At 41.1% G+C, this 288,358-nt stretch overlaps 3 long non-coding RNA genes across 3 annotated transcripts; all 3 read left to right on the top strand.

Annotated features, from left to right (window-relative positions):
* Positions 1–60,482: 60,482 nt before the first annotated feature.
* Positions 60,483–175,327, top strand: LOC129623266 (uncharacterized). The gene is made up of 3 exons (XR_008700445.1): positions 60,483–60,605; positions 67,200–67,311; positions 174,437–175,327. It is a non-coding gene; the product is annotated as an uncharacterized LOC129623266 (long non-coding RNA).
* LOC129623265 (uncharacterized) lies at positions 102,817–106,361 on the top strand. The gene is made up of 3 exons (XR_008700444.1): positions 102,817–103,538; positions 104,119–104,351; positions 104,429–106,361. It is a non-coding gene; the product is annotated as an uncharacterized LOC129623265 (long non-coding RNA).
* Positions 175,328–202,986: 27,659 nt separating the features above from the next.
* Positions 202,987–218,477, top strand: LOC129622482 (uncharacterized). Its single transcript, XR_008700012.1, has 3 exons — positions 202,987–203,168; positions 215,360–215,832; positions 216,404–218,477. It is a non-coding gene; the product is annotated as an uncharacterized LOC129622482 (long non-coding RNA).
* The last annotated feature ends 69,881 nt before the right edge of the window (positions 218,478–288,358 follow it).

The following is a 288,358-nucleotide window of genomic DNA, read 5'->3' as shown; positions in this document are numbered from 1 at the left end:
GTGTTAGTGGATTTCCTAGGGGAGCAGAAATTTCAGCCCATTACTAGAAATTACATTTCTGAGTAAAAGCGTTCTAGGTGAGGACTAGAAGCTGAAGATGGGAAATAAATAGGGCTCACTGAATGTAAATTTAAAAAATATATTTTATATATGACACAAATGAACTTACCTAGAAATAGAAAGACCCACAGACATAGAGAATAGGCTTGTGGTTGCCAGAGGGAAGGGGAGCTGGGGATGGATGGATTGGAAGTTTGGGGTTAGCAGATGCAAACTATTATACCTAGATTGGATAAACAGCAAGGTCCTACTATATAGCACAGGGAACTGTATTCAATATTCTGTGAGAAATCATAATGAAAAAGAATAGAAAAAATTATATATATGTATAACTGTACTATATATATGTAATCACTTTGCTGTGCAGCAGAACTTAACACAATATTGTAAATCAACTAGGTGTGTTAAGTCACTTCAGTCGTGTCCAACTCTTTGCAGGCCTATGTTCTGTAGTCTGCTAGGCTCCTTGGTCCACGGGATTCTCCAGGCGAGAATACTGGAGTGGGTTACCATGCTCTTCTCCAGGGGATCTTCTCGACCCAGGGATGGAACCTGCATCTCTTGTGTCTTCTGCATTGGCAGGTGGATTCTTTACCATTAGCACCAACTTTAATAAAAGAAATTTTAAAACATATATTTTGTAAATACTATAATATATTATATTTTGAAAATACTATAGTGCCATCATACAAATTCTCTAAAATAGAGACTTTCTCAGGTAAGTATTTTCAATTATAAGGATTCCTTATTTGCTGTGTTCCATGGAAACATATTTTAATATGGGTTAATCCTAATATTCATATAAGTTGATTATTTGCTTTTGGGGGGTTAGCATTTTTTCACATGCATTTTTCCAAGTTACCACCTAATCTTTATATTCACCACTTTCTGTACATCTACAGTCTTCCAAGTAGATATATCACAATTTACATATTTCTTTCCTCATCGTTGGGAATTTAGAATGCTCATGATTTTTCACTATTATAAATAATACTACAATGAGTGTCTTCATGCCATAAATTCTTTCTTTTGGGGGCAATATTTAATGGAGATAAGTCCCCAGGCTACGAATACTTAAGGCTTTTAAATATATATAATATCATATTGTTTCCCAGAAGGATTTTCAAAAAAGGCGATTTATTTTTCAGGCTGTAATGGCTACCTTCTTTTGCAATTTTAGATCATTTTGGTTCTTGTTTGGAGGGGTGTGCTCTGTGGCTTGTGGGATCTTATTTCCCTGACCAGGGATTGAACCCTTGTCCTCAGCAGTGAGAGCATGGAGTCCTAACCACTGGACTGCCAGGGAATTTCCAGCTACCTCTTTTTTAACAGTGTATTCTCTTTACTTTTGTACCCCTCTTGTCCCTGTTATTTTCCCTGGACAATCCCTCCATCATCAGAGGGTCCCCTAAATCCTCCCACATAAATGTTCCATCTTCTTATAAGGCCGATTCTGGGATGTTGCCCCTTAGGGCCTCTTTAGATGACTACATCAAATGAACTTATTTTTATCATTGCAGAGCAGAATGTTTCAACCTGTAACACGTAAATTCCTGATTGCTGTGGTCTAGACATGTGTAAGATATACCTAGTTTTAGACTAATTTGTAATTTATATACATTTCTTCACCCTCCAATAACTTGAAGGTGTTAGTGGGGTAGGTATCTATGGGGAAGTCTGCCAAGTCCAACAGTCAGATCCCCTCAGTTTATGAGTTATTGCCATGCTGGATCATGTGACATCTGCCCCCGTCCTGCAGACTTTTGTCTGATGGGACCAGATGAATGGTATGGATTCATCGTATGGATGCTTGGGACAGACTAAGCCATGTGCTACCATGGGACAGAGAAGTGAGTATTGGTGGGGGATGGACAGGAGAGAGAGAGAGGGAAGCAGACCCACAGAAATAAAGAGTTGGTAGAAAGACAAAATTTATTTCTTGGGTTCCTGATGTTTTTACAGTTCTTAGTTCCAGCCTTTTCTGGCTACATATTCTTGGCTTTGCATTTGGAAAGATACCCCAAATAAGAATGCTGGTAATAAATCTCCCTCCACCTTTCAGTTTCTCCTTGTCCTCTCTCTCCTTCTCTTTTTGAATTTTTATTTTTGTATATGCTAATTTGGTTACTGATACACTCAACAACATAGAATTGGAAACTGACATCCCTTGATGATATGCAGATCCATGTATCTTCATAATACAAAAATGAATCTGGACACTGACAAAAGTTTTAGCTTACTTCCCTACCTATGTGTGACTGTGGGGTTGAAACGAGACATAATTCCATTTGTGATTCTGAACTTATGGAATCTTTGAGAGAAACATGTTTTTCCCTTTAAATTATTGACTCTGTAAAAACTAGCTTATCACAGTTGTGGACGATGCTGTACAGTTTGGCTGATCTTACACAATGCACTCGATTCAAGGTTTTGGGTGACCATATACACAGATTGATACAAAGGCAGAATGTATATAAGAGTTCCTTCTGCAATCCCAGCAGAAACAATATGGTAAATTCCGGAGTCAGAGAGCAAAATATTTAGGGGGAAAAAGGCTATTTTGTTTGCTTTGATATAACTAAAACAAAGAACCGAGAAAACTTCAAAGACCTCTTTTTTCCTACCCATTTCTTGAGATTTTCCCCTCTAAACACAGAGGATGAATGCTGAAGAATCAAATTAGAACCTTGTGTCTAAAATTGACACTCTCCAAAAGATGTTTAGAAAACCTGTCTGGGTATCTCGGGCTATTATGATTTTATGTTTTTCCTCCCTTGCTTTTATCTATCTGTCATATACCCGTCTACCTACCTACCTTCCCTTCTATCTATCTATAAATCATGGAATGAAAAGGGGCACGTTGGGGGATTAGAGGGAGATATCCTCCTTACAATCCGAGGAAGCCTTTCATACTGGGAAACAAAGGACACAAGCCACACTAATTGGGATAAATTGTAAATTGTGCCTCTCTCAACCTGTTGGCTGGTGCTGTCGTACTAAAGCATCTAATTGACCCTGAAAAACATCCTTTCTCCTGATCTGAAATGCCTCTCCCTTCAGAGCTTTGAAAATTCTGGTAACCTGGAGAGGCATTGACATTTCAGAAACTCCAGACAGATATTTCCCTGCCAATGGAGTGATTTTGTGTGTGTGTTTAAATTATAAACAATTGACTAGCCTTTTATGACTGTGATTGTACAATAAGGAGCAATGGGCAGAGCTATCAAATCATTTAAAATTGGCCTCTCAGTATTTTCCTGTTTGCTGACTGGATGGAGTTTATCAGTGGGTTGACATATTTCCTAGCATATGTGACCTCGGGCAGTCACTCTCCATTTTTTTTTCCTGCCAGTTCATTCATTTAATTAAAGTGTGCCGAGTGCCCAGAAAATGCCTGGAACTGTGCTGGCCATGATGACGGCGACTTAGAGCAGATCTGCTGCTGCTCCAGGGACCCTTTGCTCCGATGTGATCGTAAGGCAGCTCGCCCAGCCAGCAGGAGCCAGGGAACCAGTGGCTCAGCTGACACAGACACAGTGCCCAGCCTCAAGCAACGTGCAGTCTACTCAGTGAGACGAGAGCTGTGCCTTTGCTCCCTAAGCAGTACGACCACCGTGGCAGTGGTAGAAGGCGAAAGAGGACCGGCCACAGGCAGAACATGTCTGGCAAGAGTGGGCACATCCAGACCATCACTAAAAAGGAATTGACTATGTTTAGAAAGACAAGCAGGGCTGGAGGAATAGGCAAGTGGGTGCCAGAGGGGAGGGAAGGGGAGTGGGGAGATACAGGGTGACTGTACCGAAGAGACCTGGACTAGATTGTGGGAGGTTGAAGACATGAGGGGTTGACTTTGGGCAGAGATTGAAGAGCCTTGAATACATTGAGGAACTTGAGCATGAATCTAAAGGCATTGATGCCAACTTTTGACTAATTCACAGAATTCCTTAGGCCCTTTTGGACCCTATCCCTAGAGGTTTTATTTATTAATTTATTTTTGGCCATTGTATGCAGCATGTGGGATCTTAGTTCTCTGGCCAGGAACTGAATCTTCACTCCTGCATTTGCAAGTGCAGAGTCTTAACCATTGGACCCCCAGGGAAGTCCCTCTTAGAGGTTTTAAACTTGCACATTATCTTCTCTCTTCTTTCTTCAGATAACAATCTCCCTCCATCTCCATCAGACCCCTAAATGTGTGGTCCAAATATAGAAAGCTTGGTGCTTTGGATTAAAAGCCCAGTTAAGGAAGGGCTCTGGAGCTTGGCATAGCATGGTATGGAAGTGGTGTTTGCCTGTGGTCTCAAGCTGGTTTCCCAGAAAAACTCCCTCACAGAGAGAGTTTTGTGGAATGCATGCGTGTGCAGGTTGTTTGTATGTGTGTGTGTGATGGTGGGGGAGGCGGTGGTGGAAGCAGATTTCCAAGAATATCTGGCAGGCTGGTAGTAAGTTTGCCAAGGAAATTTATGTTGTCTTTCTTGGAGCCCAGGATATTGAAACATAATGACAGCTCTTTCCCAACCAATTTAGGAAGATTTTTCTAGAAGAACATATACATATACACATTCAGAATATATCCAAGAAAAAAATCATCTTTTCTGAGCTTCACAAATACATTTATTTGGGGTTTTAGGATAGATTCTTCATCTTCTTTCAGTGTATATATGTCTATTAAGGATTTTTCTTCTTGAGTAATAGGTCAAGTCTGCAGAACTCTCTTTCTCTCCCTTGGATTGTTTTCCTCTTCACCCAGTATGTTTTTGACCTAGATAGCATCTGCCTTCTCTTCAGTTGCATGCTGTATTTGTGAAGTGGAGATCTGCTGGGTTGGGGAGAGGTTGGAGTGAACAGATCACACCAATCTGGGTTAAATGTCGTATTCCTAATTTATCCCTGTTATGGGAAAAAAATGTTATGCATGGACCTCCCCTCCCCACCAAGGTCTGTTTTCCAAACCCACCAGTTCCACAAGATCTGGAGAGATGCGTCATGGTTGTAAATTCCACAGCTCAGGCAGCAAGTTCCATAATATTTTACTTTTTATCTCCAGACCAAAGGTCTATGGTGATTCTACCTGAAGGACTAGGGGTGTGTACAGAAGGTTCCAAGTTGTGACACTTGGGGCTGGTTGTGGGGAGCCCTGTGATGACTGGAGCCAGCTGCAGAGGGCAGTGTGAGACCACAGCGCTGGAAGCCAAGTAGTCCAGCCAGCATAGCTCCTAATAGAGGCCACCTGTAGAGTTTCAAGATAAATTATGTTAGATGGGGAAACTGGTCTATTGGATTTACAGTAAATGTGTGCTGGTTAGCTTCACCCCAAAGAAAGTCGTTCTAAGATTTTCCCCTCTTCTCCAATTCAAGACATCAAGCATTATGCCTGGCTGAGTGGCAAACCTGTATTCTCTTCTGTTCAGGGGTGTGAGTGTCTCATGTAAATCCCGTGATAATGATCGAGAGGATATTTAGTGCCTTACAACCCATTGAGATTGGACTACACTAGGTGCTAAAACAGCCCTGAGTGTGGAGAGACACTTCTTTAATAATCATAATAACCCAAGCACCTTCTAAATCTTTTCTGGAGCAGTAGGAACTATAGTGAGTCTGCTGCAGGAGCCTTTTGTTCTATAGCTGATTCGAGGGGCTCAGGGCTCTCTGGGGTGGGCTCCTGGGAAGCAAGGAGGCTGGTGGGTTGGATAGAGTGGCTGACCTGGAGGTTAAGTATATGCTTTAGAATCAGACAGGCTTGGGTTCACACCTTCCTCTCTAATTTCTTCTACTGTAAAGTTGGGATCATCATGGGATAATTTTTCTAGAGTTGCTGTACTATGAGAAAATTAATGTGAAAGGCTTAGCACGGTGACCATAGAAAAGAATTTCTAGAACATGGTATCATTACTGACATTCAATTCACAAATATTTATTGAGCAACTACCAGGGGATTTGACAGTGAGCACCATCGACAAGATCCTTACCCTCAATTCTAATGAGAAAGACAGACATTGAGCCTTATTACATCAAGGTAAGTACTTGAGGTGTTGGGGGAGGAAAAGGAGCAAAGTGATAAATGTACGGAGTTTTGTGCCAAAGTGTCTGGGTTGAATCCAGCTCTGTTACTTCTCACTGTATGGACATTAGAAAGTCTCATACCCTACTAGTTCTGGCCTCATAGGGCCTTGCAAGAATTCAATGAGTTTAATACGTAAAAAGTATTCGAATGGTGTCTGGCATGTATTAAGCGTCAGCCATCTAGAACCATCGGTTTAGTGTGATGAGCTCTAAAAGCAGATGATCAGATGATATGGAAATGTGTTACAGAAAAAAGCAAGTGACGTTTCAAAAAAGGGGAGGGGAATGAATACAAAATAAATTAGGGGGAAAAGCAATGATAGGTAGATTTACATGTATTCTTATGGAATAATCTGAGATAGATAATTAATGATAAAAAGCAATGGGGCAGACCAGAATGCATAGTATACCCTCATTTATATATATAAAAAAATCTATCTATGTATCTATCATTTATCTGTGTGTTTGTGCAGACTATTTTAGGTAGTATGCACTAAAAGAGTGCTAATAGTACTGCCTTGGGGGTTGGTCTGAGAAATTGTAATGAGAAGAAGACTTATTTTTGGACTATTTAAAATTTATGAATATTTATTATTTCTTAGGTTAAAAGAGATTAGAAAAATGATCAAGCAAGATATTAATATATATCTTTTCAGACTAAATTATCAATCATAATTAAGGAACTGGTAACTTGTGCTATGCTTGATTTCAGAACTGCTGTGGACCAGTGATGGCTATGTGCCTTGCATTCCCATGATTTTTGAACAGGAGTATCTATTTGGTCATCCTAGTCAGGTTTCACTATTGTATGCAGGGTGTATAGTATGTTGGGCATGTTAAAGGCAGAAAATTGTGTCCTTAGCTTATAGGTATTCCAAGCAATAAGAACTGGACCTAACAGTGATACTTGAGAAGCCTTATCCACACCTCAGCCTGGTTTAGTTGACTGGGTCTCACCCTAAGTCTGTAATGGGAGAAGACTGGCTCTTGCATATCACAGGAATATAAATCATCTATGGCCAGTAGGTGAAATGTGGAGGCTAAAACCAAATGACTGGAAATTTTTTGGCCCTGTTCCCATTGAGGGAGAGGGGGGGGTGGTCTCTATCTCCTTTTCAGGGGTATGTTAGAGCTGGCTCAAACCAGCTTGTAAGAACCAATTTTTTGCCTGTTGTCCCAGAAGCTTGTTCAGGGATGTCCTGTTGGTCACTTGAAATCAGCCAAAGTGGAAGGGCTTCCTTGGTAGCTCAGATGGTACAGAATCTGCCTGCAATACAGGAGACCCCGGTTTAATCCCTGGGTTGGAAAAATCCCCTGGAAAAGGGAACAGCTACCCACTGCAGTATTCTTGCCAGGAGAATGCCATGGACAGAGGAGCTTGGTGGGCTACAGTCTACCACATGTATTGGAAAATGCTAAAAAACAGGGCATTTTCTTTTTTTGCTGGAGAACTGGCTGTTAAACATTTACCAACACATCATTACTGGTATTGAAAATTTCCAAGATATGGGTAGGGCCAGGGAAAAGTGGTTCATACAGAGCTTGATTGCCTCCAGGCCTCTTTTCTGACCTATACTCACTATCCATTCTTGTTTTGACAGGTTTGGAAGGAAAAATAGTAGGCATTGCCTAAATGGGTTAACTCATTCACCTGGGATAGGTGACAATTCTCGAAATTACACATCTTCACCTACTACTTTTTGGGGTGGGTTAACAACTCAGCAGTTCTCAGAGTGTGGGACAGGGATCTTTGGGGGTCCCCAAGATTAACTCTATTCCTTTCATAGTAATACTGAGATATTATTCTCCCTCTTCCAGTCTTAGTTTCTCATGAGTATGTAGTGGACTCTTCCATTGTACATTTGGAGGATCTGCACAGCTCAATAAACCAATGTTTTCCAATGACCAAGGCATGATGTTATAAAATTGTATATGTGTGTGCTAAGTTGTTTCAGTCATGTCTAACTCTTTATGAGCCTATGGACTGTAGCCCATGAGGCTCCTCTGTCCACAGAATTCTTCAGGCAAGATTACTGGAGTGGATTGCCTCCTCTAGGGGATCTTCCTGACCCAGAGACTGAACACACATTTCCTGTGGCTCTTGCTTTGCAGGGAGATTCTTTACTGCTGAGCCACCAGGGAAGCCCATTATAAAACTGTGTGGGGTAAAGTTCCATTCAAAGTATAAGATATCGTGCATCAAACCTGGACTGGCGACTCGTTTCATACATGATATTAGACATGTTTCAATGCCATTCTCCCAAATCTTCCCACCCTCTCCCTCTCCCACAGAGTCCATAAGACTGTTCTATACATCAGTGTCTCTTTTGCTGTCTCGTATACAGGGTTATTGTTACCATCTTTCTAAATTCCATATATATGCATTAGTATACTGTATTGATGTTTTTCTTTCTGGCTTACTTCACTCTGTATAATAGGCTCCAGTTTCATCCACCTCATTAGAACTGATTCAAATGTATTCTTTTTAATGGCTGAGTAATACTCCATTGTGGTGCAATGGGACGACCCAGAGGGATGGTATGGGGAGGGAGGAGGGAGGAGGGTTCAGGATGGGGAACACATGTATACCTGTGGCAGATTCATTTCGATATTTGGCAAAACCAATACAATATAGTAAAGTTTAAAAATAAAATAAAAAAAAAAAAAACAACGAAGTACAAGATACACTAATAGACTTTAATACAACAGAATCTGAAAAGTTTGTTAATGTGGATTCTGATTCCTCATTAATACTTGTTGAGTTTTAGTGTAATATTAAATCAGCATTAGAATTTTGATGTATTGTCAAAGAAGAGTATCTGTAATTCTGAAAAGATATTATAATACGTACTTCTTTCTCTCTCCTCGGGCTTTTCTATGTGAGACCAGATTTTCTTCATACACTTCAAGCAAAACAATAAATCTCATAAGACTGAATATGGAAGGAGATGGGGGAATTCAGCTATCTTCTGTACAGCTAGGCAAAAAGACTAAAAAGACCAAAACTATACTTCTCATGAAACTCCAGTACTTTGACCACCTCATGCGAAGAGTTGACTCATTGGAAAAGACTCTGATGCTGGGAAGGATTGGGGGCAGGAGGAGAAGGGGATGACAGAGGATGAGATGGCTGGATGGCATCACCGACTCGATGGATGTGAGTTTGAGTGAACTCCGGGAGTTGGTGATGGACAGGGAGGCCTGGCGTGCTGCAGTTCACGGGGTCGCAAAGAGTCGTATATGACTGAGCGACTGAACTGAACTGATACTTCTCATTAATTTATTTTGTTTTGGTAAATAGAGTTATTTTATGAAAATGCTATTTATGTTTATATATGGTAGGTTTATTATTATTTTCAGACCAGTTAATAAGTAAGTACTTAAAATATTTATTTTAAACGTCTAGAGGGGGATCAAAACGGCAGAGGAATAGGATGTGGAACTCACCTTCTTGTGGATGCATCAAAAATACATCTACATGTGAAACAACTCTCAAAGAATATCTGCTAATGCTGGCAGAAGATCTCAGACTTCCAAAAGGGCAAGAAAATCTCCACGTAACTGGTTAGGGCAAAAGAAAAAAAAGAGAGAGAAAGGAATTGGGATGGGACCTGTGCCTCTGGGAGGGAGCTGTGAAGAAGGAAAGGTTTCCATACACTGGAAAGTACTCTCACTGGCAGGGATGTGGTGGGGGTGAACTTTGGAGTCTTGGAGGAAAGACCACACCAGTGGCAGGTGTCCAGAAGGCAAAGCTGAGAGGGACCTGCACAGAGGGTTGGTGCCAACCAGCCCTGTGCAGCCTGAGACTATTGTCCACTTGCCTGCTGGGATGGGTGGGGGCTGGGTGCTGCGGCTCAGGCTTTGGAGGTCGGACCCCAGGGAGAGGAGTGGTGTTGGCTGTGTGAAGACAGCCTGAAGGAGCTAGATTGTAGAGCACCCCAGCTGAGGGAGTCTGGGAAGAAGCCTGGGTCTGCCAGAGAGGCAAGAGACCATTGTCGGGGGGTGCCTGAGGCCCACAGGGGTGGGCCTACCACGTGAGCTTCTTTCTCTGTGCACTCGTAGGTGGCAGGACACTACCTACATGAGCTCCAGAGGTGGGTGACAGCTATCATCTCAGATCCCAGAGGCTGGCACGGAATACTACTGCTGCTGTCGTTATCCTATGAGCAAATGCCACACATGGCCCACACCTCACAGGGAGCCTGCACAGCCCGCCACTGCCAAGGATTCCATGGCCGAGGCCAACTTCCCTGGGGGAGTGCTTGATGCACGTGTCTCTTGCAACCACCTACTGGTCTCTGTCGCCACAGGCATTTTGTATCTCTGCTGCTGTAGACACTTCATGCGCATCCCAGCTGTGGCCGCCTTATCCTTCCCTGGCCTGAGCCAAGCTCAGTGTGCCTCAATCAGCTGCTGCTTTTGCTCCCTCTTGCCTGGTTGGGGAACAGATGCCTGAGAATGGCCCACACACAGAGACGGGGTCAAAACCAAAGCTGAACCCCAGGTGTGGTGCCACTAAGGAAGAGGAACAGAAATCTCTGTACAGCTGCACAAGCTGCAGATTAAATCCCCACAATCAGCCTGGTAAACCCTGCATCTGCGGAATATTTGAATGGAAAATGAGTGCTCCCACAACTGAGCCCAGTTTAACTTTGGCAGCTGTGGACTTTGGGGGCAAGCACACAAGTGAGTTGAGCCAGGTCAGAGTTTAAGCCTCCCCTACAGTGCCCACAGAGAACTACCCAGAGGTACTGGAGGGCCTCCTGGGGATACAGGGGTTCACTGTGGGGGCAAGGACACAGAAACCCGAGGCCACAGGAAAATATTATCATTACTATCGTTTTTCTGTTTCATTTTGTTCTGTTGTTTTATTATTATTATTTCTTTTTCATTTATTTTACTTTTCTTTTTTAGATCTGTAATATATTTTTTGTCTGTTCTTGTTTTCCTTTTCCATTATTTGGATTATTATTATTATTTTTCTTTGTTTTTAATTTTTTTCTTTTTGATCATTTTTATATGTTTGTTTTATTATGTTTCTTTTGCTCTCTATTTTTTTTTTTTTTTTAGTTGCTTTCTGCTTTGGTTTTGCTTTTTTGGTTAATTTTGTTTTTATTTATTTTCATTTTGGGGTTCTTCTGTGTGGTTGTTCTCTTGTTTCCTTTGTTTTGTTTTATTTCTTTTCTTTGTGTTTTTGTTTGTTTTTGCTTTTGCCATTTGTCTTGGGTTTTGTCTGTTTGATTCTCCTCTTTTAAAAATTGTTATTGTTGCTGTTCGTTTTTGTCTTTGCTATTTGTCTTGAGTTTGGTTTTTCTGTTTTATTCTTCTCCTTCTTTCTTTTTGTTTCTTCTTTTAAATTTTTTTTTGCTGTGCCACACAGCTTGCAGGATGTTGTTTCACCTTCAAGGGATTGGGTGATTAGATTTGAATCTCCAGGGTGGGAGTCCCTAGGAGAAATACATCAAGACACATATTAATCAAACTAACAAAAATTAAATACAAAGAAAAATACATTAAAAGCAGGAAGGGAAAAGCAGTAAATAACATACAAGGGAATCCCCACAAGGTTTTCAGTTGATTTTTCAGCAAAATCTCTTCAGGCCAGAAAAGAGTGATATGATATATTTAAAGTGATGAAAGGGAGAAACCTATAACCAAGATTACTCTACCCAGCAATGATCTTACTCAGATTTGATTGAGAAATCAAAAGCTTCAGAGACTAGCAAAAGCCAAGAGAATTAATTAAGAATTAAGGTAGGCTGCAGTCCATGGGGTCGCTAAGAGTCAGATATGACTGAACAACTTCACTTTCACTTTTCACTTTCATGCATTGGAGAAGGAAATGGCAACCCACTCCAGTGTTCTTGCCTGGAGAATCCCAGGGACGGGGGAGCCTAGTGGGCTGCAGTCCATGGGGTCGCACAGAGTCGGACACGACTGAAATAACTTAGCAGTAGCAGTACCAAGCCAGGTTTATAACAAATGCTTGTAAAGCAACTATATTCCAATAAAAATTAATAAAAAACGGTAAAGGAAATTCTTAAGGTGAGAAACACAAGAGAATAAAAAGAACTATAAAAAACCCAAGACATTTAAGAAAATAGTATTAATAATAGGAACATACCTGATGACAATTACCTTATGTGTAAATGAATGAAATGCTCCAACCAAAAGGCACAGACTGGCTGAATGGACCAAAAAATGAGACCCCTCTATAAATGTTGTCTACAAGAGACCCACTTCAGACCTAGGGACACATACAGACTGAAAGTGAGGGGATGGAAAAAGATATTCCACGAAAATGGAAATCAAAAGAAAGTTGGAGTAGCAGTACTCATATCAGAAAAAATAGACTTTATTTTTTTTTAAATTTTATTTTATTTAACTTTACGATATTGTGTTGGTTTTGCCATATATCAAAATCAATCTGCCACAGGTATACATGTGTTCCCATCCTGAACCCTCCTCCCTCCTCTCTCCCCATACCATCCCTCTGGGTTGTCCCAGTGCACCAGCCCCAAGCATCCAGTATCGTGCATTGAACCTGGACTGGCAACTCGTTTCATATATGATATTATACATATTTCAATGCCATTCTCCCAAATCATCCCACCCTCTCCCTCTCCCACAGAGTCCAAAAGACTGTTCTATACATCAGTGTCTCTTTTGCTGTTTCCTACACAGGGTTATTGTTACCATCTTTCTAAATTCCATATATATGTGTTAGTATACTGTATTGATGTTTTTCTTTCTGGCTTACTTCACTCTGTATAATAGGCTTTAAAATAAAGACTGTTGCAAGAGACAAGGAAGGGCGGTACATAATCATCAAGGAATCAGTCTAAGAAGAAGAAGATTGAACAGTTGTAAACATTTATGCACCCAACATAGGAGCACCTTAATGCATAAGGCAAATGCTCATAGCCATAAAAGGGGATAGTAATACAATAACAGTGAAAGACTTTAACATCCCACTTACACCAATGGATAGATCATCCAGACAGAAAATTAATAAGGAAACACAAGGCTTAAATGATACATCAGACCAGATAGACTTAATTGATATTTATAGAATATTCTATCTGAAAGCAGCAGAATACACTTTCTTCTCAAGTGCACATGGAACATTCTCCAAGATAGATCACATCTTGGGTCATAAATCAAGCCTCAGTAAATTTAAGAAAATTGAAATTGTATCAAGCATGTTTTCTGACTATAATACTATGAGATTAGAGATCAATTGTAAGGAAAAAAATACTATAAAATCACAAACACAGGGAGGCTAAACAATATGCTACTACATAATCAAGAGATCACTGAAGAAATCAAAGAGGAAATTAAAAGAAAATACCTAGAAACAAATAACAATGAAACATGATGACCCAAAACCTATGGCATGCAGCAAAAGAAATTCTAAGAGGGAAGTTTATAGTAATACAGTCCTACCTCAAGTAACAAGAAAAATCTCAAATGAACAATTGAAACTTACACCTAAAGCAACTAGAGAAGGAGGAACAAACAAAACCCAAAGTTAAAAGGAAAGAAATCATAAGGATCAGAACAGAAATAAATGAAATAGAAACAAAAAAAGCAATAGCAAACATCAGTGAAACTAAAAGCTGGTTCTTTGAGAAGATAAATAAAATAGGTACCTTTAGCCAGACTCATTGAGAAAAAAAAAGGGAGAGGCCTCAAATCAATAAAATTAGATATGAAGAAGGAGAAGTTAAAACTGACACAGAAATACAAAGGATCATAAGAGACTATTGCAAGCAACTATATACCACTAATATATTCTAGGACAACCTGGAAGAAATGAACAAATTCTTAGAAAAGTACAACCTTCCATGACTAAACCAGGAAGAAAGAAAATATGAACAGACCGATCACAAGGAATGGAATTGAAACTGTGATTAAAATCTAGCAGACAAAAGTCCAGGACCAGAAGTCTTCACAGGCTAATTCTATCAAACATTAAGAGGAGAACTGACACCTATCGTTCTCAAACTCTTTCAAAAGTTCACAGGAGAAACACTCCCGAGCTCATTCTATGAGGACATCATCACCCTGACACCAAAATCAGACAAAGATATCACAAAAAAAAAAAAAAAAAAAGAACATTACAGGCCAATATCATTGATATTTATCATAGAAAAATTCTCAACAAAATTCTAGCAAATAGAATCCAACAACATATTAAAAAGATCATACACCATGATCAAGTGGGTTGTATACCAAGGATGTATGGATTCTTCAATATATGCAAATAAATCCATGAGAAATACCATATTAACAAATTGAAGAATAAAAACCATATGATTGTCTCAATAGATGCAGAAAAAACTTTTGACAAGATTTAACCCCAATTTATGAGAAAAAGTCTTCAGAGAGTGGGCATAGAGGGAAACTACTTCAACGTAATAAAGGCCATATCTGAGAAATCCACAGCAAATATAATTTTCAATGGTGAAAAACTGAAAGCATTTCCTCTAAGATCAGAAACAAGACAAGGATGTCCACTCTCACTACTATTATTCAAGATAGTTTTGGAAGGCCTAGTCATGGCAAGCAGAGAAGAAAAAGAAACGAAAGGAATTCAAATTGTAAAATAAAAAGTAAAACTGTCACTTTTTTGCAGATGATATGATACTATACAGAGAAAATTCTAAAGACGCCACCAGAAAACTATTAGAGCTAATCAGTGAATTTGATAAAGCCAGACACAATATAATTCTTGGAGGAAAACATAGGCAGAACATTCCTTGACACAAATCACAGTAAGATCTTTTTTGGTCCACTTCCTGGAGTAATGAAAATAAGGACAAAAATAAACAAATGGGACCTAGTTAAATTTAAAAGCTTTTGCACAGCAAAAGAAACCATAAACAAGATGAAAAGACAAACCTCAGAATGAGAGAAAATAACTGCAAATGAAGTAACTGACAAAGGATTAATCTCCAAAATATATAAACAACTCACGCAGCTCAATATGAAATAAACAAACAAACAACCCAATCAAAAAATGAGCAGGAGACCTAAACAGACATTTCTCCAAAGAAGACTTACAGATGGCCAATGAACACATGAAAAGATGCTCAAACATCACTAATTACTAGAGAAAGGCAAATTAAAAACAACAGTGAGGTATCACCTCACACCAATCAGAAGGGCCATCATCAAAAAAATCTACAAACAATAAATGCGATGGGAATATAAATTGATATAGTCATTACAGAGAGCAGCAGTATGGAGGTTCCTTAGAAAACTAAAAATAGAACTACCATTCAGTTCAGTTCAGTTCAGTCGCTCAGTTGTGTCCAAATCTTTGCAACCCCATGAATCACAGCATGCCAGGCCTCCCTGTCCATCACCAACTCCTGGAGTTTACTTAAACTCATGTCCATTGAGTTGGTGATGCCATCCAGCCATCTCATCCTCTGCTGTCCCCTTCTCCTCCTGCCCCCGATCCCTCCCAGCATCAGGGTCTTTTCCAATGAGTCAACTCTTCCAATGAGGTGGCCAAAGTATTAGAGTTTCAGCTTTAGCATCAGTCTTTCCAATGAACACCCAGGACTGATCTCCTTTAGAATGGACTGGTTGGATCTCCTTGCAGTCCAAGGGACTCTCAAGAGTCTTCTCCAACACCACAGTTCAAAAGCATCAATTCTTCGGCGCTCAGCTTTCTTCACAGTCCAACTCTCACATCCATACATGACCACAGGAAAAATCATAGCCTTGACTAGACGGACCTTTGTTGGCAAAGTAATGTCTCTGCTTTTCAATATGCTATCTAGGTTGGTCATAGCTTTCCTTCCAAGGAGTAAGCGTCTTTTAATTTCATGGCTGCAGTCACCATCTGCAGTGATTTTGGAGCCCCAGAAAATAAAGTCTGACACTGTTTTCACTGTTTCCCCATCCATTTGCCATGAAGTAATGGGACCAGATGCCATGATCTTCGTTTTCTGAATGTTGAGCTTTAAGCCAACTTTTTCACTCTCCTCTTTCACTTCCATCAAGAGGCTTTTTAGTTCCTCTTCACTTTCTGCTATAAGGGTGGTGTCATCTGCATATCTGAGGTTATTGATGTGTCTCCCGGCAATCTTGATATCAGCTTGTGTTTCTTCCTGCCCAGCGTTTCTCATGATGTACTCTGCATAGAAGTTAAATAAGCCGGGTGACAATATACAGCCTTGACGAACTCCTTTTCCTATTTGGAACCAGTCTGTTGTTCCATGTCCAGTTCTAACTGTTGCTTCCTGACCTGCATATAGGTTTCTCAAGAGGCAGGTCAGGGGGTCTGGTATTCCCATCTCTTTCAGAATTTTCCACAGTTTATTGTGATCCACACAGTTAAAGGCTTTGGCATAGTCAATAAAGCAGAAATAGATGTTTTTCTGGAACTCTTGCTTTTTCCATGATCCAGCAGATGTTGGCAATTTGATCTCTGGTTCCTCTGCCTTTTCTAAAACCAGCTTGAACATCAGGAAGGTCACGGTTCACGTAGTGCTGAAGCCTGGCTTGGAGAATTTTGAGCATGACTTTACTAGCATGTGAGATGAGTGCAATTGTGCGTAGTTTGAGCATTCTTTGGCATTGCCTTTCTTTGGGATTGGAATGAAAACTGACCTTTTCCAGTCCTGTGGCCACTGCTGAGTTTTCCAAATTTGCTGGCATATTGAGTGCAGCACTTTCACAGCATCATCTTTCAGGATTTGAAATAGCTCCACTGGAATTCCATCACCTCCACTAGCTTTGTTCATAGTGATGCTTTCTAAGGCCCACTTGACTTCACATTCCAGGATGTCTGGCTCTAGATGAGTGATCACACCATCATGATTATCTGGGTTGTGAAGATGTTTTTTTGTACAATTCTTCTCTGTATTCTTGCCACCTCTTCTTAATATTGTCTGCTTCTGTTAGGTCCATACCATTTCTTTCCTTTATTGAGCCCATCTTTGCATGAAATGTTCCCTTGGTATCTCTAATTTTCTTGAAGAGATCTCTAGTCTTTCCCATTCTGTTGTTTTCCTCTATTTCTTTGCATTGATCACTGAGGAAAGCTTTCTTATTTCTCCTTGCTATTCTTTGGAACTCTGCATTAAGATGCTTATATCTTTCCTTTTCTCCTTTGCTTTGGCATAGGTGTGGTACATATATAATGGAGTATTGCTCAGCCATAAAAAGATATGAAATTGTGCCATTTGCAGAGATATGGCTGGACCTAGAGACTATCATATAGCGTGAAGTCAGAAAGAGAAAAACACAAATGTGGAATCTAGAGGAAATGGTATAGATGAACTCATGTACAAAGCAGAAATGGAGACACAGACATAGAAAACAAACATATGGATACCAAAGGGGGAAGGGGAGTGGAATGGACTGAGAGACTGTGATCGACATATATGCCCTACTACGTTTACAATAGATAACTAATGAGAACAAACTCTATGGCACAGGGAACTGGACTCAGTGCTCTGTGGTGACCTAAATTTCCTGGGAAGGAAATCCAAGGAAGAGGGAATATATGTATATGTGTGTCTGATTCACTTTGCTATATAGCTGAAACTAACACAACATTGTAAAGCAACCATTTGTTGTTGTTGTTGTTTAGTTGCTAAGTTGTGTCTGACTCTTTCACAACCACATGGACTGTAGCCTGTCAGGCTTCTCTGTCTATGAGATTTCCCAGGCAACAATGCTGGAGTGGGTTGTCCTTTGCTTCTCCAGGGGATCTTCCTGACCCAAGGATTGAACTGCGCATATCTCCTGCATTGGCAGGTGGACTCTTTACCATTGAGCCACTTGGGCTTCTAACATGATAAATGTGATGTATATAACCCATGGAAGTAGAAGTTGTTTGGATATGTTAGTTGTTGCTAGGACTGTAAAATGGCACTGGGACTAGGGGAAGCCTCTAGATTACCCTAATTTTACTATTTGCACAGGGGCCATTGGTTGGCCATGGGAGGAGGTGGGGGAAGGATATAAACACCTTTGCTGGCTGTACAGGGGTGGGGGTGCCGGTGGGCGGTTGGTGGGGGGTTGGGGGATGGACTTGGAGCAGTACTGTAAAGAAGGTGACAGAGCTCTGAAGACAAACCTCAACTAAGTTCTTAGAAGGAGAAACTGGGCTCCAGGGAATCTAAGGGACTTTTTCCAGAGCTGCTCAGTACCTGGCCCAGTGGAGGGTAACCTAGGAGTTCCCATATTCAGCACTCACTGTGGTGAGTCTGCTTTGTTAGGATGCACCATCAGGCGCTTGGCAGGGGCTTTTGGTAACGGTGCTGGTGGTGACTCTGGGGGTAACCAGCACATCCTGTCTTCAGCGGGGGAGCTCTGCCTTTCAACTGGCTTTGCATCAAACACAGGCCCCTGTAGAGTCACCGTAGTACACAGTATCAGCTATCACACTGTAGTCTCAGCTGTGATCCTTTATAGATCCTCAGATACCCAGTGATTTAGTCACAGATTTAGTAAATCTTCGACTCTTCACACTGTGTTTTGTGGGGACCTCAGCCATTCCTACTGACATGTTCAGTGTTAAATATGCGCAAACTGGGAAGTTCAGCGGCCATGGTATTGCCAAAGTCAAACATGACTGAGCAACTAACACAAATACTACTGCTATTACTACTACTAGTATTATTACTACTCTGACTTCACATTTGTTGAGAACATTGCATTTGTCAAATCCTATACATGGGCCCACTCCACACAAGACACCAGAGGTCACTAGGGGGCTGGGGAAGAGTCAGCTGCTCTCACAGCTGATTAGAATCTAGCTGGGTGGCGTGAGGGTGGACAGAATGGGAAAGTACTTGGCAGTGACCTGGAGCCGTGTAGAGGTGCTTACTTTTTTCTGCTTGGTCTTACTAAGACGTAACTTGATTAAAAAACAAAGCAAAATTCAGCCCAGCTTGAAGCAATGATTTTTAACATGAGGATATCTGGTTGGAAAACCCTTGTAGTTTAAAGGCCACATGAAACTCTCCTCCTCTCTTCTGCTTGGAGAAAAGTAGAGGATTGCCCAGTAAATTTGCTTGTCTCTGTTTCATTTCAAGGCAAGGGTGGCAGGGTGGGGAGAAGGAGAGCCTTGTTTTGTGGCAGCAGATCATCTTCCCAGTGATATGCCCTACTAGAAAAAAAATCACAGCTATTTTATTTCTTTAATTTCACTGGAACATGGGGCAGGCATTACTTACTCGTTATGTAAGAAAAGGTCTGCGTGACCCGAAGTGTTTCTCTCTGGGCCTTCTGGAGTCTCTGCCACTCCCACCATTAGCAAGACTCCTTGGGGATCTTTGGGAGCTCTGTTCATGTTAACTAAGTGGACGTGTTCTCACGCTCATTTGCACAACTTAGTCCCATGATTGGGTCCCTGTTCAGCATGTTGTTCAGTGGCTGGCATCCACTGCTCTCCACCTGCCCTGAGTCCCTCCATGAGTCCCTAACCAGCTGACACTTTAACTCTGCTTCACCTTCATTCTCACATTAAGACTTATCTATCCTACACCCCAGTTCCCCTGACCACTGTCCTGGCTTCAAGGTTATCAGTGGCTAACCAATGGCTATTTATTAGGATTTTTTAACTGTGTTCTCAAGGGCCTAGGAGGCCCTCCAGAAAGTGCCTTTGGGGTCACTTGTAGATCTCAATGAGGAATCAGGATGGGGATAATTCAGTTATACCCATGCAGCAAAACTTGTGTATTTTATATATGATTACCTCCTTGTAAGTGTCCCTTTAAAGGGTCTTGCTTGAAAAAAATATTTGGGGAGCACTTCCTGAGGCTAAAAACTTATACAAATGAGCACCAGAATGAGCCCAGTTGGTTATCCTCTAATAACCTAGAAGATAGGAATGGATCAGGGAAGGCTTGCCTACTGCTCATTTTGTCTACAGCTTGCCCCTCTTGGAGATGTCTGTTCCCTTGTCACTCAGGGGGAACACAATCAAATATGGTTTCATACAAGTGAAGGTCTTGGTGGCTGACATACATTTCTAAACCTTGACCTTTTTTCCCTTAATTTTTTTTTAAATTGTGAAATAGACACAAATAAAAAGATGCAACAAAAAATTAAATTGCATTGTTCAAAATGGATCAGAAAGTGAGTCCTCATGTAACCCCCACTCAAGTCAAGAGGTAGAACTTGACCTGTACTTCTGAGTTCCCTCCCATCCCCTATGCTTCCACCCATCACTACCCTCAAGTTAACCACTATCCCAGCCCTATGGTAATCACCTCCTGGCTTTTCACCTTAGCAGAAATACCTAACAACTATAGTTCGGTTTTATCTGGTTTTGAAATTTACCTTAATGGAATAATAAATCCTTTTCTTCTTTTGCTAAATGTCTTCATCATCCTTTTTGCCTCCCCCTCACAGAGTCAGATATGACTGAAGCGACTTAGCAGCAGCAGCCCAAACACGAAAGAAACATATTCTGTAAATCTTAGGAAGGATTGCAGTAACATTTCTACATTTTAAGACTGAATAGTGAGAAAAAGTAGTTGAATAATAACGATTCTTAACAAATGTCTCTAGCTTGGAGACAATTACAGGAGCAGGTATTAAAGAAAATGCAGTGTCAGCATAATTAGTATTTATGGAAGAATGTTCATGGGAAAGGACTTTCTATTTTAACTTCACAGATGCTTACAATGCTTGAGAAGCAGGTATATGGCAAACAGAAGTGTCTGCTGCTTCTTCATCTTTCCTTTTCCTTCTTCTAAAAATCTCCTTGGCAAGGACAAGAAGGGACATATATTATTCTAGGGTCTCCCAGAAAGACAGGGGCAACTGGGACTGTGAGTAGCCCCCCCGACTTGGGTCTGACCTTCTGCCCCCTTGGCCCCCACCTCTTTCTGATGGAGAATGTTGAGAGATGGTGATGGATGGTTAGTCACAAATAGTTTCCAATTTACCAAAGTGCACCCGGCTTTCTCTGAACCTCTTTGAAATGCTTTTAGAGCAACATCGAGAATGGAATTCAACAACAATTCCCACAGCTGCAGTCAGAATACAGCGACCCCAGGAGCAGCTGGGGCAGTTGTTTTCATGTTTTGTACTTGGTGTTTTCATAAAAGCTCTTCCAGAAGGTCCTGGAAGGTCCTGTGGCATCCATACTCTGAGGAACGGAGTCTGGCCCAGGCCCTTAGATTCCAGGCCCTTATCCAAAATTTCTCTAGCAAAGTGCTCTCCCAGAAGCACCCTTGATGTGTCCTCCCAACCTCCCATCCCAACAATCTACACGCGAGAGAATTTGTCTGGTGGCAGCTCTGTTTAGTGAAGGGAATCCTCACAGAGGATAAAGCTTTACTCAGCTCTGTGAACTTGTCTCAATCTCATCTCTCTTTGGCCTTAGTTCCCACAACTATACAGCAAGGAAAGTGAAAGTCACTCAGTTGTGTCTGACTCTTGGCGACCCCATGGACTGTAGTCCATGGAATTCTCCAGACCAGAATACCGGAGTGGGTAGCCTTTCCCTTCTCCAGGGGATCTTACCAACCCAGGGATCGAACCCAGGTCTCCCGCATTGCAGGCAGATTCTTTACCAGCTGAGCTATCCAGGGAAGCCATAAAGTCAGGAGGTTGGATAGAAAACCTTAGGATCCCCTTTCTGTAGGGAGTTAGTAGTGATGGTTCAAGGTGAGCACTCATTACAGCAGAAGGTAGAGACAGTTTCTTTGGCGGGGTTGTTTTTATATGGAGACAGAAGAGTCAACAGAATAAGTAGCCTCTCTGGAGGCAAGCTTAATAGATGATGAAGGACTCTGATACAAGACAAAGCAAACATAACACATTTTTTCAATAAAAATTTCTCCCACAATAAATAATTATCTCTTCTCCAATTGCCCATTATGGTACCTGAAATGTCACCAAGAGATCCCTCTTTTCCTTTTTTGCAGATTTTGTGATTCTAGGATCTATTATAAAAAGATGTAAGTAAAAGGAGGAATAGATAATGCTGTTATCATTGTGATTCGTGGCTTAAGATGGGACTGAGTAATCAGTGCTGTCCACAGTGGCTTGCTTGTGACGAAGCTCAGAGCAGTTCCCAACTTGAAGGGCTATATTCTATACCATCTCTTCTCAAACTTCAATGAGCCTATGAATTACCCAGGAGGATCTTGTTAAATGCATATTTCGATTCAGTAGGTCTCTGTGGGACCTGAAAGAATCTGCATTTCTAATAAGCTCCCTGGTGACATGGATGCTGCCGGTCCCCAGAGCACACACCTGGAGTAACAAGAGTGTATAGCACATGACCTAGTCTTCTGCACAGAGATAACTGGACTACAGGAGTTGAGCACTTGACTTCAAGCCAGCCTATCTGTGAGCTGACCTCTGCTCAAAAGGGCATGATGAACCAATCACAAATTTAAACAGGAGGGATGGACAGAGGCTTTAGGACACAGGGAGAAGTCCTGACTCATTTTAATGACAATATGAGAGAAGGATTGTCTGAAGAGAGTCTTCCAAGGGCATAAGCTGTCAGTCTGGATCTTGAACACTGACTGACTTCTATGGTTTCTGTCTCTATAAGGCATGCTGGACTCTACTTCCTCTTCATCCCATCAGGCCTGTCTGCTGAGATATTTTTCTAAGGTTACTGAGGAGCATACCACGTGATTAAAATTCCTATTGAATACTGAAAACCCTGAGATGAAGTTTGAGTGGGGATGTACACCTGGGTAGGCATTTATTCTATAAAATTCCCTCTTAGAACTGCTTTTGCTACATCCCATAAGTTTTGGTATGTTGTGTTTCTATCCTGAAGAATAGTTCATGTACTCTCAAGAAGAATATGTATCCTGCTATTGTTTAATTGAATGTCTTGCATATGTCTGTTAGGTCCATTTGACTTAAAGTATAGTTTAAGTCCAGTGTTTCCTTATTGATTTTCTGTGTGGATGATCTAACCGTTGCTGAAAGTAGGATATTGAAGTACTTACTATTATTGTATTGTCTATTAATCCCTCCAGATCTGTAAGTATTTGCTTAATATATTTAGGTACTCCAATGTTGGGTGCATATATATATATTTGCAGTTATTATATCATCTTGAATTGACCTCTTTAACATTACATAACTCTTTTTTTTTATCTCTTGCAATTTTTGACTGTGTTTGTTTGTTCAATTGCTGAGTCCGACTCTTATGGCAAAGGGGTTTGCGTAACTCAATGAAGCTGTGAGCCATGCCAGTCAGGGCCACCCAAGACAGACAGGTCAGAGTGGAGAGTTCCGACAAGATGTGATCCACTGGAGGAGGCAATGGCAAACCACCCCCGTATACTTGCTGTGAAAACCCCATAAAGTGTGTAAATTTTGACTTATAGTCAACCTTTTCTGATAAAGGTATAGTTATTCTTGTTCTCTTTTGTTTTCCACATGCACAGAATATCTTTTTCCATCTTTCACTTTTAGCCTCTGTGTGTCCTTGAAGCTAAAGTAAGTCTCTTGTAGTAGCATAGTGTTGAGTCTTTTTTTTAATCCATTCAACCACTCTATACTTTTTGTTTGGTGCCTTTAATCCATTTACATTTAATAGTTATTGATAGGTAAAGACCTACTCTTGCCTCTTATTGTTTTCTGGCTGTTTTGTAGTTTTTGTTCCTCTCTTGCTGTCTTCCTTTGTGAATTGATGATTTTCCTAGTGGTATACTTTAATTTCCTTCTCTTTATCTTGTGTGTATCTGCTATAGGTTTTTGGTTTGTGTTTACCTCTTAGGCTTACTTGAAACATCTTATTGATATAAATAGTCTATTTCAAGCCAATCACAACTTCAACTGCATACAGAAACTCTACAGTTTCACTCCTCCTCCACATTTTATGTTTTTGATTCACAATTTACATCTTTTTATATTGTGTATCCATTAACATTTTTTTTGTATTTATAGCCATTTAAATACTTTTGTCTTTAACCTTTAAACCGGAGAGAAATGGTTAGAAATGCTAACATATTACAGCATTAAAATATTCTAAATCTGACTATATATTTATCATTACCAGTGTATTATATTTTTATGTTAATAATTAGCATCTCTTCATTTCAACTTCAAAGCTCATTCAGCATGTCTTGCAAGTCAGGTCTAGTGATGATGAACTCTCAGCTTTTGTCTGTTTGGGAAACTCTTTATCTTTCCTTCATATGTGAAGGACAATGTTGCTGGGTAAAATATTGTTTGTTGAAAGTTTTTTTCTGTAGCACTTTGAATGTATTGTCCCAATCTCCCCTGGCCTTCAAGGTCTCTGAGAAATCTGCTGATTGACTTATAGGGGTTCCTTTGTATGAGAGAATTGTTTTTTCTCTTGCTTCTTGGAAAATTCTCTCTTTATATTTGATTTTAGACAGTTTTGTTAAAATGTGTCTTGGAGAAGAAATTTTGGATTGAAATAATAGGGGAATCTATTAGCTTCATGAATGTGGATATCCAAATCTCTCACCAGGTTTGGGAATTTCTCAATCATTATTTATGTAAGTAAGGTTCTTGCCTCTTTTTTTCTTTCTTCTCCTTATTCAAGTAGATTTTCTTTATCATTTTCATTTTTCTATTTTTGATCTCCTGACTGGATAATTTTGAATGATCTGCTTTTGAGGTAACTAAGCTGAAGCTCTCTATTGACTTTTTTAGTTCAGTCATTGTATTCTTCAGCTAAAAAAATTTCTGCTTGGTTCTTTTCTATGTCTCCCATCTTTATGTTGAATTTCTCATTTTGTTCTTATAATGATGTCTTGATTTAGTTATATTACTTATCTCTGTTCTCTTGTAGCTCTCTGAGACCAATTATTTTGAGTTCTTTGTTGGGCAATTCATATGTCTCCATTGCTTTGTTATCATGTACTGGAAGTTCGCTGTGCTACTTTGGTGGTGTAATGTTTTCCCAATATTGTGTGATTCCTATAGGCTTGTGTAGGTGGTTTTATATTTGCTGGCTTTGGTATTTCCAGAAAGACTTGCACATGCAGGTGGGAGCACTCTAGATCATTCTGTGACCCTGGGTATGTTGATGTGGAGTGCCAAGTGCAGGAGAGTGTGGCAACTGTGTTTCCAGAAGGACATAAAGTCTCTGGCTCAGGCCACCAGGGTCCACAGCCACGACAACTGTGTGGTGCTTGGCTAGTGCTGCAGAGCAGGGAGCGGGTCGTCAGTGGTGTCCTCGGCAGCACCTCCAGGTTCAGTAGCTAGGGTCCGTGGCAGGCAGCAGTGGTGGCCAAAACCAGCTGAGCACACACACTTAGCTGTGAGTTTTGGCTGCAGATGCCTACGTAGCAGTCGGGGCTGGTTGTAGATACTCACAAAGTGGTGGGGGCTAGGACTAGAATCAAGGACCTGCGGCATCTGCAGGCATACTTTCAGCTGCAGGGGTGCTGGCTGTTCATATGTACTCTTGCGACTGTAGGTTCTTCCCATGCACGAACACCTGGCAGTGGAGGCTGATGAAGAAAATCAGGCTGGGGCGTGCAGGTGCACTGCTGGAGTAACTCGCTGCAGGTAAGCCCAGTGGTATGGACCAGTAACAAGAAACAGGGCTGGATCCAGGCCCACAAGCAGTTCTGGGTGCCCTGGCTGTTTATGTGCACTTTTGCGGCTACAGGATCTTGCCACATTTGTGCTTGTGGCAGTAGAAGCTGGTAATGAGAATCAGGCTGGTGGTGTGCAAGTCTAGGGCTGGAAATGCAGCTCCAAGTATGCACAAGGGGGTAGGAAGCAGCTGCAGGCATCTAGGCTCATGTCTCCTTTTGTGCAACCACAAAAGCCTGAGCAGGTGTGTGTCCCAGGCTCTGCTGGGGGCAGTGGTGGAAGAGAGCATGGAGGGACTTAGGTGGCTGGAGTCTACAAATGGGAATACCTGAGAGGTAAAAGGTGGTGAAATCTGCAGGGCATCAACAGCTGCTGTGCTGGCTGTTGATTTCTCAGTGGCAAAACCTGCTGCAGTCCTGTGCAGAACAGGTCTCTGGGAGTCCTGGTCACCCCCACAGTGTGACTAATAGTGGTGGCCCTTGCTCTTCTTCCTTGTTCCTTGCTGTTTCTATACCTTTCAGCTTTACTGGTCTCTGGGTGGGATGAAACTGAAGTGGGTCTTTGTGGAGTGCCCCAAAAGGCTGGGACACTGGTCACTCACCCTTCTCTCCCTTTCTGGTGAGAGGAACTTTTGTATCTGGAAATTCTCTCCTGGAGCTGAGCACTGCTAGCCTGGGGGATGGGATGCTGCAGGCATAATGGAGCTGTTCCTCCAGCCTTGTTGGTGTGGTTATTCTTAGGTGTTTTGTTCTGCTGCATTGCTGAATTTTCTTAAATGGACTCTTGAGCTCTCCTAGAGCTTTTTGTGTTCGTGGATAGCTGTCTAATTGTTGATTTTTGTTGGGGATCAGGGACTTGAGTCTCTCACTTCACTGTCTTGGTGTCTTGGCACCCCCAGTTTTTGTACTTTTGATAGCACTTATCCTCCCAACTCTCAGGGAGGGTGGTAGAGAGCAGTGCTGGAGGGGACAGAAAAACTCAGCTTCTGGTCTAGTATTAGCTTTTCCTGTATGACCTTGGCTAAGTCATTTTACTATATTGTGTATTGCAGTTCAGTTCAGTTCAGTCACTCAGTCGTGTCCAACTCTTTGCAACCCCATGAATCACAGCACGCCAGGCCTCCCTGTCCATCACCAACACCCGGAGTTCACCCAGATCCACGTCCATCGAGTCAGTGATGCCATCCAGCCATCTCATCCTCTGTTGTCCCCTTCTCCTCCTGCCCCCAATCCCTCCCAGCATCAGAGTCTTTTCCAATGAGTCAACTCTTCGCATGAGGTGGCCAAAGTACTGGAGTTTCAGCTTTAGCATCATTCCCTCCAAGGAAATCCCAGGGCTGATCTCCTTCAGAATGGACTGGTTGGATCTCCTTGCAGTCCAAGGGGCTCTCAAGAGTCTTCTCCAACACCACAGTTCAAAAGCATCAATTCTTCGGCGCTCAGCCTTCTTCACAGTCCAACTCTCACATCCATACATGACCACAGGAAAAACCATAGCCTTGACTAGACAGACCTTTGTTGGCAAAGTAATGTCTCTGCTTTTGAATATGTTATCTAGGTTGGTCATAGCTTTCCTTCCAAGGAGTAAGCGTCTTTTAATTTCATGGCTGCAGTCACCATCTACAGTGATTTTGGAGCCCCCCAAAATAAAGTCTGACACTGTTTCCACTGTTTCCCCATCTATTTCCCATGAAGTAATGGGACCGGATGCCATGATCTTCGTTTTCTGAATGTTGAGCTTTAAGCCAACTTTTTCACTCTCCACTTTCACTTCATCAAGAGGCTTTTTAGTTCCTCTTCACTTTCTGCCATAAGGGTGGTGTCATCTGCATATCTGAGGTTAGTATTGCAGTTACTTATGTAAAATGGGAATAATAATACCTTCTCTTTCTAAAGACCAGAGGTCGAATGTGTACCTTCTCTTTTGGACACAAGACAGGCCTGAGTAGACTCTTCTAAGCGCCCCTCATAGGTCAGATTAAGAGTTTTAGAGGCCTCAAGCACTACAGGATTTTAGAATCCCTCTTTCTCTATGTCATTCAGAGTGAAAATAACACAAAGCTCTATAAAACACATAAAGAAATCTAACAGAATTCTTATCTTACTATGTTGGTGTGTTTTCATTTTTTAAAGTATCAACTCTTCTTAAAAATTTTTTTTCCTCACACTTTATTTTGGAGTCCTTGGCATTGCTGGTGGCTTAAGCTTATACCCAGAGGACAAATGGGCCTGTTGGATCATTTGGCATCAGCATGTGATCGTGTGTTATCAGTGGCGGGGACCAACAGGAGGTCCCCTTTCCCACTGACAATGGTCCAGCCCTGGACTGAACAAGGAGTGGGTATGATTGGCACCCAAGATTATCTCCTTACCAGTTTTCTAATAACAGGCAAGAGAACAATAGGACAGGTCTTGATCTTGCATTCATCCCTTACAAACTCAGGGGGCAGTGAGATCTCCTGGGAAGAACAGTGGTTTGGAATTTGCAGACCTGGATTTCAATCCCAATCCTATCCATTCTATTTGGAGGGGCTTGCATGAGTTTCTTACCTTTCTTTGTTGGTTAAGTCATGTGGTTATAGACCTCACAAGATTGTGAGGACTGGATGAATCAATTGAGAGTAAGCTGCCTGGTCACCCAGTTTATCATTATGTCTTTTGTCCCTGAACACTGCCTGGAACATACTGGGGGCTCGATAAATATTTACTGAGTACATCATCTCTTTATCTCCCCTCTAGTTCTTAAAGTCATACTTCTCATTGAGGAGGCAGACAGGAGTGTGGAAAGTTCTTGATTGCCCAGTTGGTAGGGGACAGGCTTGCTTCTCCAAGGTGGTCAGAGTGTCCAAGGAAAGTTCTCTGGGGGTCAGGAGAGTCAGTTGTTTGCAAATTTTGTTTCAAGGTCAGGAATTTGAACTATGGCACTCAAACTGAACTTGGGCTATAAAGCATTTTGTATCTATGACAATAGGTATTCAAATAACTATTGATTCATTTGCTACAGACTTATGCACAGTAATATTGAGTAGTTGTTTTCCAACCAGAAACTGGGGTGGTAGCCATGATGATAGTATCTTCTTGGGTGGTAAGAGATACACAAACTAATGACATTTGTTGTGCTTTGTTTTTTATGTGGGTGTGGAGTGCTGGCAATGTTCTTTCAATAGGCTTCTGGTATAAGACAGTGAGAGCTGATGTTGGGGTCCTGTGTGCTCTGTTCTGACTCCTCACCCTATTCAGAGATGGGAAGAGCACAGAGCAAAGGGTTGAAAGGGAGTGATTGGGTTGGAGGGATGTGGAATAAATCTTTCTTGGAACCCTGCTGCTGTGTTGCTGACAGAGGCCTGGGACCTGGGACCCTTCACTGCAGAGCTGTAATGCTTGCACCTGGACACACCTCTCCTCAAGAAACAAACTACAAAGAAACTGTATGGGACTAAAAATAACTGGTACATGCACAGTCGGGGCAAATTTCTGGTCCCAAGAGATACAAAGAGATCAAGAAACTCAACTGCCACAGTTTTGAAGGGCCTGGAAGAAAACCAGAGTGTCAGGAACAAAAGCAGGGTACTGTGTATGCCCTCTGCACACAACTGCATCTAAGGGGTGGGCAAACCACCTAAGCTCCCCCTCTGGCCTGACCCCTGGACATAACCCTACCCTCACCCCATGTGAAATGAAAGTTGCTCAGTCGTGCCCAACTCTTTGCGACATCTTGGACTCTATAGTCCATGGAATTCTCTAGGCCAGAATACTGGAATGGGTAGCCTATCCCTTCTCCAGCAGATCTTCCCAACCCAGGAATCGAACGCAGGTTTCCTGCATTGGAGACAGATTCTTTACCAACTGAGCTATCAGGGAAGCTCCTCACCCCACAGAAGGAACAAACTTGACCCCAACAAGAAGTAAGCAAGCAAGGGAATATGCTGTTTTTTCCTTCTCCCCACTGCTGTAGCAGGGACCCCAATAAAGCCTTGCCTGAATTTGTTGTCTGAATAGGCCCCTAGGCTATTGCTTTTGATGTGGGAAGGTCAAGAACCCTGGGACCCTGGGGTGTAACACTGTCGCATTTAGTTTTGTGGGCTGGAATTTCTGGTGTGGTGTGTACTCATTTGGGAGTGAGGAGGAGGAATTCTAACACCTCAAGGAGAACCAAGAAGGCCCTTGGCCTTCCATTCTGAGCCATTTGGAAAGATCTCTGACCTGAGATGCATCCTGGAGAAGTACTGGGTCTTGGGGTTCCTGCAGAGCTCCGAGTTTTCATGGCACGTCTTATAGTCAAGTGTTTAGTTGGTGGCTCTTGAGAGAAAAAGGGAAGGAGGACTTGGGGCTGGTGTTTAAAAATCTGACATTTATTTTGCAGCTGGGATGACAGAATTGCACTCTCTGTTCCCATCAGGTTCCCTCATAGCTCAGGGGATTGCATCGCAACTTCCCACAGAAGAGCTGATAGCATCTGGCCTGGCCCTGCTTGTTGACTTGGTAAGGCTTTTGCTTTATCTGTGTACGTCATCTGTGAACCAGGAGTGAGCGACTGGCTCCTCAAAGCATGGGATATTGAAACAAGGAAATACAGAATCAAGAACAAGTTCTTAATATTAATAGTAAAGAAGACTGGGGGGACAGGCAGGGAGAGAGGAGAGTCCCCCACAAAATGAAAAAAAGAAGAGATGGGATGTGTGTGATTGTAACGTTGTGGAGATATTAGTTATCATTCAAGTTGTATGGAGAACTGAGGCTTGTGCTCAACACATGGAAATTAATAGGCTCTTCACTGAGTGTTGGGAACTTATAGAGGATAGTACATTTTCTAGGCTATCATTTGTCTAACAGATTTTGCTACTCCCAGAGGGGCCAACTTTTCTGCTGAACTAAAATCACTGATGTGTGCTATGATGACTTTTTTTTTTTTTTTTGCTAGAGTGAGTAAAATGCCCTGAAAGTGCATTAGCTTTAGCACTGCCCTGGCTTTAGCAATTCAAGGTGAACTTGAACTTCAGAGTCCATACCATGGCTGACATTGGTTTCCTGATTTTCCTAAAAGATTTTAGTGCTTTTCCAGTGCTTAACTCAGTCCCATCTACCTCAGATACGCATCAGTGATTTTGTTTGCAGTTAGTTCTTAGAACTAGAAGTAGAACCTTTTAATCAGTTGTTGATAAACTAGCCAGTAACATCTCCCTTACTTCCTTGCCCACCTTTGCTCCCTCGAAAACTCAGAATGGGGACCTTTGAAGATGCCCCATCTTGGTTCTCAGTTCTCTGGAGTGACCTTTATTTTGGGGGGCTTCCTTTTGTCAGCATGCATAGGAGTAAACACTCTGCTTCTTCTACTTTGGAAAATGTTACAACATCCACGTTTGTTCTTCTGAACACTCTCATTCCAAACACAGGATAATTAATAGCTTACAGAGGATGTGCTGCTCTTTTTTTCCATTTTAGTTTAAGATGTTGGGATCTCCGCCTACATAATGAAGTCAGGAAAGACACAGAGATGCTGAGATGTTTCTATTTTCTTCTTTCCTGGGTGGGTTTTCCTGAAAGATGTCAGCATCCATTGGTGGCTACCACCCTGTGGCATTTAATTATTCTTGACATTGAATCCATTATGGCATGAAAAGAGAGAATACAGTCTGTCTGTTTCTCCTCCCCCTTCCAAAAGAAACAATGTAATAATTAAGACAGTAACTAAAGTTCTAAGAATAAAGAGAAACCACATAAAGCCCAGCATCATGCTACTCCTGGAATATCCGCAAGAAACAAGTTCTGAGGCTGTCTCCCCTTCATTTTTTAAAATCCAGATCATCATGATTCATCCTCCTGTATAAATGAATAATAGTTTAGTTTAAATAAGCCAATATTGTTTGGAGGTCATTTATCACCTCACAGCCCTCATTCACAGACAAGTCATGTGGAACCACAAAACTTTCTTTTTGTGCACTGGAGCTGGAAATCTCATTGAGGTTTGGAGGCCAGATGCCCTTTTTCCCCCCCTATGTTTTAAAAAAAATTTTATTCATTGACTGTACAGGGTCTTTGTTGCTGTGTGCGGGTTTTCTCTAGTGGTGAGGAGTAGGGGCTGCTCTCTAGTTTCTGCGCGCAGGCTTCTCATTTGGTAGCTTCTCTGGGCGCTCCAGCTTCAGTAGTTGCGGCACATGGATTCAGTAACTGGGGCTTCTGGGCTCTAGAGCACAGGCTCAATAGTTATGACACATGAGCTTAGTTGCTCCATGGCATATGGGATCTTTCTCGACCGGGATCAAACCCATGTCTCCTGCAGTGGCAGGCAGATTCTTTACCACTTAAAGAAGCCCAGGGAGACCTTACTTCTGTTTGCTTGAATTTGGAGGCCAAATTCAGCATGTGCTAAATAAGGAAGTACGTGGGGACTGTGATAAGCTGGGGCGGTGGCAGGGAGGGGGCGTGGGAATCGGAGAGCTGCCTCCAGAGAGTTTCTTATACATGCCCTTTTAGGGCACAGGAGCTGGATTTGGGTTTGAATAGGAATTTCTTGATAGTGCTGTGCTCGTTCATGTGTGCGTGCATGAGTGCATGTCTGTGTGTTTGAGACAGAGAGAGAGAGAGAGAAACTGTTCTAAAAGCATAACTTTTCAATAAGAACAACCTTAGAGGAGAGGAAAGGGACTTTTTTCAAGGCTAACTATAGAAATTGGATTCATACTGTTAGGATTAACGATTGAAAGCAAAAGAAAACTCGAGAACCACTCCTCAGCCAGCACGTTCAAATGATAAATTGCATTAAGGCACTGAAAGAACCAACAGCTGCAGTTAATGAAGAGCCAAATTTATCTAAATTTCTCCAGTTGATCAGTCAAAATCATCAGTATGGCTCTCACTCCATAATCACTTTTATTTATTTATTTATTTTTGAGTCAGGGAGAAGGAAGACAAAAGGGGAAGGTAGGTTTTTGTTCTTAAAATTCTATTAATACCTGCTGAAGAGGAATTGACTCTAGAGCTCATCTTTAGTAGTCTTGGAGAATTTTTTTTCTTGGTATCACTACTATTAATACTCTAGTTTTATTGCTTTAGTTTCAACCTTCCTTAGAAGAGAGTGGTTGACTCCTATATCTTAGAGAGATGGGTTGGAGATAGAAAATCTGGGAGGTGGATGGTGATGGTAAATGACACAAATCTGAAATGCTTTCCAAAAGACTGTTCTTTCTGCTGAGGTGTTTCCTTATTAAAAAACATGTGAAATCGGAGTGGTGTATTGTCTGTGGCTATTTTAAGGAGAAGAAGACTGAGGTTTGGCTGGGGGTGGGGGTGAGGGTGGGGGTCAGGGGCGAAGTGACTGGCCCAAGGTCAGCTAATGAACTCATCTAAGAGACGAGGACAGAGAGCGATGGCTACACTCCTCAACAAATTCTTTGTTAGAAGATGACAAATTCCCCCAGCCTCCCATCGCTACATGGTGGAAGCAAGAAAATCCTGTCGCAGAAAGTGCTCAGAGAAGCTGCCATCAAAGGCTGCTTGGGGCCAGCTTTCCCTACCCCGCCCGGCGCTGTGCGCAGAGCCGGCATGTGGTGTGGAATTCCATTAGAACTGACTCACCATATGTTTCTTCGCTGGTGTTCAATGGAACCTGAGGGAGGGCATAATGGATCTCCATTCCTAAACCGTGTGGAAGGCTTCCAGAGGTTTAATAGTCTACCTCGAGGTGATGAATAGAGGGGCTCTCATATTCCTTGCATAATCAGGGCACCTCGGTGCTCTCAGTGCGCTGCACTCTCCTCCAACACCCTTCTGGAAGAGTCTGTACATCTGGTACTCCTGGAGCCATTTCAAAAATGGAGAAGGGGGAGGGGTGGTGCAAACCTCTCCTCTTCCCTGAGAGAAGGCCTGTGGGAAGCCACTACACTGAGAGCTGGAGATTTTGAGAAGGAAGTAGGCTGGAGGGGATGGCATCCCAGGGATGGGTTCCCCTGGTTTTGGGTCTGATTGTGTTCTGAAGATGGTTGCTAGGAAGGGCTCTGTGGCCACTGGCTGGTGGCTCCTGGGAGCATCTCTGTGCTCATCTGAGGCCCACAGCCAAAGGTGAACCGCTGCTGGTACCACTGACACCACATGGCTGCCAAATGGCCTTGAAACTGTATTCCTTCAGTAAATTTCTCACTGAAGTGCTTTTAATTCACACGGTGTGAAAGAAGGCTGGAGGGTATTCATTGCAGGGGAGGACAGAAATGGAACTGCAGTAGAGCTCTGTTGATCTGTCTGCCAGAGGACTGAAGCCCTTGGAAAACAGGGGCCATGGAGACTAAGCCTGTGAGTAGGAAGGGTGGGAACCAGCCTGCTTCTTAAATGAACTTAAAGTCTAGATAGAGGTGACAGTCGGGGCGCATGTGTAGAGTGCAAATTATCAGTTTTTTTTTTTTTTCACAATCCAGTGTGTCTCTACCCTGCTCTCTTCTCTTCCCCCATCTTTCAGCTAACATTTCTCATTCCTGCCCAGTTTATCTTCTTGTTTTTGACCCACAAGTTAAGTCCTACCATGAAAATAGAAGCCTTTCCCTCAGTACAGATTCAGCATTGCACCAAAACTTCTGGGCATTCTTACACCTCAAATAATATCTGATGGGGATGGGATGGTGAATGCCTAAAGCCTTTCTACAGCCACCTTTTCATGGACTTGCTTGAAGATTTGTGCTTGGAATAAATTGTGTGTGTGTGTGTGTGTAGATGCTCCGTTGGGTCCAATATGACTGTCGGACCCCATGGACTGTAGCTCACCAGGTTCCTCTGTCCATGGAATTCTCCAGACAAGACTACTGGAGTGGGGAATAAATCATAATCTTGTATTCTTCTTCTAATTCAAGAGAACTATGGGGCATTCTTTTTTTTTTTTTTTTAATTTGGTATGTGGCAAATACTGCTCTGGACACTGGGAGGATGACAATGAGCAAGGTTTGGTACTTACCTTCAAGATGCTCGTGGGACTGACATTAAAATAAGCAGAAAGTCATGCTGGTAAGTGTTAGGTATATGGCAGAATTTTCTTTTCCCCACCGAGAGAAAATCTGTGGGAAGCCACTGCATTGATAGCTGGAGACTTTGAGAAGGAAGTAGACTGGAGGGGAAGGCATTCCAGGGATGGGTTCTCCTGGTTTTGGGTCTGATTGTGTTCTGAAGGTGGTTGATAGGAAGGGCTCTGTGGCCATGCTGGCTGGTGGCTCCTGGGAGTATCTCTGTGCTCATCTGAGGCCCACAGCCAAAGGTGAACCACTGCTTAGATGGGGATTCCAGGAACTGGGAGAGGATAACTGGGCTTGCTGCAATGTCAAATTAGGAGAGAGCATTTTGTAACTTCCAGCTGGGATGGTGCAAAATTATTTTAGGATTTTAGAGTACAATTATGTCTGACACAAGCCAAGGATGGGGCTGAATATGAATGTCTTGCTCAGACTTACTGAACAGGTATTTGCAGGAGACTGGCCTCCATGAGAGTAGAAGATGCAACTGAAGTTTTTTTAGGTTTTTGAGAAGAACAAAAGAAATCAAGAGCTGAGCCTGAGTGGTAGACCACCTTCCTTGCTCCCTCAACTCCTGGGACCCAAAGGTCCCCACAGTTTCTTCTAGCAGTAGAGGGAGGGAGGGAATAGCTGAGACCATAACATGGAGCACACCCTGAAGCTTACAAGGGCAGGGGAGACCTGAGATTTGCTGATGCTGTAGGAAGAGAACTGGAACTCAGATGTGAAAGCATAAGGAACTTCCGGAGCTCAGAAACTGGGAGAAAGAATGTCATTAAATTTGGGTAATTTATCCTGGCTTGACTCAATTTTGTAATGATAGTGGTATTCTCGGGGTGTAGTGGGAGGCCCAAAGAAGGTTTCTAACCCAGATTAGGGTTAAAAGTTTTAAGGAAAGTGTGATAGTTTATGTGTTAACTTGACTAGGCTATGGGGTGCCTAGATATTTGGCTAACCGTTATTTCTGGGTGTGTCAGTAACAGTGTATATAAATGAGGTTAGTGTTTGAATTGGCAGACTCAGTCAAACAGATGGCCTTCCTCAATGAGGATAAGTAAGTGAGTAAGTGAAGTCACTCAGTCATGTCGGACTCTTTGCGACCCCATGGACTATGCAGTCCATGGAATTCTCCAGGCCACAATACTGGAATGGGTAGCCTTTACCTTCTCCAGGGGATTTTCCCAACCCAGGGATCAGACCCAGGTCTCCTGCATTGCAGGCAGATTCTTTACCAGCTGAGCCACCAGGGAAGCCCAAGAATATTGGAGTGGGTAGCCTATCCCTTCTCCAGCAGATATTCCTGACCCAGCAATTGAACCAGGGTCTCCTGCATTGCAGGCAGACTCTTTACCAGTGGAACTATGCCTGATGCCCAGGATCATCAAATCTGTTGAGGGTCCCAATAGAAAAAAAGATGGAGGAAGGCAGAATTCATTCCTTCTCTGCCTGGCAGCAGTTATGTAGTTTGTTTCTGAACTGCTTTTGAGATTCATGCATGTTATTGCAGGTAGCATTATCTTTCTCATTTGTTTGCTGAATAGTATTCCATTGTGTGGATGTCCTATAATATTCTTAATGCATTCACAGGTCCATGGACATTTGGATTTTCCCCCCCAGGCATTGAGCATAATAGAGTGGCTATGAACATTTGCATACAAAAATTGTGTGGAAGTCTGTTTTCATTTCTCTGGGTAATTGCTTATGAGTAGAATTGCTAGATGGTGTGTACCCCAAACATTTTCCAAAATGGCTGTACCATTTTGCATTCTCACCCACAATGTATGAGAATGCCAGTTATTCCACATTCTCACCAACACTAGATATTGTCAGTCTTTTAAATTTTGGTCATTCCAAGGAAAGTAAAGTAGCATCTCAATGTGGTTTCAAGTTGTATTCCTTTAATGACTAAAGATATTGAGAATTTGTTTATGTGCTTGTTTGGCATCCATGTATTTTCTTTGGTGAAATATTTGTTTGCATGTTTTACTCATTTGAAAAATCAAGTTGTTTGTCTTCTTATTATTAAGTTTAAAAAGATAAGTTCTGATATATATGCACCCAACATAGGAGCACTGCAATATGTAAGACAAATGCTAACAAGTATGAAAGGGGAAAGTAACAATAACACAATAAGAGTGGAAGACTTTAATACCCCACTCACACCTATGGATAGATCAACTAAACAGAAAATTAACAAGGAAACACAAACTTTAAACGATACAATAGACCAGTTAGACCTAATTGATATCTATAGGACATTTCATCCCAAAACAATGAATTTCACCTTTTTCTCAAGCGCACACAGAAACTTCTCCAGGATAGATCACATTCCAGGCCATAAATCTAGCCTTGGTAAATTCAAAAAAATTGAAATCATTCCAAGCATCTTTTCTGACCATAATGTAGTAAGATTAGATCTCAATTACAGGAGAAAAACTATTAAAAATTCCAACATATGGAGGCTGAACAACACGCTGCTGAATAACCAACAAATCACAGAAGAAATCAAAAAAGAAATCAAAACTTGCATAGAAACGAATGAAAATGAAAACACAACAACCCAAAACCTATGGGACACTGTAAAAGCAGTGCTAAGGGGAAAGTTCATAGCAATACAGGCATACCTCAAGAAACAAGAAAAAAGTCAAATAAATAACCTAACTCTACACCTAAAGCAACTAGAAAAGGAAGAAATGAAGAACCCCAGGGTTAGTAGAAGGAAAGAAATTAAAAACTAGGGCAGAAATAAATGCAAAAGAAACAAAGGAGACCATAGCAAAAATCAACAAAGCCAAAAGCTGGTTCTTTGAAAGGATAAATAAAATTGACAAACCATTAGCCAGACTCATCAAGAAACAAAGGGAGGAAATTCAAATCAATAAAATTAGAAATGAAAATGGAGAGATCACAACAGAAAACACAGAAATACAAAAGATCATAAGAGACTACTATCAGCAATTATATGCCAATAAAATGGACAATGTGGAAGAAATGGACAAACTCTTAGAAAAGTACAACTTTCCAAAACTCGACCAGGAAGAAATAGAAAATCTTAACAGACCCATCACAAGCATGGAAATTGAAACTGTAACCAGAAATCTTCCAGCAAACAAACGCCCAGGTCCAGACGGCTTCACAGCTGAATTCTACCAAAAATTTAGAGAAGAGCTAACACCTATCCTGCTCAAACTCTTCCAGAAAATTGCAGAGGAAGGTAAACTTTCAAACTCATTCTATGAGGCCACCATCACCCTAATACCAAAACCTGACAAAGATGCCACAAAAAAAGAAAACTACAGGCCAATATCACTGATGAACATAGATGCAAAAGTCCTTAACAAAATACTAGCAATCAGAATCCAACAACACATTAAAAAGATGATACACCATGACCAAGTGGGCTTTATCCCAGGGATGCAAGGATTCTTCAATATCTGCAAATCAATCAAAGTAATACACCACATCAACAAACTGAAAAATAAAAGCCATATGATTATCTCAATAGATGCAGAGAAAGCCTTTGACAAAATTCAACATCCATTTATGATAAAAACTCTCCAGAAAGCAGGAATAGAAGGAACAGACCTCAACATAATAAAGGCTATATATGACAAACCCACAGCAAACATTATCCTCAATGGTGAAAAATTGAAAGCATTTTCCTTAAAGTCAGGAACAAGACAAGGATGCCCACTTTCACCACTACTATTCAACATAGTTTTGGAAGTTTTGGCCACAGCAATCAGAGCAGAAAAAGAAATAAAAGGAATCCAAACTGGAAAAGAAGTAAAACTCTCACTGTTCGCAGATGACATGATTCTCTACATAGAAAACCCTAAAGACTCCACCAGAAAATTACTAGAGCTAACCAATGAATATAGTAAAGTTGCAGGATATAAAATCAACACACAGAAATTCCTTGCATTCCTATGCACAAATAATGAGAAAATAGAGAAATTAAGGAAACAATTCCATTCACCATTACAATGAAAAGAATAAAATACTTAGGAATATATCTACCTAAAGAAACTAAAGATCTATATATAGAAAACTATAAAACACTGGTGAAAGAAATCAAAGAGGACACTAATAGTTGAAGAAATATACCATGTTCATGGATTGGAAGAATCAATATAGTGAAAATGAGTATACTAACCAAAGCAATCTATAGATTCAATGCAATCCCTATCAAGCTACCAACAGTATTTTTCACAGAGCTAGAACAAATAATTTCACAATTTATATGGAAATACAAAAAACCTCGAATAGCCAAAGCAATCTTGAGAAAGAAGAATGGAACTGGAGCAATCAACCTGCCTAACTTCAGGCTCTACTACAAAGCCACAGTCATCAAGACAGTATGGTACTGGCACAAAGACAGAAATATAGATCAATGGAACAAAATAGAAAGCCCAGAGATAAACTCACGCACCTATGGACACCTTATCTTTGACAAAGGAGGCAAGAATATACAATGGAGAAAAGACAATCTCTTTAACAAGTGGTGCTGGGAAATCTGGTCAACCACTTGTAAAAGAATGAAACTAGAACACTTTCTAACACCATACACAAAAATAAACTCAAAACGGATTAAAGATCTAAACATAAGGCCAGAAACTATAAAACTGTTAGAGGAGAACATAGGCAAAACACTCTCTGACATAAATCACAGCAGGATCCTCTATGACCCACCTCCCAGAATACTGGAAATAAAAGCAAAAATAAACAAATGGGATCTAATTAAAATTAAAAGCTTCTGCACAACAAAAGAAACTATAAGCAAGGTGAAAAGACAGCCTTCAGAATGGGAGAAAATAATAGCAAATGAAGCAACTGACAAACAACTAATCTCAAAAATATACAAGCAATTCCTGCAGCCCAATTCCAGAAAAATAAACGACCCAATCAAAAAATGGGCCAAAGAACTAAACAGACATTTCTCCAAAGAAGACATACAGATGGCTAACAAACACATGAAAAGATGCTCAACATCACTCATTATCAGAGAAATGCAAATCAAAACCATAATGAGGTAGCATTTCACACCAGTCAGAATGGCTGCGATCCAAAAGTCTACAAGCAATAAATGCTGGAGAGGGTGTGGAGAAAAGGGAACCCTCTTACACTGTTGGTGGGAATGCAAACTAGTACAGCCACTATGGAGAAGAGTGCGCAGATTCCTTTAAAAACTGGAAATAGAACTGCCTTACGACCCAGCAATCCCACTGCTGGGCATACACACCGAGGAAACTGAATTGAAAGAGACACATGTACCCCAGTGTTCATCGCAGCACTGTTTATAATAGCCAGGACATGGAAGCAACCTAGATGTCCATCAGCAGATGAATGGATAAGAAAGCTGTGGTACATATACGCAATGGAGTATTACTCAGCCATTAAAAAGAATACATTTGAATCACTTCTAATGAGGTGGTTGAAACTGGAGCCGATTTTACAGAGTGAAGTAAGCCAGAAAGAAAAACATCAATACGGTATACTAATGCATATATATAGAATTTAGAAAGATGGTAATGATAACCCTGTATGTGAGATAGCAAAAGAGACACAGATGTATAGAACAGTCTTTTGGACTCTGTGTGTGGGGGGGTATGATTTGGGAGAATGGCATTGAAACATGTATAATATCATATAAGAAATGAACCACCAGTCCAGGTTTGATGCAGGATACAGGATGCTTGGGGCTGGTGCACTGGGATGACCCAGAGGGATGGTATGGGAAGGGAGGTGGGAGGGGGGTTCAGGATTGGGAACACATGTACACCCGTGGCGGATTCATGTTGATGTATGGCAAAACCAATACAATATTGTAATTAGCCTCTAATTAAAAAAATAAATTAAAAAAATAAAATATAAAGCAGTATACACACACACACACACACACACACACACACACACAAAGGTAAGTTCTTGATGTGAGTTCTTCATCAGATACATAGTCTACAAATATATTCTCCCACTTTGTGGTTTTCCTTTCTTTTTCTTAGAAGTCTTTTAAAGATCAAAGTTTTTGATTTGATGAAGTCCAATTTTTTTTTCTTTTATGCTGTTAATCTTTGATAGTTTTAGGGCTTACTTCCTTTGTTCCCTTTCTCTCACAGACCACAGTCCTATCCTCTCAGATATCCAATGTCTAAATACCATTGTTTTACGTATTTTCTCTGATTTTCAATTATTTATAGAGGAGACACATTCCCATGGCATTTTATCCTTCATTGGAGAAAGATGAAGTCCTAGACTTTTGATAAGAAAAACAATTGGTGCAGGGTTAGTACATCCCTTATAAAAGAGACAAGTAATACTGGTTAGATAAAATTCTCCCTGGAGTTCTTCAACTTCTCTTCACCCCACACCACCTCTATACTATGTCAGTCCTTTTGGTAGCAATAACTACTATTATCAGGTGTGTGTGTGTGTGTGTGTGTTTTCTGAACTCATAAATTTATAAATTCCTGTTTTGCATAAGGGGATATATGTTTTTATGGGATTCAGAATTTTTGCATAAATGGAATATTTGCATAAATGGAATTTTTACAACTTGTTAGTTTTACTTAGTGTACATCTTGGATATGTATACCCATATGAGTTCAAATGGTATGAGTTCAAACTCATACTCAATAAGATATGAGTTCATATCTTATTCTTTTCAACTGTTACCTAGTATATCCATATGGATAAAATTTATTTAAGTTTTTTCCCTTTAGACTTTTAATCTCTCTTGGATTCAATGGATAGTTATGGACTACCGAAGACCTTGCCTGCCTGAGTGCTAAGCGGCTTCAGTCATTTCTGACTCTTGGAGACTTTATGGACTATAGCCTGCTAGGCTCTTCTCTCCATAGGATTCTCTAGACAAGAACACTGGAATGGGTTGCCATGCCCTCCTCCAGGGGATCTTCCCAACCCAGGGATCGAACCTGGGTCTCCTGTGTTAGCAGGCAAGTTCTTTACCACTAGTACCACATGGAAAGACCACTGAAGACCTTACCTTAATTTTAAAAAAACTTGTTGTACAATCTAAAGATTAATTATTTATGTAAACTTAAATAACACTTAAATAACAATAGTAAAACCCCTTGAACTCTTCACCCTAGGTTATGAAATAGAACATAGTTTTCTAGAAATTTCCTTTGTGCTCCTAACATAATCCCCTCTCTATCCCTCAAACATATATGCTACTTTATTGCCATAATTATTTCCTTTATATACTTCATATGTATACATCATAAAATTGCAGTGAGTTTCCTTTTCTTCTTGAACTTAAAAAAATATAAATTTTCTTTTTTTTTTTGTCACTTGCTTCTTTCCCTCAGTAATGTTTGTGGAATTCACTGGCATAAGAGTTTGATGTTTACCCAGTTTTTTTGTGGTGTATTGTTCCACTATATGAATATACTACAGTTTATTTTTTCTATTCTACTATTGATGTACATTTGGATTGTGTCTAGTTTTAGGCAATGCTTCTATAGACAATTGGGTTCAGATACTCTAAGGCAAGAGTTATATATATATATAACTCCAGTATATAATCTAGAATTACTTGGTCATAACAAATTCATGTTTTCAACTTTTCTGAGTACTGCCAATGTTTTTTTCCAAAACATTTGTACGGATATATACCTCCATCAGCAGTGTATGAAATCTGACATTGTATCCATGTCCTCAGCAACAGTTGGTATTGTAAAATTTACAATTTCTTCAAATATGGTACAAGTGTATTAGCTCATTGTGCTTTTAATCTGCATTTCTTTGATATTAAGGAAGTTGAGTACATTCTTACAACTATTCACATTTCTTCTGTTAAAGTTCAAGAATTTTTCATTTTTTTTTCTCCTGCCCTCCCCCTTTCTCTTTTCCCCCTTTCTTTCTCCCTTCCTCCTTCCCTTTCCCTCTCTCTTCCTCCTTCCTTTTCTTTCTCCTTCCCTTCCTTCCTTTCTCAATTTGCAGAAATTATTCTAGTCTGCATTGCAGTCCTCTTTTGGTTACATGAATTGCATTATTTTCTCCCAGTTGTGACTTATCTTCTTGCTATCTTTATGGTGTTTTTTGATGGTTGTTGTTTAGTCACTAAGTCCTATCTCTTTTGCAACACCATGGAGGGCTTCCCAGGTTGTGTTAGTGGTAAAGAACCTGCCTGCCAATGCAGGAGACATAAGAGATATGGGGTTCAATCACTGAATTCGGAAGATCCCCTGGAGGAGAGCATGGCAACCCACTTCAGTATTCTTGCCTGGAGAATCCCAAGGACAGAGCAGCCTGGCAGGGTACTGTCCACAGGATCAGAGTTGGACACGACTAAAGTGACTTAGCACATATGCACATGGACTGTAGCCCACCAGGGTCCTCTGCCCATGGGATTTTCCAGGCAGAAATACCAAAGTGGGTTGCCATTTCCTTCTCCAGGTTTTTGATGATAGAAATTTTAAATTTTAGTATCATCAAAATTTTCCATCTTTTTCATTAGGGGGTTTGCTTTTTGTGTCTAATTAAAAAAAAATCTGTCTTTACACCAAGCAAATATTACCTTCTAAAATCTTATTCCTTTGCTTTCACAAATAAATGTTTAGGATTAAACATCTGGAATTGATTTTTATATAATTATATGCTATCCTTAATTGCTCAGTTGTGTCTGATTCTTTGTGACTCCATGGGCTATAGCCCACCAGGTTCCTCTGTCCATGGGGATTCTCCAGGCAAGAACACTGGAGTGGGTTGGCATGCCCTCCTCTTATATAAATATAGGTAAAGGGAAATATTATTTTATTTTCCAAATGAATACCCAGTTGTTTCAGTACAAGTTTTGAAATTTCATCCTGTTACCATTGATCTGCAATGCTAGCTCAATTATATATCAGTTGTCCGCATGGGTATTGTTCAATTTCTGAGTTCTCTATTTTGTTTGATTAATCTGTCTTTTCATCTCTGGGCCTATAGAATGCTTTTTAATCATTGTATCTTATGATGAGCTTTATCATATCATATCATATCATATCATAGTAGGACAAGATTCCCCAGTTTTCTTTTTCATGAATGTCTTGATAGTTCCATGTGAGTGTCAAAATCAACTTTCAAGTTTCAAAACACATTCAAATACACATATGCATACACAGTCTCAACTCCTCCATCCTACTTCATCATTTTCCCCTCCCTCCTTCCTTCCCATCTCATATTTTTACATAAATTGTTGCATTTTGATCCCTTATTTATTAAGTAGATAATTCAAAGCCTTTGGGATTTATTCTCCTGAATCTATAGATCAATATGGGAAGAACAAACTTCTTTATGACACTGAGACTCCTAGTCTTTGCATCTACTCTACCTTCCTATATTCATATTAAAATCTCTTTTAAAATAATTTTATTTTCTCCAGAGAGATCTTTTGTTCTTTTGTTAATGATATTCCTAGACCTTTTATAAATGGTATTTAAATTGTTTTGTTTTCTGAGTAATTGTTGCTGGTATATGAAAATGCAAAGTTATATTAATTTGGCTTCAAACCACCTTGATAAACTGATTTCTAAGTATGGTAGTTTTATTTCTTTTCTTCTAGTCTTTATACTGTACTGTCTAGGACCTCCAGTACATTACTGAATAAAATTGGTAATGGTGAATATTTCTGTCTTATTTTTAATCACAAAGGGAATAAATTCAACATTTCACTCTTAAGTGTGGTATGTGTTTTATATGTGTGTTTTCTTCAAATTATTATTTTAAAAATTTCTCTCATTTTATTTTTTAAAATTTATTTTATTTTCATACAGGTGATTTATGATGTTATGTTAGTTTTTGCTGTGCAGCAAAGTGATTCAGTTGTTTAACATATATGTATAATATTTTTATATTCTTTTTATATTCTTTTCCATTATTGCCTCTTTTGTACTTTATTAAGAGTTTTAATTTTATATCATTAAAGGGCTTTCAGTTCAGTTAAGTTCAGTTCAGTTGCTCAGTCGTGTCTGACTCTTTGCGACCCCGTGAATTGCAGCACGCCAGGCCTCCCTGTCCATCACCATGTCCCAGAGTAAACTCAAACTCACGTCCATCGAGTCGGTGATGCCATCCAGCCATCTCATCCTCTGTCATGCCCTTCCCCTCCTGCCCCCAATCCCTCCCAGCATCAGAGTCTTTTCCAATGAGTCCCTCCCAGCATCAGAGTCTTTTCCACCTCTTCGCATGAGGTGGCCAAAGTACTGGAGTTTCAGCTTTAGCATCATTCCTTCCAAAGAAATCCCAGGGCTGATCTCCTTCAGAATGGACTGGTTGGATCTCCTTGCAGTCCAAGGGACTCTCAAGAGTCTTCTCCAAAAAAAAAAAAAAAAAAAAAAAAAGAGTCTTATCCAACACCACAGTTCAAAAGCATCAATTCTTTGGCACTCAGCTTTCTTCACAGTCCAACTCTCACATCCATACATGACCACAGGAAAAACCATAGCCTTGACTAGACGAACCTTTGTTGGCAAAGTAATGTCTCTGCTTTTGAATATGCTATCTAGGTTGGTCATAACTTTCCTTCCAAGGAGTAAGCGTCTTTTAATTTCATGGCTGCAGTCACCATCTACAGTGATTTTGGAGCCCCCCCAAAATAAAGTCTGACACTGTTTCCACTGATTCCCCATCTATTTGCCATGAAGTGATGGGACCAGATGCCATGATCTTCGTTTTCTGAATGTTGAGCTTTAAGCCAACTTTTTCACTCTCCTCTTTCACTTTCATCAAGAGGCTTTTTAGTTCCTCTTCACTTTCTGCCATAAGGGTGGTGTCATCTGCATATCTGAGGTTATTTTTTTTTTAATTTTATTTTATTTTTAAACTTTACAATATTGTATTAGTTTTGCCAAATATCGAAATGAATCCGCCACAGGTATATCTGTGTTCCCCATCCTGAACCCTCCTCCCTCCTCGCTCCCCATACCCTCCCTCTGGGTCGTCCCAGTGCACCAGCCCCAAGCATCCAGTATCGTGCATCGAACCTGGACTGGCAACTCGTTTCATACATGATATTATACATGGTTCAATGCCATTCTCCCAATTCTCCCCACCCTCTCCCTCTCCCACAGAGTCCATAAGACTGATCTATACATCAGTGTCTCTTTTGCTGTCTCGTACACAGGGTTTTTGTTACCATCTTTCTAAATTCCATATATATGCGTTAGTATACTGTATTGATGTTTTTCTTTCTGGCTTACTTCACTCTGTATAATAGGTTCCAGTTTCATCCACCTCATTAGAACTGACTCAAATGTATTCTTTTTAATGGCTGAGTAATACTCCATTGTGTATATGTACCACAGCTTTCTTATCCATTCATCTGCTGATGGGCATCTAGGTTGCTTCCAAGTCCTGGCTATTATAAACAGTGCGGCGATGAACACTGAGGTACACGGGTCTCTTTCCCTTCTGGTTTCCTCAGTGTGTATGCCCAGCAGTGGGAATGCTGGATCATAAGGCAGTTCTATTTCCAGTTTTTTAAGGAATCTCCACACTGTTCTCCATAGTGGCTGTACTAGTTTGCATTCCCACCAACAGTGTAACAGGGTTCCCTTTTCTCCACACCCTCTCCAGCATTTATTGCTTGTAGACTTTTGGATCGCAGCCATTCTGACTGGTGTGAAATGGTACCTCATAGTGGTTTTGATTTGCATTTCTCTGATAATGAGTGATGTTGAGCATCTTTTCATGTGTTTGTTAGCCATCTGTATGTCTTCTTTGGTGAAATGTCTATTTAGTTCTTTGGCCCATTTTTTGATTGGGTCATTTATTTTTCTGGAGTTGAGCTGTAGGAGTTGCTTGTATATTTTTGAGATTAGTTGTTTGTCAGTTGCTTCATTTGCTATTATTTTCTCCCATTCTGAAGGCTGCCTTTTCACCTTGCTAATAGTTTCCTTTGTTGTGCAGAAGCTTTTAAGTTTAATTAGATCCCATTTGTTTATTTTTGCTTTTATTTCCAGTATTCTGGGAGGTGGGTCATAGAGGATCCTGCTGTGATGTATGTCGGAGAGTGTTTTGCCTATGTTCTCCTCTAGGAGTTTTATAGTTTCTGGTCTTATGTTGAGATCTTTAATCCATTTTGAGTTTATTTTTGTGTATGGTGTTAGAAAGTGTTCTAGTTTCATTCTTTTACAAGTGGTTGACCAGTTTTCCCAGCACCACTTGTTAAAGAGATTGTCTTTAATCCATTGTATATTCTTGCCTCCTTTGTCAAAGATAAGGTGTCCATATGTGCATGGATTTATCTCTGGGCTTTCTATTTTGTTCCATTGATCTATATTTCTGTCTTTGTGCCAGTACCATACTGTCTTGATAACTGTGGCTTTGTAATACAGCCTGAAGTCAGGTAGGTTGATTCCTCGAGTTCCATTCTTCTTTCTCAAGATACCTTTGGCTATTCGAGGTTTTTTGTATTTCCATATAAATTGTGAAATTATTTGTTCTAGCTCTGTGAAGAATACCATTGGTAGCTTGATAGGGATTGCATTGAATCTATAAATTGCTTTGAGTAGTATACTCATTTTCACTATATTGATTCTTCCAATCCATGAACATGGTATATTTCTCCATCTATTAGTGTCCTCTTTGATTTCTTTCACCAGTGTTTTATAGTTTTCTATATATAGGTCTTTAGTTTCTTTAGGAAGATATATTCCTAAGTATTTTATTCTTTCCATTGCAATGGTGAATGGAATTGTTTCCTTAATTTCTCTGTTTTCTCATTGTTAGTGTATAGGAATGCAAGGGATTTCTGTGTGTTGATTTTATATCCTGCAACTTTACTATAATCATTGATTAGTTCTAGTAATTTTCTGGTGGAGTCTTTAGGGTTTTCTATGTAGAGGATCATGTCATCTGCAAATAGTGAGAGTTTTACCTCTTCTTTTCCAATTTGGATTCCTTTTATTTCCTTTTCTGCTCTGATTGCTGTGGCCAAAACTTCCAAAACTATGTTGAATAGTAAAGGTGAAAGTGGGCACCCTTGTCTTGTTCCTGACTTTAGAGGAAATGCTTTCAATTTTTCACCATTGAGGATAATGTTTGCTGTGGGTTTGTCATATATAGCCTTTATTATTATGTTGAGGTATGTTCCTTCTAGTCCTGCTTTCTGGAGAGTTTTCATCATAAATGGATGTTGAATTTTGTCAAAGGCTTTCTCTGCATCTATTGAGATAATCACATGGTTTTTATTTTTCAATTTGTTAATGTGGTGTATTACATTGATTGATTTGCGGATATTGAAGAATCCTTGCATCCCTGGGATAAAGCCCACTTGGTCATGGTGTATCATCTTTTTAATGTGTTGTTGGATTCTGATTGCTAGAATTTTGTTAAGGACTTTTGCATCTATGTTCATCAGTGATATTGGCCTGTAGTTTTCTTTTTTTGTGGCATCTTTGTCAGGTTTTGGTATTAGGGTGATGGTGGCCTCATAGAATGAGTTTGGAAGTTTACCTTCCTCTGCAATTTTCTGGAAGAGTTTGAGCAGGATAGGTGTTAGCTCTTCTCTAAATTTTTGGTAGAATTCAGCTGTGAAGCCGTCTGGACCTGGGCGTTTGTTTGCTGGAAGATTTCTGGTTACAGTTTCAATTTCCATGCTTGTGATGGGTCTGTTAAGATTTTCTATTTCTTCCTGGTCGAGTTTTGGAAAGTTGTACTTTTCTAAGAGTTTGTCCATTTCTTCCACATTGTCCATTTTATTGGCATATAATGGTTGATAGTAGTCTCTTATGATCCTTTGTATTTCTGTGTTGTCTGTTGTGATCTCTCCATTTTCATTTCTAATTTTATTGATTTGATTTTTCTCCCTTTGTTTCTTGATGAGTCTGGCTAATGGTTTGTCAATTTTATTTATCCTTTCAAAGAACCAGCTTTTGGCTTTGTTGATTTTTGCTATGGTCTCTTTTGTTTCTTTTGCATTTATTTCTGCCCTAATTTTTAAGATTTCCTTCCTTCTACTAACCCTGGGGTTCTTCATTTCTTCCTTTTCTAGTTGCTTTAGGTGTAGAGTTAGGTTATTTATTTGACTTTTTTCTTGTTTCTTGAGGTATTGCTATGAACTTTCCCCTTAGCACTGCTTTTACAGTGTCCCATAGGTTTTGGGTTGTTGTGTTTTCATTTTCATTCGTTTCTATGCAAGTTTTGATTTCTTTTTTGATTTCTTCTGTGATTTGTTGGTTATTCAGCAGTGTGTTGTTCAGCCTCCATATGTTGGAATTTTTAATAGTTTTTCTCCTGTAATTGAGATCTAATCTTACTACATTGTGGTCAGAAAAGATGCTTGGAATGATTTCTATTTTTTTGAATTTACCAAGGCTAGATTTATGGCCTAGGATGTGATCTATCCTGGAGAAGGTTCCATGTGCGCTTGAGAAAAAGGTGAAATTCATTGTTTTGGGATGAAATGTCCTATAGATATCAATTAGGTCTAACTGGTCTATTGTATCGTTTAAAGTTTGTGTTTCCTTGTTAATTTTCTGTTTAGTTGATCTATCCATAGGTGTGAGTTGGGTATTAAAGTCTCCTTTCATACTTGTTAGCATTTGTCTTACATACTGCGGTGCTCCCGTGTTGGGTGCATATATATTTATAATTGTTATATCTTCTTCTTGGATTGATCCTTTGATCATTATGTAGTGACCATCTTTGTCTCTCTTCACAGCCTTTGTTTTAAAGTCTATTTTATCTGATAAGTATTGCTACTCCTGCTTTCTTTTGGTCCCTATTTGCATGGAAAATCTTTTTCCAGCCCTTCACTTTCAGTCTGTATGTGTCCCCTGTTTTGAGGTGGGTCTCTTGTAGACAACATATGTAGGGGTCTTGTTTTTGTATCCATTCAGCCAATCTTTGTCTTTTGGTTGGGGCATTCAACCCATTTACGTTTAAGGTAATTACTGATAAGTATGATCCCGTTGCCATTTACTTTATTGTTTTGGGTTCGATTTTATACACTGTTTTTGTGTTTCCTGTCTAGAGAATATCCTTTAGTATTTGTTGGAGAGCTGGTTTGGTGGTGCTGAATTCTCTCAGCTTTTGCTTGTCTGAAAAGCTTTTGATTTCTCCTTCATATTTGAATGAGATCCTTGCTGGGTACAATAATCTGGGCTGTAGGTTATTTTCTTTCATCACTTTAAGTATGTCTTGCCATTCCCTCCTGGCTTGACGAGTTTCTATTGAAAGATCAGCTGTTATCCTTATGGGAATTCCCTTGTGTGTTATTTGTTGTTTTTCCCTTGCTGCTTTTAATATTTGTTCTTTGTGTTTGATCTTTGTTAATTTGATTAATATGTGTCTTGGGGTGTTTTGCCTTGGGTTTATCCTGTTTGGGACTTTCTGGGTTTCTTGGACTTGGGTGATTATTTCCTTCCCCATTTTAGGGAAGTTTTCTACTATTATCTCTTCAAGTATTTTCTCATGGTCTTTCTTTTTGTCTTCTTCTTCTGGGACCCCTATGATTCGAATGTTGTAGCATTTAATATTGTCCTGGAGGTCTCTGAGACTGTCCTCATTTCTTTTAATTTGTTTTTCTTTTATCCTCTCTGATTCATTTATTTCTACCATTCTATCTTCTAATTCACTAATCATATCTTCTGCCTCTGTTATTCTATTTGTTGCCTCCAGAGTGTTTTTAATTTCATTTATTGCATTATTCATTATATATTGACTCTTTTTTATTTCTTCTAGGTCCTTGTTAAACCTTTCTGGCGTCTTATCAATCTTTGTCTCCAGGCTATTTATCTGTGATTCCATTTTGATTTCAAGATTTTGGATCAATTTCACTATCATTATTTGGAATTCTTTATCAGGTAGATTCCTTATCTCTTCCTCTTTTGTTTGGCTTGGTGGGCATTTATCCTGTTCCTTTATCTGCTGGGTATTCCTCTGTCTCTTCATCTTGTTTAAATTGCTGAGTTTGGGGTGTCCTTTCTGTATTCTGGCAGTTTGTGGAGCTCTCTTTATTGTGGCATTTCCTCGCTCTGTGTGGGTTTGTACAGGTGGCTTGTCAAGGTTTCTTGGTTAGGGAAGCTTGTGTCGGTGTTCTGGTGGGTGGAGCTGTATTTCTTCTCTCTCCTTTCGAAGACTTGGGTTGCTTTTCTGGGTGCCTGATGTCCTCTGCTGGCATTCAGAAGTTGTTTTGTGGAATTTACTTGGCGTTTAAATGTTCTTTTGATGAATTTGTGGGGGAGAAAGTGTTCTCCCAGTCCTACTCCTCCGCCATCTTAGCTCCTCCTCCTATCTGAGGTTATTGATATTTCTCCTGGCAATCTTGATTCCAGCTTGTGCTTCCTCCAGCCCAGCGTTTCTCATGATGTACTCTGCATAGAAGTTAAATAAGCAGGGTGACAATATACAGCCTTGATGTACTCCTTTTCCTATTTGGAACCAGTCTGTTGTTCCATGTCCAGTTCTAACTGTTGCTTCCTGACCTGCATATAGGTTTCTCAAGAGGCAGGTCAGGTGGTCTGGTATTCCCATCTCTTTCAGAATTTTCCACAGTTATTGTGGAATATATCAAATGCTACTTTTGCAATTATTGAGATAATTGCAAATTATAAATTATTTTTCTCCTTTAATCTTATTAAATTATTTTTCTCCTTTAATCTTAATGTTGTGAGTTATATTAATTCATTTTTCTGATGCTAAATCACTTATTTTGGAGAGAGTAAACCTAATGAAGTCACGATTTATTATCTTTTTATGCATTAAAAATTTTGTTTTCCAATATTTTGTTTAATGATGTCCATAATGCCCTTTCCTTAATGGTCTTTTCAGATTTTGATATCAAAGTTATGTTAGACTTCTGGTTTCTGTTCATGGATGTAGAAAATATTTTAAAGTATATAAAAAGGCAACAAAAAAGAACACACCTCTAAAAGACAAAGCAATCATCAGATCTGGACTCAGATTTGACACAGATGTTGGAATTACTCAACAGAGGTTTAAAAGGCAGACAGCATGCAAGATCAAATGGACAATTTCATCAAAGAGATGGAAACTATAAAAAAGTCAAATGGAAACACTAGAAATGTAGTACCCAATAACAGAGGTGAAAAATGCATTTGTCAGGCTCATCAGTAGATTTGACACAGCTGAGGAAAGAATTAGTGAACTTAAAGCTAGGTCTATAGAAAGTACCCAGACTGAAACACAGAGAAAAAGGGAAAGTGAAACAGAACAGAGTATCCAAGAATTCTGGGACTATATCAAATATTATAACATATGCATAATTTGAATCCTAAGGGAGAGGGAAGAGAGAGTTGGGGAGAGAGAGAGAAGAAGGAGGAGGAGGTGAAGGGGAAGAAGGAGAAGAAGAGGAAAGAGAAGGGGAAATATCTGAAGAGATAAAGATTATGCTAGTTTCCAAAACTGAGTTAGGGACTATTATGGACTAAACTATGTCCCCATCCCTGAGCCCTCCCCAATTCACATACTGAAACCTCAACTTCTGGTACTTTAGAATGTGATTGTATTTGAGATAAGGCCTTTACAGAAGTATTTAAGTTAAAATGAGACTGCTCAGTTCAGTTCAGTCGCTCAGTCGTGTCAGACTCTCTGTGACCCCATGAATCACAGCACGCCATGCCTCCCTGTCCATCACCAACTCCTGGAATTCACTCAAACTCATGTCCATCGAGTTGGTGATGCCATCCAGCCATCTCATCCTCTGTCGTCCCCTTCTCCTCCTGCCCCCAATCCGTCCCAGCATCAGGGTCTGATGAGACTGTTAGAGTAGACCTAAGCCAATCTGACTGTTGAAGTTATCAGAAGAGGAGATTAGGGCATACAAAGACATGTGTGCATGCAAAGAGGTACAACTATCTGAAATGGCAGGGAGAGGCCAAAAGAGACAGGCAGCAGGAGAAAACAACCTGGCTAGCCATTTAATTTAGGCTCCTACCTTCTGTGAGAACATAAATTTCTGTTGTTTAAACCACAAAATCTGTGGTACTTTGTCATGTCACCGTTAGGAAGCTAATACAGGGAGTGTTCTGGAGGGTCTTTATTTTTCAGAAAATGTTGATTGACCTCAAATCTCTATTTGTTCTCCCTCTGTGGAATGCCATCTTCTTGATTACTCTTGTTATATGAGAGAAGGCCTATGACCTTGGTTTATTGCTAGCCTGTACCTCTTGACTTACAGAGCTTAGAACTATTCCATTGCTGTTTTAGCACATAGGTTGCAAGTTCAAATGTTTACATGGCATGGTCAGTGAATATGCATGATTGAAGCATGCAGATAGACAAAACACTTGATATCCTCTTGGTATATTTTCCCAGTTTTTTAAAAAAATATTATTTATTTATTTGACTGTGTCAGTCCTTTGTTGCAGCATCGTACGGATCCAGAGTCTGTGGGCTCAGTATTTGTGGCATGGACTTAGTTGCTCCACAGCACATGGGATCTTAGATCCCTGACCAGTGATTGGACCTACATCCCCTGCATTGCAAGGCAGATTCTTACCTGCTGGACTATCAGGGAATTCCCTATCATCCCAGTTTTGATAGAAGCACTGCATGTGTGCGTGTGGGTGCTTGATCATGTCCTACTCTTTGCGACCCCATGAACTGTAGCACGCCAGGCTTCTCTGTCCATGGAATTTTCCAGGCAAGAATACTGGAGTGGGTTGCCATTTAAATACAGAGAATTTTTTTTTTTTTTTTACTACAAGAAGAACAGCAGAAGCTTGATGATGAGTGGCAACTGTACTGGCCTCATTGTCAGAGAAGCAGTATGGTGGTGACTGTGGTAAACTGGATTGTTCATGCTTCCTTGACTAAAGGAAGCACTTACTATTAGCTCAGCTGATTGCTGCCATGTTGAATTATAAGCCCTGCTGTAACATCTATTTTTCAAGAGAAGTCTGAAATTAGAGTATACATGTGAAATTTCTCATTTAGAATATGCTGACAGCAAATTCATTTTTAAAAAAAGACCTATAGAGGCAAGAAAACCTAGGTGGACAAATGTGGCATGTCAGCTGTGTGTTTGCAAATTTTGTTGTAAACAGAGTTATTATTCTTATGGAGAGCTTTTGTAATTGCTTCATATGGTTAGAATACAACTCCAAAGATCAAGGATTAGCTAATTTCACAGGAAATTGGCTGACAAATTATTAATCATATGGCATTTGTTATTTGAATTAAAAATGCTTATATAGTCTTCTTGGCTTTTTCTATATAAATTGTTTAAATTTATATCAGTTAGTAGCTGATTTGTTTTAGAAAGTTGAATCTTAGTTTCTTTTTCAGAAAAAATTCCTTGCAAATTATTAAGAGTAATAGATTTGAGGGGGATAATATGCCCAATTTGGGGCATCAATAGGTGGGAATAAACTAATTTTTCTTTAGGTAAGCAAAACTTCAATATTCTTTAATCAACATAGTAGGAGAGGTTGTCATTTGCTAAGTGTGAAATGGTAACACGACAGAACCTTGGGGGACAAATATAAAAGTTAACATATGGGTTATATTTGCATGTTTTCTTTCATCATTTTCCTAAGAAACTGTAACTAATTTTCAACTGCTTGTTAAATCCTGACTGTGTATGTAAGAGCAAGACTTCAACAAGTTTCTTAATTACTTCTTTCATTTTTACTCTAGATTTGGAGAACTGCTTACAGAAGGTATGAAATCATTTGAAGTCTCAATCCCTTTCTGAGAAAATCTTGATTAGTAATTGCACAGGATCTAGTGCACTGAGAATAGGAAGTAACTTATTCTTAGTTCTCCTAGTGGTATGTGTTTATGTGTATGTGTGTGTATACATGTATGCACATGTGTGTGTAGGAGAGAAGGAAGACTGGGATGTAGTATCCAATCTATTTTTATATTTAAAGTGGGCTTATTGTAGACAACATATAGTTGAATCTTGGTTTTTTTTTTTAATCCTCTCTGATAATCTCTGTCTTTTAATTGATACATTTAGGCCATTCACATTTACAGTGATTATTGATATGTTAATATTTGGATTAATATCTACAATATTCATAACTTTTCTTCTTCATTACACTGTTTCTTTTTCTTGTTTCTTTTTTTGCCCTGTTTTTTTCTTTCTGTTTTCAATTGAGTATTTTATATGATTTCCTCTTTTTGCTTAGCAAGCATACTTCTTTAAAAGATTGCTCTAGAGTTTTGAAGAAATGGACAAATTCTTAGAAGAGTACAACTTTCCAAAACTGAACCAGGAAGAAATAGAAGATCTTAACAGACCCATCACAAGCACAGAAATTGAAACTGTAATCAGAAATCTTCCAGCAAACAAACGCCCAGGTCCAGACGGCTTCACAGCTGAATTCTACCAAAAATCTAGAGAAGAGCTAACACCTATCCTACTCAAACTCTTCCAGAAAATTGCAGAGGAAGGTAAACTTCCAGACTCATTCTATGAGGCCACCATCACCCTAATACCAAAACCTGACAAAGATGCCACAAAAAAAGAAAACTACAGGCCAATATCACTGATGAACATAGTTTTCAATATCAATTTTAAGCTAAGCTAAGTTCACTTTCAAATGACACTATCCCCCTGTAGTGTATAACACTACACTTATGTGTAGTGCAAGACTTTAATGACAACATTTCCAATTTCTGGACTATAGCATTAATTAATTAATTCAGAAAATTACTGTGCAGCAAGTTCTATGTGACATAATGAGCTAGTTTCTGAGGACACTTTGGTGAATAACACTGCCACAGACCGCCTTCATAGTGAGTGAAGTCGCTCAATCATGTCCAACCCTTTGCGACCCCATGGACCATAACCTACCAGGGTTATGTAACCTACTGTCCATGGGATTTTCCAGGTAAAAGTACTGGAGTGGGTTGCCATTTTCTTCTCCAGGGGATCTTCCTGACCCAGGGATCGAACCTGGGTCTCCCACATTGCAGGCAGATGCTTTACTGTCTGAGCCACCAGGGAAGACTTCATGGGATTTATTATTCAATGGGGAGACTGCTGAATGAAATCACACAGATTTAAAATGCTTAGTTTTATAAAGACCTAATAGAGGGTTCTGTAGGCTATTCTGAGGGTGTGAAGGTAACTCTAGAATTTCCTCTTTGGGGAACTTCAAATTTCATTAGGCTCATGTCACAGGCTTCCTAAAGAAATAAATTAGACAAATACCTGGTCAAGGTTTCTGAAAACCTTCATTTCTGGATGAAATCAGTTCTTGAGGAATGTGGGGAGGTCCAATCTGTCTTTTCTTCTGATAGCTTTATTTCCACTGCTTCTTCCTTCCATTTGGGCAAAAACAAATTACTCTGAAACCCTCTTCCTTTTTCTCTCTCACTTTCCCTTCAAATCTGAAATAATTAGTAGTGGGAGCAGGGTGGTAGGGAAAGGCTTCTAATGGGAATTGGACACACCATTTTAGGTGATTCCCTTTTCCTTCAACTAAAATCTACTTCAAGCTTGTCTTAAAGAGTTTCCAGAATTTCTGTAGAATCTTTCTAAATCGGTAGCATGATAAAAGAATCAGTTTAACCCAACTACGGCTACAATACCACTGTATGACTGTTTTGTGTTAAAGCCATGAAAGTATCCAGAGAAGTAGCACATATGAATGTTCATAGTCACCTAAGAGTGTAAAAAATGCCATCTCTATTTTTCTATAACTCACTTTACTCTGAGCTTCTCTTTTGGCTAATGCAGAAAACTTACTCTTCTCATTTTAGATCCTTGTCAAATTTAGGATTTTCTCTCCTTTATCCCCTTCATTCCCCAAGTATTGGTGCTACATTTGATGGGAGTGCCTGACACTTTAGTGTTGGTAGAGAAAGTGTGTTTGCTTTTTATCTCCATCTGTCTGTTGCTATTCTGGCATCTTTGAGATGTCACTTGTCTCCTCTGACCCTTGAGCATGTCTTCCACCTACTCTGGCATACATCCAACCCAAGATGGTTCTGTCTCGAATTTTGGTGTTGGCTCTGTGTCCCACTGCTCCCATAGAGGAGGTCTCATTTTCATTTCTATCATCATGTCTGTGTGCATTCTCTGAACTGAGAGACAGAGCACCAGAGGTAAGTAGAGTGTGAGGAAACTAAAAATATATCAATTTATATCACACAGTATTATGACCAGGGTAACTTCTTGCTCAACACTAATGGCCAATAGAAGTTTTTGAAAAAGGCCTTCACTTTATGGCTCAGGCTGATCATGTTCAAATAACATATTGTTTGTTTTTTGACCTTGGTGAGTTATTTATATCCTTGGACAGTGTTTTTCAATCTATAAAATGGATGTAATTTTGCCTGCTTCAGTGACTAAATTTAAATGGAATTTTATTTATAAAATATCAGTATATTTCTTGGCCCATAGTAGACTTGAATTCAGCTTCTACTCTGTGATAATTAACTGTATAATCTCAGGAAAGTTGTTTCTTTTCTCTGGTTTTCTCCTCTCTGGAATTGCTTCCTTGGTAAAGTCAAGTTCAAGGTAGAGGAAGGGTAGGTTTGATGAAAAAGGGAAAGAAGTTAAACCAAGTTCACATTTGAGATTCTTTGCATTGATGGAGTCCTATGATTTTGAGTGAGGTCACTAGGGGACAAAGGGTGTATTTTGTTAAGAGAACAGCAACTCAGCTCAGTGTGCTGGCGTGTGGCTCGCTGGCCCTGGGAATTTCAGTGAAGCCTTGGTGATGGTCTGGGGCTATAGAGCTTGGCTGTACCTGTTCACTCACAACCTTGAACAGACAATGAAACGATCACTCTGCAAATGGAAAAAACAAAAGTGCCATTTTTTTCAGAAACTCCCAGCCAATCTCTCCCTTCATTTCTTCCTTCAAACAGACCTTTGGGAGGCAATGGGCATCCAGGCTTTACTATCCTTCAGCAGCCACTTGTTGCTGATTTTCTACAAGTCTGCTCTGTGTCACTTGTGTTCAACTTACAGCAATGTTTCCTAAGAAACTAATTCAATCCAGTCACTGAGATGAGCCAGGAGACTTGCTGGGCAATGGATAGCCTTAGGCAAGTGGAATAGAGCCAGGCAGAGCTTGTGTGAAATTTGTTCCTGATATTTCCTGGGTCTGTGGACTTGGAGATGCTTCTTAACCTCCCTGATACTCAATTTCCTCATTTGTAAATGGAGATATACAGAGTACCATGAAAGTGTACTACACCAAGTATTGTAGCAAGGATCAAATGAGGTAAGGGCAAGAGACACGGTGAACACTCAATGCATGGTAGTTACATTTCTTCTTAAGGATAAGGTTGCCATGGTGGTGATTGTGGCATTGTGACTTGTAGATGGGCTCTGGCACCAAGGGGAATTTCGGAGATCCTGCCCGCCTTACTGCAGTTTTGAGTCTTGTTCACTCCTAGAATTTCTTATGAAGCCATCCCTGTGCCTTACCTCCCTCTGAAGTCACAAGGTCTGGTAGAGTTGCCTCAGTTACATGGGGGCAAGTTCTAGTCATCAAGATTATCCTATTCTTAGAAAAGAAGCGTACTTAATTTACTTTTATTGAATTATAGTTGAATTACATTGCTCTGCTATTACTGCTACACAGCAAAGTGACTCAGTTATACATATACATGCCTTTTCATATTCTTTTCCATTATGGTTTATTATATGATGTGAATATAGTTCCCTGTGCCATACAGTAGGGCCTTGTTTTTTATCCATTCTATATATGCCACTTTGCTACTCCCAAACTCCCAATCCAACCCTCTCCCACTCCCCTTCCTCTTGGCAACCATCAGTCTATTTTCTATGACCTTGATGAAAACAAGTGTATTTTAAAATTGTCTGGGCCTCTATTGAATAGGTCAATATTTTCTTCACCAGAGATTTTTAATCTTGTTTACAAGGACCACTAAGAACTTTAGGTTATCTAACTCCATAAAGTGATCAGCAAAAATTTGACATGAAAGAATACTTTTCTGAGGAAAGGTCAGTGTTTTTCATAGCTTCTCAAAGGCAACCGTGTCCCAGAAAAGCCTGAGAGTCTTTGTTATTAAGGACATATTGGGTTTCCCGTATGATAAAAGTGAATACTTTTATAAGTAAAAGTATTAATATTTTTATAAGGAAAAGTGAATACTTTTATTATAAATAAAAATACTTTTTATTTGTAATACAGTCCATTACAAATCACACCTGTGGGAAGAACAGAACTCTAAGCGGATTGTGTTATTCAGGTTCAGAGGCAGGGATGAGGTAGGAGGAAGACTGTTGAACAGCCAAAGTGTGTGTGGTTGGCCACTTTTGTCTTTTTGGGTTACTGGACAGTCATCCTTACACTCAGGATTGGTTGAGTCTGCCATGTTTTAAATGCAATTCATTCAGTGGTGACCACCTAGAACAGCATAGACAGGGCAGTGAAAGAGCTAATTATTTCATGGACGTCAGAGAGAGTGGAGCTTGGAAGTCACCTAGTTAAATACTCTCAAATGACACAAAGGAAGCCTGAAAGGGTGAAGGGACTTGCCCCGTAAATCAATGGGAAACTATGACTCGGATTGGACTCTCCTGACTTCCCCTTGCCACCTTTCCTTCCCGAGTAAGTCCATGTAATTACTAAGTTCTGTTTATATATAGATCATAATTGTTTGGATATTTGGGTGAATGTATAAATGTTTTGAAGGAAACATAGCAAAACTGTAGAGATCCTGTGATAGCTGGTGTGTTGGAACCTTAGTTTTAATCACTATAAATGAAACTACTGGAATTTAGAATATATTGTTTTCCTTATAATTAGATTTTTCTAACATAGTTTAAACAGTTAGCAACTCTAAGATTTAAAAAAACTCCCACTTTTTTCTAACTTAAAAACAATTCAGGTATACTTAATAACTAGGAAATACAAAAAAGATGAAAGAAAAAAAAATAACCTCATAAGTAAGGAGTAACCCCTTTTCATATAATGAAATACTGACTTCTGATTTTCTCTTTAGGTGTCTCTCTCTTCCTGGAGTTCTCTCTTTCCAAAAGATTTGGAATCATATTGTATCAGTTGCATTGTGTCCTGCTTCCATGTCATTGGCAAATCTTTACAAAACATTACATTTAATGGTCACGGACATGCCACTTCATGACTGTACCCTGATCCCAGATTAACTGAAACTTGACCCTGTGGCTGGACGGGTATGTCCATAGATATTCTAAATAGTGCTAATGAACATCTCCACACATAAATCTTTATTCATACCTCTTATTACTTCCTTGGGGTAGATAACTGGAAGTTAAGCTACTCGGGCAGGAGGCATGACCTTTTCCAAATCTCTTGATACCTACCGTCAGATTCAGAGACATTTTTAATGTGACGAAAAGGTCAATGGAAAAGGCTCTCCTCAAATTTCTTTTATGGGGCCAATTTACTGAACTTGCTGACCCAAACAAGATTTTTTTTTTTTTAATAACTTCAGCAAATCCAAAAATCTGATAATTACTAAAAAGAATCCCATGTCTATGCTACGTGCTCTATGAGGTCATTTTCTGTTTATTCAAAAAGTAATTATTGGGCACTTCCTGTGTGCTGAATACTGAGGGCAATTGAGGATAAACAAACAACAAGGAAAAATAATCCCCTAGATGATGATGTGTTTGAGGCTAATGCTGACTGAGTGGGAACTTTGGCTTCTAGACATCAGCTATGGTATAAGTGAGGGTTCAGAGGCTGTTAGGATGAATTGTTGTATTTATTTACACAGTTTAGTTCTTTGAGTATTTTCCCATTTTCTCTCATCTTCCCTCATTTTTTAAGAAGTCATATAGCTCTTCTTCTTTCTATGCAATTTTCCATACAGAAGGACTGCTTGCTGGGTACAGTATAGAAATATTAATTTAGCAAGAGGTAATTTTTTTTTAAACATCACTAACTTTGTTTTCCAGAAAGAAAAGCTACTCAGCCATGGCTCCATCTGCTTTTACCAAGAGCACAGAAGTTCTATTAATAGAAGGGAAAATGCTATACTACTGGGTGTAATACCTGAGTCTCCTGCCTTCACTTGGTTCCCTACGGTAAGTCAGGAAGCATCCAGTAAATAGTCCTTTCCTTCTCCTATGGACCCTACTGTCCCCTCTGTATCTCGTCTCATCCCATCTAATGGCACACCTATGACTTGGATGGAAAGGAGGAAATTATCCACATAAACATGACAGCTGTAACTGTAGTGATAGAAAATATCTGTAACATGACAACTGATGAACAGTAACTTTTCTCCTTTTGGATAACACTAGCCACAATCTACGTTTAATAAAGTTTCTATCTTCATACTGTTATTGTCTAAGGCTGAGAATACAAGGGACAAAACAAAGACCAGCCTGGACCACCATTTTTAGAAACCATTGGACCCACTTAGTGCAGAAGCTCAGGGCGATGGTACGGCAAGTGATGTTTGGATGAGATCAACCTCCTTCCTTGAAGTTAGGCTTCTAGTCCAGGCTGTAAAGCCCAATGTCTGTTGGAGAGAGGCACACATTTTTATTTTTTATTATTACAATTTTTTTTTTAGTTTGCATATCTAAGGTGAAAGAAAGCATGTGTCTTTAATTTTGCTCTCTGTGGATCCTTTTGTTAGAGTTCCAGTTTCATTGAATATTTAGCATGCTTTTGCTCTAAAAGCAGAAACTTGTTTGAATAAGGACTAATTTTTCAACATGTAGACAAATATTTGAATAACCGGTGGAAATAATAAATTACCAGCATAAAGAGATTTCATTGCTCTTAAAAGCAAAAGAGCACTCTTGGGAATTTTTCACGGAAATGACTCCATTTTCCTCTTACTCCCATGGGAGCCATTTGATTTTACTCTGGGGTGGACTGGGGTGCAAGTTGATTTTTAATAAGTGAGTACCTCCATATTTTCTGTGGGAGAACAAGTGAAGGAGCAGGGGCTGGGGGAAAACAGCTAAACTCTAAAGGCAAAGATCATGTTCCTGATGCTCTGCCTTACCTTTTAGTTCTTGTCTTCAAACAAAACTTGCTTATAGGAATTGCCTTGAAAGACTATGTTGTTCTTTCTGAGGAGTTTAATGAGTGCTCATTATTTCGACCATTTGCACTTTCCTGTTTCTCAGATTCCAACTGCGTAATCCAATTACAGTTCATGGGTCTGGTTGGAAAACAGTCTGATGGAGAATTCAGATTTTGAACCATGTCAGTTTTTGGGAGAGACAACCATTGCCAGATCCAGGATGGGGTTCAGAATGGGACCTCTGGGGTCAGGCTGTCTGATTTCATCTCGGTCTTGCCCACACCCGAGACCAGCATAGTGATTTAACCATTCTTTGCTTAAGCTCTCTGTGTCTCCTTGGCTTCACAGGGTGACAGAGGGGATTAAATAAGATTAACATATGTGAAGTGCTTGACATCTAGCAATGTCTAAATGTGTGTTAATTGATAGTATCACACTGAAGAAACAAAAATGATACTTGTTCTATTTCAGGATTAGTAGACTAGCACTCATAGATGGAACCAATACATTTCCAGGTGTGGCTTTTTCTCTAACCTCACACACATGCAAGCCACTCCTTATACACATTACTGAGTTTTCTTTCTCTGATGCACAGAACTTTTCACCATGATGCCTCTAGAGTATGTTAAGAAGTTTATATCCTCTTTTAAGATGTTTTCCTTTTATCTGTCCAGTGATAATCATTTCCTGGAAGCTATCTGTGACATCATATTCAAAATATGTTAGTGCCTAGTCTTTCTGGCTTCAAGCCACCATTGCTGGTCTGGAGTTTCTGAAATCAAAACATGAATTTTACAAAAGTAACTGAAAGTTCTAGTGGTAAAGAACCCATCTGCCAATGCAGGTTAGACATAAGAGATGCGGGTTTGATCCCTGGGTCTGCAAGATCCCCTGGAGGAGAAAAGTCAACCCACTGTAGTACTCTTGCCTGGAGAATCCCATGGACAGAGGACCCTGGTGGGCTACAGTCCATAGGGTCGCAAAGAGGCAGACATGATTCAAGTGACTTAGCGTACACGCCAAGTGATCTTAAAGTTTATTTTGGAGTCATAAATCACTGAGATAGAACATGAAGTAAGTGAAAGTACTTTTCTAAATCTGAACATACAGAAGAACACAAAACGTTGGAAATGTGTCATGGAAATGTTTCAGATTATGATAGATTCTTATCAATGTAATAGTTCAATAAAGAAAGGAGTCATGTCTTCAGCCCTTCCTATTGGTTTCCTGGCTTAACGGGGATTCCTTGGTTTCCTCTGATAAGATGTCATTTCAGATTAAGTCAATGGTGGCCCTCTATGGAGCAAAGGAAGGGGAGATCCAGAAAGACTTTCTTCCCTAGTCTTGAAAAGGCAAGGTGACCAGTGGTGAAGGAGGAGTTTTTGCTGTTTCAGAATCAGGGTGCTGTTCTGTCCTGGTGGCCCCACTGTGGGATATCTTCCCTGCGCAGCCTCCAGCCTCAAGGCTCTCTACCCTCCATGGCAGCTCCTTTTCCCTGGTTTATATCTGAGCTTAGCATGCCAGGAGAGGGGACACTTCTGGGAAGGGAAGGGCATATTTCCAGGGCTCAAAAAGAGCAGATTTGACTGTGTCTGAAACCACCGCGTCTCCTTGAGCTTTTCTTATAATAAATCCATTCAATGTGCACGCCATGATAGATGCTAGAAGGGAAACAAAAAGCTTTTAAATATTAGCATCAGTTTCACATTTTTCCTTGTTCAGACAGAACAGAGTTGTCCTTGCTCTTGATAAAGGATTCCAGGAATTGAGGCAATGATTAAGAGAGCTATTTAATCACATGAAGGGAAACAGTCCAATCAGTAACTAAAAAACAACGGAATGGATGATGGATATTGACTTCATAGCACTCCTAGTTTTCAGCCATCAGCAACCTGTGGATGTTGGTTGCTGTAGCTGCCCATATTTGATGTTTTTCTCTGTATAAAATGTGAAAAAGAGAAAACTAGGGCAAATCAGAATCTGAGACTGCGTGTTCAGGTGTAGAACTGCCAGATAAAATACAGGATGCTCAGGTACATTTACATTTCAGGTTGACAAAGAATAATTTGTGGTATGGGACATACCTACTTCTGAAATTAAAATTTAGATGAGCATCTTGTATTTTTGTTGTATATCTGGCAACTCTACTCAAGGCAAACTTTTATTTTTGGGGAGTGGGCTCAATGTTACTGAGTTACTACTCATCCTGCTTCATGCCATCCAGAATGTTGAAGTTCTCTTTAAGCAGAAAGATGCAAATTCACAAGTGTTATTTGTGAATTCATATCAGTCTTAAGAATTTAAATTCATATTCTTAGAAAAGGGAAAAAAATCAAATCAAATCTGATATCGACAGAAAGCCAAAGTGGCTCTTTCTACCTTTTCTAAGGCAGTCAGCTGCTACTGTCAGTTGGACATAAACTGTAACAGTCAGTAACAGATGGGCCACCTTTGGGTTATCTGTGCTGCATTCAACACCTCTTTGAACAATAATTTTAATCTGTTGGGAGGAAATATCAATTTAAAGGTCAAGTGCTTTCATAAAAAAGGTGATTATTCAGTATTTCCTACTTTGAACCAAAGCACACACCAGGATTCATTGTAACACTCTTTTGTACAGCACATATATGCTGAAAAATGGATTGCTTAATTATATGATTATCTGTCTTCAGGGAGGCTATGTGAACATGAACGGGAGCTGTCAAGAGACGTACATTGCTTTACTTGTGATTCTTAATCTATATCTAGAGTCATTATAGGTTACAAGTTGACTTTTAAAACAAATATCTAACATATAAATTACTTTTGCACTGCAAAATGTTCATTTAGGTGTAAAAAATTTCCTTGTGCTGAAAAATGGACACGTTGTATGAACGGGACTCCAGGCTAACATCATTCCTTTTTCCTTCCTCTGATTTTAAGTGATCAGTCAGTCTAGAAGGAAGACGGGAGATGACCTTGTCTGTTAATTAGCCAAGGGAAAGGGGTGGAAAGGCCATGCAGTTAACCTTTGTAATTAGATCACCAATTACAACAATGGAAAAGAGAACCACTTAGCAATGAGTTAGAATTCTGGGAAGTCTCATGGAGATTCCAGGCACCATGACAGTCAAAAGATTGGAGAAGTCAAGCATAGGCTGCCAAACTCCATGCATCTCTGTATGTGTTTCCTTAGTTCTCTCAGGTTCATTTTGGAGAAGGGGTTCAGCATATAGGAGAAAATGAAGACAGTAATGCTAAAACACCAGGGAAGCTGGGTTCAGCTGCAGCAACACAGGAGGCAGATAATTAATTTCCTCTGAAGGTGCAACTGGGTGCAAGCATTTCCAAATGACAATGTTGGCAAATCATTCCAATGGCCTCCCAATCTTTGAGCTAGTTAAGCGTTAATTCTTCAATTTTTGACAAGTAAATATGCAGCTGTGGGGGACAGAAAAAGAGAAGCAAAACAATGAAAACTTTGTTGAGGTTACTTTGTGTCTCCTGACCAAAGGATTCCAACCAGGTGCTCAGTTCCAAAGTTCATTGCCTCTGCTCCCAAGGGCATCTAATGACTTTAACCTCAGGTTCACTGCCAGATCTTAATAGGTAACACCACTTTGCATCCTGTTCTTGTTGACGAAATAAAAATAATAAATACCTTTGTTCCTAGGAAAAAGTAAAAGTGAAAATTGCTCAGTCATGTCTGACTCTTTGTGACACCAGGGACTATATAGTCTATGGATTTCTCCCAGCCATAATACTGGAGTGGGTAGCCTTTCCCTTCTCCATGGGATCTTCCCAACTCAGGTCTCCCGCACTGCATGTGTATTCTTTACCAGCTGAGCCACCAGGGAAGCCCAAGAATACTGGAATGGGTAGCCTATCCCTTCTCCAGCAGATCTTCCGGGCCCAGGAATCAAACCAGGGTCTCCTGCACTGCAGGCAGATTCTTTAACAGCTGAGCGATCAGGGAAGCCCTTTTGTTCCTATAAGTCAAGTGAATCAATTTCCTATCTCTGTGAACTTATTACAAATGCAATGTTTTTGGAGAAGGAAAATTTGCCAAGGAGCAGGAAAGCCTCCTAACAGAGCTGAAAATATTTTTACGATCCAAGGATGAGCACCAGAGACACTAGAATAATTCATTCTGTGAAGATTGCCAAGAAAACCTTGTTCAGCAATCCCCATGCCCGTGATGACATCATGCCAGGTGAGGCATCCACCTTTGGAAACAATACATAGACATTTGTTCTTCTTGAACCCTGCTGCCTGGTTTCAAAGGGCTTTTTATTTTTTTGCCTCTTCTGGCTCCGAGTGGCTGCAACACATGGTAAATCTTTAACTTCAAGTGTCCTTCTGTGGTGACCAACTAAAATATTAGCAAAATAAATGTTTTATGGGAAAATGTTGGCAGAAGCCCCAACAGAAACAGGTGGTATTGGGTTATTTCAATATAATGTAATGATACAGCCAGGTTTCCATCTGGACAGCATGTGGTTGGGTCTGTTCAGAGAGTATCAAAGAGAGTGAGTACGCATTGGGGAGAGCCCGCCGTGCACAAGTGTGCAGCTAGATGGCTACTTTACAAAATAATCGTCTGGGTTTCAGGTCCTCTGGGTTAAATATTTTTACTGTCAAAATCTGAATTTCTTCATAAAATATTAAAGGAGAAGCAAACCTCTGACATGCAATCCAGAGCTGTGTAATTATAAGGCAGTTCCTGGAAACCAAAGAGAGCGTGCGTTAAAGCAAGGCGTTTATTATCAAGGAGTTCATTACCCTTGGAAGTGAAGACATGTTTGAGAGGGAGCCTCAGAACAGAGAAGCTTTGTAGCAAGTCGTCCTAGGCAATGAAAATGAGGCTCAGCCTTGTTTGTAAGAATACAATGAGAAAATAAAGAGAGAATGGGATTAGTTGACTGTAAGGGCCTGATTGTGATCCAAAGCTAAAGAGATGTATCCTTAATTTACCACCAGGGAAGAGTCTTTCTCCCTTTTCCATAAAATTCCTGCTCCAGGCACTTCAAAACACATGGAATTAGGAGCACTTGGAACATTTGGTTTTGCACTCAGCTCTCCTCACTGTATATTCATGCTAAGCTTGATAATAAACTCTTGGCTCAATAACTCCCTCTATGTATCCCAGAGAGAGGCATCAAATTATGGCTATGGGCAGAGATAGACCCTCTTCAGAGGCAGAGAGACCTCACTCCCCGGCTCTCTCAACTTGAGCCAGAGGAAGAAGATGGGAATATGCACAGAGGGAGTAAGCAATTTGGAAGTGGTTTGTAGTCTCCTTGATGCTGACTGGAGGACTCAGGAAGTATGGGCACCATCTGCCAAAATGAAGGAGCCACTTGGACCCCAGGGTACTTGGCCAGGAAGACCTGGCTTCTAAGGAATTCTTTGCAGCATTAATCGAGAGTTTGGTAGACATAAGAAACACTGAAAGCCAAGGTCTATGAATGCAATCTAAGGCTGATGAATAAAAGTGATGAAGCAGGGAAGGCTCAGAAAGAAAGGATAATGAAGTCAAGCACTTCATTATGATGCCTTCATGCCACTGGTACCCAGAGCAGGGATGCATTCAGGAGGCTCTTGCCTGTTACTCAGAGAGCAGACTGCTGTTCTACACTCTTGGCTGTATTTTTCTAAGGTTAGAAGAGATGGTGTGATGTGAGGCCTGGAAGCCACAGAGTCTGATTCTTTTACTATTACTCCTGTGTGGCTGGACTGGGACTGAGGAGGCGATGGGACTCTAGAGACAGGTAAGTCACATACTGTGAACCCTGGGTTACTTGGGAAAATGATGTTCTCTATCCGGAGCAGACCTGACATGACACAATAAAGATGTATCTCAGTTCTTCTTTCCAAAATGTGTTGGGAGCCTCTTGTAGGCACCATATAAGACTTTGGCTCCTGGGGGGTTCTAGAAGGTGGTGGCAGACATACTCTTCCTAGCTGAGGAGTTTACGATCTAATGGGGGAGAGTGTGTACCCCGGGGAGGCTGGAAGTTGAGGTGCACTAGGACAGAAGCTGTCTTATTCTTCACTTTATCCTCCACATACGGCATGTAGTAGGTACTAAAATCATGCTGAACTGAACTAGATTAGAAGACAGGTGATGGGGTTTGATAGCTATGGTATGGCTTAGAAATATATTTTGACTTCTTTGGTAGGTCCCAACTCCTCATTTGTGGAATGAAGAGCAGATGATTGGACCAATCTCCTTTTTAGCTCCCTAGGACCTTAACTCAGAGAATATGTACAGAAATGCCAATGGTTATCTCTAACAATTCCCACCATTCATGAGCATCTTTATGTCAGGGGATTTAATTCTCCCCAAAACTCTGTGAGGTTAGAGCTTTATCTCCATCTTTTATAGATGGGCAAACTCATTCTGTTGCCCAAAATCACTCAGCCGATGAGTGTTGATATTGGGATTCTTCAAACTCAGTTATGTCTAACTCCAAATACTGAGTTCTTTCTACCGTACGTCAAGCCGTTTCCCACTTCCATGCTAAGGAAATACCAGAGTGAATGTAATGATGTAAAAGAGAGGTGGGGAATGTCATAACCAAGAGCTGATTTATGCTTTACATTTAACTGCTTGGATCTGTATAGCCAGGTAGGTTTTTTAGTCTTTAGAAATCATTTGAGATTAGGGCAGTTGGCTGAATTGATTGCATAACCATTGAAAACTCCCTGTCTTACCCTGGTGTTCTCTCCCCCACCTTCCTTTTCTCCTGGGTTCTAAACTATCTAGCTTTCCAAATGCAATGACATGAGTTGTTCCTTAAGGAAAAATAAATCCTTTAAGCCATGGAATGAAGTGAGTGGTCTGCTCCAAGGTAGGGAGAAGAGGAGCTGGAGCTGAGCCTGTGTTCTGCAGGTGGGGAAGACAGTAGTGTTGCCCTATGGTTGCAGATCCCTCTTGCCCTGCTGTTGGCCTACGGTGGCTTATTCTGATAGGCAGGACCAGGAGCTTTGCGGACAAAAGCAGTGACTCTGCCTTCCCTTGAACTGTCACTGGGCTCTCCATGGTGTGGTTGAAGCAAGGAAGGCTGCTTCAGGCTACTAGGAAAATTGTCTAAACTATTCTTCAGTGTTGTGATGACAACAAATCAGATGCAGATATAGAATTTGGGTGGTCATTCTGAGATCTTGTTGAAAATGTTGTTACTGCCTAGTATTAATTGAGCACTTAATATGTGCAAGGTGCTTTGCAATTGAGAAAACTGGAGCTTAAAAAGGTTGGAGAATTGGCCTGAGGGCTTAGGGTGAATTCAAATCAGGTGTGTCTGACTCCAAAACCCAAGCCCTTAATCATTATGCTAAAATTAAAGCCCCCAATATAGTCCTATATGAATAGTGAATGCATGTCTATCAGTGGGGTCAGATGGGCTCATGGATAACCATTTAGAATGAATCAGAAGGGCCTTTCCTCTCATTATGGCAAAATAAATTTCAGGTGGATTAAATGTGTAGGCTCAAGGCACACCAATAAATGTAATGTGAGAGAAAGATGGTGAATATAATAAATGATGATATGAGGCAGAGAAAAACTTTATAAAAATAATTTTTAAAAAAGATAAAAGGATAGATTTGGGTATAAAAGCCTTGCAACACTTCTATAGACAAAAACTGTGAGAAAAGTTAAAAGACAAATAAGTTGGAAAAACATATGCATAATCTTTATGGATATATATATGTGTGTGTGCCTATATATATATATATATGCATATATATGTAGTCTTTGGTGGTTTTTATAAATAATTCTCAAGTATTTTATGTTTTTTTTGTAATCTAGAACAAAATGGTATTAAAAAGCCTATTTCAATACAATGTACAAAGACATGGTATGTTTGTGTGTGGGGAGGGCTGAAAATCAAGTGCTACAAAATTCATCTTCTGAAATATTTCTGCCATTTCTGAGTATATTATTATAGTTTTGGGAAATCTAATATGTTCTGAGGAGCACAAAGATGCATACAGAGGAAATTCTATTTTGAGGTTTCCAGAAAAAGGCAGGGAGCTGCTAATTTTCTGAGCACGCTACTAAGTCACTTCAGTCGTGTCCAACTCTGTGCGACCCCATAGACGGCAGCCCACCAGGCTCCCCCGTCCCTGGGATTCTCCAGGCAAGAACACTGGAGTGGGTTGCCATTTCCTTCTCCAATGCATGAAAGAGAAAAGTGAAAGTGAAGTCGCTCAGTCCTGTCCAACTCTTCACGACCCCATGGACTGCAGCCTACCAGGCTCCTCCATCCATGGGATTTTCCAGGCAAGAGTACTGGAGTGGGGTGCCATTGCCTTCTCCATTTCTGAGCATAGGAATATAAAAAACTGGACAAGATGTTAACTCAACCTGGAAGTGAATCCAGTCCTGGAAGCAGAGGTGGCCCAGGCTCTCTCCATGCCTTCCAGTATGTATTAGACTGAGATATGGCTTCTCTTATATTCACATTTTCAGGTTCTAAGTAACCCTCCATCACATTTAAACTCATTGAGGAAATTTAGGACTGCTGCTGCTGCTAAGTCACTTCAGTCAAGTCCGACTCTGTGCGACCCCATAAACAGCAGCCCACCAGGCTCCCCCGTCCCTGGGATTCTCCAGGCAAGAACACTGGAGTGGGTTGACATTTCTTTCTCCAATACATGAAAGTGGAAAGTGACAGTGAAGTCGCTCAGTCGTATCTGACTCTTCGCAACCCCATGGACTGCAGCCTACCAGGCTCCTCCACCCATGGAATTTTCCAGGCAAGAGTATTGGAGTGGGGTGCCATTGCTGTTGGGTAATTAATACGTGTGTGTGTGTGTGTGTGTGTGTGTGTGTGTGTGTGTGTGTAAATGTACGTGAGGTGGGCACTGCAAGCTTTTTGTTTGGAACTTTTGAACTGAAGGCTATTGTTTTTATTAGTTGAGGCTCTAATTTGGATTGAATATATCAACTCTGTTGATCACATTTTCAAAGGAGTTTAATTAACTACTTAATGAAGAAACCTACTTTGCTGTGCAAATTCACACCATGCTGAATCCTGGCTGGAGACTGTAGAAGACAGGACTGGGATATTCTTGCTAGTGGTAGACTGTTAACCACTAATTGTCTTTCGGTCTTCTAGAGCTAGGAAGTAGAATTCTGGATCACTGACCCCCTAGATTCTGAAACCAGAGCTTTCAGGGTGTGCTCTAGATGTCAAGCAGAATGTTTACTTGTGACCTTGGTTGGGGAAAGAATTAGTAGCTAGCTGAGGGAGTTAATTTAGTAGTCTTGTATTATTGTGGGAAAATTCAGAACAGCTCATGTCTCCTTTTCCTCCTTCTCCAACCAAGTGTTTTTCTGACGGTGTCTTTTTTTTGGTGTTTGTTCGCCTTTGCACTTTTCTTTGTTACCTACCAGTCTGTGTTCAGATGAACCATATTCTCTAACCAAATAAAGGTATCTTAAATTTTATGTCTACTTTTCTAGATATGAACTCAGCTATTGCGTTTGCCCACATTAAAAAGTTATTCTTTTGTCATTTTATAAAGATTTTAAATAACACCAGGACAGATGTAGGGGACCAGCTTGTTTGCCTTCCTGAAGCTTGTTGCACAATCAGTTTCCACCTGTTGAGTGTCAGTCAATCCATGTTATATCCGTGGATTATATTGCTGATATACTAGGAATATAAGATAAGCAAATTTAAGACAACATGGAAATGTTCATGGACTTATATTGAATGTCTCATTAAAGTTCAGATGGATTCTGTCTTTTTTATCCCTCTCTCTAGTTACCTAAAGTGTGATATAGTGAAGAAAACGAACTAGGATTTGAATTTCTTTGGATTTATATATTTCTCCAGAGATGAATAGTTATTTTTTCAAGTCAGGCCATCTCTGTTGCCTCTCCATGGGAGCGAGAAATGGGGCAGTGTATTCCATTTGGCTGCCAAGATCCAGTGCCCCACACCAAGAGGACGTAGAGTGGTATGGAAGCTCTTTTCTCTGGCTTGAAAAATGCAAGCCCCTTCTGCTAGATAAGTCAATGTGTGGTGGCCTCCAATCAAATGCCTTCATTTCAAAGTGACTGGCCTTTGCTTTAGATCTATCAGGAGGAGAGAAAGCCTAGAAGGTTGGAGAAAATCCAAACCAGTTCATCAGCCCTTAATGTTTTCAAGAATGTTTTATCTTGCTGCAGTGTCTAGTAGAGAGTTTCATGCAGGCTGGTGAAGGATGAAAAGCAGATCTGGTGACTGGAGACTTTATAAGCTTCAGAACGTGGAGCCAATTAAGCTATGAGATTTTGAGGAAGGTGTGCCTTTGGCGTATTTATGACAAGTCTAGAGAATTGTTAAATAAATCCTTCTGTTTGGAAGGCACATGCACATTTGCAGCCATCTATGAGAAACGCAGGGCTTCGCTGGTGGCTCAGTGGTAAAGAATCCACCTGCCTATGCAGGAGACGCAGGTTCGATCCCTGAGTTGGGAAGATCCCTTGGGGGAGGAAATGGCAACTCATTCCAGTATTCTTGCCTGGGAAATCCCATGGACAGAGGAGCCTGGTGGTCTATAGCCCATGAGGTCACAAAAGAGTCAGACACAATTTAGCAACTAAACAATAACATGAGAAACATACTGGTTTATTAAGAACTTTGTGTTGGAAAATGCTCAGCTCTTTGCATTTCCAGTGCAGATCTGGAACACTGTTCTTTCAGAGTTCTTCAGGAGTTGGGTATATGTCTATTTCGGATATGCACAAAAATGCAAAAATGAATTGTTTGGCTATTAGGAACATAGATCAGAAATAACAGTAGCTTATGTAAGTTATGGGTAGTTTTCTCTCTTGTGTGATAGATAAAGAGACAAGCAGTCTAGGCTAATACAGAGACTCCATGGTGTCCTCAGGGTCCCAGGTTCTTTCCATCTTCCTGTTCCTCCATCCTTAGCATATGGCTTTCATCTGCAGGGCTGCCTCATGGTCCAATATGGCTGCTGGATTTCCATCATCATTACTTCCATGGCCTAGGTAGGGAGTGAACAGCAGAAGGAGGAGATGCCAGTTGTGTGTCCTTCCCTCAAGGAGGTTTTCTGGAAAACAGTGTCCATTGCATATCATTGGCCACTCCCACTTACAAGGGCATATTTTAGCCTAAGATCTGCAACTGCATTCATTTACTGAGAAGGAAGGAAGAAAAATACACTAACTACACCAACTGGGCAACTGTCTGTGGGCCACAGTAGGAGTTCCTGAGCAAGCCTGTGCGAGGCACTTTCTGGGCAAGTCTGCATACTCCCAGCTGATCCCAAAGGCATTAATACCCTTTCTTCATACTTTCAGAGCCTCCCAGCATCCAGAGTTTGTAGACAAGGACATGAACTGGTTTATCTGAATTACAGATGGGTCTCGGAGAGGTTCATCAATTTGCTATGGGATACACAGCAATCTAAAAACGTGGGGAAATTGGCCCTGGATGCTAGATCAGATCACATCAGATCAGTCGCTCAGTCGTGTCCGACTCTTTGCGACCCCATGAATCGCAGCACACCAGGCCTCCCTGTCCATCACCAACTCCCGGAGTTCACTCAGACTCACGTCCATCGAGTCGGTGATGCCATCCAGCCATCTCATCCTCTGTCGTCCCCTTCTCCTCCTGCCCCCAATCCCTCCCAGCATCAGAGTCTTTTCCAATGAGTCAACTCTTCGCATGAGGTGGCCGAAGTACTGGAGTTTCAGCTTTAGCATCATTCCTTCCAAAGAAATCCCAGGGCTGATCTCCTTCAGAATGGACTGGTTGGATCTCCTTGCAGTCCAAGGGACTCTCAAGAGTCTTCTCCAACACCACAGTTCAAAAGCATCAATTCTTCGGTGCTCAGCCTTCTTTACAGTCCAACTCTCTGATGCTAGAAAGGGACATCAAAGGCAAGAGTGTAAAAGCACAATCTGAAATATTGTCACTGGTGTCACCAGTTCACCAAGGACAACAGGATGTGGACATGATTAAGTCTCAGTCTCCAGTTTATCCCCAGCAGAGGAATTCCCATAGTAATAGCCACCTTATTTTGTGCACTTAATATGAGCCAGGTGTTATCCATCTATTATGTCTAATCCTCATATGACCTTGGACTGGAGGCACTGATATCCCAATTTTTCAGCTGGGGAAACAGGAAGTCAGAGGGGGTTAGATCACTTACTCAAGTCACTCAGTAAGAGCTAGAGTAGAGATTTGGATTTACATCTCTGACAACTAATCTGTGTTCCTGTCCTCTGTTGCATGCCAGCAATTGGATGTTTGTTTAGGAAAGACATTGAAGTTCTATAGAAAAAGATTTGAGGGTCTTGTTTTCATGATGGGAAGTAATACCTAGGATGGTGTGAAGTTTCCTTGCTCCTGCTCCATGGCAACTGTTCTCTCACCATTCCACAACCATCCCAGACCCCACACTGGGCACTCAGAGCAGGGAGCTCCTGGCCCCTTCTTTTCCTCATCTGGTCATATCACATGCCACCCTCCTCCCCGTGCGCCACTGTGGAGAGGGGAAAGGCATCATAAAGGCAATCAGTATATTCTCATATTTTTTCCTGATGTAAAAAGATGAAGTCATGGCATATGGTCAGATTGCCAGCACTGTTAATAATAAACCTCACATAATTAAGCACTGATTTATTCCTTTATATAAGTGAAACAAATTGCTTTAACTGCCTTTGCTCGAGACCATCCAGTCAGATGGATTATGTATAGGAAGTTGGAACTAAAAATTATGGGTGCTCATATTTCACTGTGGTGGAGGTTTATTGGAGGTACAATTAGAACCCTAACTAAATGTGTCCTGTGTTCCTTTGATGGAAAGATCAGATATTAATCTGGGGATATGACTAATTCTCAACACAGCTGCTCTCCTCGCTCTAATATTCCCGCTTTTGGTTCAAAACCTGGAAACATGTTTAAAAAATTGATCAGAGCTTATAATAGCAATAATCACCTTGAAATTGGTTGTTACTCCAGTTAATGAAGTGAGTAGGAGAGCATAAGCCTCCCTCTGTGTCCCTCAGGCTTTTAACTAACAAGCCAGTTGTTAACCACTGGGTTTATTAAAAAAACAACAAAACAAAACAAACAAACCTCTCTTTAGGGGGTTGAACTGGGAAAAACTGGGAGCTGAGTGTTATCAGTCTGGGGATCCTTTGACAGCTCTGATCATCTTTGGCAGCTAGATCCCTTTCCCACCAAAGCCAGGGCTGTGGTGACTATGAGTTGGCATCTTCTCTTCCAGGGTTTGGGGCCTGGCTCCTGGAAGAGAGGTCAGAGTTAGTCAGAAACAAAGCATCTCAAACCCCAGCACAGACCTGCAGAACTAGGGTCTGCATTTTAATAAGGTCCCTCATTGAAGGCTCCTGAGCTGGGTGCCTCCGTTTGCTCCAAGCCCTAATTTGTAAAACTGGAACCTCATCTCAGAGACTTCTCTACAGGCTCCTAGAAGGTCTCAGCAGACTCCCTGCATCTGACTGCAACTGCATCTCCGTGGAACAGGGCAATGTACGCTAGACCATGGAACATGACACCTGGTGAGGAGTAGACCCTTAATACGTATCTGTGTAAAAAGCTGTTTCCCCAAAGCGTGTCTCCTTTCAAGGAAGAATCTCTTGGAGAAAGAGAAAGACCACCTGAGGAAGAGTCTTGGGATGGTCCAAGCCTCAGGTGAGTCAGGTGGGCCCTGGGATTCGGAGGTTGTCAGGGAAGGGACTTATGACCTTAGAACAACTTGGATCTGTCCCAATTTCATATCCCAGTGCCGGGATGCAACCCCCTACCCTTCATGTAAAGGCCGCTGACGATACTTCATGCTCACAAAAGAGCGTTCCTTTCTACAGAGCCTGCAGATTTCCCCAGGCCCCTAAACAGGCCTTTCCCAGTGAGTAACGCTCAGCCCCGGATTCTGCTGCAGGTTTAACGAGCTGCTCTTTTATTTCCTTGTTCTGTTTCCTTTCCTAACTGTCTAGGGCAAAAGATTTCCTCAAAAGCTTAATGAAAGCCGAATCACAGGACGGCTGTGTTTTATCGACGTGCCACTGTTCTGGAAGCGCGGGCCGCTGGGGTAAAGGAGCAGCTTCAGGGAGCCTCCGAGGGCTGTGGGCATGACGTCAAGGGTTAGACAGGCCGAGGGCAGTTGGAGGAGAGATGCTGCTATAGTCTGGGGTCTGCAGATAAGACTGGGAGTAAGAAGTGACCTAGTCGGGGTTAAGCAGAGCATCAGAGATTAGAAATACGAGGAGCCAGCTGGGGCCAGCCCCTTCCTCACTCGGGACCCAGAGTGGCTTAGCTGCGAGTCAGGCTCCGTGGGAAGATGCGGGGCGGGCTGTGGACCGCGACCCTACGGGGACCTCACCTCCCCACCACTCTAGACGGAAACCACCCTCCGCGTTCACTTCCTCTGTGGTTTTTGTAGGTGTTGGGTTCACTCAGTGGACATGCCGGGCCCTCCTTCCAGATTTACTGGAATTTAATTTTCACTCTTGGGAAGGTAGCCCCTGAATGACCCTTTATTTCTACCCCCCTAAAGGGAGGGATACAGTTTACATTTTGCGGGTTGTGAACTGGCTCATAATGTGACTCTGTGTTACTTTTCACCCCAATGCTTCTTTAAGAATTTTAAGTTACAAATGAGTCGTCTCATTTTGTGCTTCTGCAAAATAATTGTTTAGGAATTCAAACAATAAAACCAGTGTTGTAATTGATGTTGTATCGTCTGTGAAATTTCGGCTTCTTTGTGTGTGCATTTTTCCTTTTCTCTTTTTTCGAACCTGGACATTTGCAGACAGTTGCACAATGTTAGGGGGCTTCCCTGGTAGCTCAGATGGTAAAGAATTTGCCTGCAATGCAGGAGACAGGGGTTGGACCCCTGGGTTTGGACGATTCCCCTGGAGAAAGGAATGGCTAATACTCCAGTATTTTTGTCTGGAGAAGTCCATGAACAGAGGAGCCTGGCAAGCTACAGTCCATGGGGTTGCCAAGAGTCTGTTAAAATTGAAAGAACCCATGTATTAATACCAGGCAGTCCAGAAGAGCAGCTTGGTTTTGGGGTAGGGGTTTAGACTGAGGCGGGAGAGTGGGGGATTGCTATTTACCCAGAGTCACAAAATTAGTTGGAGGCAGAGCTGGAATCCTGTTTCAGCTTTCTTAAACTGGATTTTGAAAGTTACAAAACTAATATGTACTTATAAGAAAATGTACCCTTTTCCCTTAACATAGCAGTTCCTCACTCACTCCTCCCCATTTGCCATTTGTCCATAATTTTTTCCCAATTGAGAAATTTAAAAATATAAATAAAATTTATTAGTGCATTTCTTTATGGTGTCTATGCATTTCTGTCATATTCATATTTAGGAATGTTTGTGGTACTCCAATGGCACCCCACTCCAGTACTCTTGCCTGGAAAATCCCATGGACGGAGAAGCCTGGTAGGCTGCAGTCCATGGGGTCGCTGAGGGTCGGACACGACTGAGCGACTTCACTTTCACTTCTCACTTTCATGCATTGGAGAAGGAAATGGCAACCGACTCCAGTGTTCTTGCCTGGAGAATCCCAGGGACGGCGGAGCCTGGTGGGCTGCCGTCTATGGGGTTGCACAGAGTCGGACACGACTGAAGCGACTTAGCAGCAGCAGCAGCAGTGGTACTCCAAGTTTATTTTGAAAAATATTTTCTCTAGCACATTTATGTGCCGTAGGAAGGGCTTGTGAATAAATTAGAATTAGTTAAATTGTCTCCTCTGCCTTTCTTTGTTTTCACAGCACTTATTATTCTCCATGCATTGAAATGTAAGTGTGATAAGAGGAAGAACTGCTTACCCTCTACAGTACTTTGTTTATAGGAGGTATGTGGGAAGTATTTGATGCTGAAAAAAATATATGGTTTATTTTCACATTTAAATACAGCAGGAGTTTGTTTTGCTGTAGGGAGTAAGGTAGGTGTCAATTGTACTTCCTCTCTCCCCCTTTCAGCAACTGCCTTTTTGTCTTCAGCTAATTTATTGATCAGTAAGTTTATTCTTTCCCCATGGATTTGAAATGCTATTTTTTTTTATCCCATCATGCATATCCAAATTTATTTTAGAACTAATTTTTGTAAATTTCCTTCTTTCATATGTTTTTCTTCAGATAAGATTTTATCAAATCCCTGTACTCCCCACCCCTGTGTTTGTTTTGATTGTTGAGATTGAACCCCACTTCTATTTCAGAGTTCAGTACTCCTAGACCAAATTAGCTTGAAATTAAAAAAAAAAAAAGAAGGCATCTGAGTAAATAAAATCCTTAATATCAGCAGGACTGGAGGGCTGAATTCAGAAATAACCAATTGAGCTGTGAAACATACTATCATATTTCATTGACTGAAAGATAGCTTTAATGATAAGACATCATTATTTTGTGTATCATTAGAAATAAAAGATTGTCAAATTAATTATGTCAATTGTAAGATGCATCTAACTTCAGAGATGTTAAAATGTTAAAAAAAATGTGTCTTAGAATCAATGGAACACCACATTAGTAGAATGTGTTATAAAAAACTGTAGTAGGGAGTTTGCTTAGTGTAGTAGTTTTCCTACTCTTTTTGAATGTTTTTCAAAAGTCTCATCTCTTTTGCCCATTATTACTTCTCTATGGTATAGGAAAGACCAATGTTTCATTTCCATGTTACCTGTCATGATAATATCAACATGTATATAGCAGGAACAATAAACCAGGTGCTGTCCTAAGTCCAAGGTCACAAAGTAAGTAGTAATATATCAAGATTTGAACCTGAGAAATGCAGCTGAGATACGTGGTTCAGAGTTGATACTCTGAATCAAACATAACCTACATATGATGAGACCTAGAGACCTTCAAAGATTTGTCAAGATCACTCAGTGGATTCCTATTCCTACACTAGCGCATTTTACACGCCATCATTTGAAAATCATCAGTGACACCATGAGCTTTATGTTTCTAAATCTCTGGTTTTAGCGTAGAGGAGACTCATAGTCTTGGCCTGTGGTGTGGCTAGGAAGAATGCTAGGAAAGGGAGACATCCAAGCTCTTTAGATCAGATGCATCTTCAATGTATTTTCTCTGTTTTGCTTTCTGACAGCAGTATGGACCAGGAAACACAACAGCTCTATACAAAAGAAAGGCTGGTTATCGCGTGGATGTGTGTCTTCTTTGGTTTGGATTGTTTTTGCTATTTCTGCTTCAACTGGAATAAGACATCCTGGTCAGGCATGAGTTCATCATTGGCAGTTTGGGTTTCTGACCTCAGGCTCTCACTCTGGCTGATCCCAGGTAGAACTGCCCACAGTGGCAGCTCTCTGAATGACCCTTCCCACAGAATGATGCAGAACTAAGTTCTGTGGACACTTCGAGGACAGTCCCTACAGGTGAGGGATGTAGCATCTTTCCCTGGAGTTAATTATCTGCATGCCTGTGTCTGAACTTGCTGCATGGAAGAGAGAATTTGTGTTTATCTGGAACTAATGGCTTCCTGAAGTATCAACTGATACAATCTTTTGAAGTCATTTCCCTCCACAAAGACCTCAAGGGCATGTGTATGAGTGATGTGTTTTCACTGTGGTTTGAGGGGTAAAGAACTTTCCAGATGGAGTGAAGTAGGAGTGCTTTACCTGGACTTAGGCTGCCAATCCCTGGTGGGGTGGGGATAAGGCAGTTTTCTCCTTGTTCAAGTCACAAGAGCTTAAACAGGTGTGGATGAACAAACTCTGCTGTTTTTACTGTGATAGCTGTCGGGGGCACCGGGCTACTCTATACTCATCATCAAACACCCAAAATAAAAAGAGTGAGAAAGGAGTTTAAGCCCTAGCTGGATTAGACCTGACTGGCCCCTCTGTAATTCCATGCCTTAAACCCCCTTACCATGGCTTTAAGGGTTTCAGATAGTGTGACAGCTTCTGACTGGGTATCAAAGAGAAGGAAAATCTGCTGACTCTTACAAATGAGAATTTACTTCAGTCTCATGTGTTTAAACCTTAACGACTGATCCCTCAGAAGAACTGCTCCCCAATCTCATTAGCTAATTAAACAATTCCAGATGGAGTTATCCACGCTGCAAAATATTTCTGAGGTAACTGGTGCTCTTCTCCACTCTGGAACGAATTCTTCACCAAACCAGAAGATGTCTAGATGCTTCTTCCGCCGCTCTGCCTGGGAGCCCTGTCACTGGTGCTGCCGCTGAGTCCCTGCTGGGGATCTGATGTGCCCGCAGAGGCTGCCCTCTAGAAGCTGACTGCGAAGCCTCTGGGACTTTGATGGTTTTCCAGGCATTTCCTTTCTCAGCAGGATTGTGAAAAAGGAAAGTGCATTGGTCTCTCTTAGGAGGAGAGAGTTTTTGCTCTCTGCTGTGATTAAGGAATCCATGCTTCTTGAGATAGTGCATTTTTTCATTATTTCTCTCTTGTTGAGGACCCCTGCACTGAGGTATTTTGAATTAAATAGCTGGGTCCTGAAGATAGTAATTACTGTAATTTACTGGAGAACTCCACTGCAAGAGTTAGTTTCCTTTGAAATGCACATGCTTTAGGCAATGGTGATCCTAATACCGTCAGTCATGGTTGTGTCTATGGGGTCGGTTAGGGTCCTCAGGAAGTCTCTGCAACATGTATTTTTTTAAACTCTAATTGCAGGTTCTGTGGCTTGGCTTCAGCCATGTGTTTGTAGCAGAGGCTAACTGTTTTGCTCCTATTTCAACAACAGCTGAGGGAGGCAGTATTAACTAGTGTTTAGAGACTGGCCTTTGGGCATAGATTGTGTGGGTTAAGTAAATCCCTGCTTCCTACTCACTGTCTCTATGATTTTAAATTTTATTTGTTTATTTATTTATGGCTGTATTGGGTCTTCGTTGCTGTGTGTGGGCCTTCTCTAGCTGTGGCGAGCGGTGGCTACTCTCTAGTTGTTGTACATGGGCTTATCACTGAGGTGGCTTCTCTTGTTGCGGCACAGGCTCTAGGGTCCATGGGCTTCCATAGTTGTAGCTCAGGGGCTCCAGAGCGCAGGCTCATGAGCTGTTTTGCACGGGCATATTTGCTGTGAGGCATGTGAGATCTTCCTAGACCAGGGATCAAACTGATGTCCCTTGCATTGCAAGGCAGATTCTTAACCACTGGACCACCAGGAAAGTCCCTGTCTCTATGATTTTAACCTCTCCGGGTTTTATGTTCTCGTGTGTAAAATATGAAAATAAGAATACAGGTCCACAGTTGCTTATCTGAAACCTTTGGGGCTAGCTAGATGTATTTTAGAATTCAGATTCTTTCATATCTTAGGAAAGTAAATTAGTCCATATCCCCTAGTTTACATTAAATCCCCAGCAAGGGTGAAGTCTGGGTGGTATCCTGTAACCTACTGACATTTCTGGGATACTATGAGTGACTATTGACATTAAATAAGGATTAGGAATAGACTTGCAGCAGTTAAAACGCAGGTCAGATTTTATTGCCAAGAGAGTTTGTGGAAAACTTGTGACAAAACGAGATAGTTTTCAGGGCTTTTGAAATTGTACATACAAGATGGTGAATTTACACTTACTCAACACAATTATTTTTCTTAAATAAGTTTTGTGTCCAGTACTTACCAAAGTGGCTTCTATAATACCAACTGCCCAAGAGCTGCCAGCTTTGGGATTCTCATTCTCTCACAGAGCCCATATCCTTACTGTTAGTTTGTTGCCAAGCATTCTGGCTGGTCATTTTGTCCCTGAGTCAGCCTGTAAAAATGTGTCATCTCCAAGTGTATCCAGATGAGAAAACTTGTACTAGCTTTGCCTCTTAGGATGCTTCTTTTGTTCTGCTAGGACTAGAGACCAGCCCACTACAACTGAACTTTCTGTAGTGATGGAAGTGTCCTCTATTCATGCCATCCAATATGGTAGCCATTAGCCATGGATGACCATTGAGCTCTTGGAATGTGGCCCATGTGATTGAGAAGCTGACTTTTAAATTTTATTTAAAGCAATTAATTAAAATTTATTAGCCTGAGGGAATAGTGGCCATCACACACTTATTGGGCAGTGTAAGAGACCTGGGCATGGATTCAGGGCTGAGAGGACTTTGTCCTCTCTAGACACAGAATTCTTTATCCTCAAACTGCTGAAGGTGGTAAGAAACTACTCATTCATTTATTTAGTCCAACTCTTTGGGATCCCATGGACTGTAGCCCACCAAGCTCCTCTGTCTGTGGAATTCTCCAGGCAAAACACTGGAGTGAGTTGCCATTTCCTTCACCAGGGAATCTTCTTGACATAAGAATTGAACCTAGGTCTCCTGCATTGCAGGCAGATTTGTTTTTACGTGCATCACCAGGGAAGTCTACTGTAGATCAAATTCTCTTAGGCAATGGGGTTACAGAACCAGGTTTTTATACCTCAAGAACGACATACACTTTTAAGCATACATTTGTGAGCATATGTAAGCAGACATCTCAAATGTAAATTCATGATATTGAATCTGCGGATAAAGACTTTGGATTGCTGTGGGGACACAGAAACAAGAACTTCCTTGAGAAGGAAATACTTGGTTTCTTGCATGAGTAGTGGAAATTAGCTAAGGGCATTGGGCTAAGGTGAAGAAGAAATTAACAGATGAACCTGAGAAAAGATATGGAAATATTGGGTTGGCCAAAAAGCTCATTTGGGTGTTTCTGTAAAATGGTATAGAAAAACCCAAAAGAACTTTTGGCCAACCCATAAAACAGCATGGGTTCCTGGCCAGGTATCAGCTGTTGATGTGGTTGGAGGGGCTGAAATTGGGGTGGAGGGGTGGATGGTCATCAGCACCTTGTATGGTGCTGAGCTTCTTGGAAGCTATACTCAGAATCCAAACAAGGATTCCCTTGTTCACAGTTTCAGCCATCAATTAATCAGGAAACTAGAGGTATTTCAAGATGGAAGAGATTTCATGTGGGGAAGGGGTGGCCACTATAATGTTTGGACCCTGGGAACAAAGGTCAAGCCACTGTCAAGAAATCAGAAATTCAGGGATTTGGGGGCGTTGCCATCTGTTATCTGAGCTGCCTGTGGCCTTGACCCCAGAGGCAAAATCCACTTCTGCCATCTCCTCCAATTCCTATTTGCCTGCTGCAGCTGGAGAGTAAGACTTTTCTTTCTCTTTTGCCTTTCAAATCTCTTGCCAAGTTCTCTCAGTGGTAGATTTAGCAAGGAAATCTTTGAACTGTAGTTCCCAAGCTTTCTACCCTTGAAGTACAGGGAAGAGCATGGAAGAACCAGATAATACTGAGTGATAATGAGAAGTATGAGGTACAGACATTTTTCTTAACTGTTTCAAACCAGTAATGTTGCCTATAGGTAAGCTGACCCCAGAATTTATCCAAATCAGGTCACATTTGAAAATGAAAGGGGCTCTGGAATTTATTAATAGATATTAGTTGATACAAAGAAATATAATCTATGACTGTCCCTCTATATAAATACTATATATATATGTATATATACATTGTATTTCTTTATATATGTGTATATAGTAAGTGGAAATAGAAGCAATAACAAGGGGAAAATGTGGATAATTGTTGAATCTGGGTGACAGGTATTTGATATTTCATTATACTATTTTGTCTATTTTTGTGTGTGTTTGAAATTTTTATAATAAAAGTTAAATAAGGAAAGTAACTGAAATTGAGATTTTAATCATCATATATGCATATATATATGTGTGGATAATTGTTAATAACCTTTACAGATGGTGTTTTTTTAATAAAAAATATGTATCATGTGGTCTTTAAGGACCCTTAAGAATAAAGTTTTGTTACCAGGAAGGGTAAAGGGCTTTGGGTTGGGGCTTGGGGCTGTTGAACCTGAATTCTGCTTCAAGTTGGACAGTAGGTCTGTAGGCCTTGGTAAATTAGTCCAGAAACTAGAATTGCAATAGAATTAGCCCCCAAAATAATTGAGCATCATCTCTGGCATCTGGAAAGTGGTCAGTAAAAACTTGTTCAGTCAATGAAGTAAGAATCCTTCTGTGTTCTTCCTTTGCAGGAAGTGAGTTTAAACTCAGATGACAGCTGGCAAGGCTGGGAAAAGTCTGGAAAGATAGCTATCTAGATGTCAGGGACCATGGCTGTGTTTTGGAACATGAAGGGATTGATTGCATCATGCTCACTTGATTTTTGTAGTTTATCCAGTTAAGCTCTTAACTTTGCTTTTGAAAAAATAAATTTATGATGAGAGCAGTGGAGCCCTGGCTATCATTTCTCCAGCCTGGAAGCAGATGTGCATTCGGAACATGTTGATCTGGGGGATCCACCAACCATCCAAAGGAACTGAATGTGAAGTGAGCAGGGAATGTTGGCTCCCCCTTCAATGATACTTTGTGATCTAAGAGGTGTTTTTCCGTTTTCAACAATGTGCTGCAGAACGGTCTGTAACAGTCTGTTGCAATTTTCTCCCCAAATCTCTCACGTTTCTGCCAATAGTGAATTAGACTGTCATTAGTTTCACAGATGTGCTTTGATCCCTACACGGCTTGTCTCCTGGCGGGGAGACATCTGAACCATTAATGTGGATTTTCTAAACCTGGAGTATAAAGTGCAGCACAGTGCAAAGCACAGAACGTGGGCAAAGAGCCTGGAGCCCTGGGCAACAGAGTTGCTTTCTCTGTTGCTAATTAACTGTGTCATCTTGGGTGAGGCATTGAAATTCCCATTGTTTCAGTTCTCTGATCTGTTAAATGAGAGCATCAGATGGATCCCTAGTCACTTTCAGATTCCCTAAGAGTGAATGGGAGAACTCTTCAGGTTTAGACAGATGCTCTTACTGTTGGGGTTTAGCTTTCTGAATTCACATCCACAGTGCTCTCCTGGGATAAGCACTGATCCTATCTAGTTACTATCTCATTACTCCCAGCAAGCTGCCTGTTAAAGGGTGCAAGAGATGTCTGGGTTTGATGAGGTATCTTTTTTTGGGCATCTCTGTCTTTCAAAGACTTAAGCTGTTTAAAGGAGGAAAAATAGTGCAAAGAATCATACATTTCAGAGCTGATAAAACTCCTAGCGATCTCTCCAGATTTAGAGTCGAACTCCCTTGATTTACAGATTAGGAGCCCAAAGCCCAGTGAGGGAAAGTCACTTTTCCAAGACTGCGTACACTGTCAGAGCTGGACCCAACTACAGTTTGTCTGCCTCTGGGCCATAATCCCAGCTCTCAGGCTGTCAGCAGTTCAGATCCTGGTTAATGGAAAGATCCTTGGTGGTTTTAATTTCACTACAGACCAGTACAAGATTTCGACAGCAATATCATGATCTATTGAGTTGGAGTGCAGGTGCTTCTTCAGGCTCAGGAAAAGGTGTAACAGTAGATTTAGAAGATCTTGGGATAAGTTCTGGCTTCACCACGTGCAAAACTAAGCAGCTCACTCACTTGCACGAGCCTTGGTCTCTTGCTCTGTACAATGGACGTGGTGATGATGCCTCGGTTGCCAACCCCTCGCGCCCCAAACTCAGAGTGACTGCAGACGCTGTGGTAGCTCTGACAGCTAAAGACGGTTATAGAGAAATAGTCACAAACAGTAGCAAGCACTTGTGGAGGTATTTTTGACGTGTCAGTCCTGACACAGTTCCGTTGGCAAGTTTGACAAATGGAGAAACTGGACTTAGAGCTACCGAGATTGTTCAGCTGATAAAGGCAGGTGCTAGGATTCTCTGAGGGCAGCCCTGAGCATGGACCTGAACTGCACACTACAGGACTTACGTTGAGCTTTCAGTGGCCCCGCACAACCAGCAACCACCTCCCTGGTCAAGGCCAGTCCAAACAACCTGTTCCACAGCGGGTGTTGAGCATGGCGCTTTTCTCCTGCTCGTCAAGGAGTGAGGTCAGGGGTGACTGATTTGGGAAATGATGATTGCTGAAACCAGTTCCAAACTGCTCTCACACACTCCAACCTACCTCCAGGAAGGCCACTCATGACCTCAGTAAAATATTCAGTACCTCTCCCATAAAGCCAGACACACTTGAGAAAGAGAGGCCAAATCACGACTTTTTTGTTCTCCAGGACCTGCGGAAAACACACTTGGGATCAATTCTCAAGGAAAGGGGGGCATATCTCTGTATCTATCTATCTAGCCCTTTGTTTTCCCATCTATTTGCCATAAAGTTGAGAGAGTAAATTCCTAGGCAGGTTGATAAGAAGTCCCGCGTCCCCGAGGAGGAGAAAGGGGTCTGGGGCTCTCAAGGAGGAGATAGGTATCTGGAATTCAGGGGGAGGAAAGGACAAATGCCTTGTTTTTCTCTACATTCCGTAGTCTTAGTCACCTAAAATGTTTTTTTTTTTTTTTTTAAGCCCTGAACTGATGATTACACAGCAAACAACTCAGTTTAAACTCTGTACTAAGGATTATATAACATCAATGTATCCTGCTTGAGGACAGATTCTCCTTCCTGAAATCCCCTTGGTTAATCCTGTTATTTTAAAATGTAAATTATGGGAGTGGGTCTAGTAAGATCTTTACAACATTGAGACATTCTTTTGATTTATTGTAATAACTAATTAAAAAAGTATATAACTCCCTTGCTTAGACTAGGTAGGGGGGCACTCTCCACCCTACTTCTGATGTCTATGTCAGAAGCGTTCTCTGTCCCTTTTCTTACTTTAATAAAACTCTGCTACACAAAAGCTCTTCAGTGATCAAGCCTGGTCCCTGGTCCCACAGTTAAATTTATCTTATTGTCGTGAATCCAACACCGTTCACCGTAAGTTATCAAAGCATCTGATGGGACCAGATGCCATGATCTTAGTTTTCTGAATGTTGAGTGGTAAGCCAGCTTTTTCACTCCCCTCTTTCACTTTCATCAAGCGGCTCTTTAGTTCTTTGTTTTCTGCCATAAGGGTGATATCATCTGCATATCTGAAGTTATTGATATTACTCCCAGCAATCTTGATTCCAGCTTATGCTTCATTCAGCCCGGCATTTTGTATAATGTACTCTGCATGTAAATTAAATAAGTAGGGTGACAATACACAGGCTCAACATCTTCCTTTCCCAATTTGGAACCCAGTCCATTGTTCCATGTCCAGTTCTAACTGTTGCTTCTTGACCTACATACAGGTTTCTCAGGAGGGAGGTAAGGAGGTCTGGTATTCCCATCTCTTTAAGAATTTTCCATAGCTTGTTGTGATCCACACAGTCAAAAGCTTTAGCATAGTCAATAAAATGGAAGTAGATATTTTTCTGGAGCTCTCTTGCTTTTTCTGTGATCCAACGGATGTTGGCAATTTGATCTCTGGTTCCTCTGCCTTTTCTAATCCAGCTTGAACATCTGGAAGCTCTCTGTTCACATACTGTTAAAGCCTGGCTTGGAGCATTTTGAGCATTACTTTGCTAGCATGTGAGATGATTGCAGTTGTGCAGTAGTTTGAACATCCTTTGGCATTGCCTTTCTTTGGGATTGGAATGAAAACTGACCTTTTCCAGTCCTGTGGCCACTGTTGAGTTTTCCAAATTTGCTGGCATATTGAATGTAGCACTTTCACAGCATCATCTTTTAGGATTTGAAATAGCTCAACTGGAATTCCATCATCTCCACTAGCTTTGTTTGTAGTGATGCTTCCTAAGGCCCACTTGGCTTCACACTCCACTTCACGCTCTAGGTGAGTGATCACACCATTGTGATTATCTGGGTCATGAAGATTTTTTTTTTTGTATAGTTTTGTGTATTCTTGCCACCGCTTCTTAATATCTTCTGCTTCTGTTAGGTCCATACCATTTCTGTTCTTTATTGAGCCCGTCTTTGCATGAAATGTTCCCTTGGTATCTCTAATTTTCTTGAAGAGATCTCTGCTGCTGCTGCTAAGTTGCTTCAGTCGTGTCTGACTCTGTGTGACCCCATAGACGGCAGCCCACCAGGGTCCCCTGTCCCTTGGATTCTCCAGGCAAGAATACTGGAGTGGGTTGCCATTTCCTTCTCCAATGCATGAAAGTGAAAAGTGAAAGTGAAGTCACTCAGTCGTGTCCAACTCTTAGCGACTTCATGGACTGCAGCCTACCAGGCTCCTCCATCCAAGGGATTTTCCAGGCAAGAGTACTGGAGTGGGGTGCCGTTGCCTTCTCCATGAAGAGATCTCTAGTCTTTCCCATTCTATTGTTTTCCTCTATTTCTTTGCATTTGATTGCTGAGGAAGGCTTTCTTATCTCACCTTGCTATTCTTTGGAACTCTGCATTCAGATGGATATATCTTCCTTTTCTCCTTTGCCTTTTCCTTATCTTCTTTTCTCAGCTATTTGTAAGGCCTCCTCAGACAACCATTTTGCCTTTTTACATTTCTTCTTCTTGGGGATGGTTTTGATCACCACTTCTTGTACAATGTTATAGACCTCCACCCAAAGTTCTTCAGGCACTCTGTCTATCAGATCTAATCGCTTGAATCTATTTGCCACTTCCACTGTATAATCGTAAGGGATTTGATTTAGGTTATACTTGAATGGTCTACTGGTTTTCCTTACTTTCTTCAATTTAAGTCTGAATTTGGCAAAAGGAGTTCATGATCTGAGCCACAGTAAGCTCCTGGTCTTGTTTTTGCTGACAGTATAGAGTTTCTCCATCTTTGACTGCAAAGAATATAATCAATCTGATTTTGCTATTGACCATCTGGTGATGTCCATGTGTAGAGTCTTCTCTTGTGTTGTTGGAAGAGGGTGTTTGCTATGACCAGTGCATCCTCTTGGCAAAGGTGTGTTAGCCTTTTCCAGGATGCTTAATAGTCTCATTTCAAAGATTTTGTTTTCCAATTGGCCCCTCCTGAGCCACCTGTTTAGGCCTCAAGGAATCTTTGAAGTGCCTGTCTTAGTAAGGTGAGGGGGAGACAGGAAAGAATTCACAGTTGGCTGCGGCTAGTGCAGCTATGCATTGCACCAGAGTGAGGGACAAGACATCCCCTCCAGAGAGGAACTTTCTCTGACACTCCCCTCTTTACACACATCCTGGAACACCAGGAGAAACATACAAAGAAAATGGACTTCTTTGGGCAAATATCCACAAGATTAAAATTTGTTTTAACATACATTTGGACACATGAGAAAGAAAATATCTAAAGTATTTGTATATGACAAATAAACATATGTGTACATATACTTGGGGCTTCCCTGGTAGCTCAGCAGGTAAAGAATTAGCCTATGAGACAGGAGACCCTGGTTTGATTCCTGGGTTGGGGAGATCCGCTGGAGAAGGGATAGTACATATACTTGTGCATGTGTGCATATGTATGTACACACATGTACATCTGTGTACCTGGCATGTATCATCATATTTTATCTTCATTTGCTTAAAATATTAAAATTATGAGCATATATTGATTATTTTCTTGTGTGTGCATATTAGTCTCTCAGTTGTGCCTGACTCTTTGTGACTTCATGGACTGTACCCTGCCAGGCTCATCTGTCCATGAGATTTCCCAGGCAAGAATACTGGAGTGGGTTGCCATTTCCTTCTCCAGGGGGTCTTCCTGACCTAGGTATCAAACCTGTGTCTTCTGCATCACAGGCAGACTCTTTACAATCTGTGCCCCACCAATTATGAAAATAATACATACTTGGAAAATACAGAATGCTCTTAGGAAAAAATGCCCATGGGAAAAAACTTCACCTCAAAGTAGCCACTGTCAAGATCTTGAGATATGCTTTAACCTCTTGTTTTTTAATTTAAGCAAAGCATATACATAATTTTAAAAATCAAATAGTCATATAAGATTTATGATAAAAAACAGGAGAACCCCACTCTAAGGCCTATCATCAAGTCCAGATTCCCAGAGGAAACTACTTTCAACTGTTTTAGCTGTCACTGCTGGTATTTATTACCATATCCGTAAATGACATTCTATGTGCTATTTTTGATTTACCAAATGTAGACATTACCTGTTGACTTCTTACTAAGGTGAAGATTTAGGTCTCTCATAGCCCCTCTGCCCTTTCACACACACTCACACATACTCCCACTTCCTCTCCCACCAGTATCTCTGATTATAAACCAAAATTTGATTATAAATCAAATCAAAATTCATACATAGATACAAAAATTCTGACTTCAATTCCAATGTGTGTATGAGGGTTTCCCATACTACCAAAAAATTCTTCACCACCAGCTGGATGTCCTACAATTCAACTCAGTTCTGACTGTTGGTCTGGAGATGCTGTCAGATGCCACAGGTTAAGTAAGGGCTTAGTCCTAGAAGATTCTGTCCCTTCTCCCCTCCCCTTCTCCCATCCCCTACACTTTAGAAGCTAATATCAAGTCCAGGTTGTTACCTGTACTTGTGACCAACTGCCTATAAATCAGAGGTTCCCCCTAAAACCATGTAACTCTGATTGGGACTTGAACCCACGGTGTAGTAACTGAGATCACACACTTGATCTCAGGACTTAATGAAGCTCAAGTTCTCGATGTCTCATCAAAGAAAGAATCCAGTGAGAGACAAAGTGATAGGTAAGAAAGGATTTTTTTTTAGAGACAAACACACTCCACGGACAGAGTGTGGGCCATTTCAGAAGGTGAGGGAGCCTCAAAATATGGCATGGTTGATTTTTACAGGCTGAGTAATTTCATGGGCTAATGAATGGGAGGAGTATTCCAGCTATCCTGAGAAAGGAGTAGAGATTTCCAGAAATTGGACCACTGCCACTTCTCGATCTTTATGGTCAGTCTTGGAACTGTCAAGGAGCCTGTGGGTGTATAATTTAGCTTGCTGATGGTGGCTCAAATGGTAAGGAATCTGCCTGCAATGCAGGAGACCCTGGTTTGATCCCTCGGTTCGGAAGACCCTCTGGAGATGGGAATGGCAATCTGCTTCAGGATTCTTGCCCAATTCTTGCCCAGATTCTCGCAAAGAATCTGACAGGACTGAGCGACTAACACACACACACACACACACACACACATACACACACGTTATCATAAGCTTATTTTTTGTTTGTTCTTACTCTTTGTGACCCCGTGGACTGCAGCATGTTAGGTTTCCCTGTCTTTCATTATCTCTCAGTTTGCTCAAACTCGTGTCCATTGACTCAGTGATACCATCCAACTGTCTCATCCTCTGTTGCCTCCTTCTCCTCCTGCCCTCAGTCTTTCCCAGCATCAGGTTTCTTTTCCAATGAGTCAGATCTTCACATCAGGTGGCCAAAATATTGGAGTTTCAGCTTCAGCATCAGTCCTTCCAATGAATATTCGGGGCTGATTTCCTTTAGGATGGACTGGTTTGATTTCCTTGCTGTCTGAGGGATTCTTAAGAATCTTCTCCAGCACAACTTGAAAGCATCAATCTTTCAGTGCTCAGCCTCGTTTATGGTCCAACTCTCACATCCGTACATGACTACAGGAAAGACCATAGATTTGACTTTACGGACCTTCCTCGGCAAAGTGATGTCTTTCCTTTTTAATACACTGTCTAGGTTTGTCATAGCCTTCCTTCCAAAAAGCAAGTGTTTTCTAATTTCATGGCTGCAGTCACCATCTGGAGAGATTTTGGAGCCCAAGAAAATAAAATCTGTCAACTGTTTCCACTTTTTCCAAATCTATTTGTCAAAGTGATGTGACTGGCTTCCATGATCTTAGTTTTTTGAATGTTGAGTTTTAAGCCAGCTTTTTCACTCTCCTCTTTTACCTTCATCAAGAGGCTAAAACTAATACAATTATGTAAAATTTAAAAATTAAAAAAAAAAAAAAAAGAGGCTCTTTAGTTCCTCTTCATTTTCTGCCATTAGGGTCGTGTCATCTGCATATCTTTGGAGAAGGCAATGGCAACCTACTCCAGTACTCTTGCCTGGAAAATCCCATGATCGAGGAACCTGGTAGGCTGCAGTCCATGGGGTCGTGAAGAATAGGACACGACTGAAGTGACTTAGCAGCAGCAGCAGCATCTGCATATCTGAGTGTACTGATATTTCTCCGGCAATCTTGATTCTTTGCATTTTAGGAGCTCTGTGCCAGAAATGAGAATGAAGACCAAATAAGTATTTCTTAGTAAAAACCACAATATCACAAACTCAAATTTATACAGAATTTAAATCAATTTTATTTATTTAATTTTACTTATATATTTTAAATTAATTTAATTTATATTTAAAATAAATAAAAATTTCTTATAAATCAGCATTATATGTCACAGTAATATTTGCATTATTTTGACCACTAAACCAAAAAGTGTATGGTTTCCTGGAATTAATGCTTATTTCAAACACATCAGGTGATGTATCAGCTTCATTTTTCCCTCCCTGGAGACATAAATCCTCAGGTGTTCTGTCTCTCTGCTACACTCTGGGAGTATAGTACACACTAGGGAACTGTTGGCTCCTTAGGCCTTGTCCTGAAAATTCTCTTGACTTTTCTCCTTTGTTGGATCATCTGCTTCCATAATATGCTACCTTTCTCTTTTATGACTTTTTGTCTGGTGTTTGTGGACTGTAATTTCTAAAACCTTCCTGACAAAGGATGCATGAAGGGAAATAGTTGATAAGGTCAGTTTTCATTCCAATCTCAAAGAAAGGCAATGCCAAAAAATGCTCAAACTACCGCACAATTGCACTCATCTCACACGCTAGTAAAGTAATGCTCAAAATTCTCCAAGCCAGGCTTCAGCAATATATGAACTATGAACTTCCAGATGTTCAAGCTGGTTTTAGAAAAGGCAGAGGAACCAGAGATCAAATTGCCAACATCCGCTGGATCATGGAAAAAGGAAGAGAGCTCCAGAAAAAATACCTATTTCTGCTTTATTGACTGTGCCAAAGCCTTTGACTGTATGGATCACAATCAACTGTGGAAAATTCTTCAAGAGATGGGAATACCAGACCATCTGACCTGCCTCTTGAGAAATCTGTATGCAGATCAGGAAGCAACAGTTAGAACTGAACATGGAACAACAGACTTGTTCCAAATAGGAAAAGGAGTCCGTCAAGGCTATATATTGTCACCCTGTTTATTTAACTTCTATGCAGAGTACATCATGAGAAACGCTGGGCTGGAAGAAACACAAGCTGGAATCAAGATTGCCAGGAGAAATATCAATCACCTCAGATACGCAGATGACACCACCCTTATGGCAGAAAGTGAAGAGGAACTAAAAAGCCTCTTGATGAAAGTGAAAGTGGAGAGTGAAAAAGTTGGCTTAAAGCTCAACATTCAGAAAACGAAGATCATGGCATCCGGTCCCATCACTTCATGCAAATAGATGGAGAAACAGTGGAAACAGTGTCAGACTTTATTTTGGGGGGCTCCAAAATCACTGCAGATGGTGACTGCAGCCATGAAATTAAAAGACGCTTACTCCTTGGAAGGAAAGTTATGACCAACCTAGATAGCATATTCAAAAGCAGAGACATTACTTTGCCAACAAAGTTTCGTCTAGTCAAGGCTGTGGTTTTTCCTGTGGTCATGTATGGATGTGAGAGTTGGACTGTGAAGAAGGCTGAGCACTGAAGAATTGATGCTTTTGAACTGTGGTGTTGGAGAAGACTCTTGAGAGTCCCTTGGACTGCAAGGAGATCCAACCAGTCCATTCTGAAGGAGATCAGCCCTGGGATTTCTTTGGAAGGAATGATGCTAAAGCTGAAACTCCAGTACTTTAGCCACCTCATGCGAAGAGTTGACTCATTGGAAAAGACTGATGCTGGGAGGGATTGGGGGCAGGAAGAGAAGGGGACAACAGAGGATGAGATGGCTGGATGGCATCACTGACTCTATGGACATGAGTCTGAGTGAACTCCGGGAGTTGGTGATGGACAGGGAGGCCTGGCGTGCTGCAATTCATGGGGTCGCAAAGAGTCGGACACGACTGAGCGACTGATCTGATCTGATCTGATGTGTCAGGCTGGGTCTAGTCAGGAGACTGAAGCTATATGAGGGGTACTCCCTTCCCCAAGGCTGAGATTTAGAACATATTGGAGAGACTATGGTTTGGCTACTGGTGGCAGAGAAGTTTACTGGATGCCTTGGGCTGCAGTTGGTGTCCATTGGGATGCTGAGAAAGTTTGCTGAAGAGCAGGTGATAGTGGGCTTTCTGCATGCTCCTGGAAGCTTTGTCATCAATTGAAGACAATACAAACTGGGAACAAGAGAAGCCCCTTTATTTGTTACCTTGCCATGTCTCTCTAAGTCATGTATGACTCTTTGTGACCCTATGGACTGTAGTCTGCCAGGTTCCTCTGTCCATGGGATTGCTCAGGCAAGAATACTGGAGTGGGTTGCCATTTCCTTCTCTAGCGGATCTTTCCAACTCAGGGATTGAACATGGGTCTCCTGCATTGCAGGCAGATTCTTTACTGTCTGAGCCAATGGGAAGCCCAGTGTCTCTCTAGAACCCTTTATTGATGAAGCCTGCTGACCTGGGTGTTGAAGAAAATATGTTTCAGGAGTAATCTCTATTATCACTAAGTAGGGCAAAGAAGGGTGAGTTTGGAGTTTAGAGGCAAAAAATTGATAACTGGTTGTCCTCTGTATCCAGGCAACTATCCCATCTCATCCTCTGAAAACATTTCCCAAAGAGACTCTAGACTCCATGACATAAGTTCTTTCCACCACTTTATGGTAAGAATGCTGGTGATCAGTCCCACATCACCGCCTCCTCTGGAAGAGGACTGATGGATTCTTTCTAGAGACTCTTACCCATATGTAAAATCAATATATACTGACAGTATTCCTCTCACAAAATGACCAGATGTACCTGATCATTTTGTCTGCTTGCAACTCTTTGCAATCATTTTCCCTCAGAAATGCTTTATTGTCTCTCTTTCTGGTATCGTGGCTGGAAAGTCTACTGTCATGCTAAGTTTTAATTCACCCTCTGCTGCCATTGCCCATGAAATATTTAATATCATTTCTTGTCAATGTTTGACAATTTATGTATGATGCTATGATTTAATGTGGTCAATTTTCACCTATTGTTTTAAACATTCAGTGGGTTCTCTCAAAACAGAAATTCACAGTCTTCTGGTGTGGTCATTTTCCCTTTTGTTGTTTACTTAATCATTTCTTCCTTTCATTTTCTCTGTTCTCTCTGTTGCTTCTTTTATTCTACTGTTAGGAGTCTTGACCCAATTCTTTAATTTTCTTGGCTTTCCTTTTTTATTTTTCACCTTTTCTGTACTTTCTGAGATTCTCAAGTGTATTTTCTACCAGTTCTACAGGATTTTACAGTTTTCTGCCTTTTTTTTTCCCCCAGTGCTTGTGTTTATTCTCTGATTGTTCTTTTTTATGGCCTCTTGTTTTATATATGGGATACAACATATCTCATTTCTCTGAGGATATCAATGATAGTTTTTGTTTTCAGTTTTCTCCTGCTCCTGATTTTGTTCCTGTTATTCTTTGTTCATTTTTACTGTTTTTCATTTTAGAGGCTTTTCTTAATCATGTTAATGTAATAAATTAATAAACAAAAGCCTCAATTAAATCGAGTTGGGAGACCAGAAGGGGGAGCTGTCACACTCTGCAATAATAGCGGAGCCCCAGCAGGAAGAAGAAAGACTTTTCTTCAGTGGCAAAAACTCAGCCAATGAAAAGCTGCAGGCTCTTTGTTTTCTTGAGCCCTCCCCACTTCCTTTTCCTCTCTATAAAAGCAGCCTCTTTCCCTTGCTGTGGTGAACTTGTGCGTGACTTGCCAGAGTGCAGACCCTGAAGAACAATTCTCTACCAATCCTAAATAAACCTATCTTTGCTGGAGAAATATCTGGCAGTCTATTTGTTTCAGGTCAACTTGGTTTTTCAGTGTCGGGTTATGTTTAAGTGAGTTAGTATGAAGTTGACTGGATATTTGGTGTATTTCTTTTCTGTCAGCTAGTGGTTTTCACTGTAGAATGATCAGGTACATCTGGCCATTTTGTGAGAGGAATACTGTCAGTATATATTGATTTTACATATGGGTAAGAGTCTCTAGAAAGAATCCATCAGTCCTCTTCCAGAGGAGGCGGTGATGTGGGACTGATTGCCAGCATTCTTACCATAAAGTGGTGGAAGGAACTTATGTCATGGAGTCTAGAGTCTCTTTGGGAAATGTTTTCAGAGGATGAGATGGGATAGTTGCCTGGATACAGAGGACAATGAGGAGGATCTGTGTAATTGCACCTGTAAGCTTGGTATCTGTTTTGTTTAGAGTTGAGACTCTTTCTTTCCTTAGTTCTGCAGATTCAACTGACTTCAGAGAAATTATAGGGAGGAAAATGGGGCAGATCTAGTCTAACTGAGGTGGTAGAGCTATGTTCGAGATACCTGTCAGAGACAGTCAGTCACACAGCTAAAGCTCAAGAATTTCTTAAGAGCCTCTACCAACTATAGCTGTTTTCTTTAACATTCTAAGACACAAAATTTAAATGACTAAATTTAGTAGTTCAGGAAGGCTGATCAAGGTTTACATCTTTACTAGTTGCTGGCTATCAGTTTACCCCCAAAATGGGCAAACAAGATTCACTCTTCTTAGTCTGTAGTATATTTTTCTCTCTTCTCTCTCCTATAAATTCTGTTTTTGACTTTATTGTTTGACATAATCTCTCTTTTGTTTGTAAGGTGGACCACATAAGCAAATGTCTCTGAGTTACGACATAATGCTTCTTTTTTTCACCCATCCATGGACATTTGGTACACTAATTTCTCAGTTAATTTCCCATTCTGTTAACATTAATTTTTTTTTTTTTTTGCCTCTCTTACCCACTACTGTCTTCTTCCTTTCTCCTTGTGAATTACTCCTTTATTATAATTTTAGCTTGGTTTTAGGGAAGGTATGGAAACAAATGTATATGTTTATGGGTTATGTTTTGGCAGACATCCTTTAAAAAGTAAATATCAGCTATAGTTTCTGCTAAAATTAATAAGCCTGTAGGGACAAGCTAATAAAAAATCCACAACCTGTGAATTTAATAATTGTTTTTTCATTGAGTGGATTTTAGCTGATTTTTATTGTCTCAGACTTGGATTCACATAGTTGCATGTTGAAGATAGATGCTATCCCTCTATTAAGTGGTTCATGCAAATGATAAAATTACTACAGAGATGAGAGTTGATTCTGAAAGCAGAGACTTTCTTAATGAATTGAGAATATAGATGTCTCACATTAAAATCACTTGATGGGGAGTTTTGAAGAGTACAGAGGCCCAATACTAGATGAGTAAAATCAACTAGAATGGAACTCAGGAGTCAATATCTAAAAAAACAAAACTCAAGACAAACATTAATTATTTCAGTGAACGGGTGGGTGTAATCACCCCTGGTCTCTCTGAAGAGTAGGTTGTGGCTAACATGCATGATTTTGTAAAAAGCAGCACTGTTTGTTGACTCTCTCATAACACTGTGAACCCATTATGTGCATGGATCCATATTACTCATTATTGTAAGTCAGCACCCAGCATATTATCTGACACATAATAGATGACTGTACTGTGCTAAGTTGTTTCAGTGGTGAGCCGTAGCCCGCCAGGCTCCTCTGTCCATGGGATTCTCCATGCAAGAACACTGGAGGGTGTTTCTGCACGCTTCTCCAGGGGATCCTCCCAACCCAGGGTTGAACCTGCATCTCTGAAGTCTCCTGCATTGGCAGGCAGGCTCTTTACTGCTAGTGCCACCTGGGAAACTCTAGTAGATCATTAGTAAATACTCACATCTGTCACACACTGGTTAGTAAGAGCGTGTATTTATCAAATCCCTATTGGAAGCAGGATTTGCTAAAAGGAAATTTGGAGAGTAGTGGCTATGTTGTGTGTCTTTAGGAGAGAGGCTGGAGGGTCCACTAGAAGAAAGGACCCAGAAAAGGGATGCTGGGGAGGATGAGGTGGTGCTGTCTCCTTTCTAATTTTGCCCCCAATCTGACCACATGAGACATCAGGAAGGGAGGAAGCATGCTAGCAGCCAGGTAAAGGATAATCTGTCTCAGCTGAAAACGTACCATCAGCTCCTGTGGAATCTCCCTGCAACACTGCAGCCCACTGGTCACCTGAAGGCAGGGAAGGCAAAGTGGCATTATCTTCATTTCACAAAGATGACTGATGCCCAGTGGGATTGGGATCACCCACCTGGCTTGGTGTGTGATGGTGGTTATAGGGGTCCAGACCCCAAGGCTCCTTACCTGAGCAGTCCTTTGTTAACAACTTCCTGTTTCTTCTGCATTTCCACTAAACTTTGAATAATTAGGCCATTTTACATAGCTTTTGGTCAATCAAGGTGTAGACTTTACATAAATCTAATCCATTCGAGTTTATTTTTTTCTTGATTCTTCTTTATCTTAGAGAAATCATTTCCAAGTGAACAGAAGCTTGGCACAAGGCAGGGGAGCAAAGCATTTGAAAATTAATGATAGCACTGTTTTGTCTTCATCTGAGTTACTAGCTACTATGAGTGTCCTTTCAGTTCATTTCTGTCTGATGAATCTCTATATCTTCAGTACCAGGGACATAATAGACACTCAATTAACATTCAGTGATGTACTTTTTATACATCAGATACGTTCTGAAAAGGTGAATAAATCAAACTTTGTAAATGAAATATGATTTAACAAAGAATCCATATTGCAGATTAAACCTTCTTTTCTCATCATCTCTGATTCCTTATCGTTCTTCCCCAATATTCCCCATGTGTCCCTTCTTTGATATGAAACAATATGAATGGTTCCATTGAGTCTAGTGGGATATGAGCACATTGAGCCTAGTGGGATATGAGTCTAGTGGGATATGAGCACTGGTGTTACTTCTTGTCTGAGACAATTTTGAGCTGGTGTGAATTCCTCATGTTCTTTCTCCCCATGTGGAGGAAGGGGTGGGGTGGCAGCAGAGGAGGGGGCTGAGTGGGCCCAGGAAACAGCGTGGTTCTCTGAGTCACTATTGGAAGAGAAATGAGAAGAACTGCTTCCTTTGCCTCAAATAGCAACAAGAGTGAGAAGTAAATAACTGATGTATTAACCGTGGAGGTTTCAGGATTTATTTGGCATTATGATAGAACCTGGGCTTCCCCGGTAGTTCAGCAGTAAAGAATCCACCTGTAATACAGGAGTTGCAGGAAATGCAAGTTTGATCCCTGGGTTGGGAAGGTCCCCTGGAGGAGGGCATGGCAACCCACTCCAGTATACTTGCCTGGAGAATCCCATGGACAGAGGAACCTGGTGGGCTATAGTCCATGGGGTCACAAAGAGTCAGACATGACTGAAATGACTTAGCACGCATGGTAGAATCTAGTCTATCCTGATATGGGGAGCAAAATTTTCCATCCCCAAATATCTCTTTGGCATATGGATTTTGAGCTATAAACAATCAAGACCCAAAAGACTCAGGAAGGAACTTTGACTTTCCCAACTGCCTGAAAGAATGTAGATAAAGGAAGGGAGGGAAAGAAGCCATCTAGGAAGGGAGCCATCACAATAGAAAACTATAGTTTGAACTACGTGTGTAGACAGGGAGGAATCCAGCAAATTCTGTTTGTTAAAATTCTTCTCTGTGTCTCAGTGTCTCTGCATGGCCCAGAAAACATTTATTTACCAAACATTTGCTTTTCCATCTCCTTGTCAACTGCCTTTTCCCCCTTTGAAGTCCCAAATCACTACCCTCAACATCCTTTTTTGTCTTTAACTAAAGATTTAGGTGATGGCTTCAGCCATTTTGGTGCGTTAATCAGTTTTCCTAGTCTCTTCCATGGATACATGTTACTAAACTTCTGTTTGATTAATCTGTTAATCTGTTTTGTGTCAACTTAATTCTTATGCCAGCTAGAAGAACCTAGAAGAGGAGAGGAAAATTCTTCCTCCCCAGCACTGAGTAAAAAATACCTCCCTTTCTCTTTATGAACACAGTTGAGGAGAGTATGACTAACACCTGCATTTCCCAAACTTGAGAATGTACAGAACACTTCTCACAGGAATAAAGAAAAAGCTTCTTGGAACTTTTTATTTAATAATTGTTTTAGATAAGTACATGCATGAAATTAAGGAAAAATTCTTTTGCTTATAGCTTTTATGTAACACCCCTCCCCAATTAAAAATCATATAGAAAGGCTAAATCAATTTATTTTATAATTGGTAACACTTTGTTGAAATGAAAGTGTACATTATCCTTCGTAGTTGCGACATATAATGTCAAGTTCAATTTTACATATTATCTATTTCTCTGTTGACTAAAGTGACTCTCTTATTGCAGAGAAGGCCTGGTTGCATAAGAATGCTATAGAAAATTGCTTTAAAAACTTCAGGCTCTTGTTTGGTAGTTCAGGATAATTGGACCTCTCTCTTATCCCATACTCTGCCTTGAGGCAATCCTCAAATGCCCATTTTAAGAGGCACCTCCTACTCACTCTATTAGCTGTCTCCTTCATTAGCAGAAAAGGTTAGTACTGCATTGTTAGTTAAACCTGCATTAAGTGGATAGCTAATCCAATTATTGTTTGAATTAAGACAGAGTAAGTATTTGTTGTGCATTTGCTACTATGTTTCTTGCTAATCAGCGTTTCTAAGTGCTTCTCAGGAATTCGGGATCCACCCAGTGAATTTGCTGCTTGCAGTGGTTTGGTCCAGATTGCCAGAGCAAGGCTCTTCTGAGTTAGGTGTGCCCAAAGGCCTATCATCTTTCTACAAAAAGAGAACAAAATTACTAAATTTTCATGGATCATTATTTTGAACGCTTGAGAACATGTCCAGAGAACTAAGAGTTTATGGACTTCTAATTAGTATAATAGTTGAATTCGGGCTTTTGGAATCAGACAAACCTGGATTCTAATCTTGAGGTCGTTTGGACTCTAATCTTGAGGTCATCATAGAACCTCGGGCAAATGACTTACCCTGCCTGAGTCCCTGTGTATTTGTTGGAAAGTGGACATAATGCCTGTTATGGAATATTGGGATGACTCGATGAGAGTTACATGTTCAGCAATGGCGCGTGGTGTCATTCAATAAATGGAAACCATAATTGCTACTCCCCTAGTTGAGTTACCTTCCTCCTGAGTCTATCTGGCTGAGTCAGTCAGTTTTCCTTCATTTTGTTTTCCTATTCTAACATACCAAGGTGGTTTCTGAGAAAAAAAAAAACAAACAAAACATCCATCGACAGAGTATTAACTTTAAAAATGATCCAGTTTTTGTTTTGTTTAATCTCCTGGCTAGCTGCATTAGTCTGTGGTAGACTCTTTTTTTGGAGGGGGCATTTAGCTATCACTGTGGTAATCTATACTTGACATTTTCCTGTTTTGTCATTAGTTTTCCTCTGTCCCAAGGAGTTCTAAAGAGTAGAGTCTAGTTTATAAACTCTGAACCTGATGTACGTAACTCTTCCTTTTCCTAGCCTCCACCAATGTCATGGTGCTACGCCCATGGGAGCTGTAATTTCGAGCTTTTAACATATCTCAGTCCAGAAATGGGGAGGAAAGGGAAGAAATTGCGAGAGGCTCAACATATCCTATGATCAGTTCCTAGCTTAGACTCCTAGGAAGGTTAGCTCGTATAATGTAGTCATTTGTCCAGGAGTGTCCCAAGTCTCTTCATTTTACTGAAGAGAATTTCAGTTAATTGAGAAGTGGAGATTCATGAAGGCCAACCGATTTTATCTTCTAAAAATACTGCCACAACTTTTGAAAATGTTGGAGGCTAACAAACATCTATGCTTTACCGTGAACTAATTCTTTTAGGTTCCTTTCCTCTGAACACCTAGTTTGGCTTACTTGTCTATGAAGAACGGATAATTTTGATTGATGGGAAGGAAGACAGAGAACTTCAGATTGTGGAATACTATGGGAGTTGAACTGACCTGGGCAGATTCCTGTGTGGGGGGCTGAGGTCACCTTGAGGCCAGAGGCCTTAGAGGAGAGGGACACTAATAAAGGTATAAAGAAGTAGAAGATTTCAGAGAGAAACTTTTTATCATCAATAAAGTCTCTTGTGACATTTGCCTAAAGTTGTCCCTGCTACCAGGAAAGGAGGCATGGGAAAAGTTAGGAAAGAGAAAATTTTTTTAGCTTTTCTTTGGAGACTTCCTACATCCTGTCTTAATCTTTCCTGAGAGGGAACCTCAAGCACATCAAAATCTTGACTTTGCATTCTCTCATCTGTAAAATGGGTTGAAAGTTCCTGCCGTACATTTCACAGGAAGGCTGTAGAGATGGCACATGAAGCAGCTTTAGAAAGGCAAAATGCTATGTAAATGTGAGGACTTACCACATTGGCTCTGGTGGTAGACTTGGAGCCCAGGGAGACTAGCTCTTTCTCTCTTGCCACTAGCAAGGAATTCTGGGAAGTGCATATTGCATTGGCGTGACTGCAGGAGAAACTTGTTTCTTCCTGTTCAATCCCATCCTCATCTGTGAGGTGGAACCTTTTAATGGACAGTCATTTTTTTGTGTGGTTTCTCTTCAAGGAGTGAAAAAAAAAAAAAAGAACTGAGTCTTTGCTAACATTTTTCCCTTTGATTTTTTTCCCCTTTTGGAAAAGGGATAAATTTTGAGTCCTTTTCAAGTTTCTTCCAGGTCCTGCTGAGCACCTGGGTGTAGTTTCTGAGAAAATCAAACCTGATTGTTGAGCATTGAAAGCCTCTGTAGACTGAGCTGAGGATTACCTGGGGCCCAGCAGTCTGACTCCTCTGTAGGTAGCAATGAACACAGGACCCTGCGCTGCTTTAGGCTAGAGATCAGGTCTTGTGATGGAGGGGGATTTATGAGTTCTGTTCCTGCCTCTATTATTGCTTGCTGTGTGATATGAGGGCAGGCATCTTTTCCTCTACTTGCCTTTCCTCCTCTGCAAAATGGGGAAAATACCAGTGCCTTCATCAGGCAGAGTATTAAATGAATGAGGTAAAATGACTCAGACAGAGTGAGCAATCAATAATGTTAGCTGTTATGAGTATCTAGGGATCCTTTCTGTTTGGAGAGGCTGAGGCTGGGGAACTCCAGGCTAAAGATTTAGGTCCCTATGCAAAATAGAAAGCAACCTGAAACGAGATAAAGCATTAAATATTTGATGACAATGGGAAAACAGAACTTGACAAAGCTGATTTTGATGCTAACTTTAGACACTCATCTGCTCCAAGATGAGGCCAGACCTACATAAGATGCCAAGCCCTTGTGTTGGCAGCTATGTATGTGCTTGACTCTGGGAGATTTTGGGATGGATTTTCTATTGCTGTGTTGAAATATCAGGGAGAGAGGAAAATCCTATTAAATCTAAATACTTCCTGTTTTATGGGTTAAGACAAAAGAATGGGTGAGATGTCAACATCAGATGGGAGTATCCCAGGGAGTGGACTGTCAAGGATTTAGAACTTTCAAATGATCTTATTTTCCACTGATAACTTTATTTTTAACATAATCCCATGCTATCTCTGCAGAAAGATGCCACTTATAAATGATGACTCTGAAAAAGTTATTTGTTAAAATTCAAGTAACTTGAAGCAAACACTTTTCTGCACTTGACATTTGTTTGGCTCATTTTCCTTTATCTGCACAGTATAATAAGGTCACTTGTAATCACATGCACCACAGAAGCTCAGAATACATCTTATCTTTTTATCCCAGAGCTTGTTATTTGATTTTTGTGTGAAACGAAAAACTTTATTTTCTGGGGTGCTGACTCCATCATTAGAATCTTCCTGAACTGTGGCTGGAATCAGGCTTTCATTGTACTTCCACGGTGGGATTACCACTCTGGGAATGAAGACAAAGGATTCCTTGATCCTCTCCTTTGCTAGCTGCTTCTTCACTAGCAGTGGGACTGCAGAAGGAAGTGATGGGGGTGAAGGGTGGGATGGGTGGTGGTATCCATTCTAGGGTGTGGCTTCTCTCAGGGCCCCTTTTTATTTCTTTTTCAGGTAAGGTGGATTATGGCTCCAGAACTTTCTTAGAGTGTACTGAGATTGGTTCCTTCTCCTTGAGACTGTTCTTACCAACACCTAGATAGCTTCTCTCTTTCTAACCAAGCACCCCCCCACCCCGACCTCCTCACATTTCTCATAAAGAGATTTCTTTCCTGTTCCCTAAAGTAGGGGGTTTGGGAGTGAACACTTTGGATTTCCCCCACTCCCGAGGGCTGAGGTAGGTAATTGGGTGTCCGAGAGGCTGCCATCCACAGGGCTGTGTGAAAGGCCATCGCTCAGTGTGGCCTGGTGCCTCTGCCTGTGTCCAGAACAGGCATGTGGTCATCAGACTGAACAAGTCCCTCTCTCTCTCAGTTTGTGCTCTGGCATCTCTCCTGACTACTGGGCCATGTGTTAGGATAGGTTCTCTACAGGTCCCAAGGACTAGATATGAACTTGGAGAAGGAAGCCTCCTCTCTGCCCCTAAGTTCAGCCTGTGCCCTCCGCACGAGCTTGAACAGAGAATCTAGTCTTTGTGGTTGATTGAGCAATTGTTTAGACGTTAACAAAACAAATGCCTTGGCACCCCTTTCCCTCACAACCCTTGAGTAGATTGGCTCACTTGCTCAGAACTCAGGAGGGAAGAGGAGTGAGACTTAAGCCATGATGCCACTTCCTCTCATGAGATCTAAAGCTGAGGTAACATCGTTTCCATCTCCTCAGCTGCGCCAGCCTCCAGCCAGGTGTGGACTTTGCCCTTCCTTCTCTCTGCCCAGGCAAGCTTTGTGTAAAAGGAGCTTTGTTTTTGTTCCAAACAGATGGCCTTGGCAATTCCCATCCCACTCTCCTAAACTTGATTTGAGTGTATGGTGGAGCTCCTGGGAAATAGGATTGACTGGAAATAGAGAAAATGAAAGAAAGTTTCTGGAGAAGTGACTTTTCCATAGGCCTGCTGGAAAAAAGGGAGGGTACTTGTCTTCATTCTGGCAAGTGGGGTTTTTCATCTGAAAATCCTGGAGCAGTATGGTCACCCATTGTACATAAATTCCAGGTGAGAAAGAAACGGGGAAAAGGTGATGGTACTGTTGAAGGAGAAGGGCAAAATTCTAACCGATGGGTTTTTCTTAGGGTCCCACGTAAGGCACTGTGGATACTAAAGGGAAATGGCAGTGGAGACTCCCAACAGCAGTGAAGACGCACAGGCGACAGGCGTCCAGGGACGCTGGGGCCATTTGGGGTCACTCCTTCTTGGCTGAGATAGAGAAGAAAACGGCAGCTGGGGAGATACCCTGGGGAACTCAGCCTTTCGCAGAGGGAGATAACCGCGCACTGGGGCCCACAGGGACGAGGGGCAGCTGGTGGGGCTGGGCTCTGGAGTACAGAGCTTTGCTGTCGTCTCACGTGATGTCTCTTCATTTATAGGTGAGTGTGGTCCAAGGCCATTCCCATGACAGCTGCCTTCACTGAGCAGAAACCACTGGGGAACGCAGTAGAATTGGAAGGTGTGTGGTCCAGTAAGAGGAAAAGCCAAGCTTCCTCTGAGCACCCCTCTAAACACCAAGGAGAAGGGCCACTGGGGAGAGCCATATGTATTTAAATTCTGCGGGGTTATAAGACCTGAAGTGAATGTCCTGGGAGAACAGTGTGAAATGGCTGTTGAGTCCAAATCAGGGCTATTTTTTTTATTAAATATTAATGCCACACATTTCTGCAGGGTTCAGAGAACAGATGTTAGGCCTGACATTGTGGCGATTTAATTGACTAAGAATATTTCCTGTCATTTTTATCAATGTCTGGCTTTCCAATGGCTGTTAAATCGGAAAATATAAAACACAGGAAGGGATAATTAATACTCCGTTTCCATCCGTGGTTACCTGCTGATATGGCCCCCCAGAGAAGCTGGAGCTTTCTCCTGAGTATTTTTCTTGGAGGCAGAGACAGGCTGAGCTGACCTAGTCTCTCTGCAAATTGTTCCACTGGGCCCTTAGCTGGAGAACAGCCCACTCTGTGAGCACTATTCTTTCTTTCCTGTTGGTTTTAAGAAAATAAGCAAATTCTAAATAAGCTTTGCTTTAGTGGAAAAACTCCTAGGGATTCTGACTTTTTTTTCCCGCTCTAAATCCTACCCCACCTCCCCAAATCATTCTGCTTAACAACTTCCTAGATTTAAAACAACAACAACAACAACGATCTCTTCAACAGTCAAATCTTCACTGAGAGACATTGCCAAGTAGAATCCAAGGAAGTGGATAGAAGTTATTTCGAGCAAATTCTCAGTGACATAAAATGTAGCCTATGGTGATTTAGCATCAGGAAATATTTGCTAAGTAGAAAGCTCAGGAAAGAACAATTCTAAAATGATTCTTGGTCAGGTGCAGCTTATAATGGGCCTATTCATAGAAAAAAAAAAAGTCCAAGGTTCCTTTGTCACAAAACTTATTTTAATGTGGAAAAAATGTTGTCACACGTTTGCCCTGTGAAATCATGTTGCTTTGCGTTTATTAAATGGTGCTGGCCCTCCATGCTGGTCTCCGTTATATCCTCAGGGGAGGGCAGCTCGTGGTACGAAAGGGAGAAAGGATAAGATGTGTTGTTCTCAGACTGAACATTAAATCATGGCAGTAATGATTTTAGAGGAAATGAGGTAAAATTGGGCTAAATGAAAACCTGCTGATGTGGCTTGGGAATTACCCCTACGGGCTTGGGAAAGGGATAACCACAACCATCTCCTGTGCTCGTGGGACTGTTTTTGCCCTCTGCTGCGGGGTTTGCTCTCTGTCTCAAAGAGGCAGGCTGGGCCCACCTGTCGGCTTCCACAACTCCTTTGTCCTCTCATCATCAAAGCAAGTTGGCTCACGCCATAAGCTGAGGGGAGTTAAGGACTGAGATGTAGAAGTGAAGGTTCTTTTGGAAGGCAATTTGTAGGATGCAGAGAGAAAGAAATGACCCTGGTGTGGCAGAGGAACCAGAGCCCACCCTGCTGGCTAATGTGACATAAGAGGTGACTGAGCTGGGGGAGTGGGTATCTTTGATTGAAATTCACTGAGTTGTATTATAGGATATGCTTCAAGAAAGTAGGGCCAAGCCCCTCTTTATCATATAATTTGAGGGACACAAAAGCTCTGACATGTGCCCCTGCCAACATGCTACTGCCCCTGCAAGTCACCCTTTTAGGGCCAGTCTTTTGCAAAAAAAAATTTTAAATTGAAGTATAGTTGATTTGCAATGTTGTGTTAATTTCTTCTGTATAGCAAAGTGATTCAGATATATTATATATGAGCATGCTAAGTCACTTCAGTTGTATCCAACTGTTTGCAACCAACTCTTTGCGACCCTTTGGACTGTAGCCCAGCAGGCTCCTCAGTCTACGGGATTCTCTGGGCAAGAATACTAGAGTGGGTTGCCATGCCCTCCTCCAGGGGATCTTCCTGACCCAGGGATCAAATGTGTGTCTCCTGTGTCTCCTGCATTGCAGGCAGTTCTTTACCCTCTGAGCCATTGGGTAAGCTCATATGTATTTATAGGTCATTCTTTTTGATATGCTTTTCCATTATGGTTTAGCACAGATATTGAATATAGTTCCCTGTGATATAAAGTGGGGCCTTGTTGTTTATCCATTCTCTATATACAATAGTTTACTAATTTCAGACTTCCAATCCTTCCTTCCCCTTGGCAACCACATGTCTGTTCTCTTTGTCTTGGAGTCTGTTTTTATTTCTTTCTGGCTTACTTCACTAAGATGAAATAAGGTCCATTGTTAGTTTCATTCATGTTGCTACAAATGGTCTTATTTCATTCCTTTTTATGGCTAATATTCCATTGTATATATGTACCACATCTTCATCCATTCATCTGTCAATGGACATTTAAGTTACTCCCATGCCTAGCTATTTTGAATAGTGTTTTTATAAACATAGGGGTGCATGGATCATTTTGAATTACAGTTTGTCCAGATATACATAGGGTCAATCTTTAGAAGTAAGGCCTGACCTCTAAAGAACTCTTGGTAAAATACCAATGTCCTTCCTTGGATGCGACACCAATGAGCTGGTGGACATGTAGAAAGGATCAGTTGGCAACTGTCAGTCTGGGATGTCAAGAGCAGCCTCCTGCAGTGAGAAGACATAGGACCAGTAAGTTTTGATGAGAGCAGGAAGATGGGAAAGGCCTAGGTATAGATCTTCGTTCTATGGGCTGCACAATGTCAAGGCCAGGTTGAAGGCCCAGCAAGAGGGCCCTGGCCACCTGGAATCCTCATGAAGAAATCTGCCCAAAGGAGGATGAGAATGGTCTGAGACATGTCTTCTCTCTCTCTCTCCCAGCTGCCTTGGATGGAGAATGTTGTTTCCCACCTATATCAATACCATTGCCCTTTCTTAAGGGACCCCATGCAAACTGCTTTCTTACACCTGTTCTGTAGTTAACAGAAATAGGGCCGTTAAGCCGAGGCCCCAGAATTGTCCTAAGAGATGATTATGATACTGGAAGGCTCAGCTCCTCCCCAGCTTCCCATCTGATATTCTGATCATCAGGTCCTGCCTTTGCTGGTGAATTTTCAGGACTAGACTAAGGAGGCAGAAACACAAGGCCTGGGTGGGAAGTTAAGGGATGTTTATAGCCATAGAACCAAAATATAGGAGGAAGCAGGTGGGCGAAATTTGCCTAGGTTGCCTCTGTGGATGTAAATCACCAGCTTTTGTTCGTTTAGGGGGAGAATCCAGCTTTCCTGAAACAGACCCATTTCCCCCTAGCTTTTTCAATGTGCCTTTTCATGGATTTTGCTTTCAAATCTGCATGAATTATTTTTCTTCTATTAAATATTAATGTGCCTTTCTAAGTAGAAAAAGGGGGCAGCGTAGGTCTGGTACACATCTTCCCTGCCACTATTTACTGCTGCTGCGGGACTGCAGCAAATGCCAACTCCCAACACATTAAATCAGGTCTGCGCTGAGCCCAGATGTTACAATGGAGATGCTCAGTGGATACAGGTTAAAATCAAACAGAAGCAGGAACCCGCTTCTATCTGGTGGGAGCTTGCCCTCCCACATTCTTGCCCCTCCCTCCCACCACCATGCCCTTTGGCAAATTTGCCATCAGCTGGGCAGAGGTCACTCTTTCTGGAGCAGTAATTGTGTGAGGGGGATTTATTTTTTTAAGCCTGTTATTTTTTCCCCAATGACTCTTTCTACTTGATTAGTTCAGGATCAATATGTCTGGTAGGCAGAATGTGACGGGGAGGGTGATTTATCAGTGTCAGGGGGAGGTCTGGGCTTTGTTCATGTGGCTTTCCTCTTCACCATGACTTCTGCCTCCGCACTCACACACACACACATACACACTCACACACAACCTCTGCTCTCTTCCTTATTTAAATTCTACTCACCCTTACATCCAGCATGATTTGGTCTCCTCCCTGAAGCCCGTCCTGTGATCCCTAAATCGTGACCTCCAATGAACCTGTTTCACACAATAATTGTTACCTAGTGGGGGTTCTATTCCCCAATAGGCTGTAAACCTATTATGTCTCAAAAACATAGCGTAATGGGAAGAGCACAGGGTTTGCAGTCAGAATCCTAGAATCCTGACTGTCTGTAGCAAATTGTTTAACCTCCAGGAGCCTGTTTTATCAACCTGCTCCTCATCAACACCTCCATCATCATCATCATTTCTGCCACTCAGATCAGTGCTTTTCAAACTTTAATGTGTGTGTGGATTACTTTGGCTCTGAAGTGAGCCTGAGAGTTCTAATAGGCTCCCAGGTGATATTGATGATACCTATCTTCTCATCACATTTTGAGAAGCAAAGGCCTTGTGAATCTTAAACCAGGTAATATATGTGAAAGTGTCTTATGAACTAAAAGGCCCCTTATTGCTAAACCTTAAATCATCCTGTCTCTTTTAAATTCCTATTTCACATCCACCAGTAGATCCTGTTGATAGGAAGGTATCCTGCATCCAATCATTTATGATCCTTCCTCCACTTCCAACTTCACCTAAGCCACCATCCTATCTCTTTCTGGAGATGATTCCAGTAGCTTCTTAATTGGTCTGCCTACCTCTATTCCTGTTCCTTCCCCGACCCCCACTTGAATTCCAGTGGTCCTTTTCCTACCCAGCAGCCAGAAGAAGATTCTTCTATAGTAAAAATCAGATCATAAAACTTTCCTGTCGCAAACTCTTCAGTGGCTTACAAGGGTCTAATCAATATGGCCCTGCTGTCTTTATTGACAACCCTCACCACCTTGCCTCTTGTACTTTTTCTGTGTGCAAGAACATTGGATAATTGTATCCAATCTATTTATCAACTTTCTCATCTACTAAAACAATCCAATTGCTGCCTACCTTCTTATCTGGCTTTATTATGTTTTTCATGACAGCAGAGACATCACTTTGCTGACAAAGGTCCATATAGTCAAAGCTATGGTTTTTCCAGTAGTCACATACAGATGTGAGAGTTGGACCATAAAGAAGACTGAATGCCAAAGATCTGATGTTTTCAAATTGTGGTGCTGGAGAAGACTCTTGAGAGTCCCTTGGACTGCAAGGAGATCAAACCAGTCAATCCTAAAGGAAATCAACCCTGAATATTCATTGGAAGGACTGATGTTGAAGCTGAAGCTCCAGTACTTTGGCCACTTGATGCGAAGAGCTAATTCACTGGAAAAGACTCTGATGCTGGGAAAGATTGAGGGCAGGAGGAGAAAGGGGACAACAGAGGATGAGATGGTTGGATGATATCATTGACTCAATGGGCATGAGTCTGAGCAAACTGTGGGAGATATTGAAGGATGGGGAAGCCTGGAGCACTGCAGTTCATGGAGCTGAAAAGAGTTGAACATGACTTAATGACTGAACAACAGCTACTTAATAACATTCTATAAAGTATTTATGTAGTATTTAAGATCATGGTTAAAATCTTGCATGCTAGACTTCAGCATTATGAGAACCAAGATCTTCCAGATGTCCAAGATGGGTTTTAGAAAAGGCAGGGAAACCAGAGATCAAATTGCCAGCATTTGCTGGATCATAGGGAAAGCAAGGGAATTCCAGAAAAAAATCTATCTCTGTTTCATCGATTACGCTAAAGCCTTTGACTATGTGGATCATAGCAAACTGTGGAAAGCTCTTAAAGAGAAGGGAATACCAGACCATCATACTTGTCTCCTGAGAAATCTGTGTGTGGGTCAAGAAGCAAGAGTTAAAACCCTGTATGGAACAACTGATTGGTTCAAGATTGAGAAAGGAGTATGACAGGGCTATCTGCTGTCACCTGTTTGTTTAACCTATACGCTGAGCAAATCTTGAGAAATGCCAGGCTGGATGAATTATAAGTTGGAATTAAGATAGGTAGGAGAAACATCGACAACTTCAGATATGTGGATATTACCACTCTACTGGCAGAGAGCAAAGAGGCACTAAAGAGCCTCTTGATGAGGGTAAAGGAGCAGAGTGAAAGAGCTGGCTTAAAACTAAATACTAAAAAACTGAGATCATGGCATCTGGCCCCATTACTTCAAGACAAATAGAAAGGGAAAAGGTGAAAGTAGTGACAGATTTCCTCTTCTTGGCCTCTAAAATCACTATGGATGGTGACTGCAGCCATCAAATCAAAGGAGGTTGCTTCTTGGCAGGAAAGCTACGACAAACCTAGACAGTTTGCTGAAAAGCAGAGACATTACTCTGTGGACAAAGGTCTGTATAGTCAAGGCTATGGTCTCCCCAGTGGTCACTTATGGTTGTGAAAGCCTGATGGTAAAGAAGGCAGAGAGCCAAATAAGCAATGCCTTTGAACTGTGGTGCTGGAGAAGACTTGGACAGCAAGATCAAACCAGTCAATCTTAAGGGAAATCAACCCTGAATACTCGTTGGAAGGACTGATGCTGAAACTGAAGCTCCAGTACTTTGGCCACTTGATGTGAAGAGCCAGCTCATTGGAAAAGACTGTACATCTGAGAAATATTGAGGGCAGAAGGAAAAGAGGGCATCAGAGGATGAGATGGTTGGATGGCAATGCCAATGCAATGGACATGAACTTGAGCAAACTTCGGGAGATAGTGAAGGACAGGGAGGCCTGGCGTGCTGCAGTCCATGGGGTTGCAGAGAGTCAGACATGACTAGGTGACCAAACAACAACAACACAACAACAAGTATTTATGTGCTCGTCTGTGATCTGTCTCACTAACTCAAAGTGAGCTCCTTGGGGGCAAAGGGTGGTCTGACTTGTCCTGCTCCATGTCTCTAGCATCTGGAGTTAAGCTTGGCATGTCCTAGGTCTCTAGATAGTTGCTGATTGAAAGAATAAATAAATTGTTCTCCTTCATTGAATTGCCATGCACCCCGTGTCTGACAGGGTAAGTGCTTCATCAGTGTTTTCTGAGGCAACCGTTGATTGGATTTTTATGTGTACAGTCCCTAGATGTAGGACACTTATTCTTTTTTGCTGTGGGCTAAGCCCACTACTACAGTGGTCAAGCCCACTGAATTTCATGATTGAAAGATGTAGACCTTTGAGCAAAAAAGTAGAGGCGGGTGTCTGAGTTCTGGGAAGCAATGATTGTGGAGGATGAGAGGAGTTGCAGTTATCTTGGCCCCTAAGGACTGTTCATCTTTACTTAATTGCTTTTTAGCCAAAATGCTGCGACACACATACATACACACACACACACACACACACACACACACACACACACACACACCACAATCAACCAACCAAACCAAATAACAACAACAACAAAAATCTAAGCCCTTCAGAGAAAAGGATCGATTGAGAATCTGGGTTTCTTGTGGAGTAAAAGCGTTGTCTCAGTGGTGGCACACAAGGGAGGGGTCTCAAGTTGGATAATGGAGTCTCTTTTTACTTCAGCTCATCTAAAATAGCACATTAATAAAGTGAACCAAATGTGGTGCTACAGCTGGTTTTATTGGTCATTAACATTTACAGAGCCACGTGAAGTCATGCTTTCCAATTGTGAGATTAAAAGATTTAGCTAGTCTAATTATCGGCCTCTGGATGGGGACCGCGTCAGAGTGCAGCCAGTGGGCGGAGTTGCCTTTGCCTTCCGTGATGCCTTCGCCGTCACGGTGCAGGTGAATTGAAAACAGATGCATTTATTGACCCTTGGCTGGATTTCACCCTAAAGCAGGGCAGGCGCTGGCAGCTGTCCTCGAGTTTACTATGGCTGATGTGTTGGCTACACTTTAAGGCTGTATTTTGGGTTTGGGAGACTTCCTTGTACATCCAAACAAATGGCATCCATCCTTAAAGCCAGACTTTTACTTAGGTTTTGATTGTTTTTCTGTTTTCTGGTCATTGAGGCCAACCACTAATTGTGCTAATTAAGTGTGATGAAAATCTCTACTTAAATGAGATTGGTGGGAATGAACCAACTCATCAGAAATCATGCTGACTGGACTGAATGTCCTGATTTTAGTTTCAAGGAATAGGGCGGCTGGAGGCAAAGGCAGAGGGAAAAGGTGTGAGAGGAGAAGTGAGGGGGCCAAAGAAGAAAACCAGGCAGCATTTGGTCAAGATCCCCCTGCTTGAGACACAGTTCTTCCTGAGGCCAGGGAAATAGTTTCTGGGTATTGCAACTTCTTTTGTTCCACATTGACTAGTTCCATCTCGAGAATACTTTCGGACTAAAAGGAAGGCTTAGTCTGCTCTGTGATTACCTAATTTTGCTGGATGAGTCTGACCAATCTGAATGAGACTTTCCTTTTAATTAGGACTCAAGGAGCAGGGCAGACCAAGGGGAGGAGTTGAGGCTTGAGTGACCCCTGGTTTGGCAAATGAAAGACTGGTCAAGTCTTTGGTTCTCTCTGGGCCTGAACTTTCTAAGGTGCCAAATGAGGAGTTGGTCCATCAAATTGAGCTATGTTTTCTACTTTAACAGAAATGGTGGGTAGCTATGGATGGGTCTGAGTATACACATGGCTGCAGTCATTTCTATGTGCAGTAAGAAACCTGGGAGCATTACTGATGGTAGGTGAAAGCGAGGAGAGACTGAAGACAGGAAGAATATTTAAGGAACTCTTGCAAAATTCCGAACTGTGATCTCAATTATTATTGGTTCTGCTTTTTTCCACCAGACGCCTTGGGCTCCAGAACAATGTCTTTCTGACCACTGATCCTTGCTTTTAATTCCTATTGATCATGAGTTGGATTGTGACCTTCTCCACCCCCCTCCCAAAAAAGATACGTTGCAGCCCTAACCCCTGAACCTCAGAATGTGACATTTTTGGGGGATGGAATCTTTACTGACGTAATCAAATTTAAAATGAAGTCATCAAAAGGGTGAGCCATAATCCATTCTGACTGATATCCTTATAAAAGGAGGAAAATGTGGACACAGGAATAACACATGCCTAGGAAGACGCCATGTGAAGATGAAGGCAGAGATCAGAATGGTGCTTTTACAAACTGAGGAACTCCAAAGATAGCCAGCAAGCTACCAGAAGCCAGGAAAGAAGCATGCACCAGTTTCTCTCCCACAGCTCTCAGAAGGAACCAACCTTAGTCTCAGACTTCACCTTGCTCTTCAGCCTTCAGAACTGTGAGACAACGTTTGTGGTGCTTTGGTACAGCAGCTCTAGCAAGCTAACACAGTATCTTTCTGCTCTCTTGGTTTCAGACCCTTGGCTTGCTATATCTACTAGCATTCACTGATTTGTAAATTTCAACTTGATTTCTTCTCAATCTCCCTAAAGAAATGTGTCTTTGTGTTGTAAAACTTAGACTCTGCTTCCTACCTGGCTCATCGCTCTCCACTCTGCTATGTGTGGTGTGGGGTGGTAAAGGTGATATAAATGGGCAGCTTTACTAGCTACTGGGCTATCCTTTTTATCCTCTATGTTGCCTCCTATGGGCTCTTGTGCTCTAAATCCCCCACAAAGTTCTCACTAACATTCAAAGCTGAATCAGAAGGAAAGGCCAGTGATCTTTCAGACTTATTTGCATATAATTCCAGCACTCTTGGTCCTGTTTCAAAATTACCCCCAAATGCATTTATTCCAATGTGTTCCTTCAAAGTTAGGGATCCAGATAAAATCTGGAGAAATATGATTGAAATAACACAACTCTGAGTGATATTAAATTCTTGTATATAGGCTCTACATACAAAAATATAAGAGCTCCAAGGGACTATATATGATCTATTCAAAAGCCTAGTTTCCTGGTGGTCATATTCCCTTGTGGTTTTCTAGTATATACTTTCTCATTAAACTACTTATTTAATATGGGCATTAGAATTTTATCTCGAATATAAGATACATTGCTTTGATCATTTCTGACCAATCTTGTTTTACTAAGTGAAGTCAAAAGAGGTGTACTTTGCCATCAATCAACAGACATGCCTTGACCTTGTACTGGGTTGCACAAGCTCTCTGCTGGAAAGGTAAACATGGTCTCCATTTGAGTGAGCCTTCCTTGTGATTGAGGAGATAAGGCAACCAGAAGACAAGCATTTAGAGAACAATTGAATGCTAAATGGTGTTGGACTGGCTTTAGTGCAGAAGTTTGATTTCATGGAGTGGTTGACAAGGGTTCCTGGAAAACTTGGAATTTTATTTCAGCAACAAAATATTGCTTCCCCCACCTCAAAATTTTCCCCTTCTATCTACCTGTATCATTGGTTGTTTGATTACAAATCAGACTCCCAGAGAGAAAACACGAAATGGACCAAGATAGAAGTTGGTGAGAGACTGTCATTCTTGATCCTCCAAAGGAAACTTTATTGAAAATTTGAGTAGATAACACAGCAATCATAAAAGTAAGTCCCTTAGAAGTCTAGGCTGTCTCTTTGAATTCTATTTCCTATGCTCTAATTACCAAAATACCAACAATCTTCGAAGGTATACATGAAATTTAAATGAGAGCATGGGGAGCTCCTTTTCCATGTTCCCAGTGGAAGAGATAGAAGATGTGTTCCCAGCTTCCCATCTGCACAGATGTGTTTCCAATAAAGCACAGTGAGACCTCCCATCTCCCCTGTCCCCTTCATGTTAGCCACGAGGCTGTTCGGATGATGTGTGAGCTCACACTCAGGTGAATAAAGCCATCTTGTACTTCTCCTTTCTTCACATGGTAAGGACTTTATTTATTTATTTTTCCACAAAAGTGCAGATTTAATTTGAAGTTGGGAAAAAGAAGAAGGAAAAGCAACTTTCCAAAATATGAGACAACAGTTCTCTTTAATAGGAACCACATTTCCCCTCTAAATTATGGTACCTGAGGGTCCCTGTGCAAGGTTTGGGAGGTGATGAACGTAAGCTTTGGAAGGGTTTGGGGAGTTGTGTTGATATTTTGGCCCATCTGGGTTCAGGTCTCTTGGGTTTCTTGGGATTCATGGAATATATCTGGCCACAGTGAAATGTGAGAAACCCTTTAGAAAAGTGCAGTGGAAATAAATAGCAATGAATATTTATGTGCCTAGACCAAAGGTCAGAACTCTTTTTAGTTCTCAGGGCCATTAGTGGGGTTAAATAAGGTCTATGGGGATTGTAGGTTCCAAGGACGAGGATGAAGTATAGGTCATGAGTAGATGAGTTGAGGGGAAGGGAAGAGGTAAATGCTTAAGAAAGAAAAGAGCATATGGGAATAAGTGTCCCTGAGGGATTAAACTAGTAGTAAACTAAGAGCAATAACTTCTGCCTCTACCTTAGGTTAAATCATTATCCTTGGCTTAAAGCAAGATTCCTATAATTTTCCATGTGATTTTAAAAGGTTCTGGACTTCCCTACAGCTTTATTCTCATGGGGTAAAGAGTTGGTTATATAAATTATTGGGATGGGATGGGAGGGTGTTACAGTTGATAGAGCCTGGGGAACTCTCCTTCCATGTGAGAACTTCCTTGAGTCAAGGGGTCATGGGTTGTACTATGGTAACTGGCACAGAGACTAATCAATTAAACCCCGAAGGTTGTCCTGTCCCCCATCCCCTTTGCTGCCTCCTTCTTTCTGTTCTGGGATCACATTTGCTGGGTGCTGTTGGTCATCCTGACACTGGAGTAGAAAAGTTTCTGCCTTTCCAATAACACATGATCACCCAAAATCTTATTGGATATATTGGCTGGAAAGTTCTTTCTGGTTTTTCTGTAACATCTTATGGTATATTGTTCCAAACTAATGTTTGAGACATGTTGGACAAGTAATTTTCCTTCATAGAGAAAGCAGAAAGATTTAGAATGAGATTATTTGAATAGTATTGAAAAAAAAATACCAAAGAGAATGTCCTTCAATACAGATTTTATTATAGCGCAAGGATGTCTTTTTACAGGCAAATATAGGGAGATGGCGGAAAAGCAATGGCACCCCACTCCAGTACTCTTGCCTGGAAAATCCCATGGACGGAGGAGCCTGGTGGGCTGCAGTCCATGGGGTCGCGAAGAGTCGGACATGACTGAGCAACTTTATTTTCACTTTTCACTTTCATGCATTGGAGAAGGAAATGGCAACCCACTCCAGTGTTCTTGCCTGGAGAATCCCAGGGACGGGGGAGCCTGGTGGGATGCCATCTATGGGGTCGCACAGAGTCGGACACGACTGAAGCAACTTAGCAGCAGCATAGGGAGATGGTGTTTTTTATTCTTGTGTGTTTGTGTCAGGTTTTTTTTTTTCCCAATCTCCAGGACCACTTCTTTCAACTATCCATCTATCCTTCCATCCATCCATCCATCCATCCACCCATTTTCCAGCAAACACTTATAGGAAGTCTTCTATGTGCCCGGAACAGAACTAAGTACTGTGAATAGAGAGATGAATGAGAAACGACTCCCACCCTTGGGGAGCTCACAGTCCAGTGGGAGAGAGAGATGTAAACATTAATTACAACGATGTGATGAATGCTCTAATAAAGTTCGGAGCAGGGTGCTCAGCTATCCCACAGAGCTGGAGGGCAGTGATCATCTATTTCACCTTAGCTGTCTAAAGGTCTTTGATTCCTCCAAGAGTAACCTATGAGCCCCAAACCTCAGGAAAGCTGAGGTGCAGCTTTAAAGGAAACCCTGCAGGTTGCAGCTACTATTTATTCAAAGACAGTGAAGAGGCAGATGATGGTGAGATTTATTCCCAGGGCTCATGGATTTCTGAATTTATGTTCTCTTGACTCTCTTTTCTCCCTAGAGCATAAATATGCTCTAGTATAGGAATGCTCCATTCCTGCCCCAGCCAGTCTCCAACCTGCTGTTTGACAATTTTTTATTCTTATCCAAAGAATTTTACTAAAAACTGAAAGGAGATAGGTGTTGAATCCCATACTCCATTCAAGGTCAATCAAACAACAGCTGCTGAGAGCTTCGACCATGTTGAGCACATACTCTGCACTTTCTCTAGATCTTTTTTGTCATTATTTATCCAGACACTGGGCTTCTCTGGTGGCTCAGATGGTAAAGAATCTGCCTGCAATGCGGGACACTCGGGTTCAACCCCTGGGTTGGGAATATCCCATGAAGTAAATGGCAACCCACTCCAGTGTTGTTGCTTGGACAGTGGACAGAGGAGCCTGGTGGGCTACAGTCCATGGGGTTGCAAAGAGTCAGACATGACTGAGCGACTAAACACATTTTGACACCAGGCTGCAGTCAGGAAAAAAGACAGTGACAGTGGGAACACATAAGTCCCTGGAAGAATGCTTTCAGGAAGAAAACAGATGTAGTCAAATGATCCCAGTGTTTTTTGTTTGTTGGTTTTGTTTTGCCATCAGGAATAAGAATACAAAAAAGGAAGTGTGCATTTGGGAAATCTTTTGTTGTTATTGAGGTTTGAATATTTCCAGTTTCAGTGACTTTGTGTCATAGTGGGAAACATGTTCTTATTTATCCCAGTGAGAAGCATTATTAATAGTGTTTGCTATTGAGGAGAAGATCTCCAATGAAAGAAGGGACTGTTCTAGATTTTCGTTTCACCTTGATGCATGGCCTTAGAAAATATCTAAAAAACTCAGTGTAGAAAGAACATTTTCTCTAGTAGTTTAATGTTCTCCTAAAATGTAAGTTTGGGTTAGTGTGAGTTGTTGAAAATTTAGCTGCCTGGCAGATATTTCTGTGAATTATGTGGTTGAAGTATATTACTGAGCCTTTCAGTGACCTTGAAAATATGATTTTTAACAGTTAAGGCAGGAAAAAAAGATCAAGATCAGCTAAAAAGAGAGGAAGACATAACTGATATTTTTAAAGTCATAGAACCTAAATTTAAGGGCAAAACAGAATGAAAAAAGAAAACATGTTGATTACTTTATCAGTTCAGTTCCATCGCTCAGTCGTGTCCGACTCTTTGCGACACCATGATTACTTTATAAACTGTCATATTTGGGGCATTAAAGGTCTAGCTTTGGGGAAGGAAGGCAGGGTTGGAATTTTCTTAGCACTGGAGGGAAGATGTATGTGGAAATGTAAATTACATTTCTACACATCTGGGTGGCTGAAATAGATTGAACTCAGTGACACTTAACAATCTTGTCCCCTTCTGCTTCTTATAAGTCCTAGACCCGAGGCTATGGCAGGTTGGACCAGCCTTTTCAGGGCCTGATTCATGGAAGGGCAAAAAGGGAAAGTGAAAGTCACTCAGTCCAGTCCAACTCTTGGAATCAGCAAATTACACAGTCAATACTGCCTGCCTAAGGCTTTGAAACTTCCTAAAGAAAGGCACTGGAGGAGGCATGGCAACCCACTCCAATATTCTTGCCTGGAGAATCTCATGGACAGAGGAGCCTGGTGGGCTACAGTCCATAGGGTCACACAGAGTCTGTCACAACTAAAGCAACTTAGCATATATGCACACAAAGGAAGAGATTAGGACACAGAAATGCAAAGAGGAAAGATCAGGTGAGGACAGAAGGAGAAGGCAACTGTCTGCAAGCCAAAGAGAGAGGCCTCACCAGAAACCAACCCTGCCCACACCTTGACCTGGGATTTCCAGCCTCCAGAACTGTGAGAAAATAAATTTCTTAGGTTTAAGTCACTCAGTCTGTGGTATTTTGTTATGGCAGCCCTAGGAAGCCAATATAATGCCTTGTGGAAATTATCATAACCTTTACCAACTAGTTTGGAAATCAGATTTTATCATAGGAAGTGAAAGTGAAAGTGAAGTTTGCTCAGTCGTGTCCAACTCTTTACAACCCCATGGACTGTACAGTTTATGGAATTCTCCAGGCCAGAATACTGGAGTGGGTAGCCTTTCCCATCTCCAGAGGATCTTCCCAACCCAGGCATCGAACCTAGGTCTCCCACATTGCAGGCAGATTCTTTACCAGCTGAGCCACCAGGGAAACCCAAGAATACCAAAGTGGGTAGCCTTTCCCTTTTCCAGCGGATCTTCCTGATTCAGGAGTCAAACCGGGGTCTCCTACATTGCAGGCGGATTCTTTATCAACTGAGCTACGGGGGAAGCCCTTCTCATAGGAAACCATGGATTAAAAAGCGTCTGCCCTGAGTTATCACATCACACCCTACTCATCTCATATCCAGCAATTTATCAATGAGGAGAGCGCCCAATTCTAAGCCATAAATTTTGGGTTTATAACTTCCTTATTTTTAGGGAATGTAAAAAAGCCTTAACATTTCTGGGCACACACCCATCTAAATGGGTTTCTAACATTGAGCCACCGGGATTTAGATCTCATGTCTGGAACATGGCCTTGAATGGGAGATGTGAGAGGCATAGATTGTCTGGTTGAAAGAGCACTAGAATGGGAGTTGGAGACTGAGACCTTAAGTCTTGATCCTGGTACAATGACTCAGGGAACTAAATTTACCTGTTTGGACTTAGGATACTTACGTGAATCTCAGGAGTGGTTTTCAGATCGGGCCTCCATGGAAGGGTTTTAGTAGTTCTACAACTTTTCATTTGAACTTCCCTTGTAGAATACATTTTAACAATTTTAAAACACTGTAATAAAATAGCATACATTCAGATGTGTTTTATTTCACATTAAGATGTGCTGCTCAGTTTACTTATTTGGAATGAACATCAGAATAAAAGCTTGCCTATGGGTGTACATATTTTGTGAGGGCTATCGATATTCTGCACTGATCTGACTGTTGTCTTTCTTAAATTCTGACGTGACTGCTGCATAAAATTGCACAAGTGCATTCTTGACCACAGTACATTTGCACCTGCTCAGTTTAGTGCCAGCTCAAGCTTATCTGCACTGGCTCTTCTCTTGGCTTAAGCTTTGTCTATCTACCACTAACTCTCTCATATCATGAAAACATCACATTAGAGCTAGAATGAATTCTTCCTTTCTGACTTTAGAGGTAGAAATGCAAGAATTTATTAGGTGTTAAAAGGTTTGTCTAGTCAAGGCTATGGTTTTTCCTGTGGTCATGTATGGATGGGAGAGTTGGACTGTGAAGAAGGCTGAGCGCCGAAGAATTGATGCTTTTGAACTGTGGTGTTGGAGAAGACTCTTGAGAGTCCCTTGGACTGCAAGGAGATCCAACCAGTCCATTCTGAAGGAGATCAGCCCTGGGATTTCTTTGGAAGGAAGGATGCTGAAGCTGAAACTCCAGTACTTTGGCCACCTCATGCGAAGAGTTGACTCATTGGAAAAGACTCTGATGCTGGGAGGGATTGGGGGCAGGAGGAGAAGGGGATGACAGAGGATGAGATGGCTGGATGGCATCACTGACTCGATGGACATGAGTCTGGGTGAACTCCGGGAGTTGGTGATGGACAGGGAGGCCTGGCGTGCTGCGATTCATGAGGTCGCAAAGAGTCGGACACAACTGAGCGACTGATCTGATCTCTGATAATGTATATACAATATGTATGGCATAGTTGAACTCATGAAATAAATATATCTTAGTGAATTTCTGCTTTTATTTGTCTTAAACCTTTAGGGTTCCATATAAGATTTAATTTTTATCAAAGGCAATTTTGCTGCAAGGAAAACCACCAGATCAGATTACCTCCAAGATTCCCTGCAGTTCTAACACCCTGTAATCTTCCAAGGTGGATAGGGTATAGGAATGGGGTGAACAAGGTTCAGGGAGGGGTGAGTCAGGGTAGGGAAAGGTGGTTGGTCACCCTACTCAGCTTGAGAGCTTCATTCCACGTTATACACCTTCTTGGGCATTGCATCTGGTTGGGATTTCAAAATGTACAAATGGACAATCCTGGGAAAACCACATGGAATATAAGATGTTATCAAAGAATGCTACAAAGATTTAAAAAAATATCCTTTTTACAGGGCATAATTATTTTGAAACTTACTAAAATTTCATGAAAATGTATTGCATTTCAATAGTTACCTCCTGTCTGAAACAGGAGGCAATCTCTAATAGGATGTGATAGAGGACTGAGGCCTGGGGCTTTGGCTACGGATGAGTGGGTATGCTCAGCAAGGGGCAGTGGTACAGCTCTCCTGCAGTCTGCATGGCGGCTATGTATAGTTAGAAACAGGGGCCCTGGTTTGTTTCAGCTGCTACCATCAGGAGTCTCCCTTACCTAGCTGAACATATTCAGAGGTGCTCCCCAAGTGTGGAGAACTGTGGCCTGGCTGTGACTACTGGCTCTGGAAGTGGACAGACAGGCCTTGCAGAACATGCAGAGATAGAACAGAGAGGAACTGTGGTTTCACATTTGTCTGCACCTGCGTTTTCCAATGTCTCCTCCCCTTAAGGTGAGAAGTAGGAGTTAGATTTTGAATGCTAGAGGGTCGTAGCTCCCAAAGGTGACCTTGGGACTACATTTATCCACTGGGATGACTGATCTCAGGACTGAATTTCTTTTTGGCTGGAGGACTAGTTGGGTTGAAGTGATGCTTTCCTGATTCTGACCTTGGTTATTGTATTAGCTAGGACTTACATAAGACAGTTTATTTTTCTTTTATGTAAAGATCTGGAAGCAGGATGTCCAGGGCTGTCAAGGAGCTCTGTTCTACGAGGTTGTCCAAAGACCTAACTCCTTCTATTTTATTCTCTTCTATCTTTAGAATGCTGTCTATATATAAATGATCCTAAATGGCTCTCTAAGTCCATGATCCAGGTAAGCACCCGTAGGAAAGAGGGTGCTCATCATTTAAGAACACAGCCTGGACGTTAAATATGTCACTTCCACTCACATTCTCTTGCCCAGAATTTGGTTACTTGGCCATGTATAGCTGTAAGAGAGGCTGGATATACAGTCTCTCTTCTATGTCACATACCTAGGTAAAAATAATGGGTTCTATTATTTTGGGAAACTGATTCTGACAGAGTGTTTAATGATGTATGAATCACTATACTACTAGTCAGGGCTCTTGTGAACACATTTCCATAATGGTAGTAAAAGGCTGAGTGTGGGCAGCATAGTGTCCAGAGCGGAAGGCCTGGCACCCCTGGTCTGTTGGTTGGCACTTTGATACTGTCTGTATTAGCATGTTTTTCTGAGAGATGGGGAATTCCAATTTCCACTGATCTCTGCAACTTGAAATTACCAGGTTGAGAAGGGCTGATCTAGAGTTCAAAGTACCTCAATGGATAATGTGTAGACCAGAGAACTTCAAAGCCAAGATCCTCAGGATTCCTTAGAGTTCTGGAAGCTGGTGAGAAAAAAGAAAACAAAGATTCTTTAACATAAACTCCATGCCCCACTTGGCAGTCCTACCATAGTGCCTTACTCTGTGTATTCATATTTCTTTGTTTATCTATATAAGATTTGGGGCTAAAAAATTGTTGTTTTTTTACACTTCTGCTAGACCATCAGAATAAAAATGCTCATAATTCAGAAAGAAGAGATTAAATAACATGTTGAATACTAAGACTATACTGGGTGATTTCCCTGTATGATAAGTGATGGCCCTGGTCATAATTTTGCAAGGAAACAATTGAGTTTGAAAATAAGAGAAAAATGCCAGAGCTGAAAATTTTAAACTATCAGTGGGATCCTATAGTTTAGAAGAAGCAGTTACATAATGCTTTAAAATTCACAGAAACATTGCAACATCTATTTACTTTCTTGATCCTTCTTCATTTATAGGTAAATAATTAGAAGCACAGAAAGGCAAAGTGAACGTGCCAAAGTGGCACAGTTAAGAAGTGTTAGAAACAGGTACCATATATAAAATAGATAACCAATGAGGACCTACTGTACAACACAGGGAACTATACTCAATATTTTGTAATAACCTATAAGGGAAAAGAATCTGAAAAGGAATATATAACTATATGTATATATAGGTATATATACTATATATACACACACACACACACACTCACACATATATTATATATATATATATATACAACTGAGTCACTGTGCTATACACTTGAAACTAACATGATATTGTAAAACAACTATATTCCAATAAAAATACATATAAAATAAAAAATAGAAAAAAAGAAGTGCTATAAACAGGATCAAACATAGGACTTTGTAATCTTCACTTGGAGAAGGAAATGGCAACCCACTCCAGTATCCTTGCCTGGAGAATTCCACAGACAGAGGAGCCTGGCAGGTCACAGTCCATGGGGTTGCAAAGTGTTGGACACAACTGAGCGACTAACCACACACAATCTTCACTATGCACACCCATTTCCCTATATTTGTTTACAACCATCACTAAGGTGGATCTTCCCTGGTGGAGCAGCTGTACTGCCAATGCGGGAGATGCAAGAGACATGGTTTCGATGCCTGGGTTGGGAAGATCCCCTGGAGTAGGAAATGGCAACCCACTCCAATATTCTTGATTGGAAGATTCATGGACAGAGGAGCCTGGCGGACTATAGTCTATGATTTCGCAGAGTTGGACATGACTGAGTATGCACATACACACAATCGTTAGCATATAAAGACCCATCTCTAAGCTACTGAGACCTGAGCCATTTCACCTTGGAAGCCTGGTCCCTGCAGGAGGGACAAGCAAATAGTCTCACCAACTCACCTCTGTGCTTGAGTCCTCCCTCCTTTCTTTCTAAGCTCCCATCCAAAGTCTATCATATATCAGATACTATCTCAGGTACTAGATATATAGTAGTAACCATGACCTACAAGATCTTCATGGAACTTATTTATAGATTGACAAGGGATTAATTTCTAAAATATACAAATAGCTCGTACAACTCAATATCAAAATAAGAAACAACCCAATCAGAAAATGGGCAAAGGCCTAAATAGACATTTTTCCAAAGAAGACATACAGATGGTCAATAGGCACATGAAAAGATGCTCAACATCCTAATTACTAGAGTAAAACAAATCAGAACTACAATGAGGTATCACCTCATACCAGAGTAGCCATCGTCAAAAAGTCTACAAATAATAAATTCTGGAGAAGATGTGGAGAAAAAGGAACCCTCATACACTGTTGATGGGAATGTGAATTGGTACAACCACTCTGGAGAATAATATAGAGGTTTCTTAAAAAGCTAAAAATAGAGGTGTCATATGATCCAGCAACCCTACTCCTGTGCATATATCTGGAAAAGATGAAAACTCTAGTTTGAAAAGATGCATGCACCCTAGTGTTCATAGCAGTACTATTTACAAGAACCAAGACATGGAAGCAACCTAAATGTCAAGACGTATGAATGGTTAAAGAAGGTGTGGTATATATACACAATGGAATAGTACTTAGCCATAAAAAAGAATGAAATGGTGCCATTTGCAGCAACATGGATGAACTCAGAGATTATCATACTAAGTGAAGTAAGTCAGACAAAGTCAAATATCATATGATGTCACTTCCACGTGGAATCTATAAAAATGATACAGATGAACTTATTTAGAAAGCAGACAAAATAAACTCACAGACATAGAAAACAAACTTATCAAAGGGGAATAGGTAGGGGAGGGATAAACTAGAAGTTTGGGACAAAGAGATATGCATTTATATACATATACATATAATAGATAAATAACAAGGACTTACTGTATAGTACAGGGAACTGTATTAAATATCTTATAATAACATAAAATAGAAAATAATCTGAAAAATATTATTTATATCTGTATCTGAACCACTTTGCTATTTACCTGAAACCAACACAACATTGTAAAATAACAAAATACTTCAATTTAAAAAAAGACACTAAAAATAGATTCTAGTTAAGAACTATGAAAAATGAAAACATAATTAAATATACCTACTATTCACATAGTGATAATGGCTATGATGAAAAGTTAATCAGGCTAACTAAGAGAAGGGCAGAGGAGGAAGCAGAGAGTCTATTTTTGTGGGGTGGTTGGAGAGGATGAGTTACCTGTGAGTACAGACCTGAATGAAGGAAAGGAGTGAATCATGCAAATATCTAGAGAAAGAGCTCCCAGAGATGCTGCTGCTGCTAAGTCACTTCAGTCTTGTCTGACTCTGTGCGACCCCATAGGCGGCAACCCGCCAGGCTCCCCTGTCCCTGGAATTCTCCGGGCAAGAACACTGGAGTGGGTTGCCATTTCCTTCTCCAGTGCATGAACGTGAAAAGTGAAAGTGAAGTCGCTCAGTTGTGTCCAACTCTTAGCGACCCCATGGACTGCACCCCACAAGACTCCTCCATCCATGGGATTTTCCAGGCAAGAGTACTGGAGTGGGGTGCCATTGCCTTCTCCTCCCAGAGATGATAGGAGAGTAAAAACATAATTGGTATGCTCAGCACAGTCATGGAATTACAAGGTGGTCAGTGGGGGTGTAAGCAAAGCTTTTTTTCAAGGATTACTTTGTTTTGTTTTATGATGTAGGAGAGAGAGAAGGTAGCTAATTTTCAGAAGCAAAAATTTTGAGTAGTTGAGAAGATGGATTCTGTAAGTAGGGAGGTTGGCTTTGGCCAGGAAGGGGGACAGGTCATCTCAGGGACAGAAGGGAAGGTAGAGAAGATCTAAACAGATATGGAAGATAGATTTAGTGGGAAGATGAATCATTTTTTTTTTTTTTCTGGTTCAGTTCAGTTCAGTTCAGTCACTCAGTCATGTCCGACTCTTTACGATCCCATGAATCACAGCACACCAGGCCACCCTGTCCATCACAAACTCCCGGAGTTCATTCAACCTCATGTCCATTGAGTTGGTGATGCCATCCACCCATCTCATCCTCTGTTGTCCCCTTCTCCTCCTGCCCCCAATCCCTCCCAGCATCAGGGTCTTTTCCAATGAGTCAACTCTTCATATGAAGTGGCCAAAGTATTGGAGTTTCAGCTCTAGCATCAGGCCTTCCAATGAACACTCAGGACTGATTTCCTTTAGAATGGACTGGTTGGCTCTCCTTGCAGTGCAAGGGACTCTCAAGAGTCTTCTCCAACACCACAGTTCAAAAGCATCAATTCTTCCGTGCCCAGCTTTCTTCACAGTCCAACTCTCACATCCATACATGACCACTGGAAAAACCATAGCCTTGACTAGATGGACCTTTGTTGGCAAAGTAATGTCTTTGCTTTTGAATATGCTATCTAGGTAGGTCATAACTTTCCTTCCAAGGAGTAAGCGTCTTAATTTCATGGCTGCAGTCACCATCTGCAGTGATTTTGGAGCCCCCAAAAAGAAAGTCTAACACTGTTTCCACTGTTTCCCCATCTATTTCCCATGAAGTGATGGGACCAGATGCCATGATCTTCATTTTCTGAATGTTGAGCTGTAAGCCAACTTTTTCACTCACCTCTTTCACTTTCATCAAGAGGCTTTTGAGTTCCTCTTCACTTTCTGCCATAAGGGTGGTGTCATCTGCATATCTGAGGTTATTGATATTTCTCCTGGCAATCTTGATTCCAGCTTGTGTTTCTTCCAGCCCAGCGTTTCTCATGATGTACTCTGCATAGAAGTTAAATAAGCAGGGTGACAATGTACAGCCTTGATGTACTCCTTTTCCTATTTGGAACCAGTCTGTTGTTCCATGTCCAGTTCTAACTGTTGCTTCCTGACCTGCATATAGGTTTCTCAAGAGGCAGATAAGGTGGTCTGGTATTCCCGTCTCTTTCAGAATTTTCCACAGTTTATTGTGATCCACACAGTCAAAGCTTTGGCATAGTCAATAAAGCAGAAATAGATGTTTTTCTGAAACTCTTTTGCTTTTTTGATGATCCAGCAGATGTTGGCAGTTTGATGTCTGGTTCCTCTGCCTTTTCTAAAACCAGCTTGAACATCTGGAAATTCACGGTTCACATATTGCTGAAGCCTGGCTTGGAGAATTTTGAGCATTACTTTACTAGTGTGTGAGATGAGTGCAATTGTGAAGTACTTTGAGCATTCTTGGGCATTGCCTTTTTTTGGGATTGGAACGAAAACTGACCTTTTCCAGTCCTGTGGCCACTGCTGAGTTTTCCAATATGCTAGCATATTGGCATATTGAATGCAGCACTTTCACAGCATCATCTTTCAGGATTTCAAATAGCTCAACTGGAATTTCATTACCTCCACTAGCTTTGTTCGTAGTGATGCTTTCTAAGGCCCAATTGACTTCACTTTCCAGGATGTCTGAGTCTAGGTGAGTGATCACACCATCGTGATTATCTGGGTCGTGAAGATCTTTTTTGTGCAGTGCTTCTGTGTATTGTTGCCACCTCTTCTTAATATCTTCTGCTTCTCTTAGGTCCATACCATTTCTGTCCTTTATTGAGCCCATCTTTGCATGAAATGTTCCCTTGGTATCTCTAATTTTCTTGAAGAGATCTCTAGTCTTTCCCATTCTGTTGTTTTCCTCTATTTCTTTGCACTGATTGCTGAGGAAGGCTTTCTTATCTCTCCTTGCTATTCTTTGGAACTCTGCATTCAGATGCTTATATCTTATTAGTAAATGTCAGGTGAAGATAGTGAGATGGGACTAATAAGGGGAGGAGACTCTTAGTCCTCCATGGTGGTGAGAACTCAAATTTACAGATAACGCAGAAGGGCTTCTGGGCAGTGTTGTGGGCTCACTTGACATCTGCCATCTTAGTCTTATATGAGACTGATCAACCAGCCTAGCTGTGTAATTTTCCAGTTATGCTTGGATGGCAGGGAGTTGCAAGCAGAAAGGGAATTTAACATGTGCTGGGCACTCTCCATTTGGCTGTTTGGACCCGTTCTTCATCCTCCCAGCTCAGTGCTCTGGGAGAGTGCCACTTATGGATTCCTTGGCCTCTGGATGGGGTTAGGCCAATGACATGTCCAGAGGAGATTATACCCCCAGCGTTACTGATCACCTTGTAATTCCATGACTGTGCTGAACATACTAATTATGTCTTTACTTTCCCATCATCTCGGAGGCTTGAGGGCAGCGAGATGCTTGTATCATTTCTCCGCTTCCTCCCCAGTTGCCCCTGGTAGGCATGGCTATATCCCTCTATGAAAGTTTCCCTCAGCTCCTATAGGGCAGCCCTCTCATAGCTCTGGCTTTTTTAGGCCCCAGAATTCACTCACTTTTCTTATTCTTTCAAATGTAAGGCTGGTATCTGCTTTACACTGATATTAACTTTGGCTTCTTTCCTTCCTCCTCATTGTTTTCCTTTTATCTGCCTATATGTTTAGAAACAGTCTCTTTACAAAACTCTTCTCCATATGATCCCTCTTGGTTTCATCACTGTCTTGGTAAGTCCCTGACTAATGCAAACCTGGTTTGTGGTGTGGTCAGGCAAGCTTCACAGAGGAGAAAGGGCATTTGCTAAGCAAGAAAGACACGATGATGGTAACAGGACTCTAAGCTAAGTAGAGAGAGAAATGGGCATGAGCAGGGTGGATAAACTGCAAAAGTGGTGGAGTCTATTGTTGGGAAGTCCCAGTGGGGCCGAAGGATTTTGGAATTGAAGTTTAAGAATAAGCAAACGGAAATTGGGGACTAGCCTCAGAGAAAGGGGCTTAAAATAGAAAAGTTGTGATTGATGCGGTTATTGATAATAACAGTATCTGTGTCATTGGTTCTCAGCCCTGGTTGTATATCAAAATTGCCAGGGGAACTTGTGAAAAATACTGATGACTGGCTTCCCCTCCAGAGATTCTGAATACAATTGTGGGACCTGGGAATTATAACTTTGAAAAATTGTCTTAAATAATTCAGATGTGTGGCCAGCGTTGACGATCACTAGTCCAAGGTATAAGCACGGGAGTGGTTGGCTGGGGTGGAAAGAGGAACGTTGTCATTAACAACCAAAAGTCAAGGAACTGAGAGGCCAGTCTTAGAAGAATCACCTAAATCAAAGCCACTAAGAATGGTAGCAAAGCCTGTGGTGGGAAATCTGAGTAAGTCAGAGCCTAAAACTGGAAAATTGATAGAGCTTAGAAGAGCTTGGGTATTTGACTTCCTCTGGACCAATTCTCTGGCCCTGTCCTCTCCCCTTAGCACAGGGTCACTGTCCAGCAGCAAGATTGTCTCTCTGTTAACTTCTCTTTGGTTTACTCTCCTCTCCCAACCCATCACCATCTTTGCTTTTCGTCATTTGTTTTTGGGTTCCCTTTCCCCACTGCTGGTGGTGCTTCCCTGATGGCTTAGATGGTAAGGAGTCTGCCTGCAATGCAGGAGACCTGGGTTCTGATCCCTGGATTGGGAAGATCCCCTGGAGAAGGGAATAGCTACTCACTCCAGGATTCAGGCTGGAGAACCCCATGGACAGAGGAGCCTGGCAGGCTACAGTACATGGGGTCACAAAGAGTTGGACGTGACTGAGCAACTTTCACTTCACTTCACTTCCCCATTGCTGGAATTGGGGAATAAAGTAACTCAGAGCCTCTGCTTCTTACCCACATCTGTTTTCTTAAGAACTGACTCCATCCTTGATCTTCTCCAAACTTTAACTTTCTTCTTTTACTCCTCAAAAAAATTCCTTTCCTCTGCCTGTCTTTCTCGGGGCTCTTTTAGAGGCCGATAAATCCTAAAGGCTCATTCCTTTGTTTCATCAGTTCCTTGGTAAGATCCTGACTGATGCAAACCTGGTTTGGGGTGTGGTCAGGCAAGCTTCATAAGCAACAAGCTTGTATATCAATGAAAGGCTTCACATATTGTAATATACAAAGTAGGACAGGTACACAAAATCACTCAAATCCTCTCCACATTACATTGCATGTAATACTTACTGCCCAGTAGGTAGACAAAACAGGCCATTTTAGCTGGAAATTTCATCCTCTTCTATTTTCTATGTGCGTGCCATCATGGGGCTATTTAAATCAAATTCTTCTCTATAGCTGAGCACAAAACCTGCACAATTTCTGGTTTTGCTCTTTCCAAAGATAATTTCTTCTGTTTAATGAGATCTGAGAATGAAGTCAGGCATGAGCAGGAGAAAGGTCACAGTGTGTGCTCAAAGGTATATTAACTATTGTTGGAGAGGACATCAGTCTCCTTCCAAGAGGACAAAATTAAGCAGCAAATAGTAAATACATTCAATGGCACTTTATTGCAGGCAGGACCATTTACAATGAAATAAGAATATGAGAATGGTTTCAAAGAGAAAATGGGGATGCTTACAAATAAAACACATCTTACCGGTTAGAGGGGGAATGTGATTCCAGTCAAGGTTAATGGGGAAACGGTTAATGAAGGATACAGATTCCAAAGCTGCATGAAGCCATATTGTATCTTGCAGAGGTAATTAACACTAGAGACTCCAGCAAAATGGATGCCTTACACACAGCCGACAACTTGACATTCTGCACACCATCTAAAGAGGCTGCTCTGGGTGCTTTATGATCCATCTTGATACTAACAGGGTGACGTCTGAAGTCACGTTTTCCACCTTTTTTTCTCATGGAGTCAGTTTGGTACTGCAGGAGGAATACCAGACAGGGAGAAAGGGGAGGGGGTTCCAGTTTGGACTCAGTTCCTAGGAGGTGATGTGTGACCTTGGACATGTTACTTGCTCCTTCTCCTAGGCTTAATTTCCCTTGTCTGTAAAATGAGGGAATTGAATTGGATCACTTTTTCTGAATTGGATAAGTCTTTTCTGGTTTGAATTCTGAGACTCTCTGGACTTCATTGCCCCACTACCATGATCACTTATCTACTTTGTAATTGTGTGAAAGTGAAGTGAAGTTGCTCAGTCGTGTCCGACTCTTTGTGACCCCACGGACTGACTGTAGCCTACCAGACTCCTCCGTCCATGGGATTCTCCAGGCAAGAATACTGGAGTGGGTTGCCATTTCCTTCTCCAGGGGATCTTCCCAACCCAGGGATTGAACCTGGGTCTCCCTCATTGTAGGCAGACGCTTTACCATCTGAGCCACCAGGGAAGAGATTGTAATTGTGTAAATGTGGGTATATCTGGGTAGGCATTTGCATGTATAAATACAGACGAGGGTGAACATTCACTTACCTTTGCCTATTTGTGGCACATATGTGCAGTTAGGAGGCACTCTGCATGGTGACTTTGAAATGACACAACCTTGCAGACGTCTTCCCAGAGCTGTTTCTGTTTCTACTAGCAATGTTCAGGTTTTTCAGTCCTTCTCCTATTTTTCCCCCAAAGGGTAAACTAGTAGGAGTGAGGTAACCTATAGAATTAAAATGCCTGGGGTTAAGGTGAATTTAAGTGAAAGCCCCCTTAGCTCATTGACTGCAGGATTATCTGTCCCTAAAACACATTCTTTGGTGTCATTCTCTTGCTCTGAACACTCCAGGCAGGAGAATCAGGCTAAGGCTCTGGTACTAGCTGGTGAGGGACATAATGGGAATCGCATCCATCCTGTACATTTAGCCACCTCCGTTGCTGTCTGGAATCTTCTCTGATCACCCACTGGAGTAAGCGGGCTTAAAAGTAGGGCATTTGCACATGCGGATCTTTCACCCCAGTGCTCATCTTATTGGCAGGCATTGCTCCAGCTGAGCTGTTTTTGCTCTGTGTTCAGGCCTGTTTGTAGGTGGCGTCTCCAGGGCAGATTCCATTCTTATCCCAGACTCAGAGCTCGTTCATTGCTGCTTTTTAAAATTCCCAGGTGCACCTTGTTTATTTCTCCCTTCTCACCTGCCTTGAACTTCCCCTCTTTTACCTGTCCGTATTCTTTCCTAGCCCCTCACAAAGAAAACAAAACAAAAAGCAACCCCTTCTGGGGCATCTGATTAGAGAAGCCATTCAGGCTTCTGGTGGAGAATTTAAGAAATACCTTCCTGTTGCTCTGAATGAAGCAGCTTAAAAAGGCCTGCCAAGTCCCAAATCAGGGTGCTGGTGATGGGGCACAAGCAGTGACAGCTTGATACATGAAGACCCCCCTCCCTTCCCAGATGATGGAAGGGAAATCGGAAGGGCAGGCAGCTCCGGCTCCACGTTCCCACACAACACTGACAGCTGCAGAACTGCACCATTGCCCGCGGTGTAGAAACCAGCCTTTCATCAACCTTTAATTGAACTGATTCCTAAATAGAACACGGTCAGCTTCGGCAGTGCTGCTGGCCTCAATAGCTGTGACTGAGCTCTGAGTGACACCTCTTCAACAGACCCCCATTTGGTAGATTTTTCATATTCCCTGGGTTCTAGGGGATTGGTCCTCAGCTGAGAGCATTCATGAGTCCTTTGTGGGAGTGGTTCAAGGTACACAAGATGGTGCCTCATTCTAGCTGACTCTGATTCAATGTCTGCGGAGGAGGCTGGGTAATGTTTAGAACACTCTTTTTAGGCGCTTCTAATGAGCATGCATGAATACTCAGAAACTTCTGGAGCGTTCCATTGCAAATTGAGACAAAGTTACCAAGTAGACAAAGAAGTGCTGGAATTGTGAAATAGTCCTGGCCCATCTTTTTCCATGGGAGGGACACGGGATGAGGGATGCGTTAGCACTCTCTTTGGGTCATTTTCAAGTGTAAGTATGTTGCTTTTTCTGTATTGCTGTGTCGCTTGCTTCACGTCAAGGCACCACTGGACATTCTTGGAGGAGTCCAACACATTGAAACAGCTTCTCTCAGCCTCCATTAGGAGGAACATCCCCTAGTATCCCAGAGGTGCGGGTGAATCTGGCTCACTGAAATAGTAAATTGGATCGCATTACATAATGCTGTATAATGTGGGGTGACCTCCTCTCATTGTTATTTTGGGTGGATGCTTAGACAGTTCTGATTCTGATTTCCTGATAATTGTTTCCTCATGGATTTAGTTTCCTCGTGGATTTTTTTTTTTTTTTTTGGTCCCAAACAGATGCCTGCACCAATCCCTCATTGCCATTTGCAGCTTCCCTCAAAGCCTGACTTGTTCCTTAATGAATCTGCCACACACTGAGCTGGGGCCAAGGCAGACCAAGAGGCCATTCCATCAAAATATCCGTGATAGGAAAGGCTGTTCCCATCCTGAACTTGTGTTTCACTTGGGTCCCACCTGACCTGGAGGGTCTGCGAGAGGGGGGATGGGAGAACATTTGAACCCTGGCTACTGTTAAAACGTCCTAATCCTGGAGACTCTATTTTGTTTACATTTCTGCTCAGCTTTGCCTTTGAAGCTGCTCCTCATTGGTGGATTGGTGGGGCCCTATGACTCCTATACATTTTAAAGCTGCATTCCCCAGAGTTTGCCCCAGTGATGGAGACCTGCACTTTGTCTTTTAAGCAGATAAAAAGAGAGGTCAGTCAGAAGTAATTCCCCTACTCCTCGTATAAACAATTTAACTGCTGCAGCAACATACTTGCCTGGAATTACTCCCTCAGATTCAATTCCCTTTTCCTGCTCCACTTGTAAAAATGGTTAGTGTCCTCTATAAACTGTAGCTCACCAAGGTGCAGGGCTTGCTGTGCAGTTGTAGAATAAATGTTAATCTAATACAGGTTACTAGGTCAAATGCAATCACAGGCTTGTGGGAAAAAGCTTAATACTGTTCTGCTTCTTCTAACACAGTAAACCTGGATATTATATGATAGGTTAAACACCAGTGAACCATGGCAAGAATTTTCTTGAAAGTAGGATTTAGTACAAAGGAAGCTACATTGAAATGGTGACCTAAGATTGACTTTGCTTTCCAAGAGAGCATGCTAAGACGCCAGAGTGCACGCTGAAATGGACTCCTTGAAAATGTGATGTTCTGGGATTCCTTGCTGAGGGGTTGAGTGCCAGCTGGAGCAGCTGGGACACAGCCTGAGGTTTCAGATGTTGTCAGCTATGACTTCAATTCCTCCTCTTCTCCAAAAATTCACGAGTGCAGATATACACACACACACACAGAGTCGTTATGAAATGTTAATGTGTCATTGGATGGCCTGTTAGAATTTGGATCCCAACTTGAACGTCAAGTAAACAGTGTCAGGGCAGGCTGAGCATCTGTGGGCCAACTGCCTTGAGAAGACTCTGTAGATCGTCTTGGTGGTGGTGGATGCTTTCCTATTTTATGTGGATGTTAGTGCATTAAGTGTTCCCAGCCTGTAGTCGTGATCCAGTGCCAAAGCTGAGATTTACATATGCTAGCAGATGTAAAATAAATGCTTCAGTAAATGAACATCAGGTTTCAGGGGAGCTGAAGAGTCTGGTTTGTGGAACCACTCAGGTTCTGTTTTGTATGGAGACAGGGACTGGGCCAGGATCAACTTTGCAAAGCTTGTGGGGTCTTCCAGGAGGGAGTTTTCAAACTCCCATAGTTATAATTGCAACGGCTCTGCCCTGTCCTCCTCCTGGCTTCCTACTGGAGCTGTATTCAACCAGAGATCACACAAGGAAAAGCACTCTGACACACAGGCTAGGATCCACCTCTCCTCCTGAAAGCTGTTGAGAATGGGGCTTTGTGGCTCTTAAAACTTCTTACCAGGCTCCAGGGATTTGTCTGACTTGTGAAAAATTCATTTGTGCATTTCCAGATGTGACATAGCTATTGAGTGATTAAGCTATATCACTTAGTATGTTAGCAGTGTTAGAGTGGGTAGACTTTCAATAAAAGGCCTCTCCCTTATATGTGGGATCTACAAAAAGAGTACAAATGAACTTTATTTACAAAACAGAAATAGAGTCAGTTCAGTTCAGTCGATCAGTCGTGTCTGACTCTTTGCGACCCCATGGACTGCAGCACGCCAGGCTTCCCTGTCCATCACCAATTCCTGGAGCTTACTCAAATTCATGTCCATCTAGTCAGTGATACTATCCAACCATCTCATCCTCTGTCATTCCCTTCTCCACCTGCCTTCAATCTTTTCCAGCATCAGGGTCTTTTCCAAGAAGTCAGTTCTTTGCATCAGGTAGCCAAAGTATTGGAGTTTCAGCTTAGCAAGAGTCCTTCCAATGAATATTCAGGACTGATTTCCTTTAGGATGGATTAGTTGGATCTCCTTGCTGTCCAAGGGACTCTGAAGAGTCTTCTCCAACACCACAGTTCAAAAGCATCGATTCTTTAGTGCTCAGCTTTCTTTATAGTCCAATTCTCACATCCATACATACTACTGGAAAAACCATAGCTTTGACTAAATGGACCTTTGCTGGCAAAGTAATGTCTCTGCTTTTTAATGTGCTGTCTGGGTTGGTCATAACTTTTCTTCCAAGGAGCTGCTGCTAAGTCGCTTCAGTCGTGTCTGACTCTGTGTGACCCCATAGACAGCAGCCCGCCAGGCTCCCCTGTCCCTGGGATTCTCCAGGCAAGAACACTGGAGTGGGTTGCCATTTCCTTCTCCAATGCATGAAAGTGAAAAGTGAAAGTGAAGTCGAAGTTGTGTCTGACTCCTAGCGACCCCATGGACTGCAGCTTACCAGGCTCCTCCATCTATGGGATTTTCCAGGCAAGAGTACTGGAGTGGGGTGCCATTGCCTTCTCCATCCAAGGAGCAAGTGTCTTTTAATTTCATGGCTGCAGTCACCATCTGCAGTGATTTTGGAGCCCAGGAAAATAAAGTCTCTCACTGTTTCCATTGTTTCCCCATCTATTTGCCATGAAGTGATTGGACCAGATGCCATGATCTTCATTTTCTGAGTGTTGAGTTTTAAGCCAACTTTTTCACTCTCCTCCTTCACTTTCATCAAGAGGCTCTTAAGTTCTTTTCTGCCATAAGGATGGTGTCATCTGCATATCTGAGGTTATTGATATTTCTCCCAGCAATCTTGATTCCAGCTTGTGCTTCATCCAGCCTGGCATTTCACACGATGTACTCTGGATATAAGTTAAATAAGCAGGGTGACAGTATATAGCCTTGATGTACTCCTTTTCCAATTTAGAACCAGTCTGTTGTTCCATGTCCAGTTCTAACTGTTGCTTCTTGATCTGCATATGGATTTCTCAAGAGGCAGGTCAGGTGGTCTGGTAAAATAGAGTCACAGATGTATAAAGCAAACTTTTGATTACTGAGGGTAAGCATGGGGGAGGGACAAATTGGGAGATTGACATATAGATGCTGCTAAGTTGCTTCAGTCGTGTCTGACTCTGTGCGACCCCATAGACGGCAGCCCACCAGGCTCCCCTGTCCCTGGGATTCTCCAGGCAAGAACACTGGAGTAGGTTGCCATTTCCTTCTCCAATTCATGAAAGTGAAAAGTGAAAGTGAAGTCAAAAGCTCAGTCTTGTCCGACTCTTTGCGACCCCATGGACTGCAGCCCACCAACCCCCTCTATCCATGGGACTTTCCAGGCAAGAGTACTGGAGTGGGGTGCCATTGCCTTCTCCGTGACATATAGACATATAGATGCTACTATATATAAAATAGATAACTAATAAGGACCTACTGTATAGCACAGGGAACTCTACTTTGTACTCTGTAATAACCTATATGGGAAAAGAATCTAAAAAAGAGTGGATATATGTATATATTATAACTGATTAACTTTATTGTACACCTGAAACTAACACAATAATGTAAATCAACTATACTCCAATCAATATTTTTAAAAAAGAGAGGGAAAAAAAGGACTCTCCCTGCTTGGGTTTGCAATTAAATGACTGAATTAATCAGGTGACATATCTAGATGGTTATGAAACTAAGATGAAAGTTTCCCTAGGTCTGTGAGTGATTGTTAGGAAAACTGCATAAAAAGAATAGATACACACGCAAAGCATTTGTGGAAATGCATAAAATTCTATAACAGAAATTGAGATTTTTTTAGGAAACAAACCTAGTGAGCTGGATTTCATTTCTAAAATCGGTCATTGGCAGGAGCGGAAGAGACCTTACATGGTTAATTTTTGAGCTGTGGCTCTACGTGGCCGTCATGTCTGGCCAGCCCATTCTAATCACCACTCTTGTAGCGCTTTGTCTTCTGCGCTATAAGCAGGCGGTTGGCCACTCGGATTCAGAAAAGTGGCTGGAGGCAGGCAGCGGAAATGGACTCTCATTCAGACAATTTCCCTCCAGCCAGTATTAGAGACAGCTCCTTCCACAGAAACGGGGATCCTGAGGGCTTCCATTGATTGGGAAATGTCAAACACATAATACATAGATGACTTAAAATGCCTGAGGCCCCTTTTTGTCTTTTTACTGCAGACTGAATGGTCAGGTTTCTCTGCCTCTTTCTCTCCATTTTCTCCCAAGTTTTTCTTTGACAAGATATAAAGGGGAAATTGTACCTTTCTCCATTGCTTCTGTGTGTCCATAGAATGCTGGCTAGGGCTATGAATTTCCTTGTGAGTTTAAGCCATAAGTATTGTACTGGGGATACATGCACATTCAACTTAGCAGAGACCAATTTGGCATGTTTTCGTGCAATAGCTTGCTCAAAAGAATGGGATATCTTTTTTTTTTTTTTAAATTGGAGTCTAGTTGATTTGTAATGTTGTGTTAGTTTCAGGTTTACAGCGAAGTGATTCATATATATATATTTCAGATTCTTTTCCATTATAGGTTATTACAAGATGCTGAAAATATTTCCCTGTGCTGTACAATAGATCTCTGTTGTTTATTTTCTATATAGTAGTGTATATCTGTTAGTCCCAAACTCTTAATTTATTCCTCCCTCCTTCCTTCCCCTTTGCTAATCCTAAATTGTTTTCTATGTCTGTGAGTCTGTCTTTTAAATAAGTTCATTTGTATCACTTCTAAAAATTCCATATGTAAGTGATGTCATATTTGTTTTTCTCTCTCTGACTTACTTCACTTAGTATAATAATCTCCAGGTCCATCCATGCTGCTCCAAATGTATACCTGTGGCGGATTCATTCTGATATTTGGCAAAACTAATACAATTATGTAAAGTTTAAAAATAAAATAAAATTAAAAAAAAACAAACAAAAAAACCAAATGGCATTATTTCATTCTTATGATTGAATAATATGCCATTGTGTATACATACCACATCTTCCTTATTCATTCCTCTGCTAATGGACATTTAGGTTGCTCCCATGTCTTGGCTACTGTGAATAGTGCTGCAGTGAACACTGGGGTACATGTATCTCTTCAAATTAGAGTTTTTGTCTTATCTGGGTATATGCCCAGTAATGGGATTGCTGGGTGGGATATCTTCTATGGAGGCCGCAGGCCATGCTCAGAATGGAGATTTAGTGTTACTATAGATGTCTGCGCTGTGAATGGATGTGGCATTAAAAGCCAAATGCAGTTTTGCCACTTAAGTGTGTGACTTGAAACTACTGAAGGCTTCTCATGTCTCAGTTTCAACAGCTGCAAAAGGGGAAGGCAATGATCTAGTTTCTCTTTTGTCTTTTTTCTAACAGGAGGGTCCTTGGGCATGCTGGCCTAGCTCCAGCTACAGGTCACTAGTCTTCCCATTTTCCCTAGGCTCCTATGTGTCTTGAGGCCCTTGACTTTTTAAAAAAATTTATTTTTTAATTGAAGGATAATTTCTTTACAGAATTTTGTTGTTTCCTGTCAAACATCAACATGAGTCAGTCATAGGTATACATATGTTCCCTCCCTCTTGAACCTCCCTCTCATCTCCCTCCCCATCCCACTCCTCTAGGTTGATACAAAACCCCTGTTTGAATTCCCTGAGACATACGGCAAATTCCCATTGGCTATCTATTTTACATATGATAGTATAAGTTTCCATGTTACTCTCTCCATACATCTCACCCTCTCCTCCCCTCTCCCCACGTTCATAAGTCTGTTCTCCATGTCTGTTTCTCCATTGCTGCCTTACAAATAAATTCATCAGTACCATTGGCCCTTGACTCTTGCTTGGAGCCCTGCTTCTATCTTTTGGACTTAGTGTTAGGTTTTCCCAACTTTTCCTAGTGATACTTATGCCCACACCCCTGACCAGGTTCACCTTCGGATGGCTAGCTTAGATGGACATTTCAGGTATCACCTCCCAGCTGTTGGGAATCAAATGGCAGACTGTGTGTGAAACACTCAATACAGGGTAACATGGTAATTGTTGGTGCTCATTTTTTTCGCTTTCCCAAGAAATACTGTCAATGACCAAATGAGGCAATTTAGGAAATAACTTAAAAATTTCTGAGCCTGTGAAAATAAGAATAATAATGCTAACTCCACGGGTTAGGGGGACAGTCAAGGAGATAATGTAGGCTCAGTTCAGTCACTCAGTCATGTCTGACTCTTTGAGACCCCGGGGACTGCAGCACGCCAGACCTCCCTGTCTATCACCAACTCCTGGAGCTTATTCAAACTCATGTCCATCAAGTCGGTGATGCCATCCAACCAGCTCATCCTCTGTCGTCCCCTTCTCCTCCTGCCTTCAACCTTTGCCAGCTTCAGGGTCTTATCAAATGAGTCAGTTCTTTGCATCAGGTGGCCAAAGTATTGGAGTTTCAGCTTAGCAAAAGTCCTTCCAATGAATATTCAGGACTGATTTCCCTTAGGATGGACTGGGTGGATCTCCTTGCAGTTCAAGGGACTCTGAAGAGTCTTCTCCAATACCACAGTTCAAATGCAACAGTTCTTCAGGGCTCAGATTTCTTTATAGTCCAACTCTCACATCCATACATGACTACTGGAAGAACCATAGCTTTGACTAGACGGACCTTTGTTGGCAAAGTAATGTCTCTGCTTTTTAATATGCTGTCTAGGTTTGTCATAACTTTTCTTCCAAAGAGCAAGCGTCTTTTAATTTCATGACTGCAGTCACCATCTGCAGTGATTTTGGAGCCCCCCAAAATGAAGTCTCTCAGTATTTCCATTGTTTCCCCATCTGTTTGCCATGAAATAATGGGACTGGATGCCAAGATCTTAGTTTTCTGAATGTTGAGTTTTAAGACAGCTTTTTCACTCTTTTCTTTCACTTTCATCAAGAGGCTCTTTTGTTCCTTTTATTGTCTGCCATAAGTGTGGTGTCATCTGCATATCTGAGGTTATTGATATTTCTCCCAGCAATTTTGATTCCAGCTTGTGCTTCATCCAGTCCAGCAATTCTCATGATGTACTCTGCTTAGAAGTTAAATAAGCAGGGTGACAGTATATAGCCTTGACGTACTCCTTTCCCGATTTGGAACCAGTCTGTTGTTCCATGTCCAGTTCTGACTATTGCTTCTTGACCTGCATACAGATTCTCAGGAGGCAGGTCATATGGTCTGGTATTCCCATTTCTTTAAGAATTTTCCACAGTTTGTTGTGATCGACACAGTCAAAGTCTTTGGTGTAGTCAATAAAGCAGAAATAAATGTTTTTCTGGAACTCTCTTGCTTTTTTGGTGATCCAATGGATGTTGGCAATTTGATCTCTGGTTCCTCTGCCTTTTCTAAAACCAGCTTGAACATCTGGAAGTTCATGGTTCATATACTGTTGAAGCCTGGCTTGGAGAATTTTGAGAATCACTTTGCTAGTGTGTGTGATGAGTGCAACTGTGTGGTAGTTTGAGCATTCTTTGGCATTGCCTTTCTTTGGGATTGGAATAGAAACTGACCTTTTCCAGTCCTGTGGCTGCTGCTGCTGCTGTTGCTGCTAAGTTGCTTCAGTCGTGTCCAACTCTATGCAACCCCATACATGGCAGCCCACCAGGCTCCCCCCGTCCCTGGGATTCTCCAGGGAAGAACACTGGAGTGGGTTGCCATTTCCTTCTCCAATGCATGAATGTGAAAAGTGAAAGTGAAGTCGCTCAGTCGTGTCCGACCCTTAGCGACCCCATGGACTGCAGCCTACCAGGCTCCTCCGTCCATGGGAGTTTCCAGGCAAGAGTACTGGAGTGGGTTGCCATTGCCTTCTCCATGGCTACTGCTGAGTTTTCCACACTCGTTGCCATATTGAGTGCAGCACTTTCACAGCATCATCTTTTAAGATTTGAAATAGCTCAAGTGGAATTCCATCATCTCTACTAGCTTTGTTTGTAGTGATGCTTCCTAAGGCCCATTTGATTTCACATTCCAGGATGTCTAGCTCTAGGTGAGTGATCACACCATCATGATTATCTGGGTTGTGAAGATCTTTTTTGTATAGTTCTTCTGTGTATTCTTGCCATCTCTTCTTAATATCTTTTGCTTCTGTTAGAAAGTTCAAATCCTGTCATCTTCCACTGGAAGAAGTTGAGGCCCCACTCAGCCAACTCCAGGGATCAAATTTGAGAATCATAACCATCCAAGTTACAGCTTCTCCAGTGGCTCAGTGGTAAAGAATCCACCTGCAATGCAGGAGACAAAAGAGATGCGAGTTTGATCCCTGGGTTGGGAAGAACCCCTGGAGGAAGAAATGGCTACTCACTCTAGTATTCTTGCCTGGAAAATCTCATGAACAGAAGAGCCTGGTGGGCTACAGTCCATGGGATTGCAAAGTGTTGGACACAACTAAAGCCATTTAGCACGTATGCACACAACCATCCAAGTAGTGAAAAATATTTGCTATCAAAGCTGACTTACCCAGTAGGTATAGGTCCTGGGATTCATGATGGCTTTAAGGGCACATTAAATATGTTTCTTTTAATATTTTAATGTTTAATAGCAATATATACATTTTTATAGCAAAATATGATTTTTATTTTTTTAAAAATTATTTATTTATTTGGCTGCACTGGGTATTTGTTATGGCATGAGAGCTCTTAGTTGTGACATGGGGGATCTAGTTCCCCAACCAGGGATTGAGCCCAGGCCCACTGCATTGGGAGCCTGGAGTCTGAGCCACTGGGCCACCAGGGAAGTCCACTGATTTTTATATTTTTGTCCATGGAAGAAGGAGCCATGAAGGCAAAATTGCCTGTATGACCCGTGAAGTTTATATTTGGCCATGACCTCATCACCATGGCCTTGAAAATTTCAGAAGCTAATGCACCTATCACTATTTTAAGCAAAAGTTCCTCTCTTTTTTCATGAACCAGGAAGGAAATTCCCCCAAAGAAAAGCAGAACCACTTAAAGTTGGTGACTTTCTGAGCAAGAGGAACAGGTGACAGTCACGAAAATAAGATGTCTTCATATCAGGGAGGTAGGTATGGGTAAGAAGACCCAGCCTCTGAATGTGGAAAAGTCTCTTAGCTACTTCCATTTGCCCTAGATATCCTGGGACATGAGATGTGATCTGGAATTTATTTGCCATCAGGTCAAAAAAATCATGGTGTTGGGTAAAGCCTGAGGGGTTTGTCAAATAGAGAATTACATTGGTAATCCAGGACTCACCATGCATTGAATCCTCAGCCCTTCAGCCTCAGGAAATCCCTGGTGGCTCAGTGGTAAAGAATCTGCCTGCCAATACAAGAGACAAGTGTTTGATCCCTGGGTCGGGAAGATCCCCTGGAGAAGAAAATGTCAACCCATTCTAGTATTCTTGCCTGGAAAATTCCATGGACAGAGGAGCCTGGTGGGCTACAGTCTATAGAGTTGCAAATAGTCCAACACAGCTAGGCAACTGAGCACTCACGCAAAGAAGAGGAAAGAAAACCAGTCGTTTCCTCACTGAAATGACTTTCCTAAATATGAGAATCAAAACAGGGCTCACAATAAGGGAGTCAGAATATTCTCTTTGAATCTTTGAATTTCTGCAAAGGAGATTCAAGTCTCTGTCTTCACTCCATGCCCTTCTTGCCTCATTTTAAATCCTCCTGAAGTGATTTCCCCTCAAGACAATTATACCCCATCTCTAAGAGAAGAGGGCTTCTGTGTGTAAGGTCTGTCCAGCTAAGCAATATGGGCTCTAATTTTATCACAACATGATGGAATTGATCAGTTTTTTTGTATAAAATCTTAAAAGGGCTCCACAGACTCTTTAAGCCAAAAAAGGGCTTTTGAAAACAGTTCAGGAAATTGCCATCATGGAAGTGATTTCCACATTTGTCTCTCAAAATTGCAATCTCTCCCTTTAAGCGTGGATCTTTCCTAGACTATAATAAGAAATGAAAAGGAGCTTATTTTTCTTGGAAGAGAAGGCACAATTAAAAAAAAAAAGTACTCAAGAATCCTGTACATGGGAATGACATGCAAGCGATTAACTTTCTTTCCTTGGCTTTCAAACTGATCTGAATTCTCAATTTTCTGTGAGTATTCCGCTCCATCTAGGTCAAGAAGAATTACGTGTGTGTAACTGAAGCAGAGTGTGGATTTTTTAGCAGAGCATGTGATCCTAAGAATGCAGAAAGATGGTATAAATTTGCATCTTCTTAAGAGGAACCCTCTCTAAAAACACTGAAACCATTTTAATCTGATCAAATAAAAAGGGAAGGGGTGGAAATTCCATCTGAAGATTTCACACAACCTTTTCTTTTCATCTAAGTAAAGAATTACGGAATCATCTGTCCAGCTATCAAATATCTCTGGGGAAGATTTTTTAAATTGTAGTGCACAGAAAAATGGGAGATTAATATCATGCTTTGGAGACCAGAGGAATAGCTTCAGTGCTTGTGGATGAGTTATGTCCTTCTTCTGAAGACTTTTCAGAAGTAAGGGTTGAAGCTACCTGAGGGGCAGAAAGGCCAGTGTTCCAGGAGTTTCCATGTCATTAAAGAGAACATAAGACATATTCTTAAGGGCAACTGAGTTCCTTTGATGTCCTGCCATGGAGCAGCATTTTGGGCTCCTCCCAACAGAGTTGCTGATGATTTACTGGAAAACAACATGTGGCTCATTTTGTGGTATTTCTTAAGTTTCTGCCTATGAATTTCTATGAGCATTAGGCTTGGTCTTTTCCCTTCTTCTCTCATGTTGCCACTGGGCTGTGTAACCCATAATGCAGTCAGATTTCTTGAAATGGGTTTCCTGTTGATTCATGCTCATGTGAAAGTCGTTCAGTCATGTCCAACTCTTTGCGACCCCATGGACTATACAGTCCATGGAATTCTCCAGGCCAGAATTCTGGAGTGGGTAGCCTTTCCCTTCTCCAGGGGGTCTTTCTGACCCAGGAATCGAACCAGGGTCTCCTGCATTGCAGGCGGATTCTTTATCATCTGAATCACCAGAGAAGCCTTGTTCACGTTTGTCCTCAACTCAGCATTCATGTATCCAAGGTATTGGGTGACATATAACAATAGGTGAATGGTCCCAACTGGTCTTCTGGCAACTGGTCTGAAAAATTCAGGATAATGATCGTGGAGGGAAAGCAATGAGCGATACTGAAGAGAGATCTTAGTTTCCTGCCCAGGAATTGATCATGAGCTCCTTATTGCAAAAGTTAGGCTTAAATTGCAGAAAGTAGGAAAAACCACTAGGCCGTTCAGGTTTGACCTAAATCAAATCCCTTATAATTATACAGTGGAGGAGATAAATAGATTCAAGGGATTAGATATGCTGGACAGAGTGCCTGAAGAAATATGGATGGAGGTTTGTAAAATTGTATAAGAGGCAGTGACCAAACCCATCCCAAAGAAATGAAATGCAAGAAGGCAAAGTGGTTGTCTGAGGAGACCTTACAAATAGCTGAGAATAGAAGAGAAGCTAAAGACATAGGAGAAAAAGAAAGGTGTACCCAACTGAATGCAGAGTTCCAGATCATAGCAAGGAGAGATAAGAAAGCCTTCTTAAGTGAACAATGCAAAGAAGCAGAGGAAAACAATAAATTGGGAAAGACTAGCGATCCCTTCTGGAGAAGGCAATGGCACCCCACTCCAGTACTCTTGCCTGGAATATCCCATGGATGGAGGAGCCTGGTAGGCTGTAGTCCATGGGGCCGCTAAGAGTCGGACATGACTGAGCGACTTCCCTTTCACTTTTCACTTTCATGCATTGGAGAAGGAAATGGCAACCCACTCCAGTGTTCTTGCCTGGAGAGTCCCAGGGACGGGGGAGCCTGGTGGGCTTTCGTCTATGGGGTCGCACAGAGTCGGACACAACTGAAGCGACTTAGCAGCAGCAGCAGCAGAGATCCCTTCAAGAAAATTGAAGACACCAAGGGAGATACTAAAGGAGATCAGTCCTGGGTGTTCATTGGAAGGACTGATGTTGAAGCTGAAAACTCCAGTACTTTGGCCACCTGATGCGAAGAGCTAACTCATTGGAAAAGACCCTGATGCTGGGAAAGATTAAGGGCAGGAGGAGAAGGGGATGACAGAGGATGAGATGGTTGGATGGCATCACTGACTCAATGGACATGAGTTTGGGTGAACTCTGGGAGTTGGTGATGGACAGGGAGGCCTGGTGTGCTGCAGTCCATGGAGTTGCAAAGAGTTGGACACGACTGAGCAACTGAACTGAACTAAAGGGCAAATTTCATGCAAAGATGGGCACAATAAAGGACAGAAACGACAAGGACCTAACAGTAGCAGAAGAGGTTAAGAAGAGGTGGCAAGAGTACATAGAAGAACTATACAAAAAAGGTCTTAATGACCCAGATAACCACAGTGGTGTGGTCACTTACCTGAAGCTGGACATCCTAGAGTGTGAAGTCAAGTGGGCCTTAGAAAATATCACCACAAACAAAGCCAGTGGAGGTGATGGAATTCCAGCTGAGCTATTTCAAATCCTTAAAGATGATGCTATTAAAGTACTGCACTCAATATTGTCAGCAAATTTGGAAAACTCAGCAGTAGCCCCAGGACTGGAAAGGATAGTTTTTATTCCAATACCAAAGAAAGGCAATGCCAAAGAATGTTCAAATGACTGTACAATTGTTCTCATTTCATATGCTAGCAAGTTTATGCTCAAAATTCTTCAAGTTAAATTTCAGCTGTATGTGAACCAAGAACTTTCAGATGTACAAGCTGGATTTAGAAAAGGCAGAGGAACCAGAGATCAAATTGCCAACATCCATTGGGTCATAGAGAAAGCACGGGAATTCCAGTAAAACATCTACTTCTGCTTCATTGACTATGCTAAAGCCTTCAACTGTGTGGATAACAACAAACTGGTGGAAATGGGAATACCAGACCACCTTATCTGTCTCCTGAGACACCTGTATGAAGGTCAAAAAGCAAGAGTTAGAACCAGACATGGAACAATGGACTGGTTCAAAATTGGGAAAAGAGTATGACAAGGCTGTATATTGTCACCCACTTATTTAACTTCTATGCAGAGTACATCATGTGAAATGCCTGGCTGGATGAAGCAAAAGCTGGAATCAAGATTGCCTGGAGAAATATCAACAGCCTCAGACATGCAGATGATACCAATCTAATGGCAGACAACGAAAAGGAACTAAAAAGCCTCTTGATGAAGGTGAAAGAGGAGAGTGAAAAAGCTGTCTTAAAACTCAACATTCAAAAAACTAAGGCCATGGCATCAGGTCCCATCACTTCATGGCAAACAGAGGAGGAAAACATGGAAACAGTGACAGATTTTCCTTTATTGGGCTCCAAAATCACTGCAGATGGCGACTGCAACCATGAAATTAAAGGATGCTTACTCTTTGGAAGACAAGCTATGACAGACTTCAGTTCAGTTCAGTTGCTCAGTCGTGTCTGACTCTTTGCAGCCCCATGAACTGCAGCATGCCAGGCTTTCCTGTCCATCACCAACTCCTGGAGCTTGCTCAAATTCATGTCCATCGAGTTGGCAATGCCATCCAACTGTCTCATCCTCTGTTGTCCCCTTCTCCTCCTGCCTTCAATCTTTCCCAGCATCAGGGTCTTTCCCAATGAGTCAGTTCTTAGATAATGACAAACTTAGATAATGTATTAAAAAGCAGAGATACAATTTTGCTGACAAAGGTCCATACAGTCAAAGCTATGGTGTTTCCAGTAGTCATGTATGGATGTAAGAGTTGGACCATAACGAAGGTTGAGCATGGAAGAACTGATGCTTTCAAACTGTGGTGCTGGAGAAGATTCTTGAGTGTCCCTTGGACAGCAAGGAGATCAAACTAGTCAGTCCTAAAGGAAATCAACCCTGAATATTCACTGGAAGAACTGATGCTGAAGCTGAAGCTCCAATGCTCTGTATGGGAGAGTACACAGAGAAACAGTTTATTTAAGACAGAAGCAAGGCAGAAATGCACACCCAGTGAGGAATGTGGGGTGTCCTGATGGAGGAGGAATATGATAAGCCAGAAGCAAGGCAGAAATACACACCTGAGGAGGAAAATGGGCCTCCTGAGTGAGGAGGGGTGCAGTAGGAAGGTGATTTAAATCATTAATATAGCACAGTTCTTCCAGGTCTTTATTTCAGTTCAGTTCAGTTCAGTTCAGTTCAGTTCAGTTGCTCAGTCGTGTCCAACTCTTTGCGACCCCATGAGTCGCAGCACGCCAGGCCTCCCTGTCCATCACCAACTCCTGGAGTTCACTCAGATTCATGTCCATTGAGTCAGTTTATTTATATTTGGCCAATTATTTTGTTTCTTTCTTCACAACTGCCTGGGCCTTGGACCCTTCCTAAGATGTGTCCATAACTTTTCTAAGGTGGATCCTACTGCAGAGTCCTGTGTGTGGATGTCCACACTTATTATGGGGTGTGGCCCATTTCTTTTCTGACCCCCAAGAAGCCTTCCTGTGCGTGTGCAGACAGGGAAGTCTTCCTTGACCTCAGGGGTGGGCACCTATCTCTTTATTTTAGCGAAGCTCAGCTTCTGCCACTAGCTTTGCCCTTGGGGTGTCTGGGTGATAACAAAGCTTGAATTTTACTCCATCTGACAAATTCCAGCTGTCCAGCCCAGGGGCCCATCTATCTCTTACCTCAGGAACGTTACTCTTGAGTTTGATCCTTATGATTCAAGCTGGTTCCATTTCACGAGTCATTTTGAGTGTCCATATCACTGTAGCAGGTGCTAGGCAGACTAGGATGAAGATGATGTGGATGAAGATGAAGATGATTCTATCCCTCAAGAACTTTACAATCAGGTAGAAAGGTAAGAAGGATCTGGAAAAAGTTTGACAGTGTGAGATACTCACTGTGCTCTCATGCAGAGAATGGAACCCTGCAGGAAGTGTGGGTGGGAATAGGGAACAAAAGTTGAGCTGAAAGGATAAGAAGGGTTTCATGATGGAGAGAAGGTAGGAGGTGAGGACACTGGGTTGAAAGGAACAGGAATAAAAAAGAAAGGCTTAGAAGAGAGAAACAACTCTGTGTGTGTGTTCAGTGTGTGTGGGATTGGGGGTGGGGGGAGAAGTACAGGGTACTTGAAGTACAGATTTTGTGTGCTACATGCTGCTTGAGATACAAAGACAAATCAGGCTCCAGGGCACCCCAGTCCAAAAGATCTAGTATGGAAGATAGATGTAAATAACTTTAATATGAAACAGATTGTGAGAGATGCTATGGGAGAGTCAGAGGACTCTTTGAGTGCATCTCAGAGAGAGATTTAGGAAGGAAGAATTGTATAGGACTTAGCATGATTAGATTCAGGGAATTAGATGGTTAGAGATGTCAAGATGACTTTTGCATTTCAAAGACAGTACCTTTGAATGATGGAGTAAAAGACACACATTTTGTTCCTTGTTCAGGTAAAATTTATAATTTTATAAACTTCATAATTCTTTCCATCTTACTCTAGACAACATACTTTAGCTTTCTTCACACTTTGGAGAATTAATTTATCTAATGTCCTCATGTGTGCTGTGCTGTGCTAAGTCACTTCATTCATGTCCAACTCTTTGTGACTCCATGGAGTCGGTTGCTATGCCCTCTTCCAGGGGATCTTGCCATCCTAGGGATTGAACCCTTACTCTTATGTCTTCTGCATTGGCAGTTGGGTTCTTTACCACAAGCCCCACCTGATAAGCCTTCTAGTGCCCTCAAAAATGAGTATAAAAACTAAAGGCTACCCCAAAGGTTTTCCCTGATAAAGGGTTTCTCTGATAGCTCAGTTGGTAAAGAATCCACTTGGAATGCAGGAGACCTTGGTTTGATTCCTGGGTTGGGAAGATCCACTGGAGAAGGGATAGGCTACCCACCCCAGTATTCCTGGGCTTCCCTTGTGGCTCAGCTGGTAAAAAATCCGCCTGCAATGCAGGAGACATGGATTCAATGCCTGGGTTGGAAAGATCCCCTGGAAAAGGGAAAGGCTACCCATTCCAGTATTCTGGCCTAGAGAATTCCATGGACTGTGTAGTCCACTGGGTTGCAAAAAGTTAGACATGACTGAGTGACTTTCACTTGACTTGACTTGAGAAGAAGGCAAAAGAAAAGAGATATTCCACCTTTGGGTGTTCTTGTATAAAGTAATATTTTGTTTAGATTTGAGGAAAGGGAATTTTTACAACCTTGTTAAATTTGCCAGGGGAAGAAGACTGGGTCATAGAATCATACAATTGTAGAATTTTAAAGCACCATGATCTAGTTCTCCTTCATAATAACTTAAAAACTTTTTTTTTAGATGACTGAAAGTCAGTTAAAATCATAACATGTGTGTTGCTGGAGGTGATCAATGTACACAGTGATGCTCGCCAGCTTGCTGATGTGACCTCACTGTGGGCAAGGACCAGAATCGAAGGTCACACATCTTACTTAACACAGGGCTCTAACTCTGGAAGGGTAAACTTGTAGCACAAGGGAGACGGGCTACTTGACCTTCTAGAGAAGCAAAGCAGACATCCAGGGGACTTCGAACCCAACTTTCAAATGAAGTGCTTTCATTTCTCCTCAGGTTCCCTGATTGGCTGTTTAGTCTCAGCAACAGGCTGACTAGGAATAACATCCCTTTCTTCCTCCATGAACTTTGTTACTGTTATTTAGTTGCTAAGTCATGTCTTACCCCATGTGACCCCATGGACTGCAGCCTGCCAAACTCCTCTGTCCATGGGATTTGCCAGGCAAGAATACTAGAGTGGGTTGCTATTTCCTTCTCCAGGGGACCTTCCTGACCCAGCGATAGAACCTGCATCTCTTGCATTGGCAGGTATATTCTTTACCACTGAGCCATCAGGGAAGCCCTCCATAACATTAACCTCTTATAAATTCTCAGTGTATGATATAGAATACGCATTGACTGGTAACTTGATTTTCCGATCAACTGTAATACACTTTTGCATTCATTTGATGGTTAGTTGAAGTCCTTATAAAAACTATCTGAAAGTGTGTAAGGTGAGTTTGCACAGTGCTAAGGGGTCTGGCAGATAACCTTGGACTGGCTTCAAGTTCAAACTCCACGATGACTTGCACATTGTATAACCTTGGGAAAAATTCTTTACCTCTGTACACTTCAATTTTCTCATGTGTAAAATGAGTGAAATAATAGTCCATGTATCATAAGATTTGGGGGAGCATTAAATGAGTCAATGTAGATAAAGGGCTTAGTGTTTGCCTCGCTCATAGTGAGAACTCAATGTATTTCAGCTAATTAAAACAAACAAAACAAGTTTGTTGTAAAACTTGTATTATATAAGTTCATCATTACTGAAAATATAAATTACAGTAAGATATATAATGAGTCAAGAGTTAATAGTGTTTATTGCAAATAGCAAACATATTTTTCAAACTGGGTTTCCAAACTCACAGTCCCTCTTAATAGGGCAGATAACCAGTAAAAAGTGGCCATGTTTGGAAGACCTTTTATGAAGATCTTTTATGTTTGAAATCAGTCATGGGAAGACTCCTGTGAAAAATCTCTTCCAGAATTAGTCAGGAAATGCCTTTCTCCTGCTGAGGTTTTCTAATGAAAAGGAAAGCCACATCACTCACAATCCTGCCTATTTTGACTGTCAGTAGCCTTATAGCTCGGAGAAGGCAATGGCACCCCACTCCAGTACTCTTGCCTGGAAAATCCCATGGATGGAGGAGCCTGGTAGGCTGCAGCCCATGGGGTCGCTAGGAGTCGGACACGACTGAGCGACTTCACTTTCACTTTTCATTTTCATGCATTGGAGAAGGAAATGGCAACCCACTCCAGTGTTCTTGCCTGGAGAATCCCAGGGATGGGGGAGCCTGGTGGGCTGCCGTCTATGGGGTCGCACAGAGTCGGACATGACTGAAGCGACTTAGCAGCAGCAGCAGCAGCCTCATAGCTAACTTCTGTGCTTAGCTGCAGAAATTTGCTTTAACGTAGACTGACTTATTTTTCTGTCTCTTTTTACTCATTTTAATGATTTTCAGGCTTCCCAGGCCATGGTGTAGTAGTAAAGAATTTGCCTGCCAATATAGGAGATGCAAGAGACACAGGCTCACTCCCTGGGTCAGGAAGATCCCCTGGAGGAGGAAATGACAACCCATTCCAGTATTCATGCCTGAAGAATCCCATGGACAGAGGAACCTGGTGGGCTAGTCTGTGGTGTTGAAAAGAGTTGGAAATAACTGAGCGTGCATGCCACGCCAATGATTTTTCAGTTTTTTGATCTTTGTGCCTTATATTTTAAACTCTCTCAAAACCCTTTTATAAGATGGAGAAGAGAAAGGTAAATAAATACCACAAAACATTATCATGCAGGTGGGTTTTCTTATAAACAAGTCCTCTGCCCAGTTCTACACACCTGGTTTGAAACATTTTTTTTTTAATTTGACCAAAAATCATCAAAATGGCAAAGTTGCTTTCCATATAAACATTTATTTTATATTTTCAAAGATTGGGGTGTGAAAATCCCACCCTCACATGTTATTTAAATGCGAAGGGAAAAATGTCTTATAAGGGTTAAGGCTGTGATGTCGACTGACCTTGTGGGGACATAACTTGCTAATGAGGCCAAACAGTTAATAATAATCATACAAAAAACCAAATGACCATGCAAACACAGCAGGTAATATTTATAGAATATTTTACAAGGTATCCTCACATACCTAGTTCATTTTTCACATCAACCCTCCAAATGAAGAAGCATTATTTTCAGCTCCACTTAGTATGAGAAAACAAAGTCTCAGATATGGTTGGACTTATGTCCCAGGTCTCATAGCAAGGAATTACCCTAGTCAGGATTTAAAATAGATCTTAAAAATCCCAGGTCCTATCCACTATTCCAGGATGCTTCCCCAAGGCCTAACTTTGTGAGTACAATAAACAAGATTCTCCTTTAACCTCTGGTCTTGCATCCAAAGGATTGCTTGATGGAGAAGAGCAGGAGAAAGGTAAACGTTTCTAATTAAGAACTGTCTTTCAGCTATGTTTCACCTGGAGGTTTTTCTTTTTCTTGCCTAAAAGTAGGATGACCCTGAATGCCGGTCTCCTAATAGTTGGGGAAGGGGTTTGGCAGAACAAATTCTGCAATAGCAATTAGCTGAGCCCACGGTGTTGGAAGAGAGTCACGTTTGCTCTCTTCCATGACTTGAAAGTGTCATGGCTACACTTTCATGTTCTTTGCAGTGAGAACCTATCTAGAGCCCTAATGCCCCAGTGGTGAATTCAGTATAAGGCAAGTAGTGAATTTCTATGAATTGTAAGTATCTGACCTGAAAATCTTGGTTTTGGGGTGAAAAAGATATGACCAGTTTGAGTGAGACCGGGTGTAAGATGAAGACTTAATCAACAAATGAAGGTGGGGCTTCCTGGAGATCAAGACAACCTCTAGACAGAGTACCATCAAACAACTTTAAAAAAATATGTTTTTATTTATTTACTTATTTGGCCACTCCAGGTCTTAGTTGTGGCACTTAGGATCTTCCGTCTTCATTGCAGCATATGAGCTCTTTAGTTGCGACATGCAAACTCTTTAATTGTAGCATGTGGGATCTAGTTCCCTGACCAGGGGTTGAATCCAGGTCCCCTGCACTGGGAGTGCAGAGTCTTAGCCACTGGACCATCAGGGAAGACCCTCACTGAACTTTTGAGGAGGGATGGGTATCTAGGCCTGACTCAGACTCTGATTCTACCCACTGGTGAGTTGTATTTTACGTGTACGTGAACTGTTTAGTGGTGGTATGCGGTGCATTCCATTGCGTGAGTCCAGTTCTTCCCCATCCTCTTTTTTTTTTTTCCTTAAATCATTTTAAAGCACTGAGTTACAAGAACCCTTCAGGTATTGCTATGGAAAAGCCACCAGCATGGGTGGCTTGGCTTCACTACCCTGGTTCCTGGGTAGACTTGGATCAACAGAGCTCCTGGAAGATCTGTATCTGCTTCTACTCAGATGCACTGCTCCTTACCAACACAAAGGCTATATTTTCTTGGAGACTTCCAGATTGTTCAATATATTTTCTTTTGGAGAATGTGTTTTCTTTTGTGGCCATTTCAGACACAGAGAAACTATCAGTGTCTCTGTTTTCCCTTTGGGAAACAACCCCTTAATTTGCAGAGTTTGAACTTCTAAGTCAGTCTCATTTTCCAAGCAACAGTTTCGATGGGCAAGGTAAGTTTGAACAACGTTATCTTTTCCAGAACACTTCACATTTTGCTTTGTTTGCTCCAGGCACGCCCCTCACCAAACCACATTTTTTAACCTTTGGCTTTGTGAGAGAACAAAAGTCCCTCCTATCAGGAGTAAGGAAGCCACCTGAACCATTCTTTTTATATTTCCAGAGATAGTTTATGGGGCCACTGAAAGATGTTGATGCTATCTTTTTAATATTCTGAGAAATAATCCTATTAAACAAAAAACAAGGGAAACTCTTATGCCCACAAGGCCGAATTACCCAAAGCCTCCTGGCAGGGGTCAAGTTACCTGACAAAACCCTAGCTGTGCGGGGCTTCTATCTCTCCATCTCTGGCTCGGTGAATGAACAATAATTTGTGGATTCTGCTCATCTCTCTTTGCGAACTTTGTTCTGTGGAATTAGATACAACTTTGACAAATTAGAAAAGGCTCCCTCGTGCCCGCTGTCCCTGGAGCAACACAGGCCGCTGATTGTGTGCTGGTCCTCTGAAGTCTGGCCGTGTCAGGCCGTCAGCGGCAGCCTGGCCACCAGAGCTCGCTTTTTAATAAGCGTATCTGTCAGCACCAGGTCCTTCGGATCTTCCGACCTCTCCTTAATCCTCAGGACGCACTGACTTTCTTCTCTGTTTCGCGGATGGCAAAAGGCCCTGTGCCAGGGAAGAAATCTCTTCTTTGTTTACAGCGTAGAGGCAACAAAATTAACCTTTGAGATTAACTGTAAATGAGCGAGGATCATGTTTTGTCTTTCTTCAGGACCAGGGGTCGGGATTAGCATATGCAGGAGGGATGGAGCGTGTGAACACGTGTATATGCGTGTGCACACCCCACCCCAACTCCCATCATGCCCCCAGATATCTTTCTACTCTTGTTCTCCTTTCATTCTTTCCTTAATTAAAATACAGTTGATTTACTATATTTGTAAAATTAATATATGGTGTGTTAGTTTCATGTGTACAGCAAAGTGAATCAGTTATATGTACACATGTATATTTATATGGATATATATGTTCTTTTTCTGATTCTTTTCCATTATGGGTTTTTTCAAAATATTGAGTACAGTTCTCTGTGCTATACAGAAGGTCCCTGTTGGTTATCTATTTTTTAAAATTTTATTTTATTGAAGTATAGTTGATTTATAATGTTGCATTAATCGCTGCTGTACAGCAAAGCGATTCAGTTATAGACTTATAAACATACACACTTTAAAAATATTTTCCATTATCGTTTACCACAGGATGTTGAATATAGTTCCCTGTGCTATACAGGAGGACCTTGCTGTTTAGATGATCTATTTTATATATAGTTATAGGTATACTAATCACATACCCCTAATTTATCTCTCCTGCACCCCCTTTCCCCTTTGGTAACCATAAGTTTGTCTTTCATGTCTGAATCTATTTTTGTTTTGTAAGTGATATCATTCCCTTCTTTATTCAGATGTGGGTTTATTCTGGAATGAATAGAGCTAATAAATAATATTCCATTTTTTTTTTTTTTCTAATCTTCAATTGCATTTCAACGCTTAGGATCCGTGCATGTGCTCAGTGGTGTCTGATTCTTTGCAACCCTGCCTGACACCTTTTGTAGCCTGCCAAGCTCCTCTGTCCATGGGATTTCCTAGGCAAGAATACTGGAATGGGTTGCCTTTTCCTATTCCAGGGGATTTTCCCAACCCAGGGATTGAGCCTGCATTTCCTGCATGGGCAGGTAGATTCTTTATCATTGTCTCCACCTGGCAAGCCCTCTTAGGAGAGGCATACAGAACACCAATATATTATAAATGATGCTTGATAGGTTAAGGATAAAAGGGTCATCAGGTGGGGTTCTTTGGCCCATTGGGAGTAGACAGTGTCTTGGTACAGAGCAAGGACCATGAATGACACCACAAAGAGGTCAGGGTGTCTTTTCATTGGTTACATGGTGGTGTGTTCATGTTTAACAGTCTCGAATAGCAGAGTAGTGATTCTCCAACACACAGGGAATACCTTGCTGGTAAATAATTCTTTCCTGTTTTTTTTTTTAAACACAAATTTTTGAATAAGACAAATGATTGAGAGATTGTATTCATACTCATTTCTAACTGATTGCGTTCAAATTGCAGTTTGACTCAATTACACTTGCTTAAAATTTTTTTTAACAGTAAAGTTAAAACAACACCACAAACAACAGCTATGAGATGACATTTGTATTGAGGAGAGAATGGAAACCTTAATATAAATGTTATTATTGGTCTCTGGAAACATTTTCTTTTCCCTCCCATTCTCACACTTTATTTTATTAAATTTTTTTGGCAATATTCTGCTGCTTTTTTCCTATAGTTGCTTAAAAAAGTATTAGAATATAGCTGCTTTACAATGTTGTGTTAGTTTCAGCTGTACAGCAAAGTGAATCAGCTATATGTATACCTATATCCCCTGTTTCTTTGGATTTCCTTCCTGTTTAGATCACCACAGAGCACTGAGTAGAGTTTCCTGTGCTCTACAGTAGGCAATCATTAATTATCTAGTTTATACATAGTATCAGTAGTGTATAAGGTGTGACAAGATGAAGTTGCGACGGGCGCATTTCTGACCTATGGGGAGCCCAGGAATGGGCTCCACACATCCTTTACATGTTTCTGAGAGTGTCAGGTCTTCCCATTCTGAGGCTTGCCCTCCATTTTTGATGGGGTCTTCACTTTGGAAAACCAGCTCAGTAGTGACAGGGAGTCACCATCACGATGGTGACCAAATCCAGATGTCCTACTTAAGGCTCCAGTCTCTGTTTCTTGAAGTAGTTGAAACGTGTCTGGGACCTGGGATGGTGAATCATTCTGGCCACAGACTGCTCTTAAAGCCAATGGTTCTATTAGAAGCATATTTGGATCCCAGCCTTTTCATATTTGGTTGACTTCTGTGGAATTTGACTGCTTTGTAATTTTGTTGCCTTTTGTCAAATAGAATTAATTTCTGCTAGTTTCAGTCCTGTCTTGTCTCTTTCTCCCTCTCCTTTTTAGTAAGTACAAAATAAAGTGACGCGTTAGTACAGACATATTTTCTTTTTTGCTGAATTGTGGCAATGACCATAACAATGAAGCAGAAGAGAAAAGGGACTTGGTTGCAGGTGCAAGACTGAGGTTATGCAAAATGGAGAAACAACCAGGTCAGTGCCCAGGAGCCTACCACACAATGATCAGCGTTTCAGGGGAATGAAAAGAACATGTGTGTTGGGATTCCCAGTTTCCCTGTTATCATCGTCTCGGGCTGGTGTTTAACGTGTGCTGCGTTGGTTTTGGCTGAGAAAAGTGCTTGGAGGAAGCAGTTTTTTAAGTTCACTTGGTATCTCTAAGAGGTAATAAAGATCTTTATTTACAAATAACGCGCTTTCTAGGAAGTGCCTTTGTGTGGCATTGCACACCCTAGCAAAACGACGGGTTCTTTGTTTCAACTTGGTGGGAAGGGCAAAGGTCGGCATATAGGCTGCTTGTTTGCAGCCAGACATTTTACTCTCTGGGCATGTAACACTGTTCATCTTTTAACCTCTCTGCAACTCAGGATTCTCATTTATGGAATGGAGATAATAATTCTGTAAGAATCACTGAGGAACCAGGAAATTAAAGAGCTGCTCTTTACATCCCAGCTGCCTGATATCTATCTTTTGAAATGCTGTCAAGTGTCACCTCCTCAGGGAAGCCTTCCTGGATCACAGGGGTGCTGGATGGACCCCTGCCCTCCTTGGTAACAACACTTGTCTCACTACATGTAGCCCTGGGTTTATTTGGTTATTCCGTCACTCTCCTGTAAGCGCTTTCAGAGTAGAAACAAGCATCCTTATTTTGTATCAAATGAAACTTACAGCCGAGCCAGGTGCCTGGTTTCCAGGAGGCAGTGGGTAAAGATAGTTAAATGATGGGCAAATGGAACTTTATCATTAAAAGAGGTGCTCAAAATATACTGTGTATAAAATAGATAACTAATGAGAACCTGCTGTACAGCACAGAGAACTCTACTTAACACTCTGTGTGACCTGATTGGGAAGGAAGTCTAAAAGGGAGGGAATGTATGTAGGTGTACGGTGGATTCATTTTGCTGTACAGGAGAAACTAATACAACATTATAAAGCAACTATACTCCAATAAAAACTAATTTAAAGAAAGCACTAGATGCTAATGTCTATCACCTCCTCATGGCAATGTATGATGAAGCAAACTTTAAAATTTAAAAATAAATTTAAACACATTCTTAAAATAGAGTTCCTTAAAAGTCCATGAAGTCTAAGGAAGCAAACAAACAACAAAAGACCTTTATTGGGAAAAAAAATTTGCAGTGCCATTTCTCTCCCCCACTTTCTCCTATGGAAGAAAGGAGAAGGCATCAAGACTAATGATTGAATACTGGGGAGAAGATGAAGGTTTTGAGAAAGTGCTGGGTTATATAATCACACCAATAGTGCCTACGATTTTTGTGTGATCTGCACAACAATACATCTTTTTACCTGTGTAAAGTGAAGTAAAAATATTTGAGGCAGGTCTTTTGGGTGTGTTTGCCTGGTAGGAGAAAGAACAATAGAAGATATATTTTGGGTTTTCCAGAAGTGAGGACAAATCTGTAAAACTAAATTGATTTCTCTCAACACACACCACCGCTTTGATAACGCTGGTCTGAGGAAGAGATGGCATGGTTTTTCTCTCTCATCTGTTCCTGTCAGCCTTCCCCTCACATCCGGTATTTTGTAATAAAATTTCCAACAGATACGGGTTGTTCAACAGTCACTAGCAATGCATTGATTAATTATGTGTACCAGACTTTCAGTATATAATTAAGCTAAACAAAACTGCATTAAAATAATATGAATAATTTGACTTCAAGCCACCAAAACAAGGAAACGGAGTGAAAGCAGAATCTCTGACCTCACTCGCTTTAGCATATTGGAGGAGATAAAAATATAATCAGAGTTATAAATCATACAGCTGCCATAATACAGTGATACAAAAAGGAAGTTGTTCTGACCTTTGATTTGGAGGCGTTTCAAACATAGAAATGAAAGTGAACACTGTTCTGCTAAAAATAAAATTCTTCAGCTAGGAAATACAACAACAAAACCCTTTCCTTACTTATGTGGGTAATGTTTGTTTTTGTTGTTTTCAGCTATTCTTAGATTGTCTTCAGTATGACTGAAGTGTGGAGCATTGATATTGTCTCAGAACTATGTTATGTTGACATGCTTTTACTGTCTCTAAAACCAAAATTTAGAGAACGAACTATATTTCACATCCACAAAAATAGGATGAGCTCTTAATACCCCTGCAGATTTTAAAAGTGGTATTTATTCACTGTGCATTCATTTGAAAAATGTAGAAAAATCTGTCAAAAAGAAAAAGTCCATTCATAATTCTACTCTTGAGAATCTTGAGGTAACCACAATCAATACCAGTTTCTTTCCAGTCTGAGTTTATGTGAATGTATGTGGAACTGATCATCATGTTGTGTATATATTGTGGTAACTGCCTCTTTCACTTGTGCCTCACATGCATTTTTCCATTTCCTTAAGTGTTTCTCCCAAATAAGAGTTTAATTGTTTAATATTGATAGAATCCTGTCAAAAGGATAAATCATACTTTATTTAACAAGGTCAATGTTTTTTAACATTCAGTTGTTCCCAGTTTCTAATCACTATTTTAGAAGTTCAATGCACTATCCATTGTGCAACAGAGCCAGGTTTTAAAAATTATTTGAAACAAGCAAAACACTCAGGGAATATTGCCAATATTTTATAATAATTATGAATTTAGTATAACATTTAAAAATTGTGCATCATTATATTATATACCTGTAAGTTATATAATATTGTATATCAATTATATTTCAATAAAAATAATGTGGAAGAGCAAAACAGTTGAATAAACAGAGCTCACAATTCTGTATGCATGATTCTGATTTTTGCTTCTTGTAAAATTCCAAGAGAAATTCTTTCCATTAAGGGTATGAGCAGTTTTAAACCTCTTTCTGCTGCTACTGCTAAGTCGCTTCAGTCGTGTCCGACTCTGTGCTACCCCATAGACAGCAGCCCACTAGGTTCCTCTGTCCCTGGGATTCTCCAGGCAAGAATACTGGAGTGGGTTGCCATTTCCTTCTCCAATGCGTGAAAGTGAAGTCACTCAGTAGTGTCCGAATCTCTTGCTACATCATGTCAAAGTTTCATCTGGAAAGGCCAGAAAGACTGAGTCTTTGCACCTCCAGCAGTAGGGGATGAACCACATGACCAACCTTGAAAGAGAATGTTCTTAGAGGAGTATTTCCATAGAAGCTTGGAATGTGGGGTAAGGAGGGAATGTGCAATCATAAAATTGAAGAATCTAATTTTTTCCCCTTGTTTTCCTCCATGCACAAACAGTAGCAGCTGAGGGAGAGAAAGGAAGAGTTGTGAAAAATGTCAAAAGTCATCTGGATGTATCGTTCTTATGAAAACCTGTCTGTGAGGTATGAAAACCTATTTAGAGTGAGTAGTCAATTCATCCCTCATTGACATACCAGGAAGAATTTAAAGTGCAGAGATATGACAAACCAGCTTAAAAATTAAAAACAAAACAAAACAGAACAAAAAAACACAAGCAGAGAGGCCTATGTATCCAGACTTACCCAGTAAATGGGTATCTTCACTGGTAATAGATTTTATTCAAGATGCCACCCTTCCCCCTTTTCTGAGAATTCTCCTCCCACCTGGTCCATGAACGTTGGCACCTAGCAAGTATGGTTGTACTCTTGACATGCTAATTAATTAGACTGGCTGGCTCAAGCTAGGTTGGCTAGAGACTTTTTTCTGAAGATAGTAATTTGGTCCTTGACATAGGCTGGTATTCTTTTGGTTTCAAGGAATAGAAAACTTAATATACTGTCTTAAGCATAAAGGTATTTTGTTGACTCATGTACCCAAACTGCTCACAAAGAAACTTGGGCTGCTGGAGTGATTTGATGGAGGACTCAAAAATGATGTCAGCCAAGTCTTGGCTTCCTTTCCTTTGAGTTGGCTCAGACTTCTAGGTTACTCCCTTTGTGGTAGCAGGTGACAAGAGCTCCAAACTCACATCTCACTCAGATAGACCCGGAGGAGAACAGCGAGACCATGTCCTAGCTGTCTAGACAAGTCTTTCCTAGACTCAGTCTAATTGTAGCTATTTAGGCCCATGTCTTTCCGTGAACCAATCACTGGCCAGGGACATGGAATCCACTGGTTGATTGAAGCCAACTGAGTTTCCCACACAAAGTCGGACATGACTGAAGTGACTTAGCAGCAGCAGTTAGAGTAAAGGTAAGGTCCATCTCTCAAGCACTGTGGGCTGGGAAACTGGAATAGTGTTCAGAGGGGTAACTACATCCCACAGAGGAAATCAAGAAATATGCACTAAAATCTCCCTTGTGGTTGGGACTCTATCTTGTAAAGCTCATCCTCATGGAGGGTGAATTCTACCAGATGGATGAGCAGCAGTAGAATGACCAAAAGAAATAGGGGGGACAGAGAAGCAGAAACAGGAGCGAGGAGGGAATACTGATGAATTTGTATTTATTGCTTCTAGTCCTTTCAAGACTTCTAGTTCTATCCTATCCTCTGTTTCTTGAGAACTCCCCACATCCTCATAATAACTTCCCCCTTTCTGATAAGTCATTCTGTGTAGTTTCCTGCAGCCACATATGCACTAATAATGGCTTCTAGAAGATTCCCAAGTCCTGCCCACCTGTACTGTCTCCTTTGGTTCAGACGTGAGCCTTTGGTTTGACAGTTCTGTTCCCTCCTTTAAAGGTGATCTTATAAGGCGTCTTGGATTAATTGTGACAAGCAAGAACAGGGAGCAGTAAGAGCTGACCATGAACCTGAGACAGAATGGCAATAGTTTATTGTGCCCATTTGATATGTGTACAAGGATGACATTTGACTCCATTTACTTAGCAGATGTTTATCAGTTTCCTCCACGGGAATGTTGCAAAAATCTTCAAAGGAGCCTTTTTTCCCCCTCCCCGCTGCACCTTGGATGCGATGTTCTGTGAAATATGTTAACTTATTTTTTTCTTTACCAAACCCATAAAAATGTCCTGGTTGACATGCAATGTTGTGACAAGCCCTAGTAGATTGTGTCAATCATTTTGCTTTATGTTACATTAAGTGACATATTGTAATGTGATTGATACAACATGGGATGACACATCATAATGCAAAATATCATCTGGAAAATGTAGAAAAACAACAGAAGACTTGAAGCCACTTTTACTTTCTAATTCTTTGAATACGTTAGTGGAAAAGATCTCTTTCATTAGGATAGTTACTTGGGAAAGCGTTCAGGTCTTTCTCGTCCGGGTTTGTTCTTCTTTCCTTTGTAATTAACAGGGCACATGGAAAACAATTGCATCTTTGGGGACTGATAAGGTCTGGGTTTGAACTGAATGTCTCTAAAGCCTTTGTGGAGTTCTTCAGTGACAATATCTTTTCTGCACATTAAAATTGTCTTCTCTTGGTTCTGATAAAAAAGAACTTTTATATCAAAAGAACTCCATCCACCCACCCCAGGTAATATTCTCCTCTTTAAAATCTCTGATATTTCTTTCCATTGTTTTACAGGGACTGGGGGAAAAAACATCTTTTCAGATTTCACTGTAAGGTCCGTGAGGGTCTCAGAGGAGAATATATTTAAAAATATTTACTGTATCTTCAGAGTCATACACAGTGCCTGACACATGGTAACACTATGTGTTTGTTAATGCCTTGTTGAAGAATCTTCGTCTTTAATTATACTTTATTTGCATTTATTGAGGGACATTTAATAAAATAAAACATGAAGTATTAGTTTCTTAGGGCTGCTACAGCAGATTATTACAAATGTGGTGGCTTTATTTTCTCAGATTTCTGGGGACTGAAGTCTGAAATCAAAGTGTCAGCAAGACCAAGCTCCCTCTGAAGGCATTAGGGGCAGATACTTACTTGCTTCTTCCAGGTTCGGTGGCTCCAGGGCTCCTTAACTTGTGGCCTCATACTTCTAAGCTCTGTTTCTATCTTCATATGGCCTTCTCCTCTCTCTGTGTGTCTTTCATTAGATCTCATCAGGACCCTTGTCATTAGATTTTTGAGTTCACTTGGAAAACAATCTCGAGATGGATGATTTCATCTCAAGATCTTTAACTTACATCTGCAACTACCCCCTTTTCCAAATAAGGTTATATTAAAGATTCTTGGTGGATTTACATTTTGGAGGCTACCATTCAACCCAATATACCCCTATTAACAAAAATAATAAGATAGGTTAGTTGGGGGAAGTTAACATTTTTGGTTGATGGTTTCATAAAATCTCTTTGTTTTGATCTACCTTTAAACCTGTTTCTGTTTACTTTTATATCTAGTAATGATGGTATTATGAAGTTAATTATATGTTTCTTTAATAATAGATATCTCTATAATATTACAGGCAGCTTTCCCCATCTGAATATGAATTTGCACTAGTAACTAAAGATAGAGAGAATGGAAAAAGCTGAGACGAATTTATTGACTGTGACACGGACTCTTAAAGTCCTTTAAAACATGCCAACTGACCTCATATCCTCCATGAATGTACATGATATACATGAGATTTGTCCGTATTTATACACAGTATGTGGAGGAATTCTGGCTAGTTGAGGATTTTTACGTAGTTTTCTTAAATGTGAATTTCAATCTGTTACCTACCTTTATCACCATATCCACCCACAGATGTAGGAGTTCAGAGCAAAGAGAAAAAAGAAAACTTGGAGTGATCAGGGAAGGTCTTATGGGACAAGGGACATGAAAGGGGATGGGCTGTTCAAGGAAGAAGATATTGCCTCATGGTCGGCCTTAGGGCCACCAAATTCTCATTCAAAAGAACATCTATCCTCCAACTAATGTGGGGCCAGATCCTGATGCTGAAAGCTTGGTCTCTGTGTACCAGTACCAGGCTGAATCCTGGAGATAGAGCTTTGGGTAAAGTAGAAAAAAATAGCTTAATTTCTTTGCCAGGCGAAGGAGGACACAGCAGGCTCCTGCCCACAAAAACTCTGTGTCCCAAACCAGGGGAGTTTGGTGAGGAGTTTTATGGCAATGGTTCAAGGGTGGCATTGCTGATAATATTAGGAGGTGTAACAGGTAATCTTAGAGCTTCTCTGGTTCCTTTACTCTGGCCTCAAATGGTCTTCTTTGGTATGAAGAATGCCACTGTTTGGTTTTATTCTACAAAGGGCTTAAAGATATTGTTTTGTGGAATCAGGACCATGCCCAAGGCTGCAGTATAGTTTCCTGGCAGTTCCTCCCTCATCTCTGCATCCCCTCCATTCCCTGGATTATGGACTGTCCTAATCTGCTCTTTGGAACTCAGAGGAGTTCATGGAGGCTGGAGGCGGACAGAAAGGCTTCCATGCCCCAGAGCCCCATAGGATCCTGCTTGGTTTTAGTTCTCTTACTTATGCTGCACAATACATCTCTGGTCCTTCTTTTTAAGGCAGCAAGACCCTAGACTTATATTAACTTTTCCTCTCTTTGTTCAATATCTTGTGGCTGCATAGAGTAATTTAATAAATCAAAATCGTCTTTTTCAATTTTCATTGTGGCTACATTGGTGTTCTTTTGAATGGAACTCAATTATTGGGATGGCATATATTACTTGAATCATTTTAGAGCTCAATCAATACACATATCTTCATAATAAATATTGATGTCCCTTGGAAGCCTCCACCAGTGTCCCACACGTTCAGTGCAGCTGTCAGGATCCAGGCAGCTCTGGGTAATTAATATTTTCATTTTCTTCTTCCATCTTGAACTTAGGTCTGAATGTGGTCCTTCAAGTAGGGAAGAGGAATTCTGAAACAAAATCATTCCTAAATCTGTTACACTAACAACACTTCACATAGAACTCTGAGAACTTAAATGTTCTATGGAACTTCAGTTCTGCAAAATAAAGACTCAACTCATGGGAGAAAATGAATAGCCTGAATGCTTTCATCTTTGAAAATGACCAGCCAAGAAGAAATAGAATGGTTTCCTAGTAGGTTTAAAAAGGGGAAAAATCTTAACTAAATCCTCAAACAAATATCAAAGGCTTGTAGCTAGGAAAACAAAGAGGCTACCTGGGGACTGTGTCTTAAAGGTGCGATGATATCTGAATATCTGAAATCCCAAGGTCATGACCACTATGTTTATCAAACAATATTCTTATCTGATCTTATATTTGAGTATATTCTTATCATCAGATATAATTGATGATTTATTTTGGAGTTCAATACACAGTGAATTATTGTCAAGCAAATGGTAACATATTTGAACTGCTAAAATATTTTGGTTTCCAGTAAGAATTCAACCCCAATCTATAGTGTCCACAGTGAAGGCACAGGGTCTTACCTACATCTTCATAAAATAGCTAGATTGCCACCCTTGCACCAATGCATGTATTTCCTCCCAAAGGGGTCATGATGTAATCTCCTGAATTCTTAATCATAATGTGCCCTGGTAGCTCAGATGGTAAAGATCTTCCTGCAGTTTAGGAGACCAGGGTTCAATCCCTGGGTCAGAAGATCCCCTGGAGAAGGGAATGGCAATTCACTCCAGTATTCTTGCCTGGAGAATTCCATGGACAGAGGAGCATTGTGGGCTATAGTCTATGGGTTCACAAAGAGTCAGACACAACTGAGTGACTAACACATGCGCATACTTTACCCATTTTTTTAAAAAACGGAAGTACAATTGTTTTACAATGTAGTGTCAGCTTCAGGTGTACAGCAAAGTGATTCAGTTATACATGTATATGTGTGTGTGTATATATATATATAGGTATAGACAGAATATAAGTATAGAAAATATAGATATAGAGAATATGTGTGTGTGTATATATATATATATATGTATGCATGTATATATGTATTTCTTGTTTTTAGCTCCTAAGTTGTGCCCAACTGTTTGTGACCCCATGGACTGTAGCCCGCCTAGCTCCTCTGTCCATGGGATTTCCCAGGCAAGAATACTGGAGTGGGTTGCCATTTCCTTCTCCGAGGTATTTTCTGGACCCAGCAATCAAACCCACATCTCCTGCACTGGCAGGTGAATTCTTTACTGCTGAGCCACCAGGAAGTCTTTTTCAGACTCTCTTCCATTTTAAGTTATTACAAGATACTGAGTATAGTTCCCAGTGCTATATCATAGGTCCTTGTTGTTTATCTGCTTTATATACAATAGTGTGTGTCTGGTAAGTAAACACCTAGATACTCTTTTTTAGTTATCATTAACTCTTTAGAACCCAGAGCATTGACAAAGTCATCTTAGCCGGGGAGATAAATCAGAGAAAAACAGAACTGTTTTGACTTAGAGTCTGAGGCGACATTGTAGGACAAGAAGAATTTCGCATTTTGGTTTCACAAGCTAAGATTTTTTCTGAAAAAAAAAAAAAAAAAATCTGGAAACAGGCTTGCCCTTTGAGTGCCTACTGTGTATACTCAGAGGAGAGTTTTTCAAATGTTTCCAAAATATCTCCTCAGTCAGTTTGTACTAGGTATTGTCCCAACGACTTTATTTTGCTTTTGTAATTTGAGATACATTTCAGTGTCGATTTATGGCTGGAATGTGAACCTCCTTGCCAGGGGTTATAAAAGGAAAAGGCAAGCCCTTCACACATTTAGCAGTATCACAACAGTGTTGTCTCTAAACTTTGAAACCTCTAAAATGGTCTAAACGTGGAGCCCATTCTCACATATTTCTGTGAATTTATTTCAAACCTTTCCCAGACCCAGATATCTTTTTAACATTTTATGTTGTAATTTTCCTACTTATTTTTATTTATCTTGGTCCCAAGACTACAAAGTCAGCTCAGAGTCAGAAAATTTTAAATAAGTAAATGAGAGCCCTGACTATAAATTTAAGGCCTTCTATGTAGCTTTACTTCTGTGTCTGTGTATATATTTGTACCAGTAATTTGATAACATGGGGCACTGAATGAAGAAAGTGAGGAATGATCCAAATATGAGGGAGTATGCACTGCACATTCAGACCTTATCAGCTCCAGGATCAGTTATCTGTTTGAGGAAAATTACATTGCATCTGTCAATAGACTTAATAACTCAGTGCCTGCTATTTGATAATGGATAATCACACAAATTCAGGAAGCTAGACCATATGCCATTCAAGTTTTTTCTATTCTCTTATTCACCTTAATTTTCTAGATGAGTGAAATTATCTAGTCCTGGACTCAAGATGGCATACATGGGAACAGAGCCTGCAGGAATCCTGCTGCCTCTGATGTTAGCCCCTTGCAGGTTGCGGCTGCCGGGTTATGTCTGCCACCATGGCATCTAATTGAAATGGGCAGAGTTTGGAAAATTGTAAATGTGGACAAAGCAAGTGACTGATGGATGGAAAATCACAAAGGGCAGATGTGGAAGAGCTGAGGGAAGTGGCTGGTGGGAAACAATGAGGCTGTGGGGGCTAAGGATTCAGGTTGTAAGGAATATTTCTGATCTCTGTTTTTAAACCAGGAAGAATAGACACTAATGGTGGAGATGATTTAGGGATGTTTTTCCCTGGAAGCGGGGGATCTTTCAGAGACCCTTCGTTTGTAATGATCCAGGAGACTATTTCTATTTATAGAACAATTTCTCTACTCTCAGATAATAGGGTCATTTTGTCACTTAGTAATAATTTTGACTATAATTATTGCATGAATTAATTTCAGTGATAAACAAATAGATGTTCCTTGTTCTCAGAGATCAAGAAGACTAGATGCTGGCACTTTCTGGTGTGGATTTGGCTGCTCAAAGATGTCATCTCTGACTCAAACTCTTTCACCATTGTGCTATGCCCTCCATTCCAGGGCTCTTGTCAAGACAAGAGTGGCTTCCTGTGGTAACCAGGTGCCCACTGCATCTATTGCCACCTATAAAGATAGCAAGGGAGGGATGGAGCCATTAGCATCTACCCCTTTACACAGAAGCAAACCTGTCCCAGAGGCTCCCAATAGACTTTGACTTTCATCCCACTAGCCAGAACTGTATCATGTTAGTATTTTGAACTTCTAAGAAGCTGGACAAGTGAGATATTGCTTGGAGCTGGTGTATTGCTGCTTGAAAACAATAGAGAGTTCTGTAAACAAAGAAGAATGCATGTGAGTTAGACCAATGAGCAAGGAATGCCACCACTGTCTACTTAAGCTTTACTGTGGAAGGAGAATAAGTTTTGGACAATGTACTAGTTCACATAGTCTCAAGGAAGAGGTGGTCGAAGTGATGCCAGCAATGGGGCCACCTGGACACTGCTATAGTTTTTTTTTTGTTGTTGTTGTTTTTGTAGTCTGTCTTTATATAGTCTTTTTAATAGGAATGAATTGGATGTTTTGGGAATTTGTATCAAATCAAGAAAAATCAAAAGAATATACAATGGAGCGCTGAATCAGAAAACTGAATCCACATTTTCAACCTGGTTCTTAGCTGGAATTATCTCCTAGATTTCTACAAGGCCAGAGTCTCAACTAAGTTCCTCTTTGTCTTGTTCCCAGATTTATTGACTTTTAGACCTCAGGTTTCTGTGGGCTGGGAAAAATAATCATATTGTGCTCCTTGAGGAAGACAGTATCCTGCAGAAAGAAGAGTATGTCACATTTTAACTTAATCACATACGTTCAGTTCAGTTCAGTTCTCAGTCTTGTCCGACTCTTTGCGACCCCATGAATCGCAGCACGCCAGGCCTCCCTTTCGGTCCCCAACTCCTGGAGTTCACTCAAACATGTCCATAGAGTCGGTGATGCCATCCAGCCATTTCATCCTCTGTCATCCCCTTCTTCTCCTGCCCCCAATCCCTCCCAGCATCAGGGTCTTTTCAATGAGTCAACTCTTCACATGAGGTGGCCAAAGTATTGGAGTTTCAGCTTCAGCATCAGTCCTTCCAGTGAACACCCAGGACTGATCTCCTTTAGGATGGACTGGTTGGATCTTCTTGCAGTCGAAGGGACTCTCAAGAGTCTTCTCCAACACCACAGTTCAAAAGCATCAATTCTTCGGTGCCCAGCTTTCTTCACAGTCCAACTCTCACATCCATACATGTGAGAGTTTTTCCATACACTGGAAAAACCATAGCCTTGACCAGATGGACCTTTGTTGGCAAAGTAATGTCTCTGCTTCTTAATATGCTATCTAGGTTGGTCATAACTTTTCTTCCAAGGAGTAAGTGTCTTTTAATTTCATGGCTGCAGTCACCATCTGCAGTGATTCTGGAGCCCCAAAAAATAAAGTCTGCCACTGTTTCCACTGTTTCCCCATCTATTTCCCATGAAGTGATGGGACCAGATGCCATGATCTTCGTTTTCTGAATGTTGAGCTTTAAGCCAACTTTTTCACTCTCCTCTTTCACTTTCATCAAGAGGCTTTTTAGTTCCTCTTCACTTTCTGCCATAAGGGTGGTGTCATCTGCATATCTGAGGTTATTGATCTTTCTTCCAGCAATCTTGATTCCAGCTTGTGCTTCTTCCAGCCCAGCATTTCTCATGATGTACTCTGCATAGACGTTAAATAAGCAGGGTGACAATATACAGCCTTGACGTACTCCTTTTCCTATTTGGAACCAGTCTGTTGTTCTGTGTCCAGTTCTAACTGTTGCTTCCTGACCTGCATATAGGTTTCTCAAGAGGCAGGTCAGGTGCTTTGGTATTCCTATCTCTTGAAGAATTTTCCACAGTTTATTGTGATCCACACAGTCAAAGGCTTTGGCATAGTCAATAAAGCAGAAATAGATGTTTTTCTGGAACTCTCTTGCTTTTTCGATGATCCAGTGGATGTTGGCAATTTGATCTCTGGTTCCTCTGCCTTTTCTAAAACCAGCTTGAACATCTGGAAGTTCATGGTTCACATATTGCTAAAGTCTGGCTTGGAGAATTTTGGGCATTACTTTACTAGCATGTGAGATGAGTGCAATTTTGTGGTAGTTTGAGCATTCTTTGGCATTGTCTTTCTTTGGGATTGGAATGAAGACTGACCTTTTCCAGTCCTGTGGCCACTGTGGAGTTTTCCAAATTTGCTGGCATATTGAGTGCAGCACTTTCACAGCATCATCTTTCAGGATTTGAAATAGTTCAACTGGAATTCCATCACCTCCACTAGCTTTGTTCGTAGTGATGCTTTCTAAGGCCTACTTGACTTCACATTCCAGGATGTCTGGCTCTAGGTGAGTAATCACACCATCGTGATTATCTGGGTTGCTAAGCTTTTTTTTATACAGTTCTTCTGTGTATTCTTGCCACCTCTTCTTAATATTTACTGCTTCTGTTAGGCCCATGCCATTTCTGTCCTTTATCTGTCCTGTGTGGGCACAGCAGGGCCGAGAGGAGCTACTCTGTGTCCAAGGTCAGGAGGGGCAGCCATGAGGAGATACCCCTCTTCCAAGGTAAGAGAAACCCAAGTTAGATGGTAGGTGTTGCAAGAGGGCATTAGAGGGCAGACACACTGAAACCATAATCACAGAAAACTAGCCAATCTGATCACACAGACCACAGCCTTGTCTAACTCAATGAAACCAAGCCATGCTGTGTGGGGCCACCCAAGAAAGGAGGTTCATGGTGGAGAGGTCTGGCAGAATGTGGTCCACTGGAGAAGGGAATGGCAAACCACTTCAGTATTCTTGCCTTGAGAACCCCATGAACAGTATGAAAAGGCAAAATGATAGGATACTGAAAGGAGAACTCCCCAGGTCGGTAGGTGCCCAATATGCTACTGGAGATCAGTGGAGAAATAACTCCAGAAAGAATGAAGGCATGGAGCCAAAGCAAAAACAACACCCAGATGTGGATGTGACTGGTGAAGCAAAGTCCAATGCTGTAAAGAGCAATATTGTATAGGAACCTGGAATGTCAGGTCCATGAATCAAGGCAAATTGGAAGTGGTCAAACAGGAGATGGCAAGAGTGAATGTTGACATTCTAGGAATCAGCGAACTAAAATGGACTGGAATGGGTGAATTTAACTCAGATGACCATTATATCTACTCCTGTGGGCAGGAATCCCTTAGAAGAAATGGAGTAGCCATCATGGTCAACAAAAGAGTCCGAAATGCAGTACTTGGATGCAACTCAAAAACAACAGAATGATCTGTTTGTTTCCAAGGCAAACCATTCAATATCATGGTAATCCAAGCCTATGCTCCAACCAGTAACGCTGAAAAAGCTGAAGTTGAACGGTTCTATGAAGACCTACAGGACCTTTTAGAACTAACACCCAAAAAAGTTGTCCTTTTCATTATAGGGGACTGGAATGCAAAAGTAGGAAGTCAAGAAACACCTGGAGTGACAGACGAATTTGGCCTTGGAGTACGGAATGAAGCAGGGCAAAGGCTAATAGAGTTTTGCCAAGAGAACGCACTGGTCATAACAAACACTCTCTTCCAACAACACAAGAGAAGACTCTACACATGGATATCACCAGATGGTCAACACCGAAATCAGATTGATTATATTCTTTGCAGCCAAAGATGGAGAAGCTCTATACAGTCAGCAAAAACAAGACTGGGAGCTGACTGTGGCTCAGATCATGAACTCCTTATTGCCAAATTCAAACTGAAATTGAAGAAAGTAGGGAAAACCACTAGACCATTCAGGTATGACCTAAATCAAATCCTTTATGATTATACAGTGGAAGTGAGAAATAGATTTAAGGGACTAGACCTGATAGATAGAGTGCCTGATGAACTATGGATGGAAGTTCATGACATTGTACAGGAGACAGGGATCAAGACCATCCCCATGGAAAAGAAATGCAAAAAAGCAAAATGGCTGTCTGAGGAGGCCTTACAAATAGCTGTGAAAAGAAGAGAAGTGAAAAGCAAAGGAGAAAAGGAAAGATATAAGCATCTGAATGCAGAGTTCCGAAGAATAGAAAGGAGAGATAAGAAAGCCTTCCTCAGCGATCAATGCAAAGAAATAGAGGAAAACAACAGAATAGGAAAGACTAGAGATCTCTTCAAGAAAATTAGAGATACCAATCACATAGATAAGACCATGAAAAAGGTAGATGTACTTCATACCTATGCTACATTTCCCCCCCACCCTCCACAGGGGAATTCACAGGATTTGATAGGCATCTAACACATCCAAAGATGCTAAAGAGGAAAGTTGAGGCAGATCTTATGCTTTTTCTTTTTGCAGATGCGGAACCTGTGACTCAAAGGCTTTTTTCTGAGTCATCCAGGAATTGCCAACATTGCAGATACTGCTGCACAACTCTTCCACTGCATCACATGGCCTTCTGGCAAATCTCTCTGAAAGCTAAATCACCGCCATGGGTCAAGCAATTCCTTCTGAAGTGAGGAGTTGTTTGAATGGTCAGTTAGGGTATGCCAAAGGCCTCAGTCTTTGCAAAGGATTTGCGCCAAAGGCCTCAAATTTGTGTCAGTTAGGGTGTGCCAAAGACCTCAAATCTTGCAAAAGATTTGCAAAAAGTTGGGCTTATCTTGGTAGATTCATGAGGGCTTTTTGATGACAAAAATGTCACCATTTTTTGTTTTTGCATCTTTTAAATGAGAGGAAAAGAGTAAACTTCTTTTCAACTTAGAATTTGTATCCTTCATTCTCCTACCTTGTCATGAAATAGCTGTGAGTCAATATGTAAAATTGTAATGTATGAGTGTCCATTTTTTCCTCTCATTTTCTTACTCAACTATGTTGTGTCCACCAAGTCCCCAGTGTGGTTCTAGTGGGGGAGAATATGAGACAGGCGAGGTTGCTGCTCCCTGGGGCTTTCATTCTGGCAAATGGGAACCACAAACAATAAATGCACGACCGGTGGTTTCAATGAGCTGAACTCCAAAGGGGGTGAGTAGAATATGGCTTCATCGAGTTTCTGTTCTTTTTTTTTTTTTTTAATAGTCGTTCCTTGAAACCTGATTCTTGCACTGGTCATCCCTGTCCTGGGGCCAAAATCTTGGGCTAGCAGCACAATTTTTCCAGTTTTAGTTACAAGAAGAATCTCCAAGGTATTTGAAAGATACTGTTCTAAGATAGAACAAGGCAGGTTTGCTGTAGGAACAGGAAACCAAAGGCACCATGGTGCCCTTGCTTCCTGGGGAGAGGGGAGACAGCCTGGGAGCAGCTAAGGTGGAAATTAAAGTGGGGGGCTGGCCAGGTCCTGGGCCAGGGGTGCAGGTTTTATTTCCAGACTGAGCAGCAGCATCGGAGAGTTTTGAGCAAGAGAGTTATGTGCTCTGATGGTAGCTTCAAAGGTCATTGACCTTTTGAAGGGGAGTGGACTGTAGGGAAGCAAGAGAGGAAACAGAGACACCAGTAATTGGGGAAAATTCCTGCCCTGGTCCAGCGGAGGGACGAAGGTGAGGAGGAGTGGGTAGAGATGGTTGGGGGAATGCAGTCTTTCAGGTAGATCCTTCTTTCTTCCAGTCCGTGAAACCTACCACGGTGGCCACCCTGCTGTAGTACTTAGTTAAGTCCTCCCTGGATTTCACCTGCACGTCTGTGTGAGTTAAAGAAGTGTCTTTTATATGATTTAGAGAAAAATGTATCTTGTGGCTTTCCTAACTTCTTTACTATCTCACAACCCCTTTCTAAATGCAGATCTTAGAATATAAGCATGTATTAAAGGCATAAAATCAGGCTAAGGTAAACTTTCCCTGACTCAGAATTTTTCTAATTGTCACACCTTGGCATAATTCAGCCTTCAGTCCCTACAAAGAGGAAAAAGGATTATTAAATATTGGGAGAATTTAGTTCTTCTGACTTATAAAAGAGGTATTATCACTGCCCGTTCAATTTTTTGCCCCCCTCTTCCTTCCTTCTTTCCTTTCTCCTTCTCTCTCTCTTTCCCTTTTTCAGAAATAAGAGAAGGGGAAGGGAAAGGACTAAATTCATCTACTTTGAAGAAAAAAATACTCAAGGGCTGTCAGTGCTTGTTATTATAATAGGTATTGTTAATAGGAACAGGGTAGCTAAGGTGAAGGAAGAGAATAGATTTATTACTTTTATTTGGAGTTGCACCAATTTTTTGGTTCCTAAGACCAATGGATAACTACCATTCTTTAAAAGTTCGAAAAAGCCATGTTGTTAACATGCCGCCATCACTTACCTAGTTTTATGTTTATACACATTTGTCTATAGTTTGAGGAAACGGAAGGACATTTCTAAATTTATTTAGAAAATAAAGGAACAATCTGTGATAAAACCGTAAACCATCTCAAGAGCCACCATAAAATTTCAGCACAGTGTATGGTTTCAAAATAGAATTTGTGAAGCAAAAATCATGACTAGAGTAAGAATAATATGAGCTCTGGGTGGTCCTACTGGTCCTTGCTGTGTAAGTTAAGAGCCTTGAGGAGTGTGTGTAAGTGTCCTGGTGCCTGTTGGGAAGGGACGTGTCATGGGTCCCCAGAGTCTGGCCAAAGGACTCAGGGGTGAGCTGAGCTTGTGGCTGACCAGGAAAGCACCACGATGCCCCGCCTGAGATGCATGCTCCTTGAGCTCCCTGAAGAACCCCAGCATCCATCTCTGGCTGTACTGCTGCAGGCTCATCTCCTCCAGCAGCTGCCTGTTGTGATGTCCGGTTTCTGGGGCTGACATCTGGGTCAGGTGGGAGGGGGGAGTTGGTCCATCTTTCCCTGCCCCTGCGCCCACCTGCTTCAGGCCAGACCCCAAACAGCTCCAGGGAACTCTTTCTGAAAGGGGGATAAACAAACCTATGCTTAGATTTTTTTTTTTTTAAGGCTTTTTCTTCCCCTAAAATGGTCCAGCTGTGCTGTGTCCCCATCCGCCTCCTCTGCTTCTTCCAGTCAGCAGGCTGAGCTGGCTACAGTTCCCTTCTTTGCTCCCCTCTGCCAGCATCACAGCCTGCAATATCGCCAAGAGGTTTCTTGTTTTCCCAAGGCAAATGAAACTTCATGGACCATTTCTTCCTTCTTTCCTAGAAGCAGAGACTGGCACAAAGGAGGGAGTGGGAAACGGAGCAAGTCAACTTCTCAGCACCCGCCACAGAGGAAAGTGCTGACCCAGCCAGCAAGGGGCCCTGGGACCCAGCTGACTCCGAAGCAGATGGCGATGTGAGGGGCACATTCATCACACAGCTACCTGAGCAGCAGATGAACGAGATTCTCAGCAATCCTGTGCTCAGTCTGTAGCTTAAGAAATACAGCCATCTTACTTCCTCTCTCTCTCTTTTAAAATAGGAGCAGATATTTTTCATGTCTCACCCAGATGCTACTATTTCTCTGTTATTTGCACTTGCTGTGTTGAAATGCAACAGATGTTTCAAAAGGGTTTAAATTCCTCATGAGGGACTCTGACAAATAAACTGAACACCTCACTTTACAGCCTCCCTTTGCTCAGACTCTTGGCAGACTTTTTTTTTTTTTTCCCAGGCTGGAGAGAATAAAGAAGAATTCTGTTACAAAATGACAGTGGAAAGAATATAACAACAATCATGATTGTTTATTGAGCTCCCATGGTGTGTTGTATGGGCCTGGGTGTGTGCCTGCTGCTGCTGCTGCTAAGTTGCTTCAGTCGTGTCCAACTCTGTGCGACCCCGTAGACGGCAGCCCACCAGGCTTCCCCGTCCCTGGGATTCTCCAGGCAAGAACACTGGAGTGGGTTGCCATTTCCTTCTCCAATGCATGAAAATGAAAAGTGAAAGTGAAGTCGCTTAGTCGTGTCGGACTCTAGCGACCCCATGGACTGCAGCCTACCAGGCTCCTCCGCCCGTGGGATTTTCCAGGCAAAAGTACTGGAGTGGGGTGCCACCCATGCTCATATCTGACTCTTTTGTGACCCCATGGACTGTAGCCTGCCAGTCTCCTCTTTCCATAGATTTTTCCAGGCAAGAATACTAGAATGGGTTACCCTCTCCTACTCCAGGAGATCTTCCCAATATAGGAATTGAACCTGAGTCTCTTGTGTCCCCTGCATTAGCAGGCAGATTCTTTACCACTGCACCACCTGGGAGGCCCTAGAATGGTTAGTTACCCAAAGTGGGTTTTCTCTCTGTTATTTTATTTGACACTAATGGCACCCCACTCCAGTACTCTTGCCTGGAAAATCCCATGGACGGAGGAGCCTGGTGGGCTGCAGTCCATGGGGTTGCTAGAGTCGGACACGACTGAGTAACTTCCCTGTCACTTTTCACTTTTGTGCATTGGAGAAGGAAATGGCAACCCACTCCAGTGTTCTTGCCTGGAGAATCCCAGGGATGGGGGAGCCTGGTGGGCTGCTGTCTCTGGGGTCGCACAGAGTGGGACACGACTGAAGCGACTTAGCAGCAGCAGCAGCAGCAGCAGCAGCAGCTCTCCAAAGAGGGCAGATATCATTGCCCCCGTTTTACTTATGAAGAAATTGAAGCACACACAAGATAAGGAAATTGACTGAAAGTAAAGCTGATCCATATTTGAAGAAAGAACTTGAAGATAGATCATGGAATCTTAGTCTTTGAGCACACATACAAAAAACCTTGAAATAAATTCTTTCAATAAACCAAATTCCCCAGCCTTTACCAGTAAAAGAGGTCACAGCATAAGTAACACCCACATTTTATTGGATTTTAGCCCTCCCTGTATTCTTTCTAAGAATCCCTTGGTGTGTCTCAGATGTATTCATCCATGATTTTCTTGCTTTATTTCTTTTTATTAATTTTTATGAAAGTATAGTTGTGTTAGTTTCTGCTGTACAGCAAAATGAATCAGCTATACAGATTTCCTTCCCATTTAGGTCACCACAGAGCATCAAGTAAAGTTTCCTGTGCTATATAGTAGGTTCTCATTGTTTATCTATTTTATTCATAGGGGTATATATATGTCAACCCCAATCTCCCAGTTCATCCTCCCACCCCTTTTTCCCCTTGGTAGCCATATGTTTGTTCTCTATGTTTGATCACTTTTAGAGATGTGAGATTGTCATATGGAGTAAAATGAGTCAGAAAGATAAAAATAATGTATATTAATGCATATATGTAGAATCTAGAAAAATTATATAGCTGATCTTATTTGCTAAGCAGAGTGGAGACCAGTGGCTTTCTTACGCTTTGTTTCCCTTTAGATGTCTGAGCTGTGTGCCTGACTCTTGCTGTATATATGAACGCCTTTCCTTCCTGAGACCTTCGGGAAGCTCCAGTCCCAGGCCTGTGACCTTGTACTCTGTACGCTGCACTGTGCTGGAGCCAGGCTGTGACCCATCCAGAGTGGGACAGTCCTTCTCCCTGAGATGCTCCAGTCTCCTAGGTACTCCCTACGTCTCACACTAACAGCTTTTTACTAGAGCCTTCACTCTGCTCAGGGTCTGAGCTAAGTGCAGGTCTTAGGCCCTTCCTCTGTCCTCTTCTTGACTGTGAGCCATCGTTCATCCAGGTCTGACTTAGGTTCATGGAGCACACACCATTTTCGGGCCCTCTCTTTTCAGCTCTTAAAAATATTTTTTTAAAGCTTTTTCATTTGTATTGGGGTATTGCTGATTAACAATGCTGTGATAGCTTCAGGTGAACAGTGAAATGTATGTAGTTTCAGCCATACATACACATGTATCCCTTCTCCCCTAAATTCCTCTCCCATCCAGGCTGCCACAGAACGTTGAGAAGATGTCCATGCGCTACACTGTGAGTTCTTGATAGCTATCCATTTAAAAATTCAGCTCTTACATATTGAGCAGCCTGAAAAGGACTGACGAGCCGCCTGAGCAATATAGTAAAGTGTAGCTGTTCCTCGTAGTGTCCTCGCTTGCTCCTGTTAGATCTGTTGGCAATTCTCCAAACAGAACCAATCAGTGGCCCTGAGACAGAGATGAGAGCAGATCATGGCTCTAGGTCAACTGTCTAGTTGGAAAGGGTGATGGGACAAAAGGGTGGGAGCCCTGGGCTCCTTGTCATTCCTGCCATCTCTCCATCTCTCTCCAGAGGGCTCTTGTCTCATGTGGTCCAGTCTTTTACCTCTACTGGTCTTTGCACTAAAGTCACCTTATTAACAAGACAACCAATTTATTTAAAACCATCCTAGGCCTAACTAGGGGCTTCCCTGGTGGCTCAGAGGTAAAGAATCTGCCTGCAATGCATGAGCTTCAAGAGACATAGTTTTGATCCCTGGGTTGGGAAGATCCCTTGGAGGAGGAAATGGCAACTGACTCCAGTATTCTTGCCTGGAAAATTCCACAGACAGAGGAGCCTGGTGGGCTACAGTCTATGTGGTCACAAAGAGTTGGACACCATTGAAGTGACTGAGCAGGCATGCAGGCCTAACTAACCCACTTCTCTGTTTAATTGCTTTCCATAGCATTAAAAAATAGATATAACATAAAACACACATAACAAAAAAATGTATCACCTAATCACTTACTTGTGGACTTCTAAGTGTACAGTTTAGTAGTGTTAAGTATATTCATATCCTTGTGCAACCCAACGCCACAACGCCACAACGTTTTCATTTTGCAAAACTGAAATTCTATGCCCACAAAACAATAACTCCCCTCTCCCCTTTCCCCCAGCCTATGGCAACCACCCTTATCCTTTCTGTATCTATGAATTTGACTACTCTATGTACCTCATATGTGCAGAATCATGCAATACTTGTCCTTTTGTGACTGGTTTATTTCACTTCATGTAGTGACCTCAAGGTTCATCCATGCTGCACTTACCATGTGCCAGAATGTCTTCCCTGTGTCAGTTCAGTCAGTTTAGTCACTCAGTCGTGTCCAACTCTTTGCTACCCCATGGACTGTAAGGCTGAACAATATTCCACTTCACACATATACCACATTTTGTTTATCCTTTCATCTCTCAGTGAGTACTTGGATTGCTTCCACCCTTTGACTATTGTGAATAACATCTCCATAGCATTTTCCAATTTTATTCTAAATTAAGTACTTCTTTTTGGTCTGAGATCTTTCATTAGAATATAAGTCCAAATTTTTCTGTCTTTTTTGATTCCTGCTATGTTCCCAGCTCCCAGAAAAGCATCTGGAACATCACAAGTACTCAAAAATGTTTGCTGAAACACAAGGGGACCTAGAGATTTTCACACTAAGTGAAGCTGGTCAGGCAGAGAAAGATAAATATCATATGATAGCACTTACATGTGGAATCTAAAAACAAATGATAAGATGAACTTACAAAATAGAAACAGACTCACAGATAAAATTAGCTTGTGGTTACCAAAGGGGAAGGGGATGGAGGAGGGATAAATTAGGAGTTTGAGATTAACAGATACATTTTACTACATATAAAATAAGCAGCAAGGACCTACTGTATAGCACAGGGAACTATATTCAATATCTTATAATAAAGTATCATGAAAAAGAATCTGGAAAAATACACACACACACACACATATACATACATATATACTGCTATTTAGTTGCTAAGTCATGTCCAACTGACCCCATGGGACTGTAGCCAGCCAGGCTCCTCTGTCCATGGGATTCTCCAGACAAGAATACTGGAGTGGGTTGCCATGCCCTCCTCCAGGGGATCTTCCCGACCCAGGAATAGACCCCATGTCTCTTATGCCCTCTGCATTGGCAAACAGGTTCATTACCACTAGTACCACCTGGGAAGCCCTATATGTGTGTGTGTGTCTGTGTGTATGTGTATACACATATACATATATATTGTCCTTCAGTTGCTAAGTTGCATCTGACTCTTTGTGAACACTTGGACTGCAGCATGTCAGGTTTCCCTGTCCTCCACGACATATAAAACTGAATCACTTTGCTGTGCACATGAAACTAACCAAGGTGGTCTTAAATGGTCTTTAAATATCACAGTTACATTATCTCATTTATCTTTAGGTCAACTACAGACCATGAACCCTTTCTTTCTTCAACTGGACAATGACTCTGAAAGTTGAGTCAGATTAGAGGGCTTTCTAGGTAGGATGGTGGTAAAGAATCTGCCTGCCAGTGCAGGAGATGGGTTTAATCCCTGGGTTGGAAAGATCCCCTGGAGAAGGAAATGGCTCTGACTCCAGTATTCTTGCCTGGAAGATTCCATGGACAGGAGCACCTGGCGGGCTACAGTCCATGGGTTCACAAAGAGTCAGACATGACTGAGCATGCACAGACACACACACACACACACACACACACACACATACACACACACACAAGTTGCAACTTGCCTGCTGTCCTCACTGAGGTATGATTATCTCAGTTCTTTCCTCACAAGGACTAATGGGGAGGGGTCCTAAGACACATTTCTCAGGATACTAGCCTGAGTTTTCATTGCTGCTTCCCATCCAATGCTGCCATATTCCTCAAGTCATAACTTACATGTACAGTTAAGCTGGAGAGATTGAAGAAGCATAGGAGAAATAGAAACTCCTGTTCACATTTGTTCCTTGCCTTTTTCTTATTTTTATCAGCTGCAGACTTTAAGGACTGGATTCCAAAGAACAAGAATGCTGAAACATTAGCAGGACTTTTTTTTTTTTTTTAATAATTATTGATGAAACTGGAGCCCAGTAGGGAATAGCAGTACCTTTCGAATTCTCAATATCAAGTTGTCCTTAGAATATTCTGAGTGTAAATGGGTACAGTCAAGTTCTTCAAAAATTGATCACTTAAGGTCACTCAAAGTGTGGTCTGGGTACAAGCAGGGATGTCAGCCTCATCTGGGAGCTTGTTAAAAAGGCAGAGTCTCTGACTTGTCCCTGGCCTGATGAATCAGAACCTGCATTTTAACATTACTGCAGGAGACTCAAATATATCCCATCTTAGTTCAGGCTGCTATCACAGAATACCACAAATTAGGTAGTTTATAAACAGCAGAGATTTATTTCTCAGATTTGGAGGCTGCAAGTCTGAGATCAGGGGGCCAGTGTGGGTGGGTTCTGGGGAGGGTCTCTTCCAGGTTACAGACTGCCTACTTCTTGTTGTATTTTTTGCATTCTCACGTTGTGGAAAGCGAGCCAGCAAGTCATCTGGCCTCTTCCTATAAGGGCTCTAATCCCATTCATGAAGACTCCACCCTCAGGATCTAAATATTTCCTAAAGGCCCCATCTCCAAATACTCTCACATTGAGACTAGAGTTTCAACATATGAATTCTGCAGGAACATCAACATTCAGTACATTGTGTACACTTAAATTTGATGACATTATCTTAAGATATTTAGTCATAAGTAATATATTCTTACCCAAATTTTAGGCATAATTACCTTTATTGTAATTTCAGAGACTAAACTCTTATCCATACAAATAATTTCTGAATTCAACTACAATGGTTGCTTTATGTCTTATCTGGAAATCCAGTTTATTTTAAAAGGTCTGCTAATTTCCAGACTGTAGAAGTCACTTTTTGAATCAAGAGTCTATGCAATTTAAGATTCAGTGGTACTTGTGGAAAAGAACTTTAAATAGGGACTTCCTTGGTGATCTAGTGCTTAAGACTCTGAGCTTCTAATGCAGAGGCACAGGTTCAATCCCTGGTTGGGGAACTAAGATCCCACATGCTGTGCAGAGTGGCCAAAATAATAATAATAAAATAAAATAAATCCTAAGAAAACCACACACACACAAACACACACATAAAATAAAACAAAAACCTTCAAAAAGAGCAAAAGTAAAAATAGTGCTTTGGGTTTTCTCAGAATATTTAGGTCCATGTTGGGCATTGTAGTGATGCTTTTCTGAAAGAGATGGAAATATCAGACCACCTGACCTGCCTCTTGAGAAACCTATATGCAGATCAGGAAGCAACAGTTAGAACTGGACATGGAACAACAGACTGGTTCCAAATAGGAAAAGGAGTACATTACCCTGCTTATTTAACTTCTGTGCAGAGTACATCATGAGAAATGCTGGGCTAGAAGAAGCACAAGCTGGAATCAAGATTGCCGGGAGAAATATCAATAAACTCAGATATGCAGATGACACCACCCTTAAGGCAGAAAGTGAAGAGGAGCTAAAAAGCTTCTTGATGAAAGTGAAAGAGGAGAGTGAAAAAGTTGGCTTAAAGCTCAACATTCAGAAAACGAAAATCATGGCATCTGTTCCCATCACTTCATGGCAAATAGACGGGGAAACAGTGGAAACAGTGGCAGACTTTATTTTTTGGGGCTCCAAAATCACCACAGATGCAGCCATGAAATTAAAAGACGCTTACTCCTTGGAAGGAAAGTTATGACCAACTTAGAGAGCATATTGAAAAGCAGAGACATTACTTTGCCAACAAAGGTCCGTCTAGTCAAGGCTATGGTTTTTCTAGTGGTCATGTATGGATGTGAGATTTGGACTGTGAAGAAAGCTGAGCACCGAAGAATTGATGCTTTTTTTTTTTTTTTGAATTGATGCTTTTGAACTGTGGTGTTGGAGAAGACTCTTGAGAGTCCCTTGGACTGCAAGGAGATCCAACCAGTCCATCCTAAAGGAGATCAGTCCTGGGTGTTCATTGGAAGGACTCATGCTGAAGCTGAAACTCCAATACTTTGACCACCTCATGTGAAGAGTTGACTCACTGGTAAAGACCTTGATGTTGGAAGGGATTGGAGGCAGGAGGAGAAGGGGATGACGGAGGATGAAATGGCTGAATGGCATCATCGACTCGATGGACATGAGTTTGGGTAAACTCTGGGAGTTGGTGGTGGACAGGGAGGCCTGGCGTGCTGTGATTCATGGGGTCGCAAAGAGTCGGACACGACTGAGTGACTGAACTGAACTGAACTAACTGGGCATTGTATATCTAGAGAAGGTAAAGGGTTTTAAGTGAATTAATGTCATTTGAGGTGCCTATGTCCGTTCTCTAAAGCTAGATTCCAGCAGTGCTTATCAATACATCCAAATTCTTACTTGTGTTCCCCCTATGTCTGCTGTAACTGCTCCTCAAAAGTACAACTCAGAGTTCAGACTCTTAGTGATATCATTTCAGATTATCACACTTTCCCCTTCTATCTGAATTATTAGATGAACTTGGGGAATATACACATGATATCAACAGAAGTTTCTCTTTATGGAGCTCAGGTGTCAAGTCTAATTGGTTGAGTCACTATCTTTAGCTTAGTGATTTCACTCTTCCTCGTTGGAGTAATTTCTGTACTATGATACTGATCTCGGGTAGGCTCGGCCTGCAGTGGCTTGGAGCCAGTCTTAGGTTCCCAGCCAGAGACTAGGGCTAGGTTGGGGCAGTGAAAGCACGAGATCCTAGTCACTAGACCAGTGGTCAGTGACAAGAGCCCTGGCCTTTTGGCTTTGCAGAAAAGAATTCCCACAAAGATGGAAAGTAGTGAACCAAGTAAAGGGTGTATTAAGAGGAAAAAAGGTACAATACATGTGGATAAGGGGCAGACTTAGAGGGCGAGTCCCTGAGTTACACCCTCATGGCTTCCCGTTTAAATCACTTATATAGGGTATTTTTTCTGGTTATCCTTTAGCCAATCATTTTGATTTGCCTGGTTCACAGTCCATATTTGGTCTGTCTCAGGATCCTTCCATGTGTGTGTACACATCTCTTAGCCAAGATGGATTCTACTGCAAAGGCATATGGGTAGAACGTTCCTTAACATAATATCACCCTTTGACTTCCAAGGAGCCTTTCTGCGCACATGTGGTTACCGAGCTCTCCTGACTTCAGGAATGAGAAATATGCAGTCTGGGAAGGAACCAGCCTTCTCCCTTAATTGTCCTGCTTTTCTCTTCTTGGAGTTTCTGTCCACAGGGAATCAATCTCCAATTGCTTTATCCTGGGGCAGAGCAGGGGTGGGGAACATCCTGCCTCAATATATCCGTAACACCTAATTGAAGTACAAATAGCCTAGGGTCAATAGTTTGAAAAATGTATTACATTAGGTCACTTGCCCTGATAAAAATATCATTATCCCTGTCTTTGAGAAAAAAGGACATGCTTGAGACATACTCTTGAGACACACTCTTTATCCTTAGGCAATACTGTGAGTCAGGAGCCCCGGTGAATCAGAACTTGAAGTTTAACAATCATGGGAGTTTAAGTTCCTCATTGGATCAATGGGGAAATTGAGAGTCAGAAGATTTCACTAGTCTGCCTGTAGTTACATGGCTTGTGGGAGTCAGATGAAACGAAAACTCGGTGATACTGCCTCACTCTCTTAAATAAAAGGATGGGATATGTGCTGACCAGCAGTCCTGCAATTGAATGCACTTTATTTAAAAACACAAGCAGGTGTGCCACAAGGAACTCCCACTTAACCTGCTGGTCTCCAACTCCTGCTGTGAGAAGCATCTCCACACTAAAAAATAGGAGGGTATTTTGAATAAGCAAGAGGCATTGGAGGTTTCTGGATCTGGTCCTGATAACAGGTTGAGATTGGCCCTGAAAGAGCCAGAGTATACCGGTGATGGCACTTTGTTTTCTTATGAGCCCCTCTTTCCATTTTCTTTTGCCTTAAAGTCAAGTTATAGAAAAACTAGGCAGGGTGCCTTGGTTTGGGCCAAATGACCTGTGTAATAGCAGTAGTTACAATTGATTCCAGAGGACACACTCTCTTTGCTTCTTTCATTTCAATGTTATGAGGCAAATAGAAAGAAGAATGAATATTTGGAGCAGGGAGTGAAAAATCACCAACTGTTTGTTTGAAAAGGCACCAGCACAGATGCGTGAGCCCTTAACGCAGGGCAGATTAAAGCACTTTTGACATGTCTTACAAACAAGATCAGACACTGCAATTCTGAGAGCATCAGTAAAAGATGTAGCATTGAGCATTTTCAGCTTTAATCACAGGTGATGATGAGGGTCTTGCTATTGTTCAGTATCTGTCATGCAGCAGACTGGCGAGTCTTCCCTGGCGGAATGATGGAAGGGGCTGAAATCATAAAACAATGGTAGCCAAGTGCTGCTTCAGGACAGCCATCCACTGTTGTTGAAGAAGCTGAATTTAAAAGGGAGGAGAGTGTGTGCAGTGGTTCTTTTCTGTTTAAATGTCCCGTTTCATGTTGTAGTGTTGATTTTAATTCAGTTTGTATTTAATAGAGGACGAGCTAGTTTGATTCCAAACAGGATCAGGTAAGTGGCTAAGGAAGGTCTGAGCTGATTTCAGTTAGCAGAGACTGGCCAGAGATGGTTTCCAGAGTACCCAGGCGAGCAAGGAGCACATCCCTGGACCCGAAACACCATGTCCTACTGCCTCAGCTGGTCCTGGCCTGGCAGGATGGGAGACCTCTGGGAACATAGTGTGGTGTGGGCCCAGGGCTGGCAATTGGCTACCCCTCCACACTAGAGGAAGCCGGGGCTTCCAGGTGAGGTGAGTCCTTGAAAATTGATGAAGCACAGGATCCATGTTGTTCTGCAATGGAACCGTGTCTCGAGAGTCCTTTGTTTAAGTGAGCTTCGGGTTATACAATTACAAGGAGGATGAAATTTTGCCTCATTTGTCAGGTATGCCTTTCCCCTGTTTGGAAATTAGGCTATTCCTCCACTCCAGGGGTGTAGCGACTACTCAATGTTATCTAGTTTTTAAACTCAGTGTCCCCCAACCCCCTCTATTTTAAAAAAAAAAATGGCTCCATCTGCTTTTTATTCAATATTTTGAATTTTGCCTACTAAAATACTTAAAATATTATTTGTGTTCTTAAATTTATGAAAAGCCAGATGAGCTTATACAAATACATATTTCTCCTTAGACAGAGAGATGGTTATTTGCTTAAGGTATAGGAGGGGAAACTTCAAAAGACTTTGGTTTGCCTGCAAACTTTATAACCCAGAATTTTTAAAACATCCCCAAGTACCTCTCCCATAGTTCCCTGCATCCTCCAGCTACAAGTGGCGATGGGGTGCTCCCCTGAAATTTGCCTTTTAGCACAAACAACATTAATTCCCCACCTGGATATATCACTAATGCTTTCTTTGTTCACAGGTTTTTTTTTTTTTTTTTTTTTAAACCCAAGCCAGAATCAAGACCGTTCTGTTTTTATTTCTAGATTTTATTTTCTTTTCAACCTCTCCGGCCAGCCCTGGGAGTTGCCATTGGTCATTAACTTCAAATCAGCAAATGGCGTCTCTTCATTCAGCTCATTTTTTCTCTTAGGTAAAATCCTGAGCCTCAGGTCAGCCTGAAAGTACTAGTGAGTACTTGCTTAAAATCCTCAAGTGAAATATAGAAATTCCCCATTTCACACAATAACCACCAGCTTCGGTCTCTATATTTTGGAAAAAAAGACTAAAACAGAAACCCTCTTTTTAATGGCTCTGGGTAATTTAGGATCTCTAATTTTAAGTAGATCTGTGTCCATCTGTATTACAGTGTATTTCAAATGATTCCAGGCCAGAAGACAGTAGTTTTGTGGAGGAAGTCAGAGCACCTTTATATTAGGATTGCTGTTTAGTTGCTAAGTTGTGGCTGACTCTTTTGTGACCCCAAGGACTGTAGCCCATCAGGCTCCTCCGTCCATGGGTTTCTCCAGGCAAGAATACTGGAGTGGGTTGCCATCTCCTTCTTCAGGGGATCTTCCTGACTTAGGAATCAAACCCACATCTCCTGCAGTGGCAGGTGGATTCTTCACAACTGAGTCACCAGGGAAATCCTTATATTAGGATAGAATTATTGTACTTTGCAAAGTTGCCTGCTGTAATATTTGGAACATACTTATATTAAGATATTGTTATCTGAAATAATATAGTATTTTAGTACCTGAAATTCTAATGTAACTGTGCATCCTGTGTTTTGACTGGAAACTCTGTATTAGAACAAAGGAGTGAGGCCATTTTATGTGACCACTACAGTGAGAATACGGTCCAGCACTGGGTCTTCCATGTGAGGAGGTCATATCAAGAGAATAATCTGTTCAGGTTACATTGAACTGCAGGGGCAAAATCTAATCCAAGTTTCTAGATCAGGGTCTAAGAGACCAGGCTTTGCAACAAGTACAAAATGAGATAAGAAAAAAAAAAGACAGATTAAAAATAAATAAAATAAAAATCCATTGTCTCATGGCATACAATAAAACAAAATACAGATAAAAAAAAAAAAAGCAGATCTAAAATCAGGTGACCAGATTTCACAGTTTTCTCTCTGAGGATGTTCGGATGTTCTCTATTACCCATGCATGTCTTTCTTCCTTTATTCTTCCTAAACTGCCCATAAAGATGGATGTGATTTGCTATCCAGCAATGCTTTAGGAAGTTGAGCATTAATGAAGAAAATATGGCTATCTGTCCTGGCTCAGGACCTTCTCAGTGCTTAATGTTAACCAGCTTCTCTCCTGGTTAGTATTAAGATGGTGTTGCAGGCCCTCTCATGCAGCCAGCACTTAATGCACATAACAGGCTTGCTAAACCATTAAGGAAATAGGCATGGACCCACAAATCTGCCACTATGCCGTCCTGACTCCTTGCTTTAGACCGCCATGCTGCTGGGGGAGGGCAGATACTTCTGTGGAAGGTGGGACACTGGGCTAGAAATCCGGAGACCAGGGACACACGGGCCCCTGCTTCCTAGTTTATTTTTCAGTTTGCTTGCTCTTCAATTAGATTAATAATGATCCTTGTCCTTCCTGTATAAAACAGTAGATGTAAGAAGCAGGCAAGCCAGTGAATGTGCAAGTCTCTTGAAATGGACAGAATACCAGATGAACACAAGAGAAGGCTGTTTCCCTTTGCTAGTTTCTGCTGCTCTCTTCTTATTGGTGGGATGGCCACAGGTCCTGGTTTGCCCAGGATGGTCTAGATTTATGCCTGTTGACCCAGAATGAGTATTAATAGCATCTCTTTCACTCACAAAAACATGGAAGAGGCACTATGATGTCACTTGAATTATGGTAAATGTGTTTGTGAATCCCAACCTAGGGTATACTTGACCACAGAGACAGAATACTGAAATTAGCACTTGGGGAGTTTGACTTGTTGGAGATTACACAATTGCAAAGCATCTGGGGTAAGTCTTCACCTTCCAATTCCAAGGCCAGGGCTCTGTTACTATACCCAGTCCCACTTGGACCTAGAAAGCTGATAATGAGGTCCCAGATAGAGATTGGGGTGAGAATATCATTTTCTTTCCTTCTCATGATCTCACAGGATAGGAATCCTCAACATCAGCCCTGCTGACAATTTTGGGTGGGATAATTCTTTGTTTGGAGGACTGTTCATCCCACACTTCTACCCTCTAGGTGCTGAGAGCACCCCTGCCATCTCCAGCCATGACAACCAAAAGTGTCTCCAGACCTTGTTAAACATTCTCTGGGGCCAAAATCATGCCTCTTTGAGAATCACTGTTCTTGGATAAAGGGATTCCTAGGAGAAAAAGTTGGTTTCGGGCACTTACTTGGTAGTGGTCATAACTGGACTTGGAGGAAGTTGCCAGTTGTATAGTTACAGCTCCAAGCCATAGACTTAATACCAATGACAATCACCACTAATATTTTGAAAGCCCTTTATATTTACCAGAAGCATACTATGCTTTAGACAAGGTTGCCTGGTCAGCCCTGGGAAGGAGGGAGATCTGCTGTGGTCATGTGTGTGTCACACCGCACATGTGCTGGGCAGCACCCCCAGAATCTGGAGAGTAGAAGGGATAATTATGAGTGGGGCTGCTTATCTCTATGTAAGAGTCAGACAGATCCCCAGGGATGATGTACTCACCACTGGAAGGATGTTTATGAAGACCAGAAGAGTTCACTGGTGATGAATGAGTACATATCTCACACTGAGAACCCTGCACAGTCTGAGACCCATCCTTGTACATGAAGGCAAGAAATTGATGCTGCTTCTTTTTAAATATATATTTTTATTAATTTATTTGGCTCCCCTGGGTCTTGGTTGTGGCACATGGATCTTCAGTCTTTGTGGTGGCATGTGGGATCTAGTTCCCCAACCAGGGATCGAACCCAGGCCCCCTGCAATGGGAGCTCGAAGTCTTAGCCACTGTACCACCAAGTAAGTCTCTGATTCTGTTTCTTAATAAAATACTTTACATCCTGTCTAGAACTTTCTCTGAGCCCTGTTCCTTCTGAACAAGGATGTCTTCATCTTGCACCCAAGCAAGGTCAGTTCAGTTCAGTCACTCAGTCGTGTCCGACTCTTTGTGACCCCATGAATCACAGCACGCCAGGCCTCCCTATCCATTACCAACTCCCGGAGTTCACTCAAACTCACGTCCATGGAGTCAATGATGCCATCCAGCCATCTCATCCTCTGTCGCCCCCTTCTCCTCCTGTCCCCAACCCCTCCCAGTATCAGAGTCTTTTCCAGTGAGTCAACTCTTCACATGAGGTGGCCAAAGTATTGGAGTTTCAGCTTCAGCATGAGTCCTTCCAATGAACACCCAGGACTGATCTCCTTTAGGATGGACTGGTTGGATCTCCTTGCAGTCCAAGGACTCTCAAGAGTCTTCTCCAACACCATAGTTCAAAAGCATCAATTCTTCGGTGCTCAGCTTTCTTCACAGTCCAACTCTCACATCCATACATGACCACTGGAAAAACCATAGCCTTCACTACACGGACCTTTGTTGGCAAAATAATGTCTCTGCTTCTTAATATGCTATCTAGGTTGGTCATAACTTTTCTTCCAAGGAGTAAGTGTCTTTTAATTTCATGGCTGCAGTCACCATCTGCAGTGATTTTGGAGCCCAAAAAAGTGAAGTCTGCCACTGTTTCCACTGTTTCCCCATCTATTTCCCATGAAGTGATGGGACCAGATGCCATGTGATAGCAAATACTGACTCTGACTATTTACCCATTCTTTTGCAAAAGTACAGGTTTTAAGTTTGGGATCTTTGTCAACCAGTATTTAGTATACTTTGCGAATGATGAGCTCTTGGTGGAATTAGAACTGTCTGTTGAGTGTGCTGTATTTTCATTTTCCTTGTAAAATCAGTGACCTCCATTCTAAAATATATTTGTTAAGCAAAAAAAAAAAAAAAAAATCACCTACCTCTCCTCTTGGAGAGCAGTCTGATAGCTTGCTTTAGAGAAGTGTGGACACTGTGATTCTTCCTGTGTGATTGTTAAACCACGCCCAAGGCTCAGGGGCAGAGGCCGAGGTTACCACTGTTTATCCTTTTATGCCTAAGAATCTGGGGCAGGGATGAACATCAAACTTCAGTATAGTCCTCCTATTGTAGCTTGAATTCTAGATTAGGGGAGATAAATAGAAGAAAGAAGTGATTCCTTGGAGGCATGATTATTGACAGGAAGTGTGTTTGGTCACTCACTCGTGTCTGACTCTTTGTGACCCCATGTACTGTATCCCACCAGGCTCCTCGTGGCCTTGGGAATTCTCCAGGCAAGAATACTGGAGTGGGTTGCCATGCCCTTCTCCAGGGGATCTTCCTAACCCAGGGATTGAACCCAGGTTTCCTGCATTGCAGGCAGATTCTTTACCATCTGAGTCACCAGGGAAGCCCAAGAATACTGGAATGGGTTGCCATGCCATCCTCCAGGGGATCTTCCCAACCTGGGAATTGAACCAGGGTCTCCTGCATTGCAGGTGGATTCTTAACCAGCTGAGCTATCAGGGAATTATGAATAATTAACATGGATATTAACCAATATCAGAAAGAACAATGATGAATCATTGTGTTTTGGAGGGAAGTTCAATTGGGAAAAAACAAGAACCATGGGACACCAGTGAGAGATACTTCAGCATATCACAGAATTTTCTAACTTTCAGAAGTGTAGGACTCGACAATGGAAAAGCAGCATCTTGCTCAATTTAGCTGGACACTTGATTGTCAGTTATGAAGAATCTCTAAGGTAGGAAATTCTAACAGCTTCTTTTTTTTTTTTTTTTTTTTTTTGGCTAGAGTTAGCATCCTCAAATACTAAAATAATTGTTGTGTGCATGTATGCATGCTAAGTCACTTCAGTCATGTTCAACTTTATGTGACTCCCCCAGGCTCCTCTGTCCATGGAATTCTCCAGGCAAGAATACTGGAGTGGGTTGCCATGCTCTCTTCCAGGGGATCCTTCCCCACCCAGGGATCACACCAGTATCACCTGCATTGCAGGCAGATTCTTTACCTCTGAGCCACCAGGGAAGCCCAAAATAGTTGGTGACCAGGGATAAAGGCTGTGAGTACATATGGGAGAGACAGTGAGATTTCTCTGGAGTGACAGATGGAGTTATGGTTCCAGGGATCAGGTAAGGATTTGGACTTTGAACCTACAGAGCCCCACTGCAGTGTTGCCATGGAGGGATAGTGGAATGTGAAACAAGTACCAGGGGGCCCTCAAGCCAAACTCTTTCAGCTGAATGAATGAGCTAATTCTACCATATCAGCCAGTAGATGTGTCTATCTCTTCCGATTATTACCTTGGCCATCAGACAGTTCTGCTACATTACTCGACTGTACTGCCGAGAGGGAACTGACAGTATTAAAACGACTCCATTGCTTTTATGAACTGGCTCTAGGAGACCTGAGTCCATTTCCATTACTGAGATGTGTTGTGTGCCTAACCAAATGCTTTTGGAAGCAGATAATTAGGCATTGCAGGCTGTGACAGTTTAAAGAAGATATACAGTGAGGTTGCAGTCTTGATCTGTGGCTCTGTGAAATGTCCTCTCACGTGAAGACCACGCTTACTTTCAAAAGTGCTTCTGGGATTATTTCAGTTGCGAGTTTGGAAAAAGGGGAAGACTGCCTTTCTGGAGCATACACTACAGTAAAAGCAATGGCAGTATTTAAAATCTGAGAGGGAACCAGTGAGAAGTTCTGAGAAATTCCAGCCACACTCACCCCTGACCCGGGGGAAAAAAAAATCACACCTTTATCATGTTTTAGAAATCAGGGCGTCGCTTTTGAAATTTTAACCTTCTTATTCTTAAATACCAGTGCCAATACACATAGTTTGTATGTGCTGATATAAAGCATATTTGAAATCTGAAAGCATTTAAGAGTTAAATAACACAAGACTAGTATCTGGAATAAATTACTGAAAATGCTGGTGTAAAGGGAACACATTTACAACACCTTGTAAGACCCCAAAGAGAGCCCTAAAGAGTAAAAAGTCTTTTCAGATGAAATATATCCATGGCCCAGTGATGATAAAGGGGAAAGATATAAGGAGACCTTTCACAGACCTTCCCAGGTGGTCAGAAGTAAAGGTGGGGTGATCACTGACCCCACATCTGAGTGAGATCATGAGCACTGTCCTTTGAGATTCCATCATTGCTTGCAGAAGGTGCTAACTCTGGGATGGCCTTAGGAGAAAGAGAGTCGATAGCAATAGGAAGCCTGTTTCTGGCAGCCAGTTTTCAGAAGCTCATTTCTAGACCTATGTCAACTGACAGTCAGCTAGGACCTTGATACTCAAAGTGTGGACTGTGGTTCAGCACCACTTGGTGCTTTAGAGATGCAGATTCTCAGGCTTTCCCCAGACCTGCTGCATCAGAGTTGACATCTTAACAAGATTCTCAGGTCTTAACAAGATCCTCAGGTGATTTATTTGCACGTTTAAGTTTGCAACCTGTTGGGCTCTCCTACAGATTCTCTGGGAACAGAAGTCATGTCATTTCATCATTCTTTTACATATCTATGTATTTAATGAGCATTCATTGAATGTCTACTCTGTGCTAGGCATGAGGCTAAGCCCTGGGAAGACAGGGCTTAAAGAAAGAAAGACAGGATTCCTGCCTGCATCATATTTTATGCTTTGAATTTCTTTAACAAATGACATGTGTCTTACAGACTGTCATTTTCTGAAGTACTTCATGTATATTGACTCATTGATCCTCTAATAACTCTGTGGAACAGGTACTATCTTTTTTTTTTTTTTTTTTACATTTTAGAAATAACAGAATGGAGACACAGAGAAGTTAAGTAACTTTTCCAAGGCCACACAGCTTGGAAGTGACAGAGCCAGAATTTGAATCCAGAGAGTATGGCCTCAGAGTCCAAGCTCTTAACTGTGATGTTATACCAGCAAAAACTCAATCCCCTGTTTCCAACCTGTGATTTTGCTTTTAATAGACACAATGCTAGTGATAGTTAAAAACTTCTCTGGGGTGGTCAGGGAAAAGGTTTGTGAGGAGATGACTTTTTTTTTTGGCCTTCTCATGTGGCATGTGGGATCTTAGTTCTCCAACCAGGGATCAAATCTGTGTCCCCTGCAGTAAAAGCACAGAGTTTTAACCATTGGACCTCCGGGGAAGTTGGTGAGGAGGTGATATTTAACCTGACGGAGGCACAGGACCCAGTCATGGAACTGGGGGAGCACCTTCAAAGCAGCATAAATAACAAGGGAAGGGGCTGGAAGTAGAAAGGATGTGGTCTCTTCTCAGAATCACCTGGAGACATCATAACTGGAGCATGTAGGTGGTGAACAAAGATGTTAGAGGTGAGGTTGGGGAGGTGGAAAGAGTAGATCTCATGGGGAGATAAGCAGGGTAAATGAGGGAGGGGATGGAGTTGGGATAGTATTCCATTTGACCTGGGAAGCCAGTGAGGGTTTAAGCAGGAGAGTGAGGCAATCTGACTGCTGATTTGAGAGTGGAGATCTGTGTGCACTAGAGGAAGCCAGTGTAGAAGCAGCAGAAGCTAAGAAGCTGTCCAGAGTCTACCTGGACTCTGCTGGAGAGATGGCAGTGCTAATGGGCACAGACAGCGGAGCACAGACTCGAAGAGGAGAATACGCCACCCCAAATAAGTTTCTTTGACACGCGATTTATTTTGAGCTGGTTGTTCTTGAGAGCCAGCAGTCACAGGAGAAAACAATAGTAGTGAAAACATATCCTTTTGTAAGGAAAAATTCCACTTAGGAAGGAAATCTCAATTTATAAGTCTGCCTCCCTCCCTGTCCCAAGAAGCGAATGACTTTAAATCGCTAGAAACACTTACTAGTGATGAAGGCACCTGCTTCAGTCTGCATAACAACCATACCCTTGCTTCCTGTGCTTTTTCTGGTCACCTCTCAAGTAACTGACCTCCTCTCTCTCCCCAATATCTTTCTTTTGTCTTGAGCTCAAGGTGGTGACTTGGACTATTTTGGCAAGTTTATTCATTGTTTCTGGGTATCTTCCATGTATCCATGAAGTATATACATTAACAAAATTCTGTTGCTTTACATCTTCTTAATCTTTTATTACAGGGCATCTCAGCCAAGAACTCAGAAAGGTGGAGGGAAAATTATTTTTATTCTCCTACAGATTCAAGATCTGATTTGGAGACTGGACTAAAAGGAATGACTCCTTGGACGTGTGTGTGTGTGTGTGTGTGTGTGTGTGTGTGTGCGCGCGCGCCCGCGCGCACTGTTAAAAGATAAACTGAAAGTGAAAGTGAAGTCACTCAGTCGTCTCCGACTCTTCGCGACCCGATGAACTGTAGCCTACCATACTCCTCTGTCCACGGCATTTTCCAGGCAAAAAGGGAACAACTCCTTGGACACGTGTGTGTGTGTGTGTGTGTGTGTGTGTGTGTGTGTGTGTGTTTATGTGCTGTTAAAAGATAAACTGAAGCATATTACATTTCTTAGGAGTTTATTTGAGCAAGAACTGATTTGAATCAGGTAGTACCAAACCAGAGGTGACCAGCAGCACTCCACTGACAGGAATTGGGGAGAGAGTTTTATAGAGAAAAAGCAGAGGCAAAACAAGAAAATTGTTGATTGACTCTAGTGTGAAGCCTACTTGGCTGTTTGTGATCTGTTGCCCTTGGGTTCTGATTTCATAAGCTTGAAATCTTTACTTAGGCTTAGATTCTGCATACGTGGCACCTACATTATTATTATTAGCCACATGGGTCTAATAGCTTCCTTGTTAAGTTAATTTCACAATGCACATGTGGATATGTGTCAGTGTGTGTGCATTAGTGTGCATAGGGAGGTGTTGGTTAAAGGGAGGAACTGGATTATGTCAGGGTTTCCAATTTGAGCACATTGCTTACACAGCTCTGCTATCTTCTATGATAAGGAACACTGGGGATAGACAGGTTTGTATGAGTGGAATCATGCACTCTTATGGTGTATTCAATCTGAGATGCTGGTGGGGCTTCTGAGTGGAGATGGCAGAGCAGCATCTATATCTTTCTAGCTTTTAATTCTGGATCTAGAACAGAGTTAGCACCATCAGTATTTGTTGAATGAATTTCGGGGAGGAAGACCTCCTGGTAGGAAAAACTAGACAGCTCCCTAGGTGTTTACTACTTGCAAGTCACTCTAGCAGAGATCAAAGTTTTGCTTTTATAGTTAAGAATGACTTAAAGATGTAAATAATCACCACTACCATGAACAAACGAACCGCAAGTGTTGGAGAGGTACATCATTAATTTAGTTTACACTAAGGTATTTACATGACAAACACCAGAACCTTCTTGAGAGCAGACTTCTATAAGTGCCTTGGAAGTGGGTTTTATTTAATAGAGCATCTACAGTGGCTGGCACAAGTGCTCAGTGAATGCCATTTTGAATGTGATGTCTAAAATGTATTTTACTCAACGCCAGTGCTGTTTCATTAAAGTACATTTTGTGACTACAAATTCTCTAGAGAATGTGAACATCGTCTGAAAGTCGTTCACTGCCTACAAGCATATCATCTGCACCCCATAAATTGTTGTTTTAGGTTCATCTACTCCATGACTTCATCCATCTATATCAGGGTCACAGAGTTATTATCCTACACTGAGATGTACAGAAAAACTTTAGTTTCCAAATTTGTAGCCTGGTTCTAACTTAGTCCATGGGTAGATGATCTCTGAGTTATTATTCAGATTCCTCCCTACCCCTCACCCTCTTTATTTATTTATTTTTTAAAATTTTGTCTGTACCAGGTCTTCATTGTGGCAAGCAGGATCTTTTAATTGTGGCATATGGGCTCTTAGCTGTGGCATGTGGGGACTAGTTCCTTGACCAGGGATGGAACATGGGCCCCTTGCACTGGGAGTGCAGAGTCTTAACCACTGGACCATCTGGGAAGTCTCTCATTCTCTCTTAAAATGGTGTCAGAGTAAAGGAGAAAGATCTTCATCCTTTCAGGAAGAAGGGTCGCCCCATGATTCGCCTTGGGTGGGTGCTGAATGATGTTTGCTGAGATCAGGTTTAGCTGACTACTTTCTCCAGGCATTTCTGCAGCTGATGAATTTGTGATATGTGTCATAGCTCATGGTCCAGGTTTCCTGATTGTCTCTGCTTCCATAGTTCACTTCAAGTCTTCCAAAGGGTTCCTGGATCAAATCATACACCATGGACCTTACCTCCTGCAAGGGCTCCATGGCTCTGCATTCAAATTCTATGACACAGGCACATGTAACTGCCTGCTGCTCCATCCCTGTGGCCTTTCTTCTTCAGACCTCCAAGAGGAAAGAGAGAGTTTTTTCTTGCCATTTGGTCATTTTCCTCAAAGTGGTCCATGTCTTCTCTATTGCAAAGAGGTTGAAATGGAGAAGAAGCTTGAGGCATATGGAAATGTACCTTGGAAAGTATTTTGAATAGATTTGTGAAACATATTTGGAGTCTGAGAGTGCTGATGAGAAGCCTGAGGTGGTGTAAAATAAGGTCAGGGGAAGTCTCAAGATATTCTTGATAACAAAGTGCATCTATCCAAAAGTGAGAGAATTGGCCCCTGGAGAAAAATATCACATCTCTTTGTTCTTTTGTTGTCATATGTTCTTCATTGGCAAAGAAAAGTCTTCCTTCTCTATGAACATTGAGCGGCGTGTCTAGGAAAATGAAACTGAGTCAGTTGAGCCAGTACCCATGGAGCCTTCTGTGTATCCCACATTCTGCTTAGTGCTGCGGAGGAGCAAAAAGATGAAAGGCACGTTTACTAGCCATGAACAGGCTTCAAACTTTTTGGGGATACACGACCCACACTTGGGGCTTCCCAGGTGGTGCTAGTGGTAAAGAACCTGCCTGCAATGCAGGTAGACATATGAGACATGGGTTTGATCCCTGGGTTGGGAAGATCCCTTGGAGGAGAGCACGGCAATCCACTCTAGTATCCTTGCCTGCGGTGCAGGCAGGCAGAGAGGTGTGGATGGGAGAGAGCAGAAGGGGGTGGGAGGAAGGGTGTGGAAGGGAGGAAGGCCTGGGGAGCACCAAGAACTAAGACCTTGAAGTGTAACTGCCCCTCTAGCTCAGCTGCTAAAGAATCCGCCTGCAATGCAGGAGATCCCAGTTCGATTCCTGGGTTGGGAAGTTCCCCTGCAGAAGGGATAGCCTACCCACTCCAGTATTCTTGGGCTTCCCTGCTGGTGGTTCAGCTGGGAAGAATCCGCCTGCAATGCGGGAGACCTGGGTTTGATCCTTGGGTTGGGAATATCCCCTGGAGGAGGGCATGGTAACCCACTCCAGTATTCTGCCCTTGCCTGAAGAATTCTCATGAAGAGAAGAGCCTGGTGGGCTATAGTCCATGGGGTCCAAAGAGTCGGACACAACTGAGAAACTAAGCATATATACATATAACTTAATCACTTAGTTGTCCTCTTGAAACTAACATATTCTACCTCAATAACATATTGAGGTTATTGTACCTAAATATGTTATTGAGGTACAACCTCAACAACAATATTGAGGTTGTACCTCAGTAACATAATTGTACCTCAATTGAAAATATGAAAAAAGTGAAACATCTCATTAATAATTTTTAAAGTATTGATTACATGTTGAAACATTATTAGCTTGGATATATTAAATTATATTATGAAAATCAATTTTCCTGTTTCCATTTTATTTTCTTAAAAAGTGGCTATTAGAAAGTTTAAAATTTCATTTGTGGCTTGCATTAAATTTCTATTGGATCCTGGGAGAGAGAAAGATGTCAGGCAAGAGATTACCTAACTGAAGAAATGGGTGCATGTAGACTGTAGGACCCCCACTTCTCAAGGGGGATTTTTTTATATTAAAAAAACCCACAAAACTTCTACAGGAAAGTAATTGCTCATCAGTACTAAAAGCAAGTAAAAGTTCAGTAATATTTCTAAAGGAACTGTTATCCTATGGGCTTCACACAAACACCAGCAGTTATATTTATATATAAGTAAGACATATATGTAAGACAACCTTAGTGTATCGGAAACTGTGGTCCCTTGTGCCCACCTTGAGGTCCCCTTGGTGCCTGCAACTGTAACTTTGGAGCTGCATCTGGGTGGTCCTGATGGCAAAGTTGGCCAGAGAAAGCTGGCTTTGTTGGGTAGACCCTTGAGCTTCAAGGGTAGGAGTCAGGATTTTATCTCCTGGGCAGCAGGGAATCTTAAATCCCCTCCACTCTTCCACCCTTTCCTTGCTTGTCTAACCGGTGTAGCCTTTGGAGGAGCTATTATCTTTTGCTAACTTTTACAGTTCCTGCAGCTTGGATATTGCTGGAAGTGCCCTTGATATCCACTTCCACTTGAGGAAACTGAAGGGGTTTCTAAAAGACAGGGTCGAACTTTTCAGGGTGTCCTCAGACCTCTTTTGGAATCACTGTGGATTTGTGGTCAAGTCTGCAGGCTTGGATGACAGCTCTGGAACTTCTCTTATCTTGTAGCCTGTGACCCTGCTACCCTCTTGTCTTCTAAGTCACTTGAAATCCTTTTCCAGCTTATGCTAAATGTCTGACTTAATTGTCAATGTCCAGCCCCTTCCTGAAATATCCGAAGTGTGAAGCATCCAACTCACCTGTCAGATAGAAGATAACCATGACCCCTTGTCCAAAACCTGCTGTGTTTGAGTCTGTTCCCCAGGAAGCAGGTCTGTGTGGGGCAGTCCTTGTGGTAGCAAGAGACAGGATGCTACTTGGTGTCATCTGAGGTTGGTGATAATTATAGTCAATAAAGCCCATACCCGAGGGGTTAAAAGGAGACATAATAAACTTGAGTAACCTTGCTACTGTTTGGGACACAGAGATTTATTTTCTGGATTCCTCAAGCCTTTCTCAGGAGATTTTGTCCTGTAAGTCTTCGCTGACAGATTTATCCTGGACTCCTGTCATCAGCGGCTGTTTTCTCACTAAGCAGGTGGAAGGCAAAAGCCGGGGAAGGGAACTGCCAGCTGAGAGGTCGTTTGTGAATTGGCGCCGTGGAGTGGACATAAATTATATGGATTCTGCAAGGCCTTAGCTATTGCTCTGGCCTCGGCCTAGGTTTTTTTCTTTGTGATGGTGCTTGCCACTGGCTTTAGCATTGTTGTCTGCAGAGGTAATTAGAGATTTAGGCCTTGCTCTTACAGAGACAAGAGGCCATCACAGTTCTCTCCCAGGAGGGAGGGTTCAGTTACACCCACAAAAACAGGCCAGGAGAAATCCCATGATCCTGGGCTTTCTGACAGCATTTCCAGGAACACTTGAAATTACTGGACACACCCACTGCTCTCCTTCTGCCGTCACCACCACCCATATCCAAGCAAAGATTCCTGTTTGACTTTGGTTCAGCTCCAAGGCTTTTGTAGGGTGGGAGTGAAAGGATAAAGACAACAAGGGGCGAAAGGTAGAAAAACCATGGAAATTCAGTCTTGTGCTGTGCTTAGTCACTCAGTTGTGTCCAAGTCTTTGTGACCCCATGGACTGTTGCCTGCCTGGTTCCTCTGTCCATGGAATTTTCCAGGCAAGAATACTAGAGTAGGCTGTCATTTGCTCCTCCAGGTGATCTTCCCGATCCAGGGATCAAACATGTGTCTGTTGCATCTCCTGCATTGGTAGGTAGATTCTTTACCACTGCACCACCTGGGAAGCCTTAGTCCTAGAGAAACCTTTAAAGATATCAGGTCCAGTGTTTTTTCAGCCTTTCTTTTGCCATGGAATTCTTTATCCAACAGGATTATTATAGTTAACATTTGTTGAGCTTGTCCTAGAAACCAGGGAGTGAGCTAAATATTTTACACGTTTGACCCTCAGGCTGCACAAAAACTCACAATGTAGATAGTGTGATCATTTTTATTTTCCAAACAAAGGAACTGAGGCACAGATGTTCAAAAACACATGTGAGGTCACACAGTTAGGTGGGGCTGGGATGAGACCCTGGAAACTGATGTCAGAGCTAGTGGAACCCAAATGGAGCATGGTGGGGCTGTCCTCTGTGTCACCTCTGTGCCCTAGTGGGGGAATAAAATGAAAGAAAATCAGGGAGCTGCACTTGTTGGAACTAGGGTGGGGTACAGCCCAGACCTGATCCTTCACCAGTTACCCTCTTACCCCAGGGCTCTTAAGAGGAGCCAACTTCCTGATTTAATCAAGTTCTCCCAGGTTCTTGGCTGATGAAGCTGAGAAGTTATGTTTGAAGGTGCTGGGCATTGCCCCAAGGTCACATAAGCCCATTGGTGTCAGAACCCAGTTATCCTGCTTCCATGGCCAATGCCAGCCTGAAACCCCCAAATGCAACACCAGGACACCTGCCTGCACCTGAAATCCTGTTGTATACATTTCTCAGAGCTAAGAAGTGACCGGGTAGGCCAAGTCCAAGGAATAACTAGAATGTTCTATGGACCTATACAATTAGGTTCAGTTGGGAAATGGCACCAGACCTTGCACATCCCTGCCAAGAGCTGATGCGACAGTTTCCACAAAGCCTGATTTTAAAAAACCTTGTCCACAAAATGCCTGAGGGTCTATTCTTAGAATTTCTCCACCAGTTTCAGTTGTTACCAAGGCAGTGTCCTTCAGGGTCTAAGCTAACCCATCCTCTCTGCCTTGTTGACCCATTGGATCTGGGTTCTTTTGCTTTGCTGTGCTAAGAGCCCTTCTAGGAGAGCTATTCCACATTTTTCTAAAGAGGAATTCACTGCCCTTGTTTTCCTCCTTTTAGTGGGTTCCACTTCTCAAAGAAAGGGATTTGACATTTTTAATTTAAACTGGCACCCCATCCAGTACTCTTGCCTGGAAAATCCCATGGATGGAGGAGCCTGGTAGGCTGCAGTCCATGGGGTAGCTAGAGTCGGACACTACTGAGCAACTTCACTTTCACTTTTCACTTTCATGCATTGGAGAAGGAAATGGCAACCCACTCCAGTGTTCTTGCCTGGAGAATCCCAGGGACGGGGGAGCCTGGTGGGCTGCCGTCTATGGGGTCGCACAGAGTCGGACACGACTGAAGCAACCTAGCAAGGAACTTCAACTGAAGCTCCAATACTTTGACCACCCGATGCAAAGAACTGAATCATTAGAAAAGGCCCTGATGCTGGAAAAGACTGAAGGCAGGAGGAGAAGGGGCCAACAGAGGATGAGATGGTTGGACGGCATCACCGACTTGAGGGACATGAGTTTGAGCAGGCTCTGGGAGTCAGTGATGGACAGGGAAGCCTGGCATGCTGCAGTCCATGGGGTCACAAAGAGTCAGACAGGACTGAGCGACTGAACTGAATGAACTAAAGGAACGTAAATCTGCCCTGAGGTTAAAAAGGTGCAGGCAGTCCTATTGAAATTCAGCCTTAGTTACTTATTCATGTGCCCACTATGGGGGTCCAAAGGGTTCATGCCTGAGCAAGTCTTCCCTCCTCTGGGGAGGAAGCAAAAGTGCCCCTCAGGATGCAGGGGTGGAAAGTTACCTGGGGGAATGGTTGATGTGCTCTCTCTCTCTTTTCTTTTTTGATGTTTATAGAAGCTCCATTCAGAATTGCCAAAATTTGGAAGCAAGATATCCCTGATTGGGTGAATGGATAATTAACCTGTGGCATATCCAAAGTCACAAATTTATTCAGCACTTAAAAAAAAAAAAAAAAAAGAAACTTGCTATCAAGTCATAGAGAAATCTAAAATGTGTATTAGTAAATAAAGAACTCAGTTTTAAAAAGTCACATAAGGATTTCTCTGGCTTGAGACTTCGCTTTCCCATGTAGGCGGTGCAGGTTTCATCCCTCGTCAGGGACCTAAGATCCCACATACCTCGGGGTCAAAAAACCAAAACATAAAATGAGCAATATAGTAACAAATTCAATTAAGATCTTAAAAATGGTCCAGATTAAAATAAACTTTAATAAATAAAATACAAAGGCCACATACTGTAAGATTCCAGCTATATGACATTCTGGAAATGGCAACACTATGGAGACGGTAAGAAAAAAATCAGTGATTGGCAAGTGTTGGAGGGAAGGAGGAGTGTATAGGTAGAGCGCAGAGGTGTTTTTAGGGCAATGAAACCACTCTGAAGCATATTAAAATGGTGGGTATATTTGTCCAAATCAATAGCATGCACCACACCAAGAGTGAACCCTAGTGTGAACAATAGACTTGGGGCAGTAATGAAGGATCCGTGTGGGTTCATCAGTTGTCGGTTGGTTCTCTTTTGTAGCCCCAGCCTCTGTTCTCAAGTATGGATGTTGTCTTCCCTAAGACTGGATACAAGGATCTAGAAAGAAAGGCTAAATGGCTTTTATATCTTTGAAAGGAGGGATTACTTTTTTTCCAAAGCTTTTAAAATGTCTTCCTTGCACCCAGGGCTGGTTTCATGGGCAGGTGACCCGAGTAATTGTATAAGTTACCGAGCTCAGAAGGGCTCCTCCCTTGAGTTAAGCTCCACAGTCACCATCTTGAATTCTTAATCATTTTTGAACCTGGAGTCTGGCATTTTTCTTTTGCACCAGGCCCTGCAAATCATGTTGCCTGTCTTGTCTACAGCCCACTTTGGGATATGTGTGTTTGTAGTGAAGGCAGGGTAGAAAAGTTATGTTTGTAAAAGAGTTATGCCCCATTTTTGTTTGCAGCTTTTTTTTAATAATAAAACTTGTTCTATCATAAGAATACACATTTAATTTTGAATAAAAGAATCTGTACTATATGAGAAGCATGTGGTTACACTGAATTCAGTATCTCACCTTTGTAAGTTAAAAAAACTCATCTTTTTTCAGTGCCTTGTGCTATTTTTGGCTTATAGATCCTGAGACTCCAACGTATGACCTTTTCTAACCAGTGCTTGCCTTGCTGGCAGTCAGGTTACCATGGATCAGGGCCCAGATACTTCATCTGTTGTTTTCCCCATGGGTACAGAATGAGACATCCTAATGAAGTAAGGAGTTTCAGTTTTGTTTATCATCCTTCTACTTGATAATAATTAAAATAAATCATCAAATTACTTAGAAATTTCAGGTCATTACATTCAAAAGACCCAGTGTTATTTTTCAAGGTAAATGCTGAAAAATGCCAACATCATAACAAATTAGTTTATCCATATAATCTTTGGTAAAGTCATAGTAAAATATATATTGAGTATTTGAAAGAAGACATTAGAAAGTAAATATTCCACAATATAATTATAATTATTAGTAAGATTATCAACATCAAGTTTAAGATACTATAATGAGGAAAACAACAATAAAATAAGGGAAGAACATAAGTAGTTAAGTTAAAAAAAAGGGGAATAATGTAATTCTTAATCTCATTTGTCAAAGAATGTCAAAAACCAGAAGTCTACTTTATTCTGTAATTTAGAGTGAGGCAGGGGCTAATTAAGCCCTGTCATCTGGTTCTGTAGCTCTATTGTTGTTCATAGATATATATGAAGCACCAGGCTTGGCTGGGTGATTTCGACTTGTCCTCTGCTCTCTACCTTCTCAGAGAAGCAGATCAGAATACTGATCATTGTTTTGAAAGACTGAGTGATGTGTTTAGGGATTTTTATGCCTTCTTCATGGGCTTCCCTAGTGGCTCAGTGGTAAAGAAACCTCGCGAGAGACACAGATCTGATCCCTGGATCAGGAAGATCCCTTGGAAAAGGAAATGGTAAACCACTCCAAAATTCTTGCCTGGGAAATCCCATGAACAGAGGAGCCTGGCTACAGTCCATGGGGTTGCGAAAGAGTCAGACACGACTTAACAAGTAAACAGCATCAACAACAATGCTTTCTTCAGTGCAGATGTCAAAAACTCAAGGTACTACAAGGGGCCAAGTAGACAACCAAATGAGGACTGGGATGAATTGGAGAGCCACGTCCAGTTTCAAGTGGCCAGCCTTCACTTGGCCAGAGGGAATAGTGTCGTCAGCACTATTTTATTTTCACAAAACATAGATCATCTTCACAGAGAGATTTGGAATGTTGGCTAGGGAATAAAAGACTATACATTAAAAGATTTTTTATACTTTATAAAAAATTATAAAATTCTACTCTCTGAAATGCAAATAAGTACCTATGGCTACTTATTAGCAAGGATTACCCACCTTCAGCAAGTAGCCTGTGTTCTTGTGTGGGCTGCTGCATGGGGAAGCGTAGAGGGGAAGGAAGACATCTTGGAGACCTTGTTTCCAGACTCAATTTACATTTCATCACCTACAATAAACAGATTTCTTTTTCATTAGGTGATGGGGCAACCCTTTTCTTGTTCTAATTTAGTTGACACGAATTTCACATAGTTCTTTCCTCATGGACTCCATTTGCCTAATTACAAAATCAGAGTGAAAATTTCCTGATCTTTACTTCACATTGAAGATCAGAAAATAAAGGAGTAGACATAGATGATTCTGACTGAGCAGTGTGCTAGGAACAGGGCCACATGGAGAAGAGGAAAAACATAACATCCAGGCTATTATTTGACTTAATCAACATGAAAACTATGCATATTCTGACATATACTAAGGAACTGAAGCATATTTGAATGGGGAAATGACCTATGTGACCCTATCAATCTTCACTTTCAATTCTGAAATTTTATGAAATTTAATAACTGACTTAGGATTTATGAACTATTTTCTTTATTGGTGAGCTCTAAGTTTAAGCTAAGAATTTTTTATCAAATTAGTAAATAAGGTATCTTTTAAAGCCATTATCATTTATCTGTATGTAGAATTATAATCACTCTTGTGTTCAATTTATAATTGTGGATGTTAAATTTTATGGAGTCAAATAACTAGAATATTAGAAAAATTTGTGTCTCCCACTAGCAACTTTCTTAGACCACTCATCTTTATTTCAGAAAGGGAGCCAAAATCAGTTTATTTTGATGATAATGTGTGTGTGTGTATTATATTGGGTGTTCATGTGCATGTGTTTATGGTAAGGTGTGTGCCTGTGTGTGTGTGTGTGTGTGTATGTGTGTGCTTTCCCAGAGAGTAGCTTTTGGTGTTTACAGACTCAGTGGTGTTGTGAAATTTTACTTATAAGACACCCACCTTATGAGATGCTAAGTTCTTGTGATTACCCCTAAATTTCTGTCTTTCTCCTTGCTTGATGCTTTGGTTTCATGCCTAGCTCCTTTCCTCTCTCACAAGCTTAGTGATTTGCCTCCTAGGACTCTCTTCAAAGCCAAAAGTAAGTCTGCTAATAATTGACTTCTATTTCAAATCCTTTCTTCATTTCTTACAGGTTAGTTTACTCTTCCACTTTTCAACCCCACCTTGTTACATCATTTCCTGAATTCTTAGATCTTTTTCTTTTCTCAACCCATTTTTCTTCCCCACTTAGACAATGCTTTTTTTCTTTGCTGCATCATCTCTCCTGAGAAATAAACTCACAGTTTCTTCCTCATCCTTCTCCTCCTCATTTTGCCTCTTTCTTCTTTTCTCTTCTTTCTTCAAGCCTTCTTACTTCTTCAGTTATATTCAAACAACATTTAAGGCAGCTAGCAAAGATATTTACAGCAGAGTGAAACAAACAGTTCCTGCAGCTCAATATGTTAAAAAAAAAACCTAATAAAAAATGGGTGGAAGATCTGAATAGACATTTCTCCAAAGACATACAGATGGCCAAGAGGCACATGACAAGATGCTCAACGTCACTAATTATTGAAAGTGAAAGTCATTCAGTTGTGTCCGACTCTTTACGACCCCATGGACTGTATAGTCTATGGGATTTTCCACGCCAGAATACTGGAGTGGGTAGCCTTTCCCTCCTCCAGGGGATCTTCCCAATCCAGGGATTGAACCCAGGTCTCCTGCATTGCAGGCAGATTCTTTACCAGCTGAGCCATAAGGGAAGCCCAAGAATACTGGAGTGGGTAGCCTATCCCTTCTGCAGCAGATCTTCTCAACCCAGGAATCAAACCAGGGTCTCCTGCATTGCAGGAAGATTCTTTACTGACTGAGCTATCAGGGAAGAGGGAAATACAAATCAAAACTACAATGAGGTATCACCTTACACTGTCAGAATGGCCAGCATCAAAAAGCCTACAAATAATAAATATGGAGAGGATGAAGAAAAAATGGAACCTTCTTATGCTAATAGTGGAAATGTAAATTGGCACAATGACTATGGAGAACAGTATGGAGATTCCTTAGAAAACTGAAAATATAGCTACCATATGATCCAGAAATCCTACTCCTGGGCATATATCCAGAGAAAATCAAAATTCTAAAAGATACATGCACTCCAGTGTTCATTGTAGCATTATTCATAATAGCCAGGACATAAACAACCTAAATGCCCATCGACAGAAGAATGGATAAAGATATGCTATATATATACAAGGGAATATTACTCAGCAATAAAAAAGAATGAATTAATGCCATTTACAGTGACATGGATGGACCTAGGGATCGTCATACAGAGTGAAGTAAGTCAGAGAAAGACAAACATCATATGATATTACTTATATGTGGAATCTTAAAAAAAGATGGCACAAATGAACCTATATGCAAAAGAGAAATTGAGTCACAGGTGTAGAAAATAAATTTATGGCTACCAAGGAGGAAAGAGTGTGGAGGGATAAATTGGAATACTGGGATATACACAGTACTATATATAAAACAGATAACTAATAAGAACCTACTGTATAGCCCAGGGTACTCTACTCAATACTCTGTAATGGCCTATATGGGAAAAGAATCTTTAAAAGAATGGACATGTGTATACGTATAATCGATTCACTTTGCTGCACAACAGAAACTAACACAACATTGTAAATCAACTATAGTCCAATAAAAAAGTTAATTAAAAAAATGAAAGAAATTTAAGAGTGAGACATGAAGAGAGTTGGGATAGAGAATGTGACATGAGTGAAGAGTGAGTTTAGTACACAACCTCAGCCATGAGTTGGATTCCCCAGAGACTCCTTGCTTTTTTCTCTTGCTCGTCTTGTTGCTCTTTCTCCCTGGAGGCACGTCAGAGATAACTTCTCGTAGCTCAGGGTCAAAAGGCACTGTGATCACTTAGTCAACAGTTTGTTGGTGCCATTGCTAAAGGCTGGGGTGACAACAACTGGCCTTGGGAGGGTGTTCAAATACCAGCCATTTTACTACTGACACCAGCCTGAACTGGCAACTGCTTTTCAAAGGGAAATGCCAGTCATGAGGGAGTTGGGTGTCAACCTCCATCTGCATTTAGGCCTCATCACATGGTCACCCAAGGACGGCTCATGGATCATCCCCAGTTGCTATCAAACTGCCTCCCTCAGGCTGCACTTGCCCTTCCCTTTCTAGTCTTGCAAAAGCCCTGCAAGGAGGTGCCAGAGACCAGTTCTACCATTTCCCTTCAGGCCCTGGGCTGGAGGTCATTTCTGACTCTGGAGTTTTCTGAGGTTTGGAAACATGGAAATTTCTTGATGACTGGGTCCACTATTGATCTTGAGATCCTTAAATATTTCTTCTTGCTTCTTCTGGAAATTTATGCTTGTTTCTGGGATCTGTCCTGTTCTCTGTGAACACTCAGGCAGAGTATTCATTTAATTTTTTTTTTTTTTGCTTCTTTTGGCAGTAAATTTCCCTTGCCATTTCTTTGACCCCTTGTTCTTTATGTACTTAAAAAAGTCTCATTTGTTTCAACGTCTTATATAATTTATCTTGTGTTCATTCTGCACCTTTGCTTGTTTTTTTTCTTATTTTTCATACTGCCTTGATTTTCCTCTGTAACAGTCAAGGATCTCCTCCACCTGTATTTTACATCTTGCCTAAATGCTCCTTCTTTGCCTTTGAATGATCTTCCCAACACCTACTTTCTCTCCCCTCATTTCCTTCTTCTCCCTTGTCTTGGTATTTATTACCATGCATTGCCTATTGGCTGGCAATCACTTACATTGCTTTTCCATTTTTTTCTTCTCCCTGCCATCCTATTGCTTTATCCCCCTGTCACTCTTGCCATAATTTCTCAGCCACCAAAGACTATTGTGGTTTGAGATGATTTGCTGCTGCCTCTACAGCAGGCCTTAGTACGACACAGAAGGCCAGCCCACCCATTTCTGCTTTCTTCTTACAATAAACAGCCAAGTTAATTCAAGTTCCTATCCATCGTATAAGAAATCACTCTCCAGCCATATGGGATAACTTATGGCTGCAAATAAAAATCCCCCGATGTTTTGCTCCTCACAAGTTTTCACTTCCCCAGCACAGCGTGGGAAGTCCAAGATGTTAAAATCCCCAGGGACTGCATATTTTCATGAAAATTCACTTTCTACATCTAGAATGTTTCTTCCACTCACAGAGACGTGACTTTCAACAACATTATAGAGCACCACAACTTTTCTAGCCCAACTCGCACCTCTGCATGTGCTTCTTTTTTAAGGAAGGCAATTTTGAGTTGTTGACCTATTTTGTTTTCTTCAATTCATGAGCCAGAGGATTAATCCTAGTATAAATATAAGCCTTAAGCTTTCTTTCTCTGTAGCTTATGAATAAGAGATTACATTAAAACCAAAAGGCATGTTTCATTTAAGTGGATTCTGTTTCTGGGGTCTTGTGTGAGTGGGTTCAGGGCTACTTTCTACACTGTTCACAATGGCAATGCTTGGCTTTGCCTGAAAGTCAGCCACTCATGTGCAAATTGACTCATTCATTGATTAATTCTTCATTCCAAAGACTTCAGGACAGGGACAAAGCTGGCCGTATTATTACTTTGACCCAGTCCATTTTCACACAGTTTGGTATAACTCATTTTTCCATAGCTGTCGTCCATGCCTATTTATTAGATCTTGACTGATTACTGTTGACTGAGAGGTTTCTTGAGTCATGAGGTCTTACGTAGTCATTAGTACATCCACTGCTTGTGGAAAGGAATCAGCAGGCACGGGCTGTTCTCTGGGCTTCACTCCTGGATCACCGTGGGATAAAGGAATTAACTGTTAATGTTTCTTTTTCAGTGTATATATCTTAAGGGAAATGTTTTTCATTCTCTTTGGATCCCAGTAATGCCTTGAGTGTGATATGACATGGCCCTAGAAATCAACAGAAAGGAAGAGCCAGATGCTGGTTAATATCACTAGCTAAATAGATTTGCATTTATGATGTTAGATTTAATAGGCTTGCCTGGTAGATTTCCAGTCACCAGTCTTCTGAAAGCTCTATTCTCTGAAGTCTTCTGGAATTAAAGATGATACAGAAGATGATAGCTTTTACCTGTCCTAGCCTCTTACAGAGTGTTCTAGAGTACAAGGACTTTTACAGTTGTTTGATAGCCATCACTTCCATTTTTTTTTCTGTGTTTCAGTTATACATCTTCAAAATGATCATCTTTGAAATACACTGCTGAAGTATTTATTATCCTTTAAAGTATACCTTGGATATATGCAACGCTATGTTATTACCTTCAATTTTTGTATCATCTTCTCAAAGGTGGGTATATGTGGCATACTGTCAGGATTTAGGGTGATTTTCCCTTTCCTCCTCTAAGAAAATCAGTAAATAACTTCCCCATCCTTATTGTAGTTCCTGATTTTTTTTTTTATCAGAAAAATATTTTATTCCACTAAATATAACCTTGGTAACAAAATAGCCCTAGGAGGAGTGATATAGTTTCACATTTAACCAAGGTTTAAACAAGTGGTACTGGACTCTTTCCTGGGCAGATTTGGCTGTATGATGGAGAGACATCCTGGGTTCCTGAATGGTAGGAGTGAAACTGAAAATAGATTCTGTCACCCTTACAATTTTGTCTTTGCATTTTCTCAGTCCCTCTTATCACTCGATCCCAGCTACCGTTATTTTTAAAAAAATTGAGATTTAGTTGATTTATGCTATGATGTACCTTTCGAGTGTACAGCATAGTGACTCATAATTTTTAAGGATTATACAGGATCTCAGCTACTTTCAAAAAGCCTTAATTTGTTTTGTATGTCTCTTGATTCTTCAGAGTCCATGATATTATGCTTTATGACTAAGGTGGAGACAAGAGCCACAGAACAGACTGGTGGAGATGGGTCCAGGGCTGTGGGAAAATCATCAGAAAATAAATCAGCTTTCCCCACTCCCCTTAGCCAGGAGGGCGTCAGAGGACCCTGTTTCTCCAGTGGCTTCTGTTCCTGCCACTCAGTGCAGAAGTTTCAGGTGGGGGAGACACATCTGGAAGGCCAGCATTCTCCCTTCCTACCCCTAATGATGAGCTATTTTGTTTTCGCCCATCAGCTATTGCCTCAGTATGATTTATAGAAAACTACCACAAAACCTAGCGGCATGTAGAAATAAATGCTTATTTCTTGCTTATAGATGTGTTGGTTGGCTGATCCAGGCTCAGCAGGGTGTGGCTTAGTCTATGTCTGGGTTCAGGTCTGCTTCATGTCATTCTGGGATCTGCAGCTCCAGGAAGCTATTTTTACGGCCACACTTAAGAGAATCTACCTGCAATACAGGAGACTTGGGATCAATCCCTGATTGGGAAGATTCCTTAGAGTAGGAAATGGCTTACCCACTCCAGTATTCTTGCCTGGGGAATTCTATGGACAGAGAAACCTGGGAGGTTACATCCAGTGATACACTGGCCTTTAAGTGGGAGATTATAAGGAAATAAATTCCCAAGGTTGTTTTGGAGCTTTCCAAGTGGTGCTAGTGGTAAAGAACCTGCCTGTCAATGCAGGAGACATAAGAGATGGGGACTCGATCCCTTGGTTGGGAAGATCCCCTGGAGGAGGGCATGGCAACCCACTCCTCTATTCTTGCTTGGAGAATCCCATGGACAGTCTGACAGGCTACAGTCCATAGGGTCACACAGAGTTGGACACGACTGAAGTGACTTAGTATACATGCGAGAAGGCAACCTTGCTGAGCAAGCCAATTTCCAGTTGTTCTAGCAAACCCCAATAAGCCAAGGCAAATGATATGACCAAACCCAAAGTCAAGGAAAGAGAGAGAATTTTTTTGACCAGAAGGGCATGTTGGGGGTGTGAATATTTAACACAAACTGTAGGAGGTTGGGGCCAATAATTAAGTATAATATAGGCTCCAATTAGACAACATTAATACTATTGGACATGCTTAAAAGCTCAGGTATTTAAAAGATGGTTGGACTTTTAAAGTGTAAATATTAATAAGAATAGCATATGTTTATTCTTATGGTAAATTATAAAGTAATAGAATATTTTATTTTATTCCAAGTTCCTTCATATTCAATTTTATTTGGAGTCTCAGACCAAATATAGAATATATGTGAGTGTGCCTGTGTTTTTAAGCATTTATTGAGCACTGGCTACAAGCTAGGCATTATGCTGAGGACTTTTATGTCCATTATCTTATTTATCTTCTCCCTGTTCTCATGGCGCTAGTGGTAAAGAACCCACATGCCAATGCAGGAGATACAAGAGATGCAGGTTTGAACTCTGGGTTGGGAAGATCCCCTGGAGGAGGGAATAGCAAGCCACTGCAGTATTCTTGCCTGGTGAACCCCATGGACAGAGGAGCCTGGCAAGCTGCAGTTCATGGGGTCACAAAGAGTCAGACACGACTGAAGTGACTTAGCACACACACACACACACACATGCTGTTCCAATGAAGATGGCATTTTTGTCCCCTTTTGAGAAGTCTAAGCCTGAAGGAGCTTATGTGACATAACAAAAGTAACAGAGTTATTAAGAACTAGAAGCAAAAACATATTGAGTGGCTTCAAAGCATTTTCTCCTCTTTGCTGTGCTGTGTCCTGCCCACCCTTCATGTGAAATCAACAGGCTATGACGTCGATGTTATCATTTTCATTTCACAGATTTGCATAAAGAGAAGCCAACAGAAAAATGGATCATGCAGAGAAACAGACAAGGGAAATGTATAGTGCAGCTGACATGGTGCACAAGGGGCGGTGCCCACACCAGAGCTGTTGTATCCCAGACAGTCCCGTGGTGGCCTCAGTGCTGGACTCAGACTGCCTGCTGGGACATGCTTATTCTTAAACCACTAGAGCCTGTTGGTGCCCTGTCCCTTCTTCCTGCTGCCTCTTTCTCTCTGGGTTCTTCACTTCTCACCTAGAGCTGCCTCTTTATAGATCTGTTGGGAGGATGGTGCTATGATGAAATTGCATTGCTACACTCCCTACCTCTCTGCCAATTTGGGTTTATTTCTGTTCAAACACAGATTTGACCAGCAGGGCTATTGAAAGTTATATGCTGAATTCATTTCAGGTCGTTCCCCAAGCCTGGCCCACAAAAGGAAATCAAGCAAAGGATTCTCTGGCTGTTTTTAGGAGGCACATTCTAGAGAATGGAGAATGCTGGGCTTAAGTGCCAGTGCCTCCAGGGGTGCGGATGACGACAGCTCAAAGCTGACGTGTGTTTACAATCGATTTATATATTTATATGAAATGATTTTCTAGAGCAGTTTTGGAAGGGAAAAGAAGCCACAGAAAGCAATTTGAGGGAATGAATAACTTGAGGGAACAGCAGCTTGACTTACTTGACTTTGATTAGAGGTTTTTGTCTCAGAGTGTATTGACAGCCTAAATTTCATTCTGTTACACCTCCTTTTGCATCTCTGCTTCAAAGTTGTAGACACCAGTGATCTGCCTGATTTGGTGACTGTTAGAGTAACCTGGGCTCCAAAATCACTGCAGACAGTGACGGCAGCCATGAAATTAAAAGATATTTGCTCCTTGGAAGAAAAGCTATGACAAACCTAAACAGAATATTACAAAGCAGAGACATTACTTTGCCAACAAAAAGGCCCATCTAGTCAAAGCCATGGTTTCTCCAGTAGTCATGTATGGGTGTGAGAGTTGAATTATAAAGAAAGCTGAATGTCAAAGAACTGATGCTTTTGAACTCTGGTGTTGGGGAAGACTCTTAAGAGTCCCTTGGACAGCAAGGAGATCCAACCAGTCCATCCTAAAGGAAATCAGCCCTGGATATTCATTGGAAAGACTGATGTTGAAGCTGAAACTCCAATACTTTGGCCACCTGATGCAAAGAACTGACTCATTTGAAAAGACCCTGATGCTGGGAAAGATTGAAGGCAGGAGGAGAAGGGGATGGCAGATGATGAGATGGTTGGATGGCATAATCAACTCAATGGACATGACTTTGAGTAAGTTCTGGGAGATGGTGAAGGACAGGGAAGTAAGGTGTGTTGGAGTCCATGGAGTCACAAAGAGTCAGACATGATTGAGTGACTGAACAGCAACAGAGTAACTTGGATGACAAAGCTCTCCTTGAATACTTTCTTAGTACCTTCCAGAGCCAAGGGAAGGCAGGTCTTTCTTTGCCCCAGCCAAGATGTTATTCTGGACACCATGCCCTCTGTCATGTGGGACACCTTCCGCTGTGGTTAAAAGCTGGAGCAAAAGATCCAGCTCTGAGGCCAGGATTGGGGAGGAGGAATGTGAGGGTCTACTTCTCCCTCTAGGCATTAATGGAATGCTGGCCGCCGTAGTCACTAAATCTCAGTGTTACCAGGTTAATAGTGGTTAAAAGAAACAGTGACCTGAGACTAGCATAGTCTTGGATGGGATGCTGAAACAAATAACTTGTCGCAAAGTTGGATGTAAGAGGGAATGTAACATTAAGTGGGGAAGGCATTGCAAATGCAGCTTCTCATATTGATGCTCTGGTTCTGGTTCATTGCTTAGTAATATCAGAGTGGGGAAGGGAGAGAAACCCAAACCAGATGGAAAACAGGATAAACATATACAGTGGGAAAAGCAGTGAACTGAGGCTGGGGAGATTGGGCATTGTCCCCTTCTCATGGGCAGTGATGTAGTTTGGGGAAAGTCACTTACTTTGCTCTACCTTTTGTGAAAAGAATTACAGCCGAGCCCAAATTGCTTCCTACATAAAGTTGATTTAAGAATCAAATCAAATCAAATATGTGAAAGCATTTTGAAAATGGGAAAGTCCTACCCAAATATCAGGGTTTATTAAACTTTCTTAATCCTGCCATTCCACTGCCCTCTCCCCTTAAAGAACAGAGAACATGTTGGCACAGGATGATGTTCACAGTTTGGAAGGAGGAGTAAGTTGTTGCCTTTGCACCCTTCATGCTAACATCTGTCACCCCAGCTCTGACAGCTGCTTCGAAGTTTCCAGTCTGAAAGTAAGAAAAGAGGGTTGGGTCAACCTCCCATCTCTACTCTGCTATGATCTAAAGCTTATTAAAAAATTATCATCTCTTCTTTTACCATATGCTTAGAAAGAGACCATGAAGGAAAGCTCTTGACAATCTTCTTACCCTGTTTTTCATCTGGTTTGAGTTTCTCCCCTACCCCACCCTGATATTAGCAAATTATAGAATATAACCAGCACATCAATACAAGAAGAAACATTTTGGAAATCTCCCCCACTTAATATGTTATTCCTTCTCACACAAAACTTTGTGATGAGTTATTTTGTTTCTCAGTACCACATCCAAGAAAATTTCCCATTCAGTAATATTAATAATAATATATTTTTAAACCTTGACTTAAAATTATTGTAAGTGCCAAGAGGCTCTAGTTGCTATTTTGTTGAAATAATATCAAGTTCCCTGTGATGCTTTACATAGCTGTCATCTCTGTGATATGATACGTCCATGATTTATTGACCTACTAAAAGTGCTGTCATTGACTTGTCATAATAAACTTTTCTTAAAATATGAAAGCATAGCACATTGAGTAATAGCTCAAACCAGGACAGAGCTTCAATTAGGTTGTGGGATTTGGCGGCCTGAAGTTCATCTTTTATGCTTTGAAAATGAAAGTCCTGCCTTGGCTCCCTCACACTCCTTACCTCCCTCCCCCGCCCCCGCACCCCTCCTCTGCACCCAGGGTTAGTTGTCACCAAATAGATTGGCAGAGAGGAGGGGACAGCATGTGAGAAACTCTGAATATGAAGGACTGACCATAGGCTTCATCCTAAGGGTCAGTGCTGTGTCTGAAAAGGCTTTCTGGTCTCAGCAGAGAGAAATTCAAACTCCGGAATGCTCACCCAACTAATTTGTATTCACTGGGATGGGGGAGGGGTTAATTTTTTTTCACAAAGGGAAATGTATTTAGCCCTGGAATCTGAATTTATTGTCCATGGATAGGGGATAGGGAGGAATTTTAAATCAGGGGGAACCCAGATAGAGCTATGACAGCATGGAAGGTTCATAGTTAGGTTTCTGCCTCCCTTCAGGGATCTTGCCTCTGCCCTGTCTTGCCTGATGGCTGGTCCTTTAACTGGTTCTGAAAGAGGTAGATGGAGAAGGCGATGGCACCCCACTCCAGTACTCTTGCCTGGAAAATCCCATGGATGGAGGAGCCTGGTAGGCTGTAGTCCATGGGGTCGCTGAGAGTCGGACACGACTGAGCAACTTCACTTTCACTTTTCACTTCCCTGCATTGGAGAAGGAAATGGCAACCCACTCCAGTGTTCTTGCCAGGAGAATTCCAGGGACGGGGGAGCCTGGTGGGCTTCCGTCTATGGGGTCGCACAGAGTCGGACACGACTGAAGCAATGCAGCAGCAGAAAGAGGTAGATCCTAGTGGCTTGACCACTATTATCCATTGAAATGCTCATAGTCTGACTCTGATCTCAGGTTCAGCAGGCTCTTCTGATGAGTTTGCGGTGATAGGACAGGGCTGGGAGATCCTCCTCATGTCATACACATGTATTTAAAATGGGGGTTTAGGCAAATCAGTAAAGGTACAAGTCCCAGATCCTTGGAATCTAGGAGTGGAGTAAGGTAGGGGGACAAGGGAATAAGATTGGTAAAGAGGATAAAAGGGAAGGCTAAAAAGAAATGAGAAAGGACAGATGAGAAATTCAAGTGATAAATTACAATCTCAAATATGGAAATGCAATGAAGCATTTATGGTTATGTATTTTTATAAATACATATGTACAAACACACAGCCAAAACCTTAGCAGATTGATTAACTGTCGCCAAATTACCTTTGAGAATACAAACTTGAAGGTAACTTTTGACCAGATTAAATTTTATATAAACTACTAAACATTTTCTCTCTCTCTCTTTTTTTTTTGGTTTTCTTTAGCTGCAGAAGGATTGAATGGGAAATTGTCACCATCATTTTTTAACCGGGAAAGCAGATTTTGAGAAGATCAATGTGTATCTGTAGCAATATATGATACAATATATGATCTTTGAAGTTTTGTTACACTTTAGCATCATTTGTCAGGTTAAAAGTATAAATATATAAGTATATTTAAATAAATGAAGAATTTTGAATGTTTACCAAATGACCATGCTTCGATTATCTGGAGATATGAATCACCGACTCAGTGGACATGAGTTTGAACAAATTCCAGGAGATGGTGATGGACAAGGAAGCCTGCCATGCTGCAGTCCATGTTGTTGCAGAGAGTTGGACACGACTTAGTGACTAAACAACACCACCAAATGACCATGCTTGTATCATCTGGAGATAGGAATGCTTGAACAAGGCTCCAACAACAACAACAAAAAAACCCAGCAAACAAAGGAAGCTCAACAAAAACTCGCCAACAGGTAACAAGCTGAGATTTGTGTAGTAGGATAAACAAAATTTATGTAGAGAAAAATACTTGTGTTTAATTTCAGGAAACTAAAAATGCACTTGAGAAAGACTTCTGATTTTGTTGTTGTCATGATTTCACATTTTGAGATTACAGAAGAAAAGATATAGAAATTAACTTTCAATATTCAGCCAGTCTTTTCGAGGTTAATGCTTGATGTTGTCAGTGCTAATGGATCAAAAATACTGAGGGTTGTTCAATTGTATTTTCCCAGGGTATAATGCTAAGAAAGAAGTCATTAAACCTATAACACGGAATTGCTCAAAGAATAAGATAAAAAAGCATTTTGGGAGAGGGGTATTTCAATGGCTCTGTAAACTTAAAACTTTTTCAGTTACCTGTTACTGGAAAGACATTCGAGATGGACCTCTTACGGTTACTGTAGATCTTAAGCCTCTTGAGAATAGGTCTGAGTTAATTAGTCAGTAGACTACAGGGTGCAGGAGATACGCTAGGCACTGTGAGGATTCTTTCATTTTTTTTTCTCTTGCAAAAATTTTTATTGAGCTCATCTTATTTTCTAGGTCCTCTGGGAATTGCAACCAGCACACGAGTAAAGACATCTTAAGACTCTTCATGTTGTTTACATTCTACCAGAAAGAATTGATAAAATATGGAAGACTTTTTTATTTTAAACCTCAAATTGCTGGATGGGAATGAAAAAAATACATTTGAAAGGGCAACATGATAGTATATAATAAAAAGGGTATATGTTTAGACACTCGGAACTTCTAAAGAATAGAAATCCATGAGCTATGGAAAACTTTGCAAGAAGATCCAGTGTTTTTTGGCCTTGAAAGATGAAGGAGATTGAGAAGAGAAGAAAGAAGGGGTTCTTGGCAGGAAGAACATCAGTGGGTAGGGAGGGGAATAAAGGGATCTACATCCTCTGTATCCTCAGCAGGTCCAGATGGGTACCAAAAACCGGATGGGCATCTTCCAGGAAGATGCCTCCCTGTTCCTCCTTTAAGCTCTTATTATCAACAGAATGAGGGAATGGCTGACTTACAACACATATTAGCATTGGTAATATTCCTTCAGTATGACACACCAAGGGGATGCCTTTACCTATATTTGAAATCAATGCCTTGTTGGCAGAACCCTTTTTTGGAGCTGGAATGCAGGTCCCATGGGTCTCATGTTGCTCTTCCCTGGAAAAGCTGGTAAGAAAACAGGACTGGACTTGTGACTCACAGGAGCCTGGCATAGGACACAAGGAATTTGGTGTGGCTCATTCAGGAAGCCAGTTGATTAAGACTCAGATAAACCAAATTTAAAATGCAAACCCCTATGCTCTTCTGAGGCTATTTCAGGATGAAATTTAGAAGTTTAAAGGAATTTTTTTTCCCCTTGGGGAAGGGTTAGGTGGAAAGGAGACTATGTAGGGAGGTGGGGGTGAGTAAGTTCTTTTTTTTTTCACATGGACTTTCATATGGTAAAAGGGATTGTAGGTCCAAATTGAAACACGATTAGTTTAGAGAAAGTCAGTCAAATCCTTTGTTTGCTGTTATGGGAACCAAACAACTGCTGAATTGAATGATCCTAATGTTACAGCTTTCTTTCTCAGCTGTTCTTAAAAACTTGTGGAGACATTGTCTGAGTTTACATGTCTTAGACTAATTCCATAACCTGCATAATCTGTAGGAAAAAAATTAACTGCATCAGAGATAGACCTAATATTACAGAAAAAGAAATGTCTGGAGTGTACACAAACAACTGCAGGAAAATAAACTTTACATTCAAAAGAGCAAGAAAAGCATTTGAAAAGTATAATTACAAATTTAATAAGCTGCACACTGGCTTCTTGAAGGATGAGCATGTGTCTTCTGAAGAGGTCTGGTGTGTCTTTGCTGTACAGCTTGAGTTAATGAGCTTGTTATACTTTGACATGAAACCCAATAGAGAGAGAAGCAGCTAAGAGAACATGTTTATTTAAAATAAGTGAGGGAAAAGATTGAATAAACAAATATATGTGAGAGAAGATGCAAATCTTCCTGGAAGAAGAACTCTAAATACAGTAAGTAGATTCTCCTTCTCCAGGAGATAAAGCTTAACTCTCTTCCTCCCTCTTGAGTGGGTGTTGGATGTAATGACTTGCTTCCAAAGAATAGAGTATGAGAAGGGGAAAATAGGAACTTTACAGTGGAGAAACCTGGCAGGTCTCACCTTCACTGAGTGAGCAAAGTGGATTCAGTTCAGTTCAGTCGCTTAGTTGTGTCCAACTCTTCGCGACCCCATGAATTGCAGCATGCCAGGCCTCCCTGTCCATCACAAACTTCCAGAGTTCACTCAGACTCATGTCCATCGAGTCAGTGATGCCATCCAGTCATCTCATCCTCTGTCGTCCCCTTCTCCTCCTGTCCCCAATCCCTCCCAGCATCAGAGTCTTTTCTAATGAGTCAACTCTTCACATGAGGTGGCCAAAGTACTGGAATTTCACCTTCAGCATCATTCCCTCCAAAGAAATCCCAGGGCTGATCTCCTTCAGAATGGACTGGTTGGATCTCCTTGCAGTCCAAGGGACTCTCAAGAGTCTTCTCCAACACCACAGTTCAAAAGCATCAATTCTTTGGTGCTCAGCCTTCTTCACAGTCCAACTCTCACATCCATACATGACTTCTGGAAAAACCATAACCTTGACTAGACGGACCTTTGTTGGCAAAGTAATGTCTCTGCTTTTGAATATGCTCTCTAGGTTGGTCATAACTTTCCTTCCAAGGAGTAAGCGTCTTTTAATTTCATGGCTGCAGTCACCATCTGTAGTGATTTTGGAGCCCCCAAAAATAAAGTCTGACACTGTTTCCACTGTTTCTCCATCTATTTCCCATGAAGTGATGGGACCACATGCCATGATCTTCGTTTTCTGAATGTTGAGCTTTAAGCCAACTTTTTCACTCTCCACTTTCACTTTCATCAAGAGGCTTTTGAGTTCCTCTTCACTTTCTCCCATAAGGGTGGTGTCATCTGCATATCTGAGGTTATTGATATTTCTCCCTGCAATCTTAATTCCAGCTTGTGTTTCTTCCTGCCCAGTGTTTCTCATGATGTACTCTGCATATAAGTTAAATAAGCAGGGTGATAATATACAGTCTTGATGTACTCCTTTTCCTATTTGGAACCAGTCTGTTGTTCCATGTCCAGTTCTAACTGTTGCTTCCTGACCTGCATACAGATTTCTCAAGAGGCAGATCAGGTGGTCTGGTATTCCCATCTCTTTCAGAATTTTCCACAGTTGATTGTGATCCACACAGCCCAAGGCTTTGGCATAGTCAATAAAGCAGAAAGAGATGTTTTTCTGGAACTCTCTTGCTTTTTCCATGATCCAGCGGATGTTGGCAATTTGATCTCTGGTTCCTCTGCCTTTTCTAAAGCCAGTTTGAACATTTGGAAGTTCATGGTTCATGTATTGCTGAAGCCTGGCTTGGAGAATTTTGAGCATTACTTTACTAGCGTGTGAGATGAGTGCAATTGTGCAGTAGTTTGAGCATTCTTTGGCATTGCCTTTCTTTGGGATTGGAATGAAAACTGACCTTTTCCAGTTCTGTGACCACTGCTGAGTTTTCCAAATTTGGTGGCATATTGAGTGCAGCACTTTCACAGCATCATCTTTCAGCATTTGAAATAGCTCCACTGGAATTCCATCACCTCCACTAGCTTGGTTCGTAGTGATGCTTTCTAAGGCCCGCTTGACTTCACATTCCAGGATGTCTGGCTCTAGGCCAGCGATCACACAATCGTGATTATCTGGGTCGTGAAGATCTTTTTTGTATAGTTCTTCTGTGTATTCTTGCCACCTCTTCTTAATATCTTCTGCTTCTGTTAGGTCCATACCATTTCAACAAAGCCGATCTTTGTTCTACGAAGACCTATAAGACCTTTTAGAACTAACACCCAAAAAAGATGTCCTTTTCATTATAGGGGACTGGAATGCAAAAGTAGGAAGTCAAGAAACACCTGGAGTAACAGTAACAGGCAAATTTGGCCTTGGAATATGGAATGAAGCAGGGCAAAGGCTAATAGAGTTTTGCCAAGAAAATGCACTGGTCATAGCAAACACCCTCTTCCAACAACACAAGAGAAGACTCTACACATGGACATCAACAGATAGTCAACACCAAAATCAGATTGATTATATTCTTTGCAGCCAAAGATGGAGAAGCTCTATACAGTCAACATAAACAAGACCAGGAGCTGACTGTGGCTCAGATCATGAACTCCTTATTATCAAATTCAGACTTAAATTGAAGAAAGTAGGGAAAACCACTAAACCATTCAGGTATGACCTAAATCAAATCCCTTATGATTATACAGTAGAAGTGAGAAATAGATTTAAGGGCCTAGATCTGATAGATAGAGTGCCTGATGAACTATGGAATGAGGTTTGTGACATTGTACAGGAGACAGGGATCAAGACCATCCCCATGGAAAAGAAATGCAAAAAAGCAAAATGGCTGTCTGGGGAGGCCTTACAAATAGCTGTGAAAAGAAGAGAAGCGAAAAGCAAAGGAGAAAAGGAAAGATATAATCATCTGAATGCAGAGTTCCAAAGAATAGCAAGAAGAGATAAGAAAAACTTCTTCAGCGATCAATGCAAAGAAATAGAGGAAAACAACAGAATGGGAAAGACTAGAGATCTCTTCAAGAAAATTAGATACCAGGGGAACATTTCATGCAAAGGTGAATTAGCAATACTAATAAATCACATTGATGTCCATAGACCTTCTTATATGATGCAATGAGAAGGGTACTTGACATCTGTGGTATTCTTTCCCAAAATCCAAAATACCAGCCTGATCATGAGAGAACATTGGTTAAACTGAGGAATATTCTACAAAATACATGACCAGTCCAAATAATAAATGCTGAAGAGGGTGTGGAGGAAAGGGAACATTCCTACACTGTTGGTGGGAATATGTTTGGTATAATCACTATGGAAAATAGTATAGAGGTCATCTAAAAAGCTAAAAATAGAGTTTTCATATGGTCTATCCATCCCACTCCTGGCCATATATCCAGTGAAGACTCTAATTTAAAAAGATACATGCACCATAGTCTTCATATTAGCACTATTTACAATAGCCAAGATATGGAGGCAACCTAAATATCCACTGACAAATGAATGGATGAAGTAGATGTAACGTATATATGTATATACATACATATACATGTGATATACATACATACATACCCACACACAATGGAATATTACTCAGCAGAGAAAAAGGAAATAATGCCATTTGCAGTGTCACGAATGGAACTAGAGATTGTCAGACTTGGTGAAGTAAGCCAACAGAGAAAAGCAAATATTATATGAAACTGCTAATATGTAGAATCTTAAAAAAAAACAAACGGTACAAATGAACCTGTTTACAAAACAGAAACAGAGTCACAGATGTAGAAAGCAAACTTATGGTTACCAAGGAGGAAGGAGGGGAAGATAAATTGGGAGATTGGGATTGACAATACATACTACTGAATATAAAATAAATAACTAATAAGAGCCTACTGTATACCACAGGGAACTGAACTTGATATATATATATATATATATATATATATATATATATATACACACACACACACACACACACATACTGATTAACTTTGCTGTAGACCCGAAACTAGCACAACATTGTGAATCAACTATACTCCAAAAAAATTAATTTAAAAAGTACATGACTGTATTTCTCAAAATGGCCAAGGTCATGGGAAACAAGGAAAGACTGAGTGGGTGTCACCAGAAGAGACTATGGAGGCATAATTAAATGCAAAAATGGCATCCTGATTTGAATCCTGGAATGGAGAAAAGGATACTAGTGGAAAAACTGGTGAAATCCAAATGAAGTGTGGAGTTTACTTAATAGTAACATACCAATAATGATTTCTTAGTTTTGGCAAGTATATCATGGTCATGTAAGATGTCAGTATTGAAGGAAGCTGGGTAAAGTATATGTAGGAACTCTCTATTATCTTTGCAACTTCTCTGTAAATCTAAAATTACCACAAATGTTGACTGTTCTTTCTTTTTTCTCATGTCTCTTCTCCATCCTAATTTCCACAAGTATAGGACTTGTACCTTTACCTAATTCATCTGTTTCATGACAGGAGAAACCATTCTTTGCTAAGTAGAAGCAGATTAAAAATACTTTCTCATTTAAAGCTCTTTGGCTTTTTTATATTTTTGGCTTTCTCTTTGGTGCCATGAGGTCTCAATATATTTATAAAGCTCTTGAATTATCTTTACTCATAAAGTCATGAGAAAGTAAATTTTCAAAAAATCTAAAAGAAAGTGATATTATCTCCCAACGATTAGATTCAGAAGATTGTAAGTAGCTAGATTATCAAGTAAGGATATGTTTCAAGTGAAAGACCAACTATATTTTTAAATGCCACCAATCATTAAAGTTCTGTTATATAAATCTCACATCCTTAGCATAGTATTTCAGAATATCCAAGTGAAGGACAAAGGATCAAAGATATTCTTTCTTCTTATTTAAGGGTGTTCTTTCATTTTATTGCAAGGCCCTAGGGTAGCCTCTCAGCTTAGCCCAGTGTTCACCAATCACTTGCTAATAACTGGAGCTGAAAGAGGGCTCTGCCCTAATGCCATTATGTTCAAGAGCCATGATTGATTGTGTTATAGTATGTTTTTGAAACCTAATTACTGTCTGAGTGAGTATCTGAACTCATTAATCTTTAGTCCTGTAAATAAGTAAAATTGACTAAATAACTGGATTTCTCTAATGATGGCTTAGGTTATCTTTGGACCTACTGCCTTGCTCTACCCTCTTCGGGGCAGCAAATTATTTTGCTTAATGGTAATTGCTCCCCAGTTTTGAAATCAATTTGTAAAAGTCAGCTTATAAAACAATTTTCTGTGTTGCCCTGTGATTGCTTGGTCCCTACTCTGTCTTTGTGGTATAATGAGCACATCCCATGATGTGTTCACAGGCCCTTGTATCTGCTGATGACCCTCCTTTGTGAGGAGGGTCACATCACTTAATGAGATAAGAGGCTACATGTATACACAAGGAAGAGGGATGAGTTGGAAAAATGGCTTTATTTTTCCTTAAGAACTTTACCTTGATTTTTTCCTTCTCACCAAATAGATGAGAATTTCATGTAGCAAGGCCTGTTTCACATACCCCAAATAATGTAGTAATCAGTAAAGGTGATTCCCTTCTCTTTTTGATATCTTTCAGCTCCAGCATAACTAGGATGTAGCATTTCACTGCACATTCTTCCTTCTCTTATTTTTTTTTCATGTTTTCCTAGTTGTTACCATTTTAATATACATTAGACCTGTTTCCCAGATAGTAGCTCTATAAGAAAGAAGATTAAGCAATGCTCACATGCATTTCTGGGACTTCTGCTTCCAGTCAAGATGGAGTAACACAGGGCAGATATGGTCTTCTCTGATAAATAAAAATCAACCCATTGGACATCAAGCATCAAAGGACAGAGATGCTTGAGAGATGACACAATTGAATTGAGCCCTAAAATTGCTACAGTTTATAGCCTTGAGAATAATTATAAGCTGTGGCTCATGGAGAGAGGACTCCCTGAATAAAGAGATGAAGCTTAGAATCTGGAGAGACCAAAGCAGCTAGAAGTCACAGGACAGAATGCCAGAGAAGGAAAAACTAAATAGAAAGAAAACTCTGGATATCTTTAGAGGCTTCTCTTTGAATATTCAGCTGAGCACTAATTAGCAGATGTGAATGAAAAAATTACACTGGAAGATGAAAGAATTACTTGTAAGTGTTACATGGAACTGGACCTGACGTTCATGCAAGGCAAAGAATAGTGCTTATTTACCCCAGTCAGATTGGAAAACACCACTATTCTTTGGACATTTTGTAGAATTTTAGGAGATTTTTTGCTTTGATAATGAAGAACAAATAGCCCTGTAGCTAAGGCTACCTAGCAAATCTGAAAAGCAAGCCAGGCATGGACCAAAATTTCCAAATAACTTAATATCTCAGAGTCTAGTTCAAAAATATTTCCAGGAATTCAAGAATACCTAGCACCCAATAAAATAAAATTCACAATACTTGGCATCCAATTAAAATTTATCAGACATGCAAAGAAACAGGAATACATAACCCATCTGAGGTGAAAATCAATTAATCAAAATCAACCTAGAACTAACAATAAAATTAGAATTAGCAGACAGGACATTAAAGATAGTTCTTATACTTCATATGTTCAAGAAACTTAAAAAAAGATTGGACAAGTTAACTAGAGGCATGGAAGATATAAAAAAAGATCTAAACCAAACTTTTAAAGATGAAAATGATTGACATGAAAAACACATTTGATGGGGTTAACAGCAAATTAGATATTGCAGAAGAAAACATTAGTGACCTTGAAGGCATAGCAATAGAAACTGTCCCAAGGGAAACACACAGAGAAATAAAACTCAAGGTAAAATAGAGAGCATCGGTGAACAAACAACTGAAATCAGCCTAGCACGCATGTTACTTGAGAGGGAAGAGGAATGAAACATAAAAATACTTGAATAAATAATGGCTAAAATGCTTCCAAATTTGATGAATACTGTGAATCCACAGATGCAAGAAGCTCAATGAATTCCAGTCTCAAGAAACAAAGAAAACCATCCCACAAACTGTAATCAAACTGTTCAAAAATTAGCACTATATTAGATCTTAAAAACAGAAAAAAGCAAAAAACAAAAACAGATTATATACAGAGGAACAAAGGCCAAATGATGGCATATTTCTCATTAGACCCGATGTTAGCAAGAAGGTGGGGCTTCCTAGTTGGTGCTAGTGGTAAAGAACCCACCTGCCAATGCAGGAGACTTAAGAGATTGGGTTTGATCAGTGGGTCAGGAAGATCCCCTGGAGGAGGGCATGGAAACCCACTCCAGTATTCTTGCCTGGAGAATATCTTGGACAGAGGAGCCTGGTGGGCACAGACCACAGGGTTGCAAAGTTGGACACATCTTAAGTGACTTAGCATGCAAGCAAGCAAGAAGACAGTAGAACAATGTCTTTAAAATTGTAAACTAACAAAAGCTAAAATTGTATACCCAGTGAACATAGCTTTCAAAATGAAAACAAAATAAAAAGTTTTTCAGACAAATGAAAACTGGAAAAATGTATCATCAGGAGAACTGTATTATAAGAAATGTTAAAGCAGAGAGATGATACCATGTAGTAATATAGATCTATACAATAGAATGAAGAACATTAGGAACATTAGCTACGTAGGTAAATATGTAAGGTTCTTTTTTTCTTATTAGCTAAATCTCTTTAAAAGACAATTGACTATTTTAAAAATGCTGATACACAGTATCTGGTATAACATGTGTACCAGTAAAACGTATGATAACAATACACAAAGGCCAGGAGGGGAGTAATGGAAGTATTGATATACACATTGTGAATCCATTTATAAGTTAACATTTGTTGTTCAGTAAGGATGCAAATGTATGGATGTGAGAGTTGGACTGTGAAGAAAGCTGAGCGCCGAAGAATTGATGCTTTTGAACTGTGGTGTTGGAGAAGACTCTTGAGAGTCCCTTGGACTGCAAGGAGATCCAACCAGTCCATTCTGAAGGAGATCAGCCCTGGGATTTCTTTGGAAGGAATGATGCTAAAGCTGAAACTCCAGTACTTTGGCCACCTCATGCGAAGAGTTGACTCATTGGAAAAGACTCTGATGCTGGGAGGGATTGGGGGAAGGAGGAGAAGGGGATGACAGAGGATTAGATGGCTGGATGGCATCACTGACTCGAAGGACGTGAGTCTGATTGAACTCCGGGAGTTTGTGATGGACAGGGAGGCCTGGCGTGCTGCGATTCATGGGGTTGCGAAGAGTTGGACATGACTGAGCAACTGAACTGACTGAAGGATGCAAAAATTGTTTACTTAGCATCTATTATGTATTAGATACTGTTCCAGTGCCTACAGATATTATGGAGAACAGAACAGATAAGATGCCTGATTTCATGGATGGTACATTTCACTGAGTTGGCAATAAACAGACAAGTGTACACAAACAAACAGGACAATTAAAGACTGTTGTAAGTGTCACAGAGGAAATAAACAGGATGCTATAATAAAGAATAACAAGACAGATAAGAATAACTTAGAGTGAGCAAGAAGATTATGAAATGATAAGGCCATTTGTCCTGAGACCCAGGAGATGAGAAGAAGCCAGCCCAGTTGAGAATCAAATGAAAGGATTCGAGGCTGAGATAACTTCCAAGCAAAGGCCCTGAAGGTAAGTAAGAGCTCAACCATTTCTAGAAACTACCCAAGGGCTACTGTGGTTAAATTGTAGTGAGAGGGGGATAGAGATGCTGCTGGGGCAGAGGTCGGATCACAAGGGCCTTGAAGCCACGGTCAAGGATTTGGACTTGATTCTAAGCACGTAGAAAAACATTGAAGAGTTTGAGCAAGGGAGTGCGATGTATGGTTTACCTTAAACAAAAAGATGATTTTGTTGTAGTATGGAGCATGGAAGGCAAGGAGCAAGAGTGGAAATAAGGAAGCTGGTCACAAGTCTATTTCAGTGGTTGAGGGAAGAGGTGTTGGTGGTATGAATAGAGGCAATGGCAGTAAGAAGGGAAGTTACTGGATTAAACACATGTTTTGGAAGAAAAGGGCTTGGTGATTTAATATGGAGGCCAGGGAAAGGGAGAATCTAGTAAGCAGTGGATCTGGGGTTTGACCCAGATCTGTCTGAGTCCAATTTTTAAAATTTTTTGTTTTCAGTGCTGCCGTTAATATGTCAAACACTCCTTGTGAATGGCATATCTCACCAGTCACAAAAATATCTAAAAGCAAAAATCCATTTTTGGTCTTTGCCATTAAGAACAAAAATAAATGACAATAAAAGAAACACGCTAGGAGCTAAATTATACCAATAGGTCCAATGGAAGAGGAAGAGGATGGATGGGTCAAAGAATGCAGACTCAGAAGAATGTACTTTCACAGGGAAAGAGAGAGCACTATATGCAGAATGAGTGGCCGGAGCAAGGACCTGCAGTTGGGGATTCACACAGACTTTTCAGTGAACAATAGCTAAACTATGATGGCTTAATAGCAAAACAATAAAACAAAACCCTGAAGAGAACTGCTTTTTAATAGGTAGTTGTAGGTGGAGTTGGACAGCTTAGAATGATTGAACGGTACTGCAAAATCTTTAAATGGCAACCTTCAGATAGACCAATTTATCATCATTGCAGAGCTATTGATTAAGATTGGAGAATTGATGTTATATATTACGTACACACAGCAGTCATTTTAAGTAAAAGTTAGGAATAGCAGTCTTTCATTGCCAAGCATGGACCCGCAGCCTGAGACAAATGCTGAAAGCAGAAATTTGAAATTTTTCTCATTTGAGGCTTTTCTATCATGTCATATAAATGAAAGGTACCTTCTTTTCCCCTTCTCTTCCCTTGACCTTCTTCTTTAAATGAGAATGTACTGGTGGTTTCTGTGACTGGTAGTCACCTGTGATCTGTGAGCAATATCAGGATGCACAGATGCTGTAAATGGCAGTAGGCCTACCCATTGAGAGTTTTCTGAAATCTGTGCCAGACTCTAAAACAACAAGATTAACCCAATTGATTGGTCCAGTGGAAAGCAGCCTCAACTTTGCCAATCTTACAGAGTCAAGGAGAGAATCCTCAACTGACACTAGAATTCTTTGGTTTGGTTCTGTAACCAAAAGGTGGCCATTGCTAAACTTGAGCCCCAACTCAAGCACTAGAGGTCTGAAATTCACAATTTACTAGCTCAAGTTACTTCCACTTGAGTCTTCTGTAGTGAAAACCTTTCCTCTTCCAGCTGTGCAGTAAGAAAAAATGAATCAGTTCTGAAAAAATAACAGAATCGCCTTCTTTCTTTCTTTTTTTCAGATCAAACTCCACACCGTTTCAAACAAGGAATAGTTGGTTTCAGTGAACTTTCTCTTCATCTCTTGTTGCATCCCACTTCCAGTAGTTTGAACTTATTTAGGTTCTAAAAACTTTTTTTTAACCTATAAGTTACTGGGCAAGTGTGTATACTCTGGCTTTGTATATACACACATACTTTATAATTGCTAGACCACATACTCAATTTAATCAAATGATTCCTACTCCATCAAAGAATTTATTTGAAAAGTTTATAGCTTGAAAATTAATTATAGTTTTAAAGAATTTATGACTGGCTTGATGATAGTAGTGGAAAGTAATGAGATAGCATTTTAACACTCAAATACAAGCAATAATATTAGCTCTATATAGCCAAAATACTAGGGCAAATGAATAAAAGAATGCATTTCTACAGATTGGTGGTTCGTTTACAAACCGCTCACCTCCACACAGGGAATACATTTAAATTTCTATCTTGCCAAAGATAATAAGATACATTTCTAACATCTGATTCATATCAGCTTTCAAGCCATATTTTCAAGGAAGGCCAATGTTCATCTAATAAATTATGTATATATATATATATGTATGACCTTATGAACTTAGTTATGAACATATTGTATATATGTTTACATTATGTATATATTTATGTATATTGTGTGTGTATATATATATATATATATATATATATATATGTAATACAAGCTGCTTCTCTTTGGGAGAAGGTTGGTTCACTGGTAATTGCTAATCCCCCTTCTAAGAGCTGGGTGTGTTCAAAAACGAAAAAGAAGTTTGGACACTGGTGGGGGCCCAATCTTCAATACTAATCCTGAGTGATATTCATCTGCTCTGGTCCTTGATGATGCCTTGGCTTCTTTAACCTCTGCATATTTGCTGACCCAAGTTCAATACTGTGGACCTTCTGTTCCCCCCAATCTATTTCCACTGCTTCTACCCAGCCTTCCAGGACCAGTGAAAACCCCACAGCCTTTACAAGGACCCCTGACCACACCAACCTGACCTGATGTCTTTCTCTTTGAGGTCTCTATTTTGGGCTCTTTGTTGATTTGAATTGTTTATGCCCTTCTCACGTCTATCAGTTCAGCCTCCCAACTAACCATAGATAGAAGAATATGAAAGATGTCAGAGAAGGTGATCACTTATTGCAGATTTCTTAATTTGCAAACTTCTGATCCAGTGCTCTTTTGACTGTCATACTATCCCTGATTAACATGACCATTCCCATTAACTTCTGGGGCTTCCCTGGTGGCTCAGTGGTAAATTCAGGAGATGCAGTTTCGATTCCTAGGTCAGGAAGATGCTCTGGAGTAGGAAATGGCAACCCACTCCAGTATTCTTGCCTGGAAAATCCCATGGCAAGCTACAGTCCATGGGGTTGCAAAAAGTTGGATATGACTGAAGCAACTGAGCATGAGCATATTAACCTCTGAGGGCAATGATTCAAACTTACTGAACCATTTATGCATCATTAAGTAAACAGTCATTTAGTGTCTATTGGGTGCAAGGCTCCATCCTAGACACTGGAGACATAGTGGCCATTTTAAGAGTGACCTTGACCACTCTTTCAAAGAACATGTATTTTTGTGAAGGATAAAGTAAATAAACAGAATAGTTTTTAGAGAACAAGTTCTATATATAAAATTGAAGAAGCTAAGTGGGGTGGTAGGCTACAGAGGGATGGTGAGAGGAGGATATTACTTTAGCTAGCGTGGTCAAGCAGAAGAGTTGGTATTTGCACTGAGATTGTAATGATGGGTTGGGGGCCTTCCTGGGGAAGAGTTCTGGCAGAACAGTGTTCCACTCAGAGTGAAGAGCAAATGACAAGGACCTAGGTCAGAATGCGCTTGATATTTTCGAGGAGAAAAACATCAGTGTGTCTGGAGGGGAGTCAGAAAGAGGAAATGGAACAGAAGTGGTGAGAGATGTTGAGGTAGGCTGGGCCCAAAACATGCATGACCCTGGTAAACCAAGTGAAGAGCTTGCAATCATTGTCATTGGAAGCAGAAAGTGCAGGAGAGCTTGATGTAGGAAGTGGCATTATGTGAGATGTGCTTGAAACTGATGACTCAGGGGAAGGTTTAATCCTTTCTTTTTTTCCCCTTTGTCTTTCTTTTTCTATTGCTTTTCCTTTTTGAGTGTTATACCATATATAAAGTTCACACATCATAACTGTTCAGCTGCATGAATTTTAGCATGCCTATATAACTGTGGAAATACACTCATGGTAAGATACAGGCAATCCCAACACATCCCAAGGGCTTACTCACGTCCTGTCCAGTCATTACCTCCATCACTAAAATGAGAACTTCTATCATCACAGATTAGTTTTGTCTGTTTTTGAACAAAACATCAATGAAATCACATAGTATGCACTCTTTTTTTGCGTATGCAAAGTATCACTATGTAATAGTTTATGAACTGAATATCCCACAGTTTGTCTTACAAATGATGGACCTTTGGGATGGGGTTATTCTGAATAAAACTGCTATGAAGACCCTTGCACAAGCCTTATGGTAAACATACATCCTCATTTAGGTTGGATATATACCCAGGAGTGGAATTGCTGGGTCTTAGGATTTATATATTTAGTATGTACTATCAAACAGTTTTCCAAAGTGGTTGTACCAATTTATGCTCCTACTTAAAATGCATGAGAATTCTAATTTTTCCCATTCTTACAAACACTTGGTATAATCAGTCCTTTTAATTTTAGCTGTTTGGGTTGGAATATTATGGGTGAGGGGTCTCATTGTAGCTTTTTGCAAAGGAGTGGAAGGGGTTGTTCCTTATAGGTTCTTATGATTATGTTGTTAATTATACAGTTTGGTTTCAAAAGTTTGGTTTTCAGGCTTCCTGGCTTTCATTCTCTTTTTCCAACACTACATTATTATTGTTTTGTTTTTTTTTTCCCCCTTGCAATACCCCCAAGAATAGCATAAAAACCAAACAGGCTGATATGACATCATCAGTTCATTGTCTTTTAGGAATGTGAAATTTCATTTTTTATAGAGTGACCTTATTCCAAGCTAGAAGGGAAAATAGAAAACAGGGCTTAGAACTTGAAAGAGAAAATTTGGGTCAGGCTCTGGCTTAATGCAGTTTCCATTCTTGGAGCCAAAAGGCCTTCTAGTCTATGCACAAAGGGAATTGCTGGGGTGGGGACTGTTGGTTTCATTACATGTCATTGTAACCACTGCATCAGAGTGTCTAGGATTTTACCCTAATGATGAAATTAAGGGTGTTATGCTTCATTTCCTGTTTTGGAAAGCAGTATCTGGCTAAAAAAAAAAAAAAAAAAAGACTAATTGAATATTGTTTTTAAAAATTGGGTTGATAATTCATCATATCATAATTAAACTAATTCGAATACTATTATTTTCCAACGGCTTTAATGAGGTCTTCCACTTGGCAGAGAACTGTGAGACTCAAAAATATTGCCATTTGTTAAAAGATGGAGAAACTCTGATGACAAATGACTCTATTCAGCTGTCTTTTGGTTAATAAGATTTATGCATTAATCTAGTTATACTTTGTTCCCTCGAGTTTGGCAAACTTCAGAAGTTTTCCGATTTTCTACTGTGTCTCTCCTGCTCCCCACCCCCATCTCCTCCATAGAGAATTCCTGGCGTCTGAGTTAAAATAGGTGGAAACATTTTGTGTTTCCAGCCGAGGCTCCCCAGCTTGGTTGGAATGCTCGTCTGGTTGTAATAGAGCCTGCTTTTCAGCCAGCAACTCTTAAAATAGCTCCTCAGCTTATGAAGCAGAAAATAGAAGTTTGGGCAGCCCAGTGTCGGCTTACAGGATATTTCTGCTGCTTGCTTTGGGGGGCACTGTTGCTCTAGCTTGAGAGCTGAGAGCAGGACTCTGGTGAGTGATGGCTCTCCGTTGCGCAATTTAGTATCTGCACTTCTTGTCAAGTAATCATTACAAATGTTTCTTGGAGGAAGGAGTTGGCTCTGAGCAGAGGTCTACCTCTCCGAAGAAGTGAGGCCCTGAAGGGTGGGCACTGATCAGTCCAGGGTAAAATTTTCCCCTTTGACAGTGTAATTAAGTGGTAATTAACCAAATAAGTGTAAATGTTGAAGGCTGAGATAAATATCTACGTTTCCTTAATCTATTTTTCCCCTCTAAAATTTGATAAAGGAAATTTGGATTTAATGGAGGATATATGTCAATTTTTTTTTTTTTTTTAAAGATTGCAAATCTGTTTAGAAGGAACTTGGGTCCACGAGTTTGGATTTCTACAGAAAAACTTCACAGCGTATAAAGATAGAAGAGATACCATAAAATGCAGACATGCTATTGCAATAATTATGTTAAGAAGGTTTAGTGGAGCTACCTTTTGGAAACATCTGGTTTGTTCCTGCTCTTTCCACATCCTGCAGATGTTGCTGAACCCATGAAATGTACTGACAGGAGAACATATTAGCTCACCAAGTCATTCCGATGAATAAAGCAAAGAAGAGCCTCTTAACTTTCTAAAAAAAAAAACCTAGTTAGGAAAGAATTCTGCTTTCAGAGCAGGCAGAGATTAGGCCAATAATTGAGAGGGGCCCAGGGCCTTCTAAAAGTGTCAATAGTGATCTGTTCTTGCCAAAGGGGAAAAGAGATGCTTTGTGGAGGGTCAGCCAGAGTAATAAATGGGAATCTTTGAAATTCAAGTACTTTCTCATTACCTTTCTTGGTTAGTGATTAAAAATAGGGCTGAGGACAGGCCAAGGGAAGCCCACTCCTTCTGTGATCGGTATTAGAGCTCAAAACTCCGAAGTTGGTCTTGTGTTCAGCTACTCTGCCTCACCTCCTAGCATCTGGAGCCAAAGTGAGACTCAGAGGCAGGTAGACTGCTCATGAGGCTGAGGCAGGCACCCTGGGAAGGGGATGCATAATTGAGGTACCATCTGTGACATGGGGCTGATGACAGCTGCTCGATGCCCTGACACTGCTGTGCCAACACCCTAGGCAGCAGGAAAAGACAGGGGCAGGCACATGTATGCTGAGCCTTCGGGAGAGCAGACATAGGCATCCCTGAGGGGGAGGGCCTGGGGAGTTTGAGTTTATTAAATAGGAGTTGGTTGCCTATGAGATTAACACCCTGAAATAAATGCAAAGTTAAGAAATATTTTGGCCTCCAGCCCACTTGGCAGGAAGATTAGAAACCTGGAGTGGTCAGAAGGACAAAGCCTTAAAGGGCCAATGTCACATTTCGTTTGTGGCCAGCTGTGATCTCTAAATTTCCCTATCATTTACATCATTCCTTTGGATTATAGTGTCATGTGATGTGTTCCGAAGACCCTATTAAAATGTGTAACAGATGTTTTTCTGGCCACCGGCCTGGCAGACATGAAGGACGCACTCATATAAACCCATCTATGCGAAGCTAGTATTTTTCTGGTTCAGCTCTGAATTGTTGAACTCCAGATACTGATGTCTGGCCCTCTTTGCCCTTTTTCCTTTAGGGCAGAAAGGATAAAATCTCTGGGATGTCTGAGAAAAGAACTTCTTGCGTGTTCTCCAAGGGTTTCTGGCTTCCTTCGGGTCACTGAGAAGGGGGTCTCTATTGCTTAAGCCTCTATTGATCTGAAGGAGATCAGCCCTGGGATTTCTTTGGAAGGAATGATGCTAAAGCTGAAACTCCAGTACTTTGGCCACCTCATGCGAAGAGTTGACTCATTGGAAAAGACTCTGATGCTGGGAGGGATTGAGGGCAAGAGGAGAAGGGGAAGACAGAGGATGAGATGGCTGGATGGCATCACTGACTCCATAGACGTGCGTCTGGGTGAACTCCGGGAGTTGGTGATGGACAGGGAGACCTGGCGTGCTGCGATTCATGGGGTCGCAGAGTCGGACACGACTGAACGACTGATCTGATCTGATTGCTTAAGCCAAAGCCTTTCATTTCTTCAACAGGTTTTCATCTATGTTTCCACCAGGAACCTAGCTCCTGGCTGACTACCCCTGCCCCTAGGTCAGGAGAAATCTCTTATTGAAATTATATAAGAGCCCCCCTCCTCCTTGGAAAATGATTTTAAATCCTCCTTAACTTTTCTCCCCACTAGCTTTACACCTTCCTTCTTCTCTTTTGCGGCTGGCAGATTTCTGCTTTTTAAAAAAATTCTTATTTATTTATCATTTTATTTTTGGCTGCACTGGGTCATTGTTGCTGCCCTGAATTGGTGCCCTGAACTGGGCATTTTCTAGTTGAAGCAAGAGGTAGCTACTCTCTAGCTGTGGTTCCCGGGCTTCTCATTGTGGTGGCTTCTCTTATTGCAAAGCATAAGTTCTGGATCACATGGGCTTAGTCACCCTGTGCATGTAGAATCTTCCCAGACCAGGGATCGAACCCATGTCCCCTGCATCGGCAGGAGGATTCTTAACCACTGAACCACCAGGGAAGTCTGCAAATTTCTGCTTTTGATTCTTCAGCTGTATTTCCCTAAACCCAATTGATAGATTAAACCCAATATGACTAGTTTTTAAACTTCTTTGGGAACTTTTGACACTAAAGTAAATCTGTAATTTAAGGAAAGAAGTTCAGCATCATTGTCATTACCATCATAGCAATTTTTAACATTTATACCACTTTTTAGAGTGAATGACTTGCTTTCCTGTCCATTATTTCTGCCAACCCTTAAAGCAATATTGATATAAGCAAGGCAGAAATTATGATGCTGGGGTTACAGGTAAAGAAACAATGCTCACAGAAAGTAAAGCTATTCATTCAAAGTCATGCAGCCAGTTCAACTGAGATTCAACCCATTTTAGATTACAAGCTCAGTGATTTCCTAGGTGTAGTGAGCCCCTATTAATACTTTAACATGGTAGGAACTTAAAAAGATTGTCCATAGAATGGGAATGTTTTTGTAGGGCAGTGTAAGTATGCCAAGAATTTGAGAAAGTCAGGGATCCAGACGAAAATAGAGATGCAGAGTCTAGAACTACCTTTCCCTAAAATGTATGCTGCAAGATTTCAATAGATGTTATTGTCAGGAAGAGAACTCCATAACCAAAGAGACTTGATAAATATTAAATTAAACAGCGTCCTGAAAATTTTCTGATTACAGCACTCCCAGAGCCTTTGACACGCATCCTGAATTGCCAAGGCAGATCAGATGCGCTATGAGCATTTGCAAACATGTTTGACACAAGGCCCGTCTTGCCTAAAGCATCTCATGAGAACAGACTTGGGGGCTCACCATCATTTACTACCTAAAATGAAGGTGAGTCAGTCAAAGAGGGGAAGGGTGGGAATTGTTCAGAGGTCAGGAAAAGATCTAGAAGTCAGGTTTATTCTGCTAATTACTGAATCAAAAATTCGATCACTCAATTTAGTTGATTTTGTGTTAAGTTCCTAGAAGGCATAAAACTGGTATGTCAATATTACAGATGCAAGACTTTATTGATGAGAAACTGACAAGACTAATGGAGGGGACAATAGAGTGAGAAGACCACACAGAAAGAGAATGGAGAGCAGGTTTTTGATGCAAATGCCAGTAAGTAGTCTTGGCTGTGTGACTTTGGTCATCACTATGCCATCTGGACCAGATTTCCCTCAACTATAAAATGAGCAGCATAGACTAAGTGGTTTCTTCTCAAGATTTAGTAACTTTATAAACAAAAGTTATACATTAAAAAGGGAGATAGTGACTGTTTAAGGTGGAGATGGATTGGGGAGTTAGTTTCTTGAGGAATTCTTATTTCTATGAGGTGCTGCTGCTGCTAAGTCACTTCAGTCGTGTCCGACTCTGTGCAACCCCATAGACGGCAGCCCACCAGGCTCCCCCGTCCCTGGGATTCTCTAGGCAAGAACACTGGAGTGGGTTGCCATTTCCTTCTCCAATGCATGAAAGTGAAAAATGAAAGTGAAGTTGCTCAGTCATGTCCGACTCTTAGCGACCCCATGGACTGCAGCCCACCAGGCGTCTCTATCCATGGGACTCCAGGCAAGAGTAGTGGAGTGGGGTGCCATCGCCTTCTCCTTGAGGTGCTAGGTTAGCATTTCCGGAGGGGAAATTTGAGAGGACAAGTGAGATCAGATGGAGTTTGCCTTGCCGACAGTAGCAGAGAAAGGGTGTGCCATATTACTCCCATTATTAAAGTTGAATGACCCAAGGATTCCAAGTTGAAAATCAAAGAATCACTAGATAGCTAGTCTTGAAGGGAAAACAGAGATTACCTTGCCAGCCAGACAGCAGGCTTTAGAGAAAAAAAGAAAGAATAGAGGTTAATCAGAAGAAGTACTGAGAAGGAAGGCAAAAACCATTAGAGATTTGAGGAGGCTCAATATCAGGGTTTTGCTGAAGAGTCAAGGAAATGGAGAATAATTGGTAAATCAAGTGTGGAGGGAGCTCTTACAAATGGAGAGGGAGAGACACTGGATGGAGGATGGAAGAAACATAAAAATACCTGAATGAATGTGGCTTCCTGTGAACACATCTGGACACCCACAACACAGGAGGGGGCTGATATTATATGCATCTCCACTCGAGACCCAAAATATATAAAAATTGAATTCCACGGTGTTTCTTTCAAAGAGGGGCATGAGAAATACTGGAATAAGACTTCATAGTCTGATAGATAAATGGATAAACAAGATGGGATATATATTCACAATGGAATATTATTCAGTCATAAAAAGGAATGAAATAATGCCACTTGCAACAGTGTGAATGACCTAAAGATTACCGTATTAAGTCAAGTAAGTCGGACCAAAGCAAATACCATATAACATGGCTTATAGGTGGAATCTAAAAAAATAGATACAAGTGAACTTATTTAAAAATAGAGAGAGACTCACAGACATAGAAAACAAATTTATGGTTACTAAGGGGGAGGGGGTATAGGGATAAATTAGGAGTTTGGAATTAACATATATACATTACTATGTATAAAACAGGTAACCAATAAGAACCTACTTTATAGGACAGAGAACTATACTCAATATTTTGTGATAACCTATAAGGGAAACGAATCTGAAAAGGAGTGTCTATCTATCTACTACTGAATCAGTGTGCTATACACCTGAAACTAACACAATATTGTAAATCAGCTACGTTTCAATAAAAATTTAAGAGTTCACAGTCTGAGAGCAAAAGTGATTCTGGCCCAGGATCCCTTGAGTCTTGGAGTGTGATGATGGATGTGAATTTGCCATCTATCCACCACTGACACCCTGGGTGATCTGAAAGTCATTTCTTCTCTCTGACAGATTTGGACTCACTGGGAAGCAGAGGAAAAGAAAAACTGAATGTGAAGGTCAATACTATCAGGTGGACATGGTTAAAGCCCACATCCCTAAAATCCGAAGTGCTGAGCCTCCTGGAAATTGCGACTGCTTAACTTCTCTGTTCCATAAATGGCCATCAACCCTGTGCTGATTGGGCATAGAAAGTAAGGCAACACAAGGTTACCTTAAGTCTTTGTGGTGACTGGATTTGAGAAGAAAATAAGACATGAAATTTACAGCAACATTACAGTGTTGTGTTAGATCCTGCCTGGGCATCTCTGCTTGTGTCAGGAGGCAAGGGACCTCAGCCATGACCCAGCAGGTCAGTCCAATGCAGAGTTGTTCTTCATTCTGCTCCTCTCTAATCACACTAAACTCTGCAACATTGAAATGAAGCAAATATTAAGTGGGAACATGTTAAAAGGCTCCTGAGACTTATTCCTTGGTTGTAGAAACTCTAGGATTCTTTGATGCTTCAGAATTTTCCACAGCATCAGCGTCTACAAAGGGCGGCACAAAATTTGGCCACACAGTTTAGGAAAAGTGGCCTAATAGAAGGAACACAAACTAAGAAGAACCCCTCTCTTGCCATAGTCAGTCATCACAGAAAGGTTTTTCCATGAGTCTGGCCAACTGCACTGAACCAAAATGGCTCAGACAAGGCCATGTCTATCTTTGAAGTGTTCTCAAGGGTGATTCTGTTATTTAAATAGGAAACAGCAATTTCTTAGGAAGTCCCTTGGCTGATAATACATTTGTTTTGACTTGTACAGAAATCATCTCATCTTAGCTGTTTCTAAGGCATGCCAAAAGTAAGCTGAAAAGTGAAAAACTAGTTAACTGGACATTTCTAACTATCTGGATCCTTAACAACATGCATAACAAACATCTATTTCTCCAGTTAGCATATCTTTCTTGGAGAAAATAATGGTGTCTTGCCACCATAGATGTTTGAGTCCCTGTGAGTACATGGGTAGAAACAACCCATCCAAACTCATCTCATATGAGATGGCTAGAAGGTCCTGTTCTACTCTGAAATTAAAAAGCTATCCTTGAGCAAAGACCGACTTTTCCTTCCTGCCTCTCACATGTTCAGTGGCTCAACAAATATATGTTGATGCAAAAGTGGGCAATTCCAGGGAGTTCAGATCTCCTTTTCCTGGTCAAGGAGCAGGATGACATTGATTTTCTTCTCTGTAGAGCTTTACTCCTCACCAGCTATGAATACTTTTTATTCCCTTTCTCCCACAACAGTCTCTTTTTCTTGCTTCTTCTCAGACTATCTCCTCCAGGACAGAATTCATATCCTGTTGCTTTGTTATCCTGAGCCTGTCTGGGTACTGTACACATAGGAGGTGGTTTATATTGACTGAGTGAATGATGTTCTTTTAAGAAACCACATAGACTTCTCCTTAAGCCAGAACAGCCTGTCCAGGCCCTTTGCTTCTCTTCTTTAGATAACTTTAGTTTCCTCTTTTTATCTGTTACCACCTTTTCTGCCCCTTGAGGTTCTTCTGCATGCAAATTGGATTAAGATACACTGCTCCAGCTCCTCCTCTCTTTCATTTCACTCTTGCTATAAACTGAATGTTTGAATCCCCTTAGAATTCATATGTTGAAACCTAATCCCTAATGTTATGGTGTTTGGAGGTGCAGATCTGGGGAGGTGATTAATTCATGAGAGCAGAGCCCTCATGAACGAGGTTAGTCCCCTTTAAAATACACACACACACACACACACACACACACGTATATGGGGCTTTCCCAGTGGCTCAGTGGTAAAGAGTCCACCTGCAATGTAGGAGCCACAGTAGATCCGGGTTCAATCCCTGGGTCAGGAAGATCCCCTGGAGGAGGGCATGGTAACCTACTCTAGTATTCTTTCATGGAGAATCCATGGGCAGAGGAGCCTGGTGGGCTACAGTCCATAGGTTCACAAAGAGTCAGACACAACTAAGGTGACTTAGCATGCATATATATATGACTATTGCTCAGCCATTAAAAAAAATGAAATGATGCCATTTGCAGCAACATGGATGGGCCTAGAGATTATTATACTAAGAGAAGTAAGTCAGACAAAGACAAATATCAGATCACTTGCATGCAGGATCTAAAAAATGATGCAAATGAATTTGTTTACAAAACAGAAATAGACTCGCAGACCCAGAAAACAGATTTATGTTTACCAAATGGGAATAGGGGGAGGGCTTAACTAGGTTTTGGATTAATATATACACACTACTATACATAAAATAGAGCAACAATAAGGACTTACCATATAGCAAAGGGGACTATATTCAATATCTTGTAATAACCTATAATTGAGAAGAATCTGAACAAGAATTATATGTATATATGTGTATATATATATAGCTGAATCACTGTTCTGTACACCTGAAGCATTGCAGAAAAGAGACACCCCAGAGAGCTCCTGTGTCCCCTCTGCCATGTGTGGACACAGAAAACAGATGACTGTCTAAGAAGCTGCCCTCTCTGAACACACAATCTGCTGGTGTCTTGACCTTGGACTTCCCAGACTCCAGAAGAAATACATTTCTGTTGTTTATAAGCCACTCGATCTATGGTATTCAGTTATAGCAGGTGTAATACAGCCTGCTATAAGACAGCCCTTGAAAATAAGCCCTCTCTCCTCATGAGGTTTTCCTTTCTGATTATTGTAGGGAATCACATACAAAAATAACAAACAAAATCATACAGTGTTCTGATAGTCTTGTTTCTGTTCTGTAGCTCTAACCCCTGTGAAGTTTGTGTATGTGTGTGTTTTTTAGTAATTTCTTTCCCTGAGTTTGAAAGTGCGCTCTATTCACTGCTAGGAAAGTTAAAGTACAAAACTGTATAAATAAGATCACCTATAATCCCATAAGCAGAGATAACCAGTATTAACATTTGGGTATGTTATTTTATCTGTTAATGCATATGTGACTCTTACACACATACACACATCTATAATTGTTAACTCAAATTTTTGTTTTGAGTGTATTCTTAGTTTTCCCTGCCTTGTAGTTCTAGTTCATTCTACTCAGAAAATAGTTTTCAATAGTACTTTTTCTGTACTCCTAAGTGACATTGTTAGTGGTTGGAATAGAAATGAGGTTGAGGAAAGGAGAAGAAGAAAAACAGAAACTACCTCTGTACTCAGAAATGTATGAACAGATTAGAAAAGTCTAGTTTCCCCTCATGAAAGCAATTATTCAACTACAAGGCAAGCTATAATAGTACAAACCCCAAAACCAGGACATGCGATATATTATTAAATGAAAAGAGACATAAAACTAAGTATACAGTCAGAACAAAAATTCGAGTTAACAATTATACATGTGTGTGTGTGTGTGTGTGTGTGTGTGTGTTTAAGGGTCACATACACACTAGTTAATTCAGTTCAGTCGCTCAGTCGTGTCCAACTCTGCAACATCATGGACTGCAGCACGCCAGGCTTCCCTGTCCATCACCAACTCCTGGAGCTTACTCAAACTCATGTCCACCAAGTCAGTGATGCCATCCAACCATCTCAGAATAATTATAAAATCACATCCCCAAATGTTGATACTGGTTATCTCTGTTCATGGATGATAGGTGACTTGTTTTCTTATTTATACAGTTTTGTGCTTTCCTTGCAGTGCATAGTCTGGTTTCCCTTCATAAAAGCCATTTTTCAGCTTCCTCACCTCCATTCCCATTCCCATCACCACTGGTGTCATTTCAGAGTACAGGAGGAGTGTTTGATAAATATTTTCTGAGTATAATGGACTAGAATGATGTGCGATGCACCCATAGGAGGAAACCTGAGTGCTTGATCTTCCTCTTTTGTTCTTGCCACACAGAGAAAGTCACAGCTTGAAACAAGCCGTGAATGGTTCTTTGGCGGGCATGCAGCAATACACCTGCTGAGTTACGAGCCTGATGAATCATTTGTCTGGTTATCTTGCTAGTCATGCTGAACTGAATGCCACTTTTCAAACCAAACAGGCCAAACCAGGGATCTTCCCTTGCTTTGGTCTTGGGTGAGTGTTTTCTCTGCAAATTTTCCCTCCCCCTTTTTAAAAATCTGTAATGATAGACTTACAGGAACAGCATTCATAGAATACTTTCCTACCGCTCTTGCTTTTCTAGTAAGGGTTTTATTCTATATGGAGAAGTGAATTAGATTTGGTCCCTTATTTTATTTATATATAAAACCAAGTAAAGATATCAACCATGGGATTAATGAATAAGGAAGCAGGACCCTGCCAGGTATTTCCCTTGGGGGACAAAGCAAACAACAAAACCACCCCCATACTCGTTCTTATCTATTTCATTAAAAGCTTTGGCGAGTCTCAACGACTTGCTTGTTTAACTGACCTAATGATTTTTATGTTTTTGAAATTTACTCTTTTGCGAAAGTTAATGTCTCTTTGCTTTAACATCCAAATTTCTATCTTCGGTCCCAGGCTTCCTTACAGACCATCCCCCCTCTCTCCTCTTCAGATGAGGAGCTGCAGGGGTCACTGAAATTAATGAGAAACACAATCACAACAACATGAAGCCAGAGGCCCAATTTGGCTTGGAGGTGCCCCGTTTAGGTGTATCATGTTGCATTAGATGATGTCAGGGCTTCATGCGGGTTAATCAAAATGTAACCTCAGCCTTACTCAAATCACCTGTCGGACTGCTGTTTGCCAGAGGTTGAGCCTTCCTGATGCTGCTGGGTCTGTAATGCATTTAGGCAACCATAATCCCTTCCATTTGGGAGAGTGCCTTCTACTTTTCAAAGCTCTTTCACATCTATTCTCTCATTTGATCCTTACTTAGCCCTGGAAACATTTCCCATTTTATGGATGAGGAAACCCAGAAGAAATTGACTTGCTCATGGCCAGTCAACCAGTTTTTCTTGTTTTTTTTTTTTTTTTCTTTCTCCTTCCCTCTTTATCTTTCTCTCAACTATTATAAACAGGTTACTAAAGTTTAAGCATCTTTTTAGTGTTTCTACTTAACACCACTGTATTTTCTTGTAGTTGTTATGATTGGGATTAACAGATGGTAAAGAATCTGTCTGCAATGCAGGATACCCAGGGGCAATCCCTGGGTTGGGAGGATCCCTTGGAGAAGGAAATGGTTACCCACTCCTCTATTCTTGCCTGGAGAATTCCATGGACAGAAGAGCCTGGTCTGGTACTCCATGGAGTCGCAAAGAGTCAGACACGACTGAGCGACTAACACACTACTATATGGAACATGGATAACCAACAAGGACCTACTGTATAGCACAGGAAAATACACTCAGTATTTTGTAATAACTTACAAAGGAAAAGAATCTGAAAAAGAACATGTGTGTGTGTGTGTGTGTGTGTATGAATCACTGTGCTGTACACCTGAAGCTAACACATTGCAAATCAACTATACCTCAATAGAAATTTTTAATATTTAAAAAAGAAAATGTAATCATATCAATTGCCCATGATTTTATATTAAATGTTGAATTTTCATTTCAGGTACCATATTCCACAATCCATGGTTTAAAGACACCCAATGCTGAAAAGAAATTTAAATGTTCCCTAGTCCACACCCTGATCTCTTGGTCCCTACTCCCAAACTGTCATAAGCTGAGACACTGAGAGTGATTGCCCTCAGTTCCTTTGGAACATTTTCCATATCCAGACTTTTTACAGCCTTTCTCTGGTCCAACTATCTTTTGAGTAAGAAGTCTCTGTTACAACTATCCAAGTCCTTTCCTCTGCAGTCTGAACCACTTTCACCTTATTCTGCCCTTGACGGAGTCAGCACACAGTTCTTCTCTTTCTGTATCCAGTGTCAGATTCTGATTTCTTGATGTAGCCTCTCCCCGAATTTGAGGTTATGTATCAGACCAAGATGATTTATGAACCAAGGGAGGTGGACACACTGGAATTTATTTTTCGGATAGAATAGCTTCTCTAACAAAAGACATGAAAGTATTTGATGGCAGGTTGTATCCAGAGTCAAAGCAAACTCTTGTCTCTTTGGGGTCAGGCTTCCTGAGTCTCAGTTTCAGAGAATCCAGGGACACTTGCAAGCTCTCCCAGGAGTGAAGAGGTGAGATGGCATCAGCCACACAAAGGCATTCTTGTGGCTGAACTCAGCTGCAGAGCTGTAGACTAGAAGTAACTCAAATATCCCATTTCAAGTTCCTTTTTAAGTATATTTCCCTTTTGTTATCCTAAAGCCTCTAATAAATTCTTGTTTAAATGTTTCTACCTCATTTTGGCTGTGCTATGGGGAATTCAGGAAAAGGTGACGTGTCCATATTCGGGACAGAATGTGAAAGAGGCAGATGCTCCTTCTCTCCCCGTAGAGTTGATTCATTGAGCTCATAGCCAGGGGAGAGCTGAATTTCCAATGTAAGGGACAAATCGAGTGTCCAAATCACTTAACCCTGTTGGAGGGCATCCATCCATTGTCCATCTTAAAGGATCTATGTTTTATTTTACTGAGGATGATAGTAGCTTTTTTTGGGGGGGTGGCGTGATAAAAATTTTTGTTAACTCATTTAACAAATGTATGAGTTCTCCACCTATGCAATACATATAAAGATTTGAAAAGTCATGTTGTACTTTGCCCTCAAGGAGCTGATAATCAACAAGTGGATAAGACCTAAACATCAATGATATTGAGTGGAGCTTGCAGGTACAAGACAGCCACATGATAAGAGGGTAACTTTCAGGTTCATATCCAGGCAAGGTTCTTGGTACTGTGGCATTTGAACTGGGATTGGGCTGCCAGACATTTCTGGCCTCAGCAAAATCACAGAGGCAGGGCATCTTCAGGAGTCAAAGAGTTTATGGAAAAGAAGAGTGAGAGAGCAGCTGAACAGTAATGATACACATCATGAGTATCATGGGAGGATATGATGAAAGGCCTTGAATGCCAGTGTCAATATATCCAACTCTATTCATAACCAGGCAAGAATACTGGAGTGGGTTGCCATTTTCCTCCTCCAGGGGATCTTCCTGACCCAGGGATAGAACTTGTATCTCTTGTGTCTTCTTCATTGCAGGCAGATTCTTTACCTGCTGAGCCATGAGGCTTGGCTTCTACCTAATAGCCCAGAGGTGCTTTGTTACATATTCTAGAGTAGGGATGGAAAAACACAGCCCAACAGTCCAGCCGGTTGCTTGTTTTTGTATGGCTTGGGAACTCAGAATGTATTTTACTGATTGAGGAAAAATAATTAAACGAAGAATATTTTGTGATATGGAAAAATTACATGATATTAAAATTTCAAAAAAAAAAAAAAAATTTCAGTGCCCAAAAATGGAGTTTCATCAAAGCACAGCCGTATTCATTTGTTTACACTTTGCCTGTAGCTGCTCTCGGCCTACAGTGGCAGAGCTGAGTAGCTGAATTGGGGATCGCTCGGCCTGAAAAGCCTAAAATATCGACTATCTGACTCTTTACAGAAAAGTTTGCCAATGTCTGGTTTAGGTCATACTCTACATATTTCGCCTTCCAAGGGTCATGATGAATCTATACAGTATGAGTACCTAATTTTCCATTTTAGATATTATAAGTTTGTATACTCTGATGCTGGGAGGGATTGGGGGCAGGAGGAGAAGGGGAAGACAGAGGATGAGATGGCTGGATGGCATCACTGACTTGATGGACGTGAGTCTGAGTGAACTCCGGGAGTTGGTGATGCACAGGGAGGCCTGGCGTGCTGTGATTCATGGGGTTGCAAAGAGTCGGACATGACTGAGCGACTGAACTGAACTGAACTGAAGGAAGTTTTACGCTGAGTAATGTTTGCTTATTTTCCAGAACAACTTTACAATGTCACCAAAGTCATGTGACTTATTAGCCTCTTTCCATGGGTAATAAATAATGTTATTTTAATCTACAAAGTTAGACCAAAGTTCCACTATTAGAGAAAAAATTGCTGTGAAGTTCAGTTGAGAAATATATTTAAAAATTAAAAAGCATCTAAAGTTTAAAAATAACAAAGAAAGAAAGAAAAGAAAAAGCCCTGTTGCTTTCTAAGTTGAACTCAAGCTTTGAGGCTTAGGGATAGTACTGATGATTTTTTTTTATAGGAATGAACTGACCTTCTCCTTTTTTTTTTTTTTTTTAAATTTTATTTTCTTTTTAAACTTTACAAAATTGTATTAGTTTTGCCAAATATCAAAATGAATCCTCCACAGGTATACATGTGTTCCCCATCCTGAACCCTCCTCCCTCCTCCCTCCCCATACCATCCCTCTGGGTCGTCCCAGTGCACTAGCCCCAAGCATCCAGTATCGTGCATCGAACCTGGACTGGCAACTCGTTTCATACATGATATTTTACATGTTTCAATGCCATTCTTTTGAACACCATTAAGGACAAACGTCTTCAGGTTGCCTGTCCATGTTGCTGATTTAGAATCTGGCTCCATGCAAGTCTGTCTACTGTGGGTATCCTTGGATGAATTTTGGTTTAGGAGCCAGTAAAGAAAGAGGTTGTGCCACCCAAATCTGAAGAGTCAGATCTTCCCTCCATCAGCACTAGAGCTACTTTTGTTCCAAAGAAACCTGTGCTGAATGTCCTTTACCTGTAGTCAAACTGGAGTTTTCATGGTCTAAGTTACTTAAAGAATGACTAAGTAGACAGGACTTGGAATATAATCTGTGAACATTGTAAATACTCCTTTGAGCCACTCAATGCCACTAATGGCATCTTGCCACCTCATTCATCTATTACATGTGCTATGCTTAGTCACTCAGTCATGTTTTACTCTTTGTGACCCTATGCTGGGGTCCAGCCCCGGCGGATCCAGGGAATTCGAAGTGGGGATGGCGTCGGCGAGGATCAGGAAACAACTGCTTAATTAAACTTTAATTAAGGATATAAAGAGTAATAGAATAAGGATAGCTCAGTGAGGAAATTCAGTGGAGAAAAGAGGCTGAAATAAGGATAGCTCAGTGAGGAAATTCAGTGGAGAAAAGAGGCTGAATAATTCAGCCAGAAAGTGAGAGAAAGAACGACATGGGGAGACCAAGTTTTGGTGAACAAGGCCCGCACTTTATTTTTCAAAGTAGTTTTTATACCTTAAGTTATGCATAGAGGATAATGGGGGAAGGGGTTGAGTCATGCAGCAAGCCAGACTTTCTTCCTGCAAACTTATCATATGCAAAAGCTTAGGTGATTTGCATCATCTTCTGGCCCGGAGGCCTGTTAACATTTTAAGACCCTTTCTTCAGAAAACTTACTTTTCTCTAAAGGTGATTGGTCAGGAGCCACCCTCCAAAAGCATTAGATAAAGTTGCATTCCTACAGAGCAAAGGTGTGGTGGGCTATAACAAGAAAAAGAGTTAACTCAAGGGTCCCAGGTTACAAACATTAAAGCTACTACTTACACCAATTATATTAATCAATACACTGCCAGGGACACAGCAGGTAAGGGATATGGAGACTTAGCAGCAAACATTGGCCCAACAAGTGAAAATCCCTTCACCAATACAATTTCTAATCAATCTTTTAACTGCTCAAAAGAATCTGTGTTTAGACAGTTTAGAACATCTCATGCCTCTCACAGTTGGGAGGCTCTGAGCAATCACATGTGGCCGGAAAAACCTATTCAGGCAGGCTAGAGGATTTCCAAAGGAGTTTGTAGGTTGAAACACTGTCACACCCAGGAATTGTTAACTGGAGCTGTAAGCTAATTCTTTTTTCAGAGAGAGGTAGTGGGGGACAGCCCCCGTAAAGTCAGAGGTGTAGGTGAAAGCACAAAGCAGAAAGTAGGCAGACTCTGGTTTTGGGGGTAGATGCTTGAGAATTTCCAGGGGGACTCCTGAGGCTCGATCCTGCCTTTGCGTATGCCGAGCCTCCTTCCTCATGACCTTTGCCACGGGAGGAGTTCCTCACGCTGGCTCCTGGCAGTGATAGACTTCCAGTTGAGCTATTCCAGATCCTGAAAGATGATGCTGTGGAAAGTGCTGCACTCAATATGCAATATGCACTCAATATGCAATATGCCGGCTCCCGGCAACCCTATAGACTGTAGCCCATCAGGCTCATCTGTCCATGGGGATTCTCCAGACAAGAAGACTGAAGTGGGTTGCCATGCTCTCCTCCAAGGGGTCTTCCCAATCCAGGGATCAAACCCAGGTCACCTGCATTGCAGGTGGATTCCTTACCATCTGAGCCATGAGGGAAGCCCAAGAGTACTGGAGGGGGTAGCCTATCCCTTCTCCAGGGGAACTTCCTGACCCAGGAATTGAACTAGGGTTTCCTGCATTACAGGAGGATTCTTTACCAGCTGAGCTACCAGGGAAGCTCCATTTATTACATATTTATCAATTAAATAATTATTGATTCTCAAGCATAGTTAAAATCTGTGGAAGATGTGGGTTATAAAATCATTTTATTTACACAAAAGTGTTATTTAAAGCTTAATAATAACCTAGAAACAAGTGTATTCCCTTCCTTCCTTCCTTCCCTTTCTCCATCTCTCCCTCATCCCCCTCTTTCTCTCTCTCTTTGGACATGGTGATCACAAACCCCCGTGGTATGGTTCATAGCCACTACAGGCCTTCAATAACTTACAATCCAGAGTTAAGGTAAACACAAGGTGCTCTTGTACCAAGAAGAAAAATATCAGCCCCAGATTGGAAGACTCAGAATGACTGCCTTAAAAGACATTTGGGTTGAGTCCTGAAGCTTCAATCAAAATTTGTTTTACAAAAAAAATAAGGAAGAACTGTCAGTGAAGAGAACCATGTGGATGAAGACTTGGAGGTGAGCGAGCCCTGAGTATCTGGACATCCACAAAGAGATCAGTGTAGCTGGAGGACAAGGTGTGAGGTGGGGCTGGTACTAAGGAAGTGGGTAGAGGACAGTAGGGACTTCTTATAAATGACCGTATATTATGCCACGGAATATGCACTTTTACTTGAAGGCAAAGGAATATCATTGTCATGTTAGTATTTCAGAAAAATCATCATGAACAAGTATAAAAGATGAATTTGAGTGGAACAGAATTGAATTGGTTGTTAGGCAGCCAGTTGTGTAATTCAAGCAAGAGAAACAAACCTGGATGGAACTCCTGGTGGGAACTAGGCTTTCCCCTTCTGATCACAGAAACTTCTTTTTGCTCTTATCTTCTCTCTGCATTCTTAGTTGCTGTTTGTTTCTCTCACTGACTTGTGAAAAGAGAGATTATACTCAGTTTATTCTGAACAGTCTTGTAGAGAGTTGGACACAGAGAAGACACTCCTTGAAGTTGCCTAACAAATAAATTATTGAATCAGTCATTCTATCTCAGATCCTACCCATTCATTGTTAAAACAATGAATAGGTTTATCTGTACCATTTTCCTAGATTCCACATATATGCATCGATACATAGAGATGCACAGGCATAGAGAACGGACATGTGGGCACAAGGAGGAGGGGAGGCTGGGATGAATTGGGAGATTGGGATTGACATATATACACCATCATATGTACAATAGATAGCTAGTGGGAAGCTTCTGTGAAGCACAGAAAGTTCAGCAAGATGCTCTCTGATGACCTAGAGAGAGGCTGAGAGGGTGGGATGGGAGGGATGTCCAAAAAGGAGGGTATATATGTATGCATATGGCTGATTAACCTTATTGTACAGTAGAAACTAACACAACACTGTAAAGCAATTATACTCCAATTAAAAAAAAATGAATAGGTATCATTCAAGTGAGAGCAGTCCTCATTTTAACGAGTTTAGACCAACAGGTCATGTGCTTTTCAAGTCTCCCGCTCTGTAGAAATCCAACATCTGGGTCAGTAAAATAAAAGAATTAGATTTCTGTTGTTTTATCTCCTCCAAGCTTTCTGGAAATATCTTTCTTTTCAGAGATTTGCTTATCCTCCACAAATTAAACCAGGAAAATATTCTTAACAGAGGAGACTAATATCTAGGGCTAGACTCACTTTTATTAAAGTGACAGCTTTAATAATGCCTCCTTCTGCCAAGCATTAAATCAATCAGTCAGTAAACAAATTTTAGTGTTTTATAAGAAAAAAACGTCCAATGGTCACTGCTATTCATGAATGGAATGACCTATCTGAAAAACAGCAGGTCCTCTGACTTTAGTGCTGTTGAGAAAAATCAGTTGGGTTTAGTGAAGACTGGATGAACTGAACTTTACAATTACTTCCGACTTTAATATTTTGGAGTTCTATTTATTGAAAATCTGTTATTTGATGTATAAATTATTATATTTATTCATTTGATAAATACAAATGCCCATTGATTTTAAATGTTGGCCATATAACAGAAACCCTTTCAAGGAGAATGTATTTATAAATGCTAATTCAAGGATGAAGAGGAGCAAAGAGGGAGTGGTTGTGATCTGGTCTTCCAAACTCAAAACTGGCAGATTCTTATAGATAAGCTCATATATCTTTTTTGGTAGATTGAGCCACTCTGAATTTATACTTTGGTTCTTTGTGAAATGCATGAAAGATATTCTTCTTTATTTCTAGTAGACCTTTCACAGGATTCCTACTTTCATAGAAGTAGGAAGTAGATTAAATAAATATCACTTCAAGAGTTCATAGAACTTCTCTAGTATGGACTGATTTGTTTGGTTCCAGGGTGGATCTAATTTACTTTGGTTTGATATTTTGACTCACCTCATGGGCTACTTCAAAAGTTATAGTCAGGGTGCACCTGATATAAAAAAAGGGATTTAAGCTGGGAGACAACATACTTAAGCTCTAGTCCTAGTCAATCATGAAACAGCTATTCTCCCTAAATGACTTCCTTCATAACTCTACACCTTTCTCTCCTCATCTACCTAATGGAGGAGCTGACAGGGAAAATTGAGAGGTCTCTCAGATCCCTACATTCTACAATCTGAAAATAAATTCTTTTGGGGAAAAGCCTTGACAAGCATGAAATGTCTTTGTGTGGGCTTACTCAGGGATGGACTTCTAGCATGATCATGCATAGTTTTGTATTAATTCTGTCTGATGCTCAGTGCATCATTTTTGGTTGCCTCAAAAAATGTATCCAGTGAAAGACACATAAGATATGTAGTTCTTTTGGGAAATGCAATGTCTCAATGTATCAGTATTATTCTGATGAGATGAGTTGGAGAGACCAAGACATTGGGTTTTAAAGTCATGAAAACACTGCATTTTTGTTGAATTTCTGTGTAGGAAGAATAAACATTTCTTTCTCTTCAAGTAGTGTTTATGTTATTCACCAGAAACATGATTGATAACACAAGTGGGAGGTGATGGTATATTTATGTGAGACCCACACTAATCCCACATGGAGAAATATCCTATAACACAACCATTAGTGATGATCTGGCCAAAGTGTTCCTCTTCCTCCAGGAAAAATATGTCTTTTAATAACTGAATAATTCATCTATTTTGATTCTTCAGACTAGATTATGACCTGAAGTTACTGCAGTACTACAGGAAATCAAGTTTGATTTTGTAATATAGTCAAATGAGTACTTTAGAGTGCCATGTCTGAGATCAATAAGGAAGCGGTAACTACATTTACTGTCATATGATGATATTGATGTAAAAACATAATGTTCAAAATTATAAAATCAATTTCATAATTTAATCAGAAATGTTTATTGATACTGTTAAAGTTGAATTCAATAGCTTCTGGTATGTAGTTAATTTCCTACCTGTCAGAAAAATGTATTGAAATGTTCTTTCTTGAAAATGATTGGAGTTAATTCAGTAGAGAAAACAGCAAAGTTTCATGCTAATAGATAGAAATTTCTTCTCTCTCCAGCCCTTGGTGGTGAATCCTGAAAGTTTTTGGTTTGGTTATTTTAAAAATGACAAAACAAGGAAATACCCACCAGCTGCACAAGTGATTGGCATGGTCATCCCCTAAAATGTAATCAATTGCATTCTTGGGATGAAGACAGAGTTTTAACTTCACTATAAAACTGCAGAAATGACTAAACAACATGTGTATAAGGTGTGAGAAGAGTGTAAAGGTTCAAAAGGGCCTTGTGAAATAATATCTAGTTGAAAAAATAAATAAGAAAGATAAAGTTATAGAGGCTGGAATTCTTTGATAATTCTTTGATGCTTTTACTTTATCACTAGCTACCAGTTTTGATCTTTATTCACTTTAAGTTGAAGGTATCTAAATTGAAGCAAAAGACACTTAAAGGAATATCTGTAAGTGTGACTTGTATGTTTGAGATAACCTCTTATGACTTATGAGAACCCATCTAACTCATTCAATTTCAATGAGATAAAGACCAAATTCTGAAGGCTTAGCAGTTCATTCAGATGTATGAAATATCTGAATGTCCTGACAAATAACATAATTTTGACAGCCTTCATGTTTCTTTAGAAGTTATCGTTTTCTTGTTTAAAACCTAATTATGATTCCCTACTGTGTGGGAATGAAGTCAAATCTCCTTGTTTGGGCATTTAGGAGTTTTCACTATCTGTCCGAACTATTTTCTGCTCATCTTCTTACTCTTCTGCACACATTCCAATTTAGTCAGACTTGCCTTTAAACTCTCCCTCAAATGGTCCATGCCTTCTTCTTTGTCAGTGATTGTCCCTGACAATGTCTGCTTGGCACTTAAAAAATGATTCACTTCCATTTCACCTTGTAATTGCATCTTCTTTTTGATGTTGCTTCACCAATTTGACAATAAGCTCCCTGGGGATTGGTACTGGGTCCTACCTCCTCCAGAAGATTAAGCAATTGCACACAGAGTGGCTGCTCAGAGTATTTGGTCAACTGAATGTTCTGTGAAATTGTTAAGATTTGAGTTCCCAGAGGCAGAGTTTTGGAATGCAGCCAAATTCACATTTTGGGTGTGCTTCAGTTCTTTGCTATGAATCAGAATGGAAAATCATTCTTAATTAGAATCATACAATTTATGCACAGGATAGAACTGTGGGTCTCATTGTACAAAGGAGAGAATGAAGGCTCAGAAAGTTCACAAAGATGTTTAGCATCAGAGTCACCTACTAGACCCCAGGCTTCCTGACCCCCATTCACTCCTCTTTTTGCTATACCATGAGACTTCTGAGTAGCTAATTCTAATTATCCTTTGATGATAGAAAAAGAGAGACAGGTTGCTTTAAAAACAAATAGAATCCTTTGAATATGAGGTGATGCTTCAGAAATTTTAAGAACTGATAACAGAAGATACCAAGAAGTTTCACTTGAGTTGCTAGTTGCTAATTTTTGGCTTAAGGGTATAAAGCATTCTTATTGAAATGAATAAATCCAGTAGTTCAGTAAAGAACATAGCTAAACTATCTGAAAAATTATACTGCATTTTGAAACAGAATTCACTGGATCTGTGTTCTAACTCTAGGCTTGCATGGGATCTGTCTTTAGGATTACCCTCCATTACTCTCTAATTGGGCTGCTCCTGACGTCCCGGGCTGTCTTCTCCTTCCTGAAAATTGGCTTTCCCACTTATCTTTATTGTTCTTCTAATGTCAAAAATATTAAAGATTCAAGTTTAAGTAAGTTTTATTAAGTGTCAGCTAAGACTATGCCTACACAAAAAGCAAAGGATATATTCAAGTATGAACAAATTAATACATGAGGAAATGTAAGGGTTCTTTAATGCCAGTGAGAGTTTATCTATAAAAAAAATTTGTATGCTCCAGCAGAACTAACTGTAAGACAAAACCTGTTTTCCTGTTAACTTTTATATAAGTTTCTATGGGGGATAAACATCCAATCATTTGGGTTAAGATGACCAAAGGAGGCTATCGATGTACACATTTAATAAGATAGAAATACTATAGAAGATATACTATAAGAATACTATATAAGATATAAAGAACACTATAGTGTTTTTATGATATCAAATCCTTTATTTCATACTTATTATATATTGGTCCTCTACATGATTTACACATCTCATTTAACCATTCCAACAACCTTCCAATATCTATATTATGATCTGCACTTAAATAAGCTTAAGAGCACAGTCTTTTAAGTCAGAGATACTTGGGTACAACCCCCACTTCTTTCCTTTGTCAGCAGTGAGGTCTTAAGCAAATTCTTTAACTCTGTTAAACTTCAGTTTTTTCAGCATAAAAGTGAAAGACTGATAGCACACACCTCATGGGATCATATAAGTATTAAAATAGAGAGTGCTAACAGCGTGCCAAGTACTTTGTAGGTTCTCAATAACTGGTAGCAGTTTTTGTTTACTATTAATACAGCTGAGGTACCTGAGTCTTGAAGAGGTTAAATAACTCATCCAAGACCACACGGCAACTAAGTGGAAAAACTGAAATTTAGATGATGGTCTCTCCCACTTTTATGTGTGGGGGAATGTTGTGGCAGTTCATAAAATAAGTGGGGAGTGATAAGTGGGCTAGGGCAGAGTAAATGAGAATAGAAAAGAGAGGATTAATTAAAAGACACTTGCTCCTTGGAAGAAAAGCTATGACCAACCTAGACAGCATATTAAGAAGCAGAGACATTACTTTGCCAACAAAAGTCCATCTAGTCAAAGCTATAGTTTTTCCAGTAGTCACGTATGGATGTGAGAGTTGGACTATAAAGAAAGCTAAGCACTAAAGAATTGATGCTTTTGAACTGTGGTGTTGGAGAAGACTCTTGAGCATCCCTTGGACTGCAAGGAGATCAAGCCAGTCCATCCTAAAGGAAATCAATCCTGAATATTCATTGGAAGGACTCATGCTGAAGCTGAAGCTCCACTACTTTGGTCACCTGCTGGGAAGAACTGACTCCTTGGGAGAGACCCTGATGCTGGGAAAGATAGCAGGCAGGAGGAGAAGGGGACAGTGGTTGGATGGCATCATCAACTCAATGGACTTGAGTCTGAGCAATCTCCAGGAGTTGGTGATGGACAGGGAGGCCTGGCGTGCTACAGTCCATAGGGTTGCAGAGTCGGACATGGCTGAGCAACTGAACTAAACTGATAGATGTAACAGAGGGAGAATGGTCATGTGTGATCTCAAGGTTTTTACACCAGAACTAATGGAAAAGGAGGAAGCTTCTGGTGCTCTTGGACTGGATTCAAGAACCCAGACCTACTGTTGCTGAAAGTGCCAGTGGGTGCTGCCTCAGTGTAACCAGAACCATGCATGAAGGGCTGCTCAATCTGGAGCTCTAGAAGTTGTATAGTTCCTCTGTATCCACTGTCCCATACCACCAGAAACTCTTATCAACGGCTGTGCTCTTAAAATCAGACACAGAAGAAAACAAAAAGTGAAAAACACTGCTTATGTTTTTCTCCAACTTTGTAATTTTCAAACATTCCCCCCCCACCCCACCCCCCGGCAGAACAGGAAGAAGAAGCCAATTGGCTAGGCTGTCTGGGAAATGTAGTTTGTAGGCTTCCAGCCCCAGCATTACAGAGCAGAGCTTAGAAGGGAAAGCTGTGGGACTGAGAAACAAAAGATAATCAGATGAGAAAAAAAATTACAAGAATTAGGAGCTTCATGAGGAAGAAATTGTTAGAGTGAAAATAAGTTGTTTTGTTATAGATAACTTTTATCACAGATAATGGTAAATGCTTCTGCTCTTAGGAATGCATTAAAAATAGGTTATATTATTTGTTGGAACAGATGGAAAAGTTAATTAAATTCCATTACCTGTGATCATGTTTTAGCATTAAAAGAGGAAAGCTAATTGAAGTAAAATACAATAAATACAATAACTGGATAATAAGTATATATAAGCTTCCCCATATTTCCCGTGTTATCAGTGCTACATAACAGAATTACATTTTCATTCATCTACAGGTCTCTAATAATTAAAAAGTCGCTCAAATACGGAAGATCTGTAAGTGCTTGAATTGTAATTTTGTTCCATTTTCTTTTTATAACACACATACAGTATCCCTAGGGATTGGAACACTGATGCTTTGGCATGAAAAGTTCTCAAACTACTAGACTTTACCCAAACTTTGTGGTAAAACCATTGACTTTTCCCTCATACCCTAGGAGGAAATATGGAAGAATTATTAATCACTTTCTGAGTATTTCTTTTCCCTTAGGTTCATTCCTTTTCATGCTACTTACTTTCCTCCCCCCTTTTTTCATTCAGTTAAAGCAGAAAGCACCTGTATCATGAGACTCTTAGACAGTTTCCTAAGCAGATTACGGATGCTCTTTGGCAATTTTCTACATCTCAGCTCTCCCATTATATGTAAACATGAAGCCTGTGCCATCAGTTCAGAACTTATTGCTGAATAAGCTATCTTTTAAAAAATAACTTGCCTATAAAATTAAAAATTTTTTTAAATAGAAGGATGTATTTTCATCCTGTGATCATTTTCACTCTATGACAAAAATTTTAGTGATCCTCCTTTCTTTAATTTTCATTATCTTCTTGATAATTTGGGGACAAGAGCGTTAACTGCATATGAACTTTTTACTGTTGTATCAGTTATCTAGTTCCTTGCCTATTTGAAAACATAGATCAAGTTCTTAACTTCCTTTGAAGGCTTTTCTGACTGTACCAATTTATAGTGATCTCTGCAGGTTGGGCAACGTAGGCTTACAAAGATATCCGACTTCACATCATATTAGTTAGTGTTGGACTAAGGAGGGGTTACCACTCTCATTTATCCAGGAAAGCACTGGGTGATGATGAGCAGGCCCATTCAAATGACTATATTTATCTCCTGTCAGGTCCCCATCTACAAAGAGGTTTCCTCCTAATTCCTACTACAGCATTTGGTTTTTAGGTGCATAACCCGGTTTTGAGTGTTCAAGATGCTCCATGCCTAGTTACACAAACCAGTGCCAATAGCTAGATGAACTGCCTCCACATTGGTTAGGGAGATCCTAACAATCCTCACCAAAGTCTGTGTTTCCTCTCTTCTTCCTGGGACATTCCACTGAATGTAGGTAAAGCTGTGGAACTGATTTTGGCCAATGTGGTATAAATAGATTCTGTGGCCCTCAAAACTCCATGAGATCCTCAGCTTTCTTGCTTTCCTCTTTTCTTGGACAGATGCAGAGGATTTAATGGAGTTCCAGTCAGAACCACTTACAAGTTATAAATGGAATCCCTGCATCTTGCTTGGAACAGAGCTGGCTGATCTATACCTGGAGAATATTAATTACTGTTGGATTAACTAGCTGACAGATGTCATCATCATTATCACCACCATTACCACCATCATCATCACCATTATCACCATCATCATCACCATATCATCATCAACAGTCTTATATGCCTGTCTAATGAATACATGTATCTTGAAGAATAACCATTTGACAAATTTAAACCTTAATCTTAAAGAAATTAAGTAGTTTGCTCAAGGACTTAAATAAGTGGGAGATTCATGTGCATTAACAGATTTAAGTTAATTTAACCTCACAGCTAATCATTAACCTGTAACCTGATTGCTGCCATAGCTCTGGCAGCAGGATACCTGAAGGTGTTTTAGGTCAGCTAGAAAGGTCTACCAGTTGCCTTCTGGTAGATTGAAGAGCAATAAGAGACAGTATATACTTAACAGGCATCAGACAGAAAAAGAGGAAGCTGTGTGGGACCTCTGGCTGCTCATTTAGCCTGGAGTGCAGCATCCTGCATCTTTAATAATCTCTACTGAAGAGTATAGACCACATACTACATCTGACCATTTCTACTTGCACCCAACCTGATAAGACCAAGCCCTACCTTTCATGCAGCCACAAAACCCAAAATGGGGAACTCAAGGATGTAGTTGAAGAAGGTCAGGGCTAGTTCCTAAACTTGATGCACTGGATAAGGTTGAGAAGAGAGGTCAAGAGGTCAATCCAGCCTCCTACTTCAAGAATACTTGAATTGGGTCTGAGTTTTCCATTGGATAAGTTTAGAAAGCTCTCTCATTTTTCCTATGAGTTGAGAGAAATATCAAGAGGAGGCAATATACTTTTTTTTTCCCTTTTTTCTTTATGGCTTTTTCTATATACTGGTTTAAATTGATATATGTGAGCAAGCAAACAAAATGGTTATTTTTCAGATTGTAGTTCTTTGGTATTAGATTGGTCACTTTTGCCCAGAGTTTCAGCTTCTCACTCTGGATTTCTACTTTCCATTCCTGCTTCTGGGCCCTTGGTTTTATCCTCTGCTTCAAGGACCGCTTTGAATTCTTTAGATTTTCAGATTTACACCCAACTGTTTGCTCAACCTTTGATTTTTGGAAGGAAATTTCTTCCTCTCTAGTGGCTCAGTAGTATTGCCCACCAATCCCTTCTTCACTCCCCAGAAAATCACAGTCTTCTTTTGTCATGGACTGAGAATTAAGACAGTAAAACACTACTAAACATAAGACCCAGTGGCCTTAAAAAGGTTAAAATTTAAGTTCTTCCTTATCTGCCAGAACCCATATTATTTGTCACAGACTTGGAGCAAATGACTACTATTCCATCAGCAATGTGGAATGGAGGCTCAGCCAGAGGCTAGTGCCTTTATCCTCACTCTCCAAGTGAAGCTCACTCTGTACTGATGGTGATATTTGGAACTTGATGGGACACCAGATGTTCCAGCAGCCTTTTCTTAATGTGAAGCTTCTCTGATCAGAAAGCTGAGTGGCTATATTTGCATATGAAACTGTTTTCTGTGTCAGTGCTGGGAATATTAAGTGGTGATATTCCATGGAGCTCTGGAGACTTGAATCCTTAGCAGTGATTTAGGAAGACCTGTTGCAAATGACTATAGTGAAATTGGCAAGCTGTGCAGCTGATGGCCTTGATGTGGTCCTGAGGAGTGTCTCTCAAGTCAGCAAAAACTTATGGTCTTGAATTATTCTCTATGCTGCCAGAGTGCACTAAAAGGAGATAAAGACCATCTCCAAAATGAACTTACAGTCTAGTTGTGTAGGGAAGACATACACACAGAAACATTACAAGGTGACATATGTGAACATGGTGATAATATGCAACAAAATGTTTATGTAAGCAATGAAGGCACTGAAGTGAAGCCAGGATCATTCTGCTTGTTTTTTCTTCCATAGAAATTAAAAATCTTGTGATAAAGTAAGAAAAGAGGCATCAGTATCTGACTACTGTTTGTTTATTTTCAATTTCCAGATGACTTAGGCATGATTTTCAAAGCTAACAATAAACTATGATTGCATATGCAGAGGTGAAAAATGAACTCTGCCTTCTGTATTAGTACTTTTTATAATATAAATTCCATTTTGTGCTTATTCCATTTATGAGTTTTGGACAGTCCCTAAACCTTGAGTGCCTGAGGCATCAATTGTCATGACTTATTTTATCTTCCTACCTTTATTCACCTTCATATATGCTAGCATTTATTAATACATTCTCAGTAGAGGCCTTCATTTTTGTGGAAGAATCCAAAGTGCTCAAGAGGTTTATTAAGACTAAATTTTTATGGCCAATTTGACTGGATTGACAAGTATCAGGCAACCTGAAAATATTAGCCCAATGAACGTAATTTTGGCTGAATGTAATTTTGCCTGTACATAATTCTTCTATAATCTTGGAATTTGCTTTTCAAACCTGACATGAATGCTATAGAGAAACACAAGGAATCTATGGATCAGAAGTGAAATACAAACATAGAAATGAGGTACAGTGCAAAAACACTGCTTAGGTTCTGAAACAATAAGGAATTCTTTTGAGGGATTTTGGACAATGTGGAGAAACAGTTACCAAAGCCGCAGGAATGCCAAGCCTTAAGCCCAGGCTCCAGAATCTGAGTTTAAAGAGATGATGATGGATTACCCAATTCTTCTCTAAGACCCTTTTCAGAATCCCATGGTGACTGAAGCCCTGGTCAACATGTTTTTCACAAGGTTGCGGTACTTACAGAGAATGAGCAAAAAGAGGGAATAAAGATGAAACTAGAATGAAAGAGAGTGAACTATGAAGATGGGCTCAGTCCCTTAATCTTTTAAAGATATTTTCCAGGTGGATCGACTGAGCTGTGTAACATTTCCAAACTTGTAGATAATTCTCCTCATCTATCATGATGTCACCAATGACCCTGAAAATCTACAATCTGTGGTTCATCGTGAAAACATTTCATGGATGCTTTATTATTTTTTGTGAAGAAGAGTAAACTCAGGTTTTTGGAATTTAGGGATTGCTCATTATGGGTTCAGGCTGTTTGAATTCAACCTTCAGCATGAGGATGTTTGAGTATAAAACTACAAGGTCCTTTATTAAATTTAAAATCATAGATTACGTGTTGAACAGCCTGCATTCCATCCCATTGTTTAAATTCATCAAATAGTCACTCTGGAATTATTTCTAACAATTGGGATGACTTCATTTGTGTTTGTTTTCCCTTTCTATTAATCCATGACAAACTGTGAAATTTCACATTTTTACCATAACCAGGCCATGAAATCTGTCATCTCTTTCTGTAATTTACATGGAGCCTTGGCTATAGATACATTTCAGGCAGGATGATTGTTTTCCGTCTGATGCAGAGGACAGAACAAAGGAGGGATACACACAGAATAAAACAGAAACAAATTCAGAGCAGATATCAGGAAGAGCTTTCTTCCCCCCTTTTTTTCTTTAATGCTGTAAAGTCTACTAAAACGTGCTGACCGCCTCCCAGAGAAAAAGGGTTGACAGGACAAACTAAGGCACTCTGGTCAAATCCAAGAAACAATACAACGGTACTCTGGGGAGAGTGGAAACTTAAAAGGTGAGATGTCTTGATAAACTGGAATGAGTTGGAGGGATGTGGGGTGAAACCACATAAGTAATATGATAGGGAGGTATTTGGAAATGGAGTTTCAGAGGCATGCTGCCATAACAGTATGAGAATTTTAAAGCTTGTTCACAAGCAGTTAATGTAAACAACACAACCAGTTGTTCATGGGATGGTGAATTTCCCCTTCTTCATTCAACTCCTTTTCCAAAATTGAACATGAATTAATTTCTTCTGTGTCTGATGAATGAAAAGTCCACCGAACCATTTGTGTTGAAAATTAGATCAGATATTTTGCAAGGAAGTTCTTATATCTGTTTCTAATGATCTTATTATTGTTTGGGAGAAGGAAGAAAAAAAGAGGTTTCACTGATGTGCAACCATTTGTCTGATGCACAAAATATAGCATCGACCTAAAACTGTTGACACTGGCAAGCTAGGTTATTACAACTGCAGCAAAGCAAACTGGCCTCTGAAAGGAAGGTCATTCAGCCAACTAAGTGTGCTGTTTCTCCACTGTAGATATGATTTTGGTACTCTGATATTCCTCTGAAGGAGGAGAAGTATGGCTCTATATGCGCGTGCCTAAGAGGCAATGTATGGATGTGAGAGTTGGACTGTGAAGAAGGCTGAGCGCTGAAGAATTGATGCTTTTGAACTGTGGTGTTGGAGAAGACTCTTGAGAGTCCCTTGGACTGCAAGGAGATCCAACCAGTCCATCCTAAAGGAAATCAGTCTTGAATATTCTTGGAAGGACTGATGTTGAAGCTGAAACTCCAATAGTTTGGCCACCTGATGCGAAGAACTGACTCATTGGAAAAGACTCTGATACTGGGAAAGATTGAAGGTGAGAGGAGAAGAGGATGATAGAGGATGAGATGGTTGGATGGCATCACAGACTTGATGGACATGAGTTTGAATAAACTACAGGAGTTGGTGATGGACATGGAAGCCTGGCCTACCGCAGTCCATGGGGTCACAAAGTGTCGGACATGAATGGGCAACTGAAATGATGAGGCTAGAAATGGGAGGAGGGCATGGCAACCCACGCCAGTATTCTTGCCTGGAGAATCCCATAGACAGAAGAGTCTGGTGGGCCAGAGTACATAGGTTTGCAAAGAGTAGACATTAGTGATGTGACTGAGAGGCAGCAGTATGAGGCTAGAAATGAAGGGGATGGGAAGAAGACCTCTGAGTGATACCTCATTCCTCTGCGTTCCTTCTCTTCCTGAAGAGAAGGGAATGAGAAAGCAGATAGATATCACATAATTGCACAAGCCCAGGAGACTGAAGGAATTGATGCCTTGGGGTCCATCATAGCACATTTAGGAATTTTTCTCTAGTTAGAGGATACTTGTTTTCTAGACTACAGAGTGATTTATTGAAAGTGCATTGTCTCTTCTTTTTGGTTTAGATATAAATTCAGAGGTGGTTCAGTTCAGTTCAGTTCAGTCACTCAGTTGTGTCTGACTGTTTGCGACCCCATGAATCGCAGCACACCAGGCCTCCCTGTCCATCACCAACTCCCGGCGTTCACCCAGACTCACGTCCATCGAGTCAGTGATGCCATCCAGCCATCTCATCCTCTGTCGTCCCCTTCTCCTCCTGCCCCCAACCTCTCCCAGCATCAGAGTCTTTTCCAATGAGTCAACTCTTCACATGAGGTGGCCAAAGTACTGGACTTTCAGCTTTAGCATCATTCCTTCCAAAGAAATCCCAGGGCTGATCTCCTTCAGAATGGACTGGTTGGATCTCTTGCAGTCCAAGGGACTCTCAAGAGTCTTCTCCAACACCACAGTTCAAAAGCATCAATTCTTCAATGCTCAGCTTTCTTCACAGTCCAACTCTCACACCATACATGACTGCAGGAAAAACCATAGCCTTGACTAGACGAACCTTTGTTGGCAGAGTAATATCTCTGCTTTTCAAGATGCTATCTAGGTTGGTCATAGCTTTTCTTCCAAGGAGTAAGCGTCTTTTAATTTCATGGCTGCAGTCACCATCTGCAGTGATTTTGGAGCCCAGAAAAATAAAGTCTGACACTGTTTCCACTGTTTCCCCATCTATTTCCCATGAAGTGATGGGACCGGATGCCATGATCTTCCTTTTCTGAATATTGAGCTTTAAGCCAACTTTTTCACTCTCCTCTTTCACTTTCATCAAGAGGCTTTCTAGTTCCTCTTCACTTTCTGCCATAAGGGTGGTGTCATCTGCATATCTGAGGTTATTGATATTTCTCCCAGCAATCTTGATTCCAGCTTGTGTTTCTTCCAGTCCAGCATTTCTCATGATGTACTCTGCATAGAAGTTAAATAACCAGGCTGACAATACAGCCTTGACATATTCCTTTTCCTATTTGGAACCAGTCTGTTGTTCCATGTCCAGTTCTAACTGTTGCTTCCTGACTTGCATATAGGTTTTTCAAGAGGCAGGTCAGGTGGTCTGGTATTCCCGTCTCTTTCAGAATTTTCCACAGTTTATTGCGATCCACACAGTCAAAGGCTTTGGCATAATCAATAAAGCAGAAATAGATGTTTTTCTGGAACTCTCTTGGTTTTTCGATGATCCAGTGGATGTTGGCAATTTGATCTCTGGTTCCTCTGCCTTTTCTAAATCCAGCTTGAACATTTGGAAGTTCATGGTTCACGTATTGCTGAAGCCTGGCTTGCATAATTTTGAGCATTACTTTACTAGCGTGTTAGATGAGTGCAATTGTGTGGTAGTTTGAGCATTCTTTGGCATTTCCTTTCTTTGGGATTGGAATGAAAACTGACGTTTTCCAGTCCTGTGGCCACTGTGGAGTTTTCCAAATTTGCTGGCATATTGAGTGTGGCACTTTCACAGCATCATCTTTCAGGATTTGAAATAGCTCAACCGGAATTCCATCACCTGCACTGGCTTTGTTCGTAGTGATGCTTTCTAAGGCCCACTTGACTTCACATTCCAGGATGTCTGGTTCTAGGTGAGTGATCACACCATCATGATTATCTTGGTCATGAAGATCTTTTTTTGTACAGTTCTTCTGTGTATTCTTGCCACCTCTTCTTAATATCTTCTGCTTCTGTTAGGTCCATACCATTTCTGTCCTTTATCGAGCCCATCTTTGCATGAAATGTTCCCTTGGTATCTCTGATTTTCTTGAAGAGATCTCTAGTCTTTTCCATTCTGTTGTTTTCCTCTATTTCTTTGCATTCATCGCTGAGGAAGGCTTTCTTATCTCTCCTTGCTATTGTTTGGAACTCTGCATTCAGATGCTTATATCTTTCCTTTTCTCTTTTGCTTTTCGCTTCTCTTCTTTTCACAGCTATTTGTAAGGCCTCCTCAGACAGCCATTTTGCTTTTTTGCATTTCTTTTCCATGGAGATAGTCTTGATTCCTGTCTCCTGTACAATGTCACGAACCTCCGTCCATAGTTCATCAGGTACTCCATCTATCCCTTAAATCTATTTAAGATCTAGTCCCTTAAATCTATTTCTCACTTCCACTGTATAATCATAAGGGATTTGATTTAGGTCATACCTGAATGGTCTAGTGGTTTTCCATACTTTCTTTAATTTCAGTCTGAATTTGGTGAGAAGGTGTTCATGATCTGAGCCACAGTCAGCTCCGGGTCTGGTTTTTACTGACTGTATAGAGCTTCTCCATCTTTGGCTGCAAAGAATATAATCAATCTGATTTTGGTGTTGACCATCTGGTGATGTCCATGTGTAGAGTCTTCTCTTGTGTTGTTGAAAGAGGGTGTTTGCTATGACCAGTGCATTCTCTTGGCAAAACTCTATTAGCCTTTGCCCTGCTTCATTCCGTATTCCAAGGCCAAATTTGCCTGTTACCCCAGGTGTTTCTTGACTTCCTACTTTTGCATTCCAGTCCCCTATAATGAAAAGGACATCTTTTCTGGGTGTTAGTTCTAAAAGGTCTTGTAGGTCTTCATAGAACCATTCAACTTCAGCTTCTTCAGCGTTACTGGTTGGGGCATAGACTTGGATTACTGTGATATTGAACAGTTTGCCTTGGAAATGAACAGAGATCATTCTGTCTTTTTTGAGATTGCATCCAAGTACTGCATTTCAGACTCTTTTGTTGACCATGATAGCTAAGGGATTCCTGCCCACAGGAGTAGATATAATGGTCATCTGAGTTAAATTCACCCATTCCAGTCCATTTTAGTTCTCTAATTCCTAGAATGTCAACGTTCACTCTTGCCATCTCATGTTTGACTACTTCCAATTTGCCTTGATTCATGGACCTGACATTCCAGGTTCCTATGCAATATTGCTCTTTACAGCATCGGACCTTGCTCTTATCACCAGTCACATCCACAACTGGGTATTGTTTTTGCTTTGGCACCATCCCTTCATTCTTTCTAGAGTTATTTCTCCACTGATCTCCAGTAGCATATTGAACACATACTGACCTGGGGAGTTCCCCTTTCAGTATCCTATCATTTTGCCTTTTCATACTGTTCATGGGGTTCTCAAGGCAAGAATACTAGAGTGGTTTGCCATTCCCTTCTCCAGTGGACCACATTCTGTCAGCCCTCTCCACCTCTCTGTCCGTCTTGGGTGGCCCCATGGGCATTACTTAGTTTCATTGAGTTAGACAAGGCTGTGGACCTAGTGTGATTAGATTGACTAGTTTTCTGTGAGTATGGTTTCAGTGTGTCTGCCCTCTGATGCCCTCTTGCAACACCTACTGTCTTACTTCAGTTTCTCTTACCTTGGATGTGGGGTATCTTCATGGCTACTCCAGCAAAGCGCAGCGGCTGCTCCTTACCTTGAACGAGGGGTATCTCCTCACTGCTGCCCCTCCTGACCTTATAGAGGATGAAAATGAGCCAGTTGGTCCTAACTGGAATTGAGCTAACTTGTGATCCTCTTTACTCTGGTGCATAAGGACTGAATGGGGAGTAGGAAGTCTCAGAGGCATGGTGAGTTATTTATTTTATTTCCTCTTTCACTTTCATTCCTACATCACTGAGAAAATAGGTGGTCCCAATTCCTTCAGGGCTGTCATGGTCACCTAAACCTCCTGTCAACTGGCTCATTCTTACTTACCTCTTTCTCAAGTGTGGAAAGAACTGCCATTTTTTAACATAAATAAATCACTCATTTTAATGCTTGTTTCAGAAAATATGGAGAAGAGAAAAGAAGAAAGCAGCAATCATGCAAAACCTTCCTATATCTCGGGAATAATTACTGTTAAAATGTTGACATGCTTCCTTCTGGTTATTTTTTCCCATGCCCATGTATGTTTTCATGATTGAGTTCAGATTATATATATAAATACAAATTATCTTTTTTAACAGCCTTTTATCTTAAATGTGTTCCTGTAACATTATAAGTTTTTCAAAGGTGTGGTTTTGGATAGCCTTATCTTATCCCATTAACTGAATACATCAACATTTCCTGTAGATTCCTTTGTGATTAAGCCTTTCCTTTTGATTGCATCTATTGTTTTTATGACTATAAATATTGTAATCATCCTGGGCTTCCCTGGTGGCTCAGTGGTAAAGAATCTGTCTGCCAATGTAGCAGATGCAGGTTCAACCCCTGGGTTGGGAAAATTCCCTGGAGAAGGAAATGGCAGCCCACTCCAGTATTCTTACATGGGAAATCCATTGACAGAAGAGCCTGGCAGGCTACAGTTCATAGGGTCGCAGAAGAGTCAGGCACGACTTAGCCACTAAACAATAACTAATCATCATCTTTGGGCATGTGTCTTTGTAGGCATTTCTGACTGTTTTCTAAGATGAATTCCTAAATAAAGAGTGAATAGGTAAAAACATGCGGTGACAAAAAGACAGTTTTTTGGGGTTTTTTTTTCCCCAACCAAATTGCATTTCAGAACAGAGGTACCAGCTTAAATTAATAACAGCCTGCCCACCTCACCCTCACCAGCACTCTGCACTCTCATTTTTAAAAAGAACTCTGATAATTTTAAACACAACAACAACAAAATGGCATGCTATCTTATATTTCACTTTTGTGATTACCAGTGAAACTGAACATTTTTTATTTCCTTTTTTTGTGACTCACCCCCTACCCCTTCATGTCTTATGGTTACTGTGGCCACCATGAGAAGTGCCCCCAGGCCTCCTAGTACAGCAGGAGCCTTGACTGAGGTTCCCAAATGGAGCACTCTGAAATCCCTGGCTTGCTCATGCTGAGGTAACACCACTGATGGGCTGCTTCCTGCCAATGGCCGAGTGTGGAGTGCACTGGGGATACTGAGGCAGATCCACTCCTAGGAGAAACAGAACTCCTTTGTTATCTGAATCTGACTCCTCTATGCCTTTTGGACCATCCCTTAGACTAGAGGCAGTCTACACCCTTTTTCTCCATCTCTGATGACCTTCCCAGGCTAGGCTCCCTCCTGATTCCCTCTCACACAAGCTGTTCTCCTAATGTTATGAGTTAAATTACATTCCACCCAAATTCATATTTCAAAGTTGTATCCCCCAATACTTCAGAACCTGACATGCTTCAGAAATAGTGTTGCTGCAGATGTAAGTAGTTAAGCTGAGGTCACACTGAAATAGGATGGGCCCCTAATCCAAAATGACAGGCTTCTTCTGTAAAGAGCACCATGTGAAGATACAGATGCTTACAGAAGGAAGATGGATTGAGGACAGGAGGGGAAAACCATCTACAAGCCAAGAAACCCCCAAGACCCCTAGAAATTAGAGGGAAGGTATGGAACAGACTCTTCCTTAAAGCTCTCAGAAAGAACCAACCTGCTGACCCTTAGGTATCCAATTTTTAGTCTCCAGATCTGTGAGACAATAAATTCCTGGTGTTTAAGCCACCCAGTTTGTGGTATTTTGTATGGTAGTCTCAGGTAACTAATATACCGAATAAAATTGTCCTAGTTTTAATTCTTGTTGTCTGCACCTTGGGCCCCTGAAATAAAATAAGCTTTACATGAGCTTTGGGGCTTCCCTCATAGCTCAGTTGGTAAATAATTCACCTGCAATGCAGGAGACCCCGGTTTGATTCCTGGGTCAGGAAGATCCCCTGGAGAAGAGATAGGCTACCCACTCTAGTATCCTCAGGCTTTCATTGTGGCTCAGCTGGTAAAGAATCTGCCTGCAATGTGGGAGACCTGGGTTCGATCCCTGGGTTGGAAAGATCCCCTGGAGAAAGGAAAGGCTACCTATTCCAGTATTCTGGCCTGGAAAATTCCATGGACTATACAGTCCATGGAGTCACAAAGAGTTGGACACGACTGATCGGCCTTCATTTTCACTTTATATGAGCTTTTAATATTTTGAATATTAAACCTTCATCATATCTTACAAATACTCTTCTAGCTTATATGCATTTACATTTAGTTTATACTATTTTCATGGACAAAAAATGATACTGTGTTTGAATTATCAACATTCTCATGGGGTCTTTCTTTCCCTTCCTTCCTTCCCTTCCTCCCCCTTTCTTCCTTCCTTCTTTCCTTTGGTCTTGCTTTCAAGTCTTCCCATGCTGGAGAGATGATAGATATTCACCCATTTGGTTTTTTCCTGATTGTTAAGATCTGGCTTTTACATTGAACTCTTGGGTATATTAAGAACTTCGTACGTGTAGTGAAACATGAATCCTATGGTATTGTACCAAGTCTTTTCCCTTTCAAAATGTTTAGCTGTTCATACATATGTATTCTCCATATGAAATTTTGAAACATTTTTCAAGTATGCTAAAAGAAGAAAAATCTTTTGATGTTTTTATTGGATATGCTTTAAGTAAGCAACTCAATTTGTCAATAATGAATATGATTACAACATATAGTTTTGCCATCTGAGAGTATTCTGTCTCTAATTATTCAATAATTAGTTTATATTTTTCAGGAATGATTTAGTATTTTTTTTCCATAGTTCTCTTGCGTGTCTTGCTAACTTTAAAGTATTTTATGGAGTTTGTTTTTATAAATATCACATTTTCCATGATATTTTTCTAACTAGTAAGAAGAAACATTATTTATTTCTACATAATCACATCATGCTCAACAACTTTTATGAAAATATCTCATTAATTCCAATTTTGGAAACTTAGCACATTTTTTAGAATAGCCTCCACAGTGGTAAATCTTACAGAAACAGGCTGAAGAGCTGGAAGATTCTAAAGGTCATCTCACCCTTTCATTTTATAGGTGATCCATTAGGGAGCCCCGGCACCATGCTCTAAATATTGTGAAATTAAGGTCTTGGAAAGGCCCCACCCCATCTTCCTAGAGATCCTTAAACTAAATATCAAACAGTTCAATACGCACACATGATTTAACATTTGTGAATAATTATAGTAATAAATACATTCAAGGTCAGGAGGGGTAGCTGTGAGGAGATACCCCTCATCCAAGGTAAGAAGCAGCAGCTGAGCTTTGCTGGAGCAGCCGTGAAGAGATACCCCACATCCAAGGTAAGAGAAACCGAAGTAAGATGGTAGGTGTTGCGAGAGGCATCAGAGGGCAGACACACAAACCATAATCACAGAAAACTAGTCAATCTAATCACATGGACCACAGCCTTGTCTAACTCAATGAAACTAAGTCATGCTGTGTGGGGCCACTCAAGATGGGTGGGTCAAGGTGGAGAGGTCTGACAGAATGTGGTCCACTGGAGAAGGGAATGGCAAACCACTCCAGTATTTTTGCCTTGAGAACCCCATGAACAGTATGAAAAGGCAAAATGATAGGATACTGAAAGAGGAACTCCCCAGGTTGGTAGGTGCCCAAATTGCTACTGGAGATCAGTGGAGAAATAACTCCAGAAAGAAAGAAGGGATGGTGCCAAAGCAAAAACAATACCCAGTTGTGGATGTGACTGGTGATAGAAGCAAGGTCCAATGCTGTAAAGAGCAATATTGCATAGGAACCTGGAATGTCAGGCCCATGAATCAAGGCAAATTGGAAGTGGTCAAACAGGAGATGGCAAGAGTGAACGTCGACATTCTAGGAATCAGCGAACTAAAATGGACTGGAATGGGTGAATTTAACTCAGATGACCATTATATCTACTCCTGTGGGCAGGAATCCCTTAGAAGAAATGGAGTAGCCATCATGGTCAACAAAAGAGTCCGACATGCAGTACTTGGATGCAATCTCAAAAAAGACAGAATGATCTCTGTTCATTTCCAAGGCAAACTGTTCAATATCACAGTAATCCAAGTCTATGCCCCAACCAGTAATGCTGAAGAAGCTGAAGTTGAACGGTTCTATGAAGACCTACAAGACCTTTTAGAACTAACACCCAGAAAAGATGTCCTTTTCATTATAGGGGACTGGAATGCAAAAGTAGGAAGTCAAGAAACACCTGGAGTGACAGGCGAATTTGGCCTTGGAGTACGGAATGAAGCAGGGCAAAGGCTAATAGAGTTTTGCCAAGAGAATGCACTGGTCATAGCAAACACCCTCTTTCAACAACACAAGAGAAGACTCTACACATGGACATCATCAGATGGTCAACACCAAAATCAGATTGATTATATTCTTTGCAGCCAAAGATGGAGAAGCTCTATACAGTCAGTAAAAACAAGACCCGGAGCTGACTGTGGCTCAGATCATGAACTCCTTATTGCCAAATTCAGACTGAAATTGAAGAAAGTATGGAAAACCACTAGACCATTCAGGTATGACCTAAATCAAATCCCTTATGATTATACAGTGGAAGTGAGAAATAGATTTAAGGGACTAGATCTGATAGATAGAGTGCCTGATGAACTATGGACGGAGGTTCATGACATTGTACAGGAGACAGGGATCAAGACATTCCCCATGCAAAAGAAATGCAAAAAAGCAAAATGGCTGTCTGAGGAGGCCTTACAAATAGCTGTGAAAAGAAGAGAAGCGAAAAGCAAATGAGAAAAGGAAAGATATAAGCATCTGAATGCAGAGTTCCAAACAATAGCAAGGAGAGATAAGAAAGCCTTCCTCAGCGATCAATGCAAAAAAATAGAGGAAAACAACAGGATGGGAAAGACTAGAAATCTCTTCAAGAAAATTATAGATACCAAGGGAACATTTCATGCAAAGATGGGCTCGATAAAGGACAGAAATGGTATGGACCTAACAGAAGCAGAAGATATTAAGAAGGGGTGGAAAGAATACACAGAAGAACTGTACAAAAAGATCTTCACGACCAAGATAATCAGAATGGTGTGATCACTCACCTAGAGCCAGACATCCTGGAATGTGAAGTCAAGTGGACCTTAGAAAGCATCACTACGAACAAAGCTAGTGGAGGTGATGGAATTCCAGTTGAGCTATTTCAAATCCTGAAAGATGATGCTGTGAAAGTACTGCACTCAATATGCCAGCAAATTTGGAAGACTCAGCAGTGGCCACAGGACTGGAAAATGTCAGTTTTCATTCCAATGCGAAAGAAAGGCAATGCCAAAGAATTCTCAAACTACCACACAATTGCCCTCATCTTACACGCTAGCAAATTAATGTTCAAAATTCTCCAAGCCAGGCTTCAATAGTATGTGAACCGTGAACCTCCAGATGTTCAAGCTGGTTTTAGAAAAGGCAGAGGAACCAGAGATCAAACTGCCAACATCTGCTGGATCATGGAAAAAGCAAGAGAGTTCCAGAAAAACATCTATTTCTGCTTTATCGACTATGCCAAAGCCTTTGACTGTGTGGATCACAATAAACTGTGGAAAATTCTTCAAGAGCTGGGAATACCAGACAACCTTACCTGCCTCTTGAGAAACCTGTATGCAGGTCAGGAAGCAACAGCTAGAACTGGACATGGAACAACAGACTGGTTCCAAATAGGAAAAGGAGTTCGTCAAGGCTGTATATTGTCACCCTGCTTATTTAACTTCTATGCAGAGTACATCATGAGAAACGGTGGGCTGAAAGAAACACAAGCTGGAATCAAGATTGCTGGGAGAAATATCAATAACCTCAGATACGCAGAAGACACCACCCTTATGGCAGAAAGTGAAGAGGAACTCAAAAGCCTCTTGATGAAAGTGAAAGAGAGTGAAAAAGTTGGCTTAAAGCTCAACACTCAGAAAAAGAAGATTATGGCATCTGATCCCATCACTTCATGGCAAATAGATGGGGAAACAGTGGAAACAGTGACAGACTTTATTTTTTTGGGCTCCAAAATCACTGCAGATGGTGACTGCAGCCATGAAATTAAAAGACGCTTACTCCTTGGAAGGAAAGTTATGACCAACCTAGAGAGCATATTCAAAAGCAGAGACATTACTTTGCCAACAAAGGTCCGTCTAGTCAAGGCTATGGTTTTTCCAGTAGTCATGTATGGATGTGAGAGTTGGACTGTGAAGAAAGCTGAGCACTGAAGAACTGATGCTTTTGAACTGTGGTGTTGGAGAAGACTCTTGAGAGTCCCTTGGACTGCAAGGAGATCCAACCAGTCCTGGGTGTTCATTGGAAGGACTGATGCTGAAGCTGAAACTCCAATACTTTGGCCACCTCATGCGAAGAGTTGACTCATTGGAAAAGACCCTGTTGCTGGGAGGGATTGGGGACAGGGGGAGAAGGGGACGACAGAGGATGAGATGGCTGGATGGCATCACCGACTCAATGGACATGAGTTTGAATGAACTCTGGGAGTTGGTGATAGACAGGGAGGCCTGGCGTGCTGCAATTCATGGGGTCACAAAGAGTCGGACATGATTGAACTGAACTGAAATGATAGTAATAAAATAACAGTAAACCTTTTTGAAGGTCCAGGCACTGTGCTATGTTCTTTACAAGGACCAACTCATTTTTTTCTTAGAGCAATCATTTGAAGTACAGTTGTTCAAGATTACTGGTAGATGTGTTTAGCTGGAATGTCTGTCCTCTTCTCACTTTTGCTGTCCCTCTATCCTGCTCTTTTTAGGGGCAGAAGAATATTAGCAAGTGCCTTATTAGGGTTCTTATTCCATCATTAAAAACTGGAAGAGGTGATCGAGACTTTTTGTCACTAAGAAAAGATTTATCAGTGCCCCCACAGAAAAAACAAAATACAGTAATAAAAAAAATGTTAACAGCTTAAAAGGTTTCATTGGCTACATAAGCATGTCAAGTTAAAAAAAAGCTTGAATTTTTAGGTATATTTTGAGCCTATGCTATGTACCTTATTAGAGACTTTAAAAAAAATACTATGATGATTTCTAAACAGAAAGAGTTTACGTCTAGAGTGATGAAAACCACATGATGGAAAGGACTTTGATATTATGTGGTCCAACCTCCTATCTGATACTCCCCTGATGAATGCTGAGCTAATCTCTTCTGAAACAGCTTTCTAATTGATAGACTTCCTTCTGAAATCTGTCTCCTGGTTTCTTTTACCTACTTTTACTCAAGCAACTTTTGTAATCCCAGAAGATAAGTTAAATTTAAAAACTATTTGAAGACAACCAGCTTGGGCTATGTTCATCTTTCTGTTTTCAGTTTTCATCGTTTCCTTCCTGGACTCCATTTTCTGCAAGTGGATCTCTTTGTCAATATTTCTCTTGACCATAGGGTCTAATATTGAACAGAGTAGTTATGATGTGGTGCAAACAGTTCACAGTAGATGAGATGTGTTGTGTCCTTTGAACTGGATGTTATATTTCTGTCAGTCTAGTCAAGGATCTCATTAGTTTTTTGGTGGTTTTGTTTTGTTGTTGTTGTTGTTTTTAGCAATTTCATTTCATTGCTATTAATCTCATCACCCACATAACTTTTGATTCTCTACTCTACTACCAATTCTGTTCCTCCACCAACATTTCTGATCTTAGTAAATATCTCCATGATTTACTCAGTCGCTCCAGCCAACACCTAGTTACCATTCTCGACTCCTCAAGCAACACACTGGCAAGTCCCATCTGTAATTCCTTTCAGTGATGTCGTCATCTCTACCACAACCTCCCCAGTCACCTTCATTTGTCTTCTGGGCTGATCGAATAGCCTCTTAACTTGTCTTAGGGTTTGCTCTCTGGGGTTTTATTTTAATATATGCTCCACAAAGGGACAGAGCAATCTTCTTAAATTGTAAATCACATCATGATGCTTCTCTGCTTTAAACCCTTCAGGATCCTCCAATTCACACAAACAAAACTCAGTCTTTACTATGGCGCCAAGACCCTCTGTGATTTGCTTACCTATTCTACTTCACTCTTTCCCTTCTTCTGCTCCAGCTACTGGGAGACTCCTGTTTCTTAAACACACTAAGATTTATCCGTACTCAAGACACTTTACATTTTGCTTCCTATGCCTGGAATGTTCTAGATCCTTTCTTGATTTGTTCCCTTAACTCGTTGCTGCTCAGATGTTGCCTACTCAGAAAATTCACACTCGACCACTCTATCTAAAATACAAAACTTACATCTTCCCACATTCACATTGTATTTTCTTATTTTTCTTTCTGGCACTTATCACCAATTGCCAATATGTTTATTTGTTCTTTTTTTAAATTTCTGATTCTATGTCTAGAAAGTCAGTTCCATCAGAGTGAAAACTTTATATATATATATATATATATATATATATATATAAATGTTCCCAGAATAATTTCAGACACATATCAGGTAGCCCCTGGCACTAGTAGTTTCCAGATACACATTTGGAGTGGGGTGCCATTGCCTTCTCCATTAATGAATGAACTATTGAACAAATAGGCTATATTGAGTTTGTAGTCAGACAAACTCTTTGATCCTCTTTTTTCCTAAGATCTCCTCTATGCATTTTGGTTTCCTAAGAAATTCAACAATTTTACTTTGAGTGTATAGTTTCTTCTGAGCTACAGGATTTAAATTCATTCCCTCTAGCTTGTTAGTCTTATATCTGACTCTTGACTTAGACTCTATTTTCTCTCACTTAAGTTTGTCCATACTCATCTTTCTAGATTCAACATCTTTATCTTTGACAGATAAAATGAAGTCAGGGACATTTTATTTAATTCTGATATACATTAATTACAAGCTAATGAACTCATCAGTCTCTGTCTTCCTTCCTACTCTCACTTTAAAATAGCAAAAAAAAAAAAAAAAAAAGTTTCTTTCCCTGAAGTTTTCCTCTTTCTGGGCCCCAATTCCTTTGAGGAAGCAGGTGCCTAATAAAGTGAAACTAGGGGAGAATTGTATAAGATGTATTACAGTTATGTACTGTGGCACATAGACTCTAGGCTTCTCAGAAAATGAAATGACTACAGAAAGTTCAAAGAATTAAGAAGCAGTTTGCGTAGGAGGCCTCCCAATTTTTAAACATGCTGGTATGTATTAAAGAGTAGAATCACAGATTTTTAGAAACAGTAGTACTATCAGTTCAGTTTAGTTCAGTCACTCAGTCGTGTCCGACTCTTTGTAACCCCATGAACAGCAGTACACCAGGCCTCCCTGTCCATCACCAATTCCCGGACTGTACCCAAACCCATGTCCATTGAGTCGGTGATGCCATCCAACCATCTCATCCTCTGTCGTCCCCTTCTCCTCCTGCCCTCAATCTTTCCCAGCATCAGGGTCTTTTCAAATGAGTCAGCTCTTCGCATCAAGTGGCCAAAGTATTGGAGTTTCAACTTCAGCATCAGTCCTTCCAATGAATATTTAGGACTGATTTCCTTTAGGATTGATTGGTTGGATCTCCTTGCAGTCCAAGGGATTCTCAAGAGTCTTCTCCAACACCACAATTCAAAAACACCAATTCTTCTGCGCTCAGCTTTCTTTATAGTCCAACTCTCACATCCATACATGACCACTGGAAAAACCATAGCCTTGACTAGATGGACCTTTGTTGACATTGCTTTCATAACTTTCCTTCCAAAGAGTAAGTGTCTTTTAATTTCATGGCTGCAATCACCATCTGCAGTGATTTTGGAGCTCAGAAAAATAAAGTCTGACACTGTTTCCACTGTTTCCCCATCTATTTCCCATGAAGTGATGGGACCATATGCCGTGATCTTAGTTTTCTGAATGTTGAGCTTTAAGACAACTTTTTCACTCTTCTCTTTCACTTTCATCAAGAGGCTTTTTAGTTCTTCTTCACTTTCTGCCATAAGGCTGGTGTCATCTGCATATCTGAGGTTATTGATATTTCTCCCGGCAATCTTGATTCCAGCTATGCTTTTTCCAGCCCAGCATTTCTCATGATGTACTCTGCATATAAGTTAAATAAGCAGGGTGACAATATACACCTTGACGTATTCCTTTTCCTATTTGGAACCAGTCTGTTGTAGATAGTTTTAAAAAATAGCAGAGCTTGGTTCTGGTAATTTTGTGAGACCACATCTTAGCTGCGCATGACCATTATCATCAGCCAAAAAGGCATCAGGGTCCATGTGAGGCCAAGGGCAGAGTGACAGCGTTCAAAGTTTTCAGGTTGACAAACAGCCTTGGACGTACTCTGGGAGGTTAGGTCATAATATCATAGCAGCAAGCATAGGCTAACTATCTTGAGAGATTAATTATTCACAATTTTCTCAAAATAAGTCCCCATAAAAAGAGCTTCTCTGGTGGGCTCAGAGATAAAAAACACACCAGCCCATGTAGGAGATGCAGGTTTGATCCCTGGATTGTGAAGATTCCCTGGGTCAGGAGGATCCCTAGAGAAGGAAATGGCAACCCACTCCAGTGTTCTTGCCTGGGAAATCCCATAGACAGAGAAGTCTGGCAGGCTACTGTCCATGCGGTCACAAAAGTGTCAGACATGACTTAGCGATTAAACAACAACATAAAGGGCAGAAGCACTGTGTGTGTCTGCTTGTGTGAGTGTGTATGTGTGAGTTTGTGAGTTGGTGATGGACAGGGAGGCCTGGCGTGCTGCGATTCATGGGGTTGCAAAGAGTCGGACACGACTGAGCAACTGAACTGAACTGATATGCCTGATATGAACATACATGTCTGAGTAGACATTAAGGGAAGGGGCTCACTCATAGCAATGCATTTTTATTTTCTTCTTTCTTGTTTCATATATCAGTGAAGCCCTTGAGTCTTCAAAGGCTTTGCCAAAGTCATTGTAATGTCTTTAAATAGTAAGGAGAAAGCAGTGGATGGAAGCATTTGAATGCGATGACCCTTCAGATCTAGTGATTATTGATACGGAGTGCAGGAAGGAAATTAGGAAGACTGGGAGGTGAAGGAGGTGTGACAGACACCTTTGAGGGTTTTTCCACAGTGACAGCTTCATCTGTTGGTAAAGCTGGCTGATTGGTGGTAAACATCATGGAGCATGAAAATTACACCACATGGCTAAGTTTTGCTTTTTCAACAACTGTGCAGTTGGGCTGACCTAACTCTCATTTCCTGTTTCCATTATGGTTGTTAGCCTCAATTCTTTTCACATCTGCACCCAGACATATCTTATTCTACAGCCCACCTGCCCATCTGGGCTCTGGGTGACCTCATTCTTGAGAAGAGGTCTGCAAGCTGTGCGCAAGATGGATGGCTCCTGATGTTGGGTGCAGGGGTGCTCAGCCTTGCCTTGTTTGTCGTGCTGCAGTGGGCTTTGCCAAAGGTCCTCAGCATATGTTTGTCTGGATCTTTTCAAGGTTCAGGCAGCTCTGTTTTAAATATTTAACCTTACATGAGGATGTCTTAGGCTTCCTGAAGTTATTCCTGAGATTTATGAAAGAGAAGAAATCTGATTGTACAAATCTGAAGAGAATGATGAAAAGACCAAATGGCAATCCACTCACTTACTATCTTTGTTTTGCAACTTTATGGTCATAGAACTGAGCTCTCAGTTTTCCCCTTCCTGGCCAGTCTATCTGCCTATGTGTATTTATTGAACATCATAAGTGCTAGTCACAAAGGTAGATACAGAAAAGCAAGTCTTTGAAACCCACCCATGAGGTACATGGTCCTGCTGAGATATGATTGATTAGTATGGGGTAAATAATACTAATAGCAAATAGTTTTTTGAGTGCTTATTATGTGCCAAGGTTTAGTGTCATCTTTATTTTTCAGGGAGGGAAAGTCATATAGTATAAACTATTTCTTTAAAATTTTTATTTTATACTAGAGTATAGGTGGTTTACGGGCCTCCCCAGGTGGTGCTAGTGGTAAAGAACCCACCAGCCAATGCAGGAGACATAAGGGACACTGGTTTGATTCTGGGTTGGGAAGATCCCCTGAAGGAGGGCATGGCAACTCACTCCAGTATTCTTGCATGGAGAATCTTCTGGACAGAGGAGAATCCTGTGGACAGGCAGGCTATAGTCCAGAGATCAGATCAGATCAGTTGCTCAGTCGTGTCCGACTCTTTGCGACCCCATGAATCGCAGCACGCCAGGCCTCCCTGTCCATCACCAACTCCCGGAGTTCACTCAGACTCACGTCCATCAAGTCAGTGATGCCATCCAGCCATCTCATCCTCTGTCGTCCCCTTCTCCTCTTGCCCCCAATCCCTCCCAGCATCAGAGTCTTTTCCAATGAGTCAACTCTTCGCATGAGGTGGCCAAAGTACTGGAGTTTCAGCTTTAGCATCATTCCTTCCAAAGAAATCCCAGGGCTGATCTCCTTCAGAATGGACTGGTTGGATCTCCTTGCAGTCCAAGGGACTCTCAAGAGTCTTCTCCAACACCACAGTTCAAAAGCATCAGTTCTTCGGCGTTCAGCCTTCTTCACAGTCCAACTCTTACATCCATACATGACTGCAGGAAAAACCATAGCCTTGACTAGAGGAAACTTTGTTGGCAAAGTAATGTCTCTGCTTTTGAATGTGCTATCTAGGTTGGTCATAACTTTCCTTCCAAGGAGTAAGCGTCTTTTAATTTCATGGCTGCAGTCACCATCTGCAGTGATTTTGGAGCCCAGAAAAATAAAGTCTGCCACTGTTTCCACTGTTTCCCCATCTATTTCCCATGAAGTGATGGGACCGGATGCCATGATCTTCGTTTTCTGAATGTTGAGCTTTAAGCCAACTTTTTCACTCTCCACTTTCACTTTCATCAAGAGGCTTTTTAGTTCCTCTTCACTTTCTGCCATAAGGGTGGTGTCATCTGCATATCTGAGGTGATTGATATTTCTCCCTGCAATCTTGATTCCAGTTTGTGTTTCTTTCAGTCCAGCATTTCTCATGATGCACTCTGGCTATAGTCCATGGGGTCACAAATAGTCAGACATGACTGAAGCAACTTGGCATGCACACACTCTCACACCCACACATAGGTAGTTTACAGTGTTGTGTTAGTTTCAGGTGTGCAACAAAGTGATTCAGTTATACATGTATCTTTTCTTTTGCAAGTTCTATTCCCATTTAGCTTATCACAGAATAGTGTTACCTATACATGAATCATCTCATTTAACTCTCATAACAATCCTATTAGGTAGTGCTATATTTCTCCCATTATTCAGGTAGAGGACCTGAAGCTGGCGTGACTGAGGAACTTGGCAGGACTGCTCTTCCAGGAGAGCCTGGATTCCCACTCAGTTCTCTCTGAGTCCCCAGCCAGTGGGGGCTCCGGCGCTGCATCTTCACTCTGTCCTGTGGCCTCTCTCCAGTGTCACCTCTAGAGGGCAGAGTCAGCTCCGTTGGAGTAGGGAGGAGCAGACAGACCTGCAAGGGCTGGAGTCATTAGAGGACTTTTCCCACTTATACACAGAAGTGGGACTTGGGCCTTCATTCAGGTTACTTAGAGTGAGCTTGACACTGGAAATGCCTCACATTGGCATTCCTCAGTCTGTTTCCAGTGTGTTCCTTCTAAACCAACATAATAATATGAGCACATATGGCTATATTCATAGCCCTGAATATTCATTGGAAGGACTGATGCTGAAGCTGAAACTCCAGTACTTTGGCCACCTGATGGGAAGAACTGACTCATTGGAAAAGACCCTGATGCTGGGAAAGATTGAAGGCAGGAGGAGAGGTGGATGGCAGTTGGAAGGCATCACCAACTTGATGAACATGAGTTTGAGCAAGTTTGGGAGTTGGTGATGGACAGAGAAGCCTGGAGTGCTGCAGTCCATGGGGTCTCAAAGAGTCAGGCACAACTGAGCCATTGAACTGAACTGATGACTGTATTAAGAGATGGGGACTTTGTTTTTTGTCATTGTTGTTTCTCATCCTGATTCCTCCCACTGAATCTACTTTAGATGATGTGGATAATTTTCTTTCAGTTTACAAGTTAAATCCAGGTAGAAAATGCAGATTCTATAAGTAACTCTTCACATTCTTTGTTTTCTTTTGTAATTTCTTTGTAGTTTTTTATGATAGTGTGGAGAAGGCAATGGCACCCCACTACAGTACTCTTGCCTGGAAAATCACATGGACGGAGGAGCCTGGTAGGCTGCAGTCCATGGGGTCCCTAAGAGTCGGACACGACTGAGCAACTTCACTTTCACTTTTCACTTTCATCATCAGAGAAGGAAATGGCAACCCACTCCAGTGTTCTTGCTTGGAGAATCCCAGGGACGATGGAGCCTGGTGGGCTGCTGTCTATGGGGTTGCACAGAGTCAGACACGACTGAAGCGACTTAGTAGCAGCAGCAGCAGTGATTAAGAACAATTGCTTTGGAGTCACACTGTCTCTATTTGAGTCCTAGCTCTTTCACTTACGGGTGATGGGTGTACCCTGTTTGTACCTCAGTTTCCCTATTTATACCTACCTTATAGGATTTATACCTACCTTATAGAATTGCTTCCCTGGTGGCTCAGAGGTTAAAGCGTCTGCCTGCGAGGCGGGAGACCCGAGTTCAATCCCTGGGTCGGGAAGATCCCCTGGAGAAGGAAATGGCAGCCCACTTCAGTATTCTTGCCTGGAGAACCCCATGGACAGAGGAGCCTCATAGGTTACAGTCCACGGGGTTGCAAAGAGTCGGATACGATTGAGTGACTTCGCTATAGGATGGTTAGGGCTACTCTGGTGGCTCAGATGGTAAACCTGCCTGTGATGCAGGAGACCTGGGTTCAATTCCTGGGTTGGGTAGATCCCCTGGAGAAGGGAACAGCTACCCACTCCAGTATTCTGGCCTGGAGAATGCCATGGACTGTATAGTCCACGGGGTCACAAAGAGTCAGACATATTGAGCTACTTTCACTAGTACTTGTACTTATAGGATTGTTAAGAGGATGAATATATAAATATTAGAAGAGGGGCTGGTGCATAGTAAGCATTTAGTGCACACCGACGTTTGTTGTCAGCTATTACTGCTGGATGGAGAAGGAAATGGCAACCCACTCCAGTACTCTTGCCTAGAAAATCCCATGGACGGAGGATCTTGGTAGGCTACAGTCCATGGGGTCTCAAAGAGTCGGACACGACTGAGAGACTTCACTTCACTTCTGTTATTGCTGGAGGTGATTGGGCATATCTATTAATGGCAAGCCACTCCAGTACTCTTGCCTAGAAAATCCCATGGACGGAGGATCTTGGTAGGCTACAGTCCATGGGGTCTCAAAGAGTCGGACACGACTGAGAGACTTCACTTCACTTCTGTTATTGCTGGAGGTGATTGGGCATATCTATTAATGGCAAGCCACTCCAGTACTCTTGCCTAGAAAATCCCATGGATGGAGGAGCCTGGTGGGCTACAGTCCAAGGGGTCGCTACGAGTCGGACATGACTGAGCGACTTCACTTTCACTTTTCACTTTCACACAATGGAGAAGGAAATGGCAACCCACTCCAGTGTTCTTGCCTGGAGAATCCCAGGGACGGCGGAGCCTGGTGGGCTGCTGTCTATGGAATCGCACAGAGTCGGACATGACTGAAACGACTTAGCAGCAGCAGCAGCAGCAGCAGTCCTTTCTTAGTGACTGCCAACATCATAGGTGTTTCCTAAATATTTGTTGAATAAAAAAAAAAAAATAGATTTTAGTTGCAATGTGATTTGTGCCTTGAAAGTCAAAGGCTATAATCATAAAATGGGCCTGAATTCTGAGGATTCTGATTTTAAATTTATAGAATGTCAGAACTACAAGGATCCATACAGGTCCAGTTTTACCTCTGCTGGTTTTACAGATGAGCACACAGAAGTAAAAAATTCACATCACCTCAATGAGGCAGCCAGGGCAGGATTTTTATCCCCATTTAGGAGAAACTAATAGCAAGAGTTCTCAGACTTGTAATACTCCAAGATACTTTCAATTAGTTAATTATATCGGAGAAGGCAATGGCACCCCACTCCAGTACTTTTGCCTGGAAAATCGCATTGATGGAGGAGCCTGGTAGGCTGCAGTCCATGGGGTCGCAAAGAGTTGGACATGACTGAGCGACTTCACTTTCACTTTTCACTTTCATGCATTGGAGAAGGAAATGGCAACCCACTCCAGTGTTCTTGCTTGGAAAATCCCAGGGACGGGGGAGCCTGGCAGACGTGGGCTGCTGTCTATGGGGTCGCACAGAGATGGACATGACTGAAGTGACTTAGTAGTAGTAGTTAATTATATAGCATGTAAAAATCTCGAGACACATGGAAAGTACCGTTCGTTCATCTTGCTTCTTGATTAGAAGTAAACATTGACTATACAGCATTTCTCAGGGGATGTTGATGATAATCAGAAAAATCAGCTAGGGCTGCCACACTAACTCCAGAGACCACAATTCCCATCATTGTCATGTATAAAAATGGTGCCCTTTAGAGTACGCCCAACATAACTCTGCCCAGATTGAGAATTGTTGGCAAGGGCTGATTCCCAGATCTGCTGTATTGGTTATAATATGATGGCAGGTATAGCTACCCTGTGAACCAGATACAGTTTTTATTCATTTAAAACAAACAAACAAATGGACATTCATTCAGCAAATATTTATCGAAGACTATGGCCCAGGAACTCAACCAGGAAACTAAGGATGCCTTCATGGAGCTTACATTATCATGGAGATGTTATGAACAGTGGGTTGGGCATGGAAATGTCAGAGACAGTGGGTTGGTTTGATTAAAAAAAATTAATTTGAATTATGTGATGCAAACAACTAAATTTCTTAAAGGGATTGCTATGTGTGTCATTAGGAGGGCACAAAGTAAGTAAACCTTATACCTGAGATGTACCATGCCAGGAATCTATTTTTTATAGTTACTTTGCTTCATTTTTCTTCTGAAAATGAAAGTCAATATTGTTTTCTTTTAAGGTAATGGTATTAGTCAACAGAATAATTTAAAGTCTTGAATGAAGTTAGTTGCTAACTAGGTAAAAATCTGGAATTGCCAAAAAATGCCGTAGTTTTAGAGATATTTAAACATATGTTCAAAATTCTTAATTCTGTGCACTATTTAACATTGAGTGCTTAAGCCAGATTAAATCATATTGAAGACTAATATTTTTATAAATCATTGGTTTCTTCATTCAAGGCCACTGCCACCCAATTTGCCTAACACATCCACTAAATTTGTAGCCTTTGATCCACAAATATATCTTTTAAAAATATAGTATTTTCTTTTTCCTTGAAGTGAGCTACTAATCCCTTTATTTTTCAAAAAGATATTTCAAAAGAGAAGTTGGCAATTTGGCAACCGAGATATGCTTCAGTAGGTGAACAGAAAACTATCATACATTCAATCAATGGAATATTATTCAGCTAAAAAGAAAGAAGCTAGGAAGCTATGAAAAGATTTGCAGAAAACTTAAATGCATATTACTAAGTGAAAGAAGCCAATCTGAAATGGCTACTTACTGCATGCTTCCAACTATATGTTATGGAAAAAATCAAAACCATAGAGACGGTTAGAAGATAGATGATTGCCAAGGGTTAGAAGGGAGGGAGGGATGAACAGGAAGAACACAGAGGGCTTTTAGGACAGTGAAACTACTCTGCATATAATGGTGGGTACATGTTATCATACTGTAAACTAAAAAAATACACACAATGTAAAAGTTGGGAGTTAGATTTTATTCGTTGGGAATGTTAGGACTTGAGCCTGGGAGACAGTATCTTAGGTGAACCAGGAGAGCTGACTCTGAGGAGGTAGGGGAGGAGACAGGCTATATATAAGTTTGCAGCAAGGGGCAGGTAATCTGAATATTAAAAGATTACTGTTAATTAAGAGAAAACTAAATCTCTCACAAGAAGAGATTTAGTGTTCTGTGTATGGGAAGATGCAAGCATCTGGGCTTGCTGACATCATTTCTTTCATATGCATCTAGCTATCAGGGGCCAATCGTGCTTTCTTTGTTGTTCACACATTAAGTCCTTGCTTTCTGTAAGAGATGGTGAATGTGGTAAATGGCCACCTCTCATATCCCCCCAGCTCCTCAGTGCTTACTGGGGAGGAGGTAGCTGATGGCATCCAAATAGTTGGCTTTGCTTCACCTGGGCTCATAAATTTGCAGTTGGAAAAGTCTTGTTTACTGGTAGAGCTTAGAGTAGAAAGTATTTCATTTCACAATACATTGCTCCAAGTCCATACAGCGTCCAACACCAAGAGTGACCTGTAAAGCAAAGTATGGGCTTTGAGTGATAATGATGTGTCAATATAGGCTCATCAGTTGTAACAAAGGTACCTCTCTGGTGGATGACATTGATAATGGGGATAGCATGTGTAGGGGCAGGAAGTATAAAAGAAATCTCTCTCCCTTCTGCAATTTTGCAGTGAATCTAAAACTGCTCTAAAAAAGAGAAGGTCAGTTTAAAAAAAAAGAAAGAGAAGTTTGGACTATACCTATGTGTCATTTTCATCATTCCATTGGCCAGAACGTAAAAAACAATTCATTTAAACGTTTTGATTCCTTAATCTCAAATATGTTTTAGTAGATTAAGATTTTAGGAAACAAAAGCATGCCTGAGGTGACAATATGCAAAAGATGCTTCAGCCTAGAGGGATCTGAGTTGTCAGGGACATTAAAGCTCATTAGCAGGATTCCCCTACAGAAACAGTCACATTCCTGGTCCTGCATTTCAGTTCTTAGAAAAACCTTCTCATTGATGTTAGGGTGTTGCACTCCAGCTGAGAGCCTGAGGTTTTTCATTGAAAGGCAAACATATTGGTTTTATATCTTGTGCTTTCTGGAGGGTGTAGCTTTTTTAATCTTTAAAGTGACAAGAGCAGGAAAATAGAAAGTGTGGGGTGGGGGAAGGGTGGAGATCCACTCACCTGCAACTATATTAAACCGCCCACCAGCTGTTTATAACTTACATCATTCCATTCTATAAGAAATCTTTAACTTATGAAAAGGACATCCTTGCTGGGGGATTAACAAGTGGAACTGGGTGAAATGCTACACTTGCTTTTGATGATGTGAGAGTTATCTTTTGCAAGCTATTGACATTCTTTTTCCACTGTTTTCTTAAAAGATTAGCCTAAGGGAACATAAATAATTAGTTATAAAATCTCTGGCAGGATATTTAATCAATCACATCTTGGTTTCAGCTGACACGAGGGCTGTGGTCATCTGTGGCAAAGGCAGATGCAGTGAAGGGATGGGACTAGGCTGCCCTCCTCACCAGCTGTGTGAGCTTGTTCAAAGGGTGACCCAGAAAGTCCCAGAACAAGCCGAAACTTGGGGCAATCTGGTCGCACTGATGGCATTCGTTGTTTATCGTGCAGCCTGAAGTTCTCTGTAGGCAAACTGACAAGGAGTAAGAGCAACAAACGATACTTTGAAAGTCTACTCCCCAAGGAGAAATTTGGGGATCTTCTCACTCTCGTGCCAGGATGGATGGGGAGAAGTGAAGTAATTTGTGTATGCTGGTAAAAATACTCAGGCTTGTTTTTGACATTTCAGTTCATGCATGTATTAGGGTTCTCCAGAGAAAAGAAGCAATAGGATGTGCATGTGTGTGTACTAAAAAAATTGTGCGTGCATACACACACACACACACACACACACACACACATATATATAAAGAATTGGCTCAGGCAGCTTTAAAGGCAAGTCCAAAACCTTCAGACGGGCCGTCGGGCTGGGGACCCATGGAGAAACTGATGTTGCAGTTCAGTCTGGAGATCACCTGTAGGTAGAATTCTTTCTTTCTTGGGGAGGTCAGTCTTTGTCCTATGAAGGCCTTCGACTGACAGAATGAGGCCCACCCACATTGTGGAGGGCAACCTGCTTTCCTCAAAATGTTATTTTCATTCAGAAAACATACTCACAGAAACATCCAGAACAATGTTTGACCAAATGTCTGGGCTCATGGCCCAGGCAAGTGGACACATAAAATTAACCATCACAACAGGTTACTGTCAGCTAGTAGATTAAATATTACACATTTGCATCAGGTCAAGTTCACTATTTGGGGAAAATAAGCCAAGGAAAGGGTATAATGAACATATAAGTCAAAATCTTTAAAATCGTATATAAAAGGAAATCAGTCCTGAATATTCATTGGAAGGACTGATGCTGAAGCTGAAACTCCAAAACTTTGGCCACCCAATGCGAAGAGCTGACTCATTGGAAAAGACCCTGATGCTGGGAAAGATTGAGGGCAGGAGGAGAAGGGGACGACAGAGGATGAGATGGTTGGATGGCATCACCGACTCAATGGACATGGTTTTGGGTGGACTCCGGGAGTTGGTGATGGACAGGGAGGCCTGGCATGCTGCGATTCATGGGGTTGCAAAGAGTTGGACACGACTGAGGGACTGAACTGAACTGAACTGAGTTAATAAAAATAGGACAACAGCAATAGGATGAATCTAAATAACAAAAAATAGTAGCTAACATTTCTTTGGTACTGTGTATCAGGAATGTTTGAATCCTCACAAAACGCTATGAGGCAACAAATATCCCTGGAGTCCATAGCCTGGCTTCCAATTCCAGCTCTCACATTCACTAACTGTGTGACTTTGGCAAATCTTTTAGCCTCTCTGAACTTCAGTTTCCTTAATAGGAAAAAATAAGAATAATCACAGCAGCAACTGCTGAAGATTATCGGGACGATTAAATGAGTTATCCCACACCGAGTATGTAGAACTGCTGCTGCTGCTAAGTCGCTTCAGTCGTGTCTGACTCTGTTCGACCCCATAGATGGCAGCCCACCAGGCTCCCCCATCCCTGGGATTCTCCAGGCAAGAACACTAGAGTGGGTTGCCATTTCCTTCTCCAATGCATGAAAGTGAAAAGTGAAAGTGAAGTTGCTCAGTCATGTCTTACTCAGTGACCCCCTGGACTGCAGCCTACCAGGCTCTTCCGTCCATGGGATTTTCCAGGCAAGAGTACTGGAGTGGGTTGTCAACAGTGCCTGGCTATTAGAAGCAGTAGGCATGACAGGCTTCCTAGATGGCTCAGCAGTGAAGAATCTGCCTGCAATGCAAGAGATGTGGGTTTGATCCCTGGGTGAGGAAGACCCTCTGGAGAAGGAAATGGCAACCCAATCCAGTATTCTTGCCTGGAGAATATCATGGACAGAGGAGCCTGGCGGGCTACAGTCCATAGGGTCATCAAGAGTTGGATACAACTGAAGGAACTGAGCATACAAGCAGGCATGACAGCCATCTGAAACCTAGAAATGGTGAATTCACTGCATATCCCTGCATGACAATATACAGCATGCTTATAAGGAGATAAATGAGCACATCCTTCCACTGAAGTCTTATGAGCCTCAAGTTCCACTGAAAACACCCTATTCCAGTCTCCCTTGGCAAACCCACAACCAATTTTGCCAAAGAACAAAATGTAGCAGAGGTCTGACATGTGTCATGTGTACTCTTCAGTACAGTTTCATTATCTTTACTGAGTTTGGATTAAATACAGCCATCTTAGGAATGATATTTCCCCAGACATGAGTGGCAGATAAAAGGGTAGGGTAGCATGGAATAAAAATGAGCAGCCCAAGATAATTCAGGATGGGCTAGTGCAAATGACTCCCAGCCCTGAACTTCCCTGGGTTTATTTTGTTGTGTCCCAGGCTACAGGAATTATCTTGCAGAAATATTTTTTGACTTACAGTAATACTGGGATCTCCATACTGAAAATCAATGTGTATTTTGTTTCCTTCTAGAGCGTTTCGACAACAGTAGCCTAAAATGCTTTAGGATACTCATTGTGCCATTAGAAGTCAGCCACTAACAACAGATCTTAGATTTCCTGTAACTCAGTCAAGGGTATTTTGTAGCCGTGATGGCCCAAGTCACAGGGGAACCATTGGGAAGATCTTTAGGTTTAAGTGACTTCTTGATTTAATGTCTTATGGCTGAGTTTCTCAGCTTTTCCTACCCTTATTTGTGAAATGGAACTAATTTTTGAGTGTAGTTTGCTCGCTGTCTTTAACCATTTGATTTTTTTCCTTCTCTGACTTTGCTTATTGCCACTTCAGAGAGCGATGCCCTCATTGATTTCCTTTGCCTGGGGCTTTGGTTAAATGAGAACTTTCAAAACCCTCACACAGTTGTTCTCTGATCATGATAGAAGCTGGACTAAGAGCCTCCCCCCAGCCTGGAAACCCATGGCATAGGCCCCTATAGTTGCTTTCTGCTGGTGGCCTCAATCTTTCAACTCTAAGTATGGAAAACCAATAAATGGCAACAAATGATTTTATGCTAACTAGGTTGAAAGAGATTCTCCAGTCTGCTATTAAAAATCAGTCCGACCATTGCAATAGAGGCCAGCACATTGTTAGATAATCAGGGTTATTTACTAATGTTTTGACAGCTCCACTTAGCATAAAGGGCAACAGGAGACACTTCTGACCACGGAAGCCCCCACACAATGTTTTATTGACTTGGCTGATTTATAAATCCTACAGCCATGAGATAATTGGCAACTTACTCCTTCACAGATGTGAGTTATGCAATCAGCGTGGGAAAGATCCACTGAAGCTGACTTGCTGGAAATCTTTACTTTCAATCTATAATATATAATAAGGTTAAGAATAAAAAAGAGTGCCAAACACCAGTGTTTTGTAAAGCAGTATACAGATGTAATTTGTTTCATTATTGTCAGCAATATCAGGATCAATTGATCAGTCACCTATCTATCTATGTATTCTATGACATCTAAACTGAGCACTCTATTAAATGTCAAGATAATCAATATTACATATTTTTATTTTTTGCAAATAGTCCTCCAGGCCTGCATAATGAAGTCTAACTTTAGTTTCAAAGACCATGTTTTAGGGGTTTTTTTTTTCCAATGGATAATTTCTTCTGCTTACCCATTCTTTATTTTGATACTGAGGTCTCATAGATCAATTACTATTATTAATCACCTGGAAGAGTAAATTAATACCATAGACACATGAAAGGTCAGTCTTGCCAGCTGGCATGAACTGTAAAAGGTGGTGTGTGTGTTTGTGTCATAAATTGTTCTGCATGATGATATGGCTATTGTTATTTGCAGAAAACTTTATATTTTTGTTAGGTCAGAAAGCCTGTAATTCTCAAAGTGATCTCTGAACCTTATTTAATGCAGCAAACAGAAGGAGCTGAGTTGAACTTTGGTGTCTGCCAGTTGGAAAGTAATAACTTTCGCAACTCTCTATAAGACTTGTGCCTTGTGATGAATGTGGACCCTTCCTTCATGAGGGTTTCCCAATATTATATACTTGTAGCAAATAAGGTTAGAACCTTTAAAATACAGCATTTAGTAATGTGCTGGAAATAGCTTCCTCGATTCCTTTAAAGGTCACTGCATTTGCTTTCCAGCCGTCATTTTAGCTCAAGCCTCTACAGAGTGGAACTGAGAACATGCTTGCCTTCACACCTTCAATTTTCCCAAGCTTAAGAATAAAATGGCAGGATAAAGTGGAATGTGTGTGTGTGTGTGCACATGCGCTCTTGTGAGTTTAGAAAGATGTAGAAATGCATTGTCAAAATAATCTCAATTATCTTGGTTATATACATGCACACACACACACACACACACACACACATATATATATTGGTTATATACATGCACATTACTTCTTCAATTGGAGGTAAGGTTAGACTTGTATAAT

This window comes from Bubalus kerabau, chromosome 11 (assembly GCF_029407905.1).
Source record: "Bubalus kerabau isolate K-KA32 ecotype Philippines breed swamp buffalo chromosome 11, PCC_UOA_SB_1v2, whole genome shotgun sequence".
NCBI lineage: Eukaryota > Metazoa > Chordata > Mammalia > Artiodactyla > Bovidae > Bubalus > Bubalus kerabau.
The sequence above is the reverse complement of the archived record's forward strand: the minus strand, read 5'-3'. Positions and strand labels throughout refer to the sequence as shown.